Raw genomic sequence first — 288,358 nt, 5'->3', positions numbered from 1 at the left:
CTGTTTAGTGGCTCCTCTAATATGGACTTATTTCTAGGACTCTGCCCGTGTGCTGCTCAGAAGTTGAATAAAGGTCACTACTGTAGTCACCAGGCCCAGTACACCTTAGTAGGAGAGAAAAGTTCTTAAGAATTAAATGAAAAAATGTTACAGGATTTTAGGGTAGCAACTAAAGCAAAAATTAGTGGATTATATAAATTTCAATCATCAACAGTAAAATCATGTGTCTGGGGGCTGGCCCGGTGGTGCAGTGGTTAAGTTTGAACATTCCACTTTGGCGGTCCGGGGTTCGCCAGTTCAGATCCCAGGTGCAGATGTGGCACCGCTTGGCAAGCCATGCTGTGGTAGGAGTCCCATATATAAAGTAGAGGAAGATGGGCATGGATGTTAGCTCAGGGCTAATCTTCCTCAAAAAAAAAAAAAATTAAAAAATCATTTATCTGAAAACAAATAGGAGAGAGGGAAGAAAAATGAGTTAAATATTGAAAAACGAAATGCTAGACATAAATCCAAATTTACTAGTGATTTATGAACTATAAGTTCCAAGTGGAAAAAAAAGGATTACAAAGACTTTCAAATACTTAGATATTTTAAAACTCTAAGTATGTATAAAAGGAGATATTTAAAAACTAAGAGTAAAATAAATTAAGGAAAGCCATGCTGATGTACCTACTTATCGATGAGCCTCATTAGTAAGTAGGACAGCAGGGATCCTTATTCACCCCCGTCTCACCCATATCCTGAGGACACTTCTGAAGAGATGTCATGACTAGGTTGCAGACACTCTTGTCTTCACACCCAGCCTGGCCACCATTGTTCCTCCTCTTGCAGAAAGTCATGTCTCTATCAACATGCCATTCTCATTTCAAAACTTTTGGACCTGTAGTTTGATTATTCTCTTCTTCCAAAGTTTTGAGTTATCTTGTCACTATTTCATGAATATTGGCAGAAGACCTGAGACACTGAAGTCAGAGACAAAGTGTTTAATTAAAATATGGTATATCCAGCAGCATGAGAATCAGTATGTTTTTACTGGTTACCTTCATCCTAAGTGTCTCAGGTGACTCAAAGGGACCACAGATGTCTGCACATTGGATTGTGTTACAGAACAGGAAGGCTAAGGTTGTGGGACCTACTTTATTTCAAGTAGTAAACAAGCCGGCTCTTCATCTCAATGGGAGAGATGATCTCCTCTCTCATGGTTCCTCATTGCGAACAAACTTGTAAGACATGGCCCAGGGGAAGAGTGGTCAGGGTCTTGCATTCCTCACATATTCAACAAGATAAGCGGGAGCAAGAGAAGAAGGTGCAGATATTTCCTGTTCAGGATTTGCTAAGCTTGATTTGGATTCTCATTACAATGCTTTGATTAAGCCTCAAGAAAGTCTCAGCAAGCAGCTGCAGCCTTGATGGCCATCCATGATGTAACAAGGCTGCTCAAGCATCAGAACTAATGAATTTGTATCACTGACACTGCAGTGAGGTTGTGCTTGTCTGTGTCTGCAGACAAGGTTCACAATCAGAAACTGCCAGTGATGGCATCACACACAGCAGATTATCAGGACCAGCCATACTTGCATGAGTTTATTTTCACAGCATAAACTGTGAAATAGAATAACAAAGAAACAGGCCACATCACCAGCAGCAGCTGTTGTTTGAGCTGGAAAGAGGACATGATTGTTATGCAAGGCTGTGGTGCCAGACATAGGGGTGAAAGAGAACATTCACTGTTCTCACCCTCTTTGTGCTCGACCCAAGGTTAAAGTTTCTCCCCAGGTGCTAAGGTGGTGTTCTCTCACAGGTATGGAATCACAGTGTCTCCCAATAGTAGGTAAAACTTCAACTTTTCTAAACTCTTTCCTTGCTTGACACTGACCGTCTATCCAAAAGGATCAAGTGTGAGAGAAGGACAAAAGCATTTTCAGATAACTTACAGACACATCATAACACCCATCTTGGCCAGCATGAGGCACTGTACATGGACTCTATTGAGCAATGAAGTGATTCAAGTGGTCACTATCTTCACAATCTTAAGCTAGGTCAATAACAAGATAATCCAGGAAATTCTAATCTGGCAGTCCCCCTTTAGGCCAGGCTGCAACCTGGAAGGTGTAGAAACTATACCAGCTTAGCATTGCTATCAGAGGAATGAAAGTCATCGCATTCCCAAAAGTGATCAGAACAGAATGGGACATGTTCAAAATAAACCCACAAATAAATTTGTGGAACTCTACAAATTTCTTACATTTAACGGCTTCAGTGTGAGTTCTTTCATGGTGGGTTGTAGGATATTCTGATTGCCTTCCCACAATGCTTAACTTCCTGGTGCATCTCATTAGTGTTAGTTCTTTCGTGTGTTTGAAGCAAACACAGACACTCGTAGGCTTTTCCACGTTCCTCACATTCACAGGGCTTCTCTCCATTGTGAGTTCTTACATGTTTACTAAGGAGTGAGGACCAAGTGAAGTCTTTCCCACATTGCTTACATTGATAGGGTTTCTCTCCAGTGTGAAGTCTTACATGTTCAGTTAGTCTTGAGGAAATAGTGAAGGCTTTTCCACAGTGCTTACATTCCTAGGCTTTCTCTGCAGGGTGAGTTCCTATATGGATGCAAAATGTTGAGGAATACAAAAATGCTTTTCCACATATCTTACACTCAAATGGCTTCTCTCCAGTTTGAGTTCTCAAATGTGTACTTAGATATGAGGAAGTAGTAAAGAATTTCCCACACTCACTACATTCAAAGGTTTCTCTCCAGCATGAATACTTAGATGTCCCCTTAGGCTTGTTGAAAAAGTGCACACTTTCTCACACTGCTTAACATTTGTGGGGTTTCTCTCCAGCGTGAATTCTTGCATGTGCAGTTAGGCTTGAGGAAACACTGAAGGCTTGCCCACATTTCATACATTCACAGGGTTTCTCTCCAGTGTGAATTCACTTAGGTTAAGTGTGAATGCCTAATAAAGGCTTTCCCACGTTTGTTGCATTTATAGGGTTTCTCTCCTGTATGAATTCTTACATGTTGACTGAGATTTGATTTAAAAGTGAAGGCTTTCCTGCATTTCCTATTCATAGGGTTTTTCTCCAGTGTCAGTACACAAGTCACTGGTAAGTATGAAGAACTGACAAATGCTTTCCCACACGTTACACTCAAAAGGCTTCTCTCTAGACTGAGTTTTTATATGCCTCGTAAGGCTTGAGGATGCAGTGTAGGCTTTTCCACATTCCTTAAATTTATAACATTTCTCAGCATGTGAGTTTGCACACGTACACCAAGGATTGCGGAGTGAGTAAAAGCTGTCCCACATTCCTTCCATCCATAGAGTTTTCCTCTATTGTGACTTCTCATTTGTGCCTGAAGGTAAGACTGATTAACAAAGGCTTTCCCACTGCCACAGCATTAAAAGGCTTTCTCTTGAATGCTAGTTTTCCAGGACACAATATCTGCAGTCAGGCTGACAGCTTTTTCATAATGATTAAATACAGAAATTTTCTCTACAGTAGAGCTTTTCTTGTGCAGAGTAAGGAAGCTTTTTCCATACTGATTACCCTCATAACTGTTCTCTCCATTTTGAGTTCTCCTGTGAGTCCTGAGGCATGAATGTTCACTGAAGTCCCTTCCATATTCCTTACACTCACAGAGTTCCCATTCATTATGGCTTCTTTCTTGTTGATGAATGAGGATTAAAAGATTTCTCAGACTCATTAATTGATCCTATTCATCTCAAAACTGAAACATCATTACAATGTTGATTTGATTTTCACCATTTTCATTACATTTACACAACTGCCTACCCTGTTGATTTCTTTCAAGTTGAATAATAGAATCCTTCTGCCTAAATGACGTGTGATCTTTCTGATGATAAAAGACTCCTGTACAGTTTCGTGGAATTGTCTTAAAAATCTATGTCTTGTTATACAGCATACTGTTTTAGTAGCTTTCAACTGTGTCATCTGCGTAGAAAGAGCTAACTTATCATGTTGCAAATAAGTACCAGAAGAAACCCAGGAACATGTAACCTCCTAATAGATCCCAAGAGATCCGGCTCAGGCAATTCCAGTGTGTACAAATTAACTGTATGGTACGTTGCAAAAGCTCTTTCAACACCAACTGTGGTTGCACTATCTCCTCTCCCTCAGGTCATGTCTGTAGCTTTCCATGGTGGTCCTTAAATCCAGCTGACTGAGATGAAAGTCTGGTTTACAGATGAGTCTGCATAGTAAGCCAGTGCCACCTGGAGGTGTAGAGTTGAAGCTATCTTTACTGAAGAGATGACCCTTAAAGATAATAGTGATTAAAAATCTTCCAAGTGGCAGAACTTCAACAGTACATTTAACTGCCCACTGGGTCTGCAGTGAGAAACGGTCACGTGTATGGATAAATACTGATTCACGAATGGTTGACAGTTCTTTGGCTGGATAGTCAAAGATGTGGATGGAACAAGACGGGAAGGTTGATGACAAGGAACTATGGTAAACAGTATATGAATGGACATTTCTGAATGGACACAGACTGTGAAGTTATTTGTGCCCTATGTGAATGTCCACCAAAGGCAATCCACTGTAAATGAGACTACTAATAATCAGGTGGACAAAATGATGCAGTCTGTAGGTGTCAGTTATTTTTCCAGCCACCACAGTGCTTGCTCAATGGGCCCATGAACAAAATGGCCATGGTAGCAGGGATTAAGCCTATGCATGGGTTCAACGGTATGGACTTCCCCTTTCCAAGAATGACCTAGCTAACACTACTGCTGTGTGCCTAATGTACTAAAAGCAGAAATGAACACTGAGTGTCCAGTATGGCACCATTCCCTGGAGTGGACCCATCAGCCATCTGGTGGCAGGGTGATTATACTGGATTTCCTCTATCATGGAGGTGGCAAAGATTCATCCTCACTGGAATAGATTCATGTTCTGGATATAGATTTGCCTTTCTGCTAGTAGTTTCCACTTGTACCACCATCCACAGACTGGAAAAATGCTTTACCTGTAGTCATGGCAATCACACATCATTGTATCTCATCTAGAAACACACTGTATTTTAAATAAAGTGCAACTATGGGAGCATGTTCACGGAATCAGCTGGTCTAGTCTTATCACATATCCCCATCACTCAAAAGGAGCTGATATAAATAAAAAGGTGGAATTGCTTAGTGAAAATCCCAATTCACGTGCCAGTTGGGAAACAACCCTACGAAAGAATGATATTCCATCTCACAGGACACAGTATATGCTCTGAATCAGATAGCCTTACATGGTACTGTCTCCCCACAGCCAGAATACACGGGTCCAGGAATTGATGGGTAAATATGGGAGTGGCTCCTCGACAGAATTTTTGCTTGAATCCCAGCAACTTAGAGCACTGCAGGTTTGGAGAGCTTAGTTTCTCATATAGAATGCTTCCCAGAGGGGGCACAACTATGGTTCCACCAAAATGGAAGATGAGATTGCCACCTGGCATTTTGGGCTTCATATACCACTAGACCAGATGCAGAAAAGGGGGTTTGTCTACTGCCTGGAGCAATTGGTCTCTATTACCAAAGGGAAATTAGGTTACCGTGGTACAACTGAGGCAAGGAAGATGAACCTAGAACCTCCTAGCAGTTGCATACTCAACAGAAAGAGGTAATAGAAAATTACAACTAGAAAAAGGCTAGACAATGAAGGACTTGGACTCTTTGAGAATAAAGATTTGGGTCACTCCCCCAGATACACAACCCAGACCAGCTAAGGTTCTCACTGAGGGCAAGGAAACTGGAACCGGATGTTGAAGTAACCCGTGGATATCAACCACAATCAAGAGACCGATTAAACTAACGATTCACTTCTATCTTCTCCCCATTTTTATTTTATATACAAGTTATTAGTGGTTAACATTACAATTTAGTCTGTGGGAAACAGAATATTCAGTATGACTGTGATGAAATTTGAGGAATTCAATTTTTTCACCATGTCTTAATCAACCATTGAAGCACTCAGAGCAATATGTCCTCTCATAAATCAACAGATGAAGGAATAACTTCATCTGGTAATTAAAATTCTCTCAATCTTACCTTGTATAAAACTCTCAAGTCCTTTCATTCCATTTCTTTGCCATAATAATCATCCAGTTGTAGGGTACGAACACTATGTTTTCAAACTTATTCATCATAAGCGTCTACGTTGAGTCCATGCCTTCACACTCACATTTCCTGAAGATCATTCTCACACTAGGAGTTTGTGCATTCTATTTAAGTTGTAAGTAGATTCAAATTACTTTCTTAAAATATTTCATAAGTTTCCTATGGTCTTAGAAGAGAGTTCAGAGTACGTAATTCCCCGGTCCTGGCCCTGTTCTCCATTTTACCTCCCACCATTGTCTCGTTCTGCTCTGCTTCAGCAATCCCTCTTTCCTCAGTTTAGGAAACACACTAAACTCTCAATGCTCTTAGTTTTACAGAGTAGATAGTCGATGACATTATTTTAAATTTTCTCGGGGGAAATAACAATATTGTAGTTTTATTAGCACAATGTCTTTACCTTTAGGAGCTGCATTACCAAGTATTTAAAGGTCAAGTATCATGTCTGCAATTTATTTTCAACTTAGTCTCTCAAATAGTTTACCAAAATATGGATATTTATTTATCTAGAGAGCAAACATGCAAAATGCTAAAAAAGGGTCAATCTACTTCACTTTAGGTTTAAGATTTTTCAAACAAAAGTTTGGGAAAAATTATACTTAGTCCAAACATCCTGTTTACGGGAAGTTCAATTATTCTAGAACTAGGGAAAAAAAAAAAGCCCCCATCTGTTTTTTCTGGGAGGCTCACATTTTGAAGTTTTGTGGGAAGGAACAGGCTTAGAAAATTCAGATGAAGAGAGAGGTGAGTAATCTTGTTTCTCTTTAGTAGACAGACTACGGTCTAAATATGCTAACATTTCCATACAGAAATACACCATAGACATCTAAGAAAGTATATCACATTTCTAACTGAACATGTGTCAAAAATAAAGACCGTGCAACGTCAAAGCCAAATTCTCAGATGAAACATTCTTCCGCATACGAAAGGAAACAGAGGCGTCTGGAACCACCCTTCCCGGCGCTCACAGGAGACGCCTGAAGCGCCAGGTGCGTGAGGACGCGGACACGGACCGCAGTCAACCCGCCAGAAAGGCGGAAATCCTCTTCCTCCTGCAGTAAAGTCACAAGGCTGCTGTGGAGCCTCTGAAAGGGGAGCACAGAGGATGACGCGACCCCACAGAAGCGCCCTCACCCCACTGCAGATCCGGCTCCTCCCGGGGCACGACGGCCGAGCGGCGTCTAGGACCTGGCCCTGCCGGGAGGCCCCGCGGCCCCGGCGGAAGCGAGCGGCGCGCGCCAGGCCCCTCTCAGCAGGTCCCGGGCGGCCGCCCAAGCCCGTCCCGTGACTCCCTCTTCCGCCCGCTTCCCCCTCCTTCGCACCCACCTCGGCGAACCCGAGCTGCGCTGGACCACAGCCGACAGGAACAGCTTCAACATGCACCGCAGCAGCAGCCGCCGGAACCCCGGCGAATTGTGACGTCACTTCCGCTTCCTGTCGGGGGCCGGGTTGGGAAGGGGCGGGGCTCCGGCGCCGGAGCAGTCGGCTCCGCTCGGCAACCTCAGAGCGGGAGTTTCTGCTTTCCTCCCGCGTGGGTGCGGACGGGCCCCGGCTAGGCTCGGCGTTGGGGTTGGGGCCGGGGCCCGAATCAGCCCCAGGGCCAAGGTTGAGGATGGAACCAGCCCTGTGGGCGGAGCTACGGGCGGAGGGCGCGGCCGATCCCTGAGGGCGGGGCTGGAGGTGGGAGGAGACCCAGCGCGCGTGTGGACGCTGCATAGTCAAGCCTGAAGGGCGAGGCTGCGGGTGGGGACCCAGCCCCCAGCGAGCATATCGGAAGGTTTTCTCCCTTTTCTCCCCTCGTTCCAAGAGGCCTTAAGTGATTCTCCCGTATTGATAATCCTGCCAATGCGTGAAGTGGTCTGTCGCCTCCAAGCAATCCTGTCTTTAGGCTTTTATTTGAAATAGATACCGTGCTAATCTCTAAACTCTAAAATTGATTCCTTTGGATTTTCAATATAATGACATTTTCTGCAAATCTTTTTTGTTTCCTCTACTAGTATGTATTTCTCGTTTTATTTATTTTTGAAATGGCACTGATACGGGGCCTTCTTATTCAGGAGTAGATCGAAAGTTTCGCTGGTAATCATGTTTCCCGTGGTTTTCAGTGGATGGCCTTTATGGAGTTAATAAAGATTTTAAAACTGATTTAATAACACATTTTATCAAGAGTTGTTTGTGTGCGTTATCAAATGTGTTTTATGCATCTATTGATAAGAATTTTACTAGATGTCGCCTGAAATAAAGAGTCTAGGTGGTATTAGTGAAGGAGTTTATTCAACAACAATCAGTGTGAAGAGTCTGAACCCCAGGAAAACATTTCAACAGAGTGAGTTGATGGAACTGCTCCACGGTGTGTGAGTTTAAGTGCAGCTTATATCTCGTTCACAAAACAGTGCATGTGCAGAGGAGAGGAAAAGAAAAGAAAAACCTGACGACTAGAATTCATATATGTTAAAAAAAAAAAATGGATAGAGTACACCTGAGCTTTTCCTAGATTATACACTGAAGGTAACATAAATAAGGATGTCTTGGTTATACATCAAACAAGTTCAGAGATGCTGATAGTATGTGTGTGTGGAGGGAGGCAGGGACCAGAGTCGTTAATTCGTCCCTCAATCTCTAAAAAATGCAACTGGGAAATGTGAGAGTGAGGTACCCGTTTATCCCTTCCTGTTGTGGATCTGTCCAGCTGGCACTTTCAGTCGTGAGATGTGGGGTCGCGAGGTCGTTTGACACAGGCTGAAGATGGCCCGCACGGCTGTGTCACAGTACGGCATGGATTTTATTGTACTCACTCAAAGCCTATGCAGTTCGCTTGCTGGATTTGCCTGTTAGACCAAGGAGAGGAGTCCCAAAACTCTGTCCACAGCAACACGCTAAACTCTAATCATTGATTTCTTTGCATTTTGAACTTAATGATGTTTTTCTGTAACTTGATTTCTTCTTCAAATACGTATTTCTGTTTTTTATCTTCGCGATCTTAACATATGGTCCCAGGACTCCCGTACTAAGTTGTGAAATAGCCCTGATACCAGGCGTTCTTCACTTGTTCAGGAATGATTCCAGAGTTTCTCCGGTAATTACGTTTGCTGTGGGTTTTAGTCGGTGGCCTTTGCGGAGTTAATAAAGGTCTTTTAAAATCCTGATTTGCTAACTCATTTTACCAAGAATTTTTCATGTGCATTATTAAATGTGCTTTCTGCATGTATTGAATTGGTAACTGTATGCTATGTGAATGTTTCATCTGGTGCTATACAAAATATTTAATTTTTATGTAGCCAAGAGTCTTTTTAAAAAATAATTTCTGTTTCCTACCTTACCTTAAAAATTATCTTCAAACTCTATATTACATTCCAATTTCCTACTTTTCTTCTAAAATTTATTTTTAATGACATTTTAGTCTTTAAACCTTAAAGAATGTATTTTGGTATGTGGTGTGTGATACTGGATTCAAATTTATGTCCTCCAAAAAGATGGCCTCTTGTTGTCGTATCATTTATTGATAAACTATCCGTGACCCACTGATTCAAAATTCCACCTTTATTAAACTAAGTTCCTATATATACCTGTATCAATTTCTAGACTCTCTCATGACAGTAATATTTACTTATGCCCATATCATACTCTTTTAATTATAATAGTTTTAAGTTTTAACATTTAGAATTAAAAATATAATGGTTGTTAAAGTTTGTTGCATCTTATGCTCTAGGTGCTTCAGAGACGTTAAATTTTTTATGCTCCTAATGACATAGCTGCTCATGATTTTTTTTGTTTGTTTTCTGCAACAGCTATATTGAGATATAATTTGCATTCCATACAGTTTACCCGTTTAAAACTGTACCATTTAATGTTTTTTACTATGGTCACAAAGTGGTGCAACCATGACAATTTTAGCAACTTTACCTTGCTACAAAAATACTCTTTGGCTGTCATACCCCCATTTTCATAGTCCCTTAACATCTAAGCAGCTAGGAACCTACTTTCTGTCTCTATAGATTTGTGTTTTCCAGACATTTCATGTAAATGAAATCATACAATACTTTCTTTCTAATTGGTGTGTAGTGATATCCATCATGATTGTTTTATTTGGGTCCTCTTTAATTTTTTTCAGCAAAGTCTTGTAGTTTTCAGTATACAAGTCTACCTCCTTGGTTAAAAATATCCCTGGGAATTTTATTCTTTTGGATGCAGTGGTAAATGGAGTTTTTAAAATTTCCTTTTCAGATTGTTCCCTGTTGTATAGAAACACATTGATTTTTCTGTGTTGATATTGTACCCTCCGAGCTTGCTGAATTTGTTTATTAGCTAGAGTAGTTTGTGTGTGTGTATTAACCATACATCTTCATTTTCTTTGGCAGCACAGCATTACATTATACAAGTGTACGCTCACTTGACTATGTAGTTCCCTAATGACTGACAGGTCAGTTGGTCCTAATATTTTTATATAATAAGCAATGCTGCAATGAATAACCTTCTAAAACATTTTGCGTGAATATGAATGTACCTGAATGAAACATTCTTATCATTGAAATTGCTGAGTCAACTCTAAAATCAGAATCAGCACGTGAGGACATTGAGGGATAACAACAAGACATGTTAATATAACTGCAAATAGTTTAACATTATCTCATTAACGATAACAACTTTATTATTATCTCATAAGCCAAAGTATTATTTTACTGCCCTTTTCCCATCTTGTGATGGGCTTCCATGAAAACAAGCCCTCACCACAAAGGCTGTGTGCAGATGTGTTTTGGGGGAGAAATTTGATCCTAGGGAGCAGAAGTATGAATAATGGAGTGAAACAGGGAAAGAAGGAAAGACAATTAAGGAATCATTATCTTTTGATCTCTCTATGGGTGACTGGTGCTCAAAGCCACCAAACCCTTCTGAGATGCATTAGGAGATGTGTCTCAGAACTTCCCACCAGGTAGATGAAAAGACATCATCAGTTCCTGTCTTCTATTGGCCAAGGGTGACCCTAGAGGGAGTAACATCTCCTCATTTCTGAGTTGCACATTTAGGAATATGGAGCAGATTCCCTCCGGTGTCCCATACTCTGGTATCAGGGAAGCTTCAGGGCAGGAAGCAGGGGGAATATAGCACGGACCTGAAGCAGGTGCTGTCCAATTGCAGCTGTGCACAACTTTTCACAGCTTCCATTGGAATAATTAAAGAAGACATGGTTGGGGTAAAAACATGGGGCAAGAGGATTTTGAATTGGTGCCTCTCTTAGTCCCCTAGGGCTGCCTTAACAAGATACCAAAGACTAGGTGACTTAAACCACAGACATTTATTTTCTCACCATCCTGGAGGTTGGAAGTCCAAGATCGAGGTACCGGCAGGTTTGGTTTCCTCTGAGGCCTGTCCCCTAGGCTTGCAGGTGGCCACCCTCTTGCTGCCTCTTCACGTGGTCATCTCTGTGCACAAATGCCCCTGGTGTCTCTCTGTGTGACCTTATCTCCTCTTTGTATAAAGACATCACTCGGATTGGATTAGGGCCCACCCTAATGACCCCATTTTAGCTTAATTGCCTCTTTAAAGGCTCTTTCTCCAAATACAGTCACAGTCTGAGGTACTGGGGATTAGGGTTTCAACATATGAATTTTGGGGGCTCGCAACTCGGTGCATAACAGTGCCCAAGATGTGTGTAATATACCCATCTGTAACTACTTCCTTTTATCCACCATGTGGGAAACATGCTATCTAAACTGTAGTCCTTGTTTCCTTTTCTATTCCATTATTTATAGTGCTATTAGATCTGGATTTTTGCTTTAAAGGGTCAAATTACCTAAATTTTACATGTCAGTAAAATGTATATGAAAAACAAGACATTCTTAAATTGTCAGTGGGATTAATGGAAGAAACAAGGGGAAATCCACTCTACAAATTTCTGACAGTTACTAATGTTCAGTTTGTGTAGAAAATATTTACACTCAGGCAAAGACTGGGAGAGAGAGCAAATTGGAAACGCATCTGCATGCCCAAGTTCATTTCTAATTCTAGTATGGCATTGGTGTGATTGATTTGTGCCTTTAAGTATTTATTACCTTATATCTAATAGATACTGGTAGGAAGTTTGAAACAAAGGCTCATTTTCACGGAGTTTACATTCTACTGGGAGAAAGAATATAAACTAATATATTAACAAATAGTAAAAATAGAGAATGTGATAAGTGCTAATAAAAAGTGAAAGACTAATTAGGAAACCTATTTTAACATAGTATTGTTACTTAACCATCTAGGACAATTCCGTGTGTGAACCTGTTGATGTTTTCAGTTCTGTTATTCTCTTTGATATAACATGTATGGAAGGAAAGAAGAAAGGGATAAAGGAATGAAGGAAAAACATTGAGTCTGTTCTTGGAAATGTTAGTTTGATGGGCCTAGGAAATACCCCACTAATAATATCCACTTGGCAGTGGCATGTGTTGTTCTGGTGTTCTGTCTTAGTAGCGGTAGTGGGAGAGAGAATCGAGTTTGCAGAGAAGGTCAGAAAGATAAACTTATGCTTGGCTGAAACTTACTCATGATCCTTCAGTTCTCAGTTTAGCTCTCACTTCCTGAGGAAAGTCCTTCCCAACTCCTGACCCTCAGGCATCACGAATAAGCTCTCATAGGACACTGTTGTTGCAGGTCACGGTCCAAGTGGCTGATGGTCTGGACTGCAGTGAATCCTGTGCTGTCCAGCCCACTTCTCCATCGGAATTAAGGCCTTTATTCTTTCAGGTGCAGGGAGTGCAGCTGTCTGACAGCCTTCAGCCCTCATTGAGAATTGCCCCCAGGGAAAGGAAGCTGCCTCACTCAAGACCCCAAGACTCAGATCTCTTGCTGTGGGAACATAACTGACTAACAGCCATCTGCAGACACCACTGTGTTTGCACTGAGTTTGCTCCTGCACTGCTCCTAGCCACTGACTGAGCAAAGCCAGGTACCAGTGCATGCCCATTGCCATGGTCACACAATGACATTGATGATGAGGATCAGTTACCCCTGCCAGGACAGTGATGACTCTTCTCGGCATGAGGAACCTGAAGTGCCAGGCGGTAGAAGTTCAATGAGATTTTGTTGTGGCTCTGGTAGGGTTACCCCTTTAGGAGTCAAGACCACTAAACCTGCAGAGGCCAGAGGTTGGAGACCTGAAACAGAAACTCCCCAAGAGACTCACTGGGATTGATGTTAGCTGGGGCAACTCCTAGTTCCAACTTTTGATTGCTGGTCCCATGAATTCTATAAGTGGGAGATATAACACATTATGATTGTCACTGATTTGGAGTATATACTACATCCTATGTATTATGTAGCCAGACTGTCCCCTGTATTCAAATGCCCACGTTAAATATGATCATTCTCTTTGAAATTAATTGTGTTCCTATATCACTTTTCAACCAATTCTACCTGGATTATTTCTGCCCCTGATTCTCTATTTAAACATAATAAATTGGAGCCCTCCCTAATATATTCAAAGGCCTCCGCGTTGCCAGCAAATGTCAGGGGATATTTTCTGTCCTCATTTGGTTAGTCCTTTCAATAAAACCAAAACTATTAACAACTCTGCTTTTCATCAGAAAGGACCTCTTTGTCTGTGACATTGTGGACACCAAGTGATCTATGAAGTCACCAAAGATTCTTCAAGGGGAGAACATCACAGACAGTTGGTTCCTGCATTTGATTCTTGTAGAAATTAAACTTTCCTTAGGGGACACCTTGTCACATTTAAGTCTAACCAAAAAAAAGAGAATTTCTTCTTGGGAAAAAATGCCTTCTTCTTCCTCACTGTTGCTATACAGACACAATATTGGCTGAAAATTTTCCATTCCATTATCTTTATACCCAAGGAAGCTGAATTGTTTGGAAGGAGGAAAGTCAATAGAACAACTTATTTACTGAGCAGCTCCGAGAATTCACCCCTTGACATGAGAATAACATGTCCCTGTTGCCCTTTTCCTATAATTCTCTGGTCCCTGTCTGGGTGAAAACACAATTGGGCCTCCCAGGGACAGATGTCAGAGAAGAGAAAGCTTCAGGGTTAACCATCAGAGAGGGTCAGTGTCTCCCAGTGAGGGCTGGTGGAGTAAGAAAAGAGGGGAGAAAGTGGGTACTGGGTTTTACCTCTAGACTAATGACAATGGGACAGTCCCATATTTATTTAGTCTGTGAAGCGGCAGTTTCGGTATCTTAAAGGCACTTTAGTTTCTGTTGAAACCAGTCTTTTCTGGCTCTTATTCTATTTCCTTCTTTGCCTTGTTGGAGTCTAAAGCCCTTCTCTGATAAGAGTTATTTTCTGGAGAGTCTCCAGCTCTTCTCTACGCTTTCCCATAATTGTAGGCTCCTGTTGGATTTCCTATGTCCAATCATTTATTCACTAGCTACTCGCTGGAGATCCATTATGCACCAGGTACTGTCTTTTTTTTCCTCATGTGATTGGATTTTCATATTATATTCCCTAGCTATTTTTGCAGCAGGTTTCACTTACTGATAGGGTTTAATAGTTCTGTATTGATTGTTATTGTTGTTTAACAATATTCACAATATCATCTACAAATATTATAATTATTTTTGATGTTCGGTACTCAGGCTAATTCCCTTTTCTCACCTCACCAATCTCTTTAAATGTTCCGCAGAATATTGAGTGATGGAAGTTGGAGTAGACTGCCTTTGTCTGGTATGAATTTAAAACAAATATTTTAGTGTTGTCATGTAGAATATCCTGTTGGCTGCAGTTTTAAAACAACCATTCTTCATTGGGTAAGAAGTTGTTCCGAGTTTCCTCATTTCGCAAGAGCTCTGTCCTGACTGCTAACCACAGTAATGATTGTTACATTTTCCCAAATGCATTACTATTGTGATTACGGTTATGATTTCTGTTCAGTGACCTATTTTTGTGCTGAATTATGTTATCAAACATCCTCATAGTAAACCAGCTTCCCATTCCTAGAAGATATTACTATTCAAGATGTATTATTCTCTTAAAATAGGTATGAACGCATTTGATTTAACTTTATGATTCCATTTTGTGTCTATATTCAGGCATATATGAGCTTGAGGATTTCATTTTTGTGTTATGGTTGATGCTTTTGGTCCCCACCTTTATTATACATCTAACATTTGCAAGTGTTGAGCAACTACTATGTGCCAGGCACCACTTAGGTCCCTGGAAAGACAATAGTGAGCAAAAACAGTCATGTCATCTGACCCACAAATAAACATAAATTTACCAATGTGAGAGACTCATCAAGGGATAGGACAGGAGGCTGGACATGCGGGCCTCCCCTCCTCTGTCCTTGTGACCCTCACTCCTGTTCTCCATCTCACTGGCCTCTCAAATCTCTTCCCAAGTTCATCAATCCACAGAGCAACCGTGAATTCTGTTCTCTCAGCCCAAATCCTGCTTCTTTCTTTATTTCCCCTGGTTAACAATTACCCATCCTTCCTCTCATAGCTCAAATACTCATATTTTAGAGAGGCCTTTTCTACCCACCTCCCCAGACTAAATTGGTCCTCAATGACATTTTTCTTTCTTTAATTAATTGCATTCTCTAGGCTTTAATAACAACAAATTTTTTCTATCATGGAGAATATTAACATTTATTTGTATCTTAATTTACCTTTCAGTTATTTTAGAATTATGTGCTTTATACAAACTTTGTATACTTTTTATCAAATCTATCTTTTTTTTTTACCGTTAACTGCACTGATTGTTAATATAACACATCCCCACTTCTGAGCAAGCACATATACTCTCAAACATGCTTTATACTTTATTTCAATGAGTATGTGATTTTGTTCCCTCCTCTTACCTATGTAGTCCACATGCTTTTCCCTCTTCTTGGAAGAATCCACTTGGCGGGCCGTCTCTGAAAGGGAAAGCCATAGGGACCTTCATTAATGAGTCCTACATGGTGGAGAAAAGAGGTAAAAGACCTGTTGAGTTTATAACGCTCAGTTCCATCCTTGATGGCTCCCCCAGTTATGGGAAATTTAGTAAGTGATAGCCATACAAGACAGATTTATTGTGACACTTAGAGCAGAAGCTGGCATTTATCAAGTGTCCACTGTATGTCACAGGAATCACAAGAAAAATTACGTGCATCATTTCATTTAACTCGTTCAGTCTTACTATGAAGGGAATATTTACTACTCTTAATGTAGAGGTGAGCTATCTGTAGCTAAGAGAGATTAAACAGTTTGCTCAAGGTCACACAGATAGTAAATTGTTGGAATAAAATTCCTATGCTGGGAAGTCTGACTCAAGATTCCACTTTCTAAATCACATCTCTATATAGGACTTTGGGAGAGTAACATATTAAAAATAATTGTCATATAAGGAACAGATTAATAATGACAATAATAGCTATCATTTATTGAGATTCTAATGTGTGCAAAGGTGTTTCTAAACCACACAAAGAAGGTAAGAGCAGTAACCACATTTTTAGAAATAAAAAAATAAGGCGCTTGGGTGTTAACTGTGACATCAATAAGAAGCATCAAGTCATAAAATTAAGGTTGTTTGAGATGAGACTCTGCATCTTAATAACCATTATAGAGCAATTTGAATGAAGGATGTATGGAGATTATCAAAGAAAAGACATTGAGTGTCTTCAGTTATTTTCAAGGTCATATCATAGAAGAAATTGGTAAATGCTTATAGCCGCAAATAGAATTAGAGCCAGTGAGTAGGAAATAAAGAGTTTTCTGATAAATTTTGAAAAGGCTAAATAATTACATTTGAATGGAAATGAGTTACTGCTTGACTGAATGAGTCACTGTCGTTGGAAAGACAACAGAGGATGAAATTTGTTCGCCTAAAGTGGAATCAAGAGGTACTGACTAGCTGAGGTGCCGGTTGGATGTGCGTTGAACATTGCTTTTGCCTCCTTACATGCCAGCCACATGGGAGCAGGAAACCACACAGAACTATCAGAATTCCTCCTCCTGAGTCTCTCAGAGGATTTTGAACTGCGGCCCTTTCTCTTTGGACTGTTTCTGTCCATGTACCTGGTCACCATCCTCAGGAACCTGCTCATCATCCTGGCCATCAGCTCTGATTCCCATCTCCACAACTCCAAGTAATTCTTCGCCTCCAACCTGTCCTTTGTGGACTTCTGCTTCATTTCTACCATTGTCCCGAAGATGCTAGTGAACATCCAGGCAGAGAGAAATGTCATTTCCAACAAAGGATGTCTCATTCAGTTATATTTTTTATGATTTTTTTCTGTAATGGACAATTTCCTTCTGACTATAATGGCCTATGACCGGTCTGTGGCCATATGCCACCCTTTGCACTATTTGGTCATCATGGACCCACGCCTCTGTGGTATCCTGGTTCTGATGTCTTTGTTCATCATTTTCTCGGTCTCCCTGCTTCATATTCTATTTTTTAGGTGGATGACCTTCTGTATAGGCACAGAAATTCCACATTTCCTCTGTGACCTGGCTCAGGTTCTCAAATTAGCCTGCTCTGACACTCTCATCAATATCATCATGTGTGTGGCCATTGCCCTGCTGGCTGTGTTTCCTCTCTTTAGGATCCTTTCTTCTTACTCTCACATTGTCTCCTCCTTAATGAGGACACTCTCTAGAGGAGGAAAATATAAAGCACTTTCCACCTGTAAGTCTCACTTCTGTTCGGTCTCCTTGTACTATGGGGCAGGCCTGGGGGTCTGCCTCAGATCTGCTGTGAACCGTTCTTCCCGCAGAAGCTCAATCGCCTCAGCAATGTGCAGTGTGGTCACCCCCGTGCTGAACCCTTTCATCTACAGCCTGAGAAGAAGGATGTGAGGCGGGCCCTGGGAAGGCTCCTCAGCTGAGTAGCCTCTTCTCTGTGATAGGGCACTGGCCTCAGAACTAATTGGACAATGTGCTACCCAAAAGCACATATTGTGATTTTAATCTCTGGTTCTTTTTCTCCCCTAAAACACATGCTTGCTTTCTGATTTCTTCAATTTCCAAAATGCCCAAGATTTCACTTTTATTTGTTGGCATTTCTGTCTCCTCAGCAACCTCCTCAGTAATTCCTTTTTGACTTTTCTTCTTTTATGTTGTCCATAAAGTTCCATCTTTGGTCAGCTTTCTTGCTACCCTTCTTAAGTTTTCTAACTTTAGATTTAAAGCATTTATCATGTCCAGTGCTGATGTAGTTTCCCCCCAAATTATCCTCTCAAATCTTGATGTTCTTCACCTTCACTTGGTCATATGCTTGCTTTCTCCGGGAGAAATGGAATGAAAATCATACGATAGGCACAATAAAGTGCTTACCGCATCATACTGTGCTTGCTTCTTCACATATATGACTTTATTTCATCTTGAAAACATTTCTTTCAGATATTTTCTCTCGTTCACTCCACTTTTCAAAAGAAGAGACTGACATTGAGTTGGAATCTAACCTGGTACCTGACGTCGACTTTGCTATCCTACTTTTCATAAGAACAGTGATGTGATTTTCAACTTAAAAGTAGGAATGTAGATTTGGAAGCTGGTTGGTCAGTTGATTGATATTAATATACCACCAGAATAACTCTGAGATGTTGCCTCATTCTTTTTGATCCTTCTTCCCATTCTTCCTCATCCTTTCTTTCTTCCTTCCTTCTTTTATTCCTCCATTCCTTCTTTCTTTCTTTGCATTCATCCTCTCTTCCTTCCTTCATTCCTTCTTTCTGTCCTTCCTTTCTTTTTTCCTTCCCTCCTTCTTTCCTTTCCTTCTCTTATTTGACCTTTATTTCCGATCATTGCAATTGTGAGATACACTCTCTAAGATCCTAAAGCATATAGTAATGAATACAATACAATCACAGATTTTTTTACAAAGTTTAATTTTTTTCTCACACTCTCTGGAGGTGCCATCAGGAATCATAGGTACACATGTGTGGAAGATGTTCGGAACTTAACCCACTTTTTGAGAAAATGTTGTTAGAATTGAGTCTGCAGGGAAGGATGGAATAGTAGATGCTGTCACCACTCCCCCTACATCCCATGGGATCCTCTCACTATCTCCATTGCATGACTACCAATGGCCAGCACCAGCTGGAACCCACTTTGCCCAATATGTGGTGCTACAAGTGACAGGAAATTATGCCCCATCAGAGACAGCCCTGAGAGAGAGGTGCGGTATATGCCATGTCTTTACCCATTAACTAGGATAATTCTGAGGGTTGGGTTTTTGTACCATTTTCCAGAATTTCACAACAGGATTAAAACTCTGCTCAACCACAATGGTAGCTGACCTAATGCAAGCTTTGCTGGATGTCTTTTCTTCCCTGTATCCCTTCTCCTCTTTCCCGTCCATATTCTTTGCTCCTTCCGATAAAGTGCTTGCACATGAATCCTTGGCTCAGTGTCTGCTACTGTGGGAACCAAAACTACACAGGTGAGGAAGACTGTGATGTATAAAGACAATACCATGAAAGGATTTAGAGACTTTGAGAGAGAAAAAAGAAACTAGTATTGGGGACATGGAAAGGACTGCAAAATGGCTAAAAAATTATAATTTATTAGAGGCGAAAAAATTTATTCGATATGGCTTCAATTCACTTTCATTCTATTATGTTTAATCCCATGTACATTTATTTTCTACTATGTACAAATTGAGGAGTGGACCAGAGAGATACAGATGATTGCAATCAGAGTGGTGAGCATAATTAATATTGGTGTGTATTAGATCCTGTGTAAAACAAAGGTAAAAGTTTTCAACTCTAAGTAACTTGAGGAAAAATCTTTAGACATTTATTTTTCTACATTTTTATTGAAGCATAATTTACATACATGTAATTCATCCACTGATAATGTAAATTCAATAATTTTAGTAAATTTATAGAGTTATGTGATCACTACCACAATCCAGTTTTAAAATATGTTTATCACCTAAGAAAGTACTATTGTGTCCATTTACAGTTAATTCCCACACCCACCTTAGTCCTAGGAAATCACTCATCACTTTCTGTCTTTATAAATTTGCCTTTTCTAGATATTTTATATAAATAGAATCATGCAATATGCAGTCTTTCGTTTCTGGCTTCTTCTACTTACCAGTGTTTTTGAGGCTCAGCCATGTGGAAGTGTGTATCAATATTTTGTTTCTCTTAACTGTAGAGTTGTATTCTATTGTATGTATATGGCACATTTTGCTTATCCACTTCCTAGTTGATGAATCTTTGGATATTTCTAGTTTGGAATTACTATGAATAATGCTGCTATGAACATTTGTGCATGTGTCTCTGTGTTGACAAGCATTTTCATTTCTCTTGGGTCGATACCTTGGAGAGCAATTACTAGGCTATGTGTTAAATTTATGCTTAACTTTTAAGACGCTGCCAAACTATCTTCCCAAATTGCTGTGCCGATTTACATTCACACCAGGAAAGCATGAAGGTTCCAGTTTTTCCACATCATGGCCAACACTTGGTATTCTGGAAGAACTTCTAGAGGCCGGCCAAGTGGCATAATAGTTAAGTTCACGGACTCTGCTTCAGTGGCCTGGGGTTCACCATTTTGGATCCCGGCTGCGGACCTATGCACCGCTTATCAAGCTATGCTGTGACAAGCGTCCCACATATAAAATAGAGGAAGATTGGCACAGATGTTAGCTCAGGGCTGATCTTCCTTAGCAAAGGGAGGAGGATTGGTGGCAAATGTTAGCTCAGAGCTAATCTTCCTCAAAAAAAAAAAACAAAAAAAAACTTCTAATAGGAGAATATGCTTGAATGTTGAAGAACAAATAATGAGTAGAAATTTAACTACAGAGGGGTTTATGTGACATTCAAAAGTGAGGCATATCAGGAAGATATATGGAACTTGTGGCTGAGATATTAGAAATAAGATTGGATATGTAGATGGAAGACAGATTATTGAGAGTCTAATTTTATATACGAAGGGTTTTATAAGCAATTAAGTATCAGAGCCATGCTGTAATCATACATATAATATGAGGACTTTAGGATTGCCCTGAGTGGGAGAAATTGAAGGCAGAGTGGGCAGCTAAAAGTCTGTGGGAACAGTCCAGGGTAGAGATGATGGAGACCTGATGTAAAACAGTAGCAATGGGATAAGTACATTTTGGAAGAAAGATGAATTTATTTCCTGTTGTGGCTGTAACAAATTGCCCTAAGTCTGGTGGCTTAAAATGGCACAAATTTCATCTCTTACAATTCTGGAGGTCAGAAACCTAACATGTGTCAGCAGGGATGCTTTTCTTCTGCAGGCTCTAGAGGAGAATCTATTTCTTTGTCTTTTCCAAACTGTAGAATTCCCTTGCATTCATTGGCTTGTTACCCTTTCTTCTATCTTCGACGTCAGCAATATAGCATCTTCAATATTTTCTCTAGCCCTCCTGCCTTCTTATAAGGATGCTTTTGGTCACATTAACCTCTCCCAGATTCAGGATAATCTCTCCATCTCAAGATCCTTAACTTAATCACATCTGCAAGTGCCTTTTTCCATATAAGGTTCATAGGTTCAAACATCTTTAGGAGGCTCTTATTTAACCTGCCACAACAGATGTGTGTGAGTTAGAGTTTGCCAACAATTGATGGGTAAGGCCTTGAGCTGACAAGGTGGAGGGTCTGTCATGGCACTCCTTGTTGATTTTCATTGGTCAGGGCCATCTCATAGTCTTTGCTCATGTAAAGATAAGTGTACATCAGATACGTCTGCTTTGGTGACAAGTGATAGGAGAAAATTTCCTGATTCATCTTAATATAACTGAGCAGAGGCTCAGCTGGACTCTGGACACAGGGGCTCAAACACAGTGAAGATTTCCATTCAGATTATCAGCTTTGTTTTCTCAGACTAGCTACCTCCACGTGGAAAGAGACACAAAAAACAGCAGCTCTCACATCTCACACCTCAGAGCTTCATTACTGAAGAGTAACTGGATTTATTTTAGCTCCTCATATGTAAAAGACAAACAAAAAATTTCAGAAAAGGATTCTAACTGACACAATCATGTCCTCTTACCGCGTGGGACCAATCAACTGTGGTCAGGGGACAATGTTACTGGCAGCCCCTTCAGAACCACATATATGTATTCAATTTATCAAACCTATTTTTACTGAGTATTTACTGTGTGTCAGCCATTATTTTAGGTTAAACTCAAAATGATAAAGAGGATCAGGAGGGCAGGTTGTTATGTCATAAAGGATGATGCTGATCAACCTCATTGAGAAAGTTACATTCGCGAAGACAGTGAATGAGTGAGGTGAGTGCATGTCTGGGGAAAGAGTGCCCCAGGCAGAGTGTGAGGTTAATACAAAGACCCTGAGGTGGGAAGTGGCCTGGGGGGAGTGTGGCTGGAGCACAGAGAGTGATGGGGAGCATAACAGAAGAGGAAGATAGGTATCAGGGGCTTATCCTGTGAAGGTTTCTTTGAAATTGAAAGACTTTTGCTTTCCTTTACTCTCAGTGACAAGGAGAGTCCTTGCAGGGTTTTGAGCAGACACGTGACATAATTAGTATTTTAAAAGATCCTTCTGGCTGTTGGGTTGAGAATTGATTGTAGGGTGTGAGGAAGCCTGCTTGGAGCTGACTGCAGCAAGCCAGGTTAGATATAGGGAGCTAGGACCCAGGGGAGATAGAAGTTTAAGGGTTGAGAAGTGCTTAGTTTGGCTATCTTTGGAAGATACAGCCAAGATGATTTGTTGTCATTCAGGATATGGATATAAGAGAAAAAGAGGAAATGAGAATGACTCCATGGTTTGGAGCCTAAAAGACTGAAAGAATGGAATTGCAGTCATTGAGACAGGAAAGAGTGGGAGTAGAGCAAATTTGGCAAGCCAAGGGGACATCAGAAGTTCAGGTTTTGAAATATCAAAATTGAGATTATTGAAATGGATAATATTATATTATTCCACTTATAAGAGATGACAAGAGAGACAGAAAGTAGAGTGGTGGTTGCGAGGGACTGTGGGAGGGGGATGGGTAGTTAGTGTTTAATGGGGACAGAGTTTCAGTTTGGGAAAATGAAAAAGTTCTGGAGATGGATGGTGGGGATGGTTGCTCATTAATGTGAATGTACTTAAAGCCAAGCAACAGAATTGTACACTTAAAAATAGTTAAAAATGTACATTTTAGGTTACATAAACTTAACCACAATGAATAAGATCAAGTAGTACAAAATAATGGAGAAAGATTGTGAGATTTCTTTCAGATAATATTTTCAATATCATTATAAATATCTATTGACAATGACTGGGATTTTTTTAGACAAAAATTTTAGCACTAGTCCTCAACAGTCTTTACCAGGATTTCTAACCCATGACAATATTGACATGTCAGTCTATATAATTAGTTGTTGTGAGTGGCTGTCTTGTGTATAGTAAGATTTTTAGCAGATCCCTGTTGTTTACCCACTAGATGCCAGCACTGAGTTGTGATAACCAGAAATGTCTCCAGACATTGCCAGTTGTCCTGTAGGGGGCAAAATTGGCTTGATTAAGAACCACTGGAGTAGAACAACTCCATGGGTGCCAGAGTTGATGGTGTTGGCTCTTACACTAGGGAGATAACAGGAAGAGCAATATTTTAGGAAGAATAAAACATCAGTTGAATTTTGGAAAGGTTGAGGTGAAGAGAAAGCAGAACACCCCATTGGTGCTATTACCTCAGAGGTCAAATGTATTGGCCTGGTGATCATCAGTCGGCTTGGGTGGCAGCAAAAATCAAGTAATTGTACAGAAAGGGAGAAGTTGGGAGACTTCTGTTCAGAGAGTTGGGAGTAGGAAAGAGAAGCTGATGGTGGACTGAATCCTACCCATGATCCTTCAGTTCTCAGTTATAGGGCTCCACTAGATATATGCTCTCATTGGACACAGTACCATCCATCACAACATTAGGCACTATTGTAATTAAGAATTACTCATGTAATTATTTTTTTAATGCCTGCTCTTAAAACCTCCACCTGAACTTTGAATCACATCCCTTCCTAACATTTGGGGGAACTTATGCTATCCCTTATTCATTCTTTATCCTGTATTTTCCAATGTCTGACACAATATTATCATGTCCAATGGCATAGGATTCTTCTAAATTTCATATCTTTCAATGAAATGAAACTCACTCATAGACCCATACTCCCCTTGGGTATTGCTCCAAACTTTTGGAGAATTTGGTCTACACTTGCAGCTTCCATATCCGGTCTGCTCATTCTCTCTTCTACCAACTCATCTGGAGTTTTTCTACCCCCATGACAAATTACTCTCCTTGGGGTCTTCAATAACCTTATGTCCCCCCAAAATTCCGAGGGATATTTCCATTCTCCAAGATGCTTGACTTTTCAGTAGCAACATCACTAAAGCTGCATTCTCCTTCTGTAAATAGGGACTTTCTCATCGATTTCATTTTTGTGACAATGGGATTCTGAGGGTGAAGTCTATTGAGCTCCTTGTAATATTTACACACCTCTCAGGGAGAAACTCCTAACTTTGAAATTAAATCTTGTGAAGGGGAGGCAAGAATTAAAGCATGGTAAGGAGCTCTGGGAGATTTCTTTGAAGGAAGATAAAGTTTTTTAATCTCTAGGAGAATGATCTTGTTGACTGCAAAGTGTTGAATGTACTAGATAAGAAGGGATAATTGGAGAAAAGAAATCACTCTCTGTCCACAGCGATCTTCAAGGAAAAGAAGTAGCAGAAAGTTTCTTCTCTAGTAATCTCCTTCTACCCCAAGGGAGCCTGATTGTTTAAAGAGTAGAATGAAAATGTAAGAATTTATTTCATGAGACTCACTGAGAATTCAACCCCCAAAGTTCTGGAAATTTTAAATATGGTTGCACTTTCCCCAGGGTAAACCACCTTGGGCCTCCCAGAGATATGGGTTATGAATTCGCTGCCTGGAGCCTCTGCCTGTACTTTCTGGGGAATAGTTACTGTAAGGGAAAGAGCCAGGGCCACCAGGGGTTTCCATGATGCCGTTTGAAAGAGCCAGTCTCTGCTAGTAAATGCTGGGAGTGATGTGTGGCAGGGGAGATGGAAACAGAGGAGGAAAAACTTATTAAACCAGACTACAAAGAAACAAACAAGTGTCTCCAGAGCAGCAGTATCAGCATCCCCTGGGAGCTTGTTAGAGATGCAAATTCTTTTGTTCATCTAAGATCTTCTAATCAGAAACTCCAGGGTCAGGCCCAGATATTTGTGTAACAAGCCATCCAGGTAGATCTTATGCATGAATAAAATTTGAAAACAACTGCCCTAGGGGATTTGTTGAAATGGATGATGAAGGACCCACATGGGACTGCACCTTCAGAGATCTGAGGGCTCTCCACCTCCGAAATCTTATCTACTGATAATGATACATTTGTCTTTGACTTCGTAATGCTTATGTCCCTTCCTATGTTTATCTTATGAGTTTGTTTGAATTATTAGAATAATATTAAATGTATGTGTTCATAGCAGGAATCCTTGCGTGTTCATTAATTATGATTTCTTTTTTTGTGTATGGACCTTGATGTCAACAAAACATTTGTCAATTATTTTTTTTATTGTGTTCATAATAGTTTACATCATTGTGAAATTTCATTTGTACGTTATTCTTGTCTGTCACCACATAAGTGCCCCCCTTCACACGCTGTCCCCCCCACCAACTCCCTCCACCTGGTAACCGCTGAACTGTTTTCTTTGTCCACGTGTTTGTTTATATACCACATAAGTGAAATCAAATGGTGTTTGTCTTTCTCAGTCTGGCTTGTTTTGCTTAGCGTAATTCCTTCCAGATCATCCATATTGCAAATGGGATGAATTTGTCTTTTTTTATGGCTGAGTAGTATTCCATTGTATATATACATACCACATCTTCTTATCCAATCATCGGTCGATGGGCACTTGGGTTGTTTCCATGTCTTGGCTATTGTGAATAGTGCTGCAATGAACATAGAGGTCCATATGTTACTTTGGATTGTTGATTTCAAAGTGTTTGTGTAGACACCCAGTAGTGGGATAGCTGGGTCATATGGTATTTCTATTTTTAGTTTTTTGAGGAATCTCCATACTGTTTTCCATAGTGGCTGCACCAGTTTGCATTCCACCAGCAGTGTATGAGGGTTCCCTTTTCTCCACATCGTTTCCAATATTTGTTATTTTTAGTCTTCGTGATTATAGGCACTTTAACAGGTGTAAGGTGGTATCTTAGTGTTGTTTTGATTTGCATTTCCCTGATTATTAGTGGTGTTGAACATCTTTTCATGTGTTTATTGGCCATCTGTATATCTTCTTTGGAAAAATGTCTGTTCATATCCTCCACCCATTTTTTGATGGGGCTGTTTCTTTTTTTGTTGTTCGGTTGTGTGAGTTCCTTATATATTATGGACATTAACCCCTTATTGGATATATGATTTGCAAATATTTTCTCCCGATAGGTGGGTTGTCTTTTGGTTTCGATCCTAGTTTCTTTTGCCTTGCAGAAGCTCTTTAGTCTGATGAACTCCCATTTTATTTTTTCTTTTGTTTCCCTTGTCTGAGAAGACATGGCGTTCGAAAAGATCCTTTTAAGTTTGATGTCAAAGAGTGTACTACCTATATTATCTTCCAGCAGTTTTATGGTTTCAGGACTTATCTCCAAGTCTTTGATCCATTTTGAGTTTATTTTTGTGTATGGCATGAGATAATGGTCTACCTTCATTCTTTTGTGTGTGGCTGTTCAGTTTTCTCAACACAATGTACTGAAGAGACTATCTTTTCTCCATTGTATGTTCTTGCCACCTTTGTCGAAGATTAGCTGTCCATAGATGTGTGGTTTTTGTTTCTGGGTTGTCAGTTCTGTTCCCTTGATCTGTGTGTCTGCTTTTCTGCCAGTACCATGCTGTTTTGATTACCATAGCTTTGCAGTATATTTTTAAGTCAGGGAGTGTGATACCTCAAGCTTTGTTCTTTTTTTCTCAGGATTGCTTTTTGGCTATTCGAGGTCTTTTCTTGTTCCCTATACATTTTAGGATTTGTTGTTCTATTTCTGTAAAGAATGTCATTGGAGGGGCCGGCCAGGTGGTGCAGTGGTTAAGTGCACACTTTCTGCTTCTGGTGGCCCGGGGTTTGCCAGTTCGGATCCCGGGTGCGGACATGGCACAGCTTGACATGCCATGCTGTGGTAGGCGTCCCACATATAGAGTAGAGGAAGATGGGCATGGATGTTAGCTCGGGGCCAGCCTTCCTCAGCAAAGAGAGGAATACTGGCAGCAGTTAGCTCAGGGCTAATCTTCCTCAAGAAAAAAAAAAGAATGTCATTGGAATTCTGATTGAGATTGCATTGAATCTGTAGATTGCTTTAGGTAATATGGACATTTTAACTATGTTTAGTCTTTCAATCCATGAACATGGAATATCTTTCCATTTGTTTATATCTTCTTTAATTTCTTTCAATAATGTCTTCTAGTTTTCAGTGTATAGGTCTTTTACCTCCTTGGTTAAGTTTATTCCTGGATATTTTATTCTTTTTGTTGCACTTGTAAATGGGATTGTATTCTGGACTTCACTTTCTGTTAGTTCATTATTAGTGTATAGAAATGCAATTGCTTTTGTATGTTGATTTTGTAGCCTGCAACTTTCTTGTAGTTGTTGATTATTTCTAATAGTTTTCTGGTGGATTCTTTAGGGAATTCTATATATAGAATCATATCATCCACAAACAGTGAGAGTTTCACTTCTTCCTTTCCAATGTAAATCCCTTTAGTTTCTTTTTCTTGCCTAATTCCTCTGGCCAAAACTTCCAGTTGAATAAGAGTAGAGAGAGTGGACACCCTTGTCATGTTCTTGTCCTCAGATGAATAGCTTTCAGTTTTTCACCATTAAGTATGATATTGGCTGTGGGTTTGTCACAGATGGCCTTTATTATGTTGAGGTGCCTTCCTTCTATACTCATTTTACTGAAAGTTTTTTTTTATCATAAATGGATGTTGGATCTTGTCAAATACCTTCTCTGCATCTATTGAGATAAGCACGTGATTTTTGTTCCTCATCTTGTTGGTGTGGTGTATCACATTGATTGATTTGCAGGTATTGAACCATCCCTGTCTCTCTGGAATAAATCCCACTTGATCATGGTATATGATCCTTTTAATGCACTGTTGTATTTGATTGGCTAATTTTTTTGAGGATTTTTACATCTATGTTCACCTGTGATATTGGCCTGTGATGTTCCTTTTCTGTGTTGTCTTTGTCTGGTTTTGGTGTTGGGTAATGTTAGCCTTGAAAGATGAGTTAGGAAGCATCCTGTCCTCTTCAATATTTTGAAATAATTTGAGAAGGATATGTTAAATCTTCTTTTAATGTTTTGTAGAATTCACCAGAGAAGCCATCTGGTTGTAGATATTTTTCTTGGGCAAAGGAGAGGCTTTTGATTACTGTTTCAATCTCTTTAGTTGTGATTGGTCTATTCAGATTCTCTATTTCTTCTTGATTCAGTTTTGGGAGTTTGTATGATTCTAAGAATGTATCTATCTTTTCTAGACTATCCAGTTGTTGGCATATAGCTTTTCATAGTATTCTCTTATAATCCTTTGTATTTCTGTGGTATGCATTGTAATTTTTCCTCTTTCATTTCTAATTTTATTTATTCGAATCTTCTCTCTTTTTTTCCTGGTGAATCTTCTCTCTGTTTCCTAGTGATGAACCTAAGGGTTTGTCATTTTTGTTTATCTTCTCAAAGAAACAGCTCTTAGTTTCATTGATCCCTTCTATTATTTTTTAGTTTCTATTTCATTTATTTCTGCTCTGATTTTTTTTTAATTTCCCTCCTTCTACTGACTTTAAGCTTCGTTTGTTCTTCTTTTTCTAGTTTTTTTAGGTGAAGCTTAAGATTACTTATTTGAGATTTTTCTTGTTTGTTGAGGTTGGCCTGTATTGCTATAAATTTCCTTCTTAGTGCTGCTTTTGCTGCATCCCATAAGAGTTAGAATGTTGTGTTTTCATTTTTCTCCAGGTATTTTTTGATTTATCCTTTGATTTCTTGATTGATCCAATGATTGTTGAGTAGCATGTGGTTTAGTATCCACATATTTCTGAATTTTCTGTCTTTTTTTTGGAGTTGATTTGTAGTTTCATAGCATTATGATGGGCTAAAAGATACTCGGTATGATTTCAGTCTTCTGAAACTTATTGAGGCTTGCCTTGTTTCCCAACATATGGTCTATCTTTGAGAATGTTTCATGTGCACTTGAGAAGAATATGTATTCTGCTGGTTTTGGATAGAATGCTATATATATTGATCAAGTCCACCTGGTCTAGTGTTTCTTTAAGGCCACTGTTTCCTTGTTGACTTTCTGTCTGAATTATCTATCCATTGATGTAAGTGGGATGTTGAGGTCCCCTACTATTATTGTGTTGCTGTCAATTTCTCCCTTTATGTCAGTTAATAGTTGTTTCATATACTTTGGTGCTCCTGTGTTAGGTGCATATATATTAATAAGTGTTCTGTCTTCTTGGTGGAATGTCCCTTTTATCATTATATAATGCCCATCTTTATCTCTGATTGTCTTTTTTATCTTGATGTCTGCTTTGTCTGATATAAGTATGGCTACATCTGCTTTCTTTTGCTTGCCATTTGCTTGGAGTATTATCTTCCATCCCTTCTCTTTGAGCCTGTTTGTCTTTTGAGCTGAGATATGTTTCCTGGAGGCAGCATAATGTTGAGCCTTGTTTTTCAATCCGTCTAGACACTCTTGTCTTTTGATTGGTGAATTCAATCCACTTACATTTAGAGTGATTCTTAATATATGAGGCTTAATGCTGCCATTTTATCTTTTGTTTTCCATTTATTTCTATATTTCCTTTGTATCATTTCCCTGTGTTTCTGACTGCCATTTCAGTTTGGTGGTTTGCTGTGATGATTTTCTCAGTTCTCTCTTTATTTATGATTTGTGACTCCGTTGTGATTTTTTGTTTTGTGGTTACCGTGAAGTTTGCATGAAAGATCTCATAGATGGGATAGCCCATTTTCTGATAGCCATTTATCTCCATGAGCCTAAGCAGGTTACGTCCATTTCCTCTTCCCTTTCTCTGCTTTTATTGTCACAAATTATTCTTTTTTGTGTTGTGAGTTTGTGACTAAATTGAAGTGTTTATAGTTGTTTTTGATGCTTTCTTTCTTATCTTTTATGTTATAGTTGTTTGTTAACCTATTGTGATAGAGAGCTACAATTCTTTTTTTTTTTAAAGATTTTTTTTTTTCCTTTTTCTCCCCAAAGCCCCCCAGTACATAGTTGTATGTTCTTCATTGCGGGTCCTTCTAGTTGCAGCATGTGGGATGCTGCCTCAGCGTGGTTTGATGAGCAGTGCCATGTCCACGCCCAGGATTGGAATCAACGAAACACTGGGCCGCCTGCAGCGGAGCACGCGAACTTAACCACTTGGCCACGGGGCCAGCCCAAGCTACAATTTTCTGATTTTCGTCTGTCTATCTGCTTGCTCAAAGCTTTGTGAACATTTGCCTTTTTGTTTCAGGCAAGATGGCTCCTTTTATCATTTCATGTAAGGCTGGTTTAGTGGTGATTAACTCCCTCAGCTTTTGTTTATCTGGGAAATCTTTTCTTTCTCTGTCGTGTCTGAAGGATAATTTTGCTGGATAGAGTATTCTATAATTTTTGTCTTTCGGTATTTTGAATAGTTCATTCCATTCTCTTCTAGCCCGTAATGTTTCTGCCAAGAAACCTCTGAAAGCCTGATGGGGGTTCCTTTGTAGGTTATTTTCTTCTCTCTTTCTGCCCTTAGTATTTTTTCTTTGTCATTGATTTTTGACAGTTTTAATATTATATGCCTTGGAGAAGGTCTTTTTGCATTGATGAAATTAGGAGTTCTATTGGCTTCATGTACTTGTATGTCCAGGTTTTCCCCAGGTTTGGGAAGTTCTCAGCTATCATTTCTTTGAACAAGCTCTCTGCTGCTTTCTCCCTTTCTTCTTCCTCTGGGATACCTATAATCCTTAAGTCACTTTTCCTATCTGAATCAAATATTTCTTGAAGAATTTCTTCATTTTTAAAAAACCTTAGTTCTCTCTCCTCCACCTGAAGCATTTCCAGGTTTCTATCTTCAAGATCACTGATTCTCTGCTCCATGAGGTCTGCTCTATTTTATTTTATGTTTTCTAGATCACTTTTTTATCTCATTAATTGTGTTCTTTATATCCAGAATTTGTTTGTTTTGTTTTTTAGAGCTTCAGTCTCTTTGGTGAAGTATTCTTTCTGTTCATTAATTTTACTCCTGAGCTCGTTGAACTGTCTTTCTGTTTTTCTTCTAACGTGTTGAGTTTCTTTTAGCATGTTTGTGTGAGGAAGATTGGCCCTGAGGTAACATCTGTTGCCAATCTGTCTCTTTTTGCTTGAGGAAGATTGTCACTGACCTAACATATGTACCAGTCTTCCTCTGTTTTCTATGTGGGATGCCACCGCAGCATGGCTTGATGAGCAGTGTGTAGGTCCATGCCCAGGATTCAAAGCAGCGAACCCCTGGCTGCCAAAGTGGAGCATGCAAACTTAACCACTAAGCCACCTGGTGGCCATTTGTTGAGTTTCTTTATAACAGCTATTTTGAATTCTCTGCCAGTTAGATTGTAATCTGTGACTTCAGGTTGATTTTCTGGAGAGTTGTCATTTTCCTTCTGTTCTGTAGTGTTACTGTAGTTCTTCCTGTTCTTTGATGAATTGATCGTTTTCTGGCACTTTTATGGTAGTAATCACCTTGTCTTATTTGGGTACATCTTTGGATACTTTGGTTCTTGTCATCTGGGTCTCATGTTCCCCCACTGACTCTCCAGTGGCTTAAATGCTGCTGTCCCATGCACCACCTGTGTTGCTGTTTCTGGGTTGTCTTGGGCTGCTGGTTGCACCACTGCTTGGGATGTTTGGTTCATAAGTGTCATGTCACTGGTTGGGGCCTGGGGACCTGGAGACTTGTATACATCCCCCAGTGCTGGTGGAGCTGGTGTCAGAGTTGCCACCACTGGGGACTGGGTCACCAGTTCAGCTGTGGTTCCTGTTGATTCTGATTGCATTTTCCACCTTCCAGCACTGGGGGTGGGGGTTGTGGAAAGGGGGATTTTTTTCTGTTCCTGCCCCATCTGCTCATAGTTGCACCAGTCAGGCCACCCTGCATTTGTGCAAGCCAGGCCACAGCTGCTGGGTGGGGCATCTTTGCATGAGCTTGGCTATTGCCTCTCAGTGGGTGATGCTCACGAGGGTGGAGCCACCATCCTTGATGGGCAGGGGTGCCACTTGAGCAGGGTGCCTTTGAGTGTGGCGAGACACTGCCACTCAATGCAGGCATTTGCATGGGTGGGGCTGCTGTGGCATGGTGGGCACTCCCATGGGCCAGGCTGATGCCACTCTGTAAGTGATCATGTGCTGACTGGACTGAACCCACATCCACGCACAGTTGCACTGGCCTCTGTGTGAGAATTCATGACCTGGACCACTGCTTCCAGGGAGGGAGAGGGGGCTACTCCTCTAGTTCCACTGCCTCCCAGTTTTCCAGCCCACCCACCTTCAGATGTATAGCTGCATGGATCTCTCAGGTGTCCTGTTGTGCTGTGTGGGGAATCCTCTGTTGGTTAATAAATGTCCATTTAGTCGTAACTTAGAAGGAAGAGACAAAAGGAATAACTCACTCTGCCATGATGCTGACATCACTCTTAATTATCATTTCTTAATGCTTCCATGTTGAAAAGAACATTACCCCTCATTGAAAACTTCACATTATTTATCACCTGGAAGATATATCCTTATTTCCCTACTTTGAGAGCCTGTATCACCACACACACATACACCCCACCATTTGCAGCAATGTCTGTTAATAATTATCAAGTAAATTTTGATTCCTATCAAAAGCCAGCTTCCGTTTTGATATATTTATGAAATAAATGAATATATGTAGATTTTCTAAAGTAGAAGCATATTTAAATTGCTGGGATAAGCACTATTGACCCGTGGTGTATTATTCTTTAACACCTGATCAAGATAGCCTTAAAAACAAACAGACAAAACAAACCAAACTTATAGATACAGAGAACAGAATGGAGGCTGCAGGGGGTAGGGGCAAATGGGTGAAGGTGGTTTCAAGTACAAACTTTCAGTTATAAAATAAATAAGTCATGGGATGTAATGTACAGAATAGTGACTTTAGTTAATAATATTGTATAGAATATTTCTAAGATGCTAAGCTAGTAGATCTTAGACGTTCTCATCACAAGAAAAATAATTTGTAACTGCATGTAGTGTTGGACATTAACTAGACTTAATGGGGTGATAATTGCACCAAGTATACAAATATTGAATCTTTATGTTGCACCCCTGATACTAATATAATGTTACATGTCAATTATATCTCAATTTTTTTAAAAAAAAGTTGATCTAAATGTCCCAAGGGATGGACTCTAGTGAATGCTGTGCTGCATAGCCCGGATCATCCTTCTGGATTAAGAGCTTATTCTTCTTATTCTTTAAACTCTCCCATTCTTGATACCCTCCTAAGGGTATGGATTAACTCTGTCCTCCGCTCCTCTGACAAACTTTGTATATGATTTATATTTGCTACCTCTGTTTCCTCAATATTAACTCTTAAACCCACTCTACCTGGATTATTTCTGCCCTAGACCCTCTATTTAAAGGTAATACATGGATCCCTCACTAATATCAACAAAGGCCTCAGTGTCACCAACAAATGCCAGAGGATGTTTTCCATCCTCACTTGGTTAGTCCTTTCAACAAAACCAAAACTATTAACCACTCTGCTTTTCTTCAGAAAGGACTTCTTTGCCTCCGTTACATTGTGGACACCAAGTGATCCTTAAAATCAACAAAGATTCTTCAAGGGAAGAACATGACATTGAATTAGTCCCTGGGTTTGGTTCCTGTAGAAATTAAACATTCCTAGGGCACACCTTGTCACTTTTAAGTCAAACCAAAGAAAGAAGAATTTTTCCTCTGAGAAAATACCTTCTTCTTCCCCCACTGTTGCCTACACAGACACAAGATTGGCTGAAATTTTTCCATTCTCTTATTTTTGTACCTCAAGGGAACTGAATTGTTTGTTTGGAAAGAGGAAAGTCAGAAGAATAATTTATTTAGTGAGGAGCTCTGAGAATTCAATCCTTGAGATGATAACATATCCCTGTTGCCATTTTCCTATAATTCTCTGATCCCTGTCCAGGTGAAAACACAATTGGGCTTTCCAGGGACAGACCTCGGAGAACAGAAAGCATCAGTGTTACCCATCAGAGAGTGTCAGTGTATCTTTGTGAGGGCTGGTGGAGTGAGAAGGAAAAGAGGAGCAGAAGTGTGTACTGGGCTTTACCTCTAGAAGATTCAGACTGGAAGAGTCTCCTATTTATTTAACTGACAATAGCAAAGTCTCTATACTCTAAAGGTACTTTAGTTTCCACCGAACCCTGTCTTTTCCAGCTCTTGTTCTGTTTCCTTCTTTCTCTTTTTGTAATCTAGGGCCCTTTTCAGATAAGTGTTATTTTCTGGAGAATCTCCAGCTCTTCTCTACTCTTTCCCATAATTGTGGCTCTTTTTGGATTTCCTGTGTCCAATCATTTTCACTAACTACTCACTGGAGATCTATTACGCATGAGCTATTGTCTATTTTATTCCTCATGTGGTTGGATTTTTCTTTTATATTCCTTGTTTTCACAGCAGCTGTGACTCGCTGATAGCACTCAATAGTTCTCTGTTGTTTGTACTTGCTGTTTCACTTTAGTGTCCACGATATATCTGCTAATAATATAATTACTTCTGATGTTTGGTACTCAGGCTAATTTCCTTTTCTCGTTTTACCAGTTTCTTTAAATGTTCAGGTGAATATCAAGTGATTACAGTTGGAGTAGACTGCCTTGGTTTGTCTCTTCATGAATGTGATATAAATATTTTAGCGCTTTAATGTAGAATATCTTGTTGGCTGTAGATTAAAATAACCATTGTTTATTGGGTTAAGAAATTGTCCTTAGTTTCCTTATTTAGTGAGAGGCTTTGTCTTTGCTGCTAACCACTGTAGTGGTTGTTACATTTTCTCAAATGCATTTTCCATTGTGGTTATGGTTATGATTTCTCTTCATTGACCAGTTTTTGTGCTGAATTATGTTACAAACACCCTGGTATTAAAACAGCTTCTCATTCCTAAAACAGGTATTACTTATTAATGGTGTATTAGTTTCTTAAAATAGATAAGAATGCATTTGATTTAACTTTATTCTTCAATTTTGTGCATACGTTCAGGCATACGGTGAGCTTGAAGTTTTCTTTTTTGTGTCATAGTTGATGTTTTTGGTCTCTATATTTATTATACATATAACATTTGTGTGTGGTAACCACCTACTATGTTCCAGGCACCATGTAAATCCCTCGAAAGATATTGGAGAGTAAAAACAGTCACATGTTCTGACCCCCAAAGAAACATAAAATTACCAACATGAGAGGTACATCAAGAAACAGTGCTGGATGCTGGCCTTGTGGGTCTCACGCACTTTGTCCTCCTGACGCTCACTCTCTTTTCTCCATCTCACTGGCCTCTCAAATCCCTTCCATTCTCAAGTTCACTGACCCAGAGGGCAAACATCAATTGTGTTCTCTCAGTCCAAAATGCTTGTTTTTTCCTTATTTCCCCTGGTTTAACTATTACCATCCTTCTTCTCATAGCTTAAATAATCATATTTTAGAGAAGCCTTTTCAACCCCAGTCTAAATTAGTTCTCATTGTTTTTTCTCTCTTCAATTACTCACATTCTTGAAGAATTAATAACTCTGACCTTTTATCTATCATGGGGATTTAAAGTTGTCATCATAAATTTGCCTTTTAATTTTTAAGGATGTTTTTAGTATAGAAACTTTGTATATTTTTAACCACATCTATCATTTTTTAAAACAACTAACTGCATGTATTCTTAATACAATGCATCCCAACTTCTGAGCATTTGCACCTGGGCACACATTCTCACACCTACCTTGTATTTTATTTTAATGGTTGTCTGATTTTGTTTTCTCCTCTTATCTATGTAGTCTACATTTTTTCCCTCTCCTTGAAAGAATCCATGTGTCAGGCAGTCTCTGAAAGAGAGCCACAGGGAACGTCCTTAATTAGAAGTGCTGTATGAGGGTCAAAAGAGGTAAAAGACCTGTTATGTTAATAATGATCAGAATTCCATCTTTGATGACCACCCTATTTAAGGGAAATTTTATAAGTGATAGCCATGCAAGATACGTTTATTATGATGTTAAGAACAGACGTTAAGAACATTTAACAAGTGTCCACTGTATGTCACAGGAATCTCAAGAAAAATTACATGCATCATCTCATTTAATTCACTCATCAGTCTTACAATGTAGGAAATATTTACTACTCTCACTGTAGAGGTGAGGTATCTGCAGCTAAGAGCGATTAAGTGACTTTCTCAGGTCACACAATGGTATATTGGTGGGCCAAAATTCTTTTCTTGGAAGTCTGACTCAAGATCTCATTTCCTAAATCGTATCTCCATATTGCACTTTTGGAGAGTTATATATCAAAAATAACTGTCTTAAAGGGAATAAGTTAATAATTATAATAATAGCTATAATTTATTGAGATCATACTGTGCCCAAAGGCATTTCTAAACCTTACAAAGAAGGTAGTAGCAGTAACCATATTTTCAGAAAGAAATAAAGTAAGGCACATGAAAGTTAACTTTGACATCGATAGGGAGAATCAGGTTACAGAATTAAGTTTGTTTTAGTTGAGAATCCACATCTATTATAACTATCACAGAGCTATTCAAATGAAGGAAAGATGGAGATTATCAAGGAAAAGACATTGAATGTCTTCGATTATTTTGGAAGGGTCATATCATAGAAGAAATTGGTTTATACTCATAGCCTCAAATAGAATTAGAACGAGTGAGTAGGAGATAAAAAGAGATTGCTGCTAAATTTTAGAAAGGCTAAACAATTACATTTAAAAGAAAATGGACTTCCATTTGACCGAGTGAATTCACTGTCACTTAAAGCAGGTGAAGGATGTACATGGAAAGGTGGACTCAAAAGGTAATGACCAGCCGAGGTGCTAGTTGGCTGGTCACTGAACATTGCTTTCGCCTCCTCTTCCAGCAGACACAGCTGCTACATGGGAGCAGGAAACCACACAGAAGTATCAGACTTCCTCCTCCTGGGTCTCTCAGAGGATCCTGAACTGCAAACCCTGATCTTCGGATTGTTGCTGTCCATGTACCTGGTCACTGTGTTCGGGAACCTTCTCATCATCTTGATCATCAGCTGTGACTCCCACCTCCACACCCCCATGTACTTCTTCCTCTTCAATCTGTCCTTTGTCGACATCTGTTTCACCTCCACCACTGTCCCAAAGATGCTGGTGAACATCCAGACACAGAGCAAAACCATCTCCTATGTAGGATGTTTCACTCAGATATATTTTTTTATGATTTTTGCCGGACTTGATGGTTTCCTCTTGACTGTGATGGCCTATGACAGGTTTGTGGCCATCTGCCACCCCCTGTACTACATGGTCATCATGAACCCACGCCTCTGTGGCCTCCTGGTTCTGATGTGCTGGTTCATAATTTTCTGGGTCTCTCTGCTTCATATTCTACTGTTGAGGCAGCTGAATTTCTGTATAGGCACTGAAATTCCACACTTCTTCTGTGAACTGGCTCAGGTTCTCAAGTTAGCCTGCTCTGACACCTTCATCAATAACATCGTCTTGTATGTGGCCACTGCCCTGCTAGGTGTGTTTCCTCTTGTTGGAATCCTCTTCTCTTACTCTCAAATTGTCTCCTCCTTAATGGGGATGTCCTCTGCAGAGGGAAAATATAAAGCATTTTCCACCTGTGGGTCTCATCTCTCTGCGGTCTCCTTGTACTATGGGACAAGCCTGGGGGTCTACTTTGGTTCTGCCGCGACCCATTCTTCCCAGAGAAGCTCGATTGCCTCAGTGATGTACACTGTGGTCACCCCCATGCTGAACCCCTTCATCTACAGCCTGAGGAACAAGGATGTGAAGAGGGCCCTGGGAAGGCTCCTCTGCCAAGCAGCCTCTTGTCCATGATTAGTCAGTTGCCTCAGAACTAAGTGGACATTATGGGCCTCAAAGGCAAATGTTGTGAATTTGATCTCTTTGCTCCTTTTCTCCCCCAAATGACATGTTTCATTTTTTTCTATTCCCACAGCGCCTATGACTGTTTTTATTTCTTTTTGTGTTAGCTTCTCTTCAATAACTTCCTCAGTAATTCCTTTATGACTTTCCTTCCATATTTATAGCCCATGAAGTTCTGGTTTTGGTCCACTTTCTTACAGCCATTCCTGAGATTTCCAGCATTAGACCTGAAGCACTTATATCAAGTGCTGGCATTATTTCCCCCCAAAATTATACTCTGAATGCTGATGTCTTCACCTTAACTGGGTTGTGTGTTTGTTTTTCCCTGGAAGAAATGGAATGAAAATCATACAATAGTCATGACCAAAGTGCTTGCCATATCAAAGATATTCTTGTCACTTTTCATGTATAATTTTATGTAATCCTGACAACACTTCCTTGAGGGTTTTTTTTTCTCATTTACCCAATTTTTCAGAGAAATAGATTAAAATTGGGCTAAACTAATCTGGAAACCTGACACTGAGCCCACATACCTAATTTTGCTATCATACTTTTCATGAAAACAGTGATGTGATTTTCAACTTCAAGAGTAGGAATCTAGATTTGAAAGCTAGTTTGTCCAGGTGATTCCTAGTAATATATTTCACAGGATAATTCTGAGATATTTCTTCACTCTTTTCCTTTCTTCCTTCCTCCTTTCTTCCATCCTTCCTTCTTTTCTTCCTTTCTTTATTCCTTCCTTCCTTCCCTGTGTTATTGGACCTTTATTTCCCCTCATTTCAGTTTTAAGATACACCAAAGGTCCAAAAACATCTAATGATGAATGTAGGAGAGTAATATTTATTCTCTCACATGCTTTCTCTTGGGGGCAGGATACCCTCTGCAGGTGCCATCAGGAATGGTAGTTTCATGCTTGTGGAATGCATTCAGAACTTAGTTCACTTTGAGAAGAATATTGATAGAATCAAGTCTGCAGCGAAGGAGGGAGTATTAGAAGCTGGTAGCATTTCTCCCACATTCCCTGGTATCCTCTCACCATCACCAGTAACAAATGATCAGTAGAAGTCTCCATGATTGCCTGATTGCCAATGGTCTGCACCAGGTGCAACCTAATTTACTCAATGCATGATGGCAGAAGTGACATGGAATTATGCTCCACCAGAAACAGCTCTTGATGGAGAGGTATGGATTACACCATCTCCTTCACCCCTTAACTGGGATAATTCTGAAGTCTGGATTTTGCACCATTTTTCAGAATTTCCCTATAGGCTGAAAACTCTTTGACTTATTGTGGAAGCTGACTTCAGGTAAGCTTTATTGGATGTATTTTCTTCCCTATGTCAGTTCTCCTCTCTCTAACCTATGTTCTATGTTTTCTACTCCAATCAATAAAGTGCTTGCACCTGAATCCTTGTCTCAGCATCTGCTTCAGGGAGAAAAGCCAAAACAGGTCATAGAGACTGCAAAGGGTATCAAAACATTATCATGAATGGAACTATGGACTTTTGGTGAAAGAAAAGAAAAGAAACCAAGTATTGTGTATCTAGTAAGATCTTTATATTACTGAAAAAACATAATTTGTTAGTGAGGAAAAACATATTTAGTGTGGCTTCAATTCACTTTGATCCCATTAAGTTTATTTTCCAGTGTGTGTTTTTTGTCTGCTGTAGACAAGCTGAAGAGGGGACCAAAGAGGTAACATGACCGCAACACAGAGTGGTGAACATAACAACACTGGGGTGCAATAGAGCCTGTTGAAAACAAAGGTAAAAGTGTTCAATCAGCTTGAGTAATTCCAGAGAAAACTTTTAAAAATGGATTTTACAGATTTATTGATGTATAATTTACATACCATGAAATTCACCCTTTGAAAATGTGAATTCAATAATTTTAATAAATTTATAGTTATGCAACCATCAGCACAGTCCAGTTTTAGAACATTTCTGTCATCCCAAAAAGTTCCCTTGTGCCCATTTGCAGTTAATTCCCGCTCCCACCTCCATCCTAGGCAACCACTTATCTGCGTTCTGTCTCTATAAATTGGCCTTTTCTAAATATCTTGTATAAACGGAATCATATGATATGTGATCTTTCGTATCTGGTTTTCATTTAGCATAATGATTTATCCATGTGGAGACACATATCAGTATTTCGTTCCTTACAACTTCAGAATAGTATTCAAATGTGTGGATATGCCACATTTTGTTTATCCATTTACCAGTTGATAGATATTTGGATATTTCCAGTTTGGGATATAATGAACATTTGCATACATGTCTCTGTGCTGACGTGTGTTTTTATTTCTTTTCGGTAGGCAATGAGGAGTGTAACCAAAGGGTTATATTATAAATTTGTGCTTACTTTTTAAGACACTGCCAAACTGTTTTTCAAAGTGGCTTCACTATTTTACATTTCCATCAGCAATAAGTGAAGGTTCCAGGTTTTCCACATCTTTGCCAACATTTGGGAGTCAGGAAAACTTCTTTTTTTTTTTTTTTAAGATTTTATTTTTTTCCTTTTCCTCCCCAAAGCCCCCCAGTACATAGTTGTATATTCTTCTTTGTGGGTCCTTCTAGTTGTGGCATGTGGGATGCTGCCTCAGCGTGGTTTGATGAGCAGTGCCATGTCCATGCCCAGGATTTGAACCAACGAAACACTGGGCTGCCTGCAGCAGAGCGCGTGAACTTAACCACTCGGCCACGGGGCCAGCCCCAGGAAAACTTCTAATAGGAGAATATACTTGAGCATTGAATAACTAACAATCAGTAGAAAGTTAACTGGAGAACGGGTTTTGGTGGGAAGCACAGAGGATAGGACAGTAAGATCTAGGAGAAGAAGGAAGCACATGCACATATGCATGGAGAAATTCAAGAGTAAGGAATTTCAGGAGGATATATGGACTGAGTTATTTGAAATAAGCCTAGATACGTAGATGGAGGGCAGACTATTGAGAGTCTAATTTGACAAATTAAGGATTTTAAAAGTAATTGAGCACCAGGGCCATGCTGTAATCATAGGCATAATATGAGGAATTTAGGATTGCTGTGAGTGGGAAAAACTGGAGGCAGAGGGAACAGCTAGGAGGCTGTTGAAGTAGTCCAGGGGAGAGATGATGGGGACCGATCTAAGGCAGCAGTAAGAGAGGCAGATTTTGGAAGAGAGGTGTATGTGTTTCCTATTGCAGCTGTAACAAATTGAAATAAGTGGAGCGGCTTAAAGCAACAAACATTCACTATCTTACAGTTTTGGGAATCAGAAGATTACAATGTATCAGCAGAGCTACTTTCCTTCTGGAGACTCTAGAGGAAAATCTGTTTCTTTGCCATTTCCAAATTCTATAGTGTCCCTGCATTCTTGGCTCGTGGTCACCTTCTCCATCTTTAAAGTCAACAGAATAGCATCTTCAAATCTGTCTCTAGCCCTCCTGGCTTCCGTTAATAAGGACAATTATGATTACATTGAGTCCACCCAGATAATTCAGGATAAATTTCCCATCTCAACCTCTTTACACCTGCGAAGTACCTTTCACTATCTAAGACATCATCTTCACACATTCCAGAGATCGGTACACGGACATCTTCGGGAAGCTGTTATTCAGCTTGCCTGGGTGATGTGTGCCTGGAGCATCTCCCTATAGTTTCTGGGGAAAAGTCAGTCTAGGAGAAAGAGTCAGGGTCACCAGGGGTTTCCATGATGATATCTGAAAGAACCAGTGTGTCATAGTAAAGGGTGGATGTGGCGTGCAGGAGGGGAGGTGGAAACAGAAGAGGGGAAACTTTTATTAGACCAGGTACAAGGGACACAATGAAGTGTCTCTCTAAGCGTCTCCAGACTAAAGCATCAGCATCCCCTGGAACCTTGTTAGACTTGGGAATTTGTGTCCTTCATCCCAGATGTACTGAATCAGAAAGTCCAGGGTAAAGCCCTGCCATTTGTGTGTATGCATCTTATTAGTGCATAAGGTGGATCCAGGTGAATCTTATGCAAGGCTAAAATTTGAAAACAACTGCCCTAGGAGATTTGTTGAAATGGATGATGAAGGACCCACATGGTGCTGAATCTTCAAAGATCTGAGGGCTCACCACCTTCAAATTCTTATCTACTAAAAACGATATATTTGTCTTTGATTCACAATGCTTACATCCCATTTCTATTTTCATCCTATGAATTGTTTTCAATTATTAGAATAATATTAAATACTTATGGTTCACAGCAGCAATTCTTGCATGCTCATTGTCATTCTTAATGCTTCCGTGTTCAAGAGAAAGTATCTTTCACTGAAAAATGCACAGTATTTCTTGTTTGAAAGATATATTCCTATTGTCCTACTTTGAGAGGCTGCATCCCCTTGCCCCAGACACGTACACCCCACCATTTGCAGCAATGGCTGTTAAAAATTATCTACGTTTTGATTCCTATTGGGCTTGCCAACTTTTATATAGATCTTTTTATTCAATAAATGAATGTCAAATGATTTCCTAAATTTGAAGCACATTAAATTCCTGGGATAAGTATTATTGATCCGTGGTGTATTGTTCATTAACATACCAATCAAGCCTGCCTTTAAACAAATAATTAAGTAAAAACCAAACTTGAGATGAGATTGGTGGTTGCCAGAGGGAGTGCAAATGGTTGAAGGTGGTCAAAAGGTACAAACTTCCAGTTATAAAATAAGTAAATCATGGGATGTAATGTACAGAATAGTGACTATAGTTAACAATACTTTATTGTATATTTGTAAGTTGAGTAGATCTTAAATATTCTCATCACAAGAAAAAATTTGTAACTACACATGGTGATGGACATTAACTAGATTTATTGTGGTGATAATTTACCAACATGTACAAATATTGTAACCGAAAGTTCGGTCTCTGAACCCAATGCCAATCCAAATAATGAGAACAGAGTCGTGAGTGGAAGAGGAAAGGTTTTTACCATGCCAGGCACAGGGAGCAAAGCAAGGGCTCATGCCTCAAAAATTGCTAGCTCCCCGATGAGGAATGGGTAGGGATTTTTATTTGGGGTTTTAGGTAGGGGAGGGGGAACATGCAGCTTGTGCAGGTCGGCGCTCTTCCACCAGCCTGCGTTTGGCCTTGAGAGGCTGCTTGCAGCGAGGCGGGGGGAGGGTGAGATAGGAGGATGGCAGGTGCGCGTCCTTCGCCTGTCTCGTCTTCCTGTTTGAGGTGGGTTCCAGCGCCAGGAGTGAGGAGTTGAGGTCTGGGGAGCCTCCGGCTCCTTGATATTCTTGAGACAGCGGCTTTCCTGGCAGACTTCAAGGACACATGATCAGCTAAACTTTAGTGTGCCTCCAACACCAGGCCGCCTGGGCTTTTAACGATTTGCAACTCCCATTTAGTTGTAAAGCTCAAGGAGTCCAAGTTTAAAGAAACAGGTATTTACATATGAGTGGAGCTAGAGAAGCAGGAAAGGGGGTGGTGGGTTTTAGTTTTAACCCCATGTACGCTGGGTTCAATGTGGGGGACTGATATCAGGGCTGATGTTAAGAGCCTGTAACAATATCACATCATTCTGTTGTACAGCTGAAACTAATATGAAGTTCTATGTCAATTATGTCTCAATTTTAAAAAAGTTGATTCACATGTCCCAAGGGATGGACTCTAGTGACTGCTGTGCTGTATCGCTCAGATCCTCCTTCAGGATTAAGGACTTATTCTTCTTCCAGGTGCGGGGAGTGCAGCCATCCGACAGCCCTCGGCCCTCAGCCTTCTTTGTGAATTGCCCTCGGCTAAAGGAACCTGCCTCACTTAGGCTCACACCACTCAGAACTCTTGCCATGAAAGCATGACTGACCAACAGCCATCTGCATCCACCCCTGTGTGTGCTGAGGTTGCTCCTGGGCTGCTCCCAGCCAGCGACTGAGCACAGCAGGGAACCAGTGCATGCCCATCACCATGATCACACGACATTGATGATCAGGTAAATTACACCTGCCAGGACAGTGACTCCTCTTCTTGGCATGAGGGACCTGCAGTGCCAGGCTACAGCACAGCTTGAAATTTAATGGGGCTTTCCCCACATCTCTGGAAGTGTTACCCCTTTAGTAGTCAAGACCTCTAAACACGCAGAGGCAAGAGGTGTGGAGACCTGAAGCAAAAACTCTCCAAGCGGCTCACTGGGAGGGATTATTAGATGAGGCTGTTCCTAATTTCCAATCCTTGATTTCTAGACCCACGTATCCTCTAAATTGGAGACACAGCACATTATGATTGTCATTGATTTAGAGTGTATACTACATCCTACAAATTGCATAGTCAGCATTTCCTTTGTGATCACATGCCTACACTAAATATGGCCATTCTCCTTGAAATTAATCATCTTCCAGAATCTTCTATTGTTTTTTTAACTGTCCCATACATGATATTCCTTTTAGGCTGTTTCTCCTCTGTCCTCCCCTTCTTTAACAAACTTTATATATGATTTATATTTGCCACCTATGTTTCCTCAATACTCACTCTTCAACCCACTCTGCCTGGAATGTTTTTTCCCCGGCCCCTCTATTTAGAGGTATTAAATGGAGCCCTCCCAAATATCAACAGAGACCTCCAAATCACCCGCAAATGTCAAGGGATATTTTCCATCTTCATTTGGCTAATTCTTTAAATAAAAGGAAAACTATTAATCACCCTGCTTTTTTCCAGAAAGGATCTCTTTGCCTCCATGACACTCTGGACAACAATTGATCCCTGAAATCAACAAAGATATTCCAAGGGGAAAACATCACAGAGAAGTGGTTCCTGGGGGTTTTCCTGTAAAAATTAAACTTTCCTTAGGGGACAACTTGTCATTTTAAGTCAAACCAAAGAAAGAATTTTTCCTTTAAGAAAATACCTTCTTCTTCCCCCACTGTTTGACAAGATTGGCTGAAAATTTTGTTCTTTTATATTTGTACCCCAAAGTAGCTGAATTATTTGCAAAGTGGAAAGCCAATAGAACAATTTCTTTAATGAGGAGTTCTAATAACTCAAGCCTTAAGATGATAATAGCATGTCCCTTTTGCCCTTTTGCCCTTTTCCTATAATTCTCTGATTTCTGCCTAGTGAAAATACAACTGTGGTTCCCAGGGGCAGACCTCAACGAACAGAAATCTTCAGCGAACAGAAATCTTCAGCGATAACCGTCAGAAAGGCTTATTGTGTCTCAGCGAGGGCTGGTGGAGGAAGAAGGAAAAGAGGAGCATGGGTCCTCGGCTCTAACTTCAGAATAATGAGATGGGACAGTGCCATAATTATTTAGTCTACAAAGGTGAAGTCTCTGTACTTTGAAGGTACTTTAGTTTCTACAGAAACCAGTCTTTTCCGGCTCTCGTTCTGTTTTCTTCTACCTCTTTTTGGACTCTAGAGCCTCTCTCCAATGAAAGTTATTTCCGGGAGAGGCTTCACCTCTTCTCCACTCTTTCTCATGATTGTAGGCTCCTGTTGGCTTTCCTGTGTCCAATCATTTATTCATTAACTACTCACTGCAGATCTGTGATGCACGCAGTACCGTCTATTTCGTTCCTCATGTTATTGGATTTGTGTATTATATTCCCTCTTTTTGCAGCAGATTCGACTTGCTGATAGCATTTAGTGGTTCTGTATTGATTGCTGCTGTTTCACCTTAGTGTCCACAACATCTGCAAATAATAGATTTATTTCTGATGTTCAGTATTCCCCCCAATTTCCTTTATCATTTTACCAATCTCTTTAAATATTGAAGAAACTATCAAGTGATTGAAGCTGGAATAGACTGCTTTGGTCTGTTCATGAATTTAACACAAATATTTCAGTGTTGTAATGTAGAATATCCTTTATTCTTTATTGGGTTTAGAAAATGTCCTTAGTTTCCTCATTTAGTGAAAGGCTTTGTCCTGGCTGCTAACCACTCTAATGGCTGTTACATTTTCTCAAATGCATATTGTAATTGTGGTTATGATTTCTCTTCACCGACCTATTTTTGTGATGCATTATATTAATAAACATCACAGTATTAAACCAGCTTTCCATTCCTAGAATATGTATTACTAATTCTTGGTGTATTATTCTCTTAAAATTGATATGAGTACATTTTATTTGTTTACTATTCAATTTTGTGTCTATATTAGGGTATGTGTGAGCTTGAAGATTTCTTGTTTGTGTTATAGTTAATGCATTGGGTCTCAATCTTTATTTTATATCTGACATTTGTATTTGTTGAGCACCTACTATGTGCCAGGGACCATGTAAGTCCCTAGACAGACAATGATGAGCAAAAACAGTCACATCCTCTGACCCACAAATAAATATAAAATTACTAATGTGAGAGGCACATCAAGGAATAATACAGGATGCTGGGCTTGTGGGCCTCACCCACTCTGTCCTCCTGACCCTCACTCTCTGTTCTCCATCTCACTGGTCTCTCAAATCCTTCCATTCTCCAGCTCACCCACCCTCAGGGCAACCTTAGTTCTGTCCCCTTGGCCCAATATGCTAGCCCTTCCTTTATTTCCCCTGGTTAACATAGTCCATCCTTCTCACAGCTCAAATATTTACATTTCAGAGAAGACTTTTCTATCTACCTCCCAGTCAAAATTCATCTTCAATGATTTTTCTCTTTAATTAATTTTCTCTAACATTAATAACACTGATGCTTTTTAAGTTAGACAATGTAGGCATTTATTTTAAATTTTCCTTCCAACTTTTAGGATAATTTCATTTATAGAAGCATTGAATATTTTTTATCAAATCTATCAATCATGTTTTTTGCAATTCATTCCATTGTTTTTTAATACAACACATTCCCACTTCAGAGCACGTACACACTCTCACACACGCTTTGTACTTTATTTGAATGGTTTTGTGATTTCTTTCCCTCCTCTTATCTATGTAGGCCACGTGCTTTTGCCTCTTCTTGGAAGAATCCACCTGGCAGACAGTTTCTGAAACGTGGAGACATAGGGATCCTCATGAATTGCAAGTGCTGCATGGTGGTCAAAAGAGTTAACAGACATGTTGTGTTTATAATGATCAGAATTCCATCATTAATGACTCTCTTAATTAAAGGAAATTTGATAATGACAGCCATGCAAGACAGATTTATTGTGACATTAAGAACAAACATCACATTTACCAAGCATCCACTGTACATCACAAGAAAAATTACGTGCATCATCTCACTTAATTTACTCATCAGTCTTACAGTGGGGAGAATATTGACTACTCTCATTGGAGAGGTGAGGTATCTGCAGCTAAGAGAGATTAAATAAATTTGTCAAGGTCACGCAGATAGTAATTGGGTGGAACAAAATTCTATTCTAGGAAGTCTGACTCAAGATTCCATTTTCTAAATCAAAGCTCTCCTCCTCCTCCTCGGTCTCTCAGATGATACTAAATTGCAGCCTCTCTTCTTTTGACTCTTCCTGTCTGTGTGCCTGGTCACTGTCCTCAGGACCCAGCTCATCATCCTGGCCACCAGCTCTGATCCCTGCCTCCACACACCCAAGTGAGTCTTCCTCTCCAACCTGTTAGAGACGAGTTGATATTTGCTTCATCTCCAACCCCATCCTGAAGATGCTCGTGAGCCTCCAGACACAAAGACATCTCCTATATATGATGTCTTGCTCAGGTGATTTTTAATGGTTCTTGCAGGAATGGATGATTTCCTCCTGACTGTGATGGCCAATGACTGGTTTGTGGCCATCTGCCACCCCCTGCACTACGTGGTCTCATGAACACATGCCTCTGTGGCCTCCCGGTTCTGATGTGCTGGGATAATTTTATCTATCTCCCTGCTTCATATTCTGTTGAGCTGGCTGACTTTCTATGTAGGCACTGAAATGCCACATTTCTTCTGTGAACTGGCTCAGGTTCTCAAGGTGGCCTGCTCTGACACCCTCAATAACATCATCTTGTATGTGGCAACTGCCCTCCTGTGTGCATTTCCCCTCACTGGAATCCTCTTCTCTTACTCTCAGATTGTCTCCTCCTTAATGAAGATGGCTTCTGCTGAGGGGCAATATAAAGCATTTTCCACCTGTGGGTCTCACCTCTCTGCGGTCTCCTTGTTCTATGGGACAAGCCTGGGGGTCCACCTCAGCTCTGCCGTGACCCATTCTTCCCAGAGAAACTCAATCGCCTCAGTGACGTATGCTGCGCTCCTCCCATTCTGCACCCCTTCCCCTACAGCCTGAGGAACAAGAATATGAAGGGGGCCTTGGGAAGGGTCCTCAGCCAAGCAGCCCCTTGTCCATGATGGGTCACTCTCCTCAGAACTCAGTGGACACTGTGAGCCCCAAAGACAATTATTGAAAATTTAAATCTCCTGGTTCTTTTTCTCCCCTAAAAGCCATGCTTGATTTCTTCAATTCCCAAAGCACCTAGGATTCACTTTTATTTATTTTTGTATTAGTTTCTCCTCAACAACCTCCTGAGTTATTCTTTTGTGACTTTTCTTCCCTATATGCTCTTTATATAGTTCCATGTTGGGTCAGCTTTCTTGCAGCCATTCTAGAGATTTCTAACTTGAGATTTAAAGCACTTATCATATCAAGTGCTGATGCGGTTTCCCCAAAATTATCCTTTCCAGTGTTGCAGTCCTTCATGTTCATTTGTTTGTGTGCTTGTTCTCCCCAGAAGAAATGGAATGAAAATCATACAGTAGTCACAACAAAATACTACATCAGGACTGTGCCTGCTTCTTCACTTGTATGACTTTATTTCAACTTGAAAACCTGTCTTTGAGATATTTTGTCTCATTTATCCCACTTTTCAACAGAAGAGACAGACTGAGTTGGGCAGCTGATGCTCACTTTGCCATCCTACTTTTCCTGGGGACAGTAATGCCATTTTCAACTTCCAAGTAGAAATACAGATTTAAAAACTGTTTCATCCAGATGATTTGCAGTAATACAATACCTAGAATGAGTCTGAGATGTTGCTTCATTCTTTGTGATCCTGCCCCCCTTCATTCCTTTCTTGCTTACCTTCATTTGGCCTTAATTTCCCATCATTGTAATTTTGAGATACACCCTCTAAGATCCTAAAGCATTTAGTAGTGAATATAGTAGAATCAGAGTTGTTTTGTCATGTGGTCTTTTTTTCTGGGACTCTCTGAAGCGCCATCAGGAATCATAGCTGCACAGGTGCGGAGGTGTTGAGAACTTAACTAACTTTTTGAGAAGAACGTTGATAGAATTGAGTCTGCAGGGAAGGATGGAGTAGCAGCTGCCGTCAACTTTCATCTTACGTCCCCTGGGATCCTCTCACCACCTCCATTGCATGACTGCCAACGGCCGGCACCAGCTGAAACCTACTTTGCCCAATATGCAGTGGCAGAAGCGACAGGGAATTATGCCCATCAGAGACAGCCCTTGAAGGGGAGGTGTGAGGTATGCCATCTCCTTCACCCTTTACCTGGGATAATGTTTTTCCTCCCTAAAGCCCCAGTTCATGGTTGTATATCCTAGTTCTAAGTTGTTCTGGTTCTTCTCTGTGAGCCACCACCACAGCTTGGCAACTGACAGACAAGTGGTGTGGTTCCACAGCTAGGAAGCAAACGCAGGTCGCTGAAGTAGTAAGTGCTAAACTTTAACCACTAGGCCATCAGGGCTGGCTCTAGCTGGGATAATTTTGAGGTTTGGATTTTGTATTATTTTCCAGAATTTCCCCACAGGATTAAAACTCTGCTCAATCACAATGTTAGCTGACTTAACGCAAGCTTTATTGGATATATTTTCTTCCCTGTGTCCACTTCTCCTGTCTCCCATCCATTCATTTCTCTTTCCACTAAAATGCTTGTACATGAATCCTTGACTTAGTGTCTGCATCTGCAGGAAACAAAACTAACACAGGTAATAAGACTGTGATATATCAAGACAATATCACAAATGGGTTTAGGGACATTGAGAGAAAAAAAGAAAGTAATTATTGGAGACATAGTAGGAATTGCAAAATTACTCAAAAATTATAATTTGTTAGAAATGAAAGACATTTGATGTGGCTTCAATTCACTTTGATTCTATTAAGTTTAATCCAACGTGCATTTGTTGTGTACTGTGTACAAACTGAGGGGACCAGAGAGATGCAGGTGATTGATTGCAATACAGAAGAGGGGGTATACTAACATTGGTGTATAATGCATCTTGTGGAAAACAAAGGTTAAATTTTTCAACTTACCTTGGGTAATTCCAGGAAAATCTCTTTAGGCATTTATTTTTTAACATTTTTATTGTGGTGTAATTTTCATACATGAAATTCACCCGTGATTATGTAAATTTCAGTAAATTTATAGAGTTATGCCATTATTACACAATCTAGTTTTAGAACATTCTTATCACCTCGACAAGTAACTTCGTGTCCCTTTGCAGTTAATTCCCACTTTTACCTCAGCCCAAAAAACCACCTATCAGTTTCTGCCTCTATAAATTTACCTTTTCTAGAGATTTTATATAAATGGAATCACACAATATGAGGTCTTTCGTATCTGGATTCTGCTACTTAGCATATATTTGAGGCTCATCCATGTGTAACAATGTGTCAATATATTGTTCCTTTTAATTGCAGATTAGTATTCTATTGTATGTATATACCACATCTTGCTAATCCAATTACCAGCTGATGGACATTTGGATATTTCCAGTTTGGGGCTATTATAAATAGTGCTTCTATGAACATGTGTGCACGCTATTAACTATAATAGAGAATACCCTCCAGAAAAGCTATCAGACATAAGAGAGAAGAGAAGCCTGCCCTGAAAAGGCGCACACAGAAATTCACCCATTTCGGAAAGGAAGCTAAAATCTCCAGAAAGAAGGTACACAGTCCTTTGGCAAAAAGAGACTCACCTGATAGGTCCTAGGCGCATCTCTGTGAGAAACTCTCTAGAGTGACTTTCCCTCTCCAGGGACTAAGACACTAGCAGTAGCCATTATCGTGACCTACGATAAGCATGCTGACACGGACGCTGCAGAGGCCGTTGGAGTTCCTCCCCTGGCCTGTGACTGCAGAAGTCTGCCCCACTCAGTAGAGCACTTATTCAACCTAGCTCATCCAGGTCAGGCAGCTGCCTGCATAGGTGGAGTGCCTGGAAGCTCTGCAGCTGGGCAAGTGGGTCCACGCCTGCAGGGCTGGGCGTGTGCGAAGAGCAGGCCTGCACTGGTGAAGTGTGTGGGTGTACAGAGTTCACTGACCTCCCCGCCTTCCAGGGACACTGGGATCTGGGGCCTGTGAGAAAGAATGTGTCTGGGCTCGGGGCCAAAGATGGCCACTTCGACCCTGACCCCAAGGCACAAGTTACTAAGACAATGTCCTGCGTCATGTTCCTTGTCTGGGCTGGCCACCCCGAAGGGCACCTGACCGGACTATAGAAACATCCCATCCGTGGGAACAAAAAGAAATAACTCAAAGTATCTAAATGTCTGAAACCCTGAGTCAGAACCCAGAAAACATTAGAATAAAAGGGACTCACAAGCATAGAACAATTGAGAGTCTCACTGAGGAGAGGATGCTGTGCCTCAGACCCGGACAATCGGCACTCCCACCTGTCTTACAAACTATTGGGACTTCCCCGTCTGATTGCGGTGTGGACGTTGTAAGTACTGATTTGTTGTTTGCTTCCCCACTCCTTGTTCTGGTCTCCTCTATCAATAACCTCTGATTGCTTAAACAACCAAGTAGCCTTGGCGGTACCTGTCATTCCTTGCCCTTTGTGGCTGCGGACAACAGTGCGGCCTCCGCATGAGGGCAAGTGGGTCTGCTTCAGTGGGTCTTGGCGCACACATGGGGCAGGACTGTAACAGCAGGATGTGTGGCCCCGTGGGCAGTGGGGCTTGTCAGCTGCAGTAGACTTGTTCTCAGGCAGCCACATAAGGGATCAGCACCATCTTCTACAGCCTGAAACAACTGGGTGCTGCCCCACCCACCTGCACTCCTGACAGAACTGACAATAGTCTTATGGGCCAGAGGCCTACAGCAATTATAAGCCCCTGAGCCTAGCAACTAGGCACACTGGGGACCTACTCATTTAGCAGAAAAACTGAAATAGGAATGTGCTATTAGACCTTGCAGCCAACTGTGCTGGGGCTCCTCTCACTTGATAGTGACTGAAAGGACCATAACAGCCACATGCAGCTGAACATTACAACCAGCCAGGCAGGAAGACAGCCTAGCCTCCCCAGGCACTGCAGCAAGAACAACCCTGACATAAGAGAAGGACACACGTAGCCCACACAGGGGACACTCCTGGAATATTCGGACCTGGTGATGAGAGGGAAGCACAGTGCTAGGCCTCATGAGGCATCTCTTACATAAGGCTACCTCTGCAAGGTCAGGAGACATAGCTGACCTACCTAATACATAGATATAAGCACAGAGAAAGAGGAAAAATGAGAAGAAAAAGGAATACATTCCAAGTAAAGGAACAGGACAAAACCCCAGAAAAAGAACTAAATGCAACAGAAACAAACAACCTACCTGAAAAGAGTTCAAACAAACAGTCATTAGGATGTTCACTAATCTTGGGAGAAGAATGGATGAACTCAGTGAGAACTTCAACAAAGAACTGGAAAATATAAAACAGAACCAATTAGAAATGAAGAACACAATACTGGAAATGAAAAATTCACTAGAGGGACTCAATAGCAGAGTAGAGGATGCAGAAGAACGGATCAGCAAGCTGGATGAAAGACTAGAGGAAATCACCCAAGCTGAACAGATAAAAGAAAGAAAGAATTAAAAAGAATAAGGACAGTCTAAGGGACCCCTGGGACAACATCAAGTGCACTAACATCCGTGTTACAGGTGTCCTAGAAGGAGAAGAGAGACAAATGGGCAGAGAATCTATTTGAAGAAATAACAGCTGAAAACTTTTATAATCTAAGGAAGGAAACAGATATTCAGGTACAGAAAGCACAAGAGGACCAAACAAGATAAACACAAAGAGGCTCACGCCAAGAAACATTTTATAGTTAGAATGTTGAGAATTAAACAGAGAGAATTCTAAAAGCCACAAGAGAAAGGCAAAAAGTTACATATAAAGGAAGCCCCATGAGGATATCAGCTGATTTCTCAGCAGAAACCCTACAGGTAGAAGCGTGTGGCAAAATATATTTAAAGTGCTGAAAGAAAAAGACCTACAGCCAAGAATATTCCAGCCAGCAACGATATCATTCAGAATGGAAGGAGAGATAAAGAGTTTCCCAGACAAGCAAAAACTAAAGGAGTTTATCACCAACGAACCAGTCTCAGAAGAAATGCTAAAGGGACTTATACAAGTGGAAAAGAGAAGACCACAAATAGGAGTAATAAAATTATCAAAAAAAGCCATGAAATCACTGGTAAAGGCAAATATACAATAAAGGTAGCAGATCAACCACCTATGACGTTAATATGAAGGTCAAAAGAAAAAAGTGCCTACATTATCTATTTCCATGATAAGAGGGTAATGGATAGAGATGCAAAAAAAAAAAAGAGATTAGACATGATATCAAAAACAAAATGTGAGAGGAGAGGAGAGGAGTAAAAGAGTGGGGCTTTTAGCAAGAGGTCAAACTAAAGAGCCCATCAATTCAATACAGATTGCTACATACATAGGTTATTATACATGAACCTCATGGTAATCACAAACCAGAAACCTAGAATAAATACACAAAAAATTAAGAGAAAGGAACCCAAACATAATACTAAAGAAAGCCAGCAAAGCACAAGGGAAGAGAGTAGGAGAAGAAGAAAGGAAGAGAGAAGAACTACTAAAATACCCAGAAAAAAGTAACAAAATTCCAATAAGTACATTCTTATCAATAGCTACTTTAAATGTCAATAGACTAAATGCTCCAATCAAAAGGCACAGGGTGGCTGACTGGATGAAAAAACAAGGCCCACATATGCTGCACACAAGAGACACACTTCAGACCTAAAGACACGCACAAACTGAAAGTCAACGGATGCAAAAAGATACTCCATGCAAATGGCAATGAAAAGAAAGCTGGGGTAGCAATATTTATCTCAGACAAAATAGACTTTAAAAAAAACTATAGCAAGGGACAAAGAAGGGCATTACATAATGATAAAGGGAACAATCCAACAAGAGGATATAACATTTGTAAATATCTATGCATCCAGCATAGGAGCAGCTAAATATGTAAAGCAAATACCAGCAGACATAAAAGGAGAAATAGACAGCAACACAACAGTAGGGGGCTTTAACACTTCACTTACACCAACGGATAGATCATCCAAAATGAAATCAATATGGAAACTTTGGCCTTAAGTGACACATCAGACTAGTTGGACTTAGTATATATATACTGAACATTCCATCCAAAAACCACAGAATACACATTCTTTTCAAATGCACGTGGAACGTTCTCCAGGACTAATCACATGTTAGGCCACAAAACAACTCTCAATAAATTTAAGAACACTGAATGAAATAATACCAACCATCTTTTCTGACCAGAATGGTATGAAACTAGATATCAACTACAAGAAGAAAATCGGAAAAGACACAAAAAGGTGGGGAGTAAACAAAATGCCACTGAAAAACGATTGGGTCAATGAAGAAATTAAAAAAAAATACCTGGAGACAAACGAAAATGAAAACATGACATGCCAAAATTTATGGGATGGAGCAAAAGCAGTTCCAAGAGCCAAGTTTATAGCAATACAGGCCTACCTCCACAAACAAAAAAATCTCAAATAAACAATGCAACAGTGCACCTGAAGGAACTGAAAAAAGAATGAGCAAAGCCAAAAGCAGAAGGAAAGAAATAGTAAAAATCAGAGCAGAAATAAATGCAACAGAGACTTAAATAAAAACAATAGAAAAAAAAATCAATGAAAGGAAGAGTTGGTTCCTTGAAAAGATAAACAAAACTGATAAGCGTTTAGCTAGACTCACCAAGATAAAAAGAGAGAAGGCTCAAATAAATAAAATCACAAATGAAAGAGGAAAAATTACAGTGGACACCTCAGAAATAGAAAAGATTACAAGAGAATACTATGAAAAGTCATATGCCGGCAAATTGGATAATCTAGAAGAAATGGGTAAATTCTTAGGATCATACAACCTTCCAAAAATGAATCAGGAAGAAATACAGAATTTCAATAGACCAACCACCAGTAAGGAGATTGAAACAGCAATCAAAAACCTCCCCAAAAATAAAAGTCCAGGACCAGATGGCTTCCCTGGCGAATTCTACCAAACATTCAAGGAAGGCTTAATATCTGCCCTTCTCAAACTCTTCTGAAAAACTGAAGAGGAGGGGAAGCTTCCTAACTCATTCTATGAAGCCAACATTATCCTGATACCAAAACCAGACAAGGGCAACACAAAAAAATGAAAATTACAGGCCAATATCACTAATGAACATCGATGCAAAAATCCTCAACAAAATACTAGCAAATTGAATACAACAATACAGTGAAAAGATCATACATCATGATGAAGCGGGATTTATTCCAGGGATGCAGGGATGGTTCAACATTTGCAAATCAATCAATGTGATACACCACATTAATAAAATAAAGAATAAAATCACATGATCATCTCAATAGATGCAGAGAAAGCATTTGACAAGATCCAACAGCCATTCATGATAAAAATCCTGAATAAAATGGGGATAGAAGGCAACCGTATTGTTTGCCTGTGTCCAGCAGGAGCTGCACCTGGCATGCAACTTGCTGCTAGGTTTTTCATCCCCTCCATACGCTATGAAATATAAAACCGCATGTGAGCACGGCACATCCCGATATTCTAACGTGCTTGATGCCATCACTGGAAGTTCCTGAAAACAGCCTTAGGATAGAGACACACAAACCATCACAACCTTGTTCCAATTTAGAGGTAAAAAATTCGTATACTTTTGACACTTGGGTAGCATGTATGGCCATAGACGTTGTCGCTGCTTAATGTCACTTCCAATGGGGCTTACAACAGTTTAATAAACTGAATCAATCTTAATGCTAAGTCCTGATCAGAAGTGGTCCGGGTACACTCATATTATATTTGTATTTGGAGAAAAGTGGGTTGTGACATGATTCTCTTGGATAGGTGGTTAGTCGTAACTCCTTTGTGTGCTGCAATGTATAACAGACTGGTCTTAGATGACATCATTGGTTATCTGCAATAAAACTTCAAGTCCTGCTGAAGCTTGTTCACAGTTGACTGAGCCCAAGTTTTGGGTGAGGTCAATCCTGCAGGTTGGCCTCATCCAGCTCCTGGGCCTCCTAGCAACAGCAATGCTAAATGCTGTATGAGGTAAAATGAACACATTTGCTCCCACACTCTGTTGACAGTGGATGACAGAGTGGTGTATTTATGTGAAAAATCGCTGGAAGTCAAGATGATGTCTTTCTATTTGTGGTGGTATCTTAAGGAAAAGGAATTCTTAATTTTTTCAAAGCCAGACTTATCCAACCTAACTGATGTCTGCACAAATTTTCTTCTACATTGTGGTTTAAATACATTCTGCTACCTTGTCTTTGATTTTCACATTGATGTGCTTAATCCATCTGGAATAGATTTTTATATATGGTGTTACTATGTCTAATAATTTCTCTTGCATGGATATGACTCTCTCTAGGGCTATTTATTGAAAAGATCATCTTTTCTTTTTTCTCTATGGCGCCTTTCTTGTCATTGATCAGATTGCATATACTCGTCTGTTTTTAACTATGGAGCACTGATTTCTCCAATGTTAAATCAACCTTGTAATTCTAGAAAAACCCAATTTGGACATAATGAATTATCTTTTTTAAAATGCCTGAATTATACTGACACTTTTGAGAAGTTTTTTTGCAGTTATTTTTGGGTAACTGGTGTCCAATTCTGTTATTCTATCATTGCCTGATTTTTTAATGAAAATAGGCCTATTTCTTCTTTTCTTAGTGTATACTCTTAGTTTGTGAATCTCTAAATAATTTTAGGGAAGAATTAGAATATCTCATGCATTGGACTTTTAATACATAAGGAAGGCCTTTCCTTGTGTTTCTCTTCAAAAATATTCAATATATTCTAATCTTCTTTAAAAATATTGTGTATTTTTGTTAGACTTATTTTTCAGCATTTTATAACTGCCTCGTTATTGTAACCAGTATTAATATTAGAATTTCTCTAATTTTTGTTGATGCATAAAGTGCAGTTGAATTTGTAACTAGCAGTCTTCCTAAATGTTTTTGTCAATTCAAATAACAGTATATTTAGTTTTCTCACCATAAGAAATCACGTCTGTAAATAATGACAGTTTTATTTTTCGGCTTTAATCCTTAGGACACATATATATAATTTTTTTTTCTGGCTTTGTGAGTCTGAATGAGACCTACAATACAACACTGACTAGAAGTAGCAAAAGCAGCAATCTTGTATTCTTCCCAGTTCTAATAGGATATGCTTTCCGAAACCTTAACATTCAAGATTATGTCCACCAATGTTGTACTATGACCATCAAATTTGCTAAGAGACTAGACAACTATAACTACTCTACTAAGAAAGGACAATCTGGGGCCAGCTCTGTGGCCGAGTGGTTAAGTTCACACAATCTGGCAACCCAGCGTTTTGCCGGTTTGGTTCCTGGGCACGGACCTAGCACCATTCATCAAGCCATGCTGAGGCGGCGTCCCACAGAGCACAACTAGGAGCATGTACAACTAGAATACACAACCATGTACTGGGAGACTTTGGGGAGAAGGAGGGAGAAAAAGATTGGCAACAGATGTTAGCTCACGGCCAATAAAAGAAAAAAAGGACAACCATCTAATGTGATGGGGTGCTAACTACTGCTACAATGGCGATCATATTACCACATATAGTGTATCAAATTAACATGTTACATGCCCTAAATTTACACGTTGTACGTTCAATAGTCCTTTTAATCAAAAAGATTGTTTCCAGGTTTTTTTCCTGTATCCACTCTATATATGGTTGTAGAATTTCCTAATATTTCACAGTTTGCGGGCTGAACGCCTACATACTTATTAAATGCCTTCCCTGCAGCATGAGATTGCATTTGTTCACTGATAAAATCCAAGCACCTGGAACGGCAGCTGCCCCTGATAAGTACCCAATAAATATTCAAATGAGTGGTGAATAAAAGGACTATTTAAAAAAGTGGTCATTATAACTACTAGTTTTCTATTAATCCAAGCTTGTATTCCTGAATAAACTCAACTTCTACATAGATGATCATTTTTTCTTATATATATACTTAGTTGGATTCTGTTTACTCGTATTTTATACAAGCATTTTAATGATATGGTTGAGTAACATTGACATGTAATTGTTTGTTCCTCATACTTTGTCCTGAGTGGCATTTAGATGTAGATTATGTCAGCCTCCTATATGACAACGGGAAGTACTCTCACCTAGTAAACTGTTTCCATAAGCTAAGACATATCCATTTCTTTGATGTAGGGTGCACCGAACTAGTAAAATTATCTAGATGTAGGGTAACTGTTCAGAGAGTTGTTTTTGGTACTTTCCTCCTCAAATGATATTAAGTATTGACTGAATTCCTTCTACGGTTATAGGACAGCTAAGCCTTCCAATTTCATCTTCAGCAGGCTGTGTATATACTTCTAGGCATTTTGCCCATTTTAAAATGCATAGTATGGACGTATTTGGTTAAATTTTTAATCTTTAATCCTTATAATTAAATCCTGGTTGGGACCATTTTTCATTCCAAATATAATTTCTTTCTGCATTCTCATTTTTTTCTTGCATTTATCTTAGCTAAAATTATTCAGGCACTGGGGGCCAGTCCCGCAGCCACGTGGTTAAATTTGTGTGCTCCACTTGAGCAGCCTGGGGGTCCCCGGTTCAGATCCGTGGCATGCAACATAGAACTAGAATGACCTACAGCTAGGATATACAACTATGTACTGGGGTTTGGAGGGGGAAAAAAAAAAGAGGAAGATTGGCAACAGATTAGCTCAGGGCCAATCTTCCTCACACAAAGCATACTTTAAAAAAATTGAAAAAATACAAAAATAGTCATTCAATTATTTCTTTCAAAGACTGCCTTGAATAATCTGCACCATCTCTGGCATGTTTCCTATTTCTTTAATATCTGTTATGTATTTATATACCTATATAACTGTGTTTTTGCTTTCTCAGTCTTTCTGCACCCTCCGTTTTCATTGTAGTAAAATCTCATAAAATCTGCCATCTTAGCCACTTTTAGGCGGACGTTTCAGTGGCACTAAGTACATGCACATTCTTCTGCTACCATCACCACCATCCATCTTCATAACACTTTCCATCTTGTTAAGCTCAAACTCTATACTTAACAAACATCAGGTCACTTTTGCCTCCCCAACTCCTGTCAACCACTATACTACTTTGTATATCTGTGATTTTAACTACTTTAAGTACTTCATATAAGCAGAGTCATAACAGTATTTGTTTCCCTATGATTTGCTCATTTCACTTAGCATAATGTACTCCTTCATTCGTGTTGTAGCATTTTGCAGGATTTTCTGCCTCTTCAAGGCTGAATAATATTCCCTTGTGTGTATATGTCACATTTTTCTTAGCCATTCGTCCATTGATGGACACTTGATTTGTTTCTACATTTTAACTATTGTGAATGTTGCTACAAATAAGGGTATACAAATATCTCTTCAAAACCCTGTTTTCAGGGGCTGCGTGGTGGTGTAGTGATGAAGTTCACATGCTTTGGCAGCCCGGGATTCACAGTTTCAGATCCCTGGCATGGACCGACACATCGCTCACCAAGCCATGCATGCCGTGGCAGCATCCCACATACAAATAACACAAAGACTGGCACAGATGTCGTGTTAGCTCAGTGACGACCTTCCTTAAACAAAGAGTCCTTCTCCCCAGGGATCCACAGGCCCCCATTTACGTGAGAAGTGGCAGAGTCGAGGAGGGATAGAAATAGTAAGGCAATTCTGGGCTGAGTGAAGAAAAGGCCAGAGATGCAGTCGTCCCCAAAAGAACAATGACAATGGGAAAGCCAATAGACAGCACCACTTGCAGCTAAGGGAAACTATGTGGAGAAAAGCCTTCTGGGATAGAAAAGGTTAATGTGAAGCCTGTATGATCCAGGCAAAGCTGGAGAACAATAATACCTGTTGTTTTGTCCACAGCAGGGCAATCACGTAATCTCCACCAGTGTGTCCCCTTAAGGAGGTGGCCAATTCTTTTTTTTTTTTTTGAGTATCTCAAGTACAATGTCCCACCCATTTTTTTTTTTTTTTTCCTGCTTTATCTCCCCAAATGCCCCCTGTACAGGTCCTTCTAGTTGTGGGAGGTGGCCAACTCTTATAAGACAGTGCTTTCAGTTCAGCTTTTGATGATATGGAGCACTTCTCCACAGGGGTGTACGTGTCCCTGTCACACACATCCTCTCACAAGAAGGGGAAGCTCTCCCACTTCTCAGGGGGACCTGTTCCTCTTGCACCTGGACCTGTTTAGAGGCTCCTCTGACTACAGACTTATTTCTAGGTCTGCTAGTGTGCTGCTCACAAGTTGAATAATGAGCATTAGTGCATTCATAAGTCCCAAGACACTCTGTAGGAGAGAAAGGGTGTTAATTCAGAGACAAATGAAAAATGTTAAAGGATTTTAGAGTAGCAAGTAAGATAAAATTAGTGGATTACATAACTTTCAATCATAAACAGTAAAATCACTTACATGAGAAAAAATAAGAGCAGAGATGGAAGAAAAATGAGTTAAGTACTGAAAAAACTTAGATGCTAGATGCAAATCAATTTATTAGTAATTACGTGACTAAATGTTCAAATTTCAATAAAAAAGATTTTTAAAAATTGTATTTCAAATACTTAGATATTTCAAAACTCCACACCAAGCATGTATAAAAGGAGACATTTAAGAATTAAGGGTACAGTAAGATTAAGAAATTAAGGGAAACCATGCTGATATAATATTGACGGGCCTCATTAATAAGTAGGACAGCGAAGATCCTTATTCCCTTCAACTCACTGGCATCTTGAGAAAACCTCTGGGGGAACAGATTTCATGACTAGATTGCAAATACCGTTATGTCTCCACACCCAGCCAGGACACCATCATTCCTCCTCTTCCGGAAAGCCTTCTATCAACATACCATTTTCATCACCAAAACTGTTGGACCTGTAGTTTATTTCCTTCTTCCAAGGTATTTAGTAATCTTGCCACTATTTCACTGAATATTGGCAGATGAACCAAGGCCCTTAAGTCAGAGACAAAAGATTTAATATACTCATGGAATAGTCAGCAGCATGAGCATCAGCATGTTTGTACTGGTTACTTTTGTCTCCAAGTCTCACAGGCGACACAAAGGGCCCACATGGACGTCTGCACATTGGGTTGTGTTACAGAAGAGTAATGCTGAGATTGTGGAACCTGGTTTATTTCAAATAGTAAGCAAGCCGGCTGTTCATCTCAATGGGAGAGATGACCTCATCTCTCATGGTTCCTCACTGCAAACACACCTCTGTCCTCAGCCTCTTCCTGCACAGGCTAAGGTTAAATGTCCTTCTCAGGTGCTAAGGTGCTTACTCTCCCACAGAAGTATGAAACCAGGATCTGTCCTAACAGCAGGCAAAATCTCATTTTTCTAAACTATTCCCTTACTTGCATTCTGACCTTTCATCCAAAAAGATCAGCTGTGAGAAGGACGAAAGAATTTTTAGACAATTTACAGAGACATTATATGCCCCACCCTGGCTGGCATGAGGCACTGTAGATGGACTCTATAAGTAGGGAACTGATTCAAGTGGTCATTATCTTCACAATTATAGACCAGGTCAACAATGACAAGAAAATACAGGTAACTCTAAATCTGGTAGTCCCACTTTTGGCCAGGCTGCAACCTGGAAGGTGTAGAAACTACACCAGCCAAGCATTGCTATCAGAGGAATGAAAGCTATATCATTCCTAAACATAGCTAGGGTTGAATGGCACTTGTCCAAAATAAATCTAAAGAGCTACCCTATGTGCTGGAGCTCTACACGTTTCTTACATTTAAATGCTACAGTCTGAGTTCTTACATGCTGGGCTGTAGCAAATTCTGATTGTTTTCCACATTGCGTGAGTTCTTTCATATATTCAAAACAAACATGGACCCTTCTAGGCTTCTCCACGTTCCTCATGTTCGTAGGCCTTCTCTCCATTCTGAGTTCATACATGTTTACTAGTCACTGAGGACCAAGTGAAGTCTTTCCTGCACTCCTTACATTGACAGGGTTTCCCTCCACTGTCAGTTCTTATATGTTGAATAAGTCCTGAGGAAACAGTGAAGTCTTTCCCACAGTGCTTACATTCATATGGTTTCTCTCCAGTGTAAGTTCACATATGGAAGCAAAATGTTGAGGAATAAAAATATGCTTTATATATACAACGAAAACTAGAAGGCTTTCTCGAAAGAAATTGATGACGACATAAAGAGATGGAAAGACACTCCATGCACATGGACTGGAAGAATAAACATAGTTAAAATGTCCATACTACTTAAAGCAATCTACAGATTCAACACTATCCCAATCAGAATCCCAATGACATTGTAGAAATTGAACAAAGAATCCTAAAACTCATATGGGGCAACAAAAGACCCCGAATTGCTAAAGCAATCCTGAGAAAGAAGAACAAAGCTGGAGGCATCACAATCCCTGACTTCAAAGCATACTACAAAGCTACAGTAATCAAAACAGCATGGTACTGGTACAAAAACAGGTGCACAGATCAATGGAATAGAATTGAAAGCCCAGAAATAGAACCACACATCTATGGACAGCTAATCTTTGACAAAGGAGCTGAGGGCACACAATGGAGAAAAGAAAGTATCTTCCACAAATGGTGCTGGGAAAACTGGAAAGCCACATGTAAAAGAATGAAAATTGACCATTCTTTTTCACCATTCACAAAAATAAACTCAAAATGGATCAAAGACCTAAAGATTAGGCCTGAAACAATAAGTCTTCTAAAAGAGAATACAGGCAGTACACTCTTTCACATCAGTATCAAAAGGATCTTTTCGGACACTATAACTCCTCAGACGAGGGAAACAATAGAAAGAATAAACAAATGGGACTTCATCAGACTAAAGAGCTTCTTCAAGGCAAGAGACAACAGGATTGAAACAAAAAAAACTCCACTAGTTGGGAAAAAATATTTACAAGTTATTTATCTGACAAAGGGTTAATCTCCATAATATATAAAGAACTCACACAGCTCAACAACAAAAAATCAAACAACCCAATCAAAAAATGGGCAGGGGACATGAACAGACATTTCTCCAAAGAAGATATAAGGATGGACAATAGACACATGAAAAGATGCTCATCATCACTGATGATCAGGGAAATGCAAATCAAAACTACACTAAGATATCACCTTATACCTGTTAGAATGGCAAAAATAACCAAAACAGAAGTGACAAATGTTGGAGAGGTTGTGGAGAAAAAGGAACCCTCATGCACTGCTGGTGGGAATGCAAACTGGTGCAGCCACTATGGAAAACAGTATGGAGATTCCTCAAAAAGTTAAAAATAGAAATACCTTATGACCCAGCCATCCCACTACTGCGTATCTATCCAAAGAACTTGAAGTCAGCAATTCCAAAAGTCCCATGCACCCCTATGTTCATTGCAGCATTATTTACAACAGCCAAGACGTGGAAGCAACCTAACTACCCATCAACTGATGACTGGATAAAAAAGATATGGTGTATATATACACAATGGAATACTACTCAGCCATAAAAAAAGATAAAATCGTCCCATTCACAACAACATGGATGGACCTTGAAGGTACTATGTTAAGTGAAATAAGCCAGACAGAGAGAGACGAACTCTGTATGACTCCACTCATAGGTAAGTTAAACAGAGACAAAGAGAACTGATTGGTGGTTACCAGGGGAAAGTGGGGGTGGGAGGAGGGCACAAAGGGTGAAGTGGTGCACCTTCAACATGACTAACAATAACGTACAACTGAAATTTCACAAGGTTGTAAACTATCATAATCTTAATAAAAAGTTAAAAAAATATATGCTTTATGATGTTTATCACACTCAAATGGCTGCTCTCCAGTGTGAGGTCTCAAATGTGTACTTAGATATGAGAAAGTAGTAAAGAATTTCCTATATTCATATTTAAAGTTTCCTCTCCAGTATGAACTCTTGCATGCCCAGTTATGCTTAAGGAAACACTGAAGGCTTCTCCACATTTCACACATTCACAGGATTTCTCTCCAGTGTGAATTCATTTATATGTAGTTAAGCCTGAATGCCCACTGGAAGCTTTGACATATTCATTGCATTCATAGGGTTTCTCACCAAAGTGAATTCGGCTATGGTCAGTTAAGGCTGAATGGCTACTGAAGGGTTCCCCGCATTTAGTGCATTTGTAGGGTTTCCCTCCAGTGTGCATTCGTCTGTGTTTAATTAAACTTCCCTTATAAAGGTAGGCTCTCCCACATTCGTTGCATTCATAGGATTTCTCACCAGTGTGAAATTGGTTATGGCTAGTTAAGATTAAATGGCTATTGAAAGTTTTCCCGCATTCAGTGCATTCATAGGGTTTCTCTCCAATGTGCGTTCGTTTGTGTTTAGTTAAGCTTGAATTGCAAATGTAGGCTTTCCCACATCTGTCACATTCATAGGGTTTCTCACCAGTGTGAATTCGGTTATGTCTAACTAAGACTGAACGGCTATAGAAAGCTTTCTCACATTCAGTGCATTCATAGGTTTTCCCTACAGTATGCATTCGTTTGTGTAAAGTTAAGCTTGAATTGTAAACGTAGGCTTTCGCACATTTGTTGCATTTATAGGGTTTCTCACCAGTGTGCATTCGGTTATGGCTAGTTAAGGCTGAAGGGCTACTGAAGGCTTTCCCGCATTCAGTGCATTCATAGGGTTTCCTTCCAGTGTGCGTTTGTTTGTGTCTAGTTAAACTTGAATTGTTAATGTAGGCTTTCCCACATTCGGTGCATTCATAGGGTTTCTCACCAGTGTGAATTTGGTTATGTCTAGTTAAGACTAAATGGCTACTGCAGGCTTTCCAGCATTCAGTGCCAAGTCTTCTGGAGTGAATAAAAGCTGTTCCACATTCCTTTCCTTCACAGAGTTTTTTTTCATTGTGACTTCCTAGTTGTGCCTGAAAGTAAAACTGATTAACACAGGCTTTCCCACTGTCACTGCATTTGAACCCTTTCTGTTCCATGCTAGTTTTGCAGGATACAATATCTGGAGTAAGGCTGATGGCCCTTCCCCCACATTGATTATCTTCATAAGTGTTTCTTCCATTTTGAGTTCTCCTGTGTGTCTTAAGACACGATTGTCCACTGAAGTCTTTTCCACGTTCCTTACACTCACAGAGTTCCCATCCAATGTGGCTTCTTTCCTGTTGATGAAGGTGGATTAAACAATTTCTCAGATCATTAATTCATCTTGCCCATCTCGAAACAGAAACATTATGACAATGCTGATTTGATTTGTACAATTTCCATTACATTTGTACAACTTCCTACCCTCTTGATTTCTTTCAAATTGAAATACGGAATCCTGGTCAAATGATGTGTGATCTATTATGATCTTAAGAGATTCCTATACAGTTTCACGGAATTGTTTAAAAAAATCAATGCCTAGTTATGTATGTGGGAATGAGAACTTGTGAGAATTGTGAAGTAATAAGGTTCAAGTTAGATCAAGTTAGACATTGTTCTCTCGGGTGAATGCCACTAATCTCAAATATCTCATTTGTGCGGATCTTCTACCAAATGAAATTCCAATCTTTAGTAAATGTGGAAATAAGAAATATCTTTGTTCAAACTTACTCATCTTACCATTTCTATCCTATTGGATGTTTTTTCCCCTAAAATATCCTGCAGAGGAATTGCCAAGTCTTTGGTTTTAAGATGCACTTCTGATTCTAAAGTAAAAGAGAGTAACAAATATAAAATTTACAAAAAGAAATGGTAGGATAAAGGAATTAAACTAAGATTCCTTTATATTATTTACAATTTAAACATGATGAAAAGAGCATGACAGATTTGAGCAGTTTCACTAGGTCAACAATTTAACAATGATAAGGATGTGGAGGCAAAACTGAGTAACTGATGGAAAAACAATTCTATGGTAATTAAACATGATGGGAAAAGAGAATATTATTCAGGGAAGGAAACTAAGCAAGCTCTAGACTAAGAGCATAAATCAAAATAATAAACTTGAAAGGAAAAACAGAATAGGTCATTTTGTGAGATCATAGGAAATTATGAGTAAATGTACAGAATACAAAGTTGAAAACGTCGTAAAGCATCAGACACGAATGACCTCAGCCTTCTGAGAGAAACTACATCTTAAGAAGTTTCTTCTTTATAATTCAAAACATAATGAAACATTCATTGACCAGAGAAGATCTTTACAATCACTCACCTTGGAAGACTCCTCCCTCCGCTGTCCTCAACTCTTCTTGTTCCAGCCAGGAGATCACACTGGGTTTCAACAACTGATAGCCTGTCCATGAGGAAAGAGATATTAATGGACAAGCCTCCTGTAAAAGATGACAAATACTTCCACAAATCAGGATCTATTTTTCTGTTGATTACACTAAAATTATTACCAATCAGATAAAAATGTAAACATCCTCTTTCTGTGCCCCAAAGATAGTTATTTCTGTCCCAAAAAGAGATTTTCTTTCTCGTGGAGAAACCACCACACTAGTAGTTGTCACTCTAGTGTCCATCAGAATCATGTCACAGATGACTGGGCCCCGATGCCAGAGTTTCATTCAGTACATCAAAGTGGAGTCTGAGAATGTACATTTCTAACAGAGTGATGGTGAAGCTGTTAGCCCTAAAAACCGTATTTTAGACCAAGGATGCTGAATTAAAACCCATCAGTGTATAGACTATGTATCTGTTATTTCCCGTTGTGTTCAAATTCGACATCACCTATCCTGGACCATGGCAAGTATACAATGTTCACTTGTTCCATAGGAGGTTACAGCAGTGATGGCAGCCTTACCTAGTGTTGTCAGGTTCTTGTAGTTCTCCAGCATCACATCTCTGTATAGGTTTCTCTGAGTTAGGTCCAGTAAAGCCCACTCCTCCTGGGTGAAGTCCACAGCCACATCGTCAAAGGTCATGGAATCCTAAACCATCACACACAAGCTGGATTCAGTAAAGTAACATCTCCATCAATGTTCACTGGGGAATGAAGAAGGCAGACCCAATGGCAACAGAGGGTTTCAAGGTCTCTCGTCATCTCCCCCAGGGTGCAATGCTCCTAAGGACTCTTCTCTCTATCTACACTCACTCACGGTTGATCTCCTCCAGTTACAGTTTTAATAGACTCTCTAACACACGAGCTTATCTCACCACAACTAGACTAAAAGCTCTTCTCATCTTATTTCCCTCTTGCAAACACTCCCGAAAAAACTGTAGATATCTGTAAATGCTGATGAATAAATAAATTCTTTGGAGAAATGCACACTCTGATCTTCCTTACCGTCTGTCAGTGCACCAAATAATATAAAAATTATGCAGCCACCCTCATCAGAGTCAATGTTCGGCAGTAATAATCCAAATACTCGGATTATTCAGAGTAAGCCATCACCGTTATAAGGTACCACTTTGTGAGGAAATTCAACAGGAACTCCATCCTTGAGGGCCTGTATTTCTTTAAGAAGTTCTGGAGACAGATCCACTTAGAAGGAAATGTGTCTGTCTGGTGGATGCAGTATTTCATGCTGTAGAATATACACCTGTTCTCACCTGAGAACAATTTGTCAGACAGTCAGTCATCATCCTTTCTGGCTCTATCTTTTCCTCAGCAAGGCAGAAAGGTCATTAGAAAGACCTAGGAAAAAAGAAAGAAGCCATGAGGACACACAGGTGACCCTAATTCCCACAGTCATCTGCCTAGAAATCATCCCTTTCCAGCTTGAAATTCCCAAATAGCCTTGCACACTCAAGAAAATCCACCCTACTGCCACCAAATGACAAGAGTAGTCCTGTCTCACGTGAAGCCACAAAAGGGGATTGTGAGCCGTACTGCCCATCAAGAAGAGTAATTGTTTCATTTTACAGATAAGGAACCCGAAGCCCTGAGTAATTTTGAGTCTTACTTGTCAAAGCAATAGAATTCATGAATCAGCTTATGCAGCAACTCTACCTGATGAATACATACCAGGAAGCGGACTCAGAGAAGAGCATTCTCTGGCCCACTTCAGCTCCTCCTAGATGAACCCGCAGCACGAGTGCCCAGGCCCAGACCAAAGGACTCTATATCATACAGGGAGAACTTAAAGCAGCCTCTGAAAAAGCGCATTACCAAGGAGTTACCATGGGACAAATCAGAGGTCACCATCCTGCAAGACTGATTAGTGAAATTTGCCTGCAACACTCCTTTCCTTGAACTAAGATTACTTCAGGGTCGCTTATGAATATAAGTGAATAGGGCCATCTCCCTCCCTCTGGAGATTGGGTTATCTGGAGTCCTGCTTCCTATCAATCATTAATCAATAAGTATTAATTATCAGTCAATGTGATAACTTAGCTCTTTCTACGCAGATGACCTAGTTGAAAACTACTAAAGACGTATGCTTCACAACAAGCACCAGTAAGATCAATTGCTATTCACTGAGGACCGTTATCTACCTGATGTCTCACTAGAAGCTTGGAGCTCACTTTTATATTTTGAACAATTTGGATACTGGAATCCACTCTTTCAACTTCAAATTTTGTGTAATCTAAACACAAATCAAATATATCTGATAAAAAACCTAATGTCCAGTGAATTTTGAACACTTTGAATGAGGAAAATAATGCCAACTATCTCAATTTTTAAATACTGAATACATACTTAGTAGTACTTTAGTGTATACGGGGTAAAATAAAATACATTCTTAGAAATAATCTGACTTTTTAGATTTTTATCACTGGTACTGAAAACATTTTCATCACATACACAATCTACACATTATATTTGTATTGAACAGCTCTGGTGTAGGCTCCTGCCAGGCATATGAAGGAAGAAAAACTCAATATTTTATTCAGTCAACACCCTTGAGCTTCCTTTGATGGACGTCTGGAGAACCTTGAAACTATGAGCCTCCTTTTAAGTTCTTATCACTGGCTTATTCCTTTACTCTTTCAGTAAATAATCAAGTTATGTCCCTGGGCTAGGCACTCAGTTGAGAGGAGTAACATATAAAGAAAACGTCTTAGGCATTAAAGATCCTACATTCAGGGGCTGGCCCCGTGGCCGAGTGGTTAAGTTTGCGCGCTCCGCTGCAGGCGGCCCAGTGTTTCGTTGGTTCGAATCCTGGGCGCGGACATGGCACTGCTCATCAAACCACGCTGAGGCAGCGTCCCACATGCCACAACTAGAAGCACCCACAACAAAGAATATACAACTATGTACTGGGGGGCTTTGGGGAGAAAAAAGGAAAAATAAAATCTTTAAAAAAAAAAAAGATCCTACATTCATATTGGAGAATGTGGACAATAACAGTTGATATGTCAATTCACAACTGCCATGGGAAAACAATCCAGAAAGGGAGAAAATAAATGGTCTCTCTGACTGACACACACACACACTTGGAAAGCACATAAATTATTCTGATTTATGGACAAGAAAAAAGAAAAAAAGGGAAATAATCACTGGTTCTTCCACATTTTATCCAAAAACTTTAGAAAACGTACATCAAAATTTTTACAAAAGAAGTCAGAAGGCATTCGAGTACTGGGAAGCCCCGTCAGGTCTTGATTGGAAACACTTAAATCAAACAGGTCTGCACTATCCCCTTGCCTTAAAAAAGAGGCAATGCTACATCATACTTTCCCCAACATTGTCTTTTCATTTTCCACCAAATTTACTTTTACGTTTATTCATTTCTTCCACAAATTTTCTTCATGTTTGTCTTTCAACATTCTGTATTTCAAGGTTAACTTCTTTTTGTTAAAACTCAGTAACCTTCAATAAATCAAACACACGCCAAGAGGCCAAATGCTGATCTACAAAATGGTATCTGAATGATGACAAACACTGAAAATTCTACGGTTCATTATCTATGAACCAGTATCACCCTCACAACCCCACAGACCTTTTCGTACAGTTCAGAAGACTAAAACTCACAAACACACACAGTCACAAAAATGTGTCCAGATTCATAGTACAACTGTACTTACAACCACGGTTCTCAAACTGGGGGTCCTTGGACTTAAAAAGCCTATGAATGTGTTTAGTAGAGATGTCTGCATCGAATGTTTTACTTTTCTGTCTATTTTGTAATTGAGATATAATTAATGTACAATCAAATTCAGAGACCTTAAGTATTTAGTGGAAGAGTTTTGACAATTTCATTTACTCATGTGATCACCTGTCTAAACAAGATACAGGGCATATTTATCTCCTTAGAGAGCTTCCTTGCCTCTTCCAATCCATTCCTTACTCATTGCTCCCAGACAAGCACTTTCTGTTACTAGTTACTGGTTCCCATCTACAAGTTACTAAATACACTATTTTACATATTAGGCAGTTTACACATTACTTTCAAATGCATATCCTAATCGATGTTCCTCTATTACTTAGTGAAAACAATATGAGTGAAATAATAAAATCTCCCACTAGAATTGTGGACTTGTCTATTCTTCCACTTCTGTCACGAAATTCTTAATATATTTGCAACAATATTATTGGTGGGTACACAATTGAATTTTCATATTTTTGGAGAAACAGAATCTTTTATCCTAGTGACCTCTGTATCTGTAGTAACACCTGTGAACAATGTTGTCTGACGTTAAGGTCAGCTTTCTTTTAGAAAGGTGTTGTTTTGGGTGCTAATGATTGCATTACATGGAGTGGCACAGAGCCTGGCTCACTGAAGGCACCCAATGATTGGTCGTCAACAGACAATGCAGATTCCTCACACCACTCTTCAAGTGTACCTACATTACAGCTAAATAACTGTTCAGAAAGCAATATACATCTCAGTTTTCAGAAATGTATTTAATTACCTTAAGAATGTTAAGGGTGGGCGGAACACTGTCCTGAGCACTCATCCACTCTCCTCTGCTTATCGGGACCCCAGCCAGTTGATTCCCACGGCCTCCTTATATGCATACTTAGTGCCCTAGTTCTTGCACAGGCAGTGCAACCTCAATTCACTCTCCACATCTACCCACCAGTCATAGCTTGTCTGCATTCCAGACGGCTGCTTCCTGCTTGCCCACTGTTGACTAGCTCATGCCCTTGCAATCTTGCAAATTTCTTCACCATCAAAAGGGCTGCCATGCCATCTCCAACAAGGTGTGAAGTCAAGTCTGTAGAAGAGGGCTACTGTACAAGTTCGGCCTTCTTTTGGGACTCTTAATCACTCTAGGTTATTCATAAGAATTCTCTTTACATCTTTATATTAAACTCCTGTTTAAATTAAAGTATCATTTCTATCTCTTGATTTCATGTAGATTTATACAGAATCGAACAGAACAGTGGTCCCTAGAGACAAAGAAGCAAAGACGAAACTTGGGGATAGGTTTAGTCAAGCCTTTAAACTTCAGCAAAGAGCTCACCTCCTTGCCAATGGGAAACACATTCACAGAGTCACAATGGTCAAGCTAGGACCTTTGGTTGATTGTGATACAGTGCCAACTGAAAGACGTGCCTTGGGAGAACAAGCAAACACTACAATTAACAATGACAGCAATACTGATGATTATAGTGATTGTGATGAGGGATGGATTCTTTTTGAGAGTAGTTGCCCAGAAAACGGCCAGCTCAGATCTGCTATCTTGGAGCTCAAATCAATGTCTGTGACCAGACAGATTTCATGACAGCTCTTAAAAGGTCAGGTCCTACTCTTTTACACCATTCACAAAAATACACTCAAAATGGATCAAAGACTTCAAGGTAAGACGTGAAACCATAAGACTTCCGGAAGAAAATACAGGCAGTACACTCTTTGACATCAGTCTTAAAAGGATTTTTTCGGACACCATGTCTTCTCAGACAAGGGAAACAATAGAAAGAATAAACAAATGGGACTCCATCAGGCTAAAGAACTTCTACAAGGCAAGGGAAAACAGGATCGAAACAAAAACATAACCCACCAACTGGGAAAAAATATTCGCAAATCATATATCTGACAAAAGGTTAACCTCCATAATAGATAAACAACTCACATCACTAACAACATCAAACAACCCGATCAAAAAATGGGCAGGGATATGAACAGCCATTTCTCCACAGAAGATATACAGATAGCCAATAGGCACATGAGAAGACACTCAACATCACTGATCATCAGGGAAATGCACATCAAAACTACACTAAGATAGCACCTTCCACTGTTAGAATGGATAAAATAACCAAAGCAAAAATTAAATAAATGTTGGAGAGGTTGCGGAGAAAAAGGAACTCTCACACACTGCTGGTGGGAATGCAAACTGATGCAGCCACTACGGAAAAGAGTATGGAGGTTCCTCAAAAAATTAAAAATAGAAATACCATATGACCCAGCCATCCCACTACTGGGTATCTATCCAAAGAACTTGAAATCGGCAATTCCAAAAGTCCCATGCACCCCTATGTTCACTGCAGGATTACTGACAATAGCCAAGACGTGGAAGCAACCTAAAAGCCCATCGACTGATGACTGGATAAAGAAGATATGGTGTATATATACAATGGAATACTACTCAGTCATAAAAAAGGAGAAAATCGTCCCATTCACAACAACATGGAGGGACCTTAAAGGTATTACATTAAGCGAAATAAGCCAAATGGAGAAGACAATCTCTGTATGACTCCACTCATACGTGGAAGATAAACAAACGTGGACAAAGAGAACAGATTAGTGGTTACCATGGGAAAAAGGGACTGGGGGTGGGCAGAAAGGTTCGTGAAGTGGTACACTTATAATATGACTGACAAATAATAACATACAACTGAAATTCCACAACGTTGTAAACTACCATAACCTCAATAAAAAATAAAATAGAAAAAAAAAACCCCAAAACAACCTCAGGTCCTTTGGTTACAGGGGGAAGATACTTCTGAAAATCAAGCTCAAAATTTAATTGTTTGACCATCACTAAATTCAGCCTCATGTGGCTGTTAATGTGAAATTGAGGATGTTGATCATCGAAAAATGACAGAGAAAACTTGAAACAGGAATGCCTAGTTGGACCCAGATGAAACACACAATCTTGAACCCCTAAGAAATTCTGAGCCTCCCTTACCAGGGGAGAAAGTAGCTTGCCCTTTGCTTTCGGAGGAGACTATCCCTCTTTCACTTGACAACTCTATGATAATCTCACTAGGAGTAGATGCTTTGGAAGCAATGCTCATTCTCAAGACCCATCACAATCACTGCGTGATGGTGGCCCCTCAGTCTGCTTGCCGAGTGAGACACAGGCAAAAAGGTACTCCATGTGCTCAGAAGGTGCTCCAACCACTGACCACAGCAGTCCATGGGACCCACTGAGCAGTGGCTAAGCCTCCGCATAGGTGCCCCTCCAGCCTAGTGCAGCAGCTCAACCAGTCACCTGCCGAGCGCAGGGGCCCCCCACCCACACAAGAGTGACCTGCCCACCAAGCAGAGAAGTCCTGCCTATGATGCATGACCTGCTTGCCCATCCCAGGGGCCCCACCCACATGAGCGCAAACTGTAAAGCAACTGTAGCCAGCCCATGCAAACACAGAGCAGCCCTACCAGCAAAACTTCCAGCAGACAGCGTGGGATCAGAAAACACAGCTCCTGCTCTCCTCCCCCCAGTGATGGCAGGGGGAATCTGTGACCTGATACTACCACAAATGTGCTGACAAAGGATCAACTCATCAAATACCACGAAGAGGAACACTTACGAGCAGGAGGAAAATGACAAGTCTCCAGAAACCAATTCTTAAGTCAGAGAAGTTTACAGTCTAAATGACAAAGAAATTAAAATAGTTGTCATTAAGAAACTCAGCTAAAGGAAACTCAAAAAGACAATTGAGCGAGCTCAGGAATAAAACTAACAAGCAGAAGGAATATTTCACCATATTAAAGCTCTAAAAAAAAAACAAGCAGAAATTTTAGATATAAAGAACACAACAGTGAGATAAAAAATAATCTAGACTCCATGAAAAAATATAGTTGACGCCACGGAGATTGGAATTAGCGAACTAGAGGACAGAAATATAGAAATGCTTCAGGTAGAGGAGAAAACCAAGACATTAAAAAAAAAGTGAAGAAGTTCTTCAAGATAGATTAGAGTCAATTAGGGAAAGCAATATAAGGATTACAGATATTCCAGGGGGAGAAGTGTGGGAAAAAGGAGTATAGAGCTTCTTCAAAGAAATAATAGCTGAAACTTCCCAAAACTGCAGAAGAAAGTGGACATACAAGTACATGAAGCCAATAGAATTCCTAATTACATCAATGCAAACAGACCTTCTCCAAGGCATACAATATTAAAACTGGCAAAACTTAATGACAAAGAAAACACATTAAGGGCAGCATAGAAGAAAATAACCTACAAAGGAATCCCCACCAGGCTTTCAGTGGGTTTCTCAGTAGAAGCCTTACAGGCTAGCAGAGAAAGAAATGATATATTCAAAATACTGAAAGACAGGGGCCAGCCCCGTGGCTGAGTGGTTAAGTTCGCATGCTTCGCTTCGGCGGCCCAGGATTTTGCTGGTTTGGATCCCAGGCATGGACACGGTACCCCTCACCAGGCCATGCTGAAGTGGTGTCCCACATGCCACAACTAGAAGGATTCACAGCTAAAAAGAAAAAAAAAGCAACTATGTACCAGGGACCTTTGGGGAGAAAAAGGAAAAACAATAAAATCTTAAAAAAAAAAAAAAATACTGAAAGACAAAAACTTTCAGCCAAAAATACTTCAACCAGCAAAACTATCCTTCAGAAACAATGGAGAAATACAAACTTTCCCAGATAAACAGAAGCTGAGGGAATTCAGCACCACTAAGCCTCTCTTACAAGAAACAATGAAGGAAGCCCTCCTACCTATAACAAAAAGGCAACCATTTACAAAGCCGTGAGCAAGGAAATAAATAGACAAAGTCAGAAAATTGCAGCTATCAAAACAGGTTAGCAAACAATTATAACATGAAAGAGAACGCAAGCATCAAAAATAACTATTAACACTTTAATTTAGTCACAAACTCACAACACAAAAAATAATAATTTGTGACAACAAAAATAGAGAAGGGGAAAACGAAGGGGCTGGAACCTGCTCATGCTAATGGAAATAAGACACTATCAGCAAATAGACTATCTCATCTATGAGATCTTTTATACAAACCTCATGGTGACCACAAAACAAAAAAATCAGAGCATGGTCACAATTCATAAATAAAGAGAAAACTGAGGAAACCATCACAAAAAAGCCCACCAAACTGAAACAGCAGTCAGAAATACAAGGGAAAAGAAACAAAGGAAATATAGAACACCAGGAAAACAAGACATAAAATGACAGAATCAAGCCCTCATACTCACATGTCAATAATCACTCTAAATGTAAATAGATTGAATTCTCCATTCAAGGGACCCAGAGAGGCCAGATGGATTAAAAAACAAGACCAAACAATATGTTACCTCCAAGAAACACGTATCTCTAAAAACAAACAGGCTCAGAGTGAAGAGACGGAAGATGATATTACAAGCAAACGGCAACCAAAAGAAAGCAGGTGTTGCCATACTTATATGAAACAAAGCAGATTTCAAGATAAAAAAGACAGTGAGAGACAAAGAGGAGCAGAATATAATGATAAACAGCCATTACACCAAAAGGACATAACACTTATTAATACATATGCACCTAACAGGAACACCAAAGTATATAAAGTAACTATTGACAGACCCAAAGGGAGAAACTGACAGCAACACAGTACTAGTAGGGGACCTCAACACCCATCTTACATCAACGGATAGATCATTCAGACAGAAAGTCAACAAGGAATCAGTGACCTTAAATGAAACACCAGACTACATGGACTTAGTAGATATATAGAGAACCTGTCACCAAAACAGAATACATATTCTTCTCAAGCACACACAGAACATTCTCAAAGATAGACCATATGTCGAGAAACATGGAGCCTCAATAAATTTAAGAAGATTGAAATCAAAACAAGCATCTTTTCCAACTGCAATGCCAGGAAACTAGAAATCAACGATAAGAAAAAAGCTGGGAAAGTCACAAATATAAGGAGATCAAACAACATGCTACTGAACAATCATTGGATCAATGAAGAAATCAAAGGAGAAATAAAAAATACCTGGAGAAAAATGAAAATGAAAACACAACATATCAACTCTCATGGCATGCAGCAAAAGCTATACTAAGAGGGAAATTTATAGCAATACAAGCCTACCTCAACAAACACGAAAAATCTCAAGTAAGTAATCCTGAACTACACCTAATAGAACTAGAAAATGAAGAGCAAACAAGGCCCAAAGTCAGCAGAAGGAGGAAAATAACAGAAATTACAGCAGAAATAAATGAAATAGAACAACAAAAACAGCATAAAGGATAAATGAAACTAACAGCTAGCTCTTTGAGAAGATAAACAAAATTGACAAATCTTTAGCCATCCTAAGAATAAGAGAGAGAAGACTCAAAAGAAATGAAAAACGAAAGAGGAGAAATTACAATGAATACCAAAAACATATAAAGGATTATAAGACAATACTATGAAAATTATATGCTAAAAAACTGGACAACCTAGAAGAAATGGATAAATTCTCAGACCCATACAACCTCCCAAAACTGAATCAAGAAGAAACAGAGAATATGAATAGACCAATCACAAGTAAAGAGAGAAACAGCAATCAAAAACCTCCCAAAAAACAGAACTCCAGGACCATATGGATTCTCTGGAGAATTCCACCAAACACTGAAAAAGTTGTAACACTCATCCTTCTCAAACTATTCCAAAAAATTGAAGAAGACAGAAAGCTTCCTAACTCACTCTATGAGGCCAACATTACCCTGATACCAAAAGCAGATAAGGACAACAGAAAGAAGGAACATTGCAGACCAATATCACTTAGGAACATAGATGCAAAAACCTTCCAGAAAATATTGGCAAACTGAATACAGCACTGTGTTAAAAGGATTGTACACCGTAACCAAGCGGGATTTATACTATGGACGTAGGGATGGTTCAACATTCACAATCAATCAATGTGATACACCACAGTAACAAAATGAGCAATAAAAATCACATGATCCTGCCGGCCCGGTGGCGCAGCGGTTAAGTTTGCACATTCTGCTTCTCGGCTGCCCGGGGTTCGCCAGTTCAGATCCTGGGTGCAGACATGGCACTGCTTGGCACACCATGCTGTGGTAGGCGTCCTACATATAAAGTAGAGGAAGATGGGCACGATGTTAGCTCAGGGCCAGGCTTCCTCAGCAAAAAGAGGAGGACTAGCAGTAGTTAGCTCAGGGCTAATCTTCCTCAAAAAAAAAAAAAAAAAAATCACATGATCATCTCAATAGATGCAGAGAAAGCATATGACAAGCTCCAACATCCATTTATCATAAAAACTGTCAATAAAATGGGCATAAAAGGAAAGCACCTCAACATAATAAACATCATGTATGACAAACCCACAGCCAACATAATACTTAACGGTGAAAAACTGAAAGCCATCCCTCTGAGAACAGGAACAGGACAAGGATGCCTACTCTTGCCAGTCCTATTCAACAAAGTACTGGAAGTTTTGGCCAGAACAATTAGGCAACAAAAGAAATAAAAGGGATCCCAACTGGAAAGGAAAAAGTAAAACTGCCACTATTTACACAAGACATGATTTTATATATAGAAAACCCTAAAGAATCCACCAAAAAACTATTAAATAAAATACAGTTCCCCAATACAAAATCAACAAACAAAAATCAGTTGCATTTCTATATACTAAAACAGAGTAACAGCAAGAGAAATTAAGAATACAATCCCGTTTACAATTGCAACAAAAAGAATAAAATATCTACAATAAACTTAACCAAGGTGGTGAAAAATCTATACACTAAAAACTATAAGATATTATTGAAAGAAATTGAAAAAGACAAAGAAATGGAAAGATATTCCACACTCATGGATTGGAAAAATAAACACAGTTAAAATGTCCATATTACCTTATGTAATCTAAAGATTCAATGTAATCTCAATCAGAACCCAATGACATCCTTCAAAGAAATAGAACAGAGAATCCTAAAATTTATATTGAGCAACAAAAGATCTTGAATAGCCAAAGTAATCCTGAGAAAAAAAGAACAAAGATGGAGGCATAACAATTCCCAAATTCAAAATACTACAAAGCTATAGTACTCAAAACAGCATGGTACTGGCACAAAAACAGACACACTGATCAATGGAACAGAACTGAAAGCCCAGAAATAAAACCACACATCTATGGACAGCTAATCTTAACAAAGGAGCCAAAAACACACAAATGGACAAAGGAAAGTCTCTTCAATAAACAGTGTTGGGAAAAGTGGACAGCCACATGCAAAAGAATGAAAGTAGACCATTATCTTCCACCACACACAAAAATAAACTCAAAACGGATTAACGACTTGAATGTTAAGACTGAAACCATAAAACTCCTAGAAGAAAATAAAGGCAGTACACTCTTTGACATCAGTCTTAGCACCATCTTTTCCCAACACCATAGACTCAGGCAAGGGAAAAAAGAAAAAAGAAACAAATGGGACTATATTAGATTACAAAGCTTCTGCAAGCAAAGGAAACCATAAACAAAATGAAAAGACAATCCATCAACTAGGAGAAAACACCTGCAAATCATATATCTGACAAGCGGTTAATTTCCAAGATATATAAGCAACTCACACAATTCAACAATAACAAAAAACGAAAAAACCGATTGGAAAATTATCTTATCTTTGGGAGATGGATTACCCAGTATTTAAAGGTCAAGTATGTCTGCAATTTATTTTCAACTTACTCTCAAATAGTGACCTTCAAATGCATTTATCTGTGGCGAGGACAAGCATGCAAAATGCTAAAAATGGATGAATCCACTATAAGAAACACTCGTCGTACTGGATGTTCAAATTTTCTGTAGGTTTAAGATTTTACAAAAGAAAAATGTGGGGAAAACACACAGTCCACATATCCTGTTAATGGTAAACCGAATTATTCTAGAACTGGTGTCACAAAATCTCCATCTATATCTTCTGGAGGCCCCTGTTTAAGGCTGTGGGGATGGAGGGGCCTAGGAAGTTCAGATGACGACAAAGCTGAGTATGCTGGCTTTTCTTTAGATGCAAGACTTGTGGTCAACATCCGCTTATAATCATATACACAAATATGCTCACCCCTGACACCCAAGAAACTATCTTACCTTCAAGTAATGTTCAAAACAAAGAACGCGCCCGGACAAGGCCAAATTCTCACAGCACAGGAAAAGCAGCAGAGGCCCCTGACCCACTTTCCCCCGGACTCACAGGCACACGGCGGGGTCGCAGGTCCTGAGAACCGGAGGGCGCGGGGCCTGAGCAACGGAACTCGCACAGCGGAGCTGCTTCTCCCCCTTCCGGGGAAAAGTCTCGAAGGTGACTCGGAGGCTCTGACTAGGGCAGCGCAGGGGACGCCAAAGCCCCACGTGGCGCCCTTCCCGCCCCGGCTCAGAGCGGCGCCCAGCGGCCGGGCGGACGAGCGGAGGCCCGGCCTCTCTACGGAGCCCCTCGGGTCCCGGGCCGCACCTGTCCTTTAACGCCCTCCGTGCGCCCAGGGCCCTTCCTCCACGGGCCTCACCGAGGACGGGGCCACCGCAAGAGGACCGTCCTGACCGCTCCACGAAGCGCGGAATCCCGGGACAAAAGAACGGCGCGAAACGGTGACGCCACTTCCGCTTCCTGCCGCAGGCCGTAAGGGGCGGGCCTCCAAGGCTCGGGCTGCCAATCACGTCCGTCCATTTCCGGCAGAGCAGTTGTAGTTCTACCCGCGTGGGTGCCGATGGGCCCTGGGGTCGCTCCGCGCGGGGCTGGGGGCGGAAACAGGCCCCGCGGACGCAGCTGAGGATGGAAGGCGGCATGAGGGCGGGGCTCCTGGCGGAGGGCGGAGCCGATACCCGGGGGCAGGGGTTGGGGCGAGATGAAACCCAGCGCGGGGTTTAGATGTCCGAAGGCAGAGGCTGGGCATGGGGACTCAGGACGCCGGGTGCTTATGAAAAGCTTCTCTGCCCGCCTGCCCTCACCTTTCTAGAGCCCTTACCATGATTCTCCCATAGTGATATGCCTGCCGATCCGTGACAGTCTGTCTCCTCCATTCGGTCAATCCCGTATTTAACCTTTACTTCCCCTTCTTTCTTTTTATTTACGTGGGACGCTATGCTAAACTCTAATCATTGATTCCTTTGCGTTTTCAATGTAATGACATTTTTCTGTAACTTTATTTCTTCAAATATGTATTTCTGTTTTTTTAGTTTTCCAATCTTACCATATGGTCCAGGGCCTCCCATACTAAGATGTGAAATAGCACTGATAGGAGGCATTCCTCATTCAGGAATGGTTCTCAAGTTTCTCTGGTGATTACGTTTGCTGTGGTTGTCAGTAGGTGGCCCTTGTGGAGTTAGTAGAGGTCTTTTAAAATCCTGATTTACTAGCACATTTTACCAAGAATTGTTCGTGTGGTTTATTAATTGTGTTTCATGCACCTATTGAATTGATAACTATTTTCCTACGTGAATGTTTCATCTGTTGCTTTAAAAATAATTTTTATGTAGCCAAGAGTCTTTTTTAAAAAATAATTTCTGGATTTCCTGCCTTGCCTTAAAAATTCTCTTCAAACTCTAGATTACATTCAGATTTCCTAATTTTCTTCTGAAATTTATTTCTAATGACATTTTAGTCTGTAATCCTCAAAGAATGTATTTTGGCATGCGGTGTAGGGTAGTGGATCCAATTTGTTTTTCCTCCAGAAAAAATGACTAGTTGTAGTATCATTTATTGATAAACTGTCCTTGACCTACTGATTTGAAATTCCACCTTTATTAAACAGTAAATTGCCATATATACCTGTATCAATTTCTAGACTCTTCCATGCCAGTAATATTTACTTATGCCCATATCATACTCTTTAGATTGCAATAGTTTTATATTGTTTTAACATTTAGAAGTAAGCATATCATGGTAGCTAAATCTTGTTGCATCTTATGCTCTAGGTGCTTCAGAGACATTAAATTTTTTATGCTACTAAGAACGTAGCCACTATCATGATTTTCTGTTCTGTTTATTTTCTGCAATAGTTACATTGAGATATAAGTTGCATACTATGGAGTTTACCTATTTAAAACTATGCCATTTAATATTTCCTAGTAGGTTCACAGAATGGTGCAACCATCACAATTTTAGAACATTTGCATCTCTCCAAAAGTACCCTTTGGCTGTCATACCCTCATTTTCCTACTACCTTAACATCTAAGCTGCCAAGAATCTGCTTTCTGTCTCTAGAGATTTGCATTTTCGTTTTCTAGACATTTCACGTAAATGAAATCATACAATACTTTCTTTCTTTCTTTCTTTTTTTAAGCGATGATGACCTTCCAGGTCTCCCATTACAGAGTTCTTTTTTTGTTTTGTGTTGTTTGTGGTGCTTTTTTTTTTTTTTAAGGAAGATTGACCCAGAGCTAACATCTGTTGCCAATCTTCCTCTTTTTTTTTCCTCCCCAAATACCCAGTACATAGTTGTATATCCTAGTTGTAAGTCATTCTAATTCTTCTATGTGGGATCCTGCCATAGCATGGCTTGATGAGCAATGTGTAAGTCTGCACTCAGGGTTCCAACTGGTGAACCCTGGGCTGCCAAAGCAGAGTGTGTGAACTTAACCACTTGGCCATGGGGCCAGCCTCCAATGCTTTCTTTCTGATTGGCGTGTAGTGATATTTCATCATTGTTTTATTTAGGTCCTCTGTAATTGGTTCCAGCAAAGCTTTCTAGGTTTCAGTATATGGGTCTTTCACCTCCTTGGTTAACTGTCTCCTTAGGTATTTTATTCTTTTTGATGTAATTGTAAATGGAGTTTTTAAACTTTCCTTTTAAGATTGTTCATTGTTGTCTATAGAAACACATTGATTTTTCTGTATTGATATTGTACACTGTATATTTGTATATTAGCTGGAGTATTGTGTGTGTGTGTGTGTGTGTGTGTGTGTGTATTAACCACGCACCTTGCGTTTCTTTGTCTGCACAGTATTACATTGTCCTAGTGTTCCCTCATTTATCTAAGTAGGTCCCTAGTGACTCACAGGTAGGTTCTTCCCAATACTTTACTATAACTACAATGCTGCAGTGAATAACCTTGGACATAGAACATTTTGCATGAATATGGATGTACCTGAATGGTGAATTCTTATCATTGGAATTGCTGAGTCAACTCTAAAATCAGAAACAGCAAATATGAGGACAATGAGATATTATAACAGTGACAAAGCATGTTAATACAACTGCAAATAGTTTAGCATTATTTCATTAACATTAACAATTTTATTACTATTTCATGAGCCAAAGCATTATTTTACCGCCCTTGTCCCATCTTATGATGCATTTCTTGAACACAGGCCCTCAACACAAAGGCTGTGTGCAAATGGTTTTTAGGGGAGAGGTTTGATCCCAAGGAGTAGGAGTACAGAACAATGGGAGTCAGAGAAGGAAGGAAAGACATTGAAATGAATCATTTTCATTTTGATCCCTCTATGGGTGACTCGTGTTCGATGCCACCAAACCCTTCTGAGGTGCATTATGAAATGTGTCTCAGAACTTTCCACAAGGTAGATGAAAAGACATCAGCTCGTGTCTTCTATTGGCCAAGGGTGATGCTAGAGGGAGTAATGTCTCCACATTTCTGAGTTGCATGTTTATGAGTAGATGCCCTCAGGTGTGCCATACTGTGGTATGAGAAAAGCTTCAGGGCAGGAAGCAGGAGGATTGTGGCATGGGCCTGAGGCAACATGCTGTCCAATTGCAGATGTGCAATGCTTTTCACAGCCTCCGTTGAAATAACTAAATAATACGTGGCTGGGGTACAAAGATGGAGCAAGAGGATTTTTGAATTGGTGGCTCTCTTAATTGGCTAGGATTGCCATAATAAATACCAAAGACTAGGTGACTTAAACTACAGACATTTATTTTCTCACCATCCTGGAGGCTGGAAGTCCAAGCTCTAGGTACCAGCAGGCTTGGTTTCCTCTGAGGCCTCTCTCCTTGGCCAGCAGGTGGCCCTCTTGCTGCCTCTTCACACGGTCATATCTCTGTGCACAAATGCCCCTGGTGTCTCTCTGCATGACTTTGTCTCCTCTTCTTATAAACATATCAGTCAGATTGGATTAGGGCCCACCCTAGTGACCCTATTTTAGCTGAATTACCTCTTTAAAGGCCTTTTTTCCACATGTAGTCACATTCTGAGGTACTGGGGATTATGGTTTCAACATATGAATTTTGGGGACTCACAACTCAGTCCATTACAGTGCCCAAGATGTGTGTAACATACCCGACTGTAACTATTCCCTTTTATTCATCACATGGGAAACATGCTATCTAAACCATAGTCCTCATTTCCTTTTCTATTCCATTATTTACAGTGCTATTAGATCTGGATTTTTGCTTTAAAGAGGCACATTGCCTAAATTGTACATGTCTATAAAATATATCAGAAAAATAAGACCTTTTGAAATTAATGGGTGGATTAATGGAAGAAACAAGGGGAAATCCACTCTACAAATTTCTGACAGTTACAAATGTTCAGTTTGTGTGGATGTTTTTACTATCAGACAAAAACTAGGAGAGAGAGCAAATTGGAAACATATCTGCACTCCCAAATTCATTTCTAATTGTGGTATTAACAGTGGTATAATGATTTGTGCCTTTAAATATTTATTACTTGATATCTTCTAGGAACTAGTATGAAGTTTGAAACAAAATAAAGGCCCAAGTTTCATAGAGCTCACATTCTATTAGGAGAAAGAAGCTACTATATAAATAAATAGTAAAAATAGAGACTGTGATAAGCACTAGTAGAAAAGTAAAGACTTATTAGGAAACCTATCTTAACATAATGTTATTGTTACTTAACCATCTAGGACAATTCCCTGCATGGATCTGTTGATGCTGTCAATGGTGTTGCTCTCTCTGACATAACACGTTTGCAAGGAAGAAAAAAAGGGAATGAAGGGAAATCATTGAGTTTGTTCTTGTAAAGGTTCAGTTTGATGTACCTATGAAATACCCTACTAATAATATCTACTTGTCAGCGGCAATTGTTGGTCTGGCGTTCTGTCTTAATGGCAGTAGTGGGAGCAACAATTGAGTTTACAGAGAAGGAGTTCAGAAAGATAAGATTATCCTTGGCTGAGTCTTACTCATGATCCTTCAGTTCTCAGTTCGGCTCTCACTTCCTGAGGAAAGTCCTCTCAACTCCTGACCTTCATGCATCGCAAATAAGTTCTCAAGGGACACTATGCAAGTCGTTTCAGGTCACAGTGAGAATGGCTGATGGGGTGGACTGTTGTGAGTCCTGTGATGTCTGCCCTCTTCTCCCTTCAGAATCAAAGCCTCATTCTTCCAGGTGCAGGGAATGCAGCCATCTGACAGCTCTCAGCCTTCAGCCCTCATTGAGAATTGCTCTCCGCTAAAGGAACCTGCTCCACTCAAGGTCTCTCCACTCAGATCTCTTGCCGTGGGAGCGTAAGTGACCAACAGTCATCTTTATCCACCACTGTGTTTGTATTGAGGTTGCACCTGGGCTGCTCTCAGCCACTGACTGAGCACAGAAGGGTACCAGTGCATGCCCATTACCATGGTAACACAATGACATTGATGACAAGGATCACTTACCTGCTGGGACAGTAATGACTCTTCTTGGCATGACGGACATGAAATGCCAGGCAGCAGAAATTCAGTGGGACTTTGTCATGTCTCAGGAAGTGTTACCCCTTAGGAGTCAGGACCTCTGACCTGTAGAGCCAGAGGTCTGGAGACCTGAAGCACAAACTCCCCAAGTGGCTTAGTGGGAGTGACGTTAGATGGGGCTACTTCTATGTCCAACCCTTGATTTCTGGACCCAGGTATTCTCTAAATTGGAGATACGGCACCTTATGATTGTCATTGATTTGGAGTGTATACTGCATACTCTGAATTATGTAGTGAGTACTTGCTGTATATTCAAATGCCTGCATGCAATATGATCATTCTCTGTGAAATGAAATGTCTTCCTATATCTTCATTAAGAAATTTTTTTTAACTCTCCTATGCATGATACTCCATTAGGCTATGTTTTACTTCTGTCCTCCTTTTCCCTGTCAAACTTTTTATATGATTTATATTTGCCACCTACATTTCCTCAGTACTCACTCTTCAACCCACTCTACCTGGATTATTTCTCCTCCTGCCCTTCTATTTAGAGCTAATAAATGGAGTCCTCACTATATCAACAAAGGCCTCTATGTCACCAATAAATGTCAAGGGATATTTTTCAGTCCTCACTTGGTTAGCCCTTTCAACAAAACCAAAACTGTTAGCCACTCTGCTTTTCTTCAGACAGGACCTCTTTCTCTCCAAAACATCGTGGACACCAAGTGATACATAAAATCTCCCAAGATTCTTCAAGGGAAGAACATTACAGAAAGTTGGTTCCTGGGTTTGATTCCTGTAGAAATTAAACTTTCTTTAGCAGACACCTTATAATATTTAAGTCAAATCAAAGAAAGAAGAGTATCTTCTTAAAGGAAATAAACTCTTTTCCCCCTTTGCTACTTACGCAGACACAGCATTGGCTGAAAATTTTCCATTCTCTTATCTTTGTACCCCAAGGGAGTTGATATGTTTGGAGAGAAAAGTCAATACAACAATTTGTTTAATAAGAAGCTCTGAGAATTCAACCCTCGAAGACTGGAAACGTTAAACATGTTTCTATTGCCCCTTACCTATAATTTCCTGATTTCAGCCAAATGCAAACCCAATTGGCCTTCCCAGAGACAGACCTCAGAGAATAGAAAGATTCAGTGATAACCAACACAGAGGGTTAGTGTGTCGCAGTGAGAGCTGGTGGAGTAAGAAGAAAAAGAGGAAAGAAAGTATGTACTGGGCTTTGCTCCTAGAGTAATGAGACTGGGACTGTCCCTTATTTACTGAGTCTATGATAGTGAAATTTCTGTACTTCGAAGGTACTTTACTTTCTACTGAACCCAGCCTTTTCCAGCTCTTGTTCTGTCTCCTTCTCTCTCTTTTTAGTATCTAGAGCCCCTCTACAGTGAGAGTTATTTTCCAGAGAGTCTCCATCTCTTCTTTAGTCTTTCTCATAATTGTTGTCTCCCCTTGGATTTCCTGTGTCCAGTCATTTATTCAATAACTACCCACTGGAGATCCATTATGTGCCAGGTATTGTCTATTTTATTCCTCACGTGATTGGATTTTTCTATTATATTTCCTAACTATTTTTGCAGCAGATTCGATTTACTGATAGCACTTGATAGTTCTGTATTGATTGTTATTTTTCTCTCACCTTAGTGTCCACCACACTATCTACAAATAATGTAATTATTTCTGACATTCAGAACTCAGGTCAATGTCCTTTTCTCAAACTCTTTAAATGTTCAGAAGACTATTGTGTGATTGAAGTTGAAGCAGACTTCCTTGGTCTGTTCATGAATTTAAAACAAATACTTTAGTGTTTTATTTATTTATTTATTTATTTATTTATTTAGAGGAAGATTAGCCCTGAGCTAACTACTGCCAGTCCTCCTCTTTTTTGCTGAGGAAGCCTGGCCCTGAGCTAACATCCGTGCCCATCTTCCTCTACTTTATATGTGGGACGCCCACCACAGCATGGCATGCCAAGTGGTGCCATGTCCGCACCCGGGATCCAAACCGGCAAACCCTGGGCCACCGAGAAGCGGAACGTGCGCACTTAACTGCTGCGCCACCGGGCCAGCCCCTTACTTTAGTGCTTTAATGTAGAATATCCTGTTGGTTGTAGTTATAAAACTACCGTTCTTTATTGGGTTTCGAAATTGTCCTTAGTGTCCTCATTTAGTGAGAAGCTCTGTCCTGGCTTCTAACCCAGTAATGGCTATTACATTTTCTCAAATGCATTTTCTATTGTGATTATGGTTATGATTTCTCTTTATGACCTATTTTTGTGATGAATTATGTTAACAAACATCGCAGTATTAAACCAGCTTCCCATTCCTAGAATAGATATTACTTATTCATGATGTATTATTCTCTTAAAATAGATATGAATGCATTATATTTAACTTTCTGCTATTTTGTGTTTATATTCAGGCATATGTGAGCTTGAAGGTTTCTTTTTTATATCATACTTGGTGCTCTGGGTTTCAATATTTATTATACATCTAACATTTGTATGTGTTAAGCAACTACTATGTGCCAGGCCCCATGTAAGTCACTGGAAAGAGTGGTGAGCAAAAAGAGTCATGTCCTCTAACCCACAAATAAAAATAAAATTACCAATGTGAGAGGCACATCAAGGAATAATACAGAATGCTGGGCTCGTGGGCCTCCCCCACTCTGACCTCTGGACCCCCAGACTCTGTTCTGCATCTCATTGACCTCTCAAATCCCTTCCATTCTCAAGCTCGCTGACCCACAGGGCAACTGTGAATTCTATTCTCTCAGCCCAAAATGCTTGCCCTTTCCTTATTTCCCCTGGTTAACAATTGCCTATCCTTTCTCTCACAACTCAAATATTCATATTTCAGAGAAACTTTTTCTACCCACCTTCCCAGAGTAAATTGGTCCTTAATGACTTTTTCTCTCTTTAATTAATTAGCATTCTCTAGACATTAATAACACCGAAGTCTTTTCTATCGTGGATAATGTAAACACTTATTATCAAATCTTAAATTTGCCTTTTAATTTTTAGGATGATTTGATTTTTAGAAGCTTTGAATATTTTTATCAAATCTATTCTATAATCTTTTTATGATTAATTGCACTGATAGCTAATACATCACATCCCCACTGCTGAGCATGTACACTTGAGTGCACACTCTCACACATGCTTTGTCTATTATTTTAATAATCTCGTAGTTTTGTTTCCTCCTGTTATCTATGTAGTCCACATGCTTTTCCCTCTTCTTGGACGAATCCACCTGGCAGGCGGTCTCTGAAAGAGGGAGCCACAGAGATCTTCACTAATTAGTGCTGCGTGGTGTTTCAAAGAGGTAGCAGACCCGAGGTGTTAATAATGATCAGAATTCCATCTTTGATGACTTCCCTAGTTTAAGGGAACTTTGACAAGTGATAGCCATGCAAGGCAGATTTATTGTGGTGTTAAGAATGGAAGCTGACATTTATCAAGTGCCCACAGTATGTGACAGGAACTACAAAAAAAATTACACGCATCATCTAATTTAATTCACTTATAGGTCTTACAGTGTAAGGACTATTTACTACTCCCATTGTAGAGGTTAGGTAAATACAGCTAAGAGACATTAAATAATTTTCTGAAGGTCACACAGATAGTAAGTCGGTGGATCAAAATTCTGTTCTAGGAAGTCTGACTGAAGACCCCATTTTCTAAATCACAGCTCTATACTGTACTTTGGGTGCATTATATATCAAAAATAATTGTCATAAATGGAAAAAATTAACAATGACAGTAACAGTTATCACTTATTGAGAGCCTGGTGTGCACAAAGGCATTTATAAATCTCACAAAGAAGGTAATAGCAGTAACCACACCTTTAGAAGAAAAAATAAAGGCACATGAGAGTTAACTGTGACATCAACAGAAAGCATCAGGTCACAGAATTAAAATTATTTGAGTTGAAAACCCATGTCTTAACCACTATTATAGTTATTAGAAGGAAGGAAGTATGGGAGATTATAAAAGAATAAACTTTAGCTGTATTCAATTTTTTGGAAGAGTCATATCAAAGAAGAAATTGGTTTATGTCTGTAGATTCAAATAGAATTAGAACCAGTGAGTAGGAGATAAAAAGAGAGATTTCTGCCAAATTAAAGAAAGTCTGAATGATTGTACACATTTAAAATTGAAATGGGCTAACACTTGATTGAATGAATCACTGTCATTGAAAAAACTCAACAGAGGGTAAAGTTTGTCCACTTAAAGGTGGAATCAAGAGTTTCCGACTAGCTGAGGTGCCAGATGTATGTTCATTGAACGTTGCGTTTGCCCTTTTACCTGGCAGACATACCAGCTGCGTGGAACACATGGAAGTATCAGAATTCCTCCTCCTAGGTCTCTTGGAGGATCCTGAGCTGCTGCCTCTGCTCTTTGGGCTGTTCCTGTCCATGTAAATGGTCACCATGCTTGGGAATCTGCTCATCATCCTGGCCATTAGCTTGACTCAAACCTCCATACCCCCCATATACTTTTCCCTCTCCAATCCATCCTTTGTCAACATCTGCTTCATCTCCACCACCATCTCAAAGATGCTAGTCAACATCCAGACACAAAGCAACAACATATCCTGCACAAGATGTCTCATTCAAGTGTGTTTTTTTTGTGGTTTGTGCTGGAATGGATGGTTTCCTCCTGACTATGAAAGCCTGTGACTGGTTTGTTTGACCCTCTGCTACCCCCCGCTATACGTGGTCATCATGAGCCCACATCTCTGTGGCCTCCTGGTTCTGAGGTCTTGGTTGATCATTTTATCTGTTTCCCTGTTTCATATTTTACTAATGGTGTGACTGACCTTCTGTATAGGCACTGAAATTCCACATTTCTTCTATGAATTGGGTCAGGTTCTCAAATTAGCCTGCTCTGACACCCTATTCAATAACTTTTATTTGTGTTTGTGTTAGTTTCTCCTCAACAATCCTCTCAATAATTCTGTTTTTACTTTTCTTCCTTATATGCTATCCATAAGTTTCTATGTTTGCTCAGCTTTCTTATAGCCGTTCTTAAGATTTCTAACTTTAGATTTAAAGCACTTTTCATTTCAAGTGCTGTCTTGGTTTCCCCCAAAATTATCCTCTCCAATGTCAATGTTCTTCACCTTCATTTGGTTGTTTGCTTGTTTTCTTTAGAAGAAATGGAATGAAAATCCTAACAGTCATCACAACAAAGTGCTTACTGCATCAAGACTGTGCTTGTTTCTCCACACGTATGATTTTATTTCATCTTGGAAACATTTCTTTGAGATATTTTAAATATCAATATAAAATAGAGAGTGGTTGGGTTTTTTTAGGTAAAATTGTTAATATTATTCCTCAGCAGTCTAGATTTTGGTTTGTCAACTCCCAAAATCCTGAAATTTTTTATCTGTATCATTTGTTATAGGGGCTGTTCTGTGTATTATATGATGTTGAACAGCATCCCTGGCCTCTACTCACTAGATACAAGCACGGAGCTGTGATAATGAGAAATGTCTCTAGAAATTGCCAATTGTTTCAGAGTGGCAAAATAAGCCTGACTGAGAACACAAGTAAAACAATTCCATGGGTGCCAGAGTCGATGTTAGCTTTCAAAGTGATGGAATAACAGGAAAGCAACATTTTAGGAAGGATGAGATGTTAATTTAATCTTGGAAAGGTTGAGTTGAGGGGTCTACAGAACACCCCATTGATGCTATTGTCTCAGAGGTCAAAAGTATCGGTCTGGTGTTCATCAGTCTGTATGAGTGGAAGTATGAATAAAGTAATTATGCAGAAACGGGGAAGTTCCTGTTGAAAGTTGGGAGTTAGGAGGACGAGGAATACTGGGCTGAATACTAACCATGATCCTTGAGCTCTCAGTTATAGGGCCCAACTGGATATATGCTCTCATTGGACACTATACCATCCATCACAACTTTAAACACTATTGTAATTAAATAATTATTTCTATAATTATTTTATTAATGACTGCTTGTTAACAACCTCCACCTGAACTTTGAATACCATCCCTCCCTAACTTTTGCAGGGACTTATGATATCCTTTATCTTTTCTTTATCCTATATATTCCAATGTCTGCATGCAATGTTATAATGTCAAATGTCATGGGACATTCCCATTTCTTTCAATGAAAATAAAGCTCATTAACAGATCCATACTCCCCTTTGGGTATTGCTCCAAACTTTTGGAGAATTTGGTTTACGCTTGTAACTTCCATTTCCATACTGCTCATTTTCTCTTCTACCAACTCATCTGGAGTCTTTCTACCTCCATCAATTTGCTCTCCCTGAGGTCTGCAGTAAACTTATGTCCCAATTAATTCTAAAGGATACTTCCTGTCTTCAAATGCTTGATTTTTCCATAGCAATATCACTAATGGCTGCCTTTTCTTTCTCAAAATAGGAATCTTTCTTATGTATTTCATTTTTCTTATAATGGATTCTAGGAGTCAAGTCTCTTGTACTCCTTGTTCTATCGGACAGACCTGGGGGTCTACTTCTGTTCTGCTGTGACCTTTTGTTCACAGAAAAGCTCAATAGCTTCAGTGATGTGGACCATGGTCATGTCCATGCTGAAGCCCTTTGTCTATAGCTTGATGTATCTGGCTCAGTTTTCTATTGCTGTATAACAAACAACTTCAGTGGCTTAAAACAATGTACTTTTTTTCTCTCATAGTTCTGTGGGTCAGAAATCTGTCTTGGCTTAACTGAGTTCTCTGGTCAGGGAATCACAAGGCCAAAATCAAGGGGCAGCCAGGATGAATTCTCATCTGGAGGCTCCAGGGAAATATTACTACTAAACTCGTTTTGGTTGTTAGCAGGATTCAGTCGTCTGTGGTTATAAGATGGAATTTCTTCTGCTAGTTTTCTGTGGCTGCTATAAAAATACCACAAACCAAGCGGCTTGAAACAACACATTTATCATCTTATAGTTCTAGAGGTCAGAAGTGTGAGAAGGGTCAGCAGTGCTGCATTCCTTCTGGAGGCTCTAGGAGAGAGACATCCCATTTCCTTATCTTTTCCAGTTTCTAGAGGCCACTGGTATTCCTTGTTCCCTCGCCCCCTTCCTACATCTTCAAAGCTAGTAGTGTTGTCAATCTCGCTCTCTCTCTCTCATCTTCTTCCATTTTCACATCTCCTTTTCTCACTCTGATTCTCCTCTTACAAAGATCCTCGTGATTACATTGGGATTGGACCCATTTGGATAATCCAAGATAATCTTCACGTTTCAAGACCTTTCACTTAGTCACATCTGCAAAGTCCCCTTTGCTGTGTAAGGTATAGATTCACAGGTTACAGGGACTCTGAAATGGGCATCTTTGGACTCTATTATTCTGACTGCCATAGTCCCTTTTGCCCAGTAGCTGTCAACCAAGGGACACTCTTAACTCCTAGAGGCTCTCTTCATTCCCTAACACGTTACCTCTTCCTTCTTCAAGCAAGCAATGACATGTCAAATCATTTTCATGCTTCAAATCTCCTACTTTCTTTTCTTTGACCAGCTGCAGAAAACTCTGTTTTGTTAGGGCTCATATGATTACATTAAGATCATCCAGATAATCTCCTGTTTTAAGGTCAATTGAGTTGGACCTTAATTTCATCTACAAAATCCCTTCCTAGAAGCACCTACGTTTAGGTTTGATTGAATAACTGGGAGAAAATATGCACACGAGGGGCTGGGAGTCTTGGAGGAACATATTAGAATTCTGCATGGGAGCCCTGGGAATATTCCTTTGCAGAACATCTTCTTGTCCATCATGAATTTGGGACTTAAATGGATCCTATAGGTAGGTAGTAATGGTGAAACCTAGCTCAGCCTTCAATACCTTTGCTTCTTGCCCACTATTCCTTGGGCATCTACAACTTTATTTTTATACATTAGGAAAACCAAGTTTTCCTTATGTAATCTCTTTGAGAATTCCTATCCTTTCTGCTAGGTGTAAATGTCTGTCTGATCAACTTTCCTGCATCTACACCAATGAGTACCAAGCTCAGATTGAAGCATCTCTAGGTATCCCATGAAATGAGTCTTCTCAAATAATGATAATGATCATAATGATGATGATAATGATAATAATGATCTAAAAGTATTGCTTGTAAAATCTTAATTTACTTCTATGATTGAATATGTCTTATGCACGCTCCTTCTGTTCCTATATTTTTATTTCTGCACACATGATGATTAAAACCATTATAATACTAATGGAGCCAACATTTATTAATTATTTGTCATGTGCTGGATTCTATACTAAACTTACACTCACTACCTGTAACAAATTAATGATGGCTACAATTTCTGTCCTGTAGAGAGGAGATGTGTATTTCTTCCCTCCTTTAATCTGGACTAGCCAGTGACTGGACCAAGAGAGTTCAGCTAAAGTGGTGCTGCCTCACCTACAAGACTAAGTTATAAAATCCTTGGGCTTTTTGACATTTACTCTGGCAGCACTAAGCCACCATATAAGAATTCTAACTACTCTGAGATTGGCATGCTGGCGAGGTCTTGTGTAGGTGCTCTGGTCCCGGTCTCAGCTGAGACCAACTTTCTGATTCTCCCTGCTAAGGCACCAGACATACGAGTGTCACCATCTTAGGCTTCCCAAGCAGCCAAACTGCTAGCTGACCAGCACCACGTGATGTAGAGCCGAAGAATTGCTGAGCCCTTCCTGAACTCCTGACTCATAAAGCATGAGATAAAAGTAAAATGGTTCTTGTTAAGCTATTAAATTTTGGCTTAGTTTGTCATGTGGGAATAAATAGCTAGGATATTACCTTATTTGATTCCCATTTTTTTTAAATCCACAAAATTGTAATTATTATTGGTCCCATTTGTAAAGCTGAGAAACTGATGTTTTGAGAGGCTGAATAACTTACCCAAAGTTTACAGATGTAGTAAGTAGTTTCAACTACGGTTCAAAAATAGCATCACAGGTTAAGATTCAAGACAGGAGACATGACATTTGATAGGAATATGAAAGAATTTGGGAATAATGTTTTAAACTGCCATAACTTGAGTCTCTATGGCTTTACTGGGGGAGCTACTTTGAGAATTACAGCGTGACTGAATAGCCCTTAAATTGGTAGGACATAGAACGCGACAGAGAGAAAGAAGGACGATGGTAAACTTTTCATCCGTTCTGTAAGGCAGTCACTAGATTCCACTGTCCTTATCATTTTTCAATGGAGCAGATGGCATTCCATGGTTCTGGACATTATGGCTGCACCTGTGGCTCATTGACTCTGTACTCTTTCCCTACCAGTGTCCCTGAAATTGTCCCCAAGGCTACAAGGCTTGACTTCATTCTAGCCCCAACGGGCAACAATTACCCCAATTGAAAGTCATTGCATGTCTAGGTCATCACATCAGAGCAAGATGCAATCTCCACAACTCAAGATATCCAGTTCCCTCTTCTCTCTGCCCAATCCTAAGATATCAAACTCATGGAGAGAGATAGGAAACAGATGGTCCTTCTGTCTCATAGACTGTCCAACCTAGCCCCTTCTTGGCACCAAGTATGCTTTCCAAAGCTTCTACATACTGGAGGGAGGGGTGTTCAGAGTTGCCATCCCTCATCTAGCTTGAAAACATTTTCTATCCTTTCATGTACATAAATATGTAACCACAGAAAATGCATAATTTTGTATTTTGTTTTTTAACTAGATGGGATTGTATTGATTATATTGTTTTGCTGTTTTTCTTCATTGGTACGCTGCATAGGATTCCAAAGTATGGTTGCCATACTTATTCAGTTATTTCCCCTATCGATGGGCATGTAAGGATAGGATTACCTTGCAATTCATCTTTAATAAGCTTGAGCCTTATTTCCAGGAGAGTTGAAATGAAGACACTAACTCTTGCCCAAGATGTAAATGAAATATAGCTATATAATGATTTATAACATGCTATTTAAAACACAGAAACCTCTCCCAAAAGCTCTAGTAGCAGCTTTTTTTCTATCACTTATTGAAAATTTATAGATTCATGGTCTGCAACTGGGTTATATAGCCTAGTTTTGGTTCTGTTACAAATGAGGTATAATTGTCCTGTCAGTAAGCTCATGGCATTGCTTCCCTGATACTGACATATCTGCACTTATCTCGGTGGTTTATAATTTGAAGATAACATACATCCTTGGCTTCTGAGAGAAGACTTGGACATGCCTGGATATCTTGGATCCCTGTGATGTTTTCCTGTACTTTCTTTCTCCCACTACGCCCTCTGTCAATTAAAGCCTATTATAAGTATACGTTTTGCTCAGTTTTAGAATTTTAATGTGATTTAGTAAAGAAAAATGTCTATCTGACATCCACTAGGAGAGTTGCTATTTCAACCCAAACTGTTCCTTGAAAAACACATCTGCCCCTCTCTCAAAGCATTAGCCAGTGAATTTTCTTCTTTTAATGGCAGAATTTCATCTGATGTCTGGTGTACCATTTAACACTGGGATCTTACACAGTACTTCACCTAAATCATTCAGTAAAAATGTGACTAATTAATTAGTGACCCTTAGGTGCAAAGCCCCTCTCAAAATTTTTCAGATCCACTAATCTGACATCCTGAATTTTTGCCTCTTCTGTTTTCTCCTAGCGACTATCAAAGTGCAGAATGGGGTCATTGGGACTTTCCAGGATTTGTTGTTCAATGTCCTAGGACAGTGTTTCCTAGAATGTCTGATCATTTGGCATGCTTTTAAAAGTAGATTCTCAGGATCCATCAATTCCATGTTGAGGTATATACTCAAAAGCATTGAAAGCAGGAACTCAGATTCTTGCCCACCAGTGTTCAAAGCTGCATTATTCACAATAGCCTAAATAGAGAAACAACCCAAGTGCCCATAAGCAGATGAATGGATAAACAAAACATGGTATATCCATACAATGGAATATTATTCAACCTTAAAAAGGGATAAAATTCTGTTACATTTTGCAACATGGCTGAACCTTGAAAACATTACGCTAGTGAGATAAGCCACACACAAAAGGGTAAGTATTATTCCACTTACACGAGGTACCTAGAATAGGAAATTCATAGAGACAGAAAACAAATAGAGATTTCCAGAGACTGGGGGTAGAGATGAATGTGGAGTTGTTGTTTAATGGGTAGAGTTTCTATTTGGAATGATGAAATAGTTCTGGAAATGGGTAGTGGTGATGGTTATACAACGTTGTGAATGTACTTAATGCCATAGAACTGTATACTTAAAAATGATTAAAATAGTAAATATATATATATATCCAAAATAAAAATATAAATAAATAAAAAAACAAAATAAAACTATTGTAATTTTCTTTTAAAATTACATTCTCAGGCTCTTCTCCTGGAGATATTGACCAGGTAATTCCGGGATAAGGTGGGAAGCTATATATTAACAAAAACCTCAGTTGATAGCTTTGATAAAGCTAAAATGAAACATTGCCCTAAGGCAATGATTCTCAAGGGATTGTCATTGGGACCAGGAAAATTTGGAATTTGTCAAAAACCCACACTCAAATCCAAATCAAATCCAGGTCACACTCAAATCCAGACCTCATGAGACAGAAACTTGTGGAATGGGACTCACAAATCCTCAAGGTCATCCTGGTGAAGGCTAAAATTTGAGAAACATTATCCTAGTGAATCCTAGGACCCTTCACTACTCGGCCATCTTCCTAATAAGGAAATAAGTCAGAAAATGCTGACACTTGTCCCCAAGAGGAGATCCAAGGAAGACTAGAGTAATTCTTCCCTGAGGAAAAAGATCCTGGAGACAGGAATCAAAGCTGGCCCCACTGTTAGTCTCTCAAGAATAAGGAATTAGCAGGTCAGACACCCCTTCTGGTGTGGTCCCTGCCCTTGAGGAGTCAAACTGATCAGGGAATGGAAGATCCATTGATCCATTTGTGTAACAAGCTTCAGAGGGGATTCAGCCCCCTCCACCCTGAGGGCCACAAAACCTGTAATACATCAACTTATAGCCACCAAGTCTCCAATGTGCTAGGTTCAAGACACTCATACCTTCTCCAGGAGAAATCAGCCAGGTCCTGTACCACATGCCTGGCTCTGTATCCTTGCTTTTTTTTTTTTTTTTTTTTTGCATAGATTTTCTTTCTTCATCACCAACCCTTCATGAGAGAGAAAGATTCAGATGAGCTGGTCCCTGTGGTGGGCCCACATTGCCGAGCCTGCATAGCCCAGCAAGTGTTGTGGGAAATAGGGAGAAGAGGTGGCTGAGTACAGAGGACACTGGCTATTATTAAGCACAGGGCATGGGAAACCCAGTGATATCTATGGAGAAGGAGTTCTAGGGACTAACTGCTTGAAAAGGTGAATGGCTAGACTACTTGTTTGATGTTGCCTTTGCATAGTGAGATTTACTTCAATTGTATGTTATGTGGGTGGATGGCTGATGGAGATTATGGGGAAGAGGAAGGAAGACGTTAAATACTAGTCCACTCTTTGACACCACAGTACTTCCCATGACCACACTGTGTGGTGATATGGTTACCAGTCTGAGGTGTACAAATGGGTGCTACCAGGTGCTGATAGAGCTTTATGTCCTTCACAGTAAAGTCTTTATCTCTTCTTGTTCCTTTCTCCTGTTACTGACCCACGAACTCCAGAGCCTCCGTCTTCACCCAGCCTAGACAACTCTTTCTGAATTCTTCTCTGTCATACTCATTTGCTTGGGAACATCTCCTGTTTCTCCAAAATGATCTATCTTTCCCCCTCCTTCTTCTTAGGGAACCTTCAAGAGAGAAGGATTTGTGTCCCCTAGTGACTAAGGCTGCAGTATGCAAAGACTGGGTTTGGGTTGGTAAGAGGGAGAAAGTGAAGGACACAGGAAAGTCCAACTTCCAGTCCCCTCCTCACATCCCACCCTTTTAATCTGGGAACATTCTGAGAAAGATTGAAACTCACATGTCCCTTCCTCATAGTTCCTCTTGATTCAACTTGGGTGTCAGGTCTCATCCTTAAACAGAGACATGGAATCATTAGCAAGACATCAGAATCACTTCCTCACCTCTTCTGGACTTTGTTCGTCTTTTGTAAAACAAGTGACTTGTTTCCTTCAACTCTAATGATGTGAGGATTCCCAACAAATTCCCTTTGCCCTTCGTTTTGCCTGCCTTAAATCCATCTTTCACTCCATGCACCAGGGGAAATTGTGATATGGATCCTGTTACTCCTTTGGTCACAGTCCCTACACAGCCCCCATTCTCTATCCATTCTCCATTTCAAGGTTCCCACAGATGAGATCCCTGCCCACCTCTCCAACGTCATTCTTCACTATTCCCGTTTCCCATTTCGTCCTTCAGCAAATTGCTGTAAACATTCTGTCCCATGCTACTTCTTGCTTATTGGCCCTTTCCCTTGCTCTTTTCTCTGCCAGAAAAGCCCATGCTCAATCATGCACCTAATTAACTCCTCATCCAGCTCCGGTAACCGTTCCCTGACTCCATCACTTCAGGCTAGACTTGGGCCTCTTCTCTGTACCCTACTCTACAGACCACCTTTATCTTAGCATTTAATCCACTATATTACAATGACCAGTTTTTGCGTCCATCTCTACCTCTAGAAGGTGAACTCCCTGAGGACAAAGACCACACCACTAGTCCTCCTATTCCCAACAGCTAACACTTGGCCTGTCCTAAAGAAGCCCTCCTTGCAGAATGGCTTCCAAGATTTTTTCAATGACTGACAAACAGTCTATTTCAATTATTCTCTACTTCCCAGCATGGCTCCACAAAATTGCCCACTAACGCTAGACATGAAACAGATTAGAACATATTTATTTGGTGCATGGACAAAGCGGGGAAGTGTAGATGACAAATGGCTGTATCCTCCACTTCTAATTTCTAACTTCTGGTCCTAGGCCAAAAGCTTTCTAATGTGTAGGAAACTTCTTTCTATGATGAATGTTATTATTCATAATTTCATGACACATTTTGAATCACTATTCGGCCATTGCAGCAAGCCCGGGTGAGACTTTATGAAAAAAGTCATCATTGCAGTGGATTAGAACTCAGAGAACATAAGCACAAACTCTGCAGTAGCCAGACTCATGGCTTTTTCCATCAGAACCACGTTGATTCTTACTGGTTTCTCTCCCAAATGTCCATTATACTTTTCATTGTCTCAATCTTTTTATTTGGCACGAGGAGGCAATATTGACTATACTGGAAATGAAACCAGCACTCTGACCAAATAATTACCTACTTACTTTCACCAATCATGCTTACTTCCTAAACCTTGAAGTTTTGTAGGGACTGTATATCTTTCCCAGGAGAAGCAATATGCCAGTAAGAACATATCCACCTTCAAAGATTCCTTTAACCATTTCTCAAATCAGCAAAGGTCTTGAACAGAATTGTGAATACTATTATCCATGGTGCTCATTAAATACGTATAAGAAGAGAGACATTGCACCAGGATGTTTACATATGAGCCCAAAGGGTAAGGGTCAGACATGAGGTGATGCTTCAAATAGCACTGGGAAGGGAGGGAGAGAGGGCATCTGTCCAGTGCTTGCCCATCCTCTGGCTCTCTCCTTTCCAGTTTGTGAGGGTCTTATAACCAGAGGTAAAGGAATGAATGTCTTAGTTAACATTCCTGCTATTGCTCTCTACCGAGATGTGGATCTTCAAGGGTTTGAGGAGAGAGCACAAAGGAGTGAGGGTGTCCTCATTCAGGGATGGAGGGTATTTAGCACGCAAAGTGTCTCATGAAAGTGAAAGGACCAAGAATATGAATGTTCAGGAACTTCCAGGATGGGAAGTTGGATAATGAGCATCCTCATTTATAGTGTAGTGAACAGAAGAACCAAGGGGCCCTGGTAAAACTTGTAACAAAATTTGAGGGAGGTGCTTATGATTAGACCATTGGCTTTAGAAATTTGAAGAGGAGAATTTTCAGGAAGATGATAGAGGCCAAATAAATTATTATTCTTAAGTCGTATTTTATTTGCGCCCTAGAGTTTAATATTTATAAATAAACTTTTCTTAGAGTATAATACACATGCAGAAAAGGGTTATTTTATTATTTCAAACTGTGCATTCCCTTTCCATAAAACATCTCTGAATTTGGATTTCCAGACTCATTAAGATTTTCTATGGGAACCTCCTGCTGCCCCCAGATTTCTATTCTTCATTTTCTCTCTGTGAATTTTTCCATCACAGAGCCCAGCATCGGGTTTGTAATTCACAAAACATTTCTGACATTTCAAAGAACTACCTTGGAAGTGTTTTTAAAATCTTCTAAAATTAATTTTCTTAGTAAAGTGTCTCAAGTTGAGTTCCTTGTGAAGCAGACCCTGAGACAGTGATTAACATGCAGGATGTTTACCAGGCAGTGCTCCTGAAATCAAAACCTGTGAAAAGGTGGACATGTAATAAGGAATTCAGTCTCACCTAAAGAGAGATGTGGCCTTTGTCCCAGCTCCTGGGAGGTAACCTTTAAACTCTTGAAATCTCCCTAGGGATGGGAGTGATTGGTTATTCATGGTGGCCCCTGGTGGATCATACCTGGTAATTTATGCTAGTGAGATGACTCAGGATGGGGGCTGGCCATACCAAAAAGACCAATCATGTGATTAAAGGGTTGGAGCTTTGGGCCAAGTGATATCAGCCCAAACTCTGGGGAGGGAGGCTAGAAATTGGGTTCAAGATTTGGGCAATAATTCAACTAATCATGTCTATGTAATTAAACCTCAATAAAGATTCTGGACATTGAAGCTCAGATGAGTTACCTGGTTGGCAATATTCCTTGAGTATTGTTACATATTGTAGCCAGGAGGAGGTAATGGGCCTGGGGTCTGGACTCCATGGAGAGAGGATGTATGGGACCCATCCATGCACGTATGCCCCATGTGTCTCTTCCTTTGGCTGCTTCCAATTTTATCCTTTTGCTATAACAAAACTGTCATCATAAATACAACACTTTCCCAAGTTCTGTGAGTCATTCTAGTGCGTAATTGAACCTGAAGGAGTCCCCTCGGTTTGAATCATTCTAATGAATTGTCAAATGTGAGGGAGTCCCCAAATTTGTACCCAACTGATCTGACGGGAGGGTGGCCCTGGAAACCCTTGAAGTTGTAGCTGGTGTCTAAAATGAGAGCAATCTTGCTGGGACTGTTCCTTCAGATTATTCCATTTGGCAAACTCTTTGTAGCAAGGAAGAGCAGTGGAAAAAGTCAAGCCAAGATGAAACCAATCAAAGGCCACTGAAAACCATTAGAAAGTTCTGGAGCCAGGATAATCCCTTGGAGTTGGCTGGAATTGGGGCAAAGGGGCCAAATGTTTATACCCCTGCATCAGTCATTGGATGTGGGCTGCCCCAGGAAGGAGGCATGGCCTTGGTTAAGGTGGTTCTCTCCAGCTGAGGCAGATCCCTATTTTGATTGATTGCTGAGGGCTGAGTAACACACCTAACATTTGGAGCAAAATGTCCCTCATTCTTGACAGGAGATCTTTCTTTTTTATATTGTGGTAAAATAACATAAAATTTACTATCTTAACCATTTTTAAGTGTACAATTCTGTGGAATTAAGTACTTTCATGTTGTTGTACAATCATCACCACTTTCATCTCCAGAAGTTTTCATCATGCAAAGCTGAAACTCTGTCCACGTTAAACACTAACTCCCCATGCGCCTCCCCCAGTCCCTGGCACCCACCATTCTACTCTGTCTCTATGAATGTGACTCCTCTATGGACCTCCTATGAGTGGAATCGGACACTCTGTGTTCCCTTGTGTCTGGCTATATGATATGATTGGGGAGATATTAGATAGAACGAGAAGAAGAGTTATCAGGAAAATGGGGATTTGCCTTCATTCTGGTTGTCATTTCCCATCTTCTCCTTGGGAATCATACATCCCAATTTTCCTAGGAAAGTCTCAGTTGATAAAAATTTATTCAAACTCACTGTTAATAGTGTCCTATTTCAATTTCAAAATACTACCCTGGTTTGGATGGGAAATTAAACAGTCACCCTATTTGCTCAAGAATCTAACCAAGATCATTAAGAAGTAAAAATATTGTAGAAGTCTTGGTCCTTAATGTAGGATTTAGATCCTCCTAAAAAGTAGAAAAAAATCATGGAACAAGTATAAAAACAATAAATAACAAGAAAGAGAGTGCTATGATTATTTTGCAGTAATAAAAACAAGACTGCACATGACCAATAGTCCTGGGTAATATGTAAGGAAAGTGAGAGTGTATACTGATGTATTATGCATAACCCTGGAGGGGCTATGACTTAAGTGGGGAGTCCAAAATAATCTCCCAACTTCATTCGAGCTGCATTACGAGGGAAAATTGTGTAAAAAGAAAGCAGGGATCCGAGTGAACATACACATTATGTGACTGCAGATTCAGAATTTCTTGGTGCACATGTTTGATTTTTCCGCTTTTTCCAGTCCTATGAACCAAAGAAGATACCACAGTTATTGACATTAGGCTATTCTTCTGACAGTCCTCCACAGGACACTCTTGATGTCTCTGTTCCTCAGGCTGTAGATGAAGGGGTTCAGCATAAGTATACATAGCATACAAGTATACATATACATGACCATAGTATACCTCACTGAGGCCACCACATCCTTCCTCAAGGAAAATGAGACAGTAGAACTGAGGTACCCTCCAAGCCCTGTTCCATAAAACAAACGAACAATTGTGTAGCAATTGACACACAATTGACAAGCGAGAACCACAGTTCAAGAAGGCTTTGTACTTCCCACCCGATGATGAAACTCTCAGTACAGAGGAAATAAATCAAGTAGAAGAGTAAAGGATCCCTGAGAGTGGAACACCACCAAAGATAGCACCAAGAAAATAAATGTTATTGGTGGAGGTGTCAGAATAGGCCAGTTTGAGGAGTTGAGGAACATCATACAAGAAATGAGGAATTTCCACATTTGTGCAGAAGGTAAGCTGTGACATCATCAAGTAGTTCAACTGGGAGTCCTAAAGACTGATGAAAAGTGACACCAGGACCAACAAACCACAGAGGTGGAGGTTCATGATAACGGGGCGGTTCAGGGGGTGACAAATGGCAACCAACCAGTCATAGGCCATCATGGCCAGGAGTAAATAATCCAAACATATAGAAAGGCAAAGAAAGGACACCTGAGTTAGGCAGCCTGCATAGCTTATGGATTTTCTGTGTGTCCAGAGGTTCACCAGCACCTTGGGGACTGTAGTTGTGCTGAAACTGATGTCAGCCAAGGACAGATTGGAGAGGAAGAAGTACATGGGAGTGTGGAGGTGAGAGTCAGAGCTGAGAGTCAGGATGATGGCAGGTTCCCAAGCATGGTGACCAGGTAAATGGTCAGGAACAGTCCAAAGATGATGCAGTTTTGCATCATCTGAGAGGCCCAGGAGAAGGAATTCTGAGACACGTGTTAGATTCTATTGTTCCCTCTAGATGGGACACCTTTTGAAAAAGAAGACAGTGCTGAATGAAGAAAATGAGTATAGAGGTATCCAGCTAAATACTCATATTTTGGATTCAAGCATTTCACAACTAAAGTATTCACACCTGAGGACCTTACACCCCATTACCTTCAACACTGTTTTTCAGTTGTGAATTCTCTTTAGAACTCAGTCCTTACTGATGTCTGATCTATTCACCTGTTTCTATATACACCCACTTTAGAGCCACTGGGCCAAAGAATATTAGATAAGCAAGGACATTTTGAGACAACAAATCCATGAACACAGTAAAGTATCTGCCCCCTGCTTTTGAAGGAAAAATATAGAATAAGAAATATCCTTCTCCCTTTAAGGAAAAAAATCTTATTAAAGGGCACTAAGTAGCAGTCAAATGTACTTTATCTCATCCAAATGCCATGCAAAATATTCCCTTAATTTGGACTGTAGCCCTAGAAGAGCTAAACCTCATTAGCAGGATTCTAAATTAGAACAGACTGTTCATAATCAGCATTTTAATGTCAATTATCTTCATGGGTTTTCATCTTTATTTGATTGTATGATATTCATCGTCCACGGATATAAGTGTTCACTGAAACATGTGGGTTGTTTGGTCAAAGCCTTTTCAAATATAACTCAAATATATAAGTATCTGGCATTGGTGGACTTAACATTTTGATAAACATGTTTTTGGTAAATGCACAAAGTCATATACCATCGCTGATTCCAGAGATGGCATTCATTTACAATGCACCAATGATTAAACAATTATTACCTTTTGATGAACACTCTGTATCTATTTTTCATTTTTTGTCACATTATTTTCTGTCGATGCTACACAATCTTAGGGAAATGTCTGAGGTTAACTTCTCTTTTTGCTGTTTTTGGTTGTACTGGCTTGGTAAAATGTCTTAAATATATTTCTAATCCTAAACATTTATGAAGGGTTGTTTTCTCCTCAAATCCTATGTCTTATTAGTAAGTGAGAAATTTAGAACCAAATCCAGGTCTGAAACCTTAAGATGGTCTCCTTATCCCAGCTTAAGAGTTTTTTAAGTCAATCTTTCCTTGTAAGAGGTATTGCATTTCTCCTAAATTCAGCAATGTGAAGGCAATCAGGTCTTCGTTTCTCTTGGTAGGTCAAAAACTGATTTAATTTGGGAACAATGCAAATACAAAGAGAACGGAGAATACTATTACAAACACCAAGGTCATTTGCTTATCTGTAAAATGGGTATATTTACTGAACCTACTTTATCGAGTTGCTATAAATTAAATAAAATAATAATGATAGGGGCTGGCCCCGTGGCCAAATGGTTAAAGTTCCATGTGCTCTGCTTCAGCAGCCTGGGTTAGCGTGTTTGGATCCTGGGCACAGACCTACTCGACTTATCAGCCACACTGTGGAGGCATCCTACATACAAAATAGAGGAATTTTGGCACAGATGTTATCTCAGGGCTAATCTTCCTCAAGCAAAAAAAAGAGGAAGATTGCCAACAGATGTGAACTCAGGGTGAATCTTCCTCACCAACAAATAAATAAATAAATAAATAAATAAATAAATAAATAAATAAATAATAATGACAAAGTACTTAGACAATCATTCTCAGTACTGGTCACTGTAATTACCCGTTAATCTTTAAAAATTGACTGATGTGCTGGTCACAACCTAGAACCAATTAAATCAGAATCTCTACACATAAACCCTTTCGTCATACTAATACAAAGGCAGGGTAGAGAACCATTGCCAGGCACTTAGTAAATGCTCCATTAATGTTACTTATTATTATCATTATCACCTACTACTCACATTAAACATGTAAATATTTAATCATACTTGCTTCAGAATCGACATTTATTATCGATAAAAATTGAGGGGTTTTTGCTATCCTTGTATGATCCCATTCTCTCGCACTTCAGTTGCCCAAAGGAAAACACTGTCATTAATTTGGTGTGTGTATTTTCCTTTCAATGTTTTATTATATCAGTATTGGTTTATGTATTCATAAACAGTTTTCTTGAGAACCTACCTAAATAGTATCATAATGCACATATTGTTTCCTGAGAAGTTCTCATTTACCAAAATATTGTATGTTAAGTCTCTATAAAGTACACATATCTATTTCAAACAGTTTAAATGATGTGTAGTATTACCTGAGAGATAAACCTATTTTATCTTTCAGTTTCTTATCACAATATTCTCCAAAAAATTCTTACGTCCATCTCCATACCACACACGTGAGCATTTCCATAAGATATATGCATGCAAGATAATTGTCTGAGTTGTAAAAATTAATACGTGTGCAATTTTACTATTAATTTTCTACATTTATTTTCCCAATAGAAAATTTAGACAAAATCAACTACATGCTCTTACTGACCAGGTATAGAATCAGAAAGATCCTTCAAGTCTGTCTTGCAATGGTCTTTCTGTGATAGGTCCAGGTGAAAATTCTCATGTTGTATAGGAAATAATATTTCCATAGCTCAGATTTCCAAAACGGGCTGCAAAATGCATTACTATTTATAGAGAATCCTGTGATCTAGAATATTCATGCACTAATGTCCCCTGTAAACCGCTTGACCCATTCCCCTAATTTGCAAATGAACTCCCCGAATCCCAAAAGAAAGAATGTATGATTTTGCTTCTGTTTGCTCATGGGGACTACAGCAGGTTTCGAAAGAAAAGAATCACTCCTCTCTCTTCAAGAAGAGAGAGCCCTGGGGTAGCAGGCAGGAGACCTGTGTCTGAGTCCCACAACTTTCACCCACTAAACGTAGAGTTTGTGTCAATCTCTCCGCTTCTCTGTGCTGCCAACCCTTACCTAGAAATGCGGAGAATAATATTCATTTCTAGGATATGTGTGGCATATAACAGAAGTTTGTACTTCATAAATATCCACTCATGGTTTTAAATCAATTAGAATCATTATTGGAATAGTGGGCTTATTGATGAAACACAATCCCAAGAAAGTTTTAATGACCACTTCTTCTGTTATATGGCAGAGAGTTAGAAACCTATCATGTCCCATGGAATTCCTTCATGGAATGAATGGAAATCCTAACATGTGTCTCAGTCCACACAATAATATTGACTTCCCTTCCTCTGTCTCTCTTTTTTTATTTTTGCAAAAATCTCCACAATTTTTTTTTAACAATTGAATGTTGTAGGTTCTATTAAATGGAAAATTATCATTTCCTTAGAAAATCCATGGCATAGATACAAGCGCTGTTTTATCTTTTGTCTAGTCCTATGTAGCATCACTGGAAGGAATGAACGTACAGGCAAGAAAGAGCCCAATATGTAGAAGCCATATTGCCTATGCTTTGTTTCTGAGAACCAAGGAAGGGTCTATTCAATATACAACTGAGATTGTTGCTGTTCTTGTAGGCTACTCTATGCCAGGCTATGATAGGCTCTGAGGAATCAGAAATGGAGGAGATTATGTTGTTTCCCTCCAGGTATTCAAAATCTACCTGTATCAGGACAAAAATAAAATGTTCTCTCAGGATCTCAAGAAAACCAAATCTTCAGACCACAGAATGTTTTCATTGGATAGATGGTGCTTAGCCTTGATAATAATAATAATAATATCTAAAATTTACTTTGTCCTTACTATATGCATCCATCACCTATTCAGTCACATGTTCAGTATTCATTTGGTTTAATTCTTACTCAACGTACTTGTACCAACTGGAGATCAATTCAGATAACAATGTTGAGGCTCAGAGTTATTAAGAACTTTCCCAGTGTCACACAGCTAACTGGTAGAACAGATGGAGTGAAAATTAAATGATAGGTCTCTGAGGCCTCCCACAGAACTTGTTCACTCAGTTTCTCTGCACTTCAGAGAGTTTAAGCAGAGGTCCAGAGGTCTCTCATAAATTTCTCGAGGTATACTTTTTAACTGTTTCTTGTTTCCTGACTAAGAATGGAACCTGATATCCTGACTTCATGTCTCCTTAGAGATCAAGAGGGGTTAAATTATAAGAATGGAGGAGGAAGCAGACAGTGAAACAAAATCCAGGAGCAGGAACAAGAATTGCCAGGAGCTGACTCTTTCTGTGGTCCCCACCTTGATCTCAGCCATCCTTCCTGTAGTTGATGTAGCAGGTTCGACCCCCTGCTCTTTTGCTGTGGTCAACAAAAACCCCAAAGGGAGGAGCACAGTGAACTGGTGTTTCTTCCTGGAGTAACAGGGAAGAGACACACAAGTTGGGTTGGCTGGAATACTGTCTAGGTGCCCTGTCTATGGAGTCTGCTGTCTGGATTCGAACCTGATTTTGCCCCCTTTCCATCACAAAGCCCGTTAAAAATTGTACCAAAATGTGCTCCTATCCTCAACTCTAAAAGGATAACAATGCATGTTGCTCTCTTTTGGGGTTGGTAATGTAGATCAAAGATAACAAGCTACATACAAAACACAGCCCAGCACCTGGCACTTGGAATCCCTAGGCAAAGGTTTGTGATACAGTGGTCACTGCAACATTTTAATCATTGTCACCATCGTTACCTTCATGATAATTTTGAGTGCTTAGGAGACAGTTTAGAAGGACCTATTTCCTGCTCTGGTGGGGAAGATGTTTATCGGAGATAGAACAAGTATGGAAGGAAAATAGAAATCTAAATCAGAGTTCTAGGATCTCCATCAGAACCAACAGTATAAACTTTGTAGGGCTCTGAGCTGAGTCTTCGCATTTTGGTGTCCTCACCTCTGGTTGTACCAACTGTCCTGCTGGTCTTGATGATGAGGAAGCCATGCTGGTCCAGTTCTTCCTGTGTTCAGTGTATCCCACTGCACTTGGCATTCATTGGGCTGTGCTGTGTATCTATTGGGGCCAGGCAGAGAAAGGCAAATTGGCTGCCCGTCTCCTACCTTGTGTTGGATAGGGGCTGAGGCTGTGTCCTCAAGACTGGCAGGAAGATAGGTGTGGGCCTCTTGGTGCAGACAACTACTCAACTACTCTGAGAAGAGGAAACACATGTATAGAGCTCACTGCACTGGAGATGGCTAACTGATGGACTGAAAAGAACAGCCTGATTATTCACAGTAGCATGGCCTTGAGAGCTCAATGTCCATAGCATACGCTTACCCAGATTGGTCCATATTATCCCAATCTCTGAGGACTTGCTAACTTAATGGAAGAGGAAAAGGAGAAAAGTGAATGTACTTGGAAGAATCTAGGCCCTTCCTCTTCTCAGAAGAAGGGTGACATCTACTCCTCACTTCTGAATTCCAAGTTGCTTATCTTATAAAATCCAAAAACACTTTCCTCAATTAGAGAAAGTAATATGTGATTTTTCTATCTGCAAACCCATTGAATTAATCATGCACTTTAGAGCCAATTAGGTCTTCTATACCAAGAATCTGATAGTATTTCTATGTTCTCAGTTAAGGTTTGAATCTGTAAGGAGGACTTCCTATTTTTATTTTTATGGTGCTGGTTTCAAGTTTTGAGTTTTATGTGTTGGAGATTTATGTTTTTTGCTGCTTGGAATGACATCCAGGTTCTAATTTTTCTGTCCAGTAGATGTATAACAACTGTTTATTTTGACATATTTATCTGGTAATTTGATGGTTTGGTTAAATACTTCAAGTGGTCTCAGCAATGTCTACATTTACAGTGTAGGCCAGTGCTACAATCATCTCAAGGCTTGACTAGAAGAGTATCTGATTCCAAGCTCACTTTCATGGCTGTTGGTAGGATTCAATTCCTTGCAGGCTAGAGGATTCCTTTAGTTTCTTGCCAGATGGGCCTCTCCATCAATGGCAGTTGACAGCATGACAGCTGGCTTCCATCAGAGCCAGCCGGTGAGAGAGCAGGCAAGATGAAAGGTGAGTCTTTCTACACATTAACATGGAAAGGGACAACCCACATATTTCCAAATTCTATTCATTAGAAGCAAGTCACTACATTCATCCCACACTTAAGGAATGGGTATATACAAGGGTGTGAATACACATGGCAGAGGGAACTGGGAGCATCTTTGAAGCTACCTACCAAAGAGGCCTCATGCTGTATCAGGACAGTTGGCTCTAAGAAGAATAAGATGATGGGGATATTCCTCTGGTTTCCAGCATCATCTCCAAACCATCACATCATCATCATTTCAGGAAAAATTCCCTGGAGAAGCACTGGCCATGAAAGAAATTGCTCTGTTTTGGGTACATCTGCAGATCCCATCATGCTGCTCCTGGCCATACAGTCGGAAATCCCTCTGGTCTCTCTTACACTGATAGAGTTCTTCCATTGATGTCATTGATGTCCATTGATGTCAGAGCAAGCCATAGCTATTCAATGCCTGAATTCAACAAACATCTGATTTCTGCTCAAGTAGAGAGGGTTCATCTCTCTCTATATATATTTTCTTTAGAATCTTTGTGTCAGGGATTGCTAGGAAGATGGTAGCATAAGAGGACTCTGAACTCACCTCCTTCCACAGATGCAATAAATTTACAACTACTCTTGGAATAATTACCCCTGAAAGAGAACTGAACGACTATATTAAAAGAACTCACAACAAGGGACAGTGCTGACTCAGGTGGAAGGGAAAGAAATTCCCTTCTGGAGAGGAAAATCCCACACTTTAGCCATGGCACTTCAGCTGGGAGCAATATTAACGTACAAAAGTTTTCCTAGAGGAGCAAGGGATCTGAGTGGGAGAGCTTTGCCACAATAAGCAGCTTTTAGACTCAGCACAACCAAGTTGAGTGTCACAATATCTGGCTTTGCCAGCTATTAACAACAATGGGGAATATCCTCAGAAAACCTACTGAACATAAGGGGAAAGAAAAGCCTTCTCTTAAAAGGCCCATGCAGAAATTCACCCATTTTGGAAAGCAACCTAAAATGACCAGAAAGAAAAACGCACTGTCTTTGGGTGAAAAAAGGCCCACTTGATAGGCTCTGGTTGCATCTGGTGAGAGGTAAGACCTCCTCAGGCTGGGACCACTTCCCTAGGGACTGAGATATTAGTGGCAGCCATTATTGTAACCTAGTACAGATATGCTGACACAGACGCTGTCAGATACCACTGGAGTTCTTCCCCTGGCCTGTTAGTGCAGGGGTCTGCCCCATCTATTAAAGCACTGATCTGATCCAGCTCAGCCAGGGCAGACAGCCTGCACTAGGCCCTGGCCCCACTCAACTGCAAGACCTCTGTCAACTTGTGGGCCTGCATAAGTGGGTTGTGTGGGACCTCTGAAGTGGGGCAAGTGGAGCAACCTGTGTGGGGCAGGGCATACATGAGGGGCTGGCCTACACTGGCAGAGTGCATGGGGCCTCTGCAATGAGGTGAGTGGGTCGACTTCAGTGGGTCAGAGCATGCACATGGGACAAGACTCTGTTGACAGGGTGTGTGTGCCTGTGGTCAGTGGGGCTTGTCAGTAGCAGCAGACTTGTGCTTCTCCAACAACCACATAGGAGATCAGCCCCACCTTTCAATACCTAAAAAAATTGTGTGCTGCCATGCCTAGGGCTGGGCCCACCTACCTGCACTCCTGAAAGAGCTGACAACAGCTTTGCAGGCTGGATGCCTACAGTTATTTTAAGACCTTGAGCCTAGCACCCAGCCATGCTGGGGGCCTATTCACTTAACAGAAAAAGTGCAACAGGAATGTGCTATTAGACCTTGCAGCCAACTGTACTAGGGCTCCCCATGCCCAATAAAGTGACTGAAGGGACCATAGCAGCCACACACAGCTGAGCGTTATGACCAGCTGGCCAGGGGGACAGCCTAGCCTCCCTGTGCACCTACAGCAAGAGCAATCCTGCCTCAACAGAAGGACACATGTAGCCCACATGGGACACTCCTGGAACATTTGGAACTGGTGACGAGAAAAAAGCACAAGAGGAAAGAACACTGCTGGGACTCATAAGACATCTCTTACATAAGGTTACCTCTCCAAGATCAAGAGACATAGCTGATCTACCTAATACACATATATAAGCAGAAAGAGGCAAAACGAGGAGACAAAGGAATATGTTCCAAACAAGGGAACAAGATAAATCATCAGAAAAAGAACTAAATGAAATAGAGATAAACAATCTACCTGATAAAGAGTATAAACTACTAGTCATAAGGATGGTCACTGATCTTGGGGAAAGAATGGATGAATTCAGTGATAACTTCAACAAAGAATTGGAAAATATAAAAAAGAACCAATCAGAAATGAAGAATACAATGAGGGAAATAAAAATTCACTAGAGGGACTCAATAGCAGATTAGATGATACAGAAGAATGGATCAGCTGGGCAAAACAATAGAGGAAATCACCCAAGCTGAACAGATAAAAGAAAACAAATTAAAAAGAACAAGGACAGTCTAAGGGACCTCTGGGACAACATCAAGTGTATCAACATCCACAGTATGGGTGCCACAGAAGGAGAAGAGAGAGACAAAAGGACAGAAATCTATTTGAAGAAATAATAGCTGAAAACTTTCCTAATCCAAGGAAGGAAACAGACATCCACATACAGAAGGCACACAGAGCACCAAACAAGATAAACCCAAAGAAGCCCACACCAAAACACATTAAAATTAAAATGTCAAGAATTAAAGATAAAGAGAATACCCTAAAAGCCACAGGAGAAAGGCAACAAGTTACATACAAAGGAAATCCCATAAGGATGTCAGCTGACTTCTCAGCAAAAATATTACAAGCTACAAGGGAGTGGCACAAGATATTTAAAGTGCTGAAAGGAAAAAATCTACAGCCAAGAATACTCTGCCCAACAAGGATATCATTCAGAATTGAAGGAGAGATAAAGAGTTTCCCAGAGAAGCAAAAACTAAAGGAGTTTATAATCAAGAAACCAGCCTTACAAGAAATGCCAAAGGAACTTAAGTGGAAAAGAAAAGACCACAAATAGAAATATGAAAATTTTCAAAAACAACAACAACAACAACAAAGATAAAATCACTGGTAAAAGCAAATATGCAATAAAGGTAGCAGATCAACCACCTATGAAGCAAATATGAAGGTCAAAAGACAAAAGGACTAAAATTACCCAGTTCCATAATAAGAAGGTAATGGATACACAAGCACAGAAAAGAGCAGAAATATCATATCAAAAACATGAAATGTGGGAGGAGGGGAGTAAAAGAGTAGAACTTTTAGCAAGAAGTCAAACTGAAGAGACCAGCAACTCAATACAGATCGCTATATATATAGGTTATTATATATGAACCTCATGGTAATCACAAATCAGAAGTCTGTAATAAATACACGAAAGAATCCCAAACATAATACTAAAGAAAGCCATAAAACCACAAGAGAAGAGAGTAGGAGAAGAAGAAAGGAACGGAGAAGACCTACTAAAACACCAAGAAAAAAAGTAACAAAATGGCAACAAGTACATACTTATCAAGGGCTACTTTAAATGTCAATGCACTAAATGTCCCAATCAAAAGACATAGGGTGGCTGATTGGATAAAAAAGCAAGACTGCATACAAGAGACACACTTCAGACATAAAGACACTCACAAACTGAAAGTGAGGAGATGGAAAAAGATACTCCATGCAAATGTCAATGGAAAGAAAGCTGGGGTAGTGAAAGTTATATGAGACAAAATAAACTTTAAAACAAAAACCGTAACAAGAGACAAAGAAGGGCACTACATAATGATAAAGGGAACAATCCAAGAAGAGGATGTAACACTTGTAAATATCTATGCACCCAACATAGGAGCACCTAAATATATAAAGCAACTATCAGCAGACATCAAATGTGAAATAGCCAGTAAGGCAATAACAGTAGGAGACTTTAACACTCCACTTACACCAGTGGGTAGATCATCCAAACAGAAGATCAACAAGGAAACATTGATCTTAAATTAGCCACATTTTGGTCACATTAGATCAGATGTACTTAGCAGATATATACATAACATTCCATCCAAAACCTGCAGAACACACATTCTTTTTGAATGCAAATAGAACACTCTCCAGGATAGATCACGTATTAGGCCACAAAATAAGTGTCAATAAATTTAAGAATATTGAAATAATACCCAGCATCTCTTCTGACCACAACAGTATGAAACTAGAAATCAACAACAGGGAGAAAATTGGAAAAGCCACAAAAATGTGGAGATTAAACAAAATGCTACTGAGCAACAATTGAGTCAATGATGAAATCAAAGAAGAAATCCAAAAATACTTGGAGACAAATGAAAATGAAAACGTAACATGCCAAAATTTATGGGATACAGCAAAAGTGGTTTTAAGAGGGAAGTTTATAGCAACACAGGGCTATTTCAACAAACAAAAAAAATCTCAAATAAACAATCGAACAGTGCACTTAAAGGAACTAGAAAAAGAACAAATGAAGTCCAAAATCAGTAGAAGGAAGGAAATGATAAACATCAGAGCAGAAATAAATGAAATAGAGACTAAAAACAAAATAGAAAAAAATCAATGAAATGAAGAGCTGGTTCTTTGAAAAGATTTTTAAAAATTGACAAACCTTTAGCTAGACTCACCAAGAAAAAAGACAGAAGGCTCCAAAAAATAAAATCAGAAATGAAAGAGGAGAAATTACAACAGACACCTCAGAAACATGAAAGGCCACAAGATAACAGATAAAAGACCACAATGAAAAATTATACACCAACAAATTTGATAATCTAGAAGAAATGGAAAAATTCTTAGACTCATACAACCTTCCAAAAATGAATCAAGAAGAAATAAAAAATTTGAATAGACCAATCACCTGTGAGGAGATAGAAAAGGTAATCAAAATCGTCTCCAAAAACAAAAGTCCAGGACCAGACAGCCTCCCTGGTGAATTCTACCAAGCATTCAAAGAAGACTTAATACCTATCCTTCTCAAACACTTCCAAAAATTTGAAGAGGAGGGGAGGCTACCTAACTCATTCGAAAAGGCCAACATTACCTGATACCAAAACCAGACAAAGACAACACAAAAAAAGAAAATTACAGGTCAATATCACTGACGAACATTGATGCAAAAATCCTCAACAAAATACCAGCAAATGGAATAAAACAATACATTAAAAAGATCATACACCATGATCAAGTGGGATTTATTCCAGGGATGCAGGGATGGTTCAACATCCACGAATCAATCAACGTGATACACCACATTAACAAAATGAAGAATACAAACCACATGATCATCTCCATAGATGCAGAGAAAGCACTGGACAAGATACAGAATCCATTTATGATTAAAAAAAAAAACTCTGAATAAAATGGGTATAGACGGAAAGCACCTCAACATAATAAAGGTCATATATGACAAACCCACAACTAATATAATACTCAATGGAGAAAAAGTGAAAGCTATCCCTCTAAGAACAGGAACCAAACAAGGATGCCCACTTTCACTACTCTTATTTAGCATAGTATTGGAAGTCCTAGCCAGAACAATAACACAAGAAAAAGAAATGAAAGGGATCCAAATTAGAAAGGAAGAAGTGAAACTGTCACTATTTGCAGATGACATGATTTTATTTATAGAAAACCCTAAAGATCTAGCATAAAACTTTTAGAAATAATTAATGAATAAGGTAAATTTGCAGGATACAAAATAAATGTTCAAAAATCAGTTGAATTTCTCTACACTAACAACAAAGTAACAGAAAGAGAAATTAAGAATACAATCCCATTCGCAATTGTAACAAAGAGAATAAAATACCTAGGAATAAATTTAACCAAGGAAGTGAAAGACCTGTATACTGAAAACTATAAAATATTGTTGAAAGAAATAGAAGAAGACACAAAGAAATGGAAAGGTACTCCATGCTCTTAGATTGGAAAAATTAACATAGCTAAAATGTCCATACTTCCTAAAGCAATCTACAGATTCAATGCAATCCCTATCAAAGTTCCAGTGACACTTTTCACAGAAATAGAACAAATAATCCTAAAATTCATATGAAACAATTATGAAACAACAAAACCCCTGAATAGCCAAAGCAATCCTGAGGAAAAAAAACAAAGCTGGAGGTATCACACATCCTGATTTCAAAATACACTACAAAACTGTAGTAATCAAAACAGCATTGTACTGGCACAAAAACAGACACATAGATCAATGGAACAGAGTCTAGAGCCCAGAAATAAACCCACACATCTACAGACAGCTAATTTTCAACAAGGGAGCCAAGAACATACAATGGAGAAAGGAGAGTCTCTTCAATAAAAGATGTTGGGAAAACTGGAAGCCACATGCAAAAGGATGAAAATAGACCATTATCTTACACCATACACAAACATTAAGTCAAAATGGATTAAAAACTTGAATGTAAGACCTGAAACCATAAAAATCCCAGAAGAAAGCATTGGCAGTACACTCTTCAACATCAGTCTTAGCAGCATATTTCTAAGTACCATGTCTACTCAGGCAAGGGAAACAACAGAAAAAAAATAAACAAATGGACTGCATCACACTAAAAAGCTTCTGCACAGCAAAGGAAACCATCGACAAAGTGAAAAGACAACCTAACAACTGGGAGATGATAGTTGCAAACCATTTATCTGATAAGGGGTTAATATCCAAAATATATAAAGAACTCATACATCTTCAACAACAAAAAAAACTACAACCTGATTGAAAAATGCGCCAAAGATCTGAACAGATATTTTTCCAAAGAAGATATTCAGTTGGCCAACAGGCACATGAAAAGATGTTCAACATCACTAAATATTAGGGAAATGGAAATCAAAACTACAGTGAGATATCACCTCATGCCCATCAGAATGGCTATAATTAACAAGACAAAAATAATGTGTTGGAAAGGATGTAGAGAAAAGGTAACACTCATACACAGCTGGTGGGAGTGCAAACTGGTGCAATTGCTATGAAAAACAGTATAGAGATGCCTCAAAAAATTAAGAATAGAACTATCATACAATCCAGCTATTCCACGGCTGGGTATTTATCCAAAGAACATGAAAACATGAATGCGTGAAGATATATGCACCCTTTTGTTCATTCCGGCATTATTCACAATAGCCAAGACTTGGAAGCAACCTAGGTACCCATCAAGGGATGCATGGATAAAGAAGATGTGGTATACATACGCAATGGAATACTACTCAGCCATTAAAAATGATGAAATCTTGCCATTTGTGACAACATGGATGGACCTTTAGGGTGTCATACTAAACGAAATAAGTCAGAGGGGAAAAGTCAACTACTGTATGATCTCACATAAATAGAAGATAAAAACAACAGCAGACAAACACACAGAGACAGAGATTGGATTGGTGGTTACCAGAGGGGAAGGAAGGAGGGAGGAGGGCGAAAGTGGTGATTGGCACATGTGTTTGGTGATGGATGGTAATCAGTTTTTGGGTGGAAAACATTAAGGGATCTACACAGAGATCAAAATGAGGTATACCTGAAATTTATATAACGTTGTAAACCAATGTTGCCTCAATAAAAACATTAAACACTTGTTGAACAGTACCAGAAGTATATCACAGGAGATGACTGGGAAATATCTTCACTAGGAAGATACATCAAAACAATAAACTTAAGAAATAGAACAGATCATTTGTGGGATCCTGGCAGTTTGAGTAGACAGAAATTAAGAGTAAGGGAAGCTGAAGAGATCCCAAACCCTCACAGACCAATGGCTTCAGCCTGCTAAGACACTTATATCTTCAAATTTTCAACATTAAATTTTCACAGATACCAAACTTCTCATTGACTGGTGAGGTTCTTCACAAACACTCGCCTTGGAGGACTCCTCTCTCCAGTGTCCTCCATTATTTTCATTTTTCCAACCAAGTAGTCACACTGGGTTTGAACAGTTGATACCCAGTCCACGGGAAAAGGTACGTTAATGAGAAAGGCTCATGCAAGAGGGGACAAACCTTGCCACGAATCGGGAACTCTATTTCTAAAGAAAACAGTAAAATTATTTCAAAAGGATTAAAAAGGTGAACATGCTCTTTCTGTGCAAAAAAATTTTTATCTCTAAATCATGAAAGCCAAACTCAGACGTAGGTACACATTTGCAAAGCACTGAGACTTTATTCAAATAGGAAATAAAGGAAATGAGACAAAGAGATCTTTGTTCTGATGGGGAAACCACTAGAGCAGTGGTTGTCAAACTTTGGAGTACATCACAATCATCTGAAAGGCTTATTGAAACACAGAAGATGATGGAGCAAGAAGCCCAGCTTTATAATTCAGCATCTCAAAAGTGGAGTCTGAGAAAGTAAATTCCTAACAGAGTGATGGTGTTGCTTTTGCTCCTAGAAACACATTTACACAACCACCACAACAGATTAAAACCCTATTAGTGCACGGACTATGTATCTGTTATTTGCCATTATATTCAGAGTTGGCATCACTGATGCTGGAACACAGTAAGTACATAACATATATCTGTTCTCTGAGAGGTGACGAAGAATGATGTCATCCTTACCTACTGTGACCAGGTTCTGGTAGTTCTACAACATCACGTCTCTGCATAGGTTTTTCTGAGTGAGGTCCGGTAACATCCACTCCTCCTGGATGAAGTCTACAGCCATATAATCAAAGGTCACTGAATCCTAAACTATCACACACATGCTGGTGGTTAGCCAAGAAATATCTCCAGCGAGGTTCACTGGGGAATGAGGATGGAAGACCCAATACCTATCCAGGGTTATGAAGTCTCTCATTATCTTCCTGGAGTTCTATGGTTCTAGGCCCATTTCTCTATCTAGACTCACTCACTGCTGATCTCTTCCACTCATATGGCTTTAACGGCATCTCTTAAACAAGACCTTATCTCAGAATAACAAAACAAGAGGTCTTCTTGTGTTTTTCCCTCCATTGCAACACAATGCTCTCTACAATACAGACACTTGATAACAGTGTAGAATGACTGAATTCTTTGAGAAAAGGACACTTACATCTTCTTTACCATCTGTCAGAGCATGCAGAAAGCAAGAAACATGCAGTCGGCATCCAAGAGGTTCAAGATTGATTACTGAGATTAATTTCTGGATAATTCCTCTTCAATAGGCAAGGTTCTACTTCCTGGGGGAAATTCAACTAGAGATTCAGTCCTTGTGTGGGGCTTTATTTGCTTTAGGAAGCTCTGGACACAGGTATGCCTAGAAGGAATGTACCCACCTGCTGGATTTCAGTATGTCATTCTGTAGGATATGCTTTTTTCTTACCTCATGACAATTTTTCAGCCAGACAGACACCAGCCTTTCAGCCTCTGTGTTTTCCTCATGAAGGGAGAAAGGATCCCTAGAAAGAAAATCTCAGGGAAAAGAAGGAATACATCAGAATGCAGACTGACCATATGTCCCAGATTTACTTACCTGAAAGTCATTCCATCCTAGTTTGAGATTCCCATATATCCTTACACACTCAAGCAATCTCTCACAAATACACACAACTGCCATCAAATGCCAGAGTAGTCCAGTCTCACCTGGATCCGGAAAAGGGGATTTCAAGCCATGCTGACCATGTGGAAAAGGAGAATAATCTTATTTCACATGTACAGAAACTAAAACCCTGAGAAATGTGATGTTGTATTTGCCCAAGATGATAAAACTCATAAATGAGATTGTGCAGCGCTGATTGCCAAAGCACACGTGCCAGGAAGCTCACTTAAATCACAGCATTCTCTGGCATACTTCAGCTGCTCCTAAAGGAACCAGCAGCATGACTGCTCAGGCCCAGACCACTGGACTCTATATTATGCAGGGGTGACATTTAGCATACTCTAAAAATGAGAATCAACAAGGACTTACCATGGGTCAAATCAATGGCTGCTATCCTGAGACAGCGGTGTTAAAATGTGCCTGATGGGAAGTTTGATCCCAAGATCCCTTAAGAGCAACTTATGAATCTAAGTGGATATGGCAATCTTTGTCACTCTTGACACAGAGTTATCTGGAGTCTTGTGTCTTATCAATCATTAATCAACAAGTGTTACTTATTAGTCATCAAACATACCTTAGCCATCTCTCTATAGATGATATACATGGAATTAACCAAGAACAGTATACTCTATAGCATGAGTGTTAAAATCAATTACCATTTACTGAAAACCAGTACATGACAGAAGTCTCACTAGGAGCTTTACATATATAGGCTCGCTTAATTGTTATAAGAACCCTTTATAATAGATATCCTTACCTCTATTTAAGAGCTGAGGGGGCCAGCAGGTGGCGCAGTGGTTAAGTTCACACATTCTGCTTCGGGTGGCCTGGGGTTCACCAGTTCAGATCCCGGGTGAGGACATGGCACCGCTTGGCACGCCATGCTGTGGTAGGCGTCCCACATATAAAGCAGAGGAAGATAGGCACGGATGTTAGCTCAGGGCCAGTCTTACTCAGCAGAAAGAGGATGATTGGCAGTAGATGTTAGCTCAGGGCTGATCTTCCTCAAAAAAAAAAAAAAAGAGGTGAAAAAAGCTAGATTCGCATAGGACTGATAGTTGGTCCAGCATCATCCAGTTAGGAAACAGAGAACCAGAACTTGAATGTAGGTAGGTTTGTCTTAGAAGCTTGATCTCCTGAGGTTGTTCTTCCTCCCAAATATGACCAGAAGCTGGTGTCGACCTGCGCCGTCCATTACGGTAGTCACTAGCGACATATGCCGTTGAGCACCTGATATGCAGCTAGGAAAACAGGATTTTAAACTTTCTTTATTTTATTTAAATAAGTTTTATATTTAAAATTGTTACTAGATTCACTTATTTGAAAACTTAAATGTGTTTGGAAAAACTTGGATATTGCATCTACTTTCTCAACAGTAATTTTTACATGATGCAAACATAGATCAAGTACATGTGATGAAAATTTCATGTGCTAAGGGTGCTAGACCCAGAAGGGTGGGATATAACAATAGATTGGGTCAGATTCACTGACATGGGTGTACTGAATAGACGGTCCGGATTTAATATGTTAGCTCATGGACCTGGGAATGGCTCTGACAGCTTACTTCCTTAGACTGAAACTCAGACTCAACGGGGGCCTACAGTAATGAGCTGACATGCCAGAGCTTCCCCAGCAAAATGTGATAGGGTGAATGTGACACTGGATTGACCATGTGTGTACAGCCCCCATTCCCCATTCTGTGCTGAGGGAAGAAGACTCTCCCTTCACAAAGATATTGAGAAATAGATTAATAAGTAGAACACCTCCATTCTTGAAAAGCTCTGTGTGTATTTTCCTTTACAGGACAGACATGACTATAGAAGATGCCATCACTGAGGCGAATTCTCTGATTTCACTGGGAATGATGAGAACCCAGAGTAGTAGAAATCAAGTAGGCAGCACTCAGTCTCCAAAGACAACGTGGCACATAAACCATCAGAGGCAGCGGGAATGAAGCAGGATTCAGAATGCTTTGGCCTGCTGACATCTTTAGTAGTGGTTAACTGATCCCAGGCTAACTGGTTCCTGGGAATGAAATAGACATGCAGCCTATTAGAGCAGGGGTCAACAAATCCAGCTCTAAAAGTCCACATGGTAAATTTTAAGCTTTATGGGCTAAATAATCTCTGTTGTGAAACTCAACTCTGCCATTGTAGCATGAAAGAAGCCACAGACAATATTCAAACAAATGAAAACGGTTGTTTAGATAAAACTTTACTTACAAAAACAAGTGAAGAGCCAGATTTGGCCCAGCATCTATAGTTTGCCAGCTTGTGTGCTAAAATTTTGCTTGATGTTTGTAATAAGAAATCTCAAGTCTGGCAACCAAAAATCTGACTTAAGCCACTACAGTGGAAAAACACAGCCCACTACCCAATTCCAAGACATTGATCAGTTCACAAACTTAGAACCCCTTCATCAAAGGAAAGACCCTCCACCATCGCCACAATCTGTGGTATAAATCATCCTTCCAACCCTCTACAAAGGAACTTGCAGTCATTTACTAGAGTGAATGTGCATTGGGGAAAAGGAAATACCCAAACAGGCTTTAAGATGACACTAATTTCTGGGGATCCAAAATACCATTGTGGCCCACCTGCAGTCAAAGTGGAGGCTTATGCCATCAGGTGATAGATGAAGTCTTAATTCCACTGAACTCTTATTAGACCCGGCTGAACCAAGGGCACATCCTGTGGTTATTTCCTCAGTTCCTAAAGGTGTAATTGGAATATAGAAATTGGCGGAATTCCCTTAAATTAGCTTTCTGACCCATAGCGTGAGGACCAGTATGGTAGGAAAAGCTAAATGGAGGATCCTGGAATTCTCCACCGCCTGACGTGATAATCCAGAAATAACACAACATTGCTGGGGGAACTGCAAAACTAATGTCAACGTCAAACTTGCCTGAGGACAGAGAAATAGGAAACTGATCTTGAAGAAATAAACCACAGGTCTTAACAACAACCTTGAGACCAATTCCAGAAACATAAACTATAGTAGTTCTGCATGTTTTCTCTACGCTTGTTATATGTATGTGTTTATTTATATGCCTGTATTCATGTATACTATCTACTTCTGTATCATTCCCATTTTTATTAATATAAAAATTATAATATAACATTACAATTTAGTTTTTAGGTAACAGAATATTCATGAGATTGTAACTAAATTTGAGGAGTACTTACTCTGGCCCGTGATGGGGACGAAAATGACTCAATAAATTTATAACTTTCTGATAGAAAGCAATTTTCAATGCACTATGTCACCTCCAAAAGATTTCATAAAAGATCTTTTGAACCCTCTAGACACATCTCTAGCCTCTGTAGTTGGCAAACTACAGCTCACAGCCCATTTTTGCAAAAAAGATTTATTGGAAAAAAGTCATACCCATTTGTTTACTAAGGTTTATGGCTGCTTGTGCTCTCTGAAGGCAGAGCTGAGTAATTCCAGTCCTTATGGCCCACAGAGCATTAAGTACTTTACCATCTGAGCCTTTTCAGAGAAAATTTTGCCGATCTCTGTACTAGACCCAATTACCAGTTTACAGGAATTACAAGAAATGAAAGAAACATTTAAAAACACCATGAAAATAAAATCAGAAATATCAAAAAATGTGAGTTTCTAAAAGAACACGTGACTATTCAAAGTCGATATTTTGGAGGAACAATAGTTCTATTCTGGGCTAGAAACACTAAAAAAATGAACAATTGTCATATACTAACCTTGATATGGCCCTAGATCCAAAAATGTGTTTTGGAACAATGTGGAAAATTTTAGTTCTTACAGAGTAGATATTAGATGACATTATTTTTAATTTTCTTGGGTGAAATAATAGTTTTATATCTTATCTTAAAGAGATGTATCACCAAATATGTAAAGGTCAAGCATCATGTCTGCAATTTAATGCTACTAACTCTCAAAGAGTTCACCAAAAAATGTATATTTCTTTATCTAGAGAGAGAACAAACATCCAGAATGGTAAAATGGATGAATCTACTTCAATAGACACTCCTTGTACCAGCTGTTTACATTTTCTTTAGGTGTAAGATTTTTTGAAAGAAAAGTACCAGAAAAATACACATAGTATAAACATTCTGTTGATGAGAAATTCAATTATTCAAGAAGTATTGTAGTGAAACCTCTATTCTGTTCTCCCAGAGGCTCCTGGTTTGAAGCTCTGTGGGGATGCACGGGCCCAGGAGTCCAGATGAACAGACAGGTGATAGCTTTGTTTCTCTTTAGCAGAAACACTTGTGTTCCACATATGTTTCTAATTAGAAACTGAAATATACACACCAAAAACATCTAAGAAAGTACATTATCTTTCTACTTGAATGTAGTGTGTCAAAAAGAAAGAACATACAAAGACAAAGCCAAATTCTCAGATGAAACATTCTTTTGTGTATGAAATGGAAACAGGCCTGTGAGGACACGTGGACAGGAGGACACAGGTAGAGTCAAGGTCACTCCAACAACAAAAATTCTTTTCCTTCTGGAGAGAAGTCACAAAGGTTGTTTTGCAGGTGTTGAGGCAAGGGCAGGCCACGCCAAAGTATCCCACAGTAGCACACTGATCGTTTTGAATTAAAATTACTTGAGAAGAAAAAAGGCATTCTGACCCTTCTGTCTCCGTTCCACCTGAAAGCAGGAAATGACCTCCCCTAGGAAAGATGCTCTCCCTGCATCCTTGTCACCAGAGCTGGGGGATTCAGGGCTGAGAAGCCGCATAAACAAACCTTGGTAATTTACTACCTAAAGCCTTCACTCTGCTTAAATTCCTCACTATTTACATACCTCAAATCTAAGTTTCTTTGTCCTGTCATTCCTCAGAAATTTATTGTTTCTTTGTGTAAAAGATATACATACTGCCTGCTTTGTTCACTCGCTGAACATCGTTTGTCTATGATCCTCAATACGCATGTATTAAACTGGGTTTTTTCCTGTTAATCTGGTCTTGTGTGCATTTTATTATTAGTCCAGCCATAAGAGCACAAGAAGGGAAGAAAGAGGATTCACACACACACACACACACACACACACACCTGGCAGAGTCTTCTGAAAAGGGGAGCACATTGGATGAAAAGACCCCAGGGATGTGCCTTTACCGCATTTTCCAAATTGTGGAACCTGAGGACCCATAGCACCAGCAGCCTGTTGGGCAGTCTAGGTGGATGTGAACCACACAGGCCCAGCCTCTCTAAGCAGGCCCCTCAGTGGCCCTGACCCAACCTGTCCTTTGATTCCTCTCCTTCCTCCTTACCCTTCACAGGAGCCTCACCAGAGCCCACCAAGGCCTGACCACGACCAACTTGATATTCTCCAAGTTGCACAGAGCCAGCAGTGGGAAAGAACTCAACGCATGTGTGATGTCGCATTCACTTCCTTCCTGTGGCCAGAAGGGATGGGGCTTCTGCATTCAGCAATCAGGTATGTTGCACCGCTTCAGACAGAGAAATTGTAGACTCCTCCAGTGTGGGCGAGAATGGGCCATGGTCAGCTCATCACGGAGACTGGGACAGGAGGAAGCCCAGAGGCCAAGGCCGAAGGTAGAACCAGCAATATGAGTGAGGCCATGGGCAGAAGATGGGGCCTATACCTGGAGGTGGGGTTGGAGGCCCCTGGAGGCACATCTTCTCTTTGGACGGTGGAAGGGCAAGGCTGGGGCTGGGGACTCACACCACAGCCTAGACAACAAAGGGTTTTCTACCTGCCTTTCTCCACGTTCCTAGAGTCTTTCCAATGATTGTCACACATTGGTAAGCCCGCAAATCCATGAAATAGTCTCTTACCTCCATTGAATCCATGCGGTCTTTAGGGCTTTATTTGGGCACCATACTAAACTCTCATTGCTGATTCCCTTACATTTTCAATGTAATGATATTTTCTGTAAATCTTTTTTTTTTTCTGTTTCAAATATCTATTCTGTTTTTATTTTTGTGAAATAGCACTGATACCAGACATGTTTCACTTTTTCAGGAGTGGTTCTAAAGTTTCTCCAGCAATCATGTTTGCTGTGGCTTTCAGTGGATGGCCTTTGTGGTGTTAATAACAATCTTTTAAAGCACTGATTCAGTAACACATTTTATCAAGAGTTCTTCATGTGCATCCTCACATGTTTTATGCATCTGTTGAATTGATATCTCTTTTGTGGTGAAAGTTTCATCTTTTACTGTACAAAACATTTAACTTTTCTGCAGTGAAAGAAGTCTGTAATAGTATCTGGATTTCCTGCCTTGCCTTAAAAAGTCTCTTCAAACTCTAGATTATGTACGGATTTCATAATTTCCTTCTTAAATATATTATATTTAAAGACGTTTAAATCTTAAATCCTCGTGGAATATATTTTGACATGTGGTATGGGATAGTAGATCTAATCGCTTTTTTCCCTCCAGGAAATATGGCTAATTGCCTTAGTACCACTTACTGATAAACTATTCTTGATCTATTGATTTGAAATTCCACCTTTACTAAGCAATAAATTCCCGTATCAGTTTTCAAACTCTTCTGCTTAGTAATATATTTACTTATGCCAATATCTTTTGATTATAGTCATTTTATGAAATATTTAATATTTAGTGGTAAATATATAGTGGTAGGTAATATTTGTTGCATCTTACCATTTTAGGTGCTCAGCTTGGGGTACTTGACCGGTCAGCTGGTAGTGTGTGCAGGCAGATGGGCTTGCTATTGGAGTCTGTGCATTTGAAGGAGCAAACACCTCTTTCAGCCTTTACAGACTGCTTTCACTAGATAAAGAACATCTGCTGTCTGGTCCCTGAGCTGATAGCTTTGCCTCTGGGATCACAGTTGAGTGGAGTTGGAGCCGGGTCATATGGCTGCTGCTTGGTCTGTGGTGGGATCTGTTTGGCAGTCCTATGACCAGGCGAATCAACCCTATCTGGTCCCTGGGAGGACAGGACTGCCACCAGGACCTTGGTCAATAATGCTGATACTGGAAGAAGGGTTCTCTTCAGTGTCGACAGACTGAAGGACTATCACTAGTTTTGTGGCAGGTGTAGCTCCCATCAGCTCACTGGGCAGGTCTCTGAGCAGGCAAGAGTGGCCCCAGATCACAGCTGAGAGGGTCACAGGATTTCCTGTCACAAGGGCTGCTTTAGGGTCCTCAGCCACTATTAAGTTCTGCAGGCCTGCCTCAGGGGGCTCTCATGGACGTGTCTCTGGCTGGGATGCAGGGAGGGCATGACTGCTCCCAAATCATTGCTGGCAGGGTCTGTAACCATGGGCCTTGTAGGGTCAGATTAAACTGACCCCGTCTTTTCATCAGAGAGAATTAAAAGTTGTTTTTCAGGGGCAGCAAGCCAAAAAACTGCAAGTCATGTAGCCAAAGCATGCACAGAGGAGAAAATCTTGGCCTGAAATAACATCTGGAGCCGAAGATTCTCCTCCCATGGAACCAAAGGACTGAGACGTGACTGGAACTCAAAAGCCAGACTCTCATCAGAAGTGAGGGGTCCATTATCCAGGAAGATCCAGTGTTGAAGCCCCTTTGCACACCTTGCTGTAGATGTTTAAAGTGCTCCAATCGAAACCCGCCCCACCAGCACTTCCAAGTACCAGCCTGTTCCCCTAAACTTTTAAATATCACCCCAAACCCTGGATCAGGGGGACAATTTTGGCAATTCTTGCATCCTGTCTCCTTGCAGGCTGACCTCACAGAAAAGCCTTTTCTTTTCTCAAAAGCCAAAGCCATAATTATTGGCTTTGTACATGCATTGGGCAGTAAACCCTCTTTGTCTGGTAACAGGTCTGGAGTTGGGTTATGGGCTGCTTCAAGATCTAGGCAGACCAAGGTCAGCAGTCTTGCCTCCAGGGACACAGACGGGCACGTCACCTTCTGGATTCTTACATGGGAAAGACCACTCCCAGACCACAGCTGAGAGAGTCTGGAGCTGGGTCCAGGATGTTCATGGTCTGCGCCTCAGACTGAGGTCAGCAGGCCTGTTACCTGGAGCATGAATGGACATGACTCCTCCTGGGGCCTTGGTGGATGGTGCTGGTGGCAGGAGCAATGCCAAATGTGTCTGTAGCCAAGTCCACATGGGAACATGGCTATTTCCAGGTCTGTAGCTAGGACCATGGTCGGCAAGCCTGCCACCTGGACACAGTTCTGCCATCTCAAAACAGCTCTCCAAAGGCACTTTTGTCCAAGGATGGCTACCAAATTCTTGTTGCTGTGGGGAGATACCAGAATGGGACCTTCTACTCTGCCATATTACTGATGTCCCAGGAATTTAAATGTGCTTCAACTTTAGGAAATCTGTTTACATTAATTTATGACATAAATATATCACAGCAAAAGATGGCAAGTCCAATAGAATACAAAATGGATTTGATCCTTTTTTTTTTTTTAAGATTTTATTTTTTTCCTTTTTCTCCCCAAAGCCCCCCGGTACATAGTTGTATATTCTTCGTTGTGGGTCCATGTAGTTGTGGCATGTGGGACGCTGCCTCAGTGTGGTTTGATGAGCAGTGCCATGTCCACGCCCAGGATTCGAACCAAGGAAACACTGGGCCTCCTGCAGCGGAGCGCGCAAACTTAACCACTCGGCCACGGGGCCAGCCCCTGGATTTGCTCCTTTTTAACAGCAATGGTGGTATTAGGGCCCAGAGCAGTCCACCCCAAAATATCCCACAATAGCGTATTAATTATTTTGAATTAAAATTACTTGAGAAGCAAACAAGGCATTCTTGACCCTCCTGTCTGTGTTCCCCCTGAAAGCAGGAAGTAATCTCCCACGCAAAAGATACTGTCCCTACATCCTTATCACCAGAGCTGGGGATTCAGAGCTGAGAAGCCGCATAAACAAACCCTACTCATTTACTACCCCAAAGCTAAACTCTGTTTAAATTCCTCACTAATTATGTGCCCCAAACCTAAGTTTCCTTGCCCTGTCAATGTATGTTTCTTTGTGTAAAAGACACGTATACAGGGGCCTGCCTGGTGGCGCAGCAGTTACGTGCGCACGTTCGCTTTGGCGGCCTGGGGTTCACCGGTTCGGATCCCAGGTGTGGACATGTCACCACTTGTCAAGCCATGCTGTGGTAGGCGTCCCACATACAAAGTAGAGGAAGATGGGCACAGATGTTAGCTCAGGGCCAGTCTTCCTCAGCGAAAAGAGGAGGATTGGCAGCAGTTAGCTCAGGGTTAATCTTCCTCAAAAAAAAAGATACATATAGTGTCTCTTTTGTTCACTCTCGGAGTATCATTTCTTTATAATCTCCAATATGAATGTATTAAACTGGGTTTTTCTCCTGTTAATCTGGTCATGTGTCAATTTTACTATCAGTTCAGCCACAAGAACACAAGAAGGCAAGAAAAGGGATTTTCCCCACCCCAACAGCAATGAATGATGGTGTGTATGTGTGTGCTGTGAAAGGGGAGGGACGCAGGCTCTCAAACTAGAAAAATAAGTGTATATCTTTAAAATCATAAATAATGTTGATTTTTAAATGAGAGATAACATTCAGCAGTTGGTCATGGAAGCGTTAATAAATGACAAGTAGGGGCCGGCCTGGTTGATGCAGGCTCGGTGAGTTGAGGAGTCAAAAGAAAGATTTCTTGGACTCTCAAGGTCTGGTAGTAGTGCTCTTTTATTCAGAGAATAGAATGGAGTAGCATGGGGACAGGCCCCATGAGCAGTAAAGAGCTGCAGCATGAGGGCAGGACCCACGGCCAGTGGAGAGCTGCAATGGGTTGAGGGTAGGGTTAAATTTATAAAGCATAGGTATGTGAGTCATTTCTTTACAAGACAAAGGAAAGATGATGAAAAAAATTGTTAAAATGGTATCAGTGCAGGTGGGGTCTGGTTACTGGGTGGTCCTACGACTTTGTGTAAGAATCAGGTCAGATTAGATCAGGATGTCCTATGCTTCCTGGAGGATGATAGAGATCCGGATGTAGGGCAGGATGCCTTGGACTTCTCTCCCTGGGGCAGCCTTGATCCTCATCAAGGTGGTATAGCGGTTAACTCTGCTTTGGCGGCCTGGGGTTTGCTGGTTCAGATCCCGGGCACAAACTTATGCAATGCTTATCAAGCCGTGCTGTGGCAGGCATCCCACATGTAAAATGGAGGAAGATGGGCACGGATGTTAGCTCAGGGCCAATCTTCCTCAGCAAAATGTGGAGGATTGGTGGTGGATGTTAGCTCGGGGCTAATCTTCCTCAAAGATAAATAAATAAATAAGTAAATAAATAAATAAATAAATAAAAAGAAATGACAATGAACAATGCAAAGGATTGCTGCTATGAACCTTACACTTTTAATATTATTCTGCTAATTCAAACAACACGTAAGATGAAAACAAGGAAACGAGACACAAAAGTTGTAAAGTAAAGACAAATTATCATTATCTGCAGGTAAGATTTCAGAGATGGAAAGCTATCTGATCTCTGAAGATGCAGTCCCATGTGGGTCCTTCCACATGTACTTCAACAAATCCCCTAGGGCAGTGGTTTTCAAATTTTATCCATGTGTAAGTTCCACCTGGATGGCTCATTAAATGCATGTAGTCAGGCCTGACCCTGGAGTCTCTGGGTTAGTAGATCTGAGATGAAGGATAAGAAGTTGCATGTCTAACAAGCTCCCAGGGGATGATGATGCTGCTGGCCTGGAGACTCTTTGATGAAGGATAAGAAGTTGCATGTCTAACAAGCTCCCAGGGGATGATGATGCTGCTGGCCTGGAGACTCTTTGGGAGACACTGCTCGTTTGTGTCCCTAGTACTCTGGTCTAATAAAATTTTTCCCTCCACTATTTGCATCTCTTTTCTCCCATCTGAGACCCAGCCTTTTCTAGGTTACGCTGGCTCTTTCAGATGATATCATGGAAACTCCTGGTGGCCCTGGCTCTTTCTCCCACAGTAGCTTTTCCCCAGAAAATATAGGAAGATAGTCCAAGCAGGGAATTCATAATCCACATCTCTGTGAGGCCCAAGATGCTTTACCCTGGGGATACTGGAAACTTATTTAAAGTTTCCAAAACCTTGGAAGCTGAATTCTCAGAGCATCTCATTAAATAAATTGTCTCATTATTCTTCTATTCTTTAAACAATTAAGCTCCTTTGGGTTAGACAGAGAATAATAATAGAAAAGAAACTTTCTGATACTTCTGTCTCCCTGAAGTTAGCTGTGGAAGGAAATGAATTTCTTTCCTCCTATTATTCCTTCTTTATCGTGTATGTTTAAACATTTACAGTCAAGATCATTCTGGAGATTAAAAAAGCTCCTCTATGTTTCTTCAATGTCTCTCAAGATGCTGCCCTAATTCTTGCCTTTCCTTCACAGGGTTTAATTTCAAAGTTAGCAGTTTCTCCCTGAGGGACGTGTTAATGTTAAAAGAACCCCTCAATAGCCTTGACCTTCAAAATCCCATTGGAACAAAAATGAAATGCATGAGAAAAGTCTCTATTTCAAGAAAGGGACATTGCTGTGACAGTGTCATTGGTGACATCACAGTTATTCATGACATTGCTACTGCAAAATCAAGCATTTTGAAAAGTGGAAATGTCCCTTCAAATTTATTGGGCACATGAAGTCACTGCAGACCTCAGGGAGAGCAATTATGATGGAGGTAGAAAGATGCCAGATGAGTTGTATCAACCTATAAAAACAGAAACCAGTTTAAGAGGCAAAGCATTTATTTGGGATCAAAGAATTGCAATTTGGGGAGCACAGATTCAGGTAAAAACTCAAGAAGTGGGGGCTGGCCCAATGGCGTAGTGGTTAAATTCACACACTCTGCTTTAGCGGCCAGGGGTCTGCAGGTTCGGATCCTGGGCATGGACCTGCACGGCTCATCAAGCCACACTGTGGCGGCATCCCACGTAAAATAGAGGAAGATTTGCACAGATGATAGCTCAGCAACAATCTTCCTCACAAAAAACAACAACAAAACTTCAAAAAGTGTCGCAGTTACAGGAGAGGGCCTAAGGTTTTTTATGGTGACAAGGGAGGAGGAGGTGAGCTGTATTAAATAAGAGTTCATTGGCCTAGATGAGGTGCGGCTAGGTTTGTACTTCATTGATTGGTTAGCAATCCAGTCATCAGCACAGGCCAATTTCATCAGTCTTCACAAACAGGACATTCACAAACTGACTTCTTGGAATGTTGGCAGTTTGGTCCAGTTTGGAAGATAGAGAAAATGAGATATGCAATTCCTCTGAAATGGCTGCTCTGGCTCTATTTTAATATGGCTCCACTCATGTCATCTTTCACAGTTGGTTGAAGAGAGAGTGAGCATTGTGGAAATGGAAGTTGCAAGTACAGACCAAATATCCAAAAGGTTGGAGCAATATCCAAAGAAGAGTATAGATCTATGAGTCTTATTTTCATTGAAAGATATGGGGAAGACTTCTATGACATTGGTCATGATAATATTGCATGCAGACATTGGAAAATGCAGGATAAAGAAAGGATAAGAGATAGTGTAAATTCCCCGAAAATTTCAGGAGAGATGAGATTCAAAGGTCAGGTGGAGGTTGTTAAGAGGCAGTCATTAATAAAATAATTATGCAAATAGTTATTTAATTACAAGGGTGGATTATGTTGTGAAGGATGGTATAGTGTCCAGTGAGAACCTATATAGGGTGGGAGATGGGAGCCCCGTAACTGAGAACTGAAGGATCATGGGTAGGATTTAGCTAAGTATCACCTTGTCTTTTTAACTCCCAGTTCTCTAAGCAGGAACTTTTCTCTCTTTCTGTACAATTACTTGATTTACGCCAGGAGTGCAAACAAATTAACACCAGACGATATATTTGACCTCTGATAATAACACCAATGGGGTGTTCTGCAGGCCCCTCAACTCAACATTTCCAAGATTCAGCTGATGTTTTATCTTCCCTAAAATATTGTTTCTCCTGTTATTCCTGTCTCTCTGAAAGCTAACCCTATTTATTCTGGCACCCATGGAATTGTTCTACTCCAGTGTTTCTCAATCAGGCTAATTTTGCTCCTTACAGGACATCTGGCCATGTTTGAGGACATTTCTGGTTATCACAACTCAGTCCTGCCATGTAGAGGGTAGAAAACAGAAATCTGTTGTCGGGGAAGTGGGAGAATTCCCCCCCACCGCCTTTCCTCAAGGTTCTTATGGCTGGTCAAATAACCAAAGAGGCAGGTTAGCAAGAGAAAATCAAACAAAATTTAATAGCATGTATACATGGGAGAAACTCAGGGTAAACTGAGTAACTCGGCCATCTGGCTGAGTCCACCCGTTTAAGTACCCTCAGCTACAGGCAAGGAGCACATAATGATCTGGGGCTTCAAGGGGGAGAAAGACAATCGTCATAGAGATGGAATGCAGAAGTTTGATAAGCAGGACTTTGATAAGAGTGGACTTAGCAAGGATCCCCCCAAGTGTCCTAGATAGTTATCTACGGTGATGGCCTGTCCTGGAGACAACCTTTATTTTAAATTTCTTTAGGCAGCTTGGGGGAAGGTCAGATGCTCTTTCTGGGTCTTTTGAGGCTTCATTGTCTTCAGCTCGAAATAGTCCGCATACCAGAGTGGCACACCTTGGAGCGGCCTGGTCTCAGCCCCATCACTGTTAAAGATCTTACAATACACAGGACAGGCCCTCACAGCAAATAATTATATTGACCAAAATGTCAGTATTGCACTTTAGAAATCCTGGTATAGACTAATGTTATCCTATTGAGGACTAGTGGTAAAATTTTTATCTAAAACCATCATAGCCATTGTCTATTATTTTACAATGATATTGAAAATATTTTCTGGAAGAAATCTCACAATCTTTCTCCATTATTTTGTGCTGCTTCATCTTTTTTATTGTGGTTAAATATACACAACACTGTTGAAAACTCAAAATTCAACCACGTAAATTTGAAGATCAAATTGGCTTTATTAAATGATTCTTGAATTGGTCATCATCTTATCTGGCAAGCAAAGAGATACTCTGAGGAGTTATACAAAATGGGGGATTTTAGAGGAAGGAGGGTGGGGCGAGGAAGTCATTAGCAAAAGAAATGAGAGGGTTATTTTGGGTCAGGACACCTTACTTTTGGGGAGGAAGGGAAAGGCAAGGGTTTTATTTTGTAGATTACCTCTTCCTCCTCTGGGGCATGGAGAGGGCCCATGTAACAGATTACCCCATTGGTACTGGCCAGAAAATTCCAGACTGCTTGACTAAAATTACATTGCTGGGGAAGGTGAAAACAGCAATTAGGGCAGGTATTAAATCCAGGTTTGGTATCATGGGCTTTAGCACAAGTGATACCATTTTGGGCCTGTGGTTATTTTAACAATATAAAACTTACCATTTTAACCATTTTTAAGTGTTCATTTGGCATTAAGGTGTACACTGGCATTAAAGTATTCATTTGGCACGAAGTACATTCACATTGTTGTGCAATCATCACCACCATCCATCTCTAGAACTTTTTCATCTTCTCAAATTGAAACTCTGTCCCCATTGAACACTACCTCCCCATTCTTCTGTTCCTCTAGCCCCTGCCAATCACCAGTCTATTTCCTATCTCTATGAATTTGACTACTCTTGCTACTTCATATAACTGGAATTGTACATTATTTGTCCTTTTCGGACTGTCCTATGTCACTTAGCGTAATATTATCAAGTTTCATCCATGTTGCAGCATGTGTCAGAATTTCCTTCCTGTTTAAGGTTGAATAATATTCTATTTATGTATTTACGACATTTTGTATATTCATTCATCTCTGACGAACACTTGGTTTCCTTCCACCTTTTATTTATTGTGAATATTGTTGCTTTGAACATAGGTGTGCATAGAAATATCTGTTTGAATTTCTGCTTTATACTATTTCATTTTTTATAGCACCTTCCACGTTTGAACTGTTTTTATTGACTCACCTCTTTCTTTCTTTCTCCCCCACTGGAATATAAGCTATATGATGTCAGAATCTGCTTCTTCACGACCATGTTCCTAGTACCTAAAACATTTTGGGTTCTCAATATATATTTCTTTACAAAATGAATGGCTCAGTCTATAATTTTTTAAAGAGATACAAAATAAATAGGACAGATACTCTCCCTACTTCAATTAAATGTTTACAGTTACACTATATTTTTCCCCAAATACCACTAGGAAGCAGCCCCACTGATATGTAAATTTGAGATAACTAGTCTTCTTAAGGAATAAATTCAGATTTCCTAGGGTTGTTTAAATAAATCATTTAGTATAAGAAACAAAGACAGAGATCTCCAGGACTTCCTCCTATGAGTGTTTCCTAATGGCTATGGAAAAAAGATGACGGTCTCTGTCTTTGGAGGGCACAACTCTGGCTGTCTGGGAAACACATACTGCTTGCAAAGGGTCACAACTTTTCCTCTTGAGAATTGCTTCTCTCTTCACCACAGCCTTTCACTGATAAACTTTCTCTACTAGGCATTCAGTACACCAACTCTCCTAGTTTCCTGCTACCTCACTGGTCTCCCTTCTCAGTCTCCTTTGCCATTACTCCTCCCAGAGTGTCCCCAGGCTCTGTCCTTGGTCCTTCTCCATATTCATACCTGCTCCTTTGGTAGTCTCAACTAGCTTGCTGGCTCAAATACTACCTCTATGTCGATGACCCCGCAATGTTTACCTCTGGTACAGACCTCTCTCCCAAATTCCAATTTCCACTGGGACATCAAACAAACATCTCCATTTTTCTTTATTGTGGCAAAATATACATAATGTAAAATTTACCATTTTGACCATTTTTAAGTGTACGGTTCTGTGGCATTAACTACATTCATATTGTTGTGCAACCATTACCATCAACCATCTCCAGATCTTTTTCATCAGCCCCAAATGAAATGAATTCTGTCCCATTAAACACAAACTCCCCATTCCCCCTCCCCCAGCGTCTGGTAACCTTTATTCTCTTTTCTGTCTCTTTGAATTTGACTACTCTAGTCATCTCATATAAGTGCAACTATATAATATTTATCAATTTGGAATATCTCATTTTTGGCATGTAGGAGAGGAAGAAATTTCCTCTACCCTGTTGGGTAATTCTGGCTGGCCTAAGAATTAAATTGACATGAGACACAATAATGGGAGAAAATCAAACACGTTTAATAACATGTACACATGGGAGAAATGCAGGAAAACCAAGTAACTCACCAAAATGGCTGAAGCCACCATCTTAAATATCATCTTCACTTAAGACAAAAAAGGATGTTGGAGGAAGTGGTTTGGAACATAAGAGGTGAGGAAGGCCATTCACATGGAGATGGAAAAGCAAATGTTTGCTAAACAAATATTTGCAATGCCTTGCAGAGACAATGCCACATGGAGAGGACTTTGAGCACACAGGCCTTGCTGTCTACCACACCTAGTTCATATTATACTATATAAATCTACGGTGATAACTCCTTTCTGAAATAGGCCTTCTATCTTAAATTCATTTAAGCTATTAGGAGTAAGGTCAAAGTTTCCTCCTGAGTCTTTTGTTCTTAAAAATAACCAAGCCTGGGACTGGTCTGGTGGTGCAATGGTTAAGTTCGCACATTCTGCTTCAGCAGCCCAGGGGTTGCTGGTTTAGATCCTGGGTGTGGACATGGCACCACTTGTCAAGCCATGCTGTGGTAGGCACCCCACATATAAAATAGAGGAAGATGGGCATGGATGTTAGCTCAGGGCTGGTCTTCCTCAGCAAAAAGAGGAGGATTGATGGCAGATGTTAGGTCAGGGCTAAACGTCCTCAAAAAAAATAAAATAACCAAGCCAAAGAGACAAATTTTGGGGAGGCAAATTCCCCTCCTTTACATATATTTCAAACCTGAACTTCTAATTTCACCTTTCTTTCCAAATTTGCTCCACCCACAGCACTTCCTGTCTCAATGGATACAACTCTATTAACAGTCTCAAAAAGTGAACTAGTTCTGAATGCATCCTACAAGTGTATAACTACCTAATGGCACTTCCAGGGAGTATTCTCTCCTCAAAATAAATCATGTGAGAGAATAAGTCTTACTTTATTATATTCAGTATTATGTGTTTTTGGATCCTTGGGTGTATCATAAAACTTCAATGATGGGAAATAAAGGTCCAATAACATAGGAAATGATAGGAAGAAAGGAAGGAAGGAGGAATGAAGGCAAAGAGAGTAGCCGTGTATCAGAATTATCCTATGCAATATATTACTATAAATCACCTGGACAGCCTAGCTTTCAAATCTAGATTCCTACTTTTGAAGTTGAAAATCACATCACTGTTTTCATGAAAAGTATGATAGCAAAATTATGAGTGTGGGCTCAGAGTCAGGTTTCCAGATTACAGTCCATCCCAACTGAAATTTCTTTCTCTGAAAAACAAGGTAAATGAGAAAAAAATCTCAAAGAAATGTTGTCAGGTTTACGTAAAATTATACATGCAAAGCAAGAAGAACAGTCTTGATTTGGCAGTCACTTTGGTTATGACTATTGTATGATTTTCATTCCATTTCTTCTAGGGGAAAATAAACACACAACCAAATTATGGTGAAGATATCAACATTTGAGAGGATAATTATTGGGGGAAATGATGCCAGCACTTGATTTAAGTGCTTCAAGTCTAATGTTAGAAATATCAAATGGCTGTAAGAAAGCTGATCAAAGATAGAACTTTACGGGTTATAAATAGGGAAGAAAAGTCAAAAGGAATGACTGAAGAGGTTGCTGAGGAGGAACTAACACAAAAACTAATAAAAGGGGACCAGGCCCGTGGCTAGTGGTTAAGTTCAGCACACTCTGCTTGAGCGGCCAGGGTTTGTGGTTTCAGATCCCAGCTTCAGAACTACACCACCTGTCAGCCATGCTGTGGAGGCAGCCCACATATAAAGTGGAGGAAGATTGGCAACAGATGTTAGCTTAGGGCTAATTTTCCTCAGTAGGAAAAAAAAGTGATTGGTGGTTTGGGAATAGAAGAAATGAAACACGTCTTTCAGGGGAGAAAAACGACCAGGAGATTAAACTTACAACATTTGTCTTTGGGGCCCACCATGTCCACTTAGTTATGGCCAATGGCCCATCACAGACAAGGGGCTGCTTGGCTAAGGAGCCTTCCCAGGGCCCCCTTCACATCCTTGTTCCTCAGGCTGTAGATGAAGGGGTTCAGCATGGGGGTGACCACGGTGTACATCACTGAGGTGATCAAGCTTCTCTGGGAAGAATGGGTCACAGAAGAACTGAAGTAGACCCCCAGGCTTGTCCCATAGAACAAGGAGACCGCAGAGAGGTGAGAGCCACAGGCGGAAAATGCTTTGCATTTTCCTCCTGAAGAAGACATCCTCAGTAGAGAGAAGACAATTTGAGAGTAAGAGAAGAGGATTCCAACAAGAGGAAACACACCCAGCAGGGCAGTTGCTACAGACAAGACAATGTTATTGATGAGGGTGTCAGAGCAGGCCACCTTGAGAACCTGAGCCAGTTCACAGAAGAAATGTGGAATTTCAGTGCCTATGCAGAAGGTCAGCTGCCTCAATAGTAGAATATGAAGCAGAGAGACCCAGAAACTGATGAACCAGCACATCAGAACCAGGAGGCTACAGAGGCGTGGGTTCATGATGACCATGTAGTGCAGGGGGTGGCAGATGGCCACAAACCGGTCATAGGCCATCACAGTCAGGAGGAAATCATCCAGTAAAGCAAAAATCAAAAAGAAATACACCTGAGTTAAGCATCCTGTGTAGGAGATGTCTTTGCTCTCTGCCTGCATGTTCACCAGCATCTTCAGGACAGTGGTGGAGGTAAAACAGATGTCAACAACGGACAGGTTAGAGAGGAAGAAGTACATGGGGGTATGGAGGTGGGAGTCAGAGCCAACAGCCAGGATAATGAGCAAGTTCCCAAGCACGGCGACCATGTAAATGGACAACAACACTCCAAAGAGCAGGGGCTGCAGTGCAGGATCCTCTGAGAGACCCAGGAGGAGGAATTCTGATACTCCTGTGTGGTTTCCTGCTTCCATGTAGCAGCTGTGTCTGCTGAAGGAGGAGGAGAAAGCAATGTTCAGTGAACAGCCAACTGGCACTTCAGCTGGTCATTACCTTTGATTCCACCTCGCCTGAACACCCTTCACTCACTAATAGTCCTTCCAGTGACAATGAATTCACTCAGCAAAATGGTAGCCCATTTTCATTTTAGATGTGACTATTTAGCCCTTTTAAAATTCAGCAGAAATCTCTCTTTATCTCCTACTCACTGGTTTGAATTCTATTTGAAGCTATGGACATAAATCCATTTCCTCTATGATATGACCCTTCCAAAACACTTGAAGACATTTAATGTCTTTTTCTTGATAATGTCCATACTTCCTTCATTCAAATAGCTCTATAACAGCCATGATAAACATGGATTTCCAACTCAAATAACCTTAATTCTATAACCTAATGATTCCTGATGTCAGGGCTAACTCATATGCCTTACTTTTTTTCTTTCTAAAAATGCAGTTACTGATATTATCTTCTTTGTGACATTTAGACATCCCTTGGTGTACAGGAGGATCTCAATAAATGATAGGCATTATTATTTCTATTCATTTTATGACAATTGGATTTGATATATAACTCCCTGAAAGTACAGTATAGAGCTGTGATTTAGAAAACGAGATCTTGAATCATACTTCCTAGAATAGAATCTTAGTATGTTAGTTTATCTCTCTTAGCTGTAGGTATCTCACCTCTACAATGAGAGTATAAATATTCCCTTCGTTGTAAGACTGGTGAGTAAATTAAATGAGATGATGCATGTAATTTTTCTTGTGATTCCTGTGGCATACACTGGACACTTGATAAGTGTTCTTAGCACTTGTTATTAACATCACAATAAATCTGTCTTGCATGGCTATTGCTTATCAAATTTCCTTTAAACTAAGGCAGTCATCAAGGATGGAATTCTGATCATTATAAACACAACAGGTCTGTTACCCCATTTGACTGCCATGCAGCACTTCATTTGATGAAGAGTCCTAAGGCTCCCTCTTCCACAGACTGCCTGCCAGGTGGATTCTTCCAAGAAGAGGGAAAAATGTGGACTACACAGGCAAGAGGAGGAAGCAAAATCACACAACCATTAAAATAAAATAGAAAGCATGTGTGTGAGGGTGTGCTCATGTGTACATCCTCAAAGTGGGTATGTGTCGTATTAACAATCAGTGCAGTTAATTGTAAAAAAAATAATAGATTTGGTTAAAAATATACAAAGTTTCCATATAACATACCACCCCTAAAAAAATAAAAGACAAATTCAATGAAAATGATTACATCTCCATTATAGAAAAAAGGTCAGAGTTTTTAATGTGATTAAATAAAGAGAGAAAGTAAATCACTGAGGATCGATTTAGTCTGGGGAGGTGGGTAGAAAAGGCTTCTCTGAAATATGAACATTTGAGCTGTGAGAGGAAGAATGGGTAATTGTTAACCAGGGGAAATAAGGAAAGGGCAAGCATTGGTGGTCTGCGAGAACGGAATTCACGTCTGCCCTGTGGGTTGGCGAGCTTGGGAATGGAAGGGATTTGAGAGGCCAGTGAGATGGAGAACAGAGTGAGGGTCAGGAGGACATATTCAGGGAGGCCAACAAGTCCAGCATCCTGTACTATGCCTTGATGTGCCTCTCACATTAGTAATTTTTGTTTATTTATGGGTGAGAGGATGTGACTGTTTTTACTTTCCAATGACTTTCAAGGGGTTTACATGCTGTCTGGCACACAGTAGGAGCTGAATACATGCAAATGTTACATGTATAATAAAGACTGGGATGCAATGCATCAACTATAACACAAAAAAAGAAATCTTCAAGCTCACCATATGCCCGACTGTGAACAGAAAATTGAATAATGAAGTTAAATCAAATGCGTTCATATGTATTTTAAAAGAATAATACATCATGAATAAGTAATACTTTCTAGGAATGGAAAACAGGTTTAATACTAGGATGTTTCCTAACATAATTCATCACAAAAATAGGTCAAGGAAGAGATATCATAACCATAATCACAATAGAAAATGCATTTGAGAAAATATAACAGCCATTACTGTGGTTAGCAGCCAGGACAGAGCCTCTCACTAAATGAGGACACTAAGGACAATTTCTTAACCCAATAAAGAACAGCTGTTTTACAACTACAGTTAACAGGATGCTATGCATTAAGACACTAAAATATTTGTGTTGAATTCATAAACAGATCAAGGCTGTCTACTCTAACTTCAATCACTTGATATTCTCGCGAACATTTAAAGAGACTGTTAAGATAAGAAAATGAAATTGGCCTGAGTACCAAATGTCAGAAATAATTATATTGTTTGTAGACAATATTGCGGACACTAAAGTGAAACAACAACAACAATCAACAGAGAACTATTAAGTACTATCAGTGAGTCAAATCTGCTGCAAAATAGTTAGGGAATATAATAGAAAAATCCAATTACATGAGAAATAAAAGAGACAATACCTCAGGCACAAGACCTTCAGTGAATAGCGCATCAATGATGGACCACAGGAAATCCAGCAGAAGCCAACAATTATAGACTAAAGCAGAGAAGAGGGGGAGACTTTCTGGAAAATAAAACTTATTGGAGACAGAGTCTAGATTCCAAAGAGAGAGAGGGGAAAAGAATAATTGCTGGGAAAGACTGGGTTCAGTAGACACTAAAGTACTTTAAACCACCAGGCCTTAACCTTTGTAGACTAAACAAATATGGAACTATTTCAGTCTCATTATTCTGGAGGTAAGGTCCAGTGCTCACTTCCTCTCCTCTTTTCCTTCTTACCCCACCAGCCCTCACTGGTACACACTGGCCCTCTCCAATGGTAATAACTGAAACTTTGTGTTCTCTGAGGTCTGTCTCTGCAAAGCCCAATTGCATTTTCACCCAGGCAGGGATCAGAGAATTATATGAAAAATGACAACAGGGACATGTTATTATCATCTCAAGGGCTGAATTCTCAGAGCTCCTCCTTAAATAAACTGTTCTATTGACTTTTCTCTTTCCAAGCAATTCAGGTCCCTTGGAGTACAAAGATAAAAGAATGGAAAATTTTCAGGCAATACTGTGTCTGTGTAGGCAACAGTGGGGAAAGAAGAAAGTATTTCTCCAAGGAAAATTTCTTCTTTGTATTGTTTGACTTAAATGTGACAAGGTATCTCCTAAGGAAAGTCTAATTTCTACAAGAACCAAACCCAGGAACCAACTCTCTGTGATATCCTCCTCTTGAAGAATCTTTGGAGAGTCAAGGATCACTTGGTATCCACAGTGTCATGGAGGCAAGGACGTCATTTCTGAAGAAGAGCTGAGTGGTTAATGGTTTTTGTTTTGTTGAAAGGACTAAACAAAAGAGGACTGAAAAATGTCCCTTGACAATTTCTGGTGACATGGAGGCTTTTGTTGATATTAGGAAGGGCTCCGTTTACCACCTCTAAGTAGAGGAACAGGGGCAGAAATAATCCAGGCAGACTAAGTTGAAGAATGAGTATTGAGGTAACATAGGTGGAAAATACAATTCATCTATAAAATTTGTAAGGGAAAGGGAGGACATAAGTAAAACATATTCTAAAAAGAGAATGAAGTATGGTTAGTTTTTTAAAAATATATGAGATATGGGAACATGATCTAATTTCAAAGAGAATGATCATATTTATTTTAGGCTTCTTCTTTTTTTTGGTGAGGAAGATTTGCCCTGTGCTAACATCTGTTGCCAATCCTCCTCTTTCTTCACTTGAGGAAGATTACCCCTGAGCTAACATCTGTGCCAATCTTCCTCTATTTTTTGTATTATGGGATGCCTCCACAGCATGGCCGATGAGTGGAGTAGGTCTGCACCCGGGATCCAAACCTGCAAACCTGAGCCATCAAAGCAGAGCGTGTGGAACTTAAGCCACTCAGTCACGAGGCCAGCCCCTATTTTAGGCTTTTGAATACAGAGGACATTCTGGCTACATAATACACAGGATGCAGCATACACACTAAATCAATGACAATCATAATCTGTTGCACCTCCAGTTTGTGGAATTCATGGATCCAGAGATCAGGATTAAAAGTAGAAGTGGCCCAGGGCTGGCCCCATGGCCGAGTGGTTAAGTTCGTGCGCTCCGCTGCAGAGGCCTAGGGCTTCCCTGGTTCTGATCCTGGGGGCAGACATGGCACCGCTCCTCAGGCCATGCTGAGGCAGCGTCCCACCTGCCACAACTAGAAGGACTCACAACTAGAATATATAACTATGTACTGGGGGCATTTAGGGAGAAAAAGCAGAAAGGAAAAAAAAAAGAAATACAGGCCCTCAAGGATGGAGTTCCTGTTGAATTTCCTCACAAAGTGGTACCTTATAACGGTGATGGCTTACTCTGAATAATCCGAGTATTTGGATTATTACTGCCGAACATTGACTCTGATGAGGGTGGCTGCATAATTGTTATATTATTTGGTGCACTGACAGATGGTAAGGAAGATCAGAGTGTGCGTTTCTCCAAGGAATTTATTTATTCATCAGCATTTACAAATGTCTACAATTTTTTCAGGAGTGTCCTGCAAGAAGGAAATAAGATAAGAGCTTTTAGTCTAGTTGTGGTGAGATAAGTTCATGTGTTAGAGGTTCCATTAAAGCTGTAACTGGAGGATATCAACCGTGAGTGAGTGTAGATAGAGAGAAGGGTCCTTAGGATCATTGCACCCTGGGGGAGATGATGAGAGACCTTGAAACCCTCTGTTGCCATTGGGTCTGCCTTCTTCATTCCCCAGGGAATATTGGTGGAGACGTCACTTAACTGAATCTAGCTTGTGTGTGATGGTTTAGGATTCCATGACCTTTGACGATGTGGCTGTGGACTTCACCCAGGAGGAGTGGGCTTTACTGGACCTAACTCAGAGAAACCTATACAGAGATGTGATGCTGGAGAACTACAAGAACCTGACGACACTAGGTAAGGCTGCTATCACTGCTGTAATCTCTTATGGAACAAGTGAACATTATGTACTTGCCATGGTCCAGGATAATTGATGTCAAATTTGAACACAGTGGGAAATAACAGACACATGGTCTGCGCACTGATGAGTTTTAATTAAGCCTCATTGCTGTAAAATATGGTTCTTAGGACTAACAGCATCACCATCACTCTGTTAGAAATGTGCATTCTCAGACTCCACTTTGACATACTGAATGAAACCTTGGCATTGGGGCCCAGTCATCTGTGATTAGAGTTTGACAACCATTGGTGTAGTGGTTTCTCCATGAGAAAGAAAATCTCTTTCTGGGACAGAAATAACGATCTCTTTGGGGCACATAAAGAGGATTTTTACATTTTTTGCCTCATTTGAAATAATTTTAATATCATTCGAAAAATAGACTTGATTTGTGGAAGTATTTGTCATCTTTTACAGGAGGCTTGTCAATTACTATCTCTTTCCTCATGGACAGGGTATCAGTTGTTGAAACCCAAGGTGATCTCTTGGTTGGAACAAGAAGAAGAGTTGAGGACAGTGGAGAGAGGAGTCTTCCAAGGTGAGTGATTGTAAAGATCTTCTCTTGTCAATGAATATTTCACTATGTTAGACTTACTTTATAAAAACTTACAAAGAAAGTTTTTAAGATGTACTTTCTCTCATAAAGCTGACGTCATTGGTCTCCGATGCTTTAGGATGTTTTCAACTTTGTATTCTTACTGTACATTTACTCAAAATTCCCTATGATCTCACAGAGTGACCTGTTCTCTTTTTTAAGTTTATTGTTTTGATATATGCTTAGTCCAGAGCTTGCTTAGTTTCCTTCCCTGATAATATTCTATCTCTTTTCCCATCATGTTTGATTTCCATAGAATTGTTTTTCATCAATTACTCAATTTTGCCTCCACATCCTTATTGTTTTTAAATTGCTGACCTAGCAAAGCTACTCAAATCTCTCATACTTTTTCTCTTTTCATCATGTTTAGTTGGTAAATAATACAAATGAGCCTTGCTATTTTTAATTCCTTTAACCTATCATTTGTTTTTGCAAATTTTATATTTGTTATTCTCTTTTACTTTAGAATCAGAAATGCATGTTAAAACCAAAGACAATTTAGCTTTAACAACAATTCCTCCACAGGATATTTTAGGGGAAAAAACCTCCAATAGGATAGAAATGGTAAGATCAGTAAGTTTGAAAAGATTGGAATTTCATTCAATAGAAGAGCAACACAAGTGATAAATATTTGAGATTAGTGGCATTCACCCAAGAGAGAGCAATGTCTCTGGTGAAATATTGTAAATATGATGAATTTGGGCAAGATCTAAGTTGAAACTTACTGCTTCACAATTCGCATAAGTACTCATTCCCACATATGTAACTAGAACTAGGCATTGATTTTTTTTAAAAAACGATTCCATGAACCTGGATAGGAATCTTTTAAGATCAGAGTAGATCACACATCATTTGAGCAGAAGGATTCCATCATTCAACTTGAAAGAAATCAAGACGGTAAGAAATTATATGAATGTGATGGAAATGGTAAAAATCAAATCAGCATTGTAATAATGTTTCTATTTTAAGATGGGTAAGATGAATTAATGATTCTGAGAAATTGTTTAATCCTCCTTCATCAACGGGAAAGAAGCCACAGTGGACAGTGGAGGAGAACTCTGTGAGTGTAAGGAACATGAGAAAGACTTCAGTGAACATGCCTTAAGACACACAGGAGAACTCAAAATCGAAGAAACACTTATGAGGATAATCAGTGTGGGAAAAGCTTCCTTACTCTGCACAAGAAATCCTCTACTAGAGAAAAACTTTCTGTGTTTAATTGGTGGGAAAAGGCCATCAGCCTTACTCTAAATATTGTATCCTGGAAAGCTAGCATGGGAGAGAAAACCTTCAAATGCAGTGACAGTGGGAAAGCCTTTGTTAAACTGTCTTACTTTCAGACACAAATGAGAAGTCACAATAAAGAAAAACTCTAACAAGGAAAAGAAGGTGGAACAGCTTTTATTCACTCTGGAAGCCTTTGTGTACATGTAAAAACACACTGCTAAGAAATATTAGGAATGTGTGAAAATTTGTCAGTCTTCTGCATAAAGTTCACATGGGAATCAATATCAGAGGGAAATGCTATAAGTGTGAGGAAAGTGGGAAGACCTTCATTAGTTCTTCTTATCTTACTAAACATATAAAATCTCATACTGGAGAGAGGACTTTTGCATGTAAGAAGCGTGGAAAATCCTTCATAAGTTCCTCAGTCCTTAATACATTCGAATTCACACTGGAATAAAGCCATATGAATGCATGATATGTGGGAAAGCCTACAGCACACCCTCAAACCTTACTAGACATATTAAAACTCATAGTAGAGAGAAGCCTTTTGAATCTAATATGTATGGAAAAGCATTTGCCAATTCTTCTTGCTTTATGATTCCCATGCATACTCACACTGGAGAGAAGCCATATGAATGCAGCAAATGTGGCTTTCCCATTGGCATTTTCCCTGGTCTTTTTGGGATCACTGCAGCTCTGGCCTTTTCTTCACTCATAGCCCAGAATTGCCTTCCAATTTTTATCCCTCCTCAACTCTTTTGCCACTTCTCACATAAACAGGTGCCTGTGGATCCTTCGGGAGGGGGACACTACAAAAGAAATTATTGTCTCTGAGCAGTGTGTCTTTCCACAGGATGTAACAGCAGAAAGGCATCCCTTTAGCACAAGAGTCTTGAGGTGAGGCTGAATGTTTTTCCTTAGCAGTGAGGAGTAGAGCAGGGTCAGCTTGCATTTGTGTTCAGTTAGAGAAGGAAAGGAGATATTTCATTTCCCTCTTTGAGCTTCTGGACCAGTTAACTTCTGACCCATTGAAACATACCACCTTTTGCCATTACTCCTTAAGGGAAAATGGAATTGTTTTCATCAGTGGAATCAATTTCATCACTTTGCTGAAGGTGATTCAAAAAGCAAGAGGACAGGCGGGACCAAGATGGTGGAGTGAGAGGTCTTCTTTGTCTCTCCCCCGTCGAACCTACAACTAATTGGACATTCACCGATTAACAAAGGATATCCAGATAGCATCTCAAGACGCCTAAAAGTCTCATGCTACTACACATCTGAAGGCGGACGGACATCCCCCCGGGAGGAGGTGGAAATAGGTGAAAACTCTCCCACCCCCGACCCCCGACCCCCGGACAGCCTAGTTCCTGCAGGAGGCTCTCTTCCAGTGGACTCCCCCATAGCATCGCCACACACCAAGGGCAGGAGTGTGCACTCACCAGCGGAGCAACAGTGGAAACAGGTGACAACACCCCTACCCAAGCCCCCCGTGATCACACCTAAGCCCAGGGGGAAATCCCCAGGGTTCCGCACCCACCGGCAGGGAAGGCCTCCGCTCGCCATTAGCAGGGAGGCCCCGCCCAGAAGCCAGAACAAAGAGAAGCTCCTGGCGGGCCCAGCACAGCACCAGACCGCAAGCTGCCACTGAGCTCATGGTCTCCGGCACATGGCTCGGTGCAGGGGGCACCCGGACTTCCCATAGATGTGCTTGGGGACATGGTTGGAGCTCCAGTGCCTGGCTCTGTGGCACGGGGGAAGACTTTGGGGTCCTGCACCTCCCTGGCAGGGAAAGCCTCTGCTTGCCATTAGCAGGGAGGCCATGCCCAGAATCCAGGAAAAAGGGAAGCTCCTGGTGGGCAGATCCCCCGGGCTGGCTCCAGGCCACAAGCTGCTGCTGGGCTTATGGTCTCCCACACACGGGTTGGTGCAGGGGGTGCCCGGACTTCCCGTGGATGCACTTGGGGACTGGGTGGAGCTCCAACACCTGGCTCTGTGGCCCAGGGGGTCGCTCCAGGGTCCCGCACCCCCCCCCCCAGCAGGGAGGGCCTCTGCTCGCCATCGGCAGGGAGGCCCCACACAGCATTCAGAACACCAGGAAGCTCCCTAGAGCAGAATTCACCACAAGGCAGCAGCTTACAAGCCACCGCCAGGCCCACGGACTCTGGCCGTGTCCCAGACTAGGCAAGGGGCTCCCAGAGATCCCGTGAGAGTGAAGTGGGGCAGAGTAGAGCTCTGGTGAAACAGCTACATAGCCCAGGGGGGAACTCCAGGTTCTTACAGCAGCCTCAGCGAAAGCCTCTGCACAGCACTAGTAGAGAGGCCCCAACTGGCAATCGCAAGGCAGGAAGGCCCTGGGGCAAAAGCAGCACAGCTAGGTGAGCTAACGACAGACTGCAGAAGATACCCATAGCTCTGCTGGGACCTATAGTGGACAAGTGTGGTCTGGTGGGCTCTGTTAGGGACAAATCAGAGATTATAGGTGATCCTGCTCCTGGCTGATGGGAAAGCCCACAACACCGCTGCAGCCCACAAGGAGGGAGCGCGTCTAGGTGGGCTGCAGCAGTAGGCACCAGCAGCCTGAGGCCCCCTTGCAATTGCCCCCACAACCGACGAGGGACCCCACAGGACCACTGTGACTATGAGGAGGGGTCCAGGACCAGTCAGTAACAGCTGACAGCGTTCCTGGTTGGGGCAGTCTAAACAGCTGCCCCTACACAGACACCAGTCGCAACAAGTGGAAGCAGTGACTAAACTATATCTCTATGTGGAGGCACAAACCTCACTATCAAGCAGTATGAAAAAATATATTAAATCTCCAGAACAGAAGGAAAATGATAAGCACCCAGAAAACAATCCCAAAGATGATGAAATCTATAACCTAAATGATGATGATTTCAAAACTGCCATTATGAAAAAACTCAACGACCTAAAAGAGAATTCAGATAGACAACTCAATGAGTTCAGGAGCTATGTCACAAAAGAGCTTGACACTATAAAGGAGAACCAATTAGAAATACTGGAGATGAAGAATACAATGGAGGAGATTAAGAAAAATCTGGACTCTCTGAACAGTAGGGCCAATAATATGGAGGACAGAATTAGCAATTTGGAGGATAGGAATATAGAAATGCTGCAGGCAGAGGAGGAGAGAGAATTAAGGCTAAAAAGAAATGAAGAAACTCTCCGAGAATTATCCAACTCAATTAGGAGATGCAACATAAGGATTATAGGTATACCAGAGGGAGAAGAGAAGGAGAAGGGGGCAGAAGGCCTGTTCAAAGAAATAATAGCTGAGAACTTTCCAAACTTGGGAAGAGAGATGGAACTTCATGTCACAGAAGCCAATAGATCTCCAAACTTTATTAACGCAAGAAGACCAACCCCAAGAGATATAGTAGTGAAACTAGCAAAAGTCAACGACAATGAGAAAATACTAAGGGCAGCCAGGCAGAAGAAAATAACTTACAAAGGAAACCCCATAAGGCTATCAGCAGATTTCTCAGGAGAGACCTTACAGGCTAGAAGAGATTGGAATGAAATATTCAAAACTCTGAAGGACAAAAACCTGCAGCCAAGAATACTCTACCCAGGGGGCTGGCCCCGTGGCCGAGTGGTTAAGTTCGCGCGCTCTGCTGCAGGCGGCCCGATGTTTCGTCGGTTCGAATCCTGGGCGCGGATATGGCGCTGCTCGTCAGACCACGCTGAGGCAGCGTCCCACATGCCACAACTAGAGGAACCCACAACGAAGAATACACAACTATGTACTGGGGGGCTTTGGGGAGAAAAAGGAAAAAAAAATAAAATCTTTAAAAAAAAAAAAAAAAAAGGATACTCTACCCAGCAAAAATATCCTTCAAATACGATGGACAAATAAAAACTTTCCCAGATAAACAAAAGTTAAGGGAGTTCATCACCACAAAACCTCCTCTTCAAGAATTGCCCAGGAAGAAACTCATTCCTGAAAAATCAAAAAAAGGAAAAGGGTTACAAAATCCAGAACAAAGGAGATAAGCAGAAGGATAATAACACAAAGTAACAGCTCTCCATCAGGACAAAATGCAAAAGAACCAGAAAACAAGTGATAAAATTGCAACAGTAGGCCCCCAAGTTTCAATAATCACACTGAACGTGAATGGATTGAACTCTCCAATCAAAAGGCACAGAGTGGCAGGATGGATCAAAGAACAAGATCCAACAATATGCTGCCTCCAGGAAACACACCTCAGCCCCAAAGACAAACACAGACTCAGAGTGAAGGGAGGGAAGACAATACTCCAAGCCAATAATGAACAAAAGAAAGCAGGTGTTGCCATACTTATATAGACAAAGTAGACTTCAAAGCAAAACAGATAAAGAAAGACAAAGAGGGGCAGTATATAATGATAAAAGGGATGCTCCACCAAAATGACATAACAGTTATAAATATATACGCACCTAACACAGGAGCACCAAAATTCGTGAAGAAACTGTTAACAAAATTAAAAGGAGGCATCAACAGTAATACAATAATAGTAGGGGACCTCAACACCCCATTAACACCAACGGACAGATCATCCAGACAGAAAATCAACAAGGAAATTATAGAATTAAATGAAAAATTAGATCAGATGGACCTAATAGATATATATAGGACACTTCATCCAAAAACAGCAGGTTACACATTCTTCTCAAGCGGTCATGGAACATTCTCAAGGATAGACCATATCTTGGGAAACAAAGCAAGCATCAATAAGTTCAAGAGGGTTGAAATAATATCAAGCATCTTTTCTGATCACAATGCTATGAAACTAGAAATCAACTATAAGAATAAGCTGGGAAAGGGCCAAAAACGTGGAGACTAAAGAACATGCTACTGAACAAACAATGGATTATTGAAGAAATTAAAGAAGAAATCAAATATTATCAGGACACAAATGAAAATGAAAACACACCGTACCAAATTATTTGGGACACAGCAAAGGCAGTCCTAAGAGGAAAATTCATTGCAATACAGGCTCACCTCAATAAGCAAGAAAAATCTTACATAAACAACCTCAAACGACACCTAACAGAATTAGAAAAAGAAGAACAAACAAAGCCCAAAGTCAGTAGAAGGAGGGAAATAATAAGAATTAGAGCAGAAATAAATGATATTGAAACAAAAAAGACAGTAGAAAGGATCAATGAAACAAAGAGTTGGTTCTTCGAAAAAATTAACAAAATCGACAAACCCTTAGCCAGACTCACTAAAAAAAAAAAAGAGAGAAGTCTGAAATAAATAAAATTAGAAACGAGAGAGGAGAAATCACAACAGATACCGAAGAAATACAAAGGATCATAAGAGAATACTATGAAAAACTATATGCCAACAAATTGAACAACCTAGAAGAAATGGATAAATTCCTAGACTCATACAACCTACTCAAACTGAATCAGGAAGAAATAGAGAATCTGAGTAGACCAATCACAGGTAAAGAAATAGAAACAGTAATCAAAAACCTCCCCAAAAATAAGAGTCCAGGACCAGACGGCTTCTCTGGAGAATTCTACCAAACATTCAAAGAAGACTTAATACCTATCCTTCTCAAACTGTTCCAGAAAATAGAGGAAGATGGAGCACTCCCTAATACATTCTATGAAGCCAACATCACCCTGATCCCCAAACCTGACAAGGACAACACAAAGAAGGAAAACTACAGGCCAATATCACTGATGAACATAGATGCAAAAATCCTCAACGAAATTCTGGCAAACCGAATACAGCAATACATCAAAAAGATTATACACCATGATCAAGTGGGATTTATACCAGGGACACAGGGATGGTTCAACATCCGCAAGTCAATCAACGTGATTCACTACATTAACAATATGAGAAACAAAAACCACATGATCATCTCAATAGAAGCAGAGAAAGCATTCAACAAGATCCAACATCCATTTATGATAAAAACCCTCAATAAAATGGGTATAGAAGGAAAGTACCTCAACATAATAAAGGCCATATATGACAAACCCACAGCCAACATCATACTCAACTGACAAAAACTGAAACCTATCCCTCTCAGAACAGGAACAAGACAAGGGTGCCCACTTTCACCACTCTTATTCAACATAGTACTGGAGGTGTTGGCCAGAGCTATTCGGCAGGAAAAAGAAATAAAAGGAATCCAAATAGGCAATGAAGAAGTAAAACTCTCGCTGTTTGCAGATGACATGATCTTATATATAGAAAACCCCAAAGAATCCATAGAAAAACTATTAGAAACAATCAACAACTACAGCAAAGTTGCAGGGTATAAAATCAACATACATAAATCAGTAGCATTTCTATATGCTAACAACGAACTAACAGAAAAAGATCTCAAGAACTCAATCCCATTCACGATCACAACAAAAAGAATAAAATGCCTTGGGATAAATTTGACCAAGGAAGTAAAAGATCTATACAACAAAAACTACAAGACCTTCTTGAAAGAAATCAACGATGACATAAAGAGATGGAAAGACACTCCATGCACATGGATTGGAAGAACAAACATAGTTAAAATGTCCATACTACCTAAAGCAATCTACAGATTCAACGCTATCCCAATCAGAATTCCAATGTCATTCTTTACAGAAATTGAACAAAGAATCCAAAAACTCATACAGGGCAACAAAAGACCACGAATTGCTAAAGCAATCCTGAGAAAGAAGAACAAAGCTGGAGGCATCACAATCCCTGACTTCAAAACATACTGCAAAGCCACAGTAATCAAAACAGCATGGTACTGGTACAAAAACAGATGCACAGATCAATGGAACAGAATTGAAAGCCCAGAAATAAAACCACACATCTATGGACAGCTAATCTTTGACAAAGGAGCTGAGGGCCTACAATGGAGGAAAGAAAGTCTCTTCAACAAATGGTGCTGGGAAAACTGGACAGCCACATGCAAAAGAATGAAAATCAACCATTCTTTTTCACCATTTACTAAAATAAACTCAAAATGGATCAAAGACCTAAAGATTAGGCCTGAAACAATAAGTCTTCTAAAAGAGAATATCAGCAGCACACTCTTTGACATCAGCTTCAAAAGAATCTTTTCTGACACCATAACCCCTCACATGAGGGAAACAATAGAAAGAATAAACAAATGGGACTTCATCAGGCTAAAGAGCTTCTTCAAGGCAAGGGAAAACAGGATTGAAACAAAAAAACAGCCCACTGATTGGGAAAAAATATTCACAAGTTATTTATCTGACAAAGGGTTAATCTCCATAATATACAAAGAACTCACACAACTCAACAATAAAAAAATCAAATAGCCCAATTACAAAATGGGCAGGGGACACGAACAGACATTTCTCCAAAGAAGATATACGGATGGCCAATAGACACATGAAAAGATGCTCATCATCACTAATCATCAGGGAAATGCAAATCAAAACTACACTAAGATATCACCTTACACCTGTTAGAATGGCAAAAATATCCAAAACCAAGAGTGACAAATGTTGGAGAGGCTGTGGAGAAAAGGGAACCCTCATACACTGTTGGCGGGAATGCAAACTGGTGCAGCCACTATGAAAAACAGTATGGAGATTCCTCAAAAAGTTAAGAATAGAAATACCTTATGACCCAGCCATCCCACTACTGGGTATATATCCTAAGAACCTGAAATCAGCAATTCCAGAACTTCCATGCACCCCTATCTTCATTGCAGCATTATTCACAATAGCCAAGTCATGGAACCAACCTAAGTGCCCAGCAACTGATGATTGGATAAAGAAGTTGTGGTATATATATATATATATATATATATATATATATATAATATATACACATATATATACACGCAATGGAATACTACTCAGCCATAAAAAAGGATAAAGTTGTCGCATTCACAACAACATGGATAGACCTTGAGAGTATTATGTTGAGTGAAATAAGCCAGACAGAGAAAGACGAACTCTGTATGACTCCACTCATAGGTGGTAGTTAACATATGGACAAAGAGAACTGATCGGTGGTTGCCAGGGGAAAGGGGGCTGGGGGGAGGGCACTAGGGGTGAAGTGGTGTACCTACAACATGACCAATAATAATGTACAACTGTAATTTCACAAGGACGTTAACTTTTATAACCTTAATAAAAAAAAAAAAAGCAAGAGGACAGGTTGGGGCTTTACTTCTGCCTCAATATAGCACATCTTGCCTCTAGAGCAAAGCCCAGAGTTCTTGGTGAATAAATGTGTTTAGATGTCCATTCCATTCACCAATGTTGGGCTGTGTTCATCCCATGGTGACTCATGCGGCATCAGGTCCTTGGGCTACTTTGCAGAGCCATGTGACCCCTCCTTAGAGCATGTAGATTGGAGGTGAAGTCTCTGCAAGAGTGGCCCCCAGAAGTATTGGGCTACCTCACTTTGGTAGATAGAACACTACATTGTGTGGGCTTCTTCCTTGAAGCACTTCTCACTAGCTGATTTGTATCAAAGCCCACATTCCCTTGTCAACCATTGACCTTCAGTGACCTCAGTCTGCAGCTCTCCCTGGATGAGCCACCTACCAAAGCATGGCTGGTAAATAACAGGACATTACTGTTTTTGAGTGGCTGAAGCAGCTGTACTTGTGAGGTTATTAACCTCTCTGTTGCAGGGAATTTACAGGGGTGACAGAACACATGGGCATTAAAAATACTGTTTTGTTTTATTCTGTGAAAAGCTGGCAGAGTAGTTTGGTTTTTTATTTTCGTTTTTTAACACACTACATTCCTTGGTTCCAGATCTGAATTAGTAGTAATTTTTAATTTTACCCTTTTGAGATCTGGCTTTTTATTTGCAAGTTCATTTATAATGTGTTTTCAATAAACTACTCAGATGTATAAATTTAATATTACAAATAAAATCTCAACACTTTAAGGTCCTTCTATCTATGGATGGGTATTTTATTGAACTGGATTTCTATGAAAGGCACTGCCAGCCAAGCTGGTTTTGAATTTTTTTTTCCCCAGATCTGTGATTTTTAGAGGTTCCATTAAATACAAATAATAATCCTCCATTCACAATTTTTATTGTGATAATGTATATATCATAAAATTTACTCGTTTAAACTTTTTAAGTGTGTAGTTCAGTGGCATTAAATACATCACATTGTTGTACACCCATTACTATCATCCATCTTCAGAACTTTTTCATCATTCCAAGTTGATACTTGGTGCTTAATAAATACTAACTCACCATATTCTCTTTCCCCCATCCCTGGAAACCACCATTCTACTTTCTTTTCCTATCTATGAAGTAGACTCCTCTAGTTACCTTGAATAAGTGGAATCATACACTATTTGCTTTTGTGTCTGTCTTATTTCATATAGCACAATGTCTTTAAGGTTCATCCTTGTTTCACCATGTGACAGTATTTTATTCTTTTTTAAGGCTGAATAATATTCCACTGCATGTATACACATTTTGCCTATCTGTTCATCCACTGACGGACATTTGGGTGGCTTCCACCTTTTGGTTACTGTGAATAATTGAGCTATGAATATAGGTGTGCATATATCTTTTTGAATTTCCTGCATTTTATTTTTTGGGGTGAAATTCACAGGTGAAATAGCTAGATATTATGGTAATTCTATGTTTATCCCATTCACTTTTAAATTTTACATTATCTGGATGATTCTTTTTCATACATATTTTGAGAAAATGTACAAACTGGGGAGATTTTCATATATATAAAGTTCCTGGTTTGGGTATCAAGATGTAACAGTAGAAATTATAGCACCAGAGCACTTTCTGTTTTTGTTTTTCTTTGCCTCTAGATCGGTACTTGTTTATATCCCCTGGAGGATTGTGTATTTCATCAAGCAACCTAAGATCCAGTTATTTCGCTGTGTCCAGATATCCATTAACAATTTTGAGAAGGCTCTCAGGTGTCTGTTAGTCAAGAATCACTGGTACCAGTGATCAAGGGTTGATGTCAGAACTAGGAGAATACTGGTAACTGAAAGACACATAATGCTGCCCATGATATGCAGAAACCCTCCTATGGAAAGCAGATCCTAATTTCAGATAACAGACTCTAAGTCAAAAAGCATTTCTAGAGAGAGTTAATTCAGATAAAAGATTCAGATTCTTCAAAATATAAAAAGACATGTGAATCCCCCTAATAATATTGTTACAAAATATATAAAGCAATGCTTGACAGAAATGCAAGGAGAAAGAGATTCTAAGTCCACAATTCCAGTGGGAGATTTAAACACCTTTCTCCCATATTGTTTCTCTAAACAACAGAGAGAAATCAGTTAAGATACAGATTTGAAAATGATGAGCAAACTGCCTAATATATGTATACAGAATAATGTATCTAGTACCTGCAGAAATCAGAAAGCACTTGTCTGTAGAAGAGGCAGAGGGAAGGGACTAGAAGAGGCAAGAGGGCTTTTGGGGAAAATGAATATGGTCTATATCTTGTTTAGGTTGGTGATTACGCAAGTATGTGTAATTTTCAAGTCATTTACTTAATACTTAAGATGTGTGTATTTGATTGTATATTAATTGTATCACAATAAAACGAGTTTCTATGCAGTTGCTACCAATCTAAACACATTTGTTGGCCTCATCAGCACAAAGTCTCCAAGTTTTAGAACTATAGTATTAAATAAAATATGAACTAGGAAATAGCTGTTTTTTTCCTGTGACCGTACATGACTTCAGGGTAACAAAGACACTGATAAACAAAAGACACAATACTGCCCGTGACATGCAACAATTCTCCAAAAGAAAGCAGATCCTAATGTCAGACAACATAGACTTTATGTATAGGATTTTAGGTCTCTCAATTGTGGGGTCATTGTGAGGCTGGATTTGGTTTATGGATAATGAACTGTGGAACTTTCCATATTTGTCATTAGAATATCATTGCATAGATTACCATTTAGGCTCCTCTTCTGGTTTTGACTTACTAAAGAGTAATTTATTTTAAAGAAAAAGAATTGAGCTTTAAAGTACATAAGGTTAAAAGATCTCAAATGAACATGAAGGAAATCTGAGGAATAAATGAGTACAAATCAATGCAAAACAAAAGAACTAATTAATAATATGCAAAGTTATTGTGGTTCTCTGAGAAGATGCATATTTCAGAAGACCCATAAAATACACAGATGTTGGATAAAGTCTGATTTGGCATTTCCCCTCTGCAAAGGGGATGAGGAGAGAGAGACCTGTTTCATTTGAGTGTTCCCAAGCAAGACTCTTGAAGTTGCCCAGGATTGAAATGTATTCTGAGGATTTTTTGTAAAAATTTTGACATTGTTTCTAATCTTTTTTGTGTCAAAGTTGGAATAGCCAATGAATATTATTTCCCTTTTCTGCCATTATCTCCCCCAGAATATTTGTGCCTCTGTGTGTGTGTGTGTGTGTGTGTGTGTGTGTATGTCGGACACTCCTTATTTTCCTGCCTTCCTGATTTTTCCCACATTGTTTTGGGACTGATATATTAATCATTGGTTTATTACCTACCTATTTCCATAGGAATATTGGGTCTTCAAGGCATCAGATTTTTTCTGTATACATTATTTATCTCACTTCCTAACGCAGGGACAAAACTTAATTATTTGCTGAAAGAATAAAGGAAACCAGAGATAAGAACTTTAAAGAAGATAAGGCTCCAGACACCTTCAAGGGGAAAGTCAATTGTGTCAACCGAATACAATATTTCATTTTTCCTCTCTTCATATTGCCCAGCAGCAGTTTAGAAACATAATATGTTACATAGAGTTTAAAAATTTTCATTTACCACAATAAGCCAAAAAAGAACTCACTCAGGTCAGTTTTAATAATAAAGCTTATTTAATGCAACATATCTAAAATATTTAAACATTGTAAGCAGTATAAAAATTGAGATATCTGAATCCTTTATATTGTCTTCAAAATTAAGTGGATACTGTATTTTCATCAGATGTAATTGATTTGTGTTTAGATCTCATAAAATTACACTTGAAAACGTAGATTCCAAAATCTAAAAGCTTTCCAGTAACTGTCTACCTAGGAGTGGGTGGCCAGAGGCTCCAGGAGCCCCAGGTGCAGACTTTGCCATGAGTCTGTGTGGCCTGAGGTGTGCCCACATGGCCCTCAAGAACTGCCCTGCATCCCAGTGCACCAAGAGTAGCCATACAATGAACACAGAACATCATCAGTGAAGGAAGGGTGTAGGTATCTGAACACATTTACTGACCAAAAAAATAAATAAATACATTTCATCTTCTCCCCTTTTTGCACAAAAATGCAAGCTGACCCTCCTCTACACCTCATTTCTAATAACATTTGGCCTCAATTCAAGGCTCTTGTCATACAGCATTGCCTTTCAGAGACCATCTCCTGTGAAAAGACATTTCCTGGATGCTATAATTTCCTCTGATATGTTCCCCATCCACAGGCCATCCTTTATTTGAGAAGTGCAGAGGGGTCGGGGAGAGAGAAAATGTAGGAGAGAGGCTGCTGTGATAGAGGATGATGGGGGGTAAGAGTGAAGAAAGGGCCAGAACAGTAGCTACTGAAGGAGCCCCAACAATGCCAGGGGCCATTGGGAAACTCAATAAAAGGCACCTCTGGGGAATGAGGAGACAGCACTGACAAGGACTTAAGGGAGAAGAGGTCAATGAAAGCTGTATGTCCGGGGCCAAACTGTGTTTTGTTTCACTGTTGATGATACCCCAGCATTTGCCCAAAGGAGTAACCAAATCCCTGGCGACATATCCTCTCTCAAGTAGGAGGATCACTCCCACTTCTCAGAGGGATGGCTCTAGCTTAAGTGGAAGTCAGCAAAAATCTTCTCTAGCCAATTAAAGGACACAGTGGGGAAGGGATGCCAGCCTCACCTGAAAACCACTCAATACCTTGGGCTTTGGGAACTCTGGGTGGTGTTGGAGTCACTATTTTGGAGTGAGGGGAAGCGACTTTGGGGCTTCCACACATCCTTTCCACCACAGTCTCCTCCTAGTAGGTTCAGGGGACAAAGGGAGGAGTCAGATAAGCTGGAAGAGTCTCTCTAACTGATTTTGGAAATCACTGAAATAACTGCTGGCTGGGTCAGGAAATTCTGACCTCTGGTAACCCACATGTATCTCATCCACTTGCAAATGGTCTCTGAGCCTCCAGCCCTACTGACTGTCCAGAGACCTAAAGTAGAGGAAGATGAGCTCAGATCTTGACTTCCTCATCTGATGTAATAAAGCAGATGCACAGTCTCTCAGGGATCACTGACAAAATCCCTCACTGCTAACAACACGGGACCTGGTTCTGGAGACTCCCTCAATTTGTCACTGAAGTGCTACAGCTGATAAACTTGTGTGCCACAGGGTGTGTGTATCAGGTGGCCTTTGCTGTGTCAAAAACAACCCCGAAACATAGCAGAAACAGCAATCATTTTATACTAGAAGTTTCTTGAAAATGAATTTGCACAACCCAGTTCTGCTGGTTCCTATTGGTCAAAGCAAGTCATAAGGCCAGCTCAGACAAAAGTATAAAAGAAATGAACTTCACCTTCTGATGAGAGAAGCGTTGAAGTATTTTTTACATTTAGTTTGTGTCGTGGAGAAAGTTAGAAAGTGATTGCACATACCCAGAGAAAGGCTCAGAAAAGACATGAGAAGACCTTACATTATGCCTTGGGCCGATCCTCAGCACACAGATAGCCTACAGTAATGAAAGAAGCAAAACCAATAACCAAAAAACCCCCAGAAAATCTGGTAAAGGGGGAGAATCTGGTTTCCAGAGTTACCATAGGATTAGGTTAAAATATCAAGTGTTTCACAAAAAGGTTCCAGTGTCCAGTGTTTCACAATAAAAAAAAAAATCACAAGGCATACCAAGAAGCAGGAAAGTATGGCCCATCCAAAGGAAAAAAATAAAACAATAGAAACTGTCCCTGAAAAAGATCTCATGACCAATCTACTAGACTAATACTTCAAAATAACTGTTCTTAAATATTTTCAAAAAACTAAATATATATAGAAAGTCCAGAAAACAGTGGGTGAACAAAATGCAAATATCAATAAAGAGATAGAAAACCTTTTTTAAAAGGAATGAAGAAGTAATTCCAGAGCTGGAAAGCACAGTAAGTGAAATGAAAAATTCACTAGATGGATTCAAAGGCAGATTTGAGCAGGCAGAAGAAAGAATTAGTGAACTCCAAATAGGAGAATGGAAATAACGTAGTCTGAGGAACAGAAAGAAAAAAATACTGAAGAAAACAAACACAGCCCAAGATATCTGTTGGAAATCATCAAACAGACCAACATTCACATTGTGGAAGTCCTAGAAGGAGAAGGGTCAGAGAAAATATTTGAAGAAATAATGGCGGAATACTTCCCAATTTGATATGTGAGTTGAATACAAACATCAGAGAAGCCGGATGAACTCCAAGTAGATGAGTGCCAACTGACCACATGAAGACACGTGAAAAGCAAACTTTCAAAAGACGAAGAGAGAATCTTGAAAGCAGCAAGAAAGAAGTAAGTAATCAGACATCAGGGATCCTCAATAAGAAGCTTAGCAGATTTCCAGTCAGAATCTTTGGAGGGCAGAAGACAGTGCGCTGATATATTCAAAGTGCTAAAAGAAAAAAAATTATACCAAGATTCCTATATCTGGCAAAACCATCTTTCAAAAGTAGGGCTAGATTAAAACATTCCTAGATAATCAAAAGCTAAGGGACTTTTTACCATGAGACCTGCCCTGTTAGAAATGCTCAAGTGACTCTTGCAAGATGAAGTGACAGGACACTAACAGTAACTCGGGGCCACGTGGAAAAATAAATAGCTCAATAAAGGTAAATACACAAGCAATTATAAAGCTACGTACTATTGTAACTAGTTAATAACTGTACTTTTATTTTCTATGTGATTTCGGACTAATACATTTAAAGAAAAATCATTATTGCAAAACCTATTATTGCTAGAACTTTTGTTTGTAACTAAATCTTGTTTTCTACATAATTCAAGAGACTAATGTATTCAAAAGAATTATTAGCTTACTTTTTGCAAATACAATGTATCAAGATGTAATTTTGTGATATCAATAACTGACACAGGGGTGGAGCTCTAAAGGTGTAATTTTTATATGTTATTGAAATTAAGCTGATATAAATTAAAATAGATCGTTACAACTCTAGGATATTAAATGTAACCCCCATGGTAACAACAACAACAAACAACTTAGAATATACTCAGAAGGAAGGGAGAAATGAACTTGACCATTTCACTACTGAAAACCTACTAAACATAAAAGAAGTTATGCAAGAAATGAAGGACAAAAACAGTATAAGGCATGTATACAATAAATAGCACAATGACAGAAGTAAATCCCTCTTCATCAGTACTTTAAATGTAGATGGATTAAACTCAGAATGGATAAAAACACATGATCCAACCATATGCTGTCTACAAGAGATTCACTTTAGATCTAAAGACACAAACGGGTTGAAAGTGAAAAGTATGGAAAAAGATACCCCATGCAAATGGTAGCCAAATGAGGGCAGGAGTAGCTATACTAACATCAGACAAAATAGATTTTAAGTCAAAAAGAGTACAAGAGACACAGAAGAACATTACATATTTAATAAAAGGTTCAATACAAGAAGAAGATACAGCTATTATAAATATGCACCTGGTGACAGACCATCAAAATATATGAAGAAAAAACAGATTTGAAGAAAGAATTAGTTCTATAATAATATTTGGAGACTTCAATACTCTAGTCACAATAATAGACAGAACAACCAGACAGAAGATAAGTATGGAAATAGAAGGTAACACAATAACACAACTAGATCTAGCAGACATATATAGAACTCTATCCAACAACAGAATACACATTCTTCTCAAGGGCAAATGGAACATTTTCCAAGAAGGATCACATGTTAGGCCACAAATTAAGTCTGTATAGGTTTAATAGATATCATACAAAATATCTTCCCTGATCAAAAAAGGATGAATTTAGAAACCAGGAACAACAACAGAAAAAACTAGAAAAATCAACAAAATTGTGGAATGAAACACTCTTCAAAACAACCAATAGATCAAAGAAGAAATTACTAGGGAAATTAGAACATATTGAGAGAAGAATGAAAACAAAACACAATGTACTAAAGCTTACAGGAAGCAGTGAAAGTAGTACCAAGTGGGAAAATTATAGCTATAAAGGCTTACATTAAAAATAAGAAAGATTTCAGGTCAACAACCTAACTTTACAATTTAAAGAACCAGAAGAAGAACAAAGTAAACTCAAAGCTAGCTGAAGGAAGGAAATAATAAATATTAGAGCAGTGATAAATGACATAGATAATACAAAAAAATAGAAAATATCAAAAAATAACCCCCAAAAGTTGATTCTTTGAAAAGATCAACCTAGTTGACAAACGTTTAGCTAGATGTACTAAAAAAAAAAAAACGAAAAACCCAGAGATGCAAATTACTAAAACCAGAAATGAAAGTGGGGGCATTACTAAGATTCTATAGAAATAAAAAGGATTATAAGAGAAAAATTTTGTGAATCAAAAGGCAGTATCAAGAGAGTAAAAAGGCAACCTACTAAATGGGAGAAAGTATTTGCAAATCATACATCGGATAAGAGATTAAGATCCAGGACATATAGGGAGCTCCTCAAACTCAACAACGAGAACAATAAGCAACTTGATTCATAAATGGGCAAAGGACTTGAACAGACATTTCTCCAAAGAATATATGTGAACGGCCAAAAGACACATGAAAAAACTGTTCAACATCACTAATAATTTGGGAAACGCATATCAAAACTACATTGAGATACCAATATATACACCCTAGTGAATGGCTACTATCAAGGAACAGAAAGCAACAAGTGTCGGTGCAGTTGTGGAAAAACTGGAACCCTTGTGCACTGTTGGTGGGAATGTAAAACGGTAGCTGCTGTAGAAAACAATATGACAGTTCCTCAAAAAATTAAAAGTAGAATTCCCATGTAATTCAGCAATTCAACTTCTCGGTATACACCCCAAAAAACTGAAGCCTGGGTCTTGAATAGATATTTGTACACCCTTATTCTTAGCAACATATTCAAAATAGTTAAAATGTAGAAACAAATCAAGTGTCCATCGATGGATGAATGGGTAAGAAAAATGTGGTATATACACACAAGGGAATATTATTCAGCTTGAAAAAGGAAGAAAATCCTGCAAAGTACTACAACATGAATGAACCTTGAGGACGTTATGCTCAGTGAAATAAGGAAGTTACAAGTAAAGAAATCCTGTATGATTCCACTTATATGAAGTACTTAGAATAGTCAGAATCATACGAATCATATAGTACTTAGAATAGTCAGAATCATAGGAAGTAGTATGGTAGCTGACAGGAGTTGGGGAGGCGAAAATGGAAAGTTAATGTTTCATGAGTATACAATTTCCTTTTAACAAGATGAAAAGAGTTATGGAGATGAATGACACTGATGGTTGCAGAACACTGTACATGTACTTAATGCCACTGAAATGTCCACCTAAAAATGGCTAAGATGGCACATCTTATGAGTATTTTACTCCAATAAAAAAGGAAGATACAGAAAGACTAAGAATGCAAAAGCACAATGATATAGGTATACAAATACGTAATGGAAGTTAAAGAAATAGAAAACATGCCAGAGATGGTGCATATCATTCAAGACAGTCTTTGAAACAAATAACTGAATAATTTCTGCCAAAATGAATGCAGAAAAAGATGAGAATGCAGAAAGAAATTATATTTGGAATGCAAAAAAGGTCCCAATAAGAATGTAATTGTATAAGGAGCAAATATTAAAAATTTAACCAAACACATACATACTATACATTTAAAAATGAGCAAACGCCTAGAAACATACACAACTGCTGAAGATGAAATTGGAAGGCTTAGCTGTCCTATAACCATAGAAGGAATTCAATCAATACTAATATCATTGGAGGGGTAAATTACCAAAAACAACTCTCTTAACAGCTGCCCCTCATCCAGATAATTTTATCAGTTCAGTGCACCCTACATCAAAGAAGTGGATATGTCTTAGCTTATGGAAACAGTTTAAGAACCAAGAAAAGGTGAAAATACTTCCCATTGCCATATAGGAGGCTGTCATAATCTACATCTAAATACCATTCAGAGACAAAATATGGGAAAAACAATTACATGTCAATGTTACTCAATTGTCTCATTAAAATGCTTGTACAGAATACTAGTAAACAGAATCCAACTAAGTATATATATAGGAAAAAGATGAACTTCTATGTAGAAGTTGAGTTTATTCAGGAATGCAAGGTTGACTTAACAGTAGAAAACCACTAATTATAATGACCACATTTATTATTTTAAATACTCATGTTAATTATTCACTCATTCAAATATTTATTAGGTACTTATCATGGGCCAGCTGTAGTTGTAGGTACTGGAATTTTATCAGTGAACAAATAACGATCATTGCAGATGCTGCAGGGAAACACTTGATAAATTCATAGGCATTCAGCCTGCAAACTATGAAATATTAGGAAATTCTATAACTATATACAGAGTGGATACAAAAACAAACACTGAAAACAATCTTTTCTTTTTAATTAAAAAAAACTCTCAGGGGCCGGCCCACTGGCACAGCGATTACGTTCACACATCCCACTTCGGTGACCCAGGTTTCCCAGGTTCAGATCCTGGGTGTGGACCTATGCCCCACTTATCAAACCATGCTGTGGTAGGCATCCCACATAAAATACAGGAAGATGGGCACAGATGTTACCTCAGGGCCAGTCTTCCTCAGCAAGAAAGAGGAGGATTGGTGGCAGATGTTAGCTCAGGGCTAATCTTCCTCAAAAAAAAAAAACTATCAGATGTATAACATTATGTAAATTTAAAGCATACAACATGTTAATTTATACGTTATATATTGTGATATCATAGCTATTGTAGTAATAGTTAGCACCTTTATCATGTTACATGATTGTCGGTTTTTTTTAGTAGCTGGAATAATTAAGTCTAGTCTCTTATCAAATTTGATGATTATAATACAATATTGGTGGAGGCAATTTTGAATGATTACATAAAAGGCATATCCTATTAGAATTGGGAAGAATACAAGATTGCTGCTTGTACTATTTCTAGTTAGTATTGCATTGCAGGTCTCATTCAGACTCACAAAGCCAGAAAATATACATATCCATATCTATATCTATTTCTATATCTATTTCTATATTTAAATCTATCTGTATGTATATTTAGCTATATATATATGACCTAAGAATTAAAGTGGAAAAATAAAACTATCATTATTTACATACGTGATTTCCTATGGTGAGAAAACTAAATGTATTGTTATTAGAACTCATAAAAATATTTAGAAAGACTGCTAGTTACAAATTCAACAATGTTTTATACATCAACAACAATCAAAAAATTCTAATATTAATAATGGTTACTTTACAATAGTAAGAAAATTATAAAATGCTGAAGGATAAATCCAACAAAAATACACAATATTTTTTGAAGAAGATTGGAATATATTAAATGTCTTTGAAGATAAACACAAGGAAAAATTAAAAGTCCAACGCATAACATATTCTAATTCCTCCCTAAAAGGATTGAGAGATTTAAAAACTAAGTATATGCACCTAGAGAAGAAGAAATCGGCCTATTTTCATTTTGAAAAAATTCAGGCAATGATAGAGTAATTGTATTGCACACCAGTTACCCAAAAATAACTGCAAAAAAACTTCTGAAAATTAGTAAATAGAATAATTCAGACATTTTAAAAAAGATTATTCATTGTGTCCAAACTGAGTTTTTCCAGACTTAGAAGTTTGATTTAACATTGGAAAAATCAATGTGTGGTACCTAATAACTCACAGACTTGTATATGCAAATCTGATCAATGACAGAAAAGGCATCATAGAGAAAAAAGGAAAGGTGATCTTTTCAATAAATGGTCCTTGAGAGTTTTACATCCATGCAAGAGAAATGATTAGACATAGAGTGACACTGTATATAAAAATGTATTCCAGATGGATTTAGCACAAAAATGTAAAAATCAGAGACAAAGTAGTAGAATACATATAAACCACAATTGGAAGAAAACTTCTGAAGACATCAGTAAAGCTGGATAAATCTGGCTCTGATAAAATTAAGAATTCCTTTTCCTTAAGACACTATGACAAATAAAAAGACATCATCTTGACTTCCAGTAATTTTTCACCTAAATATACCACTCTGTCATACACTGACCAAGAGAGGTTGGGAGCAACTCTGTCCATTTAGCTCATTTAGTAATGCTTACTAGGAGGCCAAGCAGCCGGATGAGGCCAACCTGCAGGAGTGACCTCACCCAAGGCTTGGACTCAGTCAGCTGTGAACAACTTTCAGTAGGACTTATAGGTTTTATTGCAGATAACCAATGATGTCATCCAAGGCCAGTCTATTACACATTGCAGCACACACAAAGGAGTTAAGACTACTACCTTACCCAAGAGAATCACGTCATAACCCACTTTTCTCCAAATAGAAACATAACATGAGTGTACCCAGATCATTTCTGATCAGGATTTATCATTAAGCTTGATTCTGAGTGTATTACACTGTTTTGGGTAAACCCCATGGGAAGTGACATTAAGCAGTGACCACCTCCATGGTCATACATGACATAACCAAAGGCTGCTCAAGTGTTAGAAGAATATGAATTTGCTATCTCTAAATTGAAACAAAGCTGTGATGTTTTGTGTCTATCCAAAGGTCACTTTCAAGAACTTCTAGTGATGGCATTAAGCACATTAAATATCAGGACCTTCCACATTCACATGAGGTTTTCTATTTCATAGCATGCGGAGGGGATGAGAAACCTAACAGCAAGTCTCACGCCAGGTGCAGCTCTTGCTGAACACAGAGAAACATGCTTGCTTTTCCAGGCTGTGGAGCTGGATCTAGGAATCAAAGCAAACATTCCCTGTTCCAAGCCTCTATGAACTGCAGGAGGTTAAAGATGTTTCTTCCTTAGTGGCTGGATATGTTGTTCTCCTTTGAGGGCCATGAAATTAGGGTGTCTCCCACTAGCAGGTAAATCTGTCCTTTAACTCTTCCCTTGATTTCACCCTGACCTTTTATCCAAGAGGATCAGGCGTGAGAAAAGGACAAAAGCATTTTTATACAATTTACAAAGGCATACTATATGCACCATCGTGGCCAGCAGGAGGCAGTGCAGATGGACCCTGAGAGTGGTGAACTGATTCAGGTGGTCACTATCTTCATGTTCTTAGATCAGGTCAATATGACAAGAGAATCCGGGTAACTCGAGTAGGATTAAGATTAGTTCCAGTTACAGCCAAGCTGCAACCTAGAAGGTATAGAAACGACACTGGCCTACTATTGCTATGAGGGGAATAAAAGCCATAGCATTCCCCAAAATGGTCAGGGCAGAACGGCACATGTTCAAACTACATCTACAGGATCATGCTATAAGCTGGAGCTCTACGTGTTTCTTATGTTTAATGGCTTCAGTATGAGTTGTTACAGGCTGGTTTTCAGGAGATTCTGATTGCTTCCCCTCACTGCTTAAATTCACAGGGCGTCTAATTAGTGTGAGTTATTTCATGTCTTCAAAGTAAACGTGGACACATGTAGACTTTTACACATTCCTCACATTCACAGGACTTCTTTCCAATGTGTTTGTATGTGCTTACTAAGGAATGAGAAACAAGTGAAGTTTTTTCCACATTCCTTAAACCCTGATAGGAAATAGTGAAGTATTTCCTGCAATGCTTAGATTCACAAAGTTTCTCTTTAGTGTGAGTTCACATATGGATGTGAAATGTTGATGAATCCAAATATGCTTTTCCACATATCCAACACTTAAAGGGCTTCTCTCCAGTGTGAGTTCTCAAATGTACACCTAGATTTTAGGAAGTAGTAAAGGCTTTCCCACATTCACCACATTCAAAGGGTTTCTCTCCAGTGTGAGTTCCTACGTGTTTTATAAGGGTTGAAGAATAAGCTAAGGTTTCTTCACATTCTTCACATTTATAAGGCTTTTCTCCACTATGAGTTCCTTCCCTTTTACTATGGACTGAGGACCAAGTGAAGTCTTTTCCACATTCCTTGCATTGATAGGGTTTCTCTCTCATGTGAGTCCTTACATATTGGATTAGGATTGGGGAAATAGTGGAGGCCTTCCTGCAGTATTTACATTCATAGCATTTCTCTCCAGTGTGTGCTGACATGTGAAAGTTAAGTTCTGAGACACATTATATGCTATTCTACATATCTCACAAAGGGCTTCTCTCCAATGTGAGTTCTCAAATTTGCATTTAGACATGAGGAAGTAGTGAGGATTTCCCACATGCAGCACATTCAAAGAGTTTCTCTCCAGTGTGAGTTCTTATATGCCTAATGAAGAGTGAGGGATGAGTAAAGGCTTTCCCACATTCCTTACATTTACGGGGTTTTAGTCTAGGATGAATTCAAATGATGTGATAAAGGCATTTGAATTTGTATAAAACTTCCCACATTCCTTACAGTCACAGTATTTCTTTAGCAGTGTGTGTTTGTGCATACACAGGAAGGCCTGATGAGTGAATTAAAGCTCTCCCACATTGCCTCCTCTCATAGAGGTTTTCTCTGTTGTGAGTTCTCATATGTGCCCGAAAGTGTGAATGACTAATGAACACTTTCTCAGTCACTGTATTCAAAGGGTTTCTCTGCCATGTTAGTTCTCCCGTACACAACATTCGGAGTCAGGCTGAAGATTTTACAAGGCTGATTAAACACAGAAAGTTTCCTACTAGTAGAGCTTTTCTTGTGCACAGTAAGGAATCCTTTTCCACACAGATTACATACATGTGATCCCTCTATTTTGACTTCTCATGTGTGTCTTAAGCAATAAGTGTTTACTGAAGACTTTTCCACATTGCTTAGAGTCACAGAGTTCTGCTCCACTGTGGGTCCCTTCCTGCTGATGAAGGGATGAATGGTGATTATAGGATTTTCAGATTCATTATATATTTTACACTTCTAAAGCTGCGAACATTATTATGATGACAATGATTTGCATCATTTTAATTACATGAATATAGTTCCTGTTATTTTTTTCAAGTTAAATAATGGACCTCTTCTGGCAAAATCTGGTGCCATCAATTCTAATCTTAAAATTATTCCTTTAGAATTTCATGAAATTGCTCTAAAAACTCAATGAGTAGTTACATATTTGGGAATGTGTACTTGTGGTATCTATGAAGCAATAAGCTTTGAGGTAGTTTTTTATTAACTCCCAAACCATCATGTTCAGAATGTCCATGAATTGCTTTCTCTTGGGAGGATGCCACTTGTCTCAAATATCTCCCACTTATACTGATTATCTTTAAAGGAATTACCAATCTTGAATGTGGAAAATAAGAAATATCACAACTCAATCTTACTGTTTATATCCCACTAGATGTTTTTCCTCCAAGAAAATCCTGGTGAACTACTGGCCCTTTGGTTTGAAGTTGCATTTCCCATTCTGAAGTAAAACAAACAAACAAAAAACACATTTAAGTGTGTGCAAAAGCAAGTGATGCGCTTAAGAAGTTAAAAACGATAAAGCTCTTTTGTCTTTATTTGCATATTAAGAATGCTAAAAAAGTAAAGAAAAAACTTCAGCCATTTGTCTATGGGAAAAATTTGGCAGTAAGTGTGTGGGGTCAAAATTTAGTGGTTTATTAAAAAATAATTCTATGAAAATTAAACATGTGATGAACAGTAACAGAAGACTAGCAGGAGATATGAGTGGGAACTATGTGGACAAGGAAGATGCATCAAAACAATAAACATAAAGAAGAAATAGATCAGGTCATTTTGTGACATCATAGAGGTTTGAGTAGGAAGAAAGAGTAAGAGAAGCTGAAGAGATCCCAAAATCTCAGAGACCAATGGCTTCAGCCTGCTGATACAAAGTGTACCTTCAAAATATTCCAAACTGGAGTTTGGAAGACACCAAACTTCTCATTGACCAGTGAGTTCACAAACACTCACCTTGGAGGACTCCTCTGTCCACTGCCCTCAACTTTTTCCCTTGTTCCAACCAAGTGATCAGACTGGGTTTGAACAGCTGATACCTAGTCCATGGGGAAAGGTGCATTAATGAGAAAGGCTCATGAAGGACAGGACAAACCATCTCATGAACAGAGAACTCTATTTTTAATGAAAGCAGGGAAATAATTTCAAAAGGACCTAAAAGGCAAATATCCCTTTGCTGTGTGAAAAGATTGGTTATCTCTGACCCCAGAAAGCCAAATTCAGATGTATGCACACATTTGCAAAGCACTAAGACTTTATTCAAATAGAAAACAAAGGAAATTAGGCAAAGAGATCTTCATTCTGATGGGGAAACCACTAGAGCAGTGATTCTCAGACCTTGGAGTGCATGATGATCATCTGAAGGGTTTATTGAAAAACAAGAGTGTATCAAGATCATCTGAAGGACTCACCGAAACACTGAAGGTGGGGCATCAAGCCCAGCTTTATAATTCAGTATGTCAAAATTGGAGTCTGAGAATGTAAATTCCTAACAGAGTGATGGTGTTGCTGTTGGTCCTAGAAACACATTTACACAGCCACCACAGCAGATTAAAACACTACTGGTACAGGGACTGTCTATCTATTTCCCATTATATTGAGATTTGCCATCATGAATGTAGGAACATCATAAGTACATAATAGAAATCTGTTCTCTAAGAGGTGATGAGGAAAGATGGCAGCCTTACCTACTGTGACCAGGTTCTTGTACATCTCTGTATAGGTTTCTCTGAGTGAGATCCAGTAACAACCACTCCTTCTGAGTGAAGTCCACAACCACATTGTCAAGGGTCATTGAATCCTAAACCATCACAAACATGCTGGCAATAACTAAGAAATATCTCCACAGATGTTCACTGGGGAATGAGGACAGAAGACCCACTACCTATGTGGGGTTATGAGATCTCTCATTATCTTTCCAGGGTCCTATGGTTCTACGTAGTTTTCTCTATCTAGACTCACTGCTGATCTCCTCCACTCATGTGGCTTTAATGACATCTCTTAAACATGACTTTATCTCAGCATAACTAAAGTAGGAGGTCTTCTCTTATTTCCCTCTGTTGTAACACACACCTGAGTACACTAAAGACATTTGATAACAGTGTTGAATGACTGAATTCTTTGAGAAAGGGATACTTAGATCTTATTTACTATCTATCAGAGCATGCAGCAAGTAAGATATGTGCAGTTGGCATCCATGAGGTTCACGAGTGATTACTGAGATTAGTTTCTGGGTAATTCTTCAATATGAGAGATTCCAGTTTCTCAGGAAATTCAGCTAGGGATGCAGTCCTTGTGTGGGGCTTTATTTGCTTTAGGAATCTCCAGACACAGGTATGCCTAGAAAGAATGTATCGACCTGGTGGATTTAAGTACATCATTCTGTAAGATATGCTTTTATCTTACCTGCTGATAATCTTTCAGCCAGACAGCCACCATCCTTTTTGCCTCTGTATTTTCCTCATGAAGGGAGAAAGGATCCCTAGAAAGAAGATCTCAGGAAAAAGAAGGAATACATCAGAATGACCATATTTCCGAGATTCGCCTGCCTTAAAATCATTCCATCCAATTTGAGATTCCCATATATCCCTGCACACTCAAGCAATCTCACACAAATACACACGAGCAATGTAAAATTCCAGAGGAGTCTTGTCTCATCTGGAGCCAGAAAAGGGGATTTTGAGCCATGCTGCCCATGAGGAAAAGGATAGTTGTCTTATTTCACAGGTACAGAAGCTAAAACCCTGAGAAATGTGATTCTTCATTTGCCCAAGGTGATAGGCAATGAGACTATGCAGCATGGATTCCCAAAGCACACATGCCAGGAAGCTGACTTGAATAACGGCAGTCTCCGGCATACTTCAGCTGCTTCTAAAAGAAGGAGCAGCATGACTGCTCAGGCCCAGATCACTGGACTCTATATCTTGCAGGGGTGACATTTAGCATACTCTGAAAGTGAGAATCAACAAGGACTTACCATGTGTGAAATCAATGGCTGCCGTCCTGGGAAGGTGATGCTAAAATGTGCCTGATGGGAAATTTGATGCTAATGTCCCTTCAAAGCAACTTAGGTATCTAAGTGGACGTGGTGATCTTCATCACTCTTGACACAGAGTTATCTGGAGTCCTGTTTCATTTCAATCATTAATCAACAAGCATTAATTATTAGTCATCAAACACTACACATTAGCTGTCTCTCTGTAGATGATATACATGAAATTCACTAAGAATGGTATACTCTATAGCACGCATGTTAGTAACATCAGTTACCATTTACTGAAAACCATTACATGACAAAAATCTCACTAGGAGCTTTGCATTTACAAGTTTGCTTAAGTATTATAAGAACCCTTTATATTAAATATCATTACCCTTATTTAACAGCTGAAAAAAGCTAGATTCAGATAAGACTAATAATTGCTCCAACGTCATCCGATTAGGAAATAGAGAACCAGAGCTTGAATGCAGGTAAGTTTGTCTCAAATCTTGATCTCCCGAGGTTGTTCTTATTCAAAATATGACAAGAAGCTGGTGTCAACCTGCATTGTCCATTATGATAGCCACTAGCACATATGTTATTGAGCACCTGATATGCAGCTAGAGAAACAGGATTTTAAATTTCCTTTGTTTTAATTAAATAAATTTTATATTTAAAATTGTTGCTAGATTCACTTATTTGAAAACTTAAATATGTTTGGAAAAACCTGGATAGTTGCATATCCTATCTCAACTGTAAGTTTTACATGATGAAACAGAAATCTAGTACAGGTGATGAAAATCTCATGTGCTATGGGTTCTAGACCAAGAAGAGTGGAACATAACAACAGATTGGGCCAGATTCCCTGACATGGGTGCACTGAATAGACCAGTCTGGATTTGATATATTAGGTCATGGACCTCAGAATGGCTTTAACAGCTTACTTGCTTGGACTGAAACTCAGACTCAATGGGGGCCTACAGTAATGAGCTGATATGCCAGAGCTTCCCCGAAAAAATGTGATAGAGTGAATCTAGAGATATGGGAATGTTACACTGGATTAATCATGTGTGTACAGCCCTCATTCCTCATTTTATCTGGAGGGAACGGAAGATTCTCTCTTCACAAAGATATTGAGAAACAGATTAATAAGCAGAGCGCCTCCATCCTTGAAAAGCTCTTTACTTTATAGGCCAGGTATGACTGTAGAGGATACCATCATTAAGATGAATTTCCTGATTTTACTGGGGATGATGAGAACCCAGAGTAGCAGAAATCAAGTAGGCAGCACTTAACCTCCAACGACAAGGTGGTACATAAACTGTCAAGGGCAGTGGGAATGAAGCAGGACTCAGAGTGCTTTGGCCTGCTGACATCTTTAGTGGTGGCTAACTGACCCCAGGCTAATTGGCTCCTGGGCGTGAAATAGATATGCAGCCTATTAGAGAAGGGGTCAACAAACCCAGCTCCAAAGGTCCACATAGTAAATTTTAGGCTTTGTGGGCCAACTAGTCTCTGTAGCTAAACTCAACTCTGCCATCGTAGTATCAAAGAAGCCACAGATAATATGTAAACAAATGAACCCTCCACAAAGGGACTTGCGGTCATTTGCTAGAGTGACTATGCAGTGGGGAGAAGGAAATACCCAAACAGGCTCTAAGATGACACTATTTTCTGGGGATCCAAAACACCATTGTGGTCCACCACCAGTCAAAGTGGAGGCTTACGGTTGTCAGGTGATAGATGAAGTCTTAACTCCACTGAACTCTTATTGGACCTGGCAGAACCAAGGACCCACCCTGTGGTTATTTCCCCAGTCCCTAAATGTATAATTGGAATATAGACATTCTTGGCAATTGACAGAATTCCCTTAAATTAGTTCTCTGACCCATGGGCTGAGGACCATTACAGTAGAGAAAGCTAAGTGGAAGATCCTAGCATTCCCCACCACGTGACCTAACAAACCAGATATAACACAATAAGGCTGGGGAAACTGCAAAAATTAATGCCAACATTAAACTTGCCTGAGAACGGGGATATAGGGAATTGGTCTTGAAGAAATTAATCATACGTATCAATAACAACCCCGAGAACAATTCTAGAAACAAACTGTAGTAGTTCTGCATGCTTTCCCTATGCTTATTATATGTATCTGTTTACTTATATGAAGGTATTTATATATACTAACCATCCACTTCTTCTATATCATTCCCATTTTTACTAATATACAAATTACAAGATAACATTACAATATAGTCTTTAGGTAAAAGAATATTCATGAGATTGTGGCTAAGTTTGAGGAGTACCTTTTCTGGCCTGTGATGGGGATAAAAATTACTTGATATAAATTGGTACTTCCTGATAGAATGCAATTTTTAGTGCACTATATCACCTAGAAAATATTTTGTAAAAGATCTTTTGAAGCCTCTAGACTGGAAGTTGGCAAACCACAGCTCACAGGCCTGTTTTTGTAAAAAAAAAAAAAAAAACTTTCCTTGGAACAAAGCCATAGCCATGTATTTACTAACGTCTATGGCTGCTTGTGCTCTCTGAAGGCAGAGCTGAGTAATTCCAGACCTTCTGGCCCACTGAGCATAAAGTACTTACTCCTTTTCTGAGAAATCTCTACTGGACCCAATTACCAGTTTACAGGAATTATAAGAAATGAAGGAAAAATTTAAGCACACCATGAAAATAAAATTAGAAATATCCAAAAATGTGAGTTTCTAAAAGAACACATGCCTCTTCAGAATCAATATTTTGGAGAAACTAACTCTGTTCTAGGTTAAAAGAGACTGAAAAACATAAACAATTGTCATATGTGAACCTTGATAGGGTCCTATATACAAATACATATTTTGCAAGAATGTGGAGAAGTTTAGTTTTTACAGAGTAGATATTAGATGACATTATTTTTTATTTTCTTGGGTGAAATAATAGTGTTTTGGTTTTAGTCCTCATCTTAATGAGATGTATTGCCAAGTATTTTAGGTTCAAGTATCATGTCTGCAATTTAATTTCTACTTACTGTCAAAGAGTTCACCAGAAAATCGATTTCATTATCTAGAGAGAGAGCAAACATGCAAATGCTGAAATGGGTATGTGTACTTCAGTGGACACTCCTTGTGCTAGTTGTTGACGTAACCACAGGACCAGGTCTAACCAGCCCTATAGTACCAAAGTTATCCTAGAGGGACAGCGAGCCAACACTAAAGTCATGTGGCTGGAGCACGTGCAGATGAGAACATTTTAACCTATAATAACACCTGGAACCAAAGATCTCCCCTCTCAGAGAACTAAAAGGACTGGGACATGATGGGAACTCGAAAGACAGACACTTTTCATAAGCAAGGGATCTGTTGTCCAGGAAGACTCGTGTTAAAGCCCCTTTCCACACCTTGCCATAAATGGTCTTGGTTAGAGTCCTTGTCATCCAAAGTGGTCCTGTAAGTACTTCCGCATACCAGCATGCCACCCCCAAGCCCTTAAATTTTACCCTAAACCCTGGATCAGGGGTACAGATTTGAGAGCCTTGCCTCTGTCAACGAAAATAATCCATAACCAATCTATAAATGAAAATTTGGGAGAGTTTATTCTGAGCTGAAATCTGAGGACCATGGCCCGGGGCCTTTCTTCCCGAAGGAAGAAAGGGCACCGAAGAAGTGGGGTGCACAGAGTGGTTATATACCCCCAAACAGGATGTTTCACATAGGATTGAAATGTCCCTTTTACAATAGCCGCGAGACTGCTCTGTCAGCACAGCGATTGATGGACACAGCAGGTAGGTCTGCTGTCTCAGTGGACACAGCAGGGTGGCAGGTCTGTTGTCTCCAGCTGGGTGGTCACAGGTGAGCTGGGTGGTCACAGGTGAGCACAGCAATCAGTTCCTAGCCTAAGGAAAGATGGTTATCCCTAAGGTAATGCCAATGTGGAGGGAAGTTGCACATCTTAAGGCCATTTGTTCTTGCCATAAAAAATGTTTAAAGCAGATATATAATGCATGTTCAACGGCCACAGTCAGGCCATTTTGGAAAAACAAAGTCAAGCCGAACTAGGTTTACACCAAATGACTTCCTCATACACTCCAATATATCCTATTACTTGCCATTTTTATTTGTCACCTCCCGTCTCCTTGACAGTCGACCTCACAATACAGGCTTTTCTTTTCTCAGAAGCTGGTGCCGTAAAATTGGCTTCTATGCCCATCAGGCAGTGGGCCTTTACCAATAACATTTACATTTTTTTTAGCTTTAAGACTTTTCAAAAGAAAAATGTCAAAATAATACATGTAGTCCAAACATCCTGTTAATGGGAAATTCAATTATTCTAAAAGTAGTGTAATAACGCATCCATTCTTTTCTCCTGGAGGCCCCTGGTTTGCAGCTTTGTGGAGATATACAGGCCTAGGAATTTCAGATGAAGAGACAGGTAATAGCCTTGTTTCTCTTTAGCAGAAACACTTGTGTTCTACATATGTTTCTAATTAGATACTGAAATATACACACCATAGACATCCAAGGAAGTATATTATCTTTACCTGAACGTAGTGTGTCAAAAATACAGAACATGCAAAGACAAAGCCAAATTCTCAGATGAAACACTCTTTTGCATACAAAAAAGATACAGGCTCTTTTGAACCAACTTTCCCCCAGTGCTCTTGGAATATGCCAGAATCACCAGGCCTGTGAGGATGCCAGGACATGAGAGCTGAGTCAAGTTCACTCCAACAGCAGAAATTATTTTCCTTATGGAGAAAAGTTATAAAGCTTGTTTTGGAGGCTTCTGAAGAGGGGAGCACAAGGGATGAAAAGGCCCTGCAAACAAACCTTTACCACATTTTCCGACCTGAGGAACCTGGGGAACCTGGGGACATATGGCACCAGTGGCCTATCAGGCAGTCCAGGCAGATGTGAACCACGCAGTCCCAGCCTGTCTCAGCAGACCCCTCGGCAGCCCTCATGCAAACTGTTTTTTGACTCCTCTCCTTCCTCCCTCCGCTTCGCAGGCGCCTCACCCGGGTCTACTGAGGCCCAATCCACGACCAATTTGATAACCTCCAAATTGCGCACAGCAAGCAGCAGAAAGGAACGCAATGAGTGTGACTTCACTTCCGCTTCCTGCCCAGGGGGCCAGAAGGGGTAGGCCTTCAGCGTTTGAGCTACTAGGTATGCTCCACAACGCTGAAGACAAAGAAATTATAGATTCCTCCCTCGTGAGTGCGGATGGGCCCCCAGTCGGCTCAGCGCAAGGGCTGAGGACAGGAAGAAGTCAAGAGGCCAAGGCTGAAGCTAGAAACAGGTATATGGGCGGGGCTATAGGTGGAGGGCGGGGCCCACACATGGGGGCGGGGTTGCAGGGGGGCAGAGGTACAGCTCCAGTTTGGATAATGGAAGGGCACGGCTGGTGGTATGGGCTCCCTCCACAGTCTGCACAATGAAGAGTTTTCTGCCTGCCTCTCCCCACGTTCCTAGAGTCTTTATAATGATTGTCCCATATTGATAAGCCCACAATCCATGAAATAGTCTATTTCCTCCGTTCAATCAATCTTGTCTTTAGGACTTTATTTGGACACCGTGCTAAACTCTCATCATCGATTTTTTGGCTTTTTCAATGTAATGACATTTTCTGTAAAACTTTTGTTTTTTTGTTTCAAATATGTATTTCTGTCTTTATTTTTATGAAATAGCACTGATACTAGGCATTCTTCACTTATTCAGGCATAGTTCTAAAGCCTCTCCAGCAATCATGTTTGCTGTGGTTTCCAGTGGATGGCGTTTGTGGAGTTAGTAAAGATCTTTTAAAACACGGATTTAGTAACACATTTTATCAAGAGTTCTTCTTGTGCGTCCTCACATGTGCTTTATGCATCTGTTGAATTGATAGCTATTTTGCTGTTGATGTTTCAACTTTCACTGTACAAATCATTTAACTTTTCTGTAGCCAAGGAAGTCTGGTTTTTAAAATAATACCTAGATTTCCTGCGTTGCCTTAAAAAGTCTCTTCAAACTCTAGATTATATACAGGTTTGTAATTATCTTAAATGTATTATATTTAAAGGCACAAATCTTTAATCCTCGTGGAATATGTTTGGACGTGTAGTATGGGATGGTAGATCCAATTACTTTTTTTCCTCCAGAAAATATGGCTAATTGCTTTAGTACCACGGATTGATAAAACTATTGTTGATCTAATATCTTGAAATTCCTCCTTTACTACACAATATATTATGTATCAATTTCTAGACTCTTCTGGGCTAGTAATATATTTACTTATATCACTCTTTCTGAATATAGCGGTTTTAGAAGTTTTAATATTTAGTGGTAAATAAGTTATGGTAGGTAATATTTGTTGCATCTTACTGCTTTGGGTGCTCAGCTTGGGGTACTTGACTGGTCAGCTGGTAGTGTGTGCAGGCAGATGGGCTTGCTATTGGGATCTGTGCATTTGAAGGAGCAAACACCTCTTTCAGCCTTTACAGACTGCTTTCACTAGATAAAGATCATCTGCTGTCTGGTCCCTGAGCTGATGGCTTTGCCTCTGGGATCATAGCTGAGTGGAGCTGGAGGCCAGGTCAGGTGCCTACAGCTGGGGTGCAGTGGAGTCTGTTGTTGGCAGTCCTATGACCAGGGGAATCAACCCTACCCGTTCCCTGGGAGGACAGGACTGCCTCCAAGACCTCAGTCAATAGAGCTGATACTGGAACAAGGGTTCTCTTCAGGGTCCACAGACAGAAGGACTATCACTACTTTTGTGGATAAGTGTGGCTCCCATCAGGTCACTGGGCAGGTCCCTGAGCAGGCAGGAATGGCCCTAGACCACATCTGAGAGGGTCATGGGCCTTCCTGTCACACGGCTGCTTCAGAGTCTACGGCCGGGGCCGTTGCGAAGTTCTGCAGGCCTGCCTCAGGGGGCACTCACAGATATGCTTCCTGCTGGGATGCAGGGTGTAGTGACTGCTCCTGACTCATAGCTGGGAGAGTCCGCAACCACAGGCCCTCTCAAGCTAGTTTAAACTGATGTCGTCTTATCCACAGAGTGTTAAAAGTTCTTTTTCAGGGGCAGTAAGCTGAAAAACTGCAAGTTCTATAGCCAGAGCATTCACACAGGAGAACTTCTTGATCTGAAATAACATCTAGAGCCAAAGATTCTTCCCCCATGGAACCAAAGGACTGGGACACAACCAGAACTCAAGAGTCAGACTCTCATAGGAAGTGAGGGGTCCATTATCCAGGAAGATCCAGTGCTGAAGCCCCTTTGCACACCTTGCTGTAGATGTTTAAAGCGCTCCAATCGAAACCTGCTCCACCAGCACTTCTGTGTACCAGCCTGTTCCCCTAAACTTTTAAATTTTACCGCAAACCCTGGATCAGGAGACAGATTTGAGAACCTTGCCTCCTGTCTCCATGCAGGCCAACCTCACAACAAAGCCTTTTCTTTTCTCAAAAGCCAGTGCCATAGTTATTGGCTTTTTACGTGCATTGGGCAGGAAACCCCCTTTGTTTGGTAACAGGTCTGGTGCTGGGTTATGGGCTGCTGCAAGATCTAGGCAGACCAAGGTCAGCAGTCCTGCCTCCAGGGACATAGATGTCTTGCAGGCTCTTAATGCCAGCCCTGATATTGGTTCCCTTGCATTGAACCCAGCATATATGGGGTTAAAACCAAAGCATTCAGGCTTGTTTAGTTACTCTCATATGTAAATATCTGTTTCTTTAACCTTTGACTCCTTGAGCTTTACCACCTAATAGAAGTTACAAATTGTTACAGCTCAGGTGGCCTCAAGCTGGGCTCCCAGTAAAGTTGTGGCTAACCACAGGTCCTTGAACTTCTTTTACAGAGAAATTAATGTCCAGAGAATATCAAGAAACTGAAGCTTCCTAGAGCTTCCTGGCACCAGAATGCACCATCCACCATGGAGACAAACAGCCAAGGATACCCATCTGTGAATTCTATCTTGCCCTGCAACTAGCCTCACAAGGCCAGATGCAAACTGGTTGGTAAACACTGGCCAAGGCTACATGCCCCCCTCCCCTACCTAAAACCCCAAATAAAAACCGCTACCTGTTTCTTAACAGGGAGCTAACAATTCTTGAGGCACTAGTTGTTGCTTTGCTCCCTCTACCTGGCAAAGTAAAGCTGTCCTTCCTTTTCACTCAAGACTTTGTTCTCATTATTTGGATTGGCATCGGGTTTAGAGAATGAACTTTCGGTTCCAGATGGGCATGTCACCTTCTGGATTCCCATGTGGGAAAGTCCACTCCCGGAATACAGCTGAGACACTCTGGAGCTGGGTCACAGGCCGTTCAGGGTGTGCATCTCAGACTGAGGTCAGCAGGCCTATTACCTGGGGCATTAATGGGCATGACTCCTCCTGGGGCTTTGCTGGATGGTGCTAGTGGCAGGAGAAATGCCAACTGTGGCTGTAGCCAAGTCCACATGGGAACATGTCTATTTCCAGGTCTCTAGTTTGGACTGTGGTCAGTGAGCCTGCTACCTGGGCATAGTTCTGCTATCTCATGTCAACCCTCCTCATTCATGGTCCCAACGCAAATAGTCCATAACCAATCTATAAATGAAAATTGGGGTGAGTTTATTCTGAGACAAAATGTGAGGACCATATAGCCTGGGGCCTTCCTTCCACAAGGGCACCAAAGAAATGGGGTGTACAGTGGTTATATACCCTCAACGAACATGTTTCACATGATTGAAATGTCCCTTTTACAATAGTCACAAGACTGTTCTGTCGGCACAGCAGTTGATGGACACAGCAGGTAGTAGGTCTGCTGTCTCGGTGGACACAGCAGGGTGGTGGGTCTGTTGTCTCAAGCTAGGTGGTCACAGGTGAGCGCAGCAATCCATTCTTAGTCTAAGGAGAGATGCTTATCCTTAAGGAAATACTAATGTGGGGGAAAATCCACCTTTATCTTAAGGGCATTTGTTCTTGCCATAGGAAATGCTTAAAGGACATAGGACATAGGACAATGCATGCTCAATGGCCACGTTAGGCCCTTTTGGAAAAAACTAAGTCAGGTCGAATTAGGTTTACACCAAGTGGCTTCCTCATATACTCCAAAATATCCTATTGCTTGCCATTTCTATTTGTCAGTGGGAACTACCAGAGTTTTGCAACCTCCTACATGGATCCTAAAACTCCCACAAAGGCACTTTTGTCCATGGATGGTTGCCAAATTATTGTTGCTATGGGGAGATATGAGTGGGGGACCCTGTACTCTGCCATCTTGCTGATGTCCCAGGAATTTAAATGTGCTACAACTTTAGGAAATCTATTTACATTAATTTATGATGAAAATATATCAAAGCAAAAGATGACAAGTCCAATAGAATACAAAATGTATTTGATCATTTTTAACTGTCGTTGCTGCGAATCATGGTGTGTACACATGTGGTGGGGAAGGGGAGGGATGTGGGCTCCCACACTAGAAGAGTAAGTATATATCTTAAAAATCATAAAACATTGTTGATTTTTTAAATGAGAGATAATATTCAATTGGTTATGGAAGTATTAAGAAATGACCGTGAACAATGCAAAAGATTGCTTCTATGAACCATACAGTTTTAATACTATTCTGATAATTCAAACAGATGCATAAAATGGAAAAAAAGAAAGGAGACATAAGCATCATAAAGTAAAAGACAAATGTATGATTATTTGTAGATAAGATTTAGGAGGTGGAAAGCTCTCTAATCTCTGAGATGTAGCTCCATGTGGATCCTCCATCATGCATTTCAACAAATCCCCTGTGGCAGGTGTTTTCAAGTTTTGGCCATGCATAAGATCCACTAGGTGACTTATTCAACACAAGTAGTTGGGACTGACCCTGGAGTCTCTGAGTTAGTAGATCTGGGATGAAGGATAGGAAGTTGCATGTTTAACAAGCTCCCACGGGATGGTGATGCTGCTGGTCTGGAGACTCTTTGAGAGACACTGCTCTTGTTTGTGTCGCTAGCACTCTGGTCTAATAAAATTTTCCCTCCACTATTTACATCTTCCTCCCCATCTGACCTCCAGGGTTTACTAAGATACACTGGCCATTTTAGATGGCATCATGGAAACCCCTGGTGACCCTGGAAACATAGGGAGATACTCCAAGCAGGGAATTCATAACCTATATCTCTGTGAGGCCCAAAATAGTTTACCTGGGGGATACTGGAAGCTTATTTAAAGTTTCCAGAACCTTGGGAGCTGAATTCTCAGAGCATCTCATTAAATAAAATGTCCCATTCTTATTTTATTCTTTAAACAAGCTCCCTTGGGGAAGAAAGATAATAATAACAGAAAAGAAACCTTCTGCTACTTCTGTCTCCCTGAAGTTAGCTGTGGAGAGAAATGAATTTCTTTCCTCCAATTATTCCTTCTTTATGTGGTATGTTGAAACATTCACAGTCAAAATTATTCTCTGGGAGATTAGGAAAGTTCTTTTATGTTTCTTCAATGTCTCTCAGGGATCCTTGAGAGATTGCCCTAATTCTTGCCTTTCTTTCACAGGGTTTAATATCAAAGTTGAGTTTCTCCCTGAGGGATGTGTTAATGTTAAAAGAACCCCTCAATAGCCTTGACCTTAAAAATCCCATTAGAACAAAGATGAAATACATGAGAAAAGTCTCTATTTCAAGAAAGGGACATACCAATGACAATGTCGTTACTGACATTGCAGTCATTCATGACATTGCTACTGTAAAACCAAGTATTTTGAAAAATGGAAATGTCCCTTGAATTTATTGGGCACATGAGGTCACTGCAGACCTCAGGGAAAACAATTGTGATGGAGATAGGAAGATGCCAGGTGAGTTGTGTCAACCAACAGAAGCAGGATCCAATTTAAGAGGCAAAGCATTTATTTGGGATCAAACTGTTGCAATTCAGGGAGCACAGATTCAGGTAGAAATAGAAATAGCTTCCCAATTACAGGAGAAAGGCTTAGGGTTTTTATGGGAAAAAGGGAGGAGCAAGTGAGTTGTATTAAAAAAGAGTTCATTGGTTCTAGATGAGGTAAGGCTAGGTCTGTACTACATTGATTGGTTAGTGATCCAGTCATCAGTGAAGTCCCATTTCATCAATACTTACAAACAGAATATTCTTGTCCTTAGTGACTTCTTGGAATGTTGGCAGTTTGGTCCAGTTGTGAAGATAAAGAAAATGAGACACGCAAGGCGATTTCTCTGAAATGGCAGCTCTGGCTCTATCTTAATATGGCTCCACTCATGTCGTCTTTCACGGTTGGTTTAAGAGAGAGTGAGCATTGTGGAAGTGGAGTAGCAAGCACAAACCAAATATTCAAAAGTTTGGAGAAATACCCAAAGGAGAATATGGGTGTATAAGTGAGTTTTATTTTCATTGAAAGATATGGGAATGTAGAAGAATTCTATGACATAGGACATGATAATATTGCATGCAGACATTGGAAAATACAGGATAAAGAAAAGAGATGAGATAGTGTAAGTCCCCTGAAAAGTTCCAAAAAGATGAGAGTCAAAGGTGAATTTGTGAAGAGGTAGTCATTAACAAAATAAGTATGAATATAATTATTTAATTACATGGTGGATAGTGTTGTGATGGATGGTACTGTGTCCAGTAAGAACATATATAGGTTGGAAGATGGGAGCCCTATAACTGAGAACTGGAGGATCATGGGTAGGATTCAGCTAGGCATAAGCTTGTCTTTCTAACTCCCAACACTCTAAGCAGGAACCTCTCACTCTTTCTGTACAATTACTTGTTTTAGGCTACCAGGCAGACCAGTGAACACCAGACCAATATATTTGACCTCTGAAATAACAGTGCCAATGGGGTAGGCCCTTCAACTCAACCTTTTCAAGATTTAGCTGATGTTTTATCCTCCCTAAAGTGTTGCTTTTTCCTGTTAGTCCCATCTCTTTGAAGCTAACACCATCAACTCCAGCACCCATGGAATTCTTCTACTCCAGTGGTTCTCAATCAGGCTGACTTTGCCCCCCACAGAACAACTGGCAATATCTGGAGACATTCTGGGTTATCACAACTCAGTCCTGGCATCTAGTGGTTAGATGACAGGAATCTGTCAAAACTATTACAGTACACAGGACAGCCCCTCATGACACATAATTATATTGATCAAAATGTCCATTTTGTTGTGATTTAGAAATCCTGGTATAGACTAGTGTTATCTTATTGAGAATTACTGATAAAATTTTTATCTAAAAAATCCCAGCCATTGTCTATTATTTTATAATGATATTGAAAATATTTTCTGAAAGAAATCTCACAATCTTCTTTCATTATTTTGTGCTACTTCATCTTTTTTATTGTGGTTAAGTATACATAACATTGTTAAAAAAAACAAAATTTAACTATGTAAATTTGAAGGTCTATTAGGCTTTGTTAAACGGTTCTTGAATCAGGCAGAATCTCATCTGGCAAGCAGAGAGATACTCCAAGGAGTTAATACAAAATGGAGGATTCTGTGGAAGGAGGGTGGGGCAAGGAAGTCAGCAGTAAAAGAAAAGAAAGGGTTATTTGGCGTCAGGACATCTGTTCTGGAGGAAGGGAAAAGCAAGGGTTTTATAGTACAGATTGCCTCTTCCTCTTCTGGGGGATGGAGAGGGCCCATGTAACAGATTACCCCTTTGGTACTGGCCAGACAATTCCAGACTGCTTGATTAAGGTTATATTTCTGGGGGCCGGCCTGGTGGTGCAGCAGTTAAGTGCGCACATTCCGCTTCGGCGGCCTGGGGTTCGCCGGTTCGGATCCCGGGTGTGGACATGGCACTGCTTGGCAAGCCATGCTGTGGCAGGCATCCCACATATAAAGTAGAGGAAGATGGGCACGGATGTTAGCTCAGGGCTGGTCTTGCTCAGCAAAAGGAGGAGAATTGGTAGCAGTTAGCTCAGGGCTAATCTTCCTCAAAAAAAAGAGGTTACATTCCTGGGGAAGGTCAAAACAGCAATTAGGGCAGGTATTAAATCTTGGCTTGTTGTCATGGGCTTTAGCACAAGTGATGCCATTTTGGGCCCTGGATTATCTTTTTAATAACATAAAATTTACCATTTTAACCATTTTTAGGTGTACATTTGGCATTATGGTGTACACTAGGTATTAAGGTGTACATTTGGCATTAAGTACATTCACGTTGTTGTTGAAGCTTCACTAACATCCATCTCCAGAACTTTTTCATCTTCCTAATTGAAGTCCTCATTAAACACTAACTCCCCATTCCTCTCTTCCTCCAGCCCCTGCCAATCACCTTTCTATTTCCTCTCTCTATGAATTTGACTATTCTTGGTTCTTCATGTACTTGGAATTGTACATTATTCATCCTCTGGAGACTGTCTCATTTCACTTAGCATAATATTGTCAAGTTTCATCCATGTTGTAACATGTGTCAGAATTTCCTTCCTTTTTAAGGCTGAATAGTCTATTTCTGTATATGCCACATTTTGTATAACCATTCAACCACTGATGCACACTCGGGTTGCCTCTACCTTTTATGTATTGTGAATATTGTTGCTTTGAACATGGGTTGCATAGAAATATCTGTTTGAGTTTCTGCTTTATACTACTTCACTTTTTTTTATAGCACCTTTCACAATTGAACTGCTTTTATTCACTCAACTCTTTCTTTCTTTTTCCCCCACAGGAATATAAGCTATATGATGTCAGAATCTGCTTCTTCACAACCATGTTCCTAGTACCTAAAACATTGTAGGTTCTCAATAAATATTTCTTGTAGAAATATTTCTTCTGGAAGTCTGTAATTTTTTAAAGAGATTGAAAATAATTAGGACAGATACTCTCCCTACTTCAGTTAAATGTTTACAATTACACTGGATTTTTCCTCAAATACCAGTAAGAAGCAGCCCCACTGTTATAGAAATTTTAGATAATAGTCTTCTTAAGGAGTAAATTCAAAATTCCTGGGGGTGTTTTAATAAATCATTCAGATTAAGAGGAGATAAGAAACAAAGACAGAGATCACCAGGGCTCTCTCCTATGTATGTTTCCTATCTGGTTATGGAAAGGAGTTGGTTACTGGAAGAGACTAGAAAGGTAATCTAAAACGTTACTTTATAGAATCTTATTGAAAGCTGTCTGACAATACCTGGAGCACTGCCAAAATCCTATGGCATTGGGAATGCCCCATGTTCAACAAAATCTAAGATTCCCCTGACCAAATGATCTCTGTCTTTGCAGGCACAACTCTGGCTTTGTCTTGGAAATACATACCCCTCATAAGGGGTCACACCTTTTCTTCTTTTCCTCTTGAGAAGAATTGTTTTGCTCTCTTCACCCCAGCCTTTCACTGATAAACTTTCTCCATCAAGATTTCAGAACACCAGCTCTCCTAGTTTCCTGGTACCTCACTGGTCTCTCCTACTCACTCTCCTTTGCAGTTTACTCCTCCCAGAGTGTCCCATGGCTCTCTCCTTGGGTCTTCTCCATACCGACACCTGCTTCTTTGGTGATCTCAACCAGTTTGATGGCCTCAAACACTACCTCTACGTCTATGATACTCCAATGTTTACCTCCAGTACAGACCTCTCTCCCAAACTCCAATTTCCATTGAGATGTCAAACAAACATCTCCATTTTTCTTTATTGTGTTAAAATATACATAAAATAAAATCTGCCATTTTGACTATTTTTAAGTGTTCAGTTCTGTGTTATTAACTACATTCACATTGTGGCGCAACCATTACCACTGTCCATCTCTAGATTTTTTTTTCGTTGTCCCAAAATGAAACTCTGTCCCATTAAACACTAACTCCCTATTCTCCCTCCTCCAGCCCCCAGTAATCTCCATTTTCCTTTCTGTCTCTATGAATTTGACTACTATAGTCATCTCATATAAGTGGAACCATATAATGTTTATTAATTTGGAATATCTCACTTTTGACATGTAGGAGAGGTAGAAATTTCCTCTACCCTTCTAGGTTCTTCTTGCTCCTCTAAGAATTAAATTGACATGAGATAGAATAACAGTTATCAAACAAGTTTAATAACATGTATACATGGGAGAAAAATAGGAAAACTGAATAACTCACCAAAATGGCTACAAAATGGCTAAATACACGATCTTATGTATCATCTTCAGTTTAAGACAAAAGAGGATGTTGGGGTAGTGGTTTGGAACTTCAAAGGGGAGGAAGGTAATTCACATGGAAATGGAAAAGCAAATGTTTGGTAAACAACTGTTTTCCATGCCTTGCAAAGACAATGGAACATGGGGAAGATTTTGATCAAATGGACCTTGCTATCTGCCACACCTACTTAGTTAGGTAACTATAGTTACCTATGGTGACAGCTCCTTCCCCAAATAGACTTTCTATCTTAAATTCCTTTAGGTAATTAGAGGGAAGGCCGAAGTTTCTTCCTGAGTCTTTTGTTATTAAAAATAATCAAGCCAGATCCAGCCCTGATGGCCTAACGGTTAAGGTTCAACACTCTCACCACTTTGGTGGCCCAGGTTTTTTTCTCAGTCACAGAACCACACCACCTGTCTGTCAGTTGCCATGCTGTGGTGGCAGCTCACATACAAGAACTAAAAGGACCTACAACTAGGATGTACAACCATGCACTGGGGCTTTGGGGAGCAAAAAAAAGAGGAAGATTCACAACAGATGCTAGCTCAGGGAAAGACTTTCCCTGAAAAAAAAAAAAAACCACCACAACAACAACTCACCACCTAGAATATTGGAAAAGTAATTTTAAAAAAATCAACTCAAAGAGACACATTTTTGGGTGGCAAGTTCTGCTTGCATATAAACATTTCAAAACCTGAGATTCTGATGTCCCCTTTCTTTCCAAATTTGCTCCACCCACAGCCCTCACTGTTTCAATGGATGCAATTCCATTCTTTCAGTTGTTCAGGCCCCGAACTCTGGAGTCATTCTTGTTTCCTCTGTTTCTCTCATGACCATATCCTGACTGACAACAAATCCTCTTGGCTCTGCCTTCAAAATATAGCCAAACTGACTACTTCTCAACCCTTATACTACAACCCTGCTCCCCCCCCCCCAATATCCTTGCTTCTTATATATGACCTTATTGCTGCTGTCAGCTCTAAGCAGGCTTCCTCACACCCTGCAATCCATTTTCAACCCAGCAACCAGAATGATTTTTTTAAAATCCTGGGTCAGATCATATCAGTGTCTTTACAAAACCCTGCAATGACTCCCCAGATAACTCAGAGTAAATGAAAGCAAAAGTCCTTCAATGGCAAAGTCTCACATGATCAGCCCCTGATTCCTGTTCACCTCTACTAGTGTATTCTTCCTACTCTGCTCCAGTTACATTCTCCCCAAGCAGCCTCCTACCTCAAGGTCCTTATGTTAACCTCACATTCTGCCTGGGCGCTTTTTCCCCAGAAATGCACTCACCTCAGTCATTCACTGTCTTCACAAATGTAACTTTCTCAATGAGGTATATTAAGACCATCCTTTATATCAAGACAACTTGTCCTCCCTATATTCTTCATCCTCTTATCCTGTGGAGTTGAGCCTAGAGTAAGGACTGATACATAGTAAATGCTCAGTAAAAACAGGTTTGATAAATGAAATAAACAAATGTGGTTCTGATGAGCCTGCCAGTAACATTGTCTCCTGACCACAGTTGATTGGTCCAAGATTGGAAAAGTAAATGATTGTGTCAATTAGAATCTTCATCTGAGATTTTTTTTTTTACACGAGGAGATAAAATGATTACAGTTCCTGTTTAGTAGTGAAGCTATGAGGTGAGAGTTGTGAGAGCTGCTGGTTTCTGTGTCTCTTTCCATGTGAAGGGGGTAGCCAGTCTGAGAAAATAAAGCTGAATGTCTGAATGGAAATTTTCATAATGTTTAAGCGCCTGTGTCCAGTGTCAAGCTGAGCCTCTGCTCAGTTGTGTTCAGATGAGTCAGAAATTCACTTCTATCACTTTGCACCAAAGCAGAGCTCTTCAGTGCAGCCTTATCTTCATGTGAGCCTGGACCATGAGATGATCATGTCCAATGACAGACTCTCTGACTTCTCAGTTCAAGGACTTATGAATCAATTATTGCCAAATTCTAACTCACACACATCCCTTTTGGTAGGTTGAATGATAACTTCCCAAGGATGTTGGAATCTGTGAATATGTTAACTTAGATGGCAAAAGGCACTTTGCAGATGTGATTAAGTCAAGAATATTGAAAGGGAGAGATTGTCTGGTTGGGTGGGCTCAATGAAATCAGAAGCATTCTTATAAGATGGAGGCAGGAGGGCTAGAGAAAGTATTGAAGATGCTATACTGGTGAAGTTGGAGATGAAGGAAGGGGCCATAAACCAATGAATGCAGGAGATTTCTAGAATTTGGAAAAGTCAAACAAACGGATTCTCCTCTAGAGCCTCCCAAGAAAAGCCTCCCTGTTGACACATGTTAGATTTCTTCCCTCCAGATTTGTAAAATAATAAATTTGTGTCATTTTAAGCCACTAGACTTAGGGCAATTTGTTACAGCAGCAATAGGAAACTAATACATTTTTCTTCCAAATACTACTCATCCCATTGTCACAGGCTTAGATCAGATTCTTCTCCTCTGGACTACTTCCATAGCCTCCTAGCTTTTCCCTCTGCCTCCGATTTCTCCCACTCAGGGCAATCCCGAAGTCCTCAAATTATATGTAGGATTACAGCATGGCTCTGGATCTCAATTGCTTATAAAATCTTTAGTATGTCAAGTTCAGTTCTCAATTGTTTCTCCCCCATGTATGCATCCAATATTATTTCTAATATCTCAGCCACAAATTCTATCTATTCTTCTGACATGCCCCACCCTTGAATGTCTCCTAAATGTCACTCAAACCTACTCTCCAGTTAAGCTTTTACTTTTTTTTTTTTTTTAAAGATTGGCACCTGGGCTAACAACTGTTGCCAATCTTCCCTTTTATTTTTTATTTTTTTTAAGGATTGGCACCTGGGCTAACAACTGTTGCCAATCTTTTTTTTTTCTGCTTTATCTCCCCAAACCCCTTTGTACACAGTTGTATATCTTAGTTGCAGGTCCTTCTAGTTGTGGGATGTGGGACGCCGCCTCAACGTGGCCTGACAAGCAGTGCCATGTCCGCGCCCAGGATCCGAGTCCTGGGCCGCCACAGCGGAGTACGCGAACTTAACCACTCGACCATGGAGCCGGCCCCAAGCTTTTACTTATTTTTATTCAACACTCAAGCATATTCTTCTTTTAGAAATGTTTCCTGAATACCAAGTCTTGGCTAAGACGTGGAAAAATTTGAACCTTCATGCTTAATTTGTGGGAATGTAAACTGGTGCAGCCACTTTAGAAAATATTTTGGCAGTTTCTTAAAAAGTTAGGCATAAATTTACCATAAAGTTCAGTAATTGCACTCTGAGCTATCACTCAAGAGAAACGAAAAGTCACGTCAACATAGAGACGTGCACAAACATTCATAGAAGCATTATTATTAATAAACATAAACTGGAAATAGCCAAATGTCATCAACTGGTGACCAGATAAACAACATGTGGTATATAGATATAATAGGATATATTCTGCAATAAAAAGGAGCAAAACATTGATACACACTTCCAAATGGATGAGCCTCAGAAAACATATGCTAAGTAGAAGAAGCTAGATATAAAAAGACCACATATTGTATGATTTCATTTATGTAAAATATCTAGAAAAGGAGAATTTATAGAGACAGAAAGCGATACATGGTTTCCTAGGGCAGACGTGGGAGGGGAAATTAACTGTAAATGGACACAAGGGTACTTTCTGAGGTGATAGACATATTCTAAAACTGGATTGTGGTAATAAGCACATAACTAAAAATTTACTAGAATCATTGAATTTACATTTTCATGGGTGAATTTCATGTATGTAAATTATGCCTCAATAAAAATGTTGAAAGTAAATGTTTAAAGAGGTTTTTTTGGAATTACTCAAGGTGAGTTGGAAACTTTTACCTTTGTTTTCCACGAGGTCTACCACACACACTAATATTATTATGCTTACCCCTCTGTATTGCAATCATCTGTACTTTTCCAGCCCCTCCTCACTTTGTACACAGTAGACAATAAATGTGCAGTGGATTAAACTTAATGGAATGAAAGTGAATTGAACCACATCAAACAAGTCGTCCATCTCTAATATATTATAATTTTTGAGCAATTTCGCAGTCCTTACTATGTCTCCAATAATTGCTTATTTTTTTCTCTCTCAAAGTCCCTAAATCTTTTCATGATATTGTTTTGATACATCACAGTCTTTGTCACCTGTAGTTTTGGTTCCCGTAGAAGCAGATGCTGAGACAAGGTTTCATGTACAAGCGCTTTACTGGAAGGAGCAAGGAACATGGGTAGGAGACAGGAGAAGGGATACAGGGAAGACAATACATCCAATAAAGCTCGCATTAGGTCAGCTACCGCTGGGATTGAGCAGAGTTTTCCTCCTGTGGGGAAATTCTGGAAAATGGTACAAAATCCAAACTTCAGCATTATCCCAGTTAAAGAGTGAAAGACATGGCATACTCCACACCCTCCCTCATGGACTATCTCTGATAGGGCATAATTCTCTGTCAATTCTAGCACCACATATTGGGCAAAGTAAGTTCCAGCTGGGGCTGGCCATTGGTAGTCATGCAATGGAGATGGTGAGAGGATCCCAAGGAATGTGGTAGTAATGTTGACAGCGTCTACTACTCCATCCTTCACTGCAGACTCAAGTCTATCAACAGTCCTCTCAAAAAGCAAGCTAAGTTCTGAACACATTCCACGCTTGTGTAACTATGAATCCTGATGGCACCTCCAGAGAGTGTCATAAAAAAGATTAAACCATGTAAAAAAGTCTGATTCAATTGTATTCACTACTACATATTTTAGGACCTTAGAAGGTGTATCTCAGTTTGCAATCATGAGAAATAAAGGTCAAATAAATCAGGCAAGGATGGAAGGGGGAAGGAAGGAAGGAAAAAAGGAAAGTGAGCAAGAAGGAAGGAAGAAAAGTGGGGAAGAAGGAAGGAAGGTAGGATTAGAAAGAATGAAGCAACATCGCAGCATTATTTGAGGTGGTGTATTACTCTGAACCATCTGAACAAACCAGCCTCCAAATCTACATTCCTACTTTGAAGTTGAAAATCACATCACTGTTCTTCGGAAAAGTAGTATAGCAAAGTCAGTGTCAGCTAGCCAGGTTAGAGTCCGACTCAGTCACAGTCTCCTCTTTTGAAAAGTGGGGTAAATGAGAGAAACTATCTCAGATAAGTGTTTTCAAGATGAAATAAAGTCATACATGTGAAGAAACAAGCACAGTCCTGATGTGGTAAGCAGTTCTTGTGACTACTATGTGATTTTCATTCCATTTCTACTGGAGTAAACAAACACACAACCAAACGAAAGCATCAACATTTGAGAGTATAATTTTTTGGGGAAACCAAGTCAGGATTTGACATGATACATGCTTTAAATTCAAAGTTAGAAATCTTAATAATGGTTGCAAGAAAGCTGGCCAAACATGGAACTTTATGGACAGCACATAAGCTGTAAAAGTCAAAAAAGAATTACTGAAGGAGTTGTTGAGGAGAAACTAATAAAAAATAAACAAAAGTGAAGTCATAGGTGTTTTGGGAATGGAAGAAATCAAGCATGTGTTTTAGGAGAGAAAAAGAACTAGAAGATTTAAAATTGCAACATTTGCCTTTGGGGTCCACAATAGCCGCTTAGTTCTGAGGCCAGTGACCAATCACAGACAAGAGGATGCTCGGCTCAGGAGCCTTCTCATGGTCCCCTTCACATCCTTGTTCCTCAGACTGTAGATGAAGGGGTTCAGCATGGGAGTGACTACGGTGTACATCACTGAGGCAATGAGCTTCTCTGGGAAGGATGTGTCACAGCAGAACTGAGGTAGACTGCCAGGTTTGTCCCATAGTAGGAGGAGACTGCAGAGAGGTGAGACCGCAGGTTGAAAATGCTTTATACTTTCCATCTGCAGAGGACATCCTCATTAAGGAGGAGACAATTTGAGAGTAAGAAAAATGGATCCCAGTGAGTGGAAACACACCCGGCAAGGCAGTGGCCACATACAAGGAGGAGTTATTTATGGGAGTGGCAGAGCAGATTAATTTGAGAACCTGTGCCAGTTCACAGAAGAAATATGGAATTTCAGTGCCTACACAGAAGGTCAGCCACCTCATGAAGCAAGGAGATCAAGAAAATAATCACCCCAGTCCTCAGAAGACCACAGAGATGTGGGTTCATGATGACCATGTAGTTCAGGGGGTGTCAGATGACCACAAACTCATCATAGGCCATCACTGTCAGGAGATAACTGTCCATTCCAGCAAAAATTGTAAAGAAACACACCTGAGAGAGGCGTTCTATGTAGGAGATGTCTTTGCTCTACGCCTGGATGTTCACCAGCATCTTCAGGACAGTGTTGGAAATGAAGCAGATGTTGACAAAGGACAGGTTGCAGAGGAAGAAATACATGAGTGTATGGAGGTGGGAGTCAGAGCTGACAGCCAGAATGATGAGCAGTTTCCCAAGCCCAGTGACCAGGTACGTGGACAGTAACACTGCATAGAGCAAGGGCTGCAGTTCTGGATCCTCTGAGAGACCCAGGAGGAGGAATTGTGATACTCCTGTGTGGTTCCTGCTTCCATTTAGCTGATGTGTCTGCTGGAGAAGGAGGTGAAAGAAATGTTCAGTGAACTGACACCTGAGCTAGTCAGCACCTCTTAATCCAACTTTAGGTGAATAAACTTCTCCCTCTGTTGATTATTTCCAATTACAGTAATTCACTCAGTCAAGTGGTAGCCCATTTTCATTTTAAATGTGTGTAATCATTCAGGTTTTCTTTAATTTAGCAGAAATCTCTCTGTCCCTCCTTTTATCTCCTACTAACTGGTTCAAATTCTCCTATTTGAATCTATGGACATAAACCAATTTCTTCTTCAATATGACTCTTCTAAAATAATTGAAGACAGTTAAGGTCTTTCTTTGATAATCTCCATACTTCCTTCATTGTAATAACTTTATAATAGTGATTAAGATATGAAGTTTCAACTTAAACAATCTTAATTCTCTGACCTGATACTTCCTGTTAATGTTACAGTTAACCCTCATATGTGTTATTTTTTTCCTGAAAATGTAGTTCCTGCTATTATCTTCTTTGTGAAGTTTAGAAAAGCCTTTGTATACAGTAGGATCTCAATAAATGATAGCTATTATTATCATTAATAATCTGTTCCTTTCGTGACAATTATTTTTGACAGATACCTCTCCCAAAAGTATAGTATAGAGATGTGATTTAGAAAATGGGATGGAGTCAGACTTCTCAGAATTGAATTTTACTCCACCAACTTACTATCTGTGTGACCTTGAGAAAGTTGCTTAATCTCTCTTAGCTGCAGATACCTCACGTTTACAATAGGAGTAGTAAATATTTCCTCCATGTAAGACCAATGAATGAATTAAATGAAGTGATGCATGTAATTTTTCTAGTGTGGTTCCTGTGACACACAGTGGACATGATAAATGTGAACTTCTTTTCTCAATGTCACAATAAATCTGTCTTTCATGGCTAATATTCCCCTTAAACTAGGGCAGTCATCAAAGGTGCAGTTCTAATCACTATAAACACAACAGGTCTGTGACCTCTTTTGACCACAGTGCAGCACTTCTAATTAATGAAGATCTCTATGGCTCCCTCTTTCAGAGACTGCCGGCCAGGTGGATTCTTCAAAGAAGGAAAAGCATGTAGACTACATATATAAGAGGAGAAACAAAATCACAAAATGATAAAAATAAAACATGAGGCGTGGGTGAGAGTGTGTACTCGTGTGTACATACTCAACAGTGGGTACGTGTTGTATTAATAATTAGCAGAATTAATTGCAAAAAAATGGTTGATAGATTTGATTAAAAAATGATCAAAGCTTCTATAAATCAAATCATCATAAAAATTGAAAAGCACATTTAAGATTCCATAATAAATGTTTACATTCTCCATAATAGAAAAAAGGCCAAAGTTGCTAATGTCTAAAGAATGCTAATTAATTAAAGAGAAAGAATCATTGAGGACAAAGTTAGTCTGCGGAGGTGAGAGGAAAATCTTCTCTAAAATATGAATATTTGAGCTGTGTTGGTGAAGACGGGTAATTGTTAACCAGGGGAAATAAGGAAAGGGTGAGGATTTGGGGCTGAGTGAACAGAATTCATGTTGCCCTGTAGGTCAGTGAGCTTGGGAATGGAAGGCATTTGAGAGCCCAGGGAGGTGGAGAACAGAGAGTGAGCATCAGGAGGACAGAGTGCATGAGGCCCACAAGGCTAGCATGCTGTATTATTCCTTCATGTGCCTCTCACATTGGTAATTTTAAGTTTACTTTTGGGTCAGAGGATGTGACTGTTTTTAGTCTCCAAGGTCTTTCCAAAGACTTATATGATTCCTGGCTCATAGTCGGTGCCCAACAAATGAAAATGCTGGATGTAAAATAAGGACAGAGACCCAAAGCATCAACTATAACACAAAAAAGAAATCTTCAAGCTCACATATGCCTGAATACAGACACAAAATAGAATGATAAAGTTTAATCAAACGCAATCATATTTATTTTAAGAGAATAATACAACTCGAATAAATAATACTTATTCTAGGAATGGGAAGCTGATTTAATACTATGATGTTTGATAACATAACTCATGACAAAAATAGGTCAATGAAGAGAAATCAAAACCATAATCATTATAGAAAGTGCAAATGGGAAAATGTAACAGCCATTACTGTGGTTAGCAGCCAAGACAGAGCCTCTTGCTAAATGAGGAAATTAAGGACAATTTCTTAACCCAATAAAGAATCGTTGTTTTAATTACAGGAAACCGGATATTCCACATTAGACACTAAAATATTTGTGTTAAATTCATAAACAGGCCAAGGCAGTCTACTCCAACTTCAATCACTTGATATTCTGCTGAACATCTAAAGAGACTGATAAGATGAGAAAAGGCAATTGGGCTGAGTACTGAAAATCAGAAATATCACGTTATTTGCAGATGATATTGTGGGTAATAAAGTAAGAGAACAATAGCAATCAATTCAGAGCTATGAACTGCTATCAGTGAGTCAAATCTGCTGCAAAAATAGTTCGGGAAGATAATAGGAAAACACAATCACATGAGGAATAAAATAGAAAATACCTGGTGCCTAATAGATCTCCAGTTGAGTAGTTAGTGAATAAATGACTGGATACAGGAAATCCAGGGGTCTGCAATTATGGGAAAGAGTAGAGAAGAGGTGGAGACTCTGGAAATAACTTTTCTCAGAGAGTCTCTAGATTCCAAAAAGAGAAAGAAGGAAACAGAACAAGAGCTGGGTCAATGTGTCTCCTCTTTTCCTTCTTACTCCACCAGTCCTCACTGGGACATGCTGACCTTCTTTGATAGTTAACACTGAACCTTCCTGTTCTTTGAGGTCTGCCCTTGGGAAGCTCAACCGGGCTTGCATTTGCCCAGGATCAGGGAATTATAGGTAAGTGGCAACAGAAACAGAATGGACGATTTTCAGCCCATATTTTGTCTGTGCAAGCAGCAAAGGGGGCAATGAATTTATTTCCTTCAAGGAGAAACTCCTCTTTATTTGACTTGACTTAAAAATTATAACGTGTCCCTTAGGCAAAGTTTCATTTCTACAGGAACCAAACCCAAGAACCAGTTCTCTGTGATGTTCTTCCCTTGAAGATTCTTGAGATATTTTATAGATCACTTGGTGTCCGCAACGTCATAGAGGCAAAGAAGTCCTTTCTGAAGAAAAACAGAGTGGTTGAAAGTTTTCGTTCTGTTGAGAGGACTAACCAAATGAGGAGTGAAAAATGTCTCTTAAAATTTGCTGGTGACATAGAGGCCTTTCTTGATATTAGGGAGGGCTCCATTTAATACCTTTAAATAGAGGGTCAGGGACAGAAATAATCCAGGTAAAGTGGATTGAAGAGTGAGTATTGAGGAAATAGAGGTGGAAAATATAAATCATATATAAGTTTTGACAGGGAAAAGGAGGACAGAAATAAAGCAGCCTAAAAGGAGTAATGAGTATGGAAGAGTTAAAAAAAATTAATAGAAGATATATGAAGACACTCAATTTCAAAGAGAATGACCATACTTCATGCAGGCATTTGAATACACCATAAGTGCTGACGTAAACCAAGGTTTGGAAGTGGAAGCAGCCCCACTAACATCACTCCCAGTGAGCCACTTAGGGAGTTTGTGCTTCAGGTCTCCACACTGCTGGCCTCTGCATGTTTAGAGTTCTTGGCACCTAAGTGGGTAACATTTCTTGAGACGTGGCAAAAGTCCCATTAAACTTCAAGTTAGGCTGCTGGCTGGCACTTTAGGTCTCCCATGCCAGGAAGAGAGTCACCGTCCTGGCAGGTGTAACTGACCTGGTCATCAATGTCATAGTGTGGCCATGGTGATGGTATGCACTGATACCTTGCTGTGCTCAGTCAATAGCTGGGAGCAGCCCAGGAGCAACCTCACTGCAAATACAGTGGTGGATAAACACGGCTGTTGGTCAGTTATGCTCACAGAAAGAGATCTGAGTGGTGTTACCTTGGGTGAGGCAGCTTCGTTTAGCTGAGGGCAATTCTCAAATAGGGTTGAGGGTTGAGGGCTGTCAGATGGCTGCACCTCTGCACCTGGAAAAATAAGCTCCTAATCCTGAAGGAGGATCTGAGCAATACAGCACAGCAGTCACTAGAGTCCATCCTTTGGGACATTTGAATCAACTTTTTAAAATTGAAGTATAATCAACATATAACGTTATATTAGTTTGAGGTGTACCACATGATGATTTGATATTTTTGTTTTCATTTTTTTTTAAGATTTTATTTTTTTCCCTTTTCTCCCCAAAGGCCCACGGTACATAGTTGTATATTCTCCATTGTGGGTCCTTCCTGTTGTGGCATGTGGGATGCCGCCTCAGCGTGGCTTGATGAGCAGTGCCATGTCCGCACCCAGGATTCGAACCAACGAAACACTGGGCCGCCTGCAGCAGAGCACGCGAACTTAACCACTCGGCCACAGGGCTAGCCCCATGATTTGATATTTTTATATATTGGGAAATTACCACCACATTAAGTCTGGTTAACATCCATCACCACACATAGTCACAATTGCTTTTTCTTGTAATGAGAACTTTTAAGATCTACTTTCTTAGCAGTTTTCAAATATACAATACAGTTTTGTTACCCATAATCACATGCTGTATATTACATCCCCGTGACTTGTTCATTTTATAATTGGAAGTTTGTAACTTTTCACTACCTTCACCCATTCGCCACCCCCACCCCCACCCCCACCAACTCTCTCAACCACCAATCTATTCTCTGTATCTATAAGTTTGGTTTTTGTTTGTTTGTTTTTAAGGCTGTCTTCATCAGTATGGTAAAGAACAATACACCATTGGCCAGTAAGTTTTATCCCAGGGATCTAAATATGCTTCAGCTTTAGGAAATCTACTTACGCTGATTTATTTCATAAACATATCAATACAAAAGCTAAGTCCAATATGAATCAAAACGTATTTGATAATTTTTGACAGCCACTGCTGCAAATGGTGTTGGTGGTGTGTGTGTGGAGTCGATTCAGGCTCTTAAAGTGGGAAAATAAGGATATATCTTACAAATGAAAAATAATGTGGATTTTTCAACGAGAGCTAGCATTCAGTTGAACATGCAATTGTCATTAAGAAATGACAATTGATGAGCATGCAAGGGTTACTGCTATAAACCACAGATATTTAATAATATTCTAATAATTCAAACAAATGCGTAAGATGTAAAAAGAAAGGAGACATTAGCATTGTAAAGCTGAGGACAAATTTATCATTATTTGTAGGTGAGATTTTGGAGGTGGAGACCCCTCAGATATCTGGAAATACAGTCCTGTGTGAGTCTATCATGCATTTCAACACATCCCCTGGGGCAGTTGTTTTCAAATGTTAGCCCTGCATGAGCTCCATCTGGATGGCTTATTAAACACAAGTGGCTGGACCTGGCCCTGGAGCCTCTGGTTTAGTAGATCTGGGATGAAGGACAAGAATTTGCATGTCTAACAAGCTCCCAGAGTATGTTGATACTGCTGGTCTGGAGATGCTTTGAAAACACTTGTGTCCCTAGTGCTCTGGTCTAACAAAATTTTCCCTCCACTGTTTCCATCTCCCCTCCCCTGCCCACCCCCAACCTTTACTAGGATACACTGGCTCTTTCTGATGACAGCATGGATGTAAGAAGAGATAAGAAAGACAGACAGAGATGACCGGGACTCTCTCTTATGTATCTGTTTCTTACCCGGTTATGGAAAGGTGGTGGTTACTGGAGGAGACTAGAAAAATAGTTTAAAATGTTGCTTTATAAAATTTTCATGGAAGCTTTCTGACAATACCTGGAACACAGCCCGAGTTCCATGCATTGGGAATGCCACATGTTCAACAAAATCCAAGGTTCTTCTGTCTTTGCAGAACACAATTGGTCTCTGTCTTTGCAGGACACAATTCTGGCTGTCTGGGAGGGACATACTCCTCATAAGGGGTCACACCTTTTCCTCTTGAGAAAAATTGCTTCTCTCTTTGCCCCAGCCTTTGGCTGACAACTTTCTCCACTAGGCTTTCAGTACCCCAGCTCTCCTAGTTTCCTGCTACCTCACTGGTCTCTCCTGCTCAGTCTCCTTTGTAGTTTACTCCTCCCAGAGTGTCCTAGGCTCTGCCTTTGGACCTTCTCCATACTCGCACTTGCTCCTTTGGTGATCTCAACCAGCTGGCTGGCCTCAAACACTACCTCTATGTCTATGACCCTCCAATTTTTACCTCCTGTACAGACCTCTCTCTCAAACTCCAGTTTCCACTGGGATGTCAAACAAACATCCCCATTTTTTTATTGTGGTAAAATACACATAACATAAAATTTACCATTTTAACTAGTTTTAAGTGTACAGTTTTGTGGCATTAACTACATTCACGTTGCTGTCCAACCATCACTACAACCCATCTGCAGACCTTTCCATCATCTCAGAATGAAATTGTCCCCATTAAACACTAACTCCCTGATTCCTTCTCCCCCAGCCCCTGGCAATCTCTATTCTACTTTCTGTTTCTGTGAATTTGACTCCTCTAGGGACCTCATATAAGTAGAACCATGTAGTATTTATCAATTTGGAATAGCTCATGTCTCTACATTCTAAAACCTGAACTTCTGAGGCCCCCTTTCTTGCAAAATTTGCTCCACTCACCGTCCTCCCTGCTTAATGGATTCAATTCCATTCTTTCAGTTGTTCAGATCCCAAACCCTGGAGTCATTCTTGTCTCCTCTCTTTTCTCTCACACCCATATCCTGCCCGACAACAAATCCTCTTGGCCCAACTGACCACTTCTCAACTGTTACACTAATATCACCCTGAGTCTTAGCCTCCTATAACTCATCTGGCTAGCTGCAGTCACCACCAAGCAATCCAATCCAATCTCAACCCAGTAGCCAGAATGATCTTTTAAAATGCCAAATCAGGTCATGTTATGTGTTTGCTCAAAACCCGGCAATGATTAACAATGTCAATCAGAAAAAATGAAAGCAAAAGTCTCTCAATGGCACAGAAGGTCTCACATGATCAGCCCCTGATACCTGTACATCTCTTGTACTGTGCTCCCCCTCACTCTTTCTGCTCCAGCTTCATTCCCCCCAGGCCACCTCCTACCTCAGGGTTTTTGTATTAACCTTACCCTCTGCTTGGGGCACTCTTTTTCCAGGTATGCACTCACCTTACTCTTTTACTGTCTTCATAAATGTAACTTTTTCAATGAGGTTTATTAAGACTATCCTTCATGACAACCTGCCCTCACCACACTCCTGATCATCTTATCCTTTGGAGTTTAGCCTAAAATAATGACTGACACATAGGAAACACTCAGTAAAAATAGATTTGGTAAATTGAATAAACAAATGTGGTTATGAAAGGGCTGCCAGTGACACTATCTTCTTCCCATAGGTGCTTGGTCCAAGGCAGGCAGAGCACATGATAGTGTTAATCACAAGCATTTATAGAGATTTTTTTTACACATGAGGAACTAAAATAAATCCAGCTCCTCTTTAGTAGTGAAGCTGTGAGGTATGAGTTGTGAGAGCTACTAGTTTCTGTGTCTCTTTCCATTTGCAAGTAGTCGGGCTAAGAAAATAAAGCTGGTAATCTGACAGGAAATCCTTGTAGTGTTTGAGCCCCTGTGTCTGGTTGTGCCAGTGTCCACCTGAGCCTCAGCTCAGCTACGATCAGACAAATCGGGAAATTCTTTTTGCCAGCAAAGCAGACCCCCGTCTAGCGCAGCCTTATCTTTACATGAACCAGGACCACGAAATGATCATGACCAAAGAAAATCAGCAAGGAGGGCCATGACTCTCCACTTTCTCTGATCAAGGCCTTACTGATCAATTGTTGGCAAATTCTAACTCACACACATCTCTCAGGCAAGCTGAATAACAGCTTCCCAAAGATGTCCATGTACTAATCTCTGGAATGTGTGAAGATGATGTCTTAGATAGTGAAAGGTACTTCGCAGGCATAATGAAGTTGAGATGGGAAATTTATCCTGAATTATCTGGGTGGACTCAATGTAATCAGAAGGGTCCTTATTAATGGAAGCCAGGAGGGCTAGAGACAGATTTGAAGATGCTATTCTGTTGACTTTAAAGATGGAGAAGGTGACCACGAGCCAAGAATGCAGGGAGACTATAGAATTTGGAAATGGCAAACAAACAGATTTTCCTCTGGAGTCTCCAGAAGGAAAGTAGCCCTGCTGATACATTTGAATCTTCTGATTCCCAAAACTGTAAGATAGTGAATGTTTGTTGTTTTAAGCTGCTCCACTTATGGCAATTTGTTACAGCAGCAATAGGAAACACATACACCTCTCTTCCAAAATCTGCCCTCTCTTACTGCTGCCTTAGATCAGTCCCCATCATCTCTCCCCTGGACTACTTCAACAGCCTCCTAGCTGTTCCCTCTGCCTCCAGTTTCTTCCACTCACAGCAACCCTAAATTTCTCATATTACGCCTATGATTACAGCATGGCCCTGGTGCTCAATTACTTTTAAAATCCTTAATTTGTCAAATTAGACTCTCAATAGTCTATCCTCCATCTACGTATCTAGGCTTATTTCAAATAACCCAGTCCATATATCCTCCTGAAATGCCTCACTCTTGAATTTCTCCATGCATATGTGCATTTGCTTCCTTCTTCTCCTAGATCTTACTGTCTTATCCTCTGTGCTTCCCACCAAAACCCGTTCTCCAGTTAAATTTCTACTGAATATTTGTTATTCGGTGCTCAAGTACATTCTTCCATTAGAAGATTTTCCTGAATCCCAAATGTTGGCAAAGATGTGAAAAACCCGGAACCTTCATTTATTGCTGATGGAAATGTAAAATAGTGAAGCCACTTTGAAAAACAGTTTGGCAGTGTCTTAAAAAGTAAACATAACTTTCCAATATAACTCCATTAGTTACTCTCCTCAGTGTCTACCCAAGAGAAATAAAAACACGTGTCAACAACAAATGTTCATTATATCCCAAACTGGAAATACCCAAATATCCGTCAACTGGTAAATAGATAAACAAAATTTAGTATGTCCACACATTTTAATACTATTCTGCAGTTATAAGCGGCAAAATAGTGATATGTATCACCATATGTATAACCCTCAAAACCATTATGCTAAATGAAAGAAGCCAGACACAAAAGGTCACATATCATATGATTCCATTTATATAAAATATCTAGAAAAGGCTAATTTATAGAGAGAGAAAGCAGATAAGTGGTTGCCTAGTACTGAAGTGGGAGTGGGAATTAACTGCAAATTGGCACAAGGGAACTTTTGGGGATGATAGAAATGTTCTAAAACTGCATTGTGGTGATGGTTGCATAGGTGTAAATTTATTAAAATTATTGAATTTACATTTTCAATGGGTGAATTTCATGGTATGTAAATTATACCTCAATAAATCTATTAAATAAAATTTTTAAAGTTTACTCTGGAATTACTCGTGGTGAGTTGAAAAGTTTCACCTTGGTTTTCAACAGGCTCTGTTGCACCCCAGTATTGTTATCTTCACCACCCTGTGTTGTGGTCATGTTTACCTCTTTGATCCCCTCTTCAACTTGTATACAGTAGACGAAAAATACACGCTGGAAAATAAACTTATTGGCATCAAAGTGAATTGAAGCCACACCGAATACGTTTTCCTCCCTAACAAATTATGATTTTTCAGTAATATAAAGATCTTACAAGATACACAATATTTCGCTTCTTTTTTTTTCCTACCCCAAATGTCCATAGTTCCATTAATGATAATGTTTTGATACCCTTTGCAGTCTGTATCACCAGTTTTGACTTTTTCCCCTAGAAGCAGACACTGAGCCAAGGATTCGTGTGCAAGCACTTTATTGGAAGAAGTAGAAAACATGGAACATGGGTTAGACAGAAGAGAGGTGATACATGGAAGCAAATACATCCAATAAAGCTTACCCGAAGTCAGCTTCCACAACAAGTGAAAGAGTTTTCATCCTGTAGAGAAATTCTGAAAAATGGTGCAAAATCCAGACTTCAGAATTATCCCAGCTAAGGGGTGAAGGAGATGGTGTAATCCACACCTCTCCATCAAGAGCTGTTTCTGGTGGAGCATAATTCCATGTCACTTCTGCCATCATGCATTGAGTAAATTAGGTTCCACTTGGTGCAGACCATTGGCAATCAGGCAGTCATGCAGTGGAGATGGTGAGAGGATCTCAGGGAATGTAGAAGAAATGCTGTCAGCTTCTAATACTCCACCCTCCATTGCAGACTTGATTCTATCAATATTCTTCTCAAAGTGAACTAAGTTCTGAGTACATTCCACAAGCATGAAACTACCATTCCTGATGGCACCTTCAGAGAGTACCCTCCTCCCAAAAATAAAGCATGTGAGAGAATAAATCTTACTCTCTCATATTCAGTATTAGATGTTTTTGGATCTTTGGGTGTACCCTAAAATTGCAATGATGGGAAGTAAAGGTCCAATAACACAGGAAAGGATAGGAAGGCAGGCAGGCAAAGAGTGAAGCAACATCTCAGATTATCCTATGCAATATATTACTATGAATCACCTGGATTAACTAGATTTCAAATCTAGATTCCTACTCTTGAAGTTGAAAATCACATCACTGTTTTCATGAAAAGTACGATAGCAAAGTTAGAAGTATGGGCTCACTGTCAGGTTTCCAGATTAGAGTCCATCCCAATTTTAATCTCTTTCTCTCAAAAGTGAGGAAAATAAGGAAAAAAATTTAAAGAAATGTTGCCAGGATTACGTAAAATTGTACACGTAAAGCAACAAGAATAGCTTTGACACGGCAAGAACCTTGGTTATGACTATTGTATGACCTTCACTCCATTTCTTCCAGGGAAAAACAAACATATAACCAAATTAACATGAGGACATCAACATCTGAGAGGATAATTTTGGGGGCAAATGATGCTAGCACTTGACATAAGGGCTTCAGGGCTAACGTTGGAAATCTCAGGAACAGCTGCAACAAAGCGGAACAAAAACAGAACTTCATAGGCTACAACTAGGAAAGAAAAGTCATAACAGGATTACTGAGGAGGTTATTGAGGGGCAACTAATACAAAATCAAATAAAAGCAAAGTCATAGTTGCTTTGAGAATAGAAGAAATGAAGCATGCCTTCTGGGAGAGAAAAAGAACCAGGAGATTAAATTCACAATATTTGCTTTTGAGGCCCAAAATGTCCACTTAGTTCTGAGGCCAGTGACCAATCATGGACAAAACGGTGCCCTTCACATCCTTGTTCCTCAGGCTGTATATGAAAGGGTTCAGTATGTGGGTGACCATGGTGTACATCACTGAGGGAAGATGGGTCATGGCAGAACTGAAATAGACCCCCAGGCTTGTCCCATTGTACAAGGAGACTACAGAGAGGTGAGACCCACAAGAGGAAAATGCTTTATATTTTCTCTCTGCAGAGGACATCCTCATTAAGGGGGAGACAACTTGAGAGCAAGAGAAGAGGATTTCAACAGGAGGAAACACATCCAGCAGGGCAGTTGCCACATACAAGATCATCTTATTGATGAGGGTGTCAGAGAAGGCTAATTTGAGAACCTGAGCTAGTTCACACGAGAAATGTGGAATTTCAGTGCCTACACAGAAGGTCAGCTGCCTCAACAGTAGAACATGAGGCAAGGAGAACCAGAAAATGATGAAACAGGACATCAGAACCAGGAGGCCCCAGAGGCATGGGTTCATGATGACCATGTAGTCCAAAGGGTGACAGATGGCCACAAACTGGTCATAAGCCATCACAATCAAGAGGAAACCATCCAGTCCAGCAAACATCATAAAAAATACAGCTGAGTGAAGCCTTCTATATAGGAGATGTCTTTACTCTCTGCCTGGATATTCACCAGCATCTTTGGGATACTGCTGGAGGTGAAACAGATGTCTACAAAGGACAGACTGGACAGGAAGAAGTACATGGGGGTGTGGAGGTGGAAGTCACAGACGATGATCAAGATGATGAGAAGGTTCCCAAGCACAGTGACCGGCACATGGACAGCAACAATCCAAAGAGCAGGGGCTGCAGTTTAGGACTCTCTGAGACCAAGGAGGAGCAATTCTGATACTTTTGTGTGGTTTCCTGTTTCCTTGTAGCTGGTGTGTCTGCTGGAGGAAGAGGTAAAGACAATGTTTGGTGAACAGCCAACTGGACCTCAGCTGGTCTTTACTTTTTGATTCCATCTTGGCGTGGACATCCTTCACCTGTTCTTAGTCCTTCCAATCACAGTGAATTCACTCAGCCAAATGGTAGACCATTTTCATTTACACATAATTATTTAGCCTTTTTAAAATTTAGAAGAACTCTCTTTTTATCTTCTACTCACTGATTCTAATTCTATTTGAGGCTATCAACATAAACCAATTTCTTCTATGGTATGACCCTTCCAAAATAATTGAAGACATTTAATTTCTTTTTGTTGATAATCTCCATCCTTCCTTCATTCAAATAGCTCTATGATAGTTATAATAGATGTGGATCCTCAACTAAAACAATCTTAATTCTATAACCTGATTCTCCCTATCGATGACAAAGTTAACTCTCATGTGGCTTATTCTTTTTCTTTCTGAAAATATGGTTACTGCTATTATCTTCTTTGGTTTGAGGTTTAGAAACTCCTTTGCACACAGTATGATTTCAATAAATCATAGATATTATTATTATTAATCTATTCTTTTTAATACTAAGTATGATATATAAATCTCCCAAATTACAGTATAGAGATATGATTTAGAAAATGAAATCTCAAGTCAGACTTTCAAGAATTGAATTTTGGTACACCAATATACAATCCGTGTGACCTTGAGAAATTGAGTTAATCTCTCTTAGCTGCAGATACGTCACCTCTAAAATGGGAGTAGTAAATATTCTCTACATTGTAAGACTGATGAGTGAATTAAATGAGATAATGCATGTAATTTTTCTTGAGATTCCTGTCACATATGGTGGACACTTGAAAACGTTCTTAACATCTGTTCTTAACATCATAATAAATCTGTTTAGCATGGTTATCACTTATAAAATTTCCCTTAAACTAGGGTAGTCATCAAGGATGGAATTCTGATCATTATTAACACAACAGGTCTGTTACCTCGTTTGATATTCCTGTAGCACTTCTAATTAATGAAGGTCTCTATGGCTCCCTCTTTCCAAGACTGCCTGCCATGTGAATTCTTTCAAGAAGAGGGGAAAAAATGTGGACTATATATGTAAGAGGAGGAAACAAAATCACACAACCATTAGAATAAAATACAAGAGTGACGTCAGCATCATGGTGGAGTGAGTTTTTCCAGTAATTTTTCCCCTCCAACATACAATGAATAAACATCCATAGGCCAACAGAGGACATCCAAACACAACATAAAAAACGTTGCAGAGACCCGCGCAGCCATACCGTGGAGGGTGGAGAGGCTGGAGCCCAGCTCGGAGGAGGTGGAACAGGGTGAGAGAAACCTTCCCTTCCTCCCCTAAGGACTGCGATCTGGGACAGTGGCAGAGGGAAGGAAAGGGGGGAGAGGATGTTGGTTCTCAGGAACATCAAGGACTCCCAAAGGCCCTTGCAGCCTAAATGAAAGCCCTCTACAGGGGCAAAAGCTCACAAGGGGTGACCTTACCAAGCCAACACCCCAGGAGAACAGAGGGAGAAAACCCCCAGGGCACGCAGGAGAAAGCGCCCCTCCCCCCACCCTCTCAGCGGGGCTCCAGCCCCTGGGATTTCAGCTGGAAGCAGAAGGCTCAGAATATGTGGCTCTTGACCCCCACCCAGTGGTGATAGGTGGTAACTGAGACCAAATAACACCAGGATCTGAAAAATAGAATAAAACACAAAGTAGGAGCGAGAATGTATGCTCAAGTGTACATGCTCAGAAGTTGAGATGTGTTGTATTAACAATATATGCAAATAATTATAAGCCAATGATAGATTCAGTTAAAAATATGCAAGTTTTCTATACTCAAGACATCCTTAAAAAATTAAAAGGCAAATTTATGATGGAAATTTTAAATCTCTATGATAGAAAAAAGGTCAGACATTAATTCTTAGAGAATACAATCAATTAGAAAACATCAGCGAGGACCAATTTAGTCTGGGGAGGTGGGTAGAAAAGTCTTCTCTAAAATAAGGATATTTGAGCTATGAGAGGAAGGATGGGTAATTGTTAACCAGGGAAAACAAGGAAAGGACAATAATTTTAGGCTGAGAGAACAGGATTTATGTTGGCCTTCTGGGTCAGTGAGCTTGGGAATGGAAGGGTTTTGAGAGGCTAGTGGGATGAGAACAGAGAGTGAGGGTCAGGAGGACAGAGTGAGTGAGGCCCATAAGTCCAGCATCCTGTACTATTTCTTGATTTGGCTCTCATGTTGGCAATTTTATGATTCTTGGTGGGTCAGAAAATGTGACTGCTTTTACTCTCCAGCGTCTTTCCAGGGATTCACATGGTGCCTGGCACATAGTGGGTGCTCAACACATATAAATGTTAGATGTATAATAAAGATTGAGAAAAGTAAGATATGTGGTTAATACATACACATACACAAACTACTCTAGCTAATAAACAAATCCATCAATCTCACAGGGTACAACATCAACAAAGAAAAATCAGTGTGTTTCTATACACAACAACAAACAATGTGAAAAAGAAATTTTTAAAACTGCTCACAATTGCATCAAAAAGAATAAGATAACTAAGGATATATTTAACCAAGGAGGTAAAAAAACTCGTATACTAAAACCTACAAAACTTTGCTGAAAAAAATTACACAGGACCTTAATAAGACAATGATGAGATACCACTACACACCAATTAGAAAGTACTGTACGATTTCATTCACATGAAATGTCTAGAAAACACAAGTCTATAGAGACAGAAAATAAGTTCTTGGCAGCTTAGACATTAAAGGAGTAGGAAAATGGGGGTATGACAGCCAAATGGTATTCTTGTAGGGAAGTAAAAGTTCTAAAATTTTTGTGTTCGTTGTGCCACTCTGTGAACATACTAAAAAACATTGAATGGTATAGTTTTTAATGGGTAAATTGTATGGCCTGCAAATTATGTCTCACTATAGCTGTTGCAGAAACAAACAAAAGAAAAAACCATGAGAAGCTACGTCATTAGGAGCATAAAAAACTAAATGTCTCTGGATTACCTAGAGTAGTGAGATGAAAAACACTTCAGCAACTATTGTATTTTTAATTCTAAATGTTAAAACAATAAAAAAGTAGTGTAATTAAAAGAGTATGGTATGGGCATAAGTAAATATTGCTGGCATGGAAGAGTCTAGAAATTGGTACAGGTATATATAGGAATTTATTATTTAATAAATGTGGAATTTCAAATCAGTAGGTCAAGGATAGTTTATCAATAAATGATACTACATCAAGTGGCCATCTTTCTGGAGGAAAAAAAATTTTGATTCACTATCCCACACCACATGCCAAAAAAGATTCTTTGAGGATTAAAAACTAAAATGTCATTAAAAATAATAAATTTTAGAACAAAACTAGGAAAATTGAAAATAATCTAGAGTTCGAGGAAAATTTTTAAGACGAGGCAGGAAACCCAGAAATTGTTTTTCAAAAAAGAATTTCTTGGCTACATAAAAATTAAATATTTTGTACAGGAACAGATTAAACATTAACGTAGCCAAATAGTTATCAATTCAATAGATGCATAAAACACATTTAATAATGCACATGAACAATTCTTGGCAAAATGTTCTAGTAAATCTGGATTTAAAAAGACCTTTATTAACTCCACGAAGGTCACCCATTGAAACCCAAAGTATAGAACAATTTCTGACTTAGGAAGCCTGGTATTAGTACTATTTCAAAACTTAGGATGGGAGGCCATGACCGGTAAGGTCCATGGGAGTTAAGACAGGAAAAATAAAAACCGGAAATACATATTTGAAGAAGAAAAATATTAAAGCTATATAAAAATGGCATTACACTGAAAACACAAAGGAATCAATGATTAGAGGTTGACATGGTGTCCAAGGCAAATAAAAAGAAATGAGGGGAAATAAAGCTTAAATACAGAATCTATTGAATGGAGGCGATAAACCATCTCATGGATTGGCAGGCACATTATTAAGATAGAATCATGGTAACGGCTCCAAGAAGGTGAGGACAGGCGAGCAGACAAGTCTTTGATGAGTGCCTGACAGCGTGAGTCCCCACCCTCAGCCTCTCCCATCCGACGTCTAAACCCCGCGCTGGGCCATGTTCCGCCCCCAATCTCGCCTCTGGATATCTGCCCCCACCCTCATCCCGTGGCCCCGCCCACAGGCCGGCCTCCGGCCTCCACCTGGGCCGCGGGGCCTGTTTCCGCCCCCAGCCCCTCGCCGAGCGACCCCAGGGCCCATCGGCGCCCACGCCGGGAGAACTACAATTTTTAAGCCTGAAATGGACGGACGTGATCGGCAGCCCAAGCCCTGGAGCCCCTCCCCTTGCTGCCCGAGGCAGGAAGCGGAAGTGGCGTCACTGGTTCGCGCCGTCTTGTTGTCCCGGGATTCCGCGCATCTGGCAGCGGTTCGTGGTGGTCCGTTTGGGGTGGAGCCAGTTCTTGGAGAGGGGCGAACGGGGGACGTTACAGGACAGGTACGGCCCGGGACCCGAGGGGCTCCGTAGAGAGGCCGGGCTTCCGCTCGTCAGCCCGGCCGCTGGGCCCCGCGCTGAGCCGGAGCGGGAAGGGCGCGGCGCGGGGCGTTGGCGTCCCCTGCGCTTCCCTGGTCAGAGCCTCCGCGTCACCTTCGAGACTTTTCCCCAGAAGGAGAAGCAGCTCCGCTGTGCGAGTCCCGTTGCTCAGGCCCCTCGCCCTCCGGTTCTCAGGACCTGCGACCCCGCCTTGTGCCTGTGAGTCCGGGGGAAAGTGGGTCAGGGGCCTCTGCTGCTTTTCCTGGGCGACAGAACGTGTCACCGGAGAATTTGGCCTTGTCTTTGCGGCTTCCGTTTTTGAATATTACATGAAGGTAAGATAGTTTCTTAGGTGTAAAGAGTGATCATGCTTGTGTATGTAATTATAAGCAAATGGTGACCACAAGTCTTGCCTCTAAAGGAATGGAAGATACTCAGCTGTCTCTTCCTCTCAACTTCTAGGCCCCTCCATCCCCTCTGAGCTGTTAAACGGGCCTCCAGGAGAAAAAGATGGAGACTTTATGACACCAGTTCTAGAATAGGTCAGTGTACCATTAACAGGATATTTGGACTAAATGTGTTTCTTCCCTCACATTTTCTTTTGTAAAATGTTAAATCTACAGAAAATTTAAACATCCAGTACAATGAGTGTTCATTTTAGCAGATTCACCCATTTTTAGCATTTCGCATGCTTGCTCTTTCCGTAAATGAATGCGTTTTATGGTAACTAGTTGAAAGTAAGTAAATTGAAAATAAATTGTACATATGATACTTGACCCGTATATACTTGCTAGTCCGTCTTCTAAAGATAAGGATGTTATCCTATTAAAACTAAAATACTGTTATTTCACCCAGGAAAGTTAAAAAGAATAATGTCATCAGGTATCTACTCTGCTTAAAAACTAAATTTCTCCACATTTTTCCAAAGCATGTTTTTATATCTGGGACTCAATCAAGGTTTATATATGGCAGTTATGTCTTTTAATCTTTAAGCTAGATTACTTGCTATTGTTTGTTAATTGTATTGACTCTTTGAAGAATCACATTCTTTTAGAAAGTTACCCATGTTGATATTTCTGATTTTATTTCCATGGTGTGTGTAAATGTTTCCTCCATTTCTTGTATTTCCTGTCAACTGGTAATTGGGTCCAGAGCAGGGGTTGGCAAACTTTTTGTCTGAAAAGGTCCAGATGATAAGTACTTGATGCTTTCAGGCCGTAAGGTATGAGAATTACTCAGCCATGCCTTTGTAGTGGGCAAGCAGCCATAGACCTTAGGAAGCAAATGGGCACAGCTGTGTTCCCACAAAGCTTTATTTACGCACAGGCCTGTGACCAAAGTGTGCCAACTCCTGGTGTAGAGGCTTCAGAAGATCATTTTGAAATATTTTGTAGGTGATGTGTGCATCATATTGGAGTCCATCAGGAAGACAGAAATTTATGTCATCCCTCAGTTAGTGATGCTAACTTTGATCACTTGCTTAAGGTGATGATAACCAGAACGCTGTTTTTTTTTTTTTGTTTTTTCTTGTTTTTTTTTTAAAGATTTTATTTTTTCCTTTTTCTCCCCAAAGCCCCCCGGTACATAGTTGTGTATTCTTCGTTGTGGGTTCTTCTAGTTGTGGCATGTGGGACGCTGCCTCAGCGTGGTCTGATGAGCAGTGCCATGTCCGCGCCCAGGATTCGAGCTAACGAAACACTGGGCCGCCTGCAGCGGAGCGCGCGAACTTAACCACTCGGCCACGGGGCCAGCCCCCAGAACGCTGTGTTTTAAAGGTAGACTTTTCCTTGTGAATAAAAAAGTCGTATGAGGGGTGGTATTTTGATACTCAGAGTATCTTGTTCCCCAACAACCTTTCTAACAATTATCTTAGCAGCTGTTAATCACCTGCAGTGAATAAACTTCTGTATTTGTTGTCTCTCATTTGTGGGCGTGTATTTTCAGGGCAAGCTTCTCAGGTTGTTTTTCTAGGTCGAAGGGCAAATATACATTTACTTTAGCTGGATATTATAAATTTCCTTCTACAGGTCTTGTACCATTTGGTAGTTTCTGAATGAACATTTTAAAAAGTTGTCTAAAAATGTAGAGAAACATAAAGAAAAAAATTTAGTTTTAACTTGAAGGCACTTGTTTTCAAAAAGAGTATCCTGTCCACTTTCATCCTGAGTAAAAATATTTTTTCGGAAGTGCAGTGTTTTGGTTTATATTATATTCTTCACAGACATTTTATGCGAGTCTTACTTGATTTTTAGGTTCTAATTCTATTTTCGTGTTCATTTTATTTATGCATACTACTGTAACATTCTTGTGGGGAATGGCAATTCAATCCACAAATGGTCACTGAATTCCTTTAACAAGCTAGGATCTGTGTCAGGGACAGAGAAACAATGGCCATCAAAATGGGCGTAGTACTGCCACCATGGGGCTTCCAGTCTGTTTGGGAATACAGATATTAAACGAATACCGGTAAGTTTGTGGTTTGGACATCAGAATGGCTTAATATGAACTGGTAATATGTATTGGAAGGGATTGATACTTAAGTTGTGAACCAAAGCCTGAGAAGGATCGATCTAGTCAGGTTGTTGAGCTGTTGTGAGGATTTGTAGAGCAGGTGAGAAAACTTCAGATGAAGAGAACTTGATGAGGAAAATCCAGCATGGGTGAGACTTTACTACATTTCTTAAACTGAGGAAAGAAGGTTGGCAGAAGGAGAACAGACAGTGGTTTTTAGATAGAGTGGAGAGCAGGGACTGCACCAGGGGAATGAGGTGCTCTAGGCAATATTCTAAGGCCCTGGAAAATTCTGAGATGTTTTAGCAGGAGAATGTTTTCAGTCCATTACAATTTAAATAGAACTCACTAACTCCTGCTTTGGGAATGGACTTCAGGAAAGACGAAAGTGAAGACATTGAATCAAGGTAGAAATTTGTAATGAATAAATTTTAAAACATGATCATGGAACCTAGATATAGGTGATTGTTTTGCAGAAGAAAATAAATGAGATGATTTGAGAGTTTTGTAGAAGGTAAAAGTGAAAGAATCCAGGTATTTCCTTCGCCTCTTCATTTCCTAGAGGATATACTCCCACTTAATGCATGTTTGAATGCTTGATTATCAGTGCTTAGTGGAAAACTTCAACCCAGGGCTGTTCTTAGGACACTTGTAAACCATTGGAGGAGGCAAACATCTCTGCAAAGAAGTAAGTGTATTGTTACAAACTGATTAGAGTTCTGGAGTAAAGTACAGGACATTGTTATTTTCTCTTTTTATATTGGAGTAGGGTGAAGGTAAGAGAGTTGATAAATATTTCTCATAAAAAGACCAGGCATAGGGGCTGGCCCCGTGGCCGAGTGGTTAAGTTCGCGCGCTCCGCTGTAGGCGGCCCAGTGTTTCTTTGGTTCGAATCCTGGGCGCGGACATGGCACTGCTCATCAGACCACGCTGAGGCAGCGTCCCACATGCCACAACTAGAAGGACCCACAACGAAGAATATACAACTATGTACGGGGGGCTTTGGGGAGAAAAAGGAAAAAATAAAATCTTAAAAAAAAAAAAAAAAAAAGACCAGGCATAGGAGTTAGCCATGTGGGAAAGGACAGGAGTAGGAGATGGGGAAAGCATTCTGTATTTGGTCGATTACATTTCTAGGGTGAGAGAGTGGTGTGCATCAAGGGTTATTACACCCAGATTTGACAGTATAAACCTTTTATTTGGTTGGGAAAAATATAAAGATTTAAATGTATATCCATTCAATAATATTGTTTCAAATATATAAAACTTTGCTTGACAGAAGCAGAAGAAATAGGCAAGTCCACAATTCTAGTGGGAGATTTTAATATCTTTTGCCCATATTGTTAAACTAGACAACAGAGGAAAAATCAGTTAGCATATACTTTGGACACACTATGTAGACTGCCTAATGTACATAATACAGAATAGTGTGTCGAGTAATTGATTGAACTCAGAAGTTGCCTCTCTGGAAGTGAGGGGAAAGGAATGGCCTGGAAGGAGCAAGAAGGCTTTGTAAAGAAAGAACTATGTTATCTTTTTTTTTTTTAAGATTTTATTTTTCCTTTTTCTCTCCAAAGTCCCCCAGTACATAGTTGCATATTTTTAGTTGTGGGTCCTTCTAGTTGTGGCATGTGGGATGCCGCCTCACCATGGCTTGATGAGCGGTGCCATGTCTGCGCCCAGGATCTGAACCGGCAAAACCCTGGGCCACCCAAGCGGAGCATGCAAAAACTTCACCACTTGGCCACGGGGCCGACCCCAGAACTACGTTATCTTGTTCAGGCTGGTCACTGCACGGAATATGAGATTTTCAAAACTCATCTACTAAATACTTAAGATGTGTATGTTTAACTGTATATTTTAAAATCTAAATTAGAAAATAAAAAGAAGAGTAAAACTTTCTATGTAGGCACCACCTGACTAAACAGTTTCTTGACCCTGTTTAGCCCAAGGACCCGTCGTTTGAGACCCCTGCTAGTAAGGACAGTTATACTGTGAGTCTAGACACAAGGTTTTGTGACCCTATGTGTTTCTGGGTTTTAGTCTTCTAACTGTAGAATAAGGACTATGAGCTTGTGAGGGTGATGATATGGTTCATAGATAATGAAAATTTTTGTCGATTGTCAGCATTCAAATACCATTTTGTAGATCAACATTTGGCCTGTTGGTCTGTGTTTGATTTATTAAAGGTTATTATTTTTTTCTTCTTAGTAATGATCATATTGGTTTATAACATAAGTTTCTGGTGTCCATCATTACATTTTGACTTTTGTATAGAATGCATTGTGTTCACCACCAAAAGTCTAGTTGCCATCTGTCACCGTACACATATACCCCTCTACTCCTTTTGGCTTTGGTTCTGGTAACCCCAATCTGTTCTCCATATGTATGTGTCTGTTTATCCTCCACATACAAGTGAGGTCATATGCTAATTATCTTTCCCCATCTGAGTTATTTCACTTAGTGTAATGCCCTCAACGTTCATCCACCTATTCGCAAATGGAAGAGTTGGTCATTTTTTAGTGGCTGAGTAGTAGTCCACTTTATACATGTAAGCAGCATTCTTTATCCATTCATCCGTTGGTGGATACTTAGGTTGTTTCCAAGTCTTGGTTATTGTGATTGATGCTACAAGAACATAGGGGTGCATATATCTTTTCGAATTAGTGTTTTCATGTTATTTGGAGAAATGCCAAGAAGTGGAATAGCTGGATCATGTGGTATTTCTGTTTTTAACTTTTTGAGCACTCTCCATCCTCTTTTCCATAGTGCCTGCTCCAGTTTGTGTTCCCGCCAGCAGTGTATGAAGGTTCCTTTTTCTCCACATCCTCTCCCACGCTTGTTATATCTTGTCTTTTTAATAATAGACATTCTGATGGGTGTTAGGTGACATCTCATTGTAGTTTTGATTTACATTTCCCTAATAGTTAGTGATGTTCAGCATCTTTCCCGGTGCCTGTTGGCCACGTGTGTATCTTCTTTGGAAAACGTCTGTTCATATCCTCTGCCCATTTAAAAAAAAATTATTTAATAAGGTCATATTGATTTATAACGGTGTGTAAATTTGGGGTCTGCATTACTGTTTCAGCTTCCCTATAGACTGCATTGTATTCATCACCAATAGTCTGGTTTTTATCCATCACCATACGCATGTGCCTCTTTACCCCTTTCATCCACCCCCCCCCCCCATGCCTTCCTGTCAGGTACCACCAACCTGTTCTTCTTAGCAGTGTGTTTATTTTTTATTTTCCATATATGACTGAAATCGTACAGTATTTATCTTTCTGTGTCTGGCTTATTTTGCTTAGCATGATACCCTCAAGGTCCATCCATGTTGTCACAAATGCAATGATGATGGGGGATTTTGTATTTTTTATGGTTGAGTAGCATTCCACAGTATATATAACCACATCTTCTTTCTCCATTCATCTGTTGATGGGTGCTAGGGTTGCTTCTAAGTCTTGGCTATAGTCAATAATGTTGCAATGAACAGGGGGTTCATATTATCTTTTTGTATTAGTGATTTCATGTTCTTTGGATGAATACCCAGCCTTGGGTTAGCTGGATCCTATGGTATTTTTATTTTGAGAAATCTCCATACTGTTTTTCATAGTAGCTGCTTCAGTTTGCAATCCCAACAGCTGTGTATGAGGGTTCTCTTTTCTCCACATCCTTTCCAACATTTGTAGTTTTTTGTCTTGATAATTGTAGCCATTCTGAGGGGTGTGAGGTGATGTCCCATTGTAATTTTAATTTGCATTTCCCTAACAGTGATGTTGAATATCTTTTCATGTGCCTTTCAGCTGTCTGTACATCTTCTTTGGAAAAATGTTCATACCCTCTGCCCGTTTTCTGATGGGGTTGTTCATTTTTTTGTTGTTGAGTTATATGCGCTCTTTAAATATTTTGGAAATTAACCCCTTGTTGGATATATGATTTGTTAATATTTTCTCCTAGTTGGTGTGTTGTCTTTTCATTTTGTTAATGGTTTCCTTTGCCATGCAGAAGCTTTTGAGTGTGATGTAGTCTCATGTGTTTATTTTTTCTTTTGTTTCCCTTCACTGAGTACACGTGGTATTCAAAAACATACTGCTAAGACCAGTATCAAAGAGTGTACTGCCTATGTTTTCTTCTAGGGGTTTTATGGTTTCTAGTTTTACATTCAAATCTTTAACCCATTTTGAGTTAATTATTGTGTACGGTGTAAAATAATTGTCTGCTTTTCTTGTTTTGCACGTGGCTGTCCACTTTTCCCAACACCATTTCTTGAAGAGACTTTCCTTTCTCCATGTTATGTTTTGGGCTTCTTTGTTCAAGATTAGCCATCCATAGGTATGTGGTTTCATATCAGGGCTCTCAGTTCTGTTACATTGACGTGTGTTTTTTCCTGCAAAACCTACTATAGGTTTGTAGTGTATTTCGAAATCAGGGAGGGTAATACCTCTAGCTTTGTCCTTTGTTCTTAGGACTGCTTTGGTTATTCAGGGTCCCTTGTTTCTCCATATACATTTTAGGATTCTTTGTTCTATTTCCATGAAGAATGTCACTGAGATTCTGATTGGGATTGCATTGAATCTATAGATTGTTTTAGGTAATATGGACATTTTAACTGTGTTAATTTTTCCAATCCATGAGCATGGAATTTCTCTCCATTTCTTTATGTCTTCTTCAAATTCTTTCAACACTGTCTTACTGTTTTCATTGTACAGTTTTTTCACGTCCTTGGTTAAATTTATTCCTAGTTATGTTTTTCATTGCAATTGTAGGTGGGATTATATTCTTGATTTCTCTTTCTGCTAATTGATTGGTAGCGTCTACAAGTGCAACTGATTTTTCTATGTTGGTTTTGTACCCTGTATCATTACTGTGCCCATTCATTATTTCTAATAGTTTCTTGGTGGATTTTTTAGGGTTTTCTATGTGTAGAATCATGTCATCTGCAAAAACGTGAAAAGTTTACTTCTTCCCTTCCAATTTGGATCCCTTCTTTTTCTTTTTCTTGTCTAATTTCTCTGGCTAAGACTTTGAATGCTAACTTTCCTTTATCTTTTTTGACTTGAAGTCTGTTTTGTCCATTGTAAGTATGGCTACACCCACTTTCTTTTGGTTGCCATTTGCTTGGAGTATCATCTTCCATTCCGTCACTCTTAGCCTGTATTTATATTTAGAGCTAGGATTGGTCTCCTGGAGGCAGCACGTTATTGGGCTTGTTTTGTAATCCATCCAGCCACTGTGTGTATTTTGATTGGTGAATTCAATCCGTTTACATAGAGAGTGCTTATTGATATATGAGGGCTTAGTACTGCCATCTTATCATTTATTCTGTTTTTTCTGTATTTCCATTGTTTCTTTTTCCTCATATTTCTTCCTGCCATTTCAGTTTGGTAGTTTTCTATGTTTCTCAGTTTCCTCTTTTTTTATGTTTTGCAAGTCTCCTCTGAATTATTTTGTCATTACCGTGAGGTTTGTAGAAAAGATCTTGTAGATGAGATAGTCCTTTTTCTGCTGATAGCATCTTATCTCCGTTTGCCTGTGCAGGTTCCATCTTTTTCCTCTTCCCCTTCTATGTTTTTGTTGTCACAAGTTATCCCTTTTTGTATTGTGAGTTTATGACCAAATTGAAGTGTTCATAGTTGTTTTTAATGTTTTCTTTCTCTGTAGCATTTATAATTGTTTGCTAACCTATTCTGATACCAAGTTGCAATTCTCTGATTCTATTTATTACCTTGTTCAAACCTTTGTATTCCTTTGCCTTTTTGTGTTGGGTAGGAAGGCTCCTTTCAAGCTTCTTTGTAAGGCAGGTCTAATGGTGATGAACTTCCTCACCTTTTGTTTGTTGGTGATAGCCTTTATTTCTGATTCATCTGTGAAGGATAACTTTGCTGGATAGTGCATTTTTGACAGTGTTTAACTTTGAGTTAACAGTTTGGCAGTGTTTAACTTTGAGTATATCATTTCACTCTTTCCTAGCCTGTAGATTTTCTGCTGAGGAATCCATTGATAGCCTAATAGGGCTTCCTTTGTAAGTTATTTTCTTCTCCCAGGCTGCCCTTAATACTTTTCCTTCATCGTTGACTTGTGACAGTTTTGATGTAATGTGCCATGCAGAAGGTGTTTTTATATTGAGATAATTAGGTGTTCTGTTAGCTTCGTGTCCTTGTATATCCAGTTCCTTCCTCAGGTTGAGAAATTCTCAGCTATTATTTCTTTAAATAAGCTCTTCGCTCCGTTCTCACTCTCTTCTCCTTTTGTGATACCCATTGTCCTTGCATGGTTTTCCAAATTCATTTGGATATTTTTTGTAGAATTTCTCCTTTTTTTTATTTTTGAGGAGGGTTAGCCCTGAGCTAACATCCACTGCCAGTCCTCCTCTTTTTGCTGAGGAAGATTGGCCCTGAGCTAACATCTGTGCCCATCCTTCTCTATTTTATATGTGTGATGCCTGCCACAGCATGGCTTGATGAGCACTGTGTAGGTCTGTGCCTGGGATCTGAACTGACGTGCTCCAGGCTGCCAAAGTGGAGTGCGTGAACTTAACCACTACACCACCAGGCTGGCCCCAGAATTTCTCCGTTTTTTTGAAAATCATAGTTCTCTCTCCTCTTCCACCTGAGTCATTTCTAGATTTCTATCTTAGAACTCGCTAGTTCTGTCTTCCATATAGTCTGCTCTTTTCTTTTTTTTTTTTTAGAGTTTCTGTCTCTTTGGTGAAGTATTCCTTGTGTTCATTCATTTTATTCCTCAGTTCAGTAAGCCATCTTTCTTAGTATTCTTGTAAGCCTTTGTGTTTCTTCATGACAGCTATCTTGGATTCTCTGTCAGTTAGATCTCAGTGTTCCATGACTTCAAGTTTGGCTTCTAGAGAAATGTCATTTCATTTTTATGCTACTAGTTCACTTGTTGTTCCCAGTGGTTAATGAGTTATTGCTCTGGCGGTGCATTTGGGGTAGGAAACAGTTTTCTTATTTGGGTAAGCTGTTTATTTTGATTCTGAGCTACTTCTGTTGTATTTGAGAACCTGTGCTTTCCACCTTCCACTGTCCCTGCCAAACATCAGTGCCCTCATTGCACTGCTTGTGTGTCTGAGGTTGCTGGTTCCTTGCTGCCTATAACGTTGCCACAGTTGTGGGTGTCACCTGTAGGTCACTGGGGTGAGAGCAACTTTGCTGCTTCTGGGTTGGGGGTCCCCCCATTGCAGCATGGGCACAGGGGGAGTGGGGCAGGATCTGGTGTCATGGGCACCTCCTCCAGGTCTTGGTTTATTGGGTCTGCAGGCCCCTCTGCTATGGGGAGGGGGACAAAAGTTGCATGTTCCTCTGCAGCTGGCAAGGACTGGAGTTACTGGCTCCATTGTCACTGTTTCCTGGGTCTCTGGGCTCTCCATGGGCTCAGACACTGCTGCCGCATGTGCCCCCTCTACTGCTGCTCCTGGGTTATCCAGGGGTGCTGGCAACACTCTGCTGCTGCCAGGTTGCCTATGTTCATTGACAACACTGCTACCACCACAAGGGAAGGAGTGCCTGGATCACGAATGCCACCGGGGCTCCCTAAGTTCTGGTTTCCAGTGCCTGCATGGGTCCTGGAACTTCAGGTCACAGGCACAGCCACCACTATCAGGGACTTAGGTGTTGGATACAGCACCCCTTGCTGGCAGGGACAGTGTTGGTGTAACACTACCAGGGGCCAAGTCGTGGGTACTGTGGTGGCTCTGAAACCTCAGGTTGATGGTGCTACCTGCCACTGCTTGGGGAGAGGAAGAGGCTGAGCCGTGAGTGTTGCTGTGACTCTTGCAGCCTCTGGTCTCTACACCAGCAGGATTCCTGGAATCTCAGGTCAGGGGCACTACTGCCACTCCAGGGGGTATCAGAGTCTTGGATGCAGCCCCTGCTGCGGGAAAGGCTGGTCAGAGGCACTGCCACCAGGGTAGGGGAAGGCCGCTGGGTTACAGGTATCACATTTCCCAGAACCTCTGGTCACGGGCCTGCAGTGCTCCCTGGTGCCTCCAGCAGCGTGGGCTGCCTGGACTCCTGGGGCTTCCATTCATCTGTGCTACCTCAGCTCTGGGATTCTCTGATGGGAGGTGTGGCCACAGCTCCCGGAACTTCCAGTCTCAGGAGCGGCCGCCACTGCTCTCCTGGTTCCACAAGGTACAGGAAGTCTAGTCAGCCCCCCTTCACATGTGTAGATGTATGGCTCTCCCAGGTGTTCTGGTGTGCTGTGCAGAGTCCTTTGCTGTTCTGTGCCTGTCCTACTGGTTGGAACTTAAAAGGGCGAGACAGAACAATGTGCTCTGCTGTGATGCTGACATCACACCAGAAGTTACTGATTTTTAACAAAAAGATGATGATCTTCAAATACAGAATGTTAAAGGATGATTTAAGACACGTGAAGGAAGTCTGTGGAAGAAACAAATAAATATAAAAGCCAATTGGGTGGAAAACGAACTGAAAAGTGAAATGAAAAGGTGCTCACCATCTGAAAAAGGCTCGTACAATAGGCGGATGTTGGGGGAGTGTGATACGGCACTGCCCTTTGGCCAAGGAAAGGGGAGAGTGCAGACCTGTTTGATTTGAATGCTTCCAACCAAGACCTGTGGGGGCTTCCCAGGACTTTAATGTATTCTGAGTTCTTTTGTAAAAACATTGACGTGCTTTTTCTAATCTTTTAAGAGTCAGATGTGGAAGACGTAGTAATTATTTTCCTTTTTCTCCATTTACTTATTCAGGAACCAGTAGAATATATATGTGCTTTTTCTGTGTGTAGGACACTTATTATTTTGTCATCTGCTTGATTGTTTTCCCATATTGGTGGTAAATTGGTATATCAGTTATTGCTTTATTGTCTGTATTATCCAGGGATTGGTGGATCTTTAATGCCTAGGACATTTTCTGTATAGGTTAGTGCCCTCAACTGAATGCCTAGTACAAGGACGTAGCTTCATTATTTACTCAAAGGAAAAAGGAATAAGGCAGTGATAACAACTTAAAAGGAAGTCCTTACAGAGCTTCAGACTTCTCCAGCGTCCGTCAAGGGAAGCTCAAGAGCGTTGACCAAATAAAATAGTGCATTTTACTTCTTTTCGTATGCCCAGGAGCAGTCTTGACTAGTTGCATCCAGTAGAATGTCTCAGTTATTATATATTGAAAATATTTACTTAAGCAGTATTAAAAAATTAAGATATTTTACATTATCTATATTTGAAGTCTTCTGAATTCACTACATACTAATTTTTAATCAGATATATTTGATTTGTGTTTAGATCATACAGAATTTAGAGCCAAAAGAGTAGATTCAGAAATTCAAGTTGTTCCAAATGTAGTGAGCTATAATCTGCTAGTGAGACATCTGGTACAGTGGTCCTCAGTAAATGGCAGTTGATGTTACTGATGCTTTTGTTACGGAGCATACTGTTTTAGTAGCTTTTAATTTCTCCCTGCACAATACAGAGTCCTTTGGTCTGGACCTGAGCAGTCGTGCTGCTGGTTTATGTAGGAGCTTAAGTGAGCCAGTGAATGCTGTGCTCCAAGTCAGCTTCCTGGTACATATGCCTTAGGGAGAGTGGCTGCATAGTCTTCATCAAGTTTATTGCCTTGAGAGATGAAGAGTCACATTCCCCAGGACTTAAGCTTCCTACCCTGTAAAATGAACCCATTATGCTTTTCCTGATGGGCAGCACGGCTCACAATCCCCTTTTGTGGCTCCAGGTGAGACAGGACTCCCCCCAACGTTTGATGGCAGTAGTGTGTATTTGTGTGAGATTTCTTGAGTGTGGAGAGATACTGGGAATTACAAGCCAGAATGGAATGACCTCCAGGCAGGTAAATATGAGAATTATGGTCACCTCTGAATCCTTATGCCTTCTTTCTTTTCTCCTAGATCTTCTTTCGAAGGACCCTTTCTGCCTCCCTGAGGAAAAGATAGAATCAGAAAGGATGGCAACTGACTGTTTGACAACTTTTTCTCGGGTAATTAGAAAGTGTATCCTTCTACTAATGATGTACTACATCCACCACTTAGACACATTTCCTTCTAGGTAGACCTGTCTCCAGAGTTTCTTAAAGAAATCAAGCCACTCAAGGACTGCATCCCTGTTGAATTCCCTCCCAAAGGAGAGCCTCTTGGATTGATTCCTGTGAATAATCTCAGTATTTCAGTAATTACGTTCTAATATCGTCTTTTACAATGGTGACTGCATATTTTTTTATTTTGCTACATGGTCTGACATGGTAACAAAAATGAAAGTGTGCATTTTTTGAAGAATTTATTCATTTCTCAACTTTCCCAAGTGTCTGCAGTTTGCTTAGAAACATGCTGCAGGGAGGAAATAAGATGAGAAGAGCTTTTAGTCCAGTGATGAGATAAATTCATGTGTTAGCGGTTCCATTAAACCCATAACTGGAGGAGATCAACCGTGAGTGAGTGTTGATAGAGAGAAGAGTGCATAAGAGCATTGCACCCTGGGGGAGATGATGAGAGACCTTGATACCCTCTGTTGCCATTGGTCTGCCATCTTCATTCCCCACTGAACACTGGTAGAGATGTAACTTTACTGACCCAGCCTGTGTGTGATGGTTTAGGACTTGGTTACCTTCCCTGATGTGGCTGTGCATTTCACCCGAGAGGAGTGGACTTTACTGGACCCAGCCCAGAAAAATCTATACAGAGATGTGATGCTGGAGACCTACAAGAACCTGACCACAGTAGGTAAGGCTGCCATCCTTCCTGTAGCCTCTTATGGAACAGATATATATGATGTGTTTACTATGTTTCAGTATCGGTGATGAGACATCTGCACATAATGGAAACTAACAGACACTAGTCTGTACACTAATGGGTTTTAATCCAGTGTGGTTTCTTAAAAAATGTAGTTCTAAGACTAAAACCATCTCCATCACTCTCTTAGAAATGTGCGTTCTCAGACTCGACCTTTGACATAGTGAATGAAACTCTGGCACTGAGCCCGGACATCTGCGTTGTAATGAAAACACTGGACATGATTCCAATGGACAGTGAAGTATTAGAACCAGTGGTGTGGTGGTTCCTCCATGAGAATGCATATCTCTTTTATACTTAATTTCCTATTTCAATATAAGTCTTAATGTTCTGTAATGTGTGTATATATGTCTGAACGTGGGTTTGAGGAGCGAGAGACTGCAGTCTCTCTGCACAGAAAGCAGGGATATTTGCATTTTTATGTCTTTTGAAATAATTTTACTGCATTCATCAGAAATATAGGACCTGATTCATGGGGAAGTTTGTCATCTTTGCGGAGGCCTTTTCTCTTAATACATCTTTCCCTTTGCACAGAATGTCAGGTGTTCAAATCTGACCTGATCTCTTGGTTGGAAGAAGAAGAAGATTGGAGGACAGAGGGGAGAGGAGTCTTCCAAGGTGAGCGAGTGTGAAGAACTTCCCTGGCCAATGAAAATCTCAGTGTGTCGGAATCATAATGAGGAAACTTTAAGACGTGCTTTCTCCAGAAGGCTGAGGTCACTGGTCTCTGACGCTTTGGGCATTGTCAGCTTCTCATACATTCTTACTTAACATTTTGTGTGTGTGTGTGTGTGTTTCTGTCATATTTTTATTATATTTAAAATATATTAATATATTTGTTATATCTACATTATATGTATATTTTGTTATATGTATTATATTACCAAAGTCAGTTTCTACCTTAAGGAACTTTTTTTTTTTTTTTTAATGTTATGATAGATTACAACCTTGTGAAATTTCACTTGTACATTATTGTTAGTCATGTTCTGGGTACACCTCTTCCCCCTTTGTGCCCTCCCCCCACCCCCCCTTTTCCCTGGTAACCACCGATCAGATCTCCTTGTCAATATGTTAACTTCCACCTATGAGTGGAGTCATATAGAGTTCGTCTTTCTCTGACTGGCTTGTTTCGCTTAACATAATACCCTCGAGGTCCATCCATGTTGCTGCAAATGGACCAATTTTGTCTTTTTTTATGGCTGAGTAGTATTCCATTGTGTATATATACCATATCTTCTTTATCCAATCATCAGTTTCTGGGCATGTAGATTGGTTCCACGTCTTGGCTATTGTAAATAATGCTGTGATGAACATAGGGGTGCAAGGGACTCTTGGGATTTCTGATTTCAGGTTCTTAGGATAGATAGCCAGTAATGGGATGGCTGGGTCATAGGGTATTTCTATTTTTAACTTTTTGAGAAATCTCCATACTGTTTTCCATAGTGGCTGTACCCGTTTGCATTCCCACCAACAGTGTATGAGGGTTCCTTTTTCTCCACAACCTCTCCTACATTTGTCGCTCTTGGTTTTAGATGTTTTTGCCAATCTGACGGGTATAAGGTGATATCTTAGTGTGGTTTTGATTTGCATTTCCCTGATGATTAGCGATGATGAACATCTTTTCATGTGTCTATTGGCCATATTTATATCTTCTTTTGAGACATGTCTGTTCATGTCCTCTGCCCATTTTTTGATCGGGTTGTTTGTTTTTTTGTTGTTAAGCCGTGTGAGTTCTTTGTATATTATGGAGATTAACCCTTTGTTGGATAAGTGGCTTGTAAATATTTTTTCCCAATTAGTGAGCTGTTTTTTTGTTTCAATCCTGTTTTCCCTTGCCTTAAAGAAGCTCTTTAGTCTGATGAAGTCCCATTTGTTTATTCTTTCTATTGTTTCCCTCAACTGAGGAGTTATAGTGTCTGAAAAGATTCTTTTGAAACTATGTCAGAGTGTACTGCCTATATTCTCTTCTAGAAGACTTATTGTTTCAGGCCTAATCTTTAGGTCTTTGATCCATTTTGAGTTTATTTTGGTGTGTGGTGAAAAAGAATGGTCAATTTTCAATCTTTTGCATGTGGCTGTCCAGTTTTCCCAGCACCATTTGTTGAAGAGACTTTCTTTTCTCCATTGTAGGTCCTCCGCTCCTTTGTCGAAGATTAGCTGTCCATAGATGTGTGGTTTTATCTCTGGGCTTTCAATTCTGTTCCATTGATCTGTGGACCTGTTTTTGTACCGGTACCATGCTGTTTTGATCACTGTAGCTTTGTAGTATGTTTTGAAATCGGGGATTGTGATTCCGCCGGCTTTGTTTTTCTTACTCAGGATTGCTTTAGCAATTCGCTGTCTTTTGTTGCCCCCTATGAATTTTAGGATTCTTTGTTCAATTTCTGTGAAGAATGTTCTTGGGATTCTGATTGGGATAGCATTGAATCTGTAGATTGCTTTAGGTAGTATGGACATTTTAACTATGTTTATTCTTCCAATCCATGTGCATGGAATGTCTTTCCATCTCTTTATGTTGTCGTCAGTTCTTTCAAGAAAGTCTTGTAGTTTTCATTGTATAGATCCTTTACTTCCTTGGTTAAGTTTATCCCCAGGTATTTTATTCTTTTCGTTGCGATTGTGAATGGGATTGAGTTCTTGAGTTCTTTTTCTGTTAGTTCATTGTTAGTGTATAGAAATGCTACTGATTTCTGTATGTTGATTTTATACCCTGCTACTTTGCTGTAGTTGTTGATTATTTCTAATAGTTTTTCTGTGGATTCTTTGGGGTTTTCTATATATAAGATCATGTCGTCTGCAAACAGCGAGAGTTTTACTTCTTCATTACCTGTTTGGATTCCTTTTATTTCTTTTTCCTTCCAAACTGCTCTGGCCAGCACCTCCAGTACTATGTTGAATAGGAGCGGTGAAAGTGGGCACCCTTGTCTTCTTCCTGTCCTCAGAGAGATGGCTTTCAGTTTTTGTCCATTGAGTATGTTGTTGGCTGTGGGTCTGTCATATATGGCCTTTGTTATGTTGAGGTACTTTCCTTCTCTACCCGTTTTATTGAGGGTTTTTATCATAAATGGGTGTTGGATCTTGTCGAATGCTTTCTCTGCATCTATTGAGATGATCATGTGGTTTTTGTTTTTCATTTTGTTGATGTAGTGTATCACGTTGATTGACTTGTGGATGTTGAACCATCCCTGTGTCCCTGGTATAAATCCCACTTGATCGTGGTGTATACTCTTTTTGATGTATTGCTGTATTCGGTTTGCCAGAATTTCGTTGAGGATTTTTGCATCTATGTTCATCAGTGATATCGTCCTGTAGTTCTCCTTCTTTGTGTTGTCCTTGTCAGGTTTGGGGATCAGAGTGATGTTGGCTTCATAGAATGTGTTAGGGAGTACTCCATCTTCCTCTATTTTCTGGAATAGTTTGAGAAGAATAGGTATTAAGTCATCTTTGAATGTTTGGTTGAATTCTCCTGAGAAGCCGTCTGGTCCTGGACTCTTACTTTTGGGGAGGTTTTTGATTACCGTTTCTATTTCATTACTTGTGATTGGTCTATTCAGATTCTCCATTTCTTCCTGATTCAGTTTGGGGAGGTTGTAGGAGTCTAGGGAGTTGTCCATTTCTTCTGGGTTGTTCAATTTGTTGGCATATAGTTTTTCATAGTATTTACTTATGATCCCTTGTATTTCATTGGTATCTGTTGTGATTTCTCCTCTCTCATTCCTAATTTTATTTATTTGAGATTTCTCTCTTCTTTTCTTGGTGAGTCTGGCTAAAGGTTTGTTGATTTTGTTAATTTTTTCTAAGAACCAACTCTTTGTTTCATTGATCCTTTCTATTGTCTTTTTTGTTTCAATATCGTTTATTTCTGCTCTTATTTTTATTGTTTCCCTCCTTCTACTGACTTGGGCTTTGTTTGTTCTTCTTTTTCTAGTTCTGTTAGGTGTCGTTTGAGGTTGCTTATGTGAGCTTTTTCTTGTTTAGTGAGGTGAGCCTGTATTGCGATGAATTTCCCTCTTAGGACTGCTTTTGCTGCATCCCAAATGATTTGGTATGTCGTGTTCTCATTTTCATTTGCCTCCAGATAATATTTGATTTCTTCTTTAATTTCTTCAATAATCCATTGTTTGTTCAGAAGCGTGTTATTTAGTCTCCACATTTTTGCACCTTTCTCTGCTTTTTTCTTGTAGTTGATTTCTAGTTTCATAGCATTATGATCCGAAAAGATGCTTGATATTATTTCAACTCTCTTGTATTTATTGATGCTTGCTTTGTTTCCCAAAATATGGTCAATCCTTGAGAATGTTCCATGTGCACTTGAGAAGAATGTGTAACCTGCTGTTTTTGGATGAAGTGTTCTGTATATATCTATTAAGTCCATCTGGTCTAATTTTTCATTTAATTCTATTATTTCCTTGTTGATTTTCTGTCTGGATGTTCTGTCCATTGGTGTTAATGGTGTGTTGAGGTCCCCTACTATTGTATTGTTGTTGATGTCTTCTTTTAGTTCTGTTAAGAGTTGCTTTACAAATTTTGGTGCTCCTGTGTTGTGTGCGTATGTATTTATAAGTGTTATGTCTTCTTGGTGGAGAGTCCCTTTTATCATTATATACTGTCCCTCTTTGTCTTTCTTTATCTGTTTTGCTTTGAAGTCTACCTTGTCTGATATTAGTATAGTGACACCTGCCTTCTTTTGTTCATTATTAGCTTGGAGTATTGTTCTCCATCCCTTCACTCTGAGTCTGTGTTTGTCTTTGGGGCTGAGGTGTGTTTCCTGGAGGCAGCATATTGTTGGATCTTGTTCTTTGATCCATCCTGCCACTCTGTGTCTTTTGATTGGGGAGTTCAATCCATTTACATTTAGAGTGATTATTGAGATGTGGGGGCCTACCACTACCATTTTATGTCTTGCTTTCCAATTTTCTTCAATTTCCTTTGTTTCTCGTCCCATGGTTTAATCTGTTCTGATGGAGAGCTGCTACTCTCTGTTGTTGTCCTTCTACTTATCTCCTCTGCTCTTGGTTTTGTAGTCCCTTTCCTTTTTTTGATTTTTCAGGAATGAGGGTTTTCCTGAGGATTTCCTGAAGAGGAGGTTTTGTGACAATGAACTCCCTTAATTTTTGTTTATCTGGGAAAGTTTTTATTTCTCCATCGTATTTGAAGGATATTTTCGCTGGGTAGAAGAATTCTCGGCTGTAGGTTTTTGTCCTTCAGATTTTTGAATATATCATTCCACTCTCTTCTAGCCTGTAAAGTTTCTGCTGAGAAATCTGCTGATAGCCTGATGGGGGTTCCTTTGTAAGTTAGTTTCTTCTGTCTGGCTGTCCTTAGTATTTTGTCCTTGTCGTTGATTTTTGCTAGCTTCACTACTATATGCCGTGGGGTTGGTCTTCCTGCTTTGATAAAGTTTGGAGATCTATTGGCTTCTGTCACCTGAAGATCCATCTCTCTCACCAGATTTGGGAAGTTCTCAGCCATTATTTCTTTGAATAGGCTTTCTGCCCCTTTCTCCTCTTCTCCCTCTGGTATACCTATAATCCTTATGTTGCATCTCCTAATTGTGTCTGATAATTCTCGGAGAGTTTCTTCATTTCTTTTTAGTCTTACTTCTCTCTACTCCTCTGCCTGCAGCATTTCTATATTCCTATCTTCCAAATTGCTAATTCTTTCCTCCATATTATCGGCCCCACTGTTCAGTGCATCTAGATTTTTCTTAATCTCCTCTATTGTGTTCTTCGTTTCCAGTATTTATGTTTGGTTCTTCTTTATCATATCAAACTCTTTTGTGACATAGCTCCTTAACTCGTTGAGTTGTCTATCTGAATTCTCTCTTAACTCATTGAGTATTTTAATGATGGCTGTTTTGAAGTCATCGTCATTTAGGTTATATATTTCGTTTTCTTTGGGATTGTTTTTTGTGTATTTGTTATTTTCCTTCTGTTCTGGAGATTTAACGTATTTTTTCATATTGCTTGATGTTGTAGATTTGTGCCTCCGCATAGAGAGAGAGTTTAGTTGCTCCTTCCACTTGTTTCTGCTGGTGTGGTGGGGGAGCAGCTGTTTATACTGCAGCAACCAGGAACCCTATCTGCAGTTGCTAACTGGGCCTGGGCCCCTCCTCGTAGTCACGGTGGTCCTTTGGATTCCCTCTTCTGTCGTGGGGGCCGTCACGGGGGGGCTTCAGGCTGCTGGTGCCTACTGTTGCAGCCCACCTAGACATGCTCCCTCCTTGGGGTCTGCAACGGTGTTATGGGCTTTTCCAGCGGCCAGGGGTAGGATCACTTATATTTGCCGCTCCATCACTGTTGGCACCCACAAAATCTCTTGTCCACTATGGGTCACAGCAGAGCTATTGGCGTCTTCTACAGTCTGTAGTTAGCTCACCTAGCTATGCTACTTTTGTCCCGGGGTCTTACAGCCTTGTGGCTGCCGGATGGGTACTCTCTACTAGTGCTGTGCAGAGGCTTTTGCTGAGGCTACTGTGAGCCTGTAGGGTTTCCCCCTAGGCTACGGAGCTGGGTCGCTGGAACTCCACCCAGCCCCAGTCCTGTTCCCCAGGAACTCAGGGAGCCCTTTGCCCTGACTGGGGGATAGCCGGAGATCCTGATTTCAGTGGTAGCTGGTCAGCTGCTGCCCTGCCTGATATTCTCCTCTCCGGGACCCTCCCAGTGTTGTGGATCCTGGGCGTGACCCTTCCGCTAATGGCAGACAGAGAGTTTTGTCTGCTGCCCCGGTGGAACTCTGGAGCTTCCCCCCTGGGCCGCGGAGCCAGCCTCTGGAGCTCCACCCAGCCCCAGTCCTCTCCGAGCTCTTTGGCAATCCCTTGCCCCAGGGGGCAGGCAACGGCAGCTGGGGGTCACCTTGCCCTCTGGGATTCTCTCCAGGACTTTCCCGGAGTGGTGAATGCTGGGCGTGGCCCCTCCGCTAATGGCAGACAGAGAGTTTTGTCTGCTGCCCGGGCGGAACTCTGGAGCTTCCTCTCTGGGGCGCGGAGCCAGCCTCTGGAGCTTCACCCAGCCCCAGTCCTCTCCGAGATCTCTGGCAATCCCTTGCTTGGCCGTGCAGGCAGTGGCAGCCGGGGGGCCGCCACACCCTCTGTGATTCTCTCTGGGACCCTCCGGGCGCTCTGGACACCAGACGGGATCTCCCCACCAATGGCGGGGTGAGACTCTCCCCATGGGCTCAAGTGTGTAACTCTAGAGTTTCCCTCTGCATTTAGGAGTAATTGCGGGGGGTTTAGGTAGGGTTCTGGTCACCTGTTTCCACCGTCGCTCCTCTGGTGTGTGCTTGCTCCTGCCCTAGGTGTGTGTTGATCTTCTGGGGGCGTCCGTTGGAAGAAAGCCGCTTGCAGGTACTAGGCTGTTCAGTCGGGGTCGGAGAGTTTTCACCTATCTCCACCTCCTCCCAGAGGGAAGTCCTCTTACTTAACATTTAATGAAAATTTTCTATGATCTCACAGAATGACTTGTTCTGCTTAATTTTTAACTTCATCATTTGGATGTATGCTCCTTGTCTAGAACTTTGCGACTTTCTTTCCCTGATAGTATTCTCTTTCTTTTCCCCATGATATTTACATTTCATACAATCATTTTAATCTACTACTGAATTTTGAATGCGAATCCTTACCTTTCAAAATTTTTGACATAGCCATACTCTTCAAGTCTTTTTTTTTTAAGATTTTATTTTTCCTTTGTCTCCCCAAATTCCCCTGGTACGTAGTTGTATATTTTTAGTTGTGGGTTCTTCTAATTGTGGCATGTGGGATGCCGCCTCAGCATGGCTTGACGAGCGGTGCCATGTCCACGCCCAAAATCCGAACCGGCAAAACCCTGGGCCACCAAAGTGGAGCATGTGAACTTAAGCACTCAGCCACAGGGCCAGTCCCTCCTCACATCTGTCTTGCCCTTTTTTTTGTTTAATATGTTTAATTTGGAAGTAACACAGTGAGCCTTATTGTTTTTAACTCCTTCAGCCTACATTTCTTTTTTGCAAATTCCTACATTTGTTATTCTTTTTTATTTTAGAACGGGAAATGCAACTTAAAACCGAAGACTTGACAATTCAACGGGATACTTTTGGGGAGAAAACACCCAATAGGCTAGAAAAGGTAAGATCACTAAGTTTAAAAAGAGATATTTCTTGCTTTCCACACTGAGCAAAGATTGCCATTTTCATTACTTAGAAGATGAGCATAACTGATAAATATTTGAGATAAGTGACATTTGTCCAAAAGAGAGCGATGTCTCTGGGAAAATATTCTGAATATGATGAATTGGGGGATATCCTAGGTGTAGTTTGAAAGTCATTGCTTCAGACTTCCCACAAAGACTCATTTCCACTTACATAACTAGACATTGACTTTTTTAAACAATTTCATGAAACGGTACAAGAATCTTTTAAAATTAGAGTAGATGGCATATCATTCTGGCAAAAGGATTCCATCATTCAACTTGAAAGAAATCAACAGGATAGGAAGTGTATGAATGGAATGGAAATGGTAATCATCATCATTATCATTGTCGTCATCATCATCATCATAATGTTTCTATTTTCAGATGGGTGGGATCAATTAGTGAATCTGAAAAATCTTTGAATGATCGTTCTTCATTCTTCAACAGAAAAGAATCCACAGTGGGTTGGAACTCCATGATTGTGAGCAATGTGGGAAAGTCTTCGGTGAACATTCATGTCTTAAGACCCAGAGGAAAACTCAGAATGGAGGGAACAGTTATGAGGATAATCAGTATGGAAGAAGCTTCCTTACCCTGCCCAAGAAAACCTCTTCTGGAGAGAAACTTTCCATGTTTAATCAGTGGGGAAAAACCTTCAGCCCGACTCCAGAGACTGTGTGCTGGAAAACTATCATGCAAGAGAGTGCCTTCAAACACAGTGATGGTGGGGAAACCCCCCTTAATCAGTCTTACCTTCAAGCACCAATGAGAGCTCAGAATGGAGGAAAAAACTATGAACGGAAGGAATGTTCAAGATCTTTTATTCACTCCGCAAGCCTCGGTGCGCATGTACAAACTCACACTGCTAACAACCATTACAAATGTAAGGAATGCAGAAAATCCTTTAAACGATCTGCATACCTTAACGCTCATGTTCGAATTCACACTGGAAGAAAACCCTTTAAATGTAAGGAATGCAGGAAAGGCTTTAAACGTTCTATGCACCTTAAGGTTCACATGCGAACCCACACTGGAGAGAAATCCTATGAATGTAAGGAATGTGGGAAAACCTTCACTCAATCCTCAGGCCTCATTTACCACAATAAGATTCACACTGGAGAGAAGCCTTTTAAATGTGACACATGTGGGAAAGCCTTTGCTAGTTTCTCAAATCTTACTGCCCATTTTAGAACTCACACTGGAGAGAAGCGTTTTGAGTGTAATGTATGCAGGAAAAGATTTAGCAGTTCTTCATACTTAGTCATTCACAACCGTACTCACACTGGAGAGAAACCCTATAAATGTGAGGAATGTGGGAAGGGCTTTAAATGTTCTGTGTCCCTTAAAGTTCACATGCGGATTCACACTGGAGAGAAACCCTATGAATGCAAGAAATGTGGGAGAGCCTTCACTCAGTCCTCAAGCCTTACTGACCATAGGAAAACTCATACTGGAGAGAAGCCTTTTAAATGTGACGCATGTGGGAAAGCCTTTGCTCTTTCCTCACATCTTAACAGACATTTTAGAACTCACACTGGACAAAAGCCTATTGAGTGTAATGTATGTGGGAAAACATTTAGCAGTTTTTTGTACTTGATCGTTCACAAGCGTACTCACGCTGGAGAGAAACCTTAGAAACGTAAAGAATGTAGGGAAAGCCTTCGGTTTTCCCATTTCCTTTTGGTACCATGAAAGCACTTACCTGCAGAGAAATCCTGTCAGTGTAAAGAATGTGGTAAAGCCCTCAGTTGTCCCAATTCACTTTGAAGACGTGAAAGAACCACACTGGAGAGATGCTCTAGAAATGTAAGGAATGAGGGAAAGCCATGAGAATCTCATCACAACCTGGCATGTATGGACTAACAGTGAAAGCATACCATTAAGAAACATGGGAAGCCCTTCACTGTTTCCTCAGTGAAATATATTTATTTTTATAAATGAGACACCTTGTAATGGAGAGAAATCCAAGTGGTGTAATGTGGGAAAATTGTTCTAGTAATGTTCACTTGTTTTTTGTGTGGAGAAAAACTTTATGAATGTAAGAAATGTTGTATAGTCATTATCATTTTTCGTAAGATTGTTTCTCTTCCTTAATAAACGTATGGTAATTCAAATTAAAGAGAAACTGAATATAGGAAGTATGGGAAATGCTACCCTGAGTGTGAATCTGGGGGTCTTCTGATACACATAACATTCTGGGTGGTCCTATAGATAGATTGTGATTAGGCCCTGATCATTCCTGTGTGTGATGTATCTTTCTTTCCACTGATAGACCAGTCTAATTGCTGTGTCTTCCAGCTTGCAACCTGGTAAAAAGTGGGTCTGTAAGATTCACACTTAATTCTCTTCTAACCAACTGGATTTGTACGGTGAAAAGTATAAAACATTTCTGAATGGACTTGAAGAAGACATAAATAAATGGGAAGATATCCTATACTCAAGGATAGGAAGAGAATATTATCATCATGTCAGTACTAACCAAAGCAATATTAGATTAAGTGCAATCAAGATTCCAGTGGCCTTTGTTTTTTCTTTTTTCCAGAAATGGAGAAGCCGCATTTCAAATTCATATGCAATTACAAGGGACCGTGTATAAAAATAATCTTGAAAATAGAATAACAACGTTGGAGGACTCAAAATTCCCAATTTCAAAACTATGATAATCTGAGTCATGTTACTGTCTTTTAATCATTTTACCTTGTGTGAGGTATGGTGAAGCCAGATGCAGATCAAGGAAAGAAACCAGAAAGAGTTTCATCGTTTTGTTACACTCACAGTTTCTTGGAGAGAACACAGCACATTCCACAGAAGGCCACTCAGGGAACCTCCAAGGGCCCATGCGACAGGGAGAGGGAGCAGAAGTATGGAAATGCAGTTTTATTGTGGTTTCCACGGGAAAAATGGGCTAGGCAGGGTAAGCAGGCCTGCAGTTGGCTGGCTGTGTTTGAAAGTGTTCCCTCTGAGAAATGCGTATTCATTTTGACTTTCAGACCGTATATGGTTCAGTGCTATCTGGAGTCCCCAGATATTAATGGGTCAGCCAGGATTCACTTGAAATAGCTAGTGGCTACTGTGTTGATGTTAAAGCCTCAATTTACAGGTTTTAAAAGTACAGTTAATACATCTGGCCTGTGAAGCTTGAACATCACTATTTGCATTATGTGTATTTGGGGTACTGGTTAAGATTACATTGCAGGCTTGGGTGGCTGAGAACTTTATCGCAGAAGACACTTGTGTAAGGTGAGATCCAGCTAAATATGCATTCACAACATTAAGAAAAGGAGAGCATAGGCTGTAGCAGTAATTATGACCCCTTGAAGGGGAGCACGTAGCCAAATTCCCCATTTGGCTTCCCAGAGAAATAATCCATGGCAAATTGGGAGATGTCCAGGGCATGGAGTTATGTGATGATACAATTGTAGAGTGTTACTATGTGAAACTTCTTTAATAATAGTCATAGGAGTATTCATATCTTTGATTAGCTAGGCCACGTGGCACGTTATTAATCGGCATACATCAGGAAGTTACTCCGATTTTGCAAACACCTCCATGGTCCGCCAGCAGTCATTCAAGGGCTAAACAGTTGTTACGAATCATTTTAGGTACTGAGCTTTGACCTTAATTTAAGAGGGCAAGGGCTGGTTGTGTTTGTGTCACATGAGAGTTGAAAGCTTGGAGCATTTGCTGGTTGGCCTCTAAGTTACCCTGCTGTGCTGGTCCCACTGTGGAATAGGCGGTGCCTTATGTGCCAGAGATTATACCGTAAATAGGTATAATGATAATTATACCTTGAGTATAATGAATAGGCCTTGCCAATGGTGATGGAGAGATGGTCTTGGAAGGGCAGGGGTATTTTCAGTGGGAGTAGACTATCTACAGTAATGGGGAAGCAGTTGATGGAGAGCTGGCCTGTGGGAAACGGGATGGCAAAATACATGGGGTATTGAGGGGCTCCAGTGGAGGTGTCAGTTCTACGGAATAACCTGATAGCCCTGACCCTGGTGATGTATAAGGGAGGGTGACTGTAAATGAACTATGCGACATGATTCAAGAGCTGAGGATGGAATATCTGTAGATGCTGGGACACAGAACTGTGTGTACCTGGTACTGTCCCTGAGTGTGGACTTGAAATCTTACCATTATGGAGAAATATTTCACCAATTAGTGACAGCCTCAAGGGGGTGAAAGGAATACGTGGTGAGGGACAAATGGGGATTGGCTGTGAAGTGATAGTCCAGTATTTGTCTGCCGGTACAGACATCAGCTGGATAGACACGTATGGCTGGCTTGGTGAAGAGAGTGATCGTGGCAAGTCCAACAGTGTCCTGTGTTTCAAGCAGTAGCCGTGATCTCAGCATCTGGATGAAGAGGGTGGTGGTGTTGCTGTGCAGTAGGGAGGAGCAGGAGGGGGAGGGGTAAGTTCAGGGCTCTGTGCTGTGATGCGGCCCAGGAGTTTTGGGATGCATGTTCTCGTGCTAGAGAGAGAGTGGGTGTGAGTGGAGGCCTCATGATGGTATGTGCTGGGGGCCAACAGAGTCTCCTGTAATCTATTAGGAGTGCACAGAGGGAGGGGACTTCCTCTAGGGAGGCATGTAGGCAAGATACTGTAGTAATGGTGGTGGGCACCTTTGTTTTAAGAGAATCATAAAGGCATTGCACTTGAAGAAGTTGGACATGAGTGATGATGGAGTCGCAGTTGTGAGGGCAAAACTGATGGTTTTGCAGATGGTCTTGAGTAAGGCAGGCTCAGAGGCAAGTAAACAGCAATATCTGGGAAGTCAGTCGTGAAAGTTGGTTACTGTTTTTTGAGGCAGTGCTTCATGGCAAAGTTGGTCCCTGAGGGGCACAGAATTGTAGTTTCATGTGAGTGGCATGGGATCCTCTGTGGTGGTCCCAGGGAGTGGAAGAGTGGCGTTGGAGATGATGTCTGAGATGCTGTCGTCTCCAGCAGTGAGCTCTTGGGTTAGGGTGATGATAGCCTTCCCAAGTCAGTATTCACTGGGCTGTTAGGGGTTCCTAACTTTAAGTTCTTTAAGATTAAAATGTCCCTGGGCAATCTGGGGGACCTGGTGGCATTGTTGGGCCTGAGAACTGGACTGCAGATGTCAATGAGAACTTGTGGGTTATCCACTGCGCATTTGGCAGAGGGCTGGCTTACTCGTGCATGCTTCCTGAGCCTGACCACAGAGCTTGTTCACTGTAAGCACGTTGAAAAGCTAATGTATGGGAGGTGGCATGAAAGTTTTTAAAAGAAATCCATGATTAAGCTGAGACAGGTCATGACAGCAGCCCGGCTGCAAATTACAGCCATGTCTCCTGGGACAACCTGTCAGTAAGTGTGCAACATGTGTGCACATTTCAGTAAGTGTGATCTCAGAGCCACCTCAGCTATAATGTGTTCATGTTTATTAACTTGGCCATGTGAGTGGTCCTGCCTACAGGCTCTCCAGCCTGGCCATTTGGCATGTGTCCTTTGTCTTAGGGTGACATTCTGATGTGCTTGCTGAGGTGCCAGCCTAGCCACATGCAGTGGCAAGTGGATCTGTTTAACTTAGGAGAGGCTCCATACACTCAGAGTTTTGAATTGTCCAATTGTTATGGCAGCATGTTTGGTTGTCCAGGGGCTTGTTGTAATCCCTGGGTGAAAATTATTGAGTCTGAGGCTCTCCAATTATCCCAAGCACCAGACCAGACAAACACAACTAGCCCACTTAAGGACCAGCAGCTGAATATGGTAAATGTGTTTTGTGATTTTTTTGCCTTTCTCCCAGAGAGCTGTTCCATTACCAGGGAAGGTGGGGTGGTCATGGCTGTGGAAGGCGTCTATCTCCATATCCATAGGAGTGTGGCCCCCCTGACAGTATGTACTTTGGGGGCTCTGCAGAAAGCATGAGTCTCCTCTGATCATTTCCGGATATAAGTGGCATTCACTAAGTAGAGTTTGTTGTTCTTGTAGTGGTCCACACCCTTCCTGGTGGTGTTCCTGAGGCTATTATTTCTATTTCCTGCAAGAGATCACAGGGGGCATTAGGATTTATTAACCAGTCTTTATATCCTCAGAAGTCTGGCAAAGCTTCTGGAACAGGGAAATCAGAGGTAGGCTCTTCCGGTGGGTCCCAAAACAGGGCTGTCAGGAGTCCCTCAGGGCTTCCTATTGCTGGATTGTGGGATATCTTCCCCTAAGCCGTGTGGGAAAGCAGAATGGTTGAAAAATGTGTGTGGAAAGGGGAATCGGGTTGGTCCAGGTAAGTCTGGAAATAGTCTTGCTAAACGTGGAATCCTTTTAAGTCTCCCTTGACAGTAATGGGAGACATGGCAGCTTGTGAAAGTTGGTATGGGGTCTTTTAAGACCTCCCAAGTCTAGAATTTAATAGGATTAAGCCTGAGACAGGAGGTAGAGCCATTTAAAAGGGTGTTAACTAGCCTTATTGTGGTGATCATTTGCAATATTTACCAATATCAAATCAGTACATTGTATGCCTGAAACTAATATAATGTTATTTATCAATTATACCTCAATAAAATTAAAATAAAAAAATAAAACTTTAAAAAATGGGGGGGGCAATGTCATCTGAGTTTTTCTCTTTAATTATTGCCTTTTATCCTTCCCCTTTCTTTTCTGGAAATCAGATACATTCCTGCAATTTGGATGATAAATTTTGTACTATGAGGAAAGCCACAGACAAATATGTTTTGGCTAAAAAACATAGGAACACTTTCCCCCTACGATATCGTTGTACCAGCCATGGGACTGTTTGTCTGATGAATTCTTGGTCCATGAGCAAAATCAGTTCATTATCAGGCTGAGCACTTAATGTGAGTCATCAGTGTATAGATGGCACTTACTGTAATCAGTAGAGTGTTTCACTGCAAGGTTGACAAGCCCTGGGACACCTCTGCCTTTAGCAGTTGGGATCATGGGAGGAAGTAGCAAATATATTGTGAAGTAATGGCCCGTGAAATTGAAATAGAATTAAGATCGGTGCCCATGAATCTCAGGCATGGAGTAGTGACTAATTTACTGTATCAAATGTTGATTGAGAAATGAGACGGTCACCGGGGACCTTTTCACACGCTGACTGTGGAGGAGGGTGTGCCATGGCCTCCTTAGGAGAGATTCCTGAGAGAAGGGCTGGCTGGGCGTTGCAGACAACAAAGGTAGGTGCTCCTCTGGCCTGATAGTCTATACTTTAATATTCCAGCTTTGCATCGTGTGTGAGTTTTCTATTGTTGCTGTAACAAATCACCTCAGTGTTAATGGCATGAAACAACAATAATGTGCTGTCTTATGGTTTTGGAGATCAGAACTCAAAGGATCTCACTGAGCTAAGATCAAGTTGTCAGTAGGACTGTGTTCAGGCAGAGTTGACTCTGTTTGCTTGCTTTTTCCAGCTTCTAGATGGCTTTTGTCTCATTATTCTTCCATTGTCAAAGCCAGCAACATGAAAGTTGGACTCCTCGTGCTGCCATCTCTCTGGTTCTCCTAGTCTGCTTTCTTCTGCTTTTAAGGGCACTTGAGATTCCACTGGTCCCAGATGCATAGTCCGGGATAATCTCCCTGTTTTAAGGTCAGCTGTTGTACAACCCTAATTTCACTCTGCCATGTGACCTCAACATGTTGTTTTAAGGGTCCCTGAGATTTGTCCTAATTGGATCTGGTAAGACACACAGACGTGGAAATGACAGTCAAGAAGCGAGAAGTTTATCGTGATCCATAGTTCTCTAGAAACAGGAGGAACAGCAGGCTGCGCAGCAAGGGCAGGTCAGGAGGCAGGGTGAGCAGGGGGAAACGTGACCCAGAGCCTTTTTTGTGGTTTTCATGGGGGAAAGAATAGGCGAGGCAGGGTAAGCAGGCTTAAAGTTTGCTAATTTGTATAATTGCAGCAGGCTCTTGGGCACAGGGGATCTCCTGGATGGTGCTTGGCCCAGGGCTGATTACGGCAGGTTGATGCCCAGAGTTTGAGAGCCCAGTGAAGGAGGGGCTTGAGGGTATAGACTGCGTTGGTTGGTTTGCTTGTGAAGGTGGTGTTCTTGGTCAGTTTTCTTTATCTTTAGGAGTTGGTTAGCCCTAGGAGGAGCAGACCCTCCAGGGTCAGGAAGGCCTCCAAGATATGAAACCATCAGAAAACAGAAAATTAAAAATGTGGTTAATACACATATTCACAGGTTCCAGGAATGAGAACATGGACACCTTTGGAGATGACTGTCCTGCCTTCATGATGCCAAACATCATTCATGTTTGTTATGTTATTTTTTAATATTTTATTTACTACTTTTCTGTTTTTTGTTATTGTGCTTGTGAACAATATTTAAACAATTTAAAGTGCAAAGTGAAATATCAGCTACGGGTTAAATTATTTTGTATTTGTTCTGATTGCTAATGCAGTGTGTTTATTTCTCTGACCTTATTTTTATGCTGCTCTGTGATTTTTCCCATTCTTAAACTTTATAGCATACATACAGAAAATTGTGTGAGAGTGGATATGTACTGACGTAAAAAAACAGAATGGTGAGCTCCTCAGTTTCCAAGAGGAAACTTTGATGTTTGAACTTTGTTAACCATTGCATTGATCATGTTTCACATTCTCTGTATAGTATGATTCTCTGACAGCTTTGGAGTCTTTGTGGCTGGAGAGACTACCCCTTTCAGGGCCAGCTGCTTCCTACAGAGAGTAAACCTCTTGCTTGGGAGCATCTCTCTGATGCAGACCAACCAATCCAGAGCCCATACTCCAGCCACCTCCTTCATCTAACTCACACACCAAGTATTTCACCTGCCCTAACCAACCCAGAGCCAGGTCGCAGACAACTAGGGACACGGCCATGACACCCTGGAGCCCACTGGAATGATTCAGAGTCAAGTACTAAGCTGTACCCTGCTCTGCCTTGCCTGCCCTTGCAGAAATCCCAGTAAAGCTCTCCTCTCATTCCTGCTTTCCCTCCTAATGACATAGTGCTTCCCTCTGTGGCCCTGTGTTGTGTGGTGTCCCATTTTCTTGGGATTGTGTGACTAATAACTTTCCACGGCATTAACCTCTCTGTGTCATCACTCAGTCACCTTTATAAAGTAACAGGCACAAATCATTTGATGCAGCCAGCAGGGTGACTCACTGCTCAATGCAGTACCATGCCTCTAGACTGCTTTTGGTTTACTAACTGCCTGTGCATGACAGCCAGCTCTGCCTGGGAGGGTACTGCTGGCTGTGGGAGCCCTTGTGCTGTAGCCCTCACTGCCTGGTGCAGTGTCAGCCTTATCCTGCCATGGTTTTCCATCCTAAATTGTGACAAGAGAGTGACCCAGATCCTTAGTATTGGTAGTAAGACTGAGGGTATGAGAAGTCCCCAACGACACCTTACTGGTGACAGAATGTCCTATCAGATGAGGCCATGGGAGCATTTAGGGCTAAGAGGCAGAGGCTGAAAGGCACAGTGAAGGCTTCTTGGAAAAGGAAGCAAGCAGTGTTACCCTCAGAGTGCATTGAGGGCACTGAGACTGATCCACTGGCCTGGGAACCCTGAAAGACCACCACCAGGAGCCACCATGGAGGGCTGAGGGGCTGGGCAGTGAGCCCCAGGCAGTGCTCCTTAAATGGATAATTCTTCTCTTACTCTGGTGGACAAACAAGGCCCAAGGTAAATAATGTCCCTCATTCACAGGCCATCAGAAATGTCATTGACTCTCTTTCCCCTGGTCATTGCAACCCATGGCAGATACTCACCCATTTGATTCCAAATTTGGACAATCCCTTCCCACTGATCAGTAGCTAGTGTAGTGAACCCCCGCCCCAGAAAATCCTGGCTTCTGAAAAGTTTAAGTGCTGCTTGCTTTTGCTGTTAACAATTCACTGCCAGACATAGGACAGAAGGGACCTCATCCATGGACACCATGGCTCAATGTTTCAAGGAGAAGGAGAAGGAGAAGGAACTCTGTTCTTGCTTCCCCTAAGACACGTGAGGGGCTTCTCAGCTCACGTGAGGTTCTAGATCTCCAGCTCAGTGCACTCGGGCAGTCTTGAGTGCCGCTGTCTGTCAACAAGCTAGGAGCATCCTCCTGAAAACCAAGTTATCACAGAATCAGTGTTCCACCACAATTCTTCTCTTGGATATAACCTCTGGACCCTCTGAGGTTGATAGGGACACTTAGAAAGGGAGGCCACGCTCACAGCAGGGGCCGCTCAGGACCACCGGGAGCTTATCAGGCAAACACCCCCAAAAAACAGCAAAGAACCTGTCATCTCAGGATCAGACAGGAGACAAAAGAAAAGAAAACAAGTGGATTTAGGTGACTACAAACTTCCCTCCCTCCCCAAAGGCAACTTGGAATCCTTTGTGTGGAGAAAATGCCAGGTCTAAGAGACATAATGCTGGTCTTATATTACTTACTGATTTAAAATCAGCAATGACAAACCCCAGATACTGGGAAAGAAAATAAAGGTTAACTACATAAATTATATATATTTATATAATTTATATATGTATAATAGTTTAATATAGATGCATAATAAATTACTAAACTGTATGTAGATTGTAAATTAAAAGAGATCCATGATTTGACCAAACTGGAAATCCAAAATTTATATATTAAAATGTATATACTAATATATTGTTACATATAATTATGATATATGTAAGAAATATGTAAAAAATTTATATACTAAATAATGCATATAACAAATAGACAAGGGGCCGGCCCAGTGGCGCAGCAGTTAAGTGTGCACGCTCTGCTCCAGCGGCCCGGGGTTTGTTGGTTCGGATCCCGGGTGTGGACATGGCACGACTTGGCACGCCATGCTGTGGCAGGCGTCCCACATATAAAGTAGAGGAAGAAGGGCACGGATGTTAGCTCAGGGCCAGTCTTCCTCAGCAAAAAGAGGAGGATTGGCAGCAGATGTTAGCTCAGGGCTGATCTTCCTCAAAAAAACCCAAATAGACAAAAAGTGCACTGATTGGCTTTTGTGCCTCTACAACATAACTTCTAAATAGCATTTGCTAAAACACACTAATTGACAAGCCTTGATAGACTTAATATTGTCACTCAAATTACAGTTAATCGTGGGGCCCCATCCTGCTACATTTACACATTATACTCCCCTATACTTTTTTTAAAAGTAACCAAAAATAGAGGAAAAAGGTGTGCTTCACTTTAGTTGTAGCTGTGCTTGAATTTCCCAGCCATAGTTCCCATTTCACTAAGATATGCCATCTTGGACATGGATGTCCTGACACAATAAATTGAACTTAAAGTAAGTCTTTGACACTAATTGTCTTCATAAAACAGGACCCCCAGGGACCCCTCATTAAAATAGTTACTATGTCTCAATGTGAGTTGAAACAGGGTCTTCAAGGTTTAAAACTTACTGTACAAACCTAGTTAATAAAGAGGTGATTATCTCCACTCCTCCATTGAAGAAGCCAATATTATATGTTCTTAAAACTGAAATAAGCAATAAGTAAATAAATAATCCATCTCTTGGCTACCTGAGGAGCCCTTGGGATGGACTGAATAAACAGCAGTGAGAGTTGTGAACTATGTGGATGGCACTGCTGACCGTCGTATGTGATGGAGCACAGTGGAAAGTTACTGCTTTCCGTCTCTTAACCAGGACGTCCCTGATACAAAACAAGACTCCAAAAACAATACACTTGGCCAAACTTCAGGCAGTCATCTTGGCTTTCGATGCCCTGGCCAACAATGGCCCCATCCTCACATTTGTTGTTAACTGTAGGGCCATTGCCTAAAAATTGTCCATTCAGGGTCAAGATCTCTGGGAATCTCTAGCCTCACAGGCACTCAAATTACAAATCAGAATTAGACACGTGTCTACATATCCTGAGGCAACAATACAAGGTCTTGTCAGGACACTCTTTGTTCCTTTTGGAATTGTAGAAATTTCCAATAGTAACCAAGGCGTACATTTCACTTCTCAAAGTACACTATACTAGGCTTTTGGAAAAAGCACTCAGTAAAACTTTCATGTTCTTGATGGATCCCAGACAGCCGGTTTAACTGGGAGACCTAATGATCTGCTCAAACAATCCTTTGAAAATTCAGTCCGATCAATGGGCCTGTAAGTGGGTCTCTATCTTGCCCTGAGCCTTAACCTATCGTTATCAATTTTCAATCCCATAAGAGCTGGAGGCCAGATCAAGGGTGCATACTTTCCTGGGACCCATCAACCAAAGTTATCTGGTGAGCCAGGCAGCTGCTCATCTGATAGGGGATCCGTTTGAGGCTAAACTCACACACACAAACGCAAACCTGTCAAGTTCAGCTGCACACCATTCTGTTGCCTGTTGGTCTTATGAGTACTGGTCTGAGTGCCTTCATTGGTTTACAATCCACAGGCCCAAACCCTCCAAATATGTCACTGTTTCAATCAAACATGACACATGATGAGATCCACAGCGACCTGAGTAGGATATCATCTGGGAAATGATACCCTTGTCCCACATCCTAGATGACGTCACCTTGGCACAGAAGCTCACTGCTGGTAATGACGTTATTGCCGCCCAAATAACTAAGATAAATACAGCCAGTGGTTAACATAGGTTAGCATAAGGGAAGCCATTTTATAGAGAGGAACCATGTTAGGACTAAGTGACCCTGAGCCACAAGACACCCCCCTGTCCTTGTCAACATTGCTTTAGTTTGCATGTAGCTTAGAGAAGTACACCCCTGCTTGTGAGAAATATGCTCTGCTATTTTTGTAGCCTTGGCTTATACATAGAGCTCCCTACTCTGATAAAGCAGAAAGTTCGTTCTTTCAGCTTTTCCCAGGATGTAAGGACCTGTGGGGAAAAGCCCTCTGCTGGTATCTGTCACTGGTGACAAGAGAAAGGGATGCTCTGTGGTCTCAAGGACTACACCAGATGGTCAACATTCCAAGACACCCCCCCACTTCAGCCTGTTTGCCGTATAAAACTGCTTCAAAATTTTGTAGGTTTAAGACGGTTCTTTAGGACACTAGTCTGCCATCTTCCCCATTGTTGGCAAGCTGTAATAAAAAGACCCTTTCTCTCCTACCACCATGCCTCTTGACTGTTGGCTTGTCTTGTGGCAAGTAGAAGACTCCCCTTGGCAGTAACATCACGTCAGGTCACACTACTCAAGCCCAAGACCTTGTCATTGGAGATTTCACCCAATTCTTGACACTCTTGGACTCCCTCAACTAAGGCACAATTGGACACAGCACAGTTTTCCTTTTACTATTGATAATAGAGATTTTACTGTGTTTCTGAGCTTGTTGCTTAGCCCATGATCCTGGTTTGTTCCCTGCTTTCCGCCAGAACCAACATCCCTGCCCTGCACACCTCTGGGGAAATCTGATAGAGGTTCCTCCTGTCTATGTGATTCTAACAATTAGTGAAAATTACTGACTTCCTCAGGAGATGCCTGACTCATATCAGTCAACCTCTTGACCCCCTGGGGAGAGGACCACTCTCTTCCCAGTGCCTTCTCCTACTGCACCCCTCTGGCTTTCCACCATGACCTCCTGTCCTGCATCTCCAACCACAGATACTTCTTCCCCTGGGTTACACACAAAACCACTAATCTTTTCATACTCTTCATTAACTTAGTTCATACCCTCCGACAACATAACTACCAGACTTGCCACTTCAATTACTGTCAGACTCATACTTTTTTTTTTTTTTTTTTTGCTGAGGAAGATTAGCCCTTAGCTAACATCTGTTGCCAACCCTCCTCTTTTTTAGCTTGAGGAAGATTAGCCCTGAGCTAACATCTGTGCCAATCCTCCTACACTTTATATATGAGTCGCCACCGCAGCATGGCTGACAAGTGGTCAAGTGGTGTAGGTCCATGCCCGGGATCCAAACCCGTGAACCCAGGCCACCAAATAGAGTGTGCTGAACTTAACCACTACACCACAGGGCCAGACCCATTAGACTCATAATTTTGACACACTTTGTGACTCCACCAAGATATTGCTAGATGCTCCAAGAATTTTTCAGATCTTTTTTCTTGATTAACGCCATACATAATGAAAAAGATGAACATGGGCTGGCTTACAATGACTCCTTATCCTTCTACCAGTGTCCCTGCTTCTTATTCTCATAATAAAATCTTTCTAATGATGTTTATACCCTCCTCTAAAAATCTCCACTTTCGTCACTCCACAGTTTCATTAGTATAATGTCAACTGATCTGGGGACCAATTTTGTTAATCATGACTTTAATTTGTTGTATAGTATGATGCTTTCACATTTTGGGGTCAGGTTAGCTGGTGAGAGACTCCCCCTCCCAGTGCTAGCTAATCTTAAAGATAGTAAACAATATGCGTTGGCATCTAACTTTCATATGTAAACCAAGCAATCCAAAGCTGCATACGCAACCTCTGTCTAACTCTTACACAGCAAACCACTATTTCCCCTGCCCTAAATCAACCCAGGACCAGGTACCAGACCACTATAGACCTCCCTTTACCCCAGAGACTGCAGAAATATTCAAACTAGCCAGTCCTGAGATGTTTACTCTGCCCTGCCTTGCCTTTCCTGTGGACACCCCAATAAAGTCTGTGCTTTCCCCTTACTTCTGCCTCTGGACCCACTCTTGTGCTCCCCCATTTAGCCCTGCGTGGCTTCCCATGACCCTTCTCTTGGGATTGTTAGTAATAAACTTTTCTTCTAATGATATTAGTCTATTCATGTCTTCACTCAGTGACCTTTATAAATTAAGCTCCAGGCACAAATCTACTGTGTCTTCATTTTTCTTTCTAGGTTTTACTACTTATGGACATACTCCATAACAAGGAGTTAGCTACCTTATGTTATTTTTGAAGTGTTTACGAAATCTGTCATTATTGACTTATGCCTTTGTGAATGGATTTATTCCCCTTGTACGTGTTCAACCTTATTAGTTAATTATAATATTTTCCCAAAGTTGTTGTGAAATGATAATCTCATTGTAGGTTTAATTTGCCGTACCATGATTATTGGTAACATGAACATGTTTACAATTGCTTTGGCTTTGGAGAAACACCTGGTCATGTATTTTGCTGGTTTTTCTAATAATTAGTCTTGTCAAAAATAATCTTGAAGGCTTTTGTTAGACAGTGTGAACTCATCACTTGTGAGTTACATGATTGCAGTTGTTTCCACTGTATGTGTTTTCAGTTTTGTATTTTCTTAAGGAAAAGGATTTCTTTATTTGAGCATAGGCAAATTTATTTAACCTTTCATTTATCTTATTTTAGAATTTTTTTTACCCTGACATTATAAATATGTTCTACTACCTTGTCTTACCAAATTTGTATAGCTTTTGTTGCAAATGTATGTCCTTAATCCATCAGGATTGTTTTTTGTGTGAGTGGTATCAATATATGTCTATTTTAATTTTTCCTCCAATGGACATAACATTTTCGCAAGATCACATATTGAGAAGCTCAACTTTCCCTGCTGATCTGCAGTGTCAAATTAGCCGCTGACAAATTCCATATTTATTTGGGTGTGTTCAGGGCTTGATGTTGTTCCTTTGGTCAGTTGGTCTAATCTCTGCACCAATGCCGCTTATATTTGTTATATTAACTCTACCATATTTCTTCATGCCTGATAGAGCTACTTCCTATGCCACTGTTCTTCTTTAGGAGTGTCTTTTCTGTTCTTGGCTTCTTTTTAAAATTTTGAAATTTATTCAGACATAGAGAAAAAGGTGGTAGACTGGTGTAAGGGAGTTCAGTGTAGCTCTACCCAGATTCCCTAATATTTAACATTTTGCTCCTTTTTTCTTTCTCATTCATTCTCTCTCACTCTCTCTCTCAGTGTCTGTGATTTTTTTTCCTGAATCAGTTAAGGGTAAGTTGCATATGTCATGCCATTTTACCCCTTAGTATTTTCAGTATGTGTTACCCAAGAAGAAGGATATTATCTGATCTGTCTTCCATCTTCCTATTTTATCAACTGTCCCATGTCCTTTATTGCAAAATGTCCCCTTTAGTCCAGGGTCACGTGCTGTTTTTAGTGGTTGTTTAATCAATTTCAAGCCTTTCATAATAGTCATGCTTTGTCTTTTATGTTATGGGGAATTTTTAAGAATACAGCCATTTCCTTTAGAGAGTGTTTGTCACTTAGGGTTTCTTTGAAGCTTCCTCACAATTAGATTCAGGTTTTGAATTTGGGTTGAATACCAAAAAAGAGATGGATATTTCAAGGGTATCACTATAGAGAGGCCTGTGATTTCATGTTTCCCCTCATTGATGATGCTAATTTTGATCACTTGGTGTAAAGTGGAGCCCATGTCCCGAGTTTGCACTGTGAACTGCCTATTTTCCTTTTGGTGATCAGCAAGTTGTGGGGAGATCTGTATACATATTTCATAGCAGCTTGTGAGGTTCCTCCAATCCTAGTAGGTCTGCTTTTTATTAGACATTTGCTGAAACTCTAAGTAAATCATTTTAAGGGGAATGGAGTATTTTCTGTATTGGACTTTTGAATCCATGAAGAAAGTGTTTCTCCCCCTTTATTTAAGTTTTCCTCAAAGGAGTTCAATATCTTACAACTTTCTCCAAAAGAGACTCTGCATATTTTGATTAGATTATTCTTAAGCATTTTATAATTTTCTGACTTGTGTATGTTACATTTTTATTTAATTTCTCTAATTCTCAATTTATAAAATGCAGTTGGTCTTTGTATGTTGAATTTTCTCTAGCAGCCTTGTTAAACTGTCTTAAAAATATTAATTTTTAGGTGCAGCCACTATGGAAAACAGTATGGAGATTCCTCAAAAAGTTAAGAATAGAAATACCTTATGACCCAGCCATCCCACTACTGGGTATCTATCCCAAGAACCTGAAATCAGCAATTCCAAAAGTTCCATGCACCCCTATGTTCATCGCAGCATTATTCACAATAGCCAAGTCACGGAACCAATGTAAGTGCCCAGCAACTGATGATTGGATAAAGAAGATGTGGTATGTATATATACAATGGAATGCTACTCAGCCATAAAAAAGGACAAAGTCGTCCCATTCACAGCAACATGGATAGACCTTGAGGGTATTATGTTGAGTGAAATAAGCCAGACAGAGAAAGACGAACTCTGTATGACTCCACTCATAGGTGGTAGTTAACATATGGACAAAGAGAACTGATCGGTGGTTGCCAGGGGTAAGGGGGGTGGGGGGAGGGCACTAGGGGTGAAGTGGTGTACCTACAACATGACTAATCATGATGTACAACTGTAATTTCACAAGGATGTTAACTTTCATAACCTTAATAAATAAAATAAATATTAATTTTAAAAATATTCTTCTCAATTTTCTGCATAGGCAATCATATCTTCTGTAATTAAGGGTAATTTTGCTTTTCCATTTCAATTCTTAAATCATTTATATGTTTTCTTGGTTTAGTGACCAAACAATGACTAGGGTTAGTGAAAGCAGTGTCCTGTGTTCTTCCTAAGCTAGTGGGCTATGCTTTCCATCTTTACCCTTCACTGTATTTGTTGTTGTAGATTTTACAAGGTTAAGGCTTTATCCCACTTTTCATGGTTTGAGCACTTGCTTTCTCATAAATGCCTTATGGATGCATTAAATGCTTTCTCCTGACTCCTCTGAAATGATCATATTTGTTTGCTGATCTCATTCAAGTTTCTAGAATTTATCTGCCTGTGATAGTTATCTAATATTTGAGTGAAAACACAAATAAAAGGGATTAAAAATATAAGTATCATGAGTTAATTGATCTCCCTTGTTACAGTAACCTTGTAATTCTGGAAAAAATGAACTTTGAGATAATGGATCATCTCTTTTTGTTTTTCTTAGAAAGATTAGCCCTGAGCTAACATCCACTGCCAGTCCTCCTCTTTTTGCTGAACAAGATTGCTCCTGAGTTAACATCTGTGCTCATCTTTCTCTATTTTTTTTTTTAATATGTGGGATGCCTGCCACAGCATGGCTTGATAAGCAGTGCATAGGTCCATGCCCGGGATCTGTTCCAGTGAACCCCGGCCACAGAAGCAGAACACACAAACTTAACAGCTATGCCACCAGCCTGGCCCTAGGATTATCTTTTTCTTATACCAGAATGTATTCTATGTGCTGATAGATTACAGAAGCTTTTTACAAGTATTTTTGAGTAACATCATGTCATATTTTTTTCTAACTCTGTTCTTCCCTGCTTTGTGTATAAAGACGAGTATTTCCTCCTTTTGCAAATTCTCAAACAATTTCTCTATGAGAGGAATTATTTTTCTTATATGAATCAAAATTCACTGGCAAAATCATCTGAATCTTGGGCCAGCCCTGGTGGCCCAGTGGTTAAGTTTGGCATGCTCCTTTTTGGTGGCCCAGGTTCGGTTCCTGGGCGCAGACCTACACCACTTGTCTATCAGTGGTCATGCTGTGATGTTGGCTCACATACCAAATAGATGAAGATTAGCAATGGATGTTAGCTCACAGTGAATCTTCCTCATTAAAAAAGGGAAGATTGGCAACAGATGTTAGCTGAAGGCGAATCTTCCTCAACAAGAAAAAAAAAGAGAAAAATCATCTGAAGCTGGATTACCTGTTGCCATTGTTGCTTGTTTTGTTTCCATATTTGGAATAATTTAAATTGTTTTTATCGTCGTAGGACTGCTAAATTTTCCAATTTATCGTAAGGCAGTTGGACAAGTTATGTTTTACAGGAATTTTTCTATTTTCAAATTTATTGTTTCTTATGTTTGTAGTGGTTGTGTCTTTTGTGATCACATACCTTTTATATCCCCTTTTTCATTCCTACTATCATTTTCTTGTGACTCTTCATTTTTTTTTGTATTAATCCTGAGAGAATTTATTCAGTTTTGTTAATTCATTTCAAAGAAAATTGGTTTTATTAATCTGCTGTATATCTGGTTTGTGTTTTATATTACTAGGCTCAGGTGCCGTAACAAAATATCATAGATTGAATGGTTTAACCAGAAATTGATTTTCTGGAGGCTGACTTCCAAGTTCTGATGCCAGCAAGGTACGTTCCTAGTACCTTGGTTCCTAGTACCAAGCTCTCTACCTGGCTTGTAGATGATGCCTTCTTTCTGTCCTCACATGGCAGAGAGAAAGGCAGCAAGCTCTCCGGTGTTGTGACCAGGGAACCAGGCAAAGGAAGCATTACTGAGGATCTGATCCACAACTAACATGGTCTCTGAAATGTTTTTCAGACAAGAAGAAACTGTGTGTTCTGTTTTGCAGAAGTTTCTGGCCCCTTTTTGCAGATGTTGCTATCTTGCAGAGAAACTCACACATTTGCAGCAATAGCCCCTTTTGCAGATGTTGCTATCTTGCAGAGAAACTCACACATTTGCAGCAATAGCCCCACGAATTGGTCCAGCACGAATTGTCCTAAAGTTACCTTAACTCATTGGCATCCTGAGTTCTCCTCCTCTGGGAGGTTCCAAACAGCCATTTTTAGATCATGCAATGTGTGTCATAACATATATGCATGCTACACTTGTGCCTTAATGAACACAGTTGTTACAAGTAAACTTTGTATCTTCTGCTCCCTGGTGTACAAAGTCTCCACCAGCACTGAGCTGAGACGCTGCTTTGGGAGCTGTCCCCACTGTTCTCCATTGCTTGGGCAGCAATAAAACTTTTCTTCACCTACTTCTGCCTTGGTTGTGCTTTTCTGCTGTGCACTTGCCAAGAGAGAAACCCATTGAATTTGGCTACAGTGTCTCTTCTTATCATGGCACTAACACCATCTTGGGGAGCCCACCCTCATGATGTCTTCTAAACCTAATTACCTCTCAAGGCCCCATCTCCAAATACCACCACCTTGGGGATTAGGGGTACAAGAGATGAATCTTGGGGGGGACACACTTCAATCCTCTGAATGTTCTATTTTGTTAATTTCTGTTCTTACATTTATTTTTACTTTCCTTCTGGTTTTGTTGTGTTTACAGTCATGCACTACATGACAACATTTCAGTCAATGACAAACCACATATGACATAGGTGGCCACACATATATACAGCTTGTACCGTAGGATTAGTACCATACAGCCTAGGTGTGTAGTAGGCTATACTATCTAGGTTTGTGTAAGTATACTCTGTGATGTTTGCACAAGGACAAAATTGCCTAACTATGCATTTCTCAGAATGTATCCCCATTGTTAAGAAATGCATGACTATATTTTATTATTCTTTTTGTACCTCTAACATGAAATGCATACCTCATTATTTTTCAGACTTCCTCTGTTCCTATTATGTAATCATTTTAGGCTTTAACTATCTTTATATTGCTGTAGCTGAATCTCCAACAGAGTTTGGTTAAGTAGGGTTTTTTTTTTAACTTTTCTATTATAAATATCTAATTTCTTCTACAGTTTGTGCTTTGACAGATGGCTTCTTTCAAAATATGTTTCCAAATTTTCAACATACAGTGTTTTTATTATGTTTTTGTTGTTGATTGCTAAGTGAATTGCATTGTGTTTAGGGAATTATATTAATCTTTGGAAGTGCTCAAGATACACTTTCTGGGCCTGTTTGTGCTCAATTTCCATAAGTGTCCCATGTGAGCTTGAAAAGAATCTGTATTTTTCCCTGTAGTCAGCTGTGCTATCCGTGTCTATGGGTCAAGCTTGTTTACTGTTTTGCTCAGGTTTCTGATGACTGTTGAATGTTCCTTGCACTGTCTCATCCAGAGAGGGGCATCTTAAAATATTCCACTGTGATGGTGGCTTTGTAATGCTCCTTTCATTTGCTCCCTTTTTGTTTGCTACACTTTGCAGGTTGTGTTATTAGGTGCATACTGTTTTAGAATTGTAGTTCCTTGGTGAATGGAACCTTTCAAAAATTACCTATAGGGGCTGGCCCCGTGGCCGAGTGGTTAAGTTTGCGCTCTCTGCTTCGGCAGCCCAGGGTTTCGCCGGTTCAGATACTCAGCTCGGACATGGCACTGCTCAGCCAGCCATGCTGAGACAGCATCCCACATGCCACAACTAGAAGGACCCACAACTAAAAACACACAACTATGTACCGGGGGGCTTTGGGGAGAAAAAGGAAAAATAAAATCTAAAAAAAAAATTATCTGTAACCTTTTTGTGTATAAGAATGTGCATTCCAATAAAATCTATTTTGTCAGATTTTTATGTAGCTCTATCATATTGTTTTCCTTTTGTTTCTCAATCTTAGTTTATCCAGTTTGTACGTCTCTTTAAAAACATCATAGAGGTGAAACTTTTGAAATCTAGATTTTTAGTAAACTTAGCATGTTGAAATAAAATTAGGCATCCAGAGAGGTCGTAATTGGACATTGGTGTCCTGTATATCCCACACTGGGCTACCCCAAGGGGTAACATCTTAGGTGACCACAGTGTAATTATGAAACCTAGAAATTAACATTGATAAAATACTATTAACTAATTGACATACCTCGTTCGAATTTCACATTTTCTCCTGCTTGTCCTTTATGTAGGCTAGTATTCAATTCAAATGATTCCATTGCATTAATCTTGATATGTATAAAATGCAACTAATAATCCTTACCGTTATGGATGCACTCAATCCATTTATAAATAATGTAACTCTAATTAGCTCGGTGCCGGGGCCGAGGCAGCATTTGATCGGCTGTTTGACAGGGTCCAGCCAATCAAGAAGAGCCGAGGGGTGCAGGGCGCCCCTCTGCGAGAATATGAAGAGCCGGCCTTTCCCCAAGCTATGCTGAACTTTAAAAACTTGTTTTTCTTCCCTTTGTCTTATACCCCATTTTCCTACTCATGCTGTAATTTTCCAGATGGCCACTTTAGAGAAAAGAGCATGCTCCCCCCGCGGGGTTGGTACTGAGAAAAATATGTGACCACCTGCATAAGCCTTCAGAATATCGTAAGGGGCAAGTTCCCCCTGACGCACATAGGTAGTGGGAGAACTTTTCTCCCTAATGAGGGGTTCGTTCTGAAGAGAGTATTTGGATCAAAGCAGCTGCCTCCTTCTGGTTGATGTTTTGCTCTTCCCCCAGTTTCCCTGGTGGGAGTGGATGCACCTCTTCCTCTGTAGTTGATTGGAGTGTTCCTCCATGTGTTAGTTGTTGAAAAGTGTATTGTTCCCCTGCATGTGTTTGGCAAAACATTATAGAAGTCTTTTCTTAATTGCTGAAGTCGCTTTTGTGCAGGAAAAGATAGTTAACCTTTCCCCCCTAAAAGTTAACTCTGTTCCCTGTAAGATTATACTTATCAATGAATGCTTTGTGGTTTACTCTGCAAGAACATCTGTACTGCTATATTTATCCCCTGCTAAAAAAGATATAAAAATGCTGTTTAAACCAGTAAAGACAGACTTGCTTTATACTTCCTTATCTCTCTGAGAATATTTGTAGAGCTATTTCTGTACTAATCCTGAAAAATATAAAAACGACACATGCGCAGTAAAGACAGACTTGATTGCACTGACCCAAGTCTCACGTCCCCTTCTTCACTGCGCCGACTCCGTCTCTCCCTCAGGAACCTGGACTCTGCTGGAGCTGGACTCCGGCAGTTTGGATTCCATTTAGTCATCTTATTGTGTTTTCCATTTGTCTCTTTTTCCTTTCTTTGAATTGAAGTTGTAATTTAAACTTACTGCAAATTTACAGTAATCAAAAGAGTGTGTTACTGGCTTGATGACAGACACACAGATTAAAGGAATAGAATTGAGGGTCCAGAAATAAGCCATCACATATATTCTCAATTGATTTCTGAGAAGGGTGCGGGGAGAATTCAATGGGGAAAAGAAAATAATCTTTTAATCAAATAGTACTGGGACAACTGGTTATCCACCTGCAAAAGAATATCGTTAGGCCCTTACCTTACACCATTTACAAAAACTAATTCAAAATGGATCAAAGAAATAAATGTAAGACCAAAAACTATAAAATTGCTAAATGAAAAACAGGTGAAAATCTTCAAAACATTGCATTTGGCAATGACTTTTTAGATGTGATACCTGAAGCATCTTGCAACCAGAGAAAAAAATAGATAAATTGGCCTTCATCAAAATTAAGAACTTTTCAGGGCCGGCCCAATGGCACAGCGGTTAAGTTTGCACATTCTGCTTTGGTGGCCCGGAGTTTGCCGGTTTGGATCCCAGGTGTGGCCCTTTGCACTGCCTGTCAAGCCATGCTCTGGCAGGCGTCCCACTTATAAAGTAGAGGAAGATGGGCAGGGATGTTAGCTCAGGGCCAGTCTTCCTCAGCAAAAAGGAGGAGGATTGCCAGCAGATATTAGCTCAGGGCTAATCTTCCTCAAAGAAAAAAGAAATTAAGATCTTTTGTACTTCAAAGAAGACTCATCAACATTAAATAATTTTGTCATACAAAGGACACACTCGAGAAAGCGGAGACAATCATGGAATAGAAAAAAGATTTGCAATTCACATATGTTACCATATACATGATAAGGATTATGTACAAAATATATAAAGAACTCTTACAACTCAAAAATAAGAAGACAAATAACCTAATTTTAAAATGAACAAAGGACTTGAAAACATTTCTCCATGGAAAACATAGAAATGGTCACAACCACATGAAAAGATGCTTAACATTACTAATCATTAGGGAAGTGCAAATCATATTCACAATGAGATAGTTCATATCACTGGATGGTTAAAATATACAAGACAGACAATAACAAGTGTTAGCAAGGACGTGGAGAAACTGGAACCCTCATACATTGATGGTGGGATTGTGAGTGATGCAGCCACTTTGGAAAACAGTGTGGTAGTTCTTCTAAATGGTAAACATATAGTCGCTATATGCCCCAGCAATTCTACTCCTAGGTATATACGTGTGATAGTTAATTTTATGTGTCAACTTGACTGCATGACTGAAAGTCTAGACATCTGGGAATATGTTATTTATGGGTGCAACTATGAGGCTATTTTAGAAAGGGATCAGGATGTAAATCAGTAGACCGTGTAAAGCAGATTGCCCTCGCCAATGTGGGTAGACATTATCCAATCCACTTTAGGGCCTGAATAGAACAAAAAGGTGGAGGAAAGTTGAATTCTCTTTGTTTGCCGCACTGTTGAGCACGGATAATGTTCCCCTGCTTTTGGTGCTCCTGGTTCTCAGGCCTTGAGACACGGACTGGAAGCTGTGCTGTTGGCTGTCTGGCTTTCAGGCCTTTGAAATGCATCACTGGGTTTCCTGGCCTCTAGCTTTTTTGGGTCACCTTTTGTGATTTATTATTGCATGCTTATCACCAAAATAAAATCTTTTACTCAAAAAACTTTCATATGAATTGATTTTGTATTAGTTTTCCCACTTTCCTCTTTAGGACATTCAAATCAACTAAACAAAGGTGGCACTCCATCTTCTCTTGCTGTTTTGTTCTCTAATAAACCTCCATGTGGTGGAGGCAAGGCATTGTATGAACTGAGTAAATAAAGCTGAGTTGATGAAGTTTAGTTGATTTCTTTAATCCTTAAAGCCTGTATGACAGCAGGTGGAAACTTTGAGCAATGAGCTGTAGATGAGACAGTCAGTGGGTGAGTTTTGTCTCGCATTCTGTCTGCAAATGCAAACAGATCATGGGACTTTTCAGGCTCCATGGTCATGAGTCAGTTCCTTATAGTAAATTTCATTAGACATATATTTTGAAATAAATTTCATTATATTTTGTTTGTTTGTTTGTTTAAAGATTTTAATTTTCCTTTTTCTCCCCAAAGCCCCCTGGTACATAGCTGTATATTTTTTTTAGTTGTGAGTCCTTCTAGTTGTGGCATGTGGGACGCTGCCTCAGCATGGCTCAACGAGCGGTGCCATGTCCGCACCCAGGGTCTGAACCAGCAAAACCCCGGGCCACCAGAGCAGAGCGTGTGAACTTAACCACTTGGCCACAGGGCCGGCCCCTCATTATATTATTTTTATATGTATAAATGATCTATCTGATCTTACAATATGGTCCAGGGACATATGTTCTCTTTCTCTGGAGAACCCTGACTGATACAAAAACCAAGACAAGTGAAAAGATGTCTTCAGAAGAAGATACACACAAATTTTCATAGCAGCATTATTCATAGCATCCACAATGTGGAAACAATGCTAATGTCTATCAGCTGATCAAGAGATAAAATGCATTATATCCATACAATGGAATATCATTCAGCAATAAAAAGGAATAATATATGCTACAATACATATGAACCTTGAAAAGCATAGTAAGTGAAAAGAAACTATTGACAAAAGTTTGTATGATTTCATTTACAAGAAATATCTAGAAAATGCAAATCTATAGAAACAGAAAGTAGACTCATGGCAGCTTAGATATTAAGGGAGTAAGAAAATGGGGGTATGACAGCCAAAGGGTGCTTTGGAGGTAATGAAAAGGTTCTAAAATTGTGATGGTTGCATAACTTTTTGAACATACTAAAAAACATGGAATGGTATTGTTCTGAACAGGGAAATTGTATGGCATGTGAATTCGTTTTCAATATAGCTGTTCCAAAACATGAACCAAAGAGAAAATCATGAGAGTAGTGACATCCTTAGCTGCATAAAAAATTTAATGTCTCCGAAGCACCTAGAGCCCTTAAGATGCAACACACATTACCTACCATTATATTTTTACCCCTAAATATTAAAAGTTAATATAAAACTATTGTAATCAAAAGAGCGTTTTATGGGCATAAATAAATATTACTGGCAGAGAAGAGTCGAGAAACTTATACAGGTATATATAGGAATTTATTGTTTAATTAAGATGGAACTTCAAATCACTCAGTCAGGATAGTTTATCAATAAATGATACCACAACAACTGACCGTCTTACTGGAGGAAAATTAATTGCATCCAGTACCACACTCCACATACCAATATACTGTGTGAGGATTAAGGATTAAAATGTGATTAAAAACATTTTTAGAAGAAAATTAAGAAATCTGTCTCTAATCTAGAGTTCAAAGAGAATTTTTAAGGCAAGGCAGAAAACCCAGAAATTATTTTTTAAAAAAGACTTTCCTGGCTATCTAATTGTTAAACACTATTGTAAGCAACAGCTGTTTTTGTAGCAAAATAGCTATTAATTCATCAGATGCACAAAACATTTAATAATGCACATGAACAATTCGTAGTAAAGTGTGCTAGTAAATCAGGATTTAACAGACGTTTATTAACTCTACAAAGGCCACCCACTGAAACTCACAGCAAACCTGATTACTAGAGACTCTTTAGAATCATTCCTGAGTTAAGAACGCCTGGTATCAGCGCTGTTTCACAATTTAGTATGGGAAGCCCTGGACCGTAGAAGATTGGTAAATTAAAAAGAAATACATATTTGAAGAAAAAAAACGAAAGTACAGAAAAAGGCTGTTACATTGAAAATGCAAAGGAATCAATGATCGGTGTTTAGCATGTCCAACGTAACTAAAAGCAAATAAGGTGCAATTAAGGTTAAATATGGGATTGATCGATTGGGGGAGACAGACCATTTCATGGACTGGGAGGCATATTACAGAAGAATCATGGTAAGGGCTCTAGGCAAGTGAGGACAGGCAGGCAAAAAAGCTTTTGATGAGCACCAGGCAGCCAGAGTCCCCAGTCCCAGCCTCGCCCTTCGTACGTCTAAACCCCACGCTGGGCCTCGCTCTACGTCCCCGAACCCCGCCTCCGGGTAGAGGCCCCGCCCCAGGCCGTAGCCCAGCCCACAGGCCGGCCTCCATCCTCCACCTGAGCCGCGGGGCCTGTTGCCGCCCCCCAGCCCCGCGCCAAGCGACCCCAGGGCCCATCAGCGCCCACGCGGGCAGAACTACGAGTTCTCTGCCGGAAGTGGACGGACGTGATTGGCAGCCCGAGCCCTGGAGCCCCGCCCTTTACTGCCTGAGGCAGGAAGCGGAAGTTGCGTCACTAGTTCGCGTCGTCATTTTTGTCCCGGCCTCAGCGTCTGGTGGAGTTGTTATATCGGTCACTGTGCGGTGGCCACCTCTTCGGTGCGGCCCGTGAAGGGAGGGCCCTGGGCGCACGGAGGGCGTTAAAGGACAGGTGCGGCCCGGGACCCGAGGGGCTCCGTAGAGAGGCCGGGCCTCCGCTCGTCCGCCCGGCCGCTGGGCCCCGCGCTGAGCCGGGGCGGGAAGGGCGCCGTGCGGGGCGTTGGCGTCCCCTGCGCTTCCCTGGTCAGAGCCTCCGCGTCACCTTCGAGACTTTTCCCCAGAAGGAGAAGCAGCTCCGCTGTGCGAGTCCCGTTGCTCGGGCCCCGCGCCCTCCGGTTCTCAGGACCTGCGACCCCGCCGTGTGCCTGTGAGTCCGGGGGAAAGTGGTTCGGGGGCCTCTGCTGCTTTTCCTGGGCGACAGAATGTCACCGGAGAATTTGGCCTTTGCGCGTTATTTCTGAACATTACATAAAGGTGACGCCACTTCGCTTGTTAATAACATGTCTGAGAACTATGGAGAAACATATGGAACAAATTTTAATTTTAACTGCACACACTTGTTTTCAGAAAGAATATCCTGTCTACTGTTTTTCTGAGTAAAAATACAGAAATATGTTTTCAAAAGTACTGTTTCGGTTTCTGTTATATTGTGTGCAGACATTTTATGTGTCTTAATTTGACTTTTACGTTGTAATTCTATTTTCTGTTCTTTTTATTTGTGCATACTGTACTGTAACATTTCTATGGGGAATGGCAGTTGTTGGAGATTCCACAAATGGTGACTGAAATCGTTTAATGAGCTAGGAACTGTGCCAGGGACAGAGAAGAAAGGCGCTCAAAGCATAGTACTGCCATCATGGGGCTTCCAGTCTCATTTAGGAATACAGATTTTCTTTCTTTTTTTCTTTCTTTTTGTTTTTGAGGAAGATTAGCCCTGAGGTAACGTCTGCTGCCAGTCCTCCTCTTTTTGCTGAGGAAGACTGGCCCTGAGCTAACATCCGTGCCCATCTTCCTCCACTTTATACGTGGGACGCCTGCCACAGCATGGCTTGCCACGTGGTGCTGTGTTCACACCCGGGATCTGAACTGGTGAACCCCGGGCCACCGAAGCGGAATGTGTGCAGTTAACTGCTGTGCCACCGGGCTGGCCCTGGAATACAGACTTTCAGTGAATGCTGGCAAGTTTGTGGTATGGACATCAGAAGGCTTAATATGAGGCGGCAATACATATTGGGAGGGATCAGTATTTAAGTTGTAAACCAACACCTGAGTAGGATTGACCTGGTCAGGTCCTTGAGCTGTTGTGAGATTTGTAGAGTGGGTGAGGAAATTTCAGGTCAAGGGAACTTGATGAGCAAAATCCAGCATAGTTGAGACCTTGGTGTATTTCTTAAACTGAGGAGAGAGGGTTCGCAGAAGTGGAACAGACAGAGTGGTGGGAGATAGAGTGGAGAGCAGAGACAGGGGAGTGAGATGCTCTGGACAATATTCTAAGGCCGTGGAATCTTCTGAGATGTTTTAGCAGGAGAGTGATTTGAATCCGTTACAGCTTAAATAGAACCCACTAACTCCTGCCTTGGGAATGAACTTCAGGAAAGATGAGCATAGGCGTGGAGTCAAGAAAATCTTATGATGAATGAATTTTAAAATGCTATTATGGAACCTAGATGTGGATGATTGTTATGGGAAAGAAAATGAATGAAGTGATTTGAGAGTTTTATAGAAGGTGAAATTGAAAGAATCCAGGCATTTCCTTCATTTATTATTTACTAAAGGATATACCTCCGCTTAATGAATATTTGAGTGCTTGGTTAGTACTTAGTGAAAAAATTTAACCCAGAAGTGTTCTTAGGAAACTTGTAAACTGTTCGTGGAGGCAAACATCTCTGCAAGAAAGTAAATGAATTATTACAAATTTATTAGGGCTCTTGAGCTAAAGTAGAGGACAGTATTATTTTCTTTATCTTTATATGGAAGTGGGTGAACGTAAGAAGTAGAGTTGATGAATATTTAAGTTGTAAAAAGACGAGGCATAGGAGTTAGCCATGTGGGAAGGGACGCTAGTAGGAGATGGGAAAGCGTTCTGTATTTGGTTGGTCTCATTTTTAGGGTGAGAAAGGGGAGAGCATCAAGGGTTACGCCCGGATTTGACAGTAGAGACCTTTTATTTGGTTGGGAAAAGTGCTGAGGGAGGAAACTAATCTTCACTATATACCTGATGGGAAAAATATGTGATATCTGTTCAAGTGGTATGAATCAAAAGAAAATAGAAGAAAGTGTGGATGTGTTTTAATTTTATGAGTAGTAGAATCATTCAAGGAGCTAATCAGAATCAGTAATTCACTTGTTATTATCAATGTTAGCATTATTTATGTTAATAAACATAGAGTGGTTTTGTAGTCCACCTGGAGGTTCCGTCTCCTACCCAGATCAGGCCTTTGATTCCCTGACTGAACATCCAGAGTAACCCCTCCTGTTTGACTTTTTATAGACACACATCTAGGGGGCTAGAATCACTCCACAGGTAAAGGACTAGAAGACTCCGCTGATAATGCAGGGTGCCAGAATGCACTGAAGGCTCGATAGTATCTATGTTACCCACTCTGTTTGTCATATGGTGTCTCAATGAGTTAGCTGTGCCATAGTGAAACAGTTGATAAGGGTTCTGAAGATAAAATTCGTGTGGATGTGCTGATACTGTGATTCTGTGAATGTCTTTCCTATCGGCGAGGAGCTCGGCTCATTGCTCAGGTCCAAAGACCTGACTAAATCTGTCCCCGAATCTCCTCTTTACTCATTTGTCTCCAGGGATCACTGTTCTTCTCAATTGTGTATGGGTCTGTGTGAAATCAGGAGACAGAAATCACACTTTGATTTAAATAACAGAAGTTTCATATAAAGATGTAAGGTGGATTTTTAAGAGATGTCCTAGAGTTGATGGAGAGTCCCTAAGGAAAGCCAAACTTGGGGTGGGGGCTGGCCCCCCTAAGACTAGACTTCAGACCTTGATGGAGAAGGTATTGGATGGCAGCCCATTGGATGGTGAAGTTGTTTTCTAGGTTGCCAGGACCAGAGGTAGTCAGCAGTCACTGGGAAGACAGTAAGCAACCCTGTGGGTGCAGACAAGTCATGAATGGTGGGTAAAAGGATTGAGGGAGTCCAGTGCCACTATCAGTGCAAGACATAGTGCGCTAAGGATCCAGATAAGGAGGCCGTGGGAAACAACCGACTGGTGTGCAGAGAAGCCGAGGCTGGTGGATGAGTGCTCGGAAGAAGACAGTGTCCCTCTCACCCTTGTGTTCTTAAGCTAATTAAATATATTTCTGAAAACTAATACATATTGTGTTATGAACATTATTTAGCTATAATCCAGGTATACATGAAGAGTGGTGTGAAGGATCCCAGTTGCCTGTTGATCACCAATCCCTGGGTGCCTTCAGTGAGCCAGGCTCTTTGCCACTCTGTACTGGCAAACATTGGCATCCAAAACTGACATAGTGCTACCCATGAGATGCAGAAAAACTCTCCAAACCAAGCCAACCCTGATGTCAGACAACATTTTCAAAAAAGCAGTAGTACAGGTACAGAGGTCATTATGATAAAATGTTCTGTTTCTCCAAAAATAGAAAAATTTAAATATGTATCCACTCAATTATATTGTTTCAAATATATAAAGCTTTGCTTGACAGAATTAAAGAAATAGACAAGTCCCCAATTCTAGTGGGAGATTTTAATAAATTTTGCCCATATTGTTAAACAGTAGAGGAAAAATCAATTAGGATATACTTTGGAAATGCTATGTGAACTGCCTTATGTACATTTACAGAATAGTGTGTCTAGTAACTGATGGAACTCAGAAATTGCTCTTCTTGGAGCAAGGGGGAAGGAACACACTGGAAGGAGCAAGAAGCCTTTGTAGGGAGATAACTATGTTGTGTATCTTGTTTAGGCTGGGGATTACATGAGCATAGGAGATGGTCATAACTCATCCACTAAATGCTTAAGATGTGCGTATTTAATTGTACGTTAATTATATCTCAGTTACAAAATAGAAAGGAGAGTAAAACATTTTATTCAGGCACCACATGACTAAACACTTTGGTGGGCCTGTTTAGCCCAAAGATCCCCATTTGAGACCCCTGGTCGAAGGACAGTTATATGAATCTGCGCACACAGTTTTTGTGACCGTATGTGTTTCTGGGTTTTTGTCTTCTGAACCGCAGAATAAGGATTGTCGGGTTGTGAGGGTGATACGGTTCATAGATAATGAAGTGTGGAATTGTCAGTGGTGGTTGTCATTTGAATACCGTTTTGTAGATCAGCATTTGGCCTGTTGGTCTGTGTTTGATTGATTACAGGTTATTGGTTTTTTGGGTTTTTTTAAATTAAGGTGATATTGATTTGTAACATATAAATTTCAGGTGTACATCATTATGTTTTGCTTTTTTATAGACTACATCATGTTCACCACCAAAAATCTAGTTGCTTGGGTCAGGCCCCGTGGCCAAGTGGTTAAATTAGCATGCTCTCCTTCAGCGCCCAGAGTTTCACCAGTTCGGATCCTGAACACAGACATGGCACTGCTCATCAAGCCATGCTGAGGTGGCGTCCCACATGCCACAACTAGAAGGACCCACAACTAAAAATATACACCTATGTACCAGGGGGCTTTAGGGAGAAAAAGGAAAAATAAAGTATTTAAAAAAAAAAATCTAGTTGCCATCTGAAGGAGACCTGGCATGAAATGTGGTTGTGCTTGCACGCGAGGCATCCACAAAGCTGGCTGGACTTTTCTGCAAACAGAATGTTCTGTCTGGTGAACTCACAAGGCCCCAGGGAAAACGTTGCTTGCAAACAAGGGTGTTTTATCAGTTCCTCAAAAGGAACAAGCCTGGGGCCTTGGGAGTCTGAAACATTATGAAGGAACCTGTTATAAACAGATGTGTAGGGGAAAGGTCATTATTGTGAGACGCTGGCGCAGGCTTAGGTCGCTGACTCACTGCTTTGGCAAAAGGCCGGCTTTGTTTAGAGGCTATAAGAATAAAGAGCTCGAGAAACTCGAGAGACTACACAGCAACCGGTGTTCGTGTTTTCATTTCGTCGGCAGCAGCCATCTGTCACTGACTCCTTTCACCCTCCCCCTACCTGATTCACCCCTGGTAACCACCAGTCTGTTCTCTATATGTATGTGTTTGTGTGTTTATCTTCCACATAGAATGGAAGTCATGTTAATTGTCTTTCTCTGTCTGACTTATTTCACTTACTGTAATACCCTCAGGGTCTATCCACCTTGTTGCAAATAGTGAGATTTCATTTTATTTGTGGCTGAGTAGTATTCCATTTTATATAGATGCACCCACATCTTCTTTATCCATCAGCTGTTGATGGGCACTTAGGTTGCTTCCAAGTCTTGGCTCTGTGTATGATGCTGCAGTGAACATTGGGGTGCATATATCTTTTTGAATTATTGTTTTTGAGTTCTTTACATAAATATCCAGAAGTGGAATAGCTGGATCATATGCTACTTTCTATTTTTAACTTTTTTGAGGAATCCCCATACTGTTTTCCATAGTGGCTTCTCCAATTAACATTCCCACAGGCAGTGTATGAGCATTCGCTTTTGTTGCTGTCCTCTCCAACACTTGTTATAGCTTGTCTTTTTAATAGCCGTTCAGATGGGTGTGCGGTAATATGTCATTGGAGTTTTGATTGTATTTTCCTAATAATTACTGATGTTGCATATCTTTTCATTTACCAGTTGGCCGTCTTTATATTATCTGTAGAAGCTATCTTTTCATATTTTCTGCCCATTTTCTTTTTGAGTTATTTTATTAATAACATATTAGACATATTGGCTTATACTATTGTGTAAATTTCAGGTGTACATTATTATATTTGAGCTTCTACATAGACTGCATCATATTTACCATCAATAGTCTAGTTTTTATCTGTCACCAAACTCATGTGCCCCTTTAGCCCTTTCACCTTCCCCCACCCACTTCCCATCTGGTAACCACCAATCTGTTCTCCTAATCTATGTGTTTGTTAATTTTCCACGTATGAGTGAAGTCATGCTCATGATTGTTTTTTTCTGTGTGACATTTCACTTGCATAATACCCTCAAGGTCCCTCCATGTTGTCACAAGTGGCACGATTTTGTCTTTCTTAATGTCTGAGTAGTATCCCATTGTATATATACCACATTTTTATCCATTCATCTGTTGATGGGCACTTGGGTTGCTTCCACAACTTGGCTATTGTGAATAATGCTGTGGTGAACATAGGGATCATATTTCTTTTTGAATAAGTGATTTCATGTTCTTTGGATAAATACCCAATAGTGGAATAGTTGGATCATATAATGTTTCTATTTTTAATTTTTTTTGAGAAATCTCCATACTGTTTTCCAGAGGCCGCTTGCATCCCACCAGCAGTGGATGAAGGTTCCTTTTTTTCCACATCCTCTCCAACATTTGTTACTCTTTCTCTCGTTAATTGTAGCCATTCTGAGGGGTGTGAGTTGATATCTCAATGTAATTTTGATTTGCATTTCCCTAATAATTAGAGATATTGACCATGTTTTCATATGCATGTTGGTCATATGTATATTGTCTTTGGAAAAATGTCTGTTCATATCCTCTGCTCATTCTTTTGATCGAGTTGTTCCTTTTGTTGTTGTTGAGTTCTATGAATTCTTTGTATTTTGGAAATTAACACCTTGTCAGATGACTTGTAAATATTTCTCCCAGTTGGTAGGTTGTCTTTTTGTTGTGTTGTTGATTTCCTTGGCCGTGCTGAAGATTTTAGTCTGATGCAGTCTCACTGTTTTATTTTTTCTTCTTTTTCCTTTGGCTGAGTAGACATGTTATTTGAAAAGACTGCTAAGACCAATGTCAGAGTACTGGCTATGTTTTCTTCTAGGAGTTAGATGGTTTCAGGTCTTTCATTCAAGTCTTGAATCCGTTTTGAGTAAGTTTTTGTGTATGGCATAAGATAAGGGTCTACTTTCGCTCTTGCATGTGGCTGTTCAGTTTTCCCAACACCATTTATTGAAGAGACTTTACTTTCTCTATTGTATGTTCTTGGCTCCTTTCTCAAAAATTAGCTGTCCATAGATGTGTGGGTTTATTTCTAGGCTCTCAGTTCTGTTCCATTGATCTGTGTGTCTGTTTTTCTGCCAACACCATGTTGTTTTGATTACTATAGCTTTGTGGTGTATTTTGAAATCAGCGAGTGTGATACTTCCAGCTTTGCTCTTTTTTCTCAGAATTGCTTTGGGTATTTGGGGTCTTGTGCTATTCCATATAAGTTTTTGGATTCTTTGTTCTGTTTCTGTGAAGAATGTCATTGGGATTCTTATTGGGATTGCATTGAATATATAGATCGCTTTAGGTAATAGGCACATTTTGACTGTGTTAATTTTTCCAATTCCTGAGTTTGGAAAATCTTTCCATTTCTTTATATCTTTAATTTCTTTCAACAATATCTTACAGTTTTCAGTGTATAGGTTTTTCACATCCTTGGTTAAATTTATTCCTAGTTATTGTATTCTTCTTGATATGATTGTAAATGGAATTGTATTCTTGCTTCTCTTTCTTCCAGTTGTTTGTTAGTGTATAGAAATTCAACTGATTTTCACATGTTGATTTTGTACCCTGGAATTTTTCTGTATTTGTTAATCATTTCTAATAGTTCTTTTGGTGGATTCTTTAGGGTTTTCTACATATAGAAACATTTCATCTGGAAATACTGATTAGTTTTACTTACTCCTTTCCAATTCCGATCCCTTTTCTTTCTTTTTTTGTCTAATTACTCTGGCTAGTACTTTCAGTGCTGTGTTGAATAAGAGCAGCAAGAGTGGGCATCCTCATCTTCTTCCTGTTCTTAGAGGAATAGCTTTGTTTTCCAGCATTTAAGTATGATGATGTGTGAGTTTGTGGTATATGGTGTTTATTATATTGAGGTACTTTCCTTCTATACCCATTTGATTGAAAGTTTTATCATAAACAGAGGTTGAATCTTGTCAGATTATTTCTCAGCATCTGTTGAGGTGATCCTCTGATTTTTAGTCTTCATTTTGTTAATGTGGTGTTTTGCATTGATTGATTTGCAGATGTTAAACCATCCCTCTGTGCCTGGAATGTGATCCTTTTAATGTATTGCTGTGTTCAGTTTCGTACTTTGTTAAGTATTTGTACGTGTGTGTTCATCAGTGATGTTAGTCTGTAATTTTCCTTTTTTGGGTTGTCATTATTGGATTTTGGTATTGGGATAATGCAGGCCTCGTAAAATGAGTTAGGAAACATACCATCTTCTTCAGTTTTTTGGAAGACTTTGAGAAGTTTAGGTAGTAAATCTTTGAATGTTTTGTAGAATTTACCAGAAAAGCCATCTGGTCCTGGCCTTTTGTTTTTAGGGAGATTTTTGATTACTGTTTCAATCTCTTTGCTTGTGATAGGTCTGTTCAGGTTCTCTGTTTTCTCTTGATTCAGGTTTGGGAGGTGGTATGACTCTAAGAATGTATCCATTTCTTCTAGTTTATCTGTTTGTTGGTGTATAGCTTTTCATAGTTTTTTCTTATAATCATTTATATTTCTGTGGTGTCTGTTGTAATTTCTTCTGTTTCATTTTTTTTCCTTCTCTGAGGAAGATTTGCCCTGAGCTAACTTCTGCCAATCTGCCCCTTTTTTGTATGTGTGCCGCCAGCGCAGTGTGACCACTGACAGACAGTGGTGTTGGTCCACGCCCAGGAATCCAAATCCGGGCTGCCAAAGTGCAGCACGCCACATTTAGCCCCTAGGGTCCCAGGGCTGACCCATCCTCTTTCATTTCTGATTTTGTTTATTTGAGCCTTCTCTCTTTTTTGTAGTGAGTTTAGCTAAGGGTTTGTGAATTTTGTTGATCATTTTGAAGATCCAGCTCTTAGTTTCATTGATCTTTTCTGTTGTCTTTTTAGTCCTATTTCATTCATTTCCATGATTTTTATTATTTCCCTCCTTCTACTGACTTGGGGCCTTGTTTGTTCTTCTTTTAATAATTCTTTTAGGTGTAGTGTTAGATTATTTGAGATTTGTCTTATTTCTTGAGGTAGTCGTGTATTGCTTTAAACTTCCCTGTTAATACCACTTTTCCTGGGTGTCATAGGTTTTGGTATGTTATGTTTTCATTTTTTCTGTTTCCAGGTATTTTTCAAATTCTTCATTGATCTCTAACTGTTCATTAGCATGTTGTTTAGTCTGCACATAGTTGTAACTTTTCTAGCTTTCTTCTTGTAAGTGATTTCCGGTTTCATACCATTGTGGTCAGAAAAGATGCTTGATATGATTTCAGTCTTAAATTTATTGAGACTTGGTTTGTTTCCCAGCATATGGTCAGTCTTTGAGAATGTTCCATGTGCCCTGGAGAAGAATGTGTATTCTGCTGCTTTTTATGGAATGTTTTTTATATCTATCATGTCTCTCTGGTGTTTTGTTTCATTTAAGGCCAGTGTTTCCTTTTTACTCTCTGGATGATCTATCCATTGATGTTAGTGGTTATTGTAGTCCCCTACTATTATTATGTCCCTTTAGCTCTGTCAATGGCTGCTTTGTATACTTTGGTATCCGTATGTTAGGTGCATATGTGTTAATTAAATTTCTGTCTTCTTGGTGAAATGGCTCCTTTATCATTATATAATGTCCATCCTTGTCTCTTGTCTTTTTTGCCTTGAAGTCTGTTTTGTCTGATGAAAGTATGGCTACACATGCTTTTTTTTGGTTGCTATTTGCTTGGAGTATCATCTTCCTTCCCTTCACTTCCTGCTGATGTTTGTCTCTAGAGCTGGGATGAGTGTCCTGGAGGCAGCATATTGCTGGGTCTTGTTTTTTAATCCATCCAGTCTCTGTGTGTCTTTTGATTGGTGAATGTGATCCATTTATATTTAGGGTGATTATTGATGTATGAAGGCTTAATACTGGCATTTTCTCTTTTGTTTTCTGGTTTTTCTCTATTTCCATTCTTTTTGGTTGTGTTTCTGTCTTCCTTTTCATTTTGGTGGTTTTCTGTGATGTGTTTCTCAGTTTCCTGTTTTTTTTATGTTTTGTGACTCTGCTCTGAATTTTTGTTTTGCTGTTACCATGAGGTTTGTATAAAAGATTTCATAGATGAGAGAGTCCTTTTTGTGCTGATGGCATCTTATCTCCATTTGCCTCTGCAGGTTCCCTCTTTTCCCTCTTCCCATTGTATATTTTTGTTGTCACAAGTTATCCCTTTTTGCATTGAGTTAGTGACCAAATTGAAATGCTTATTATCCATTTTTGCAATGTGAGTTAGTGACCGAGGTAAACTGCTTATAGTTATTTTTAATGCTTTCTTTCCACTTAGCCTTTATGTTATAATTGCATAGTAACCTATTCTGTTAGAGAGTTGAAATTTTCCGATTTTGTCTAAACTGATCATATTGCTCAAAGCTTTGTATACCTTTGTCTTCTCGTTTCAGATAGAAGAGCTCCTTTGAAGATTTCTTGTAAGGCAGGTCCAGTTATGATGACCTCCCTCAACTTTTGTTGGTGATAGCCTTTTTTCTTCTTCATATGTGAAGCATAACTTTGCTAGATAGAGTATTCTTGGCTGCCAGTATTTATCTTTAAATATTTTGAATATATCATTTCTCTCTCTCCTGGCCTGTAAAGTTCCTTCTGAGAAATCTACTGATAGCCTAATGAGGGTTTCTCTGTAAATCATTTTCTTCTTTCTGGCCACTCTTAATATTCTTTCTTTGTCATTGACTTTTGACACTTTTAATATAATGTACCTTGGAGAAGGTCATTTTGTATTTAGAGAATTAGGTGTTCTATTAGCTTCATGTCCTTGTGTATCAAGTTCCTTCCCCAGGTTTGGGAAGTTCTCAGCTCTTATTTCTTTAGCTAAGCTCCCTGCTTGTTTCTCTCTCTTCTTCTTTTGAGATACCCATTATCCTTGTGTTACTTTTCCTGATTGAATCGGATATTTCTAATAGCATTTCTCTATTTTTGAGAAATCTTAGTTCTCTCTACTTTCCACAGGAATCGTGTCTAGATTTCTCTTTCCAATGTTTTCTGCTTTACTCTTAATCTCATTTATTGTGCTCTTCCACTCCAGAATTTCCTCTTTTTATTCTTTTAGAGTTTTAATGTCTTTGGTGAAGTACTTCTTCTGTTCATTAATTTTATCCTTGAGCTCAGTGAACTGTCCTGAGTTTTCTTAAAAGTTGTTGTGTTTCTTCATGACAGGTATGTTACATTCTCTGTCAGTTAGATCATAGTCTTCCATGACATCAAGTTTGGTTTCTGGAGAAACGTCATTTTCTTTTTATGATACTGAGTTACTGTTGTTCTTCATGGCACTTCTCTGTCAGTGCATTTGGGGTAGGAAACGCTTTTCTTATTTTGGTAAGGCTTTGTTTATTTTGATTCTGAGCAGCTTCCTGTTGTATTTGTGAGCTTGAGCGTTCCACCCTCCACTGTCTGTCCCAGAGGAGATGTCAGTACCTTCGTTGTGTTTTTTGTGCCTCTGAGGTTGCTGGTACCTTGCTGCATACAATGTCACCCCCATTGTCACCAGCCTACGAGAACCTCTTCTGCTTCTGGGGTTGCCTGGGTTATAGGTTCCCTCACTACAGTAGGGTACACAGGGAGAGTTGGGCAGTAGCTGGGGTCGTGAGCACCTTCACCTCGTCTGATTTGTTGGGTCTGCAGGTGTTGCTGCTATAGGTGGGGGGGGAGGGGTGGAAGTTGCAGGTGCAATTCTAGGGAGGACTGGAGTCATTGGGCCCATTTTCAGTGTTGCTGGCTCTCCACAGCTTGGAATGCTGCTGTCCTGTGCAACCCCTGTTTTGCTGCTCCTGGGTTATTTGGGGGTGTTGGCAACAATACTCCTGGGGGTGCTAGATTTGCAAGTGTTGTAGCTGCTTCTGGGTTGCCCAGGTTCATGAATGACACTCTCACCACCACACTGGGAGGAGTACCTGGGTCACCAGTGCCACTGGGGCTCCCTAAGTTCTAGTCTCTGACACCTTGTGGTTCCTGGAACTTGGGGTCACATGCACCGCCACTGCTACCAGGGACCTGGGGTGTTGTATGCAGCACCTGCTGCTGGCAGGGCTGGTATCAGGGGCAGTGCCACCAAGGGCTGGGTCATGGGCACCACTGTGACTCTGAAACCTCAGGTCATACGTACCAACTGCCAGTGCTTGAGGATGCAGAGGGGCTGAGCCATGAGTGCTGCTGTGTCACTTGCAGTGTCTGGTCACGGGCACCACTGTCACTACCAGGGTTATCTGGGTCTTGGGTGCAGCCCCTGCTGGTGGAAGGGCCAGTGTTGGAGGTGTGGCCACCAAGGGAGAGGGAGGGGGCCGGGTTACAGGTGTCACTGCAGTTCTCAGAGGCTCCAGTCAAGGCCTGCAGGGATTGCTGGCAGCTACAGTAGCATGGCTCCTGGATTCCTGGGCTTCCAGTCATGTGTGTTACCTCAGTTCTTGGAGCCTCTGGTTGCAGGTGTAGCCACAGATCCTGGAACTTACAGTCTCAGGAGCTGCCACCTCTGCTCCCCTGGTTCCACCACATCCAGGAACGTGCGTCAACCCACCTTCGGATGTGTAGATGTATCGATTACTCGGGTCTTCTGGCGTGCTGTGCAGAGTCCTTTGTTGGTCTATGGATGTCCTACTGGTTTCAACTTAGAGCAAGAAACCAACGGAAGAATTCAATTGCCATGATGCTGATATCACTCCAAAGGTTATTGAATTTTAACAAAAAGAAGTTAACCTTCAAATGAAAAATATTAAAAGACAGTTTAAGAAACATGAAGTTAGTCTGTGGAAGAAATGAATAAATTTGAAATCCAATTGAGTGGAAAATGAAACTGATAAGTAAAATGGAAAGGTGGTTGTCTGAAAAGACTCATAAAGTATAAAAATGTTGGGCAAGCTATGATGTAGCGTTGCCCATTCCCAAGGCCAGGATGGAGCACATACGTATTTGGAGTGTTTCTAACCAAGACCTGTGAGGACTTCCCAGTACTTTAATGTTTCCGAGTTCTTTTGTATAAAGATTGATGTACTTTTTCTAATCTTTTAGGGTCAGGTGTGAAAGATGTAATGATTATTTCCCTTTTCTTCCATTTTCTTGTTCAGGAACCAACAGAAAATACTGCTTTCTGTATATGGATTTGTGTGTGTGTGTGTGTGTAAGACACCCTTTATTTTCTTACCTGCTTATTTTCCTCTATCACTTTTGAGTTGGTCTATCAGTTATTACTTTAGTGTATCAATGTTGGATCTTGAACCCCTGTGACATGTTTTTGTACATGTTACTGCTCTCAACTGAGTGACTAGACAGGGACATAACTTCACTATTTACTGACAGAATAAAGGAGCTTTAAGGGGGCTGGCCCCGTGGCCGAGTGGTTAAGTTCGCGCGCTCCACTGCAGGCGGCCCAGTGTTTCGTCGGTTCGAATCCTGGGCGCAGACATGGCACTGCTCATCAGACCACACTGAGGCAGCGTCCCACATGCTACAACTAGAGGAACCCACAACGAAGAATACACAACTATGTACCAGGGGGCTTTGGGGAGAAAAAGGAAAAAAAAAATAAAATAAAAATCTTTAAAAAAAAAAAAAGAACTTAAAGGAGGCAGGCCCAGAGCTTTAGACTTCTGCAGTACCCATCAAGGGAAGCTCAAGGGTTGACTGAATAAAATATTTCCTTTTTCTTCCCTTCGTATGCTCAGGAACAGTCTCAACCAGGGCCATCCAGTGGAATGTGTAGATCATATATGTATGGAAAATATTTAAGCATATAAAGAATATTAAAAACTTGAGATATTTTACATCACTTTCTACATTTAAAGTGTTCTAAACTCATTAGACTGTAATTTTCTGAGATATACTTGACTTGTGTTCAGATCATACAAAGTTAAGAGTTGAAAGAGTAGATTTAAATATTCAAGTTGTTCCCAGTATTTGCGTGAGCTGTAAGCTCCTACTGAGACATCTGGTACAGTGGTCCTCAGTAAATGGCAGTTGATGTTACTGATGCTCTTGTCATAGAGCGTACTGTTTTAGCAGCTTAGGTTTTCCCTGCACAATAGACTTCTTTGGTCCAGACCTGAGCTGTCATGCTGGTGGTTTATCTATGAGGAGCTAAGTGGACCAGAGAATGCAGTTCTCTAAGTCAGCTTTCCAGTATACATGCATTAGGGAGAGTTGCTGCACAGTCTCATTCATCACTATTATGACAATGAACAGTCACATTCCTCAGGGCTTAAGTTTGCTTACCTATAAAATCAAACCATTATGCTTTTCCTGATGGGCAGCGTGGCCCACAGTCCCCTTTTGTGGCTCCAGGTGAGACACGACTCCTCTGACATTTGATGGCAGTGGTGTGTATTTGTGTGAGGTTTCTTGAGTGTGCAGGGATATTTGGGAATTTCAATCCAGAATGGAATGACTTCCTGGCAGGTGAATGTGAGAATTATGGTCATCCCTGGGTCCTCATGTCTTCTTTCTTCTAGGTCTTCTTTCTAAGGACATTTTCTGCCTTCCTGAGGAAAAGATACAAGTAGAGAAAGGATGGCGACTGACTGTTTGACAAGTTGTTCTCAGGTAATTACAAGGTGTGTCCTTCTACAAAGTGACATATTGCATGCACCAGTTAGACATATTTCCTTCTAGGTAGACCTGTCTCCAAGGTTTCTTAAAGAAATCAAGCCACTCAAGGACTGAGTCCCTGTTGAATTCCCTCCCAAAGTGGAGCCTCTCATATTGGTTCCTGTGACTAATCTCAGTATTTCGGTAATTACTTTCTACTATTGTCTCATGATGAGAACTGCATATTTCTTGTTTAGCTGGCTGCTATGATATGGTAATGAAGAGGAAAGTGTTCTCAAAGAATTTATTCCTTAATCAGCTTTTAAAAGTCTTTAGAGTTTGCTTAGGACTGTTCTGCAAGACAGAAGTTAAGATGAGACGAGCTTTTAGCCTGGTTGTGGTGAGATAAGTTCATTTGTTAGAGATTCTGTTAAAACCATAACTGGAGTCAACCGTGAGGAGTGTTATTAGAGAGAAGAGTACCTAGGACCATTGCACCCTGGGAGAGCTGCTGAGAAAGTTTGACACCTTCTGTTCCCATTGGTCTGCCATCTTCATTCCCCAGTGAACACTGGTGGAAATGTTAGTTTACTGAAGCCAGCTTGTGTATCATGATTTAGGACTCAGTTTCCTTTGCCGATGTGGCTGTGCACTTCACCCAAGAGGAGTGGACTTTACTGGGCCTGACTGAGAAAAATTTATACAGAGATGTGATGCTGGAGAACTACAAGAACCTTACCGCAGTAGGTAAGGCTGCCATCTTTCCTGTAGCCTCTTATGGACCAGATATATATGATCTATTTACTATGTTCCATGACTGGTGATGTGGTCTGCACGTAATGAAAACTAACAAACACTAGTCTCTACACTACTGGCTTTTTATCCAGTGTGATTTCTGTGAAACTGTGGTTCTAGGACTAACACCATCCCCGTCACTCTCTTAGAAATGTGCATTCTCAGACTCCACTTTTGACATAGTGAATGAAACTGTGGCACTGCACCCTGACATCTTCATTTTAATGAAAACACTGGACATGATTCTGATGGACAACGAAGTTTGACAACCACGGGTGTAGTGGTTTCTCCATGAAAACAAACATCTCTTTTTGTGCTTATTTTATTCCCTATTTCAATAAAAGTCCTAATGCTTTGTAATCTGTATATAGATATCTGAACGTGGGTTTCAGGGACCAGAGACACCTGATCTCTTGGATGCACAGAAAGAGGGGATGTTTGCATTTTTATCTCTTTTGAAATAGTTTTCCTACATTCATTAAAAATAAAGGAGCTGATCTGTGGGAAATTTGTCATCTTGTACACAGGGCTTTTCTGTTAATACATCTTTTCGTGTGAATAGGGTATCTGTTGTTTAAACCCAATGTGATCTCTTGGTTGGAAGAAGAAGAGTTAGGGACAGTGGAGAGAGTCCTCGAAGGTGAGTGATTGTGTAGAACTTCCCTGATCAATGGAAATTTCAGTGTGTTTGGAATGACAATGAGGAAGGTGTAAGACATGCTTTCTCTAGAAGGCTAAGGTCACTGGTCTCTGATGCTTTGAGGTATCATCAACTTCTCATACATTCATACTTTACATTTACTCACAATTTCCACTCATCTCATCTTGTTCTGTTTTTTTTAAGTTCATCATTTAGCATATGGTCTTTATCCAGAGCTTTCCTACTTTCTTTTCCTGATAATGTTCTGTCCTTTTCCACATCATATTTAATTTTCATAGAATTGTATTAATCAACCAGTGAACCTTTGACTACATATCCTTAATATTGTAAACTTTTCTTCTTTGAGGAAGATTAGCCCTGAGCTAACTGCTGCCAATCCTCCTCTTTTTGCTGAGGAAGACTGGCCCTGAGCTAACATCTGTGCCCATGTTACTCTACTTTATACGTGGGATGCATACCACAGCATGGCTTGCCAAGCCGTGTCGTGTCCGCACTCAGGATCTGAACTGGTGAACCCCGGGCCACTGAAGAACATGCAAACTTAACCACTGCACCACTGGGCCAGCCCAGCATTGTAAACTTTTGACATAGCCAAGCACCTAAAATCTGTCTTGCCTTTTAATTAGTATGTTTAGTTGAGAAATAAAACAAATGATCCTTACTGTTTTTAACTCCTTTAATGTACATTTCTTGCTATAAATTCCAACATTTTCTTATTTTTTGTTTTAGAATGGGCAATACAACTGAAACCCAAAGACTCAGCAATTCAGCAGGTTAGTTCTGAGGCAGAAGCATCTGCTAGGATAGAAATGGTAAGCTCAGTAAGTTTCAGAAGAGAGATTTCTTATTTTCCACTTTTTAAAAGGATTGAGATTTTCATTAGATCACACATGGGCACAAGTGATTGATGTGTAAGATGAGCAGCATTCACCTGAGAGAGAGCTATGTCTCTGGAGAGGTATTCTGAATGTGGTGAATTTAAGAATATTTTAAACCTAGCTTGAAATTTGTTGCTTCCGAATTCGCTCAAGGACTCACTCCTACTTATGTAACTTGATACTGAGTTAAACAATTCCATGAAACTTTACAGGACTCTTTTAAGATTAGACTAGATGGTATGTCATTTTGGTAGAAGGATTCCCTCATTAGACTTGAAAGAAATCATGGTAGGAAGTGTATGAATTTAATGGAAGTGATAGAAATCAGCATCATGATGTTTCTGTTTTGAGATGGGTAGGATAAATTAACGAGTTGGACAAATCTTTGAATTATTCTTCTGTTCATCAACAGGAAAGAATCCCCAGTGGGTGGGAACTCTATGATTGTGAGCAGTATGGGGAAGACTTCAGTGAGTGTTCATGCCTTAAGACACACAGGAGAGCTCACGATGGAGGGAACCCTCATGATGATGATCAGTATGGGAAAAGCTTCCTTACTCTGCAGAAGAAAACCTCTACTGGAGAGAAGCTTTTCATGTTGAATCAGTTGGGAAAAGCCATCAGCCCGACTTTAGGTATTGTGCACTGGAAAGCTAGCATGCAAGGGGAAGACTTCGAATGCAGTGATGGTGGAAAAGCCTTTGCTGATCACTCTTACCTTTGGGCCCAAATGAGAACTCACAATGGAGAAAAACTCCATGAAAGGAAGGAATATGGGAGATCTTTTATTCACTCCACAAGTGTTGGTGTACATATACAAACTCACACTGGTAATAGTCATTATGAATGTAATGAATGTGGAAAATCCTTTAAAAGTTTCTCATACCTGAACTCTCACATTCATATTCATACTGGAATAAAACCCTTTAAGTGTAAGGAATGTGGGAAGGCCTTCGCTCAATATGAGTCCCTTACTGTCCATAGAAAAAATCACACTGGAGAGAAGCCTTTTAAATGTGGCAAATGTGGGAAAGCCTTTTCCTCTTCCTCAAATCGTAGTAAACATTTTAGAACTCACACTGGTGAGAAGCATTTTGAGTGTAATATATGTGAAAAAAGATTTACCAGATCTTCATACTTAATCATTCACAAGCGTACTCACACTGGAGGGAATCCCTATAAAGGTAAGGAATATGGGGGAGATTTCAGTTCTGTAGACCTTGACAGTCACAAGCAAACGCACACCAGAGAGAAACCCTATGAATGTAACAAATGTGGCAAAGGCTTTACACGTCCCGTGCATCTTAACATTCACATGAGAACTCACACTGGAGAGAAACCCTATGAATGTAAGGAATGTGGGAAAGCCTTCGCTCGATATGCATGCCTTATTCGCCATGGAAGAACTCACTCTGGAGAGAAACCTTATGAATGTAAGAAATGTGGAAAAGCCTTCGCTCGATATGCGTGCCTTATTGACCATAGAAGAACTCACGCTGGAGAGAAGCCTTTTAAATGTGGCAAATGTGGGAAAGCCTTTGCTTCTTCCTCAAGTCATAGTAAACATTTTAGAACTCACACTGGTGAGAAGTGTTTTGAGTGTAATATATGTGAAAAAAGATTTACCAGATCTTCATACTTAATCATTCACAAGCGTACTCACACTGGAGGGAATCCCTATAAATGTAAGGAATGTGGGGAAGAGTTCAGTTCTTCTATAGACCTTGACAGTCACAAGCAAACTCACACCAGACAGAAACCCTATGAATGTAACAAATGTGGCAAAGGCTTTACACGTCCTGTGCATCTTAACATTCACATGAGAACTCACACTGGAGAGAAACCCTATGAATGTAAGGAATGTGGGAAAGCCTTCGCTCGATATGCATGCCTTATTCGCCATGGAAGAACTCACACTGGAGAGAAGCCGTTTAAATGTGAAAAATGTGGGAAAGCCTTCACTCGATATGAATCCCTTACTGTCCATAGAAGAACTCACACTGGAGAGAAGCCTTTTAAATGTGACAAATGTGGGAAAGCCTTTGCTATGTCCTCAAATCTTGGTGAACATTTGAGAGTTCATACTGGAGAAAAGCGTTTTGGTTGTAATGTCTGTGGGAAAAAATTTGCTAGGGCTTCATATGTAATCATTCACAAGCGTGCTCACACTGGAGAGAAACCCTGTAAAAGTAAGGAATGTGGAAAGGGCTTTCAATGTTGTCACCACAGCATTCACAAGCAAACTCATACTGGAGAAAAACCCTATTAACATAAGGAATTTGGGAAAGCCTTCACTAAATCGTCAGGCTGTATTGACCACATAAAAGCTCACAGTGTAGAGAAGCCCTTTAAATATGACATATATAGGAAAGCCTTTGATAGTTCCTCAGATCTTGATAAACATTTTAGACCCATACTAGACATAAGCCCTTTAGAGTGTCATGTGTGTAGGAAAATATTTACCAGTTCTTGGTACTTGATGATTCAGAAGTGTACTCACACTGGAGAGAAACCTTAGAAATGTAAGGAATGTTGGAAATCCTTCAGTTTCCCAGTTAGTTCTGGTGTTTTGAAGGAAATCCCCTGGAGAGAAACTGTATTAGCGTAAGGAATGTGGTAAAACCCTCAGGAGTCCTTATTCACTCCAAAGATATGAAAGGACCGCACTGCAGAGATGCTTTCCAATTAAGAAATGAAGGAAAGCCATGAGATTCTCCTCACAGCCCAGCATGTGAGGACTAACAGTGAAGCCATAGTATTAAGAAACATGGAAAGCCGTTCCCTATTTCCTCAGTGAAATATGTATTTCTTACATGTGAGAGATCTCACAGTGGAGACAAATCCAACTGATAGGTGGGAAAATTGTTCTGACGGTGTTCACTTGTGATTTCACTTTGGAGAAAAGCTTTACGAATGTAAGAAATGTAGTAGAGTCGTTATTTTCCATTGTATCATTTCTCATCTTTAGTAAACGTGGTGATCCACAGTCAACAGGAAGTGAGTACAGGGAATATGGGAAGTGCTACCCTGAGTGTGTGAATCTTAGGGTCTTCTGAGATGCATAGCATCCTGGGTGGTTCTCTAGATCTATTTTAAGCCTTTGTGATTAGCCCTAACCATTCTTGTGCATGATGTCTCTTTCTTTCTGCTGATAGGCCAGTCTAGTTCCCCCACATTCCAAGATGCACCCTGGTCAAAAGTTGGTCTACTCAATTCACATCTAATCCTCTTCTAACTACCTCATCTCTCTTGTTGGATTGACATGGTCTTACATTGTGAAGGCAGTGACTGCTTGACTGTGTGGAGTGCTCACTGAACTCATTTAGGGGGAGTCATGCTGGCCACTGTATTTGGTGGTAAAAAGACATCTCTAAATTTTATAAAATTATCTTTTCCCTCTCACATGAGATCCTTTCAGATAGAAAGTCAGTTTCAAGCATGGTGTAGTTGGCAGAGAACTGAGGTAACACTTAAAATGTGGGATACCCTGATCTCATGATCTTTATGCGTGAACAGCAACCCTACTACCTGGGGAGGACTTTTAACCTCAAGCTGTACAGGATGATGGTGAGAATCAGGAATGTTCTCTTTCACAGCATACCCCACCACAGCATGGCAAAATAATGATCTCATTTGATTGCCTCAAGCAACTGTTACTGGTGATAGGACCTGCTTCTATGTTTGTCATTTGATCCATGGGCTGTGGAAATAGAAAAACTCATGTGAATATACGTGGTCTGGATAACCTGCTGTGCTGCAGGCCCTTTTTGGGAGGGCATCGCCTCAGTGTGAACTCTGGTTGTAGACAGAGCAGCACAATATCATTTCACCTTCAGTGATACACGTTCACATGGTTTGGATGCTCAAGCAACCTTGGCTGTGTCAGGTATGGCCATCAGGCATGCAGGTGCTTGATGACACCTTCTTGTGACTTGAAGCACTGTATGAGAACCTAAATCAAGCTTAATGAGTCCCGAACAAGAATTGTGTGTTATGTTTGTGTTACATGTTTGTGTGTTTGGAGGAGTATGTCATGTTGTGGTTCACCTGGGGTAGGTATTTTGTCATTCAATCCCTCTGTTGTCCTTTTAATTATTGGCAACAACACCAAAGATCAGCTGATTATTTTTAACCTTTTGTATGTAGTGTAAGGTCGTGGACTGACCTCAGATGAGATCCTGATTGTAAGAAGACCTTTTGGTCCTATCAGAATTTGTCACTGTTGCCACAGTCTAAGAGCTTGTGGGTAGTGTTTGAGGTCACTCCTGCAGATTAGCCTTATCCTGCTGCCTGCACTGTTATAGTGGCAGCGTCCTCAATAAGGGCTGTGCAAGAGAAATGGAGCAGATTTGGTCCCAGCTTTTGTTGGACAGTGGCTGAGAAATGGGCATATTCATGTGAACACACTCCAAAGGCCAAGATGATGTGAGCCATATATGCTACAACACAGTGAGTCTTTAAAAATATTCTAAGTGGAAAAAAGCTATTGATTAAAAATTGTATGATTCCATGTATATGAAGTGTCTAGAAAATCTGAATCTATTGAGACAGGAGATTTGTGTTCGCCTGTAAAGTGAGAAGGCAAATGGGGATTTTCACTGCCAACGCCTGCAGTGGAAGTGATGAAAATATTCTAAAACTTCTGTGCATTCTGAAAGCCTCTACATTTACTAAACAGTGTTGAGTTATACAAATGGATGAATTGTATGCTATGTGAATTATATCAATAAAGCTGTTTCAAGAAACAAAAGGGAAATTTGTGATAGTGCCTACACCATTTGGAGGTTATGAGCATAACACACCTGTTGTCTATGAGGCATCTAGCATGGTAAGATGCAGCAAATGTTAGCTTCCATATTGTTTTTACCACTAAATATTAAAACTTCATATAAAACTATTATAATCAAAGGGTATGATATGGGCATAGGCAAATATATTACTATGCAGGACAGTCTCAATACTAATACAGGTACATGTAGGAATACAGTGTTTAATGTGGAATTTCAAGTCGTTAAGTCAAGGATATTTTATCACTAAGTACTACTGCAACAATTTTCTTTTTGGAGGAAATAAAGTTGGATCCACTACCCCACACCCTGGGCTGAAATACACTCAATGAGGATTAGAGATTCAAATGTCTTTAGAAGTAGTAAGTTTTAGAATTAAATTAAGTTTGCATGTAATAGACAGTTTCAAGAGATGTTTTCAAGCAAGAGATGAAATCCAGAAATTATTTTTAAAAAACAGATTCCTTTGGTTACCTAGACATTTAACATTTTGTACAGCAACAGATTGAACGTTAACATAGCAAAACATAGCAATTCAATAGATGCATAAATTACATATGATAACATCCTTAAGCAATTCTTGATAAAGTGTTTTATTAAATCAGGATTTAAAAAGATCTGTATTAACTCCATTTGGGCCACCCACTGAAATCCATGGCAAACATGGTTATGAGAGAAACTTTAGAACCCGTCCTAAGTGAAGGATTTCTGGTATGGGTGCGATTTCACTACCTAGTATGGAGGCCTTGGGCTATACAGTAAAATCAGAAAAATGAGAGCAGTTATTTGAAAAACAGAAAAGCTGAAAGACTTAGAGAAAACGTTGTTACGTTAAAAACACAAAGGAATGAACAGATTTTAATGTGGTGTCCAATACGCATAAAATAAAAATGGGCAATAAAGACCTAAGGATAAGGCTGAATGGAGGAAATAGACTATTTCATGGATTGGCTGGCATATCATGGGAGATCCTTTGTAAGGGCGCTAGGAAGGCGATGAACATTTGATGAACATTCCCAGGTTCAACCCCCACCCCGTGTGAGGGCCCTGCCCTCGACCCGTAGCCCTGCCTAGAGCTCTGGGTCTAGACTCAACATTGTCGGGGCTGTTTGTGCCTCCAGCCCGGCACTGAGCCAACCTCAGCCCATATCTACCCACACAGTTGTTAACTAGAATTTCTCAGTCTGAGGTGGTCTATTTTGATGGACAGACTGAGCCTCAGAGCTCTGCCATCCACAGGCAGGAAGCGAAAGTGTGGTCACTTGTTCTTTGGAGATTTTCTCACGCCTGTTCCCGATATCCTGGAGACTTCCACATAGGTGGTGGTCCAGCCCAGCCCGGCTTTGGTGAAGTCTGAAGAAACGGGATGATATCGGGGTTGAAGTGAAAGTCAAAGGGCACGTTTGGTCCAGACCACTGAGGGACCTGTTTACACAGTCCTGGTGTGTGCTGCTGGCTTCTGCTGGGGCCCTGGGGCTTTCCAGCACAGCCAGGTCCAACAGCCTGTTCAGGCGTTCATTCCCCACAAAGATTTGAGCTGTAAAATGCTGAGGGCACATGCCCAGGGGCTTTTCATCCACTGAGTTCCCTCTTTGAAAGCCTTCTAAGTAACCTTTGTGACTTGTCTCCAGAAAAGAATTTCCATTGTTGGAGTGACATTGACTCAGCCCCCACGTCCTCCCATCCTCATGGTTTGGCAAGTCTGACCTATTCTGGGGGGCACTGGCTAAATGTTGGTTCAAGAGGGCCTCTGTTTACTTTTATATGCAAAAGAATATTTTATGTGGGAATTTGGTGGTGTCTTTTTGGGTCCTTCATTTATTTTTGACACATTACATTCAGGTAGAAAGGTACCTTCTTACATGTCTATGATGTGCATGTTTCTGTATATAAATGTAATCGTATGTAGACAAGTCTTTCTACTAAAGACAATCGAGAAGACTCACCTGTCTTTTCAAACGTCCTAGGCATCTGCACAGAGCTTCAGCACAGTGGCCTCCAGGAGAAGAGGGTGGAGGCTTTATTATACTCGTTCTGGAATAATTCAGTTTACCAGTCACAGGGTGTTTAGACTAAGTGTACTTTTTTCCACATTCTACTTTTGAAAAGTCTCAAACCTTAGAGAATTTGAAGATCCAATTTGGACAAATTTTTTAAAAATTATATTACTGACAGAAGTTTTATAGCATTGTGTAAATTTCGGGTGTACTTTATTACATATCAGTTTCTGTATAGACTGCATTGTGTTTACCACCAATAGTCTAGTTGCTAGCCATCACCATACATTTGTGCCGCTCTGACCCTTTTGCCTTCCCCCACCCTCTTCCCATCTGGTAACGGCTGTTCTGTTCTCCCTATCTGTGTGTTTGTCTTCCACACGTGAGTTAAAGCATATGGTGTTTGTCTTTTTTTTTTCAAAGATTAGCACCTGAGCTGACATCTGTTGCCAATGTGTTTTTTTCTTCTTCTTCCTGAAGACCCGAGTACATGGTTGTATATTCTAGTTGTAGGTCCTTCTGGCTCTGCTGTGTGGGATGCTGCCTCAGTGTGGCCTGATGAGCAGTGCTAGGTCTGCACCCAGGATCCAAACTCGCGAACCCCAGGCCACCAGAGCAGAGTGCGTGAGCTTAACCACTCACCTGTGGGGCCCGCCCCAGTGTTTGTCTTTCTCTGGCTTATTTTGCTTGGCACGATATTCTCAGAGTCCATCCGTGTTGTGAGAAATGACACTATTTTGTGGCTTTTTGATGGCTGAGGAGTATTTTATTATATATATATCAAATATTTATTCATCCATGGCTGGACACTTGGGTTTTTTCCAAGTCTTGGCTATTGTGAATAATGCTGCAGTGAATATAGGGGTGCATAAGTCTCTTTGAATTATTGATTTCATCTTCTGGTTTTTTTTTTTTTTTGAGGAGGATTAGCCCTGAGGTAAGATCTACTGCCACTCCCCCTTTGTTTTTGCTGAGGAAGATTGGCCCTGATCTAACATCTGTGCCCATCTTCCTCTACTTTGTATGTTGGACTACTGCCACAGCATGGCTTGGTAAGTTGTGGGTAGGTCCATGACCAGGATCAGAACCGGCGGACCCTGGGCTGCTGAAACAGCCTGCAAACTTAACCGCTCTGCCACCAGGCCAGCCTCTTGTTGCATTTTTAAATAGGATTGTACTCTTTTCTTTCTGGTAGTTTGTTGTTAGTATATAAAAATGCAGCTGATTTTTATATGTTGATCTTGTATCCTGCAACTTTGCTGTAGTTGATTATTTCTAATAGTTTTCTCTTGGATCCTTTAGGGGCTTCTATAAATAGAATCATGTTATCCACAAATGGTGAGAGTTTTACTTCCTTTCCAATTTCGGTGACTTTTATTGTTTCTTGCCTGTTTGTTCTGGCAAAAACTTCCAGTGCTATGTTGAAGATGAGTGGTGACAGTGGGCACCCTTGTCTTCTTCCTGTTCTCAGAGGAATGGCTTTCAGATTTTCACTATTAAGTATGATGCTGGCTGCGGGTTTCTCATATATGGCCTTTAACGTGTGGAGGTGATTTCCTCCCATACCCATTTTATTGAGAGTTTTTATTATAAATAGATGTTGTCAGATGTTTTCTATGCATCTATTGAGGTGATCATGTGATTTTTATTCCTCATTTTGTTAATGTGCTGTATCACATTGATTGATTTTTGGGTGTTGAACCATCCCTGCATCCCCAGAGTAAATCCCACTTGCTCATGGTGTATGATCCTCTTAGTCTATTGCTGTATTCATTTTGCTAATATTTTGTTGAAGATTTTTGCATGTATGTTCATCAGCGATATTGGCCTGTAATTTCCTTTTTTGTAGTGTTCTTGGCTGGTTTTGTTTTCAGGGTAATGTTGGCCTCACAGAATGAGATAAGGAGGCATCCTATTGTCTTCCAAGTTTTGGAATAGTTTGAGAAGCACAGGTATTAAATCTTCAGTGAACGTTTCATAGAATTCACCACAAAAGCCATCTAGTCCTGGACTTTTGTTTTGGTGGAGGATTTTGATTACTGTTTCAATCTCTTTACTTGTGATACGTTCATTCACATTCTCTGTTTCTTCTTAATTCAGTTTTGGTGGGTTGTATGCTTCTAAGAATTTATCCATTTCTGCTAGGTTATCCAATTTGTTGCCATACTGCTTTTCATAGCATTCTCTTAAAATCTTTTATACATCTGTATTTTCCCTTGTAATTTCTCCTTTCTTTTCTAATTTTGTTTGAGTCTTTTTTTCTTAGCAAGTTTGGCTAATGGCTTGTCAATTTTGTTTATCTTCTTAGAGAGCCAGCTCTTAATTTCATTGATCCTTTCTTTCTTTTTTTTTTTTTTCCTGAGGAAGATTAGCCTTGAGCTAACATGTGCTGCCAACCCTCTTCTCCTTGCTGAGGAAGACTGGCCCTGAGCTAACATCCATGCCCATCTTCCTCTACTTTGTATGTGGGACACCTGCCACAGCATGGCTTGACGAGCAGGGTGTAGGTCAGCACCCAGGATCCAAACTGGTGAACCCTGGGCCATCAAAGCAGAACATGCAAGCTTAACCACTATGCCACCAGGCCAGCCCCTCTATTGTTTTTTTAGTCTATATTTCAGCTATGATTTTTATTATTTCCCTGTTTTATTGACTTTGGAATTTGTTTGTTCTTCTTTTTCTAGTTCTTTTAGTTATAGTTCATTTATTTGAGATTTTTCTTGTTTATTGAGATAGGCTTGTTTTGGTATGATTTCCCTCTTTGTACTGCTTTTCCTGAATCTTACAAGAATTGGTATGTTGTGTTTTCATTTTCATTTGTCTCCAGGTATTTTTTTCTTTCTCCTTTGATTTCTTCATTGATCCAGTGGTTGTTCAGTAGCACGTTGTTTAATCTCCACATATTTGTGACTTTCCTAGTTTTTTTTCTTGTAGTTATTTCTAGTTTCATAGCATTGTGGTTAGAAAGATGCTTGATATGATTAAAATCTTTGTAAATTATTGAGGCTTACCTTATTTCCCAATATACAGTCTATTGTTAAGAATGTTCCATATGCACTTCAGAAGAATGTGTATTCTGCTGTTTTTGGATGGAATGTTCTCTATATGCGTCTTAAGCCTATCTGTTCTAGAGTTTCATTTAAGGCCAGTTTCCTTGTTGACTTTCTGTCTGGATGATCTATCCATTGACATAAGTACAGTGTTGAGGTCCCATGCTATTATTGTGTTGGTATCAGTTTCTTCATTTAGTTCTGTTAATAGTGGCTTTATATACCTTGGTGCTCCTGTATTAGGTGCATATATATTAATCAGTGTTATAACTTCTTACTGGAATGTCCCTTTCATCATTATGTAACTCCCATCTTTATTTCTCATTATCTTTTTTATGTTGAAGTCTGCTTTGTCTGATGTGAGTATGACTACACCTGCCTTCTTTTCCTTGCCATTGTGTTGCAGTGTCACCTTCCATCCCTTCACTCTGAGCCTGTGTTTGTCTTTAGAGCTGAGATGTGTTTCCTGGAGGCAGAATGATGTTGGGTCTTGTTTTTTCATCCTTCCAGCCACTCAGTGTCTTTTACTTGGTGAATTCAATCCATTTACATTTAGTGATTATTAATATATGAGGGCTTACTACTGTCGTTTTATTTCTGTGTTTCTTGTTGTTGTATATTTCCATCGTTTCTTTTCCCTTGTATTTCTGACTGCTATTTCAGTTTGATGGTTTTCTCAGTTTGCTTTTTACTTACAATTTGTGACTGTGCTCTGGTGTTTTGTGCTTACCATGAGGTTTGTATAAAAGATCTCATGGGTGGGGGGCTGGCCCCGTGGCCGAGTGGTTAAGTTCGCGCACTCTGCTGCAGGCGGCCCAGTGTTTCGTCAGTTCGAATCCTGGGCGCGGACATGGCACTGCTCATCAGACCACGCTGAGGCAGCGTCCCACATGCCACAACTAGAAGAACCCACAACGAAGAATACACAACTATGTACTGGGGGGCTTTGGGGAGAAAAAGGAAAAAAAAATAAAATCTTTAAAAAAAAAAAATCTCGTGGGTGAGATACTCCATTTTCTGATAGCTTTTTATCTCCATTAGCCTAAGTAGGTTCCATCCCTTTCATCTTCTCCTTCCATGTTTTTGTTGTCATAAGTTATCCTTTTGTGAGTTGGTGGTTAAATTGAAGTGTTTATACTTATTTTGGATGCTTTCTCTCCCTTTATCTTTCATGTCATAATTGTTTGTTAACCTGTTCTGATGGAGAGCTGCAATTTTCCTATTTTGTCTTTCTAGTTCTCCCCTTCCTCAAATATTTGTAAACTTTTGTCCTTTTCTTTAAGGTCAGAGGCCTCACTTCATAATTTATTGTAAGACACGTCTAGTGGTAATGAACTCCCTCAGCTTCTGTTTATCTGGGAAAGCTTTTATTTCTCCATCATATCTGAAGGATAATTTCAATGGATCAAGTATTTTTGGCTGATAGTTTTTGCCTTTCACTATTTTGAAAATATCATTCCATTCTCTCCTAGCCTGTAAGGTTTGTGCTGAGAAATCCACTAAAAGCTCGATGGGAGTTCCTTTGTATGTTATTTTCTTCTCTCTTGCTGCTGTTAATCTTTCTCTTTGTTATTGAGTTTTGACTGTTTTAATATTATACGTCTTGGAGAAGGTCTTTTTCTATTGATGTAATTAGCACTTCTCTTGTCTTCACGTACTTGTATGTCCAGTTCCTTCCCCAGGTTTGAGAAGTTCTCAGCTATTTTTCCTTTGAGCAAACTCTCTGCTCCTTTCTCTCTCCCTTCTTCCTCTGGGATACCTATAATCTTTATGTTACTTTTCCTAATTGAATGGATATTTCTCAAATAATTTCTTCATTTTTAAAAAATCTTAGTTTTCTCTCATGCTCCATCTGAAGCAGTTCTAGATTTCTGTCTTTGAGGTTACTAACCCTCTCCTCAATAAGGCCTGCTCTATTCTTTATGCTTTCTAAATTATTTTTCATCTCATTTGTTGTGTTCTTAATATTCAGAATTTCTGTTTGTTTGTTTATTTGTTTTAGGGCTTCAATGTCTTTGTTTAATTATTCCTTCTGTTCTTTAATTTTATACCTCAGCTCATTGAGCTGTCTGAGTTTTCTTGTAAGTCACCGAGTTGTTTTATGAGAGCTATTTTGAATTCTCTGTCATTTAGATTGTAATCTTCTGTGACTTCAGGTTTGCTTTCTGGAGATTTGTCATTTTCCTTCTGTTTTGAAGTGTTATTGTATTTCATCATGGTGTTTGATGAATTGCTCCTCTGCTGGCACATTTGTGGTGGTAATCACCTTTTCTTATATGAGTACAGCTTTGGTTACTTTCCTTCAGGTCACCTGGGTCTCATGTTCTTCCAGTTGGTGCCTGCAGGCTGAGATGTTGCTGTCCCATGCACCACCTTCACTACTGTTTCCGAGTTTTCTTGTGAAGCTAACTACTCCACCGCAAGGTGTCCTGGGTTCACGGGTCTCATTGTTGCTTGCAGTGGGCTGGGAATCCAGGGACTTGTGTACAGCCCCCAGTGGTGGTGGAGCTAGTGTCATGGTTGCCACCACTGGGGAATGTGTCACTGGCTCTGCTGTGGTTTCTGTTGCTTCTGGTTGCAGATTCAATCTGCCACCGCAGTGGCATCAGAGACTGCTTTTTATGTTCCTGCCTCGTCTGCTCTTAGGTGTGCCAGTTGAACCACTCTGATTTTTTTGCAGGCCAGGCTGCAGTCACTGGCAGGTCACTTTCGCATGGGCTGGATCACCTACTCTTGGGTCACATTCCCAAAGGTGAGGATGCTTCAGTGGGTGGTGTGCACTCATGGGGGCAGCACCACCTCTCAGGCATGGTGCCTTCACATTGGCTGAGCCACTGCCACTCAGCAGGCAGTGTTTAGGTGCTTGAGGCTGTACGTGACTACACTCACAGTGTTGCTGTAAGTGTGTGAGGGTCCATAACCTGGATCACTGCTGCTGGAGAGGGAAATGGGGCCGTTCCCCTATTTCTTTTGCTTCTAGGCCACTCACCTTTGGATGTATAGATGCACAGATCTCTTAAGCATCTTGTTGTGCTGTGTAAGGAATCCAATGGTTATTGGATGTCCATTTAGTTTAACATAGGTGGGCGAGAGAGAGGGAACAGCTCACTTCACCATGATGCTGATGTCACTCTGATATAACAATTTAATATCAGCAATAAACCCCAAGCACTTTGAGGTCCTTCTATTTATGAGCAGGTATGTCTGATAAGGTCTCTCCCAGAGGCACTGTCAGCCAAACTGGATGAGAATTTCTTTTACTGCAGATCTCTGCTTTGAGAGGCTACATTAAGTAAAACTAATAATAATCCCCCATTCACTTTTTTCTTGTAAAATATAAATAACCTAAAATTAGCTGTTTTAAGTGTACCATTCAGTGGCATGTGCATTCACATGATTGTGTGACCATCACCCCATCCAGCGCCAGAACTTTTTCATCTTCTCCAACTGGAACCATACCCATTAAACTCTAATGCCCCATCTCCCCCTCCTCTCAATCCCATGAAACCTGCATTAATCTCAGTTCTCTAGGTTCCTCAGATAAGCAGAACTTACAGTAGTTGTCATTTTGTGTCTGGCTTATTTCATTTAGTATCATGTCTTCAAAGTTCATCCATGCTATAGCATGTGCCAGAATTTCCTGCCTCTTCAAGGCTTAGTAATACTCTATTCTATTCTACATATGTATCACATTCATAAGTCAACGGATGCCTGGGTTGTTTCCACTTTTGGGCTATTGTGTCTAATGCTGCAATGAACATGAGTATACAAATGTGTATTCAAGTCCCTGCGTTCAATTCTTTCGGGCATTTTACCAGAAATGGCGTTGCTGCCTCATATGGTAATTCTGATTCTATCCCCATTCACTTATAAAGTCCTTTCATATCTTGACAGGTGTTTATTTCCTAGATATTTTTAAAAGTTGACAAAAAGATTTTATTTTAAATTGTGGAAGACCATATAAGATATACCATCTTAATTGTTCTAAGTGTACAATTCACTAGTGTTAAGTATATGCACTTTGTTGTGCAATAGATGTCAGGAACATTTTCAACTTCAAAAGTGCAACTCTGTCTCTAATATACAATGTATCCCTCTTCTCCTCTCCTTACAGGCCCTGGCAACCTCCATTCTGCTTTTTGTCTCTACACGTTTGATCAATGTAGGGATCTCATAGAAGTGAAATGATGCAGTATTTGTGTTTTCATTAAAGGTTTTTTGTGATATGAAAAGTCCCAGCTTTTGTGTCTAAATGAAGTATTAACAATCATAGCCCCAGTGTACTTTAAATTTCTTTCATTTTCCCCCTCCCTTGCCCCTAGTTTGATATTTATATAGAGGCATCCTTTGGAGGTCACTGCAAAGTGTCAAGTGACTTAGGATTTAGTTCCAGTGGCCCGTATTTTAATTCACTTGGTGAACATGGGCACACACTTGATCGGTGTGTGTGTATTTCCTCATCCATACAGGGGAAAAATAAAAGTGTCCTTTCCCTCACTGGGAGGAG

At 40.2% G+C, this 288,358-nt stretch overlaps 6 protein-coding genes, 1 long non-coding RNA gene and 2 pseudogenes across 28 annotated transcripts; 4 read left to right on the top strand and 5 right to left on the bottom strand.

Moving 5' to 3' along the window:
* Positions 1 to 5,828: 5,828 nt before the first annotated feature.
* On the bottom strand, positions 5,829 to 7,553 carry LOC139084154 (uncharacterized). The gene is made up of 2 exons (XR_011541506.1): positions 7,449 to 7,553; positions 5,829 to 7,174 (listed from the first exon to the last, which is right to left on the bottom strand). It is a non-coding gene; the product is annotated as an uncharacterized lncRNA (long non-coding RNA).
* A 29,617-nt stretch (positions 7,554 to 37,170) lies between these two features.
* LOC103543097 (olfactory receptor 7D4-like) lies at positions 37,171 to 38,153 on the top strand. The gene has a single exon (XM_008510008.2). The coding sequence runs from the start codon at positions 37,183 to 37,185 to the stop codon at positions 38,119 to 38,121; it is 939 nt and encodes a 312-aa protein (XP_008508230.2). The 5' UTR covers positions 37,171 to 37,182; the 3' UTR covers positions 38,122 to 38,153.
* A 1,551-nt stretch (positions 38,154 to 39,704) lies between these two features.
* On the bottom strand, positions 39,705 to 79,988 carry LOC103563666 (zinc finger protein 345-like). 12 transcript variants are annotated; one of them, XM_070625582.1, is made up of 7 exons: positions 79,576 to 79,987; positions 67,870 to 67,954; positions 67,121 to 67,247; positions 66,530 to 66,610; positions 65,941 to 66,026; positions 52,614 to 52,701; positions 39,705 to 39,920 (listed from the first exon to the last, which is right to left on the bottom strand). In XM_070625582.1, the coding sequence occupies exons 2-7, from the start codon at positions 67,900 to 67,902 to the stop codon at positions 39,781 to 39,783; spliced, it is 555 nt and encodes a 184-aa protein (XP_070481683.1). In that variant the 5' UTR covers positions 67,903 to 67,954; positions 79,576 to 79,987; the 3' UTR covers positions 39,705 to 39,780. The 12 variants fall into 12 exon arrangements, with proteins under 12 accessions (XP_070481683.1, XP_070481681.1, XP_070481684.1 ...); XM_070625580.1 differs by lacking the exon at positions 39,705 to 39,920 and adding an exon at positions 42,969 to 43,439; XM_070625583.1 differs by lacking the exon at positions 39,705 to 39,920 and adding an exon at positions 46,796 to 47,124 and having other exon boundaries at positions 79,576 to 79,988.
* A 22,430-nt stretch (positions 79,989 to 102,418) lies between these two features.
* On the bottom strand, positions 102,419 to 133,699 carry LOC103563667 (olfactory receptor 7E178-like; annotated as a pseudogene).
* Positions 133,700 to 136,775: 3,076 nt separating this feature from the next.
* On the bottom strand, positions 136,776 to 137,714 carry LOC103563662 (olfactory receptor 7D4-like). Its single transcript, XM_070626673.1, has one exon. It carries the CDS (start codon positions 137,712 to 137,714, stop codon positions 136,776 to 136,778), a length of 939 nt encoding a protein of 312 aa, XP_070482774.1.
* A 4,807-nt stretch (positions 137,715 to 142,521) lies between these two features.
* LOC139084153 (zinc finger protein 846-like) lies at positions 142,522 to 288,089 on the top strand. The gene is made up of 3 exons (XM_070625577.1): positions 142,522 to 142,661; positions 286,532 to 286,603; positions 287,966 to 288,089. The coding sequence occupies exons 1-3, from the start codon at positions 142,541 to 142,543 to the stop codon at positions 288,037 to 288,039; spliced, it is 267 nt and encodes an 88-aa protein (XP_070481678.1). The 5' UTR covers positions 142,522 to 142,540; the 3' UTR covers positions 288,040 to 288,089.
* Positions 191,257 to 201,678, bottom strand: LOC103542039 (olfactory receptor 7D4-like; annotated as a pseudogene).
* Positions 208,580 to 232,382, top strand: LOC103542037 (zinc finger protein 121-like). Its single transcript, XM_070625576.1, has 7 exons — positions 208,580 to 208,758; positions 221,182 to 221,270; positions 221,339 to 221,458; positions 221,883 to 222,009; positions 222,613 to 222,696; positions 230,097 to 230,179; positions 230,691 to 232,382. The coding sequence occupies exons 2-7, from the start codon at positions 221,238 to 221,240 to the stop codon at positions 231,876 to 231,878; spliced, it is 1,635 nt and encodes a 544-aa protein (XP_070481677.1). The 5' UTR covers positions 208,580 to 208,758; positions 221,182 to 221,237; the 3' UTR covers positions 231,879 to 232,382.
* LOC103561674 (zinc finger protein 266-like) lies at positions 256,850 to 278,767 on the top strand. Of its 11 annotated transcripts, none has more exons than XM_008536412.2 (6): positions 256,850 to 257,444; positions 271,608 to 271,698; positions 272,304 to 272,430; positions 273,041 to 273,118; positions 273,869 to 273,912; positions 274,430 to 278,767. In XM_008536412.2, the coding sequence occupies exons 2-6, from the start codon at positions 271,666 to 271,668 to the stop codon at positions 276,284 to 276,286; spliced, it is 2,139 nt and encodes a 712-aa protein (XP_008534634.2). In that variant the 5' UTR covers positions 256,850 to 257,444; positions 271,608 to 271,665; the 3' UTR covers positions 276,287 to 278,767. The 11 variants fall into 11 exon arrangements, with proteins under 11 accessions (XP_008534634.2, XP_070481676.1, XP_008534633.2 ...); XM_008536411.2 differs by having other exon boundaries at positions 257,057 to 257,444; positions 273,869 to 273,951; XM_070625573.1 differs by having other exon boundaries at positions 257,081 to 257,444; positions 271,608 to 271,709.
* Positions 288,090 to 288,358: the final 269 nt, after the last annotated feature.

Source organism: Equus przewalskii, chromosome 6 (assembly GCF_037783145.1).
Source record: "Equus przewalskii isolate Varuska chromosome 6, EquPr2, whole genome shotgun sequence".
Taxonomy (NCBI): Eukaryota; Metazoa; Chordata; class Mammalia; order Perissodactyla; family Equidae; genus Equus; species Equus przewalskii.
This window is presented reverse-complemented; position numbering and strand designations above follow the sequence as displayed.

Coding starts and splice junctions, on each gene's coding strand:
- LOC103543097 (XM_008510008.2), top strand. CDS start 37,183: ATGGGAGCAGGAAACCACACAGAAGTATCAGACTTCCTCCTCCTGGGT.
- LOC103563666 (XM_008539100.2), bottom strand. CDS start 67,902: ATGATGACTGACTGTCTGACAAATTGTTCTCAG. Junction 67,248..67,869: donor GTCTGACAAATTGTTCTCAG/GTGAGAACAGGT, acceptor GTGATGGTTTAG/GATTCCATGACCTTTGACGA. Junction 66,027..66,529: donor GGAGGGAGGAGTCTTCCAAG/GTGAGTGATTGT, acceptor CTTTTACTTTAG/AATCAGAAGTGCATCTTAAA.
- LOC103563662 (XM_070626673.1), bottom strand. CDS start 137,714: ATGGAAGCAGGAAACCACACAGGAGTATCAGAATTCCTCCTCCTGGGT.
- LOC139084153 (XM_070625577.1), top strand. CDS start 142,541: ATGACCTTTGACGATGTGGCTGTGGACTTCACCCAGGAGGAGTGGGCT. Junction 142,662..286,531: donor CAAGAACCTGACGACACTAG/GTAAGGCTGCTA, acceptor ATTTTTTTGCAG/GCCAGGCTGCAGTCACTGGC. Junction 286,604..287,965: donor CTTGGGTCACATTCCCAAAG/GTGAGGATGCTT, acceptor CTCTCCTTACAG/GCCCTGGCAACCTCCATTCT.
- LOC103542037 (XM_070625576.1), top strand. CDS start 221,238: ATGGCAACTGACTGTTTGACAACTTTTTCTCGG. Junction 221,271..221,338: donor GTTTGACAACTTTTTCTCGG/GTAATTAGAAAG, acceptor ATTTCCTTCTAG/GTAGACCTGTCTCCAGAGTT. Junction 222,010..222,612: donor CAAGAACCTGACCACAGTAG/GTAAGGCTGCCA, acceptor CCCTTTGCACAG/AATGTCAGGTGTTCAAATCT.
- LOC103561674 (XM_008536411.2), top strand. CDS start 271,666: ATGGCGACTGACTGTTTGACAAGTTGTTCTCAG. Junction 271,699..272,303: donor GTTTGACAAGTTGTTCTCAG/GTAATTACAAGG, acceptor ATCATGATTTAG/GACTCAGTTTCCTTTGCCGA. Junction 273,119..273,868: donor AGTGGAGAGAGTCCTCGAAG/GTGAGTGATTGT, acceptor TTTTTGTTTTAG/AATGGGCAATACAACTGAAA.